At 43.5% G+C, this 247,500-nt stretch overlaps 5 protein-coding genes across 15 annotated transcripts; 2 read left to right on the forward strand and 3 right to left on the reverse strand.

The window, feature by feature from the left end:
- Positions 1-16,645: 16,645 nt before the first annotated feature.
- stat6 (signal transducer and activator of transcription 6, interleukin-4 induced) lies at positions 16,646-132,599 on the forward strand. 3 transcript variants are annotated; one of them, XM_084333164.1, is made up of 21 exons: positions 16,646-16,748; positions 17,460-17,602; positions 20,941-21,086; positions 51,574-51,718; positions 54,587-54,670; positions 54,983-55,163; positions 57,016-57,113; positions 70,899-71,047; positions 101,917-102,033; positions 102,473-102,649; positions 108,169-108,256; positions 114,369-114,491; positions 118,794-118,886; positions 120,051-120,254; positions 127,635-127,729; positions 127,827-127,960; positions 129,215-129,364; positions 129,464-129,524; positions 130,535-130,615; positions 130,861-130,956; positions 131,074-132,599. In XM_084333164.1, the coding sequence occupies exons 3-21, from the start codon at positions 20,953-20,955 to the stop codon at positions 131,141-131,143; spliced, it is 2,280 nt and encodes a 759-aa protein (XP_084189290.1). In that variant the 5' UTR covers positions 16,646-16,748; positions 17,460-17,602; positions 20,941-20,952; the 3' UTR covers positions 131,144-132,599. The 3 variants fall into 3 exon arrangements, with proteins under 3 accessions (XP_084189290.1, XP_084189288.1, XP_084189289.1); XM_084333162.1 differs by lacking the exon at positions 16,646-16,748 and adding an exon at positions 16,785-16,919; XM_084333163.1 differs by lacking the exon at positions 16,646-16,748 and adding an exon at positions 16,926-16,973.
- Positions 132,600-136,100: 3,501 nt separating this feature from the next.
- Positions 136,101-137,679, reverse strand: mipa (major intrinsic protein of lens fiber a; the record flags this gene model as incomplete). Its single annotated transcript, XM_084333176.1, has 4 exons — positions 136,101-136,286; positions 136,447-136,527; positions 136,661-136,825; positions 137,320-137,679. The coding sequence occupies 4 exons, from the start codon at positions 137,677-137,679 to the stop codon at positions 136,101-136,103; spliced, it is 792 nt and encodes a 263-aa protein (XP_084189302.1).
- A 12,021-nt stretch (positions 137,680-149,700) lies between these two features.
- ptges3a (prostaglandin E synthase 3a (cytosolic)) lies at positions 149,701-167,183 on the reverse strand. The gene is made up of 8 exons (XM_084333179.1): positions 166,997-167,183; positions 165,520-165,633; positions 165,205-165,274; positions 164,989-165,087; positions 152,751-152,840; positions 151,664-151,717; positions 150,802-150,829; positions 149,701-150,676 (listed from the first exon to the last, which is right to left on the reverse strand). Coding segments are annotated over exons 1-8 (477 nt in total). The 5' UTR covers positions 166,999-167,183; the 3' UTR covers positions 149,701-150,656.
- Positions 167,184-184,459: 17,276 nt separating this feature from the next.
- Positions 184,460-194,493, reverse strand: LOC311243815 (nascent polypeptide-associated complex subunit alpha-like). The gene is made up of 8 exons (XM_084333178.1): positions 194,446-194,493; positions 192,799-192,867; positions 189,162-189,247; positions 188,267-188,344; positions 188,012-188,158; positions 187,734-187,862; positions 187,479-187,601; positions 184,460-186,758 (listed from the first exon to the last, which is right to left on the reverse strand). Exons 2-8 carry the CDS (start codon positions 192,863-192,865, stop codon positions 186,744-186,746), a joined length of 645 nt encoding a protein of 214 aa, XP_084189304.1. The 5' UTR covers positions 192,866-192,867; positions 194,446-194,493; the 3' UTR covers positions 184,460-186,743.
- On the forward strand, positions 194,054-209,239 carry dtx3 (deltex E3 ubiquitin ligase 3). Of its 9 annotated transcripts, none has more exons than XM_084333169.1 (6): positions 201,660-201,924; positions 201,985-202,098; positions 202,282-202,322; positions 202,957-203,759; positions 206,237-206,454; positions 207,070-209,239. In XM_084333169.1, exons 3-6 carry the CDS (start codon positions 202,310-202,312, stop codon positions 207,143-207,145), a joined length of 1,110 nt encoding a protein of 369 aa, XP_084189295.1. In that variant the 5' UTR covers positions 201,660-201,924; positions 201,985-202,098; positions 202,282-202,309; the 3' UTR covers positions 207,146-209,239. The 9 variants fall into 9 exon arrangements, with proteins under 9 accessions (XP_084189299.1, XP_084189295.1, XP_084189296.1 ...); XM_084333170.1 differs by having other exon boundaries at positions 202,000-202,103; XM_084333166.1 differs by having other exon boundaries at positions 202,000-202,098.
- Positions 209,240-247,500: the final 38,261 nt, after the last annotated feature.

The raw sequence follows: 247,500 nt of genomic DNA on the forward strand, positions 1-247,500 counted from the left end.
TCCGTGGTAAATTATCACTTATCTTCGGTATGAAAAGGGCTTAGGATAAATATAAATATATTTGTCAGCAAACAATATTATTTTTGACCAAATACATGTCTGATCAGCAGTGCTGAGACACAGTCAGGTCTCCATCACAACTGGATGTTGACGTAATATTTTCAGCTTCTCACCAAATCACGACATGACAATTAATGTGTTGCGTGTCATTGTGTTGAAAAAAGCAAAATAAAAAAAACTAAACTAAATCAAAGGCATGCATTTTTCAGCACATCTGGTCTCAAAGTGCAAGTCGTCAAAGCAAAGCGATGCCACCTCTCGTCCCAGGCTTCACAAGTCACATTGTCGTTCCCAGGAAACGCGTCATTCTGGAGAGAACACCTTGCAATGATATTGTACACTTTGAATAATAGAAATACCTTCTGTACCTTCCTCATATTAACCCTTCAGCCTACCGCACACACACACACACACACACACCACACACACCACAACACACACACACACACACCACACACAACACACATGTACAAGTGGTACTATGCACACAGAAGATACAGTATTATCCTTGAGTGATGTCATAACCTATTACATGTATTTGTCATTTAATCTCACATTCCTCATTGAGTGCAGTTTTCCTGAGAACCTTGCTTACAAATCTCCACACATCACTCTGTCACTTACTCCTTTATCCTTTGTAATTTGTAGTCTCATTTGAAATGCTCAGGAAGAATTTCTTTACTCAGAAATAAGAAATAAAGAATGTACGTAATCTTAGGGTCTTAGTTGAGAGGGCGGCTCGGAGGAGGAGAGAGAGAGAGAGATAAAGATAGAGAGAGGGAGGGAACGAGAGTGAGAGAGAGAGAGAGAGAGAGCGGTCACAGTCTTGTAATAGTCACTGCAGCTGTGCTTTTACCTCGGGAGGAAACTTGAAAAAAAAAAAATGCTACAAAGAGTAACATTGAATGTAATTCAGGTATTTCAAAGGATATTTGATGCCATAAATCCATGTTTTTATTATATATGAATATATAATACGTTTTCTTTTTTCCTTTTATCCTTTATTTTTAATTGTAGATTTCTTTTTTTATTTTCTTTTTGTTGGAGTGCGATGGTTGTCTTTATGAAATGTTATGTAGAGTACAGAGGGGAAAAAACTCCTTTTTGTTGGACAAACTGGCTTTTTACGCGTCTCCAAAGTATTGAGTGTTTAACATAATATACAGCATGTCTGTCATTGAATATTATTTCATGGCTGCAAAATTATCATTTGAATATGTAAATAAATACACACAATCAACAATGTGCCCTCGATTACACTGATCACCGGAGCAAAGAGTAGTCATTCAAATGAACACGACGCACACTTGAATATAGCTGAAAAACAAAGGAGCAGAGACCAGCCGGTCATTACCGTGGTCTCCGGCTAACCCTATAGTGAAAAGCTGGATGGCTACTACCACGTTACAATACGGTATTGTGGATAGACCCAACATGCAGACAATCCAGAGAGAACCTTTCCGTACCACCAGATCCTTCGGCCCCCGTTTTAACAAGCTGGAAAGATGTGGTCATTTGACTGCAGTTACTGAGGTCATGCTTATTTGACTGTTGCCATGGTCCTGAGGAGGTATATGGCGTATGATGTAACATTTCCTTCCCCAACCACCCACCCCCCCCCCCCTCTCTCTCTCTCTCTCTCTCTCTCTCTCTCTCTTTCTCTCTCTCTCTCTCTTTCTTTCTCTCTCATTTTCTGTCCCCAGTGCAATCTCATTAGATTGGATTGCCCCCAGCCACTGGCCCCAACAGCCATGTGGCCTGCCCCCCTTCCCCACACCGATCCTTCTGGAGTGTCCGTGGCCTGATTGATGTCCAGCAACCCTATATCAGCGTTCAGCCTCCTCTCCGCAGCTGGTGGCTTCAGTCATGCCACACAGCCATATCAATCAGTGTGACCCCCGCTGTGTGTATTGATCACCGTCTAAGAAACTAAATTCACATCTACAAACTACAGGACGACCACAGCCTCAAGCAGCCACTCAAGATACGGTCAAGATAATGCAAGTGATTATTCACATGTAATTAACGAGATGAAATGGTAAATGATCAATTACAGGCAGATTTGCTGGAGGTGCTGTATATCACAAACCCACACCTTGATTAATCAGTGTTGCCCCTACCCCCTCTCTTATACCAAAACAGTTTGTCCAACAAAACTGCCATTTTGTTAGCTGTTTTGATCTCTTATCACAGTAAACTTTGTTCTTGGTTCTTGTACATTTTCTGTAACCATTTCTACCTCATTTCTTTGCGTCATATTGTACATGAAAGTATTTATTTCATGTCTTTTTTGATGTCTGTTTTAAAAATGATAATAATGTTCTTGAACTGTAATGGTCTACCTCAGAAAAGACTGTATTTTAAGAGAAGAGTATCACACAATATTAAAACAATATGTCAATATTGGACTGTGGCTATTTATTTGTTTTTAATGACATCAGCAGTCAAGGGAGCTGCAATTGGCCAGAGTGCTGAAATGACATGAAGGTTGTGCTTACTTCACATATCCATATCCTGGGCTGACCCCAATGTTAAGGTCAGCAAAGTCACTTAAACTGATTACCAAATCATTGGTAATGTATCAACGCACTAATGAGATTTTGGGTTTGTGGTAACATGGGCTTGGAATGACTTCAGTGGCCTTTAGTGTCGGGGAGGGAGGGGGGGGGGGGTATATCGTATTAGGGCTCAGGTAAAGGTATGTTGCCTATGAATTTATGTAAAGAGGATTTTCATTGTTGCAGTTCTAGTTTGTCTAGGTGTGTGTTGTGAGAGAGAGAGAGAGAGAGAGAGAGAGAGGGGAGTACGAGTGTAGCCGGGGCTCGGAACAACAACAGAAGCGGTGCTGGCGCGCCCCCGTGGCCCCCGGGCCCCAGCGCAAGAGCACAGAGGTCCTTCATCCCTGTCACTGTCTGTAAACAACAGCTCGTCCCATCGGCCTGCCCAACACTATTCCTGGGCTTTCATGACATTTTTCAACAACTGAAAACTAACTGCGAGCGCAAGTAAATCAGACAAACTCCACACAAGTAGTGAAAGTTCAGTGGAGCTCCTGAAATAGGAGCCATTCGTCCCCCTGTTATGGATAGCGGTGTCAAAGCGGAGTTTGAAACATCTGTGACTTTATCCCAGTAGGGTGGCGGTGGCGTTGATGACAGAGTAATTAATTGTCTAATAATGATGCATCGTTCAGTTATGGCCACAACCTTGTGCAGCGGCCGCCCTTCATCCTTTGATGAAGGATAATTGTTCCCGCAGCTGTTTGAAGATTATTTTCTATATTTTACTGTCATAAACACAATACCATGATGTGCAGAACAACTTAACCTTGAGAAGGCAGGGTGGGGCTATGGACAGGGGCAACAACTTAGATACTATGGCTATTTTACACAATAGTAGTTATGATGATGACACACGTTTGATGAATATATGAAACTGAATCTGGACAGGTGCTTAGGAAGGCTTATTTAGTTTTACACTGACGGGGAACTAAAACAAAGACTGTTATATCCTTATAACAGCCACAGACAGAATTAGACTCAGCCCAACATCTGGCTGAGGGCCAGCTCATTTAATTTAGTCAGTGTCAGCCCCAGAGCATTATTGGCTTTGTTACACCATACCTCAACTGAGTGCTACTACCAGTGAGAGGTAGCTACATGCACCTACTGTACGCTGTAAAACAGCATATCTATAATTGCATTTATATTCTATATTTACCGCATATACATATCCATATTTGTCTGAATATACCTGCATATAACCCCTCTATATAACCCATAGCTCTGTATGATAGCATGTACAAATGCTGTATATACCATATATATAAGGGGTGTAAAGGTACACGTATCCGTACCGAACCGAACCGATTCAGTGTGTACCGTACCGAACGGCTGTGTAGTGTACCGAACGAATACAACGGTATGTTAATCACTAACGACCGCCCACCGGGGGATGTTTTTTTCACAATCTAATATAATTATTATTATTATAATTTTTTTTGCAAGTCGATTATTAATTTCAATATAGAATATTCGTTGACAGCCCTACAAGTACAATTAGTTACTGCACACTACATCACCCCTGAGTGGAACATGAAAAGCCAAACTTTCCCCCACTGTACCGAAAACCCGTACCGAACCTTGACTTCAAAACCGAGGTACGTACCGTACCGTGGTTTTTGTGTACCGTTACACCCCTAATAAATATATATTTATTCTCACCGCATATATATCCACACACCTGTCTGTATTTACCTGCACATAGTCCTTTTACATATCTGTACTAAATCTATATCTGTACATATCCTACTCTACTAGTTACACTGCTGAATTGTAATCTAATCTAATTAATCTAATCTAAAAAGATTAAATGCCATAGGTATCAGTAAGCATTGTACACTAATTTCAAACTTTTATTTATACTTGTGAAAGCACAAAGGGTTCCCTCATTTAAAGTGACGATGAGTTACATGTCATAAATAACAGCATTTCAAATGTCAAGAAGGAACGAGGACAAACTAAGAGGTACAAACAGGTACAACTTAACGGTAGTTAGAGACCAAGGTCATTCCGTGAGCAAGGGCATCAAAGGAAAATGAAGATTTACCAAGTTCCAAGCAAACTTGGGGGACCAATCCTCTTCGTACTAATCAGAGGAATGAACACCATTTAAAGGGGCACTTCACAGAAAAACAATTTATTTTGCAAATAATCTCACACATAATAAGGCTCTAAACTGTTTTGCATGCATTCATTTAGTTTGACAGTTATTGTGAGTTAATGGGTTTGAATATCTCCTCCAGTGATCAGAGGACACTGAATCCTTGTGTTGTGTTAATTACAGTTTGATGAAATTATGTTGATGAAAAAATAGCAATACCTATTGCAATCCTTAGGCCTATCTCTATTTTATTCTCTCTATTTTACATCTACATCATTTCATTGAGTTGTAATTAACCCAACACAAGGATTCAGTGTCCTCTGATGACATCATGGGAGGAGATATTCAAACGCATTAACTCTCAATAACTGTCAAACTTAATGATTGTGTCCAAAACCGTTTAAAGCCTTGGGATGTGTGAGATTATGTGCAAAATAAATTGATGTTGTTTTTCGGCGAAGTGCCCCTTTAAGTCCTTTACCTCCATAGTAATTATTTTCAGAGGAATATGGACAATGGGCCTCATGCATGAAGCGATATAAGAACAGATTTGGACTTTAAGAACGGCTTGATGAATGTGGCGGTGGCTTTTCTTATTGTTCTCTTAACACTTTGATTGCCCAACCCGAGTTTTCTCGGGTTTACCCCCCGCGGGTTGAATGCCCCATCACGAGAATTCTCGTATTTTCTCGTTTTTTTTTTGTATTAGCGATCTGAATTCATATTTCATCAACCAAGTCTACCGTTAGAAAATCAGCCACTCCAGGCGCTCAGATGTGAAAAAAGCGCCCCCTATCGTCTCCCAGATGGTAATTCACCCTTTTGGATGGGACTCAATGAAAATGAAAGAGAAAGAAAAACCCGGACTCCACATTTTACTTCTCACTCACGCAGCCGGGGTGGATCAGCTTCACTCTGGACCCTCAGAGCAGCGGGGATTATGTGTTTTTACAGTATACTCGTGAGATCAATAAAAGGATCGATTTTTTCGAATGGCGATCAGGAATTGGAATAATCCATTTGGATACCATCTGATCTCAGGTAAGGAATCTATGTTACCAGTCTTAGGATAATCAGACCCGTTTTCACGGAGATATAAGCTTTTATGTGATTATGTGATATGGCTGTTTGAGAGTGATCAGGAACTGAGAGAATCGATTTTCAGCGCGCACACGTACACATATACTATCGATAATCTAGCGTTTATTCGAAAACGATTCATAAATAGGCCGCAAAATGACAACGTTCTAGAATATTACAGTACAGGGTGATTATCATAGAATGTCTTCTTTTTTCCGTGAAAACGAGTGCTTTTCAAAATGCTATCAAACGGAAATGAACCGATAAAAAAACAATCTGCTTCGACAATGTTGACTGGAAATGGGTCATTGATAATGCGACGGGCAGATTAGACACATAATTTAAAACATAGATTAGGCGATATTAACGTTAACATTGGAGTGGATGTGGGCATTCAAGCACTAAATGTGCGCCCCCTGCTGGGCATTCAAAGTGTTAACAGACAGGTAAGCAAGAATATAAGAAAAATAATAAGAGAGTATTGTTGAATGAGGCCCATTGACGATTCAATATATCTGATCAGATAGTCTAATCATATGACTAAATATGACAGCTACTGTCTTCATATACAATATACAGGTACTTTAAATGCAGACATGCAGTACAGAAGCTGGGCAACGACATGTCCTTGTCCTGAGTCCTGACTGATTCCTGTCCCCCAGGAAGTCAATCATTCTCTCCTCCCTGCTGATTGGAGGTAATTAGGCGGGCAGAGTTTATAATTGGATAATAAAAGATGCTAATGAGCTGCTGTCCTATTTACTCATAATCTGGCGAGGAGGAGACGGGCACAGCTCAGCCACACTGTCCACGTGGCTCTGTGGCTCTAATTACAGATAATGACTCTGCACTTTGCACATAATTAAAACGTGTAGTTATTTCATATCAAAATAATTATCTATACTTGGGTATGTAGTTGTGATTATATAAAAATAAGTGGTTGCCCATTACATCCCACATAATTCTAATGACTTTACAACAAATAAATGCAATGCAATCATTACTTTTCCATGTTATAGAATCGATGTTGTTGCCAATAGAGGCCCTGCAAGGAATGTTTGTGTAGTTCTCCTTCTTCCAACATGGCTGCCTGTAACATAGCATTTGTTGTTTTGTAAATGGTAAATGGCTTAATTTATATATAGTGCTTTTATCCAAAGCTCTTTACAATTTGTTCCTCACATTTGACCCGTTCACTCACACATTCACACACCGACGGCGAAGGCGACCATGCAAGGTGCCAACCTGCTCATCGGGAGCAATTAGGGGTTAAGTGTCTTGCTCAAGGACACTTCGACACGCTGCCCGGGAGGAGCGGAAATCGAACCTGGAACCTCCGGATTACCAGACGACTGCTCTACCTCCTGAGTCACTGTTGCCCCCATGCCCCCATTTGTACATGCCAATGGACAATATATATATATATAAATAAATAAATATAATATTTATATATAAAAACATACTGTAAAACTTTGGTGTCTTATTACTGAATCTTGTAAACAAGTCACAGTAGAACAGTAATATCATGCTTTTCCAGTGTTTTACCTACTCCACCACTGCACCGAAATTAGGCATTTTCTTTTGAAAGTGGTTGCCAATGGTTACAGGCAACCATAGTGGAAGAAAGAAAACTACACAAACATTCCATGCAAGGTCTCTATTGTTAATCACTACATTGTATTTAGTCGGGCTGGGCAAAGGACATGCTTTTCCTCTCTCTTTGTTGTAGTTTATACATTTCGCATCAATTTAACAATCACTTACACTGTACTGAATAGTAATTAAAGTAAGAACTAATTTGTATATTTTGTACCCAGTTTAATCACCTGTACATTGTATATTGCTGTTGCACTTTACTGCTACATTTGCACTCTGGTTGGATGCCAAACTTATTTTCGTTCTACTGCACTTGTGCTGCACGATGACAATCAATTTTAATCTAATCTAATCTAAACTAAAAAAGATGAGAATATATTCATTTTGAAACCTAAACTCCTGCACTAACTAGATCTGGTCACTAGAGCATTTTACATGTGCTAAACAGTTTCTGAGCATCCATTTTTTTGGGCTGTGAATCATGCATACCTTCTGTGTGTGTGTGTGTGTGTGTGTGTGTGTGTGTGTGTGTGTGTGTGTGTGTGTGTGTGCGTGTGTGTGCACGCGCGTGTGCACGTATCTCATTCAGGGGTGACTTGACAAAAACATGCACGTTATTTATGATTCCAATCTCCATGAAAAAAGAGGTCACTCCTCGAATCTCCTCTCACATGGACACAAGGTGTAGGCCTTCCTCCCCTCCTGATCTACACCACTCTCCTCTCACATGGACACAAGGTCTAGGCCTTCCTCCCCTCCTGATCTACACCACTCTCCTCTCACATGGACACAAGGTCTAGGCCTTCCTCCCCTCCTGGTCTACACCACTCTCCTCTCACATGGACACAAAGTCTAGGCCTTCCTCCCCTCCTGATCTACACCACTCTCCTCTCACATGGACACAAGGTGTAGGCCTTCCTCCCCTCCTGATCTACACCACTCTCCTCTCACATGGACACAAGGTGTCGGCCTTCCTCCCCTCCTGATCTACACCACTCTCCTCTCACATGGACACAAGGTGTAGGCCTTCCTCCCCTCCTGATCTACACCACTCTCCTCTCACATGGACACAAGGTGTAGGCCTTCCTCCCCTCCTGGTCTACACCACTCTCCTCTCACATGGACACAAGGTGTAGGCCTTTCTCCCCTCCTGATCTACACCACTCTCCTCTCACATGGACACAAGGTGTCGGCCTTCCTCCCCTCCTGATCTACACCACTCTCCTCTCACATGGACACAAGGTGTAGGCCTTCCTCCCCTCCTGGTCTACACCACTCTCCTCTCACATGGACACAAGGTGTAGGCCTTCCTCCCCTCCTGGTCTACACCACTCTCCTCTCACATGGACACAAGGTGTAGGCCTTCCTCCCCTCCTGATCTACACCACTCTCCTCTCACATGGACACAAGGTGTAGGCCTTCCTCCCCTCCTGGTCTACACCACTCTCCTCTCACATGGACACAAAGTGTAGGCCTTTCTCCCCTCCTGGTCTACACCACTCTCCTCTCACATGGACACAAGGTGTAGGTCTTCCTCCCCTCCTGGTCTACACCACTCTCCTCTCACATGGACACAAGGTGTAGGCCTTCCTCCCCTCCTGGTCTACACCACTCTCCTCTCACATGGACACAAAGTGTAGGCCTTTCTCCCCTCCTGGTCTACACCACTCTCCTCTCACATGGACACAAAGTGTAGGCCTTTCTCCCCTCCTGGTCTACACCACTCTCCTCTCACATGGACACAAGGTGTAGGTCTTCCTCCCCTCCTGGTCTACACCACTCTCCTCTCACATGGACACAAGGTGGGGGGGGGGGGGGGGGCGCGCCTCTCAGCGAGGAGTGCTCAGGAGTCGGACTGTGTAATCGCAGACGTTACTAGTCTGTAGCCTGTAGTAGGTAGAGTAGAGTTAGAGTAGACAACTCACTTACCGTCCGGCCGTCTGGACGGTCTGGGCTGGGCTTCCACAGCACATTCCATGATAAAAAAAAGTATCTATTTAGTTAGATAGAGATGATTATCTCTCAGACTCCTGACTTACTAACAATATGAAATACTCCTGGTCCCAAGCATTATTTTCTCGACTGACATTTTACTGGCTGTCAAAACGATCACTGTCTGTGTCAACAAGTCACAGCCACAGCACAGGTTACATACAAAGTGGGTCAAGTTTGATGTGTGCCGTGCGTGCGTTCAGGCTGCAGCGCCGCCGCGCTCCGAATGGTAATTGCAAGAATAGCATGCATGTTGCCATATTACGTGTGAATTAGTGTGCAAATCATTAATCATACATCCAAAATAGCATACGTTTATTATTATACACGATGATGATACAGAAAATTACAGAAAAATGAGAAATGCATGGCAAAAGTAGCATTTATTTTCAGTAATTTAGAGACCCCCCAAAAAATCGCAAATCAAGTTTGCAGGGGAGCTGATGTCTGATCTAGGGGAGCTATAGCGGACCGAGCTCCCCTCGTGGATCGCACCCTGGGTGTAGGCCTTCCTCCCCTCCTGGTCTACACCACTCTCCTCTCACATGGACACAAAGTGTAGGCCTTTCTCCCCTCCTGGTCTACACCACTCTACCTCTTCAGCACCGCCGCCGCTGCCCTTCTATTGTCCAGGCTGTGATACTGACAAGGTTGACATCAGAGGAGAGCTCTGACACTGGGTGAGTTAGAGCTGCCAGCTGTTAGCAATCAAGTCTATTTTGAAGTCAGGGACACAGGGACCCCCAGGGCCAAAGCAGCAACTAGCCCAGCCCCTCACCACCACCCACCCACCCTCGCCCCCGCCCCGGCCTGCAACCTCCAAGCCCCCTACTCTCTGAGATAGCCTGCACAGCTGTATTGGTTCCAGATGTTGTGCAGCGAAGGCCCTTTTACCTAAGAGGACCCGAACATGACAGAGCAGCAGGAAGCATGGAGAGAGCATGACTACAGCAAACACAACAAGGTAAACACGGACTCAAAATGCCTCAACACCTGAACCATTTACATCAAATGTACGCAGGGAGGAGGCAGAGATTCAACATACATGATGTCACTCAGGTTTTCAATACAAGCGGAAGGGTTGAGAGAGCGTCTGTTGTAAGTCTGGTTCTGGGGATTTCAGATGGGCTTTCATTTGTTGTAGCCCTTGTCCCTGTGAGAAAACACACTTGCTTTAGGATAATCTAGGGAATCAATGTCATTTAACACAAGCTGTTGGCTTTGTTCTGGGAGGTGTACTTGTACAAAAAGACTGGCTTGGTTACCAAAGTTAATCTTATGGTCAACACTTCTTATACTTGTCTCATATTTGTATCTTCAAATCTATATTCCTTTTTATATTATTCTAGATGTGTTGTTTTTGTCCTCTCGAGGACAGCGAGTACCAAGCCAAACTCCCTGTATGTGTGATGTACTCAGTGTATAAACCTTATTCTGATTCAGGACCATTTTTACCAGCTATAGCGATGGCTTGAGGCCGGGAAACACTGAATAAATGACAACACAAGGGTTTGTATGTCTGCTAACTTCAGCTCAGACAAATGACCTACAACCAAGGAGTGTACAGTAATATCAAAGGAGGAAAAATGATCACAGTGGAAATTCTACACATCTATCATGATGTGGAAAGAGCGTGATCAAACTCTTGTAGGCTTGCAGCCATGGCTAGCATTATTTTTTAGAGTATGCTGGACAGGTCAATCAGGGCTTCTAAGGAAATTGGTTTTGACAAGTGGAATGTCTTGGCAAAAAACAAATGGCTTGACCGACCCCCTTCACATAACCAGGTCTAGATCACAAAACTGGTAACAAGCAGCAAACAGATTGATCAACATTGTCAGCTGGATCAATATTAGCATCAGCATACTAGTTTGATGGAAATGGAGAGAATATCCGTGTGTTCAACTGAAACTCTGTCATAAAGTGCATGTTATTATAGGCCTATTCATTAATGTGTGATCTAGCTGTAATAGCTTGTAATTTCAAGCAGAAATGTCTGTATTGCACAAGGACTACAAGGACTGTTGATATTTTATGCATGACAACAGCGCCCTCCTGTGGTAATTTCAATAGACTACACACTATTTATGAACCTATCCAGTCTACTCTATGTGCTATTTATTAGGTTACCTTTGAATACAAATGATAAAGGTTTTCATGAATATCATAAAGGTGTGTCCCCACAATGGCCTGACAGTTATATCACAATTGTTTAAATTCTTTATCCAACCACATTTGGGAATGGCCATGTGGTAAATAGTATAAATATTTAGGCATCTGCATTGATGATGAATTAACTTTTAAATCACACACCTAAAGGTAGAATCTGTAATGCCGCCAAACAGCAACCTCTAGGCGAAAGAGCCCCGCTTGGTATTGCACTTTGTTTACATTATTTGTTTTGGTCTGTGGGTTGGAGTTCAGTAACTTGTGAGTGAGTGGTTGTCTCATAGTGTTGGCCAAGGTGGTGGATGTCTCGGGGTGATGGCCAAGGTTACAGTGACTGTTCTACCCCCACCTTGGTTATGAGCCCCATTAAGGTCATGGATCAGCTTCATACCGTCTTCTGTCCGACCTACAACAATCATGCCTGTTCTAGTTCATTGATGGGTTAAGTACTTCTATTCTATTCACATATATGCTTACTACATGTATCTATTGCTCCTATGTCTGCCCACCACAAACACACAAACTGTCTAATGCCTGTCCCCGTCTTCCTGTCTCTCTGTGAGTAGATGTCTCGTGGTGATGGCCAAGGTGGTGGATGTCTCGTGGTGATGGCCAAGGTGGTGGATGTCTCGTGGTGATGGCCAAGGTGGTGGATGTCTCGTGGTGATGGCCAAGATGGTGCGATCCTCTCTACGTCGCCCTCATACTTCAAATGTATCCGAGCGGAATACATACTTGTGTACAAACGGAATATGACTCTTGATATTTTGAGCTCAGAGCCTTGACATTTAGCCTTTATCCTAATTTCATACTAGCGCTCGTTTCCCTATGCTTTTTCTTCTGTTGTTGTTGTTGTTCTTAGCTCCTCTATTCTATTTAAATCTTTCAAAAATGTTCTTATGTACCCCAGTTGCTATTGCATGTACATATTTGTGTTTTATTACATGTATATGTTCATATATACCAACTATTCGCCTGTTTTATTCTCCACCCATCAATCATCCATAGCAACACTACTATCACCGACATCCAAGAAGGGGGATCCCCCCTTGAACGGCCCTTCTAAGGTTTCTCTCCCTCACATCGCCTGCTTTTTTTTCCTATTGCTATGTTTTTAGTGAGTTTTTCCTTACCTTCGCTGGGGTATGTGTGGGAGTGTTGCATTTATTTATTTTACATTTATCTTGGATTTCATGGTGCGTTTTTTGTTCTTGATTTATTGTGATGTTTCTTCTTGACTTGTTTAAAGAAGACTTGTCTATTATTATCACTATTATTTTATTTATTTTTATTTTATTTATTATTATATATTTCTTTGCTTTCTTTTTGCCTGTTTTCGATTTTGTTTAGTTTTTGTCTTTATTGTTTTTTGTCGTCCCTGTTCAATTTCAGTCCTGTCCGTGTCTCGTCATGTCCCATAAAAGCAAAAAAAGAATCATGGTGATATGTTATATTATTGATAATCAACCTTTGCTTCTCTGTACCACCAATAAAAGATATATATAAAAAAGAAGACTTGTCTGGCCCATGGGGACATTACCTTGTGATTTCGGGCTTTACAAATACATTTTTTGATTTGATATTGAACTTATTATACTGTGAATTTATCCAGACCTCTCTCAGTATTGATTGATTGATTGAAAAGTTTATTAACAGATTGCAGAATGGGTACAGTACAGTACAGCTCAATACATACAATTGTTAAGGGGATGCAGACCAGAGAAAGACTTTCGTCTTGTTTACATCAGGGTCCCCCATTTTCAATTCATCATAACATATATGACATACATGACATACAGATAGACAGTACTGCTACATCTATACATTTATGACATATCAGATTTGCAAATACAGTACTGCTTGTGATACAAAAGTGTCCAGAAAAGGAGTGTATATACATTTGGCATAGAAACTGTACATTGGAGGAGGTTGGTTGGGTGGGGTGGGGTTGGGTGGGTTGGGTGAGGGCTGTACATTGGAGGTGGGGGGGGGTTTGGGAAGGGGACACCCACACATTTTACACTGTACATTGGAATATTGACAAAGCCTTACTTGGTCATTTACTGTACAACTAGGTTAGGACATTTGTAGGGGCCAGTTTCGAATTGCAGTCTCACGTATGTGTTTTTTGAGAGTGTTTTTGAAGGTGGGTAGTGATTCACATTCCTTTACAGCTTTAGGTAGGGCGTTCCACATTGATGTGGCATAATTGCGAAACGTGTTTAGTCCCTTGTTTGAGCCGAATCTGGGTTTTACATGATTTGTGGAGCTCCCTCTGGTGTTGTGATCGTGGTATTCACTGACCTTTGGGAAGTATTTTGACATGTACATGGGTACCTTGGTCGCATAGTGTATCTTGTAGACCAGGCCCATTGCAAGTTGCTGTACTCTGTCGTCTACTCTAAGCCATCCTAGGTTGTCAAAGTGGGCAGGGGTGAGGTGGGTTCTAGGAGTCAGGTCAAGTAGTAGTCTGACTAGCTTGTTTTGAGATGTTTGTAATTTGTTTTTTAGTGCCTTTGAGGTGCTTTGGTACCATGAGGTGCAAGCATAGTCGTAGTACCCTTGAATGAGTGCTCCTGCTAGAGTCTTCAGGGTATTCTTGTTTACCAGAGAGGAGATCCGGTACAAGAATCGCGTTCGTTGGTTGACTTTTTTTTATTACATTGGATGCCATTTTGTCACAGGAAAGATTAGCCTCTAGGATGGAACCCAGGTAGGTAATTTCATCTTTCCTTGTGATAATATTGTCACCCACTGTAACCGAGAAGCCGTCGGTCTTGCTGAGTTTGTTATTTGAACCGAAGAGAATGGACTCTGTTTTGCCCATGTGTAATGATAGTTTGTTGTCGGCGAGCCATATGCAGATTTTGCCTAGTTCCGAGCTGAGGGCTTTTTCAACCTGTAACTTGTTCTTGTCAGAGACCAGCAGGGCTGAGTCATCCGCAAACAGGAACAAGTTGCAGTCACAAGCTGACGACATGTCATTTGCATAAATTAGGAATAGTAGCGGTCCTAGTATGCTTCCTTGTGGAACACCACAGCTCACTGTGAGGGGGGGGGATAGGGTACCGTTTACTTCCACCATCTGTTCCCTCCCCTCCAGGTAGGATTGTATCCAGCTCACTGATAAACTATCAAAACCAATTGCTTTTAGCTTGTCAATCAGAATGGTGTGATTGACAGTGTCGAAGGCCTTTTGTAGGTCCAGCATGACCATGCCGCAGTATTTGCCCGCGTCCACCTCTTGTTTGATGTGGTCGTTCAAGTAGAGAAGGCATGTGTCAGTGGAGTGGGATGTTCTGAAGCCAGATTGGAATTCGTAGATTAGATTTTTTTCCGCGAGGTACTTTTCGATCTGTTCGTATACTATTTTTTCCATGACTTTCGAGATGGATGTAAGGATAGAAACAGGGCGGTAGTTACCCGGGTCTAATTTGCTGCCCTTTTTGTGCAGGGGTGTTACTCTCGCAATTTTGAAGTCCTTGGGGACGTGTCCCTGTTTTATGGAGAGGTTTATTATGTGTGTGATGACTGGGGTGATGGCTGCTGCTGAGTCTCTGAGGAATTTGGAGGGGATGTTGTCATGGCCAGTGGCCTTGTTTGGTTGGAGGGCGCTCAGTTTTTTGAGTACCTCATCTGTAGTTACTATTTCCAGTTTGAAGTCGTCTTTGTGGACGCCTAGGTTCTTGTAGTATGCTACTATGTGTACATGTACATGTCAAAATACTTCCCAAAGGTCAGTGAATACCACAACCACTACACCAGAGGAAGCTCAACAAATCATGTTAAACCCAGATTCGGCTCAAACAAGGGACTAAACACGTTTCGCAATTATGCCACAACAATGTGGAACGCCCTACCCAAAGCTGTAAAGGAATGTGAATCCCTGCCCACATTCAAAACCGCCCTTAAAGAGCACCTACGGGAGGCTGCAATTCGAAACTGGCCACCGTAAATGCCCAAAACCCCCACCACCTCCTAATAGACAGTCTCCTCCCCACCGCATGTATATATTCCCTCCCCGCCGTATGTATATTCCCCTCCCACCCACCCACCCCCTCCTAATGTACAGTCCCCTCCCCATCATATGTATATACTCTGTCAGGATCTAGGGGTAACAGTACTGTATATTTGAATACCGCCTATGTCACAAATGTATCAGTACTAAATACCTATATGTCCCTATGCCATAAATGTCATGTATGTTATGTATGTCATAAATGTCTATATGAATTGAAAATGGGGGACCCTGATGGAAACAAGACAAACGTCTTTCTCAGGTCTGCATCCCCTTAACAATTGTATGTATTGAGCCGTACTGTATTGTACCCATTCTGCAATCTGTTAAATAAAGTTTTCATTCATTCATTCATTCATTCTACCCCATACTGCCCTGAGTGGGAGGGTAGTTTGTTTACCAGTGTTGTAGAGTCTGAGAAGTGGCCAGCAGTAGCAACCCCTCCCCCTATCCCCACTCAACTCAAACCCACAAATCAGACCAAAACAAAACATGTAAACAAAATCTAACCCTAACTTACTAACGGTAAGACAAACATATTATGCTTCTCTGAAACCAAACTAGATGAATCAGTAAAAGACCCAGAGATAGAAATTGAGAACTACTCAATCGTCAGGAATGATAGGAACAGGTATGGAAGCGGTGTCTGCTCGCGGTCCATGGATGTAGCAGTATTACTGTCTATCTGTATGTCATGTTATGATGAATTGAAAATGGGGGACCCTGATGTAAACAAGACGAAAGTCTTTCTCTGGTCTGCATCCCCTTAACAATTGTGTATATTGGGCTGTACTGTATTGTACCCATTCTGCAATCTGTTAATACAATTTTCAATCAATCAATCAACGAGATACAGATAAATAACAGACTGAATCATACCACGTGAATCACTACCCACTTTCAAAAACACTCTCAAAGAATACGGGAGACTGCAATTCGAAACTGGCCCCTACAAATGTCCTAACCCAGTTGTACAGTAAATGACCAAGTATGGCTTTGTCAGTATTCCAATGTACAGTGTAAAGTGTCCCCCACCCACCCCCTACCTATCGGCGGATGTGCGAAGTTATGCCACGCGAGGGCAGTACACGGACCAACATAACATCACAATTTAATAATTGGCTACAGAGTAGACAAAAACAAACTATCAACACGTACACGGATCCTGCTGGTAAGATCCAAGATTGCGCGCGCTTTCTGACCATTTACCGAAGTGCGCCTCACGAAATCATTACTGGAAGTTGCAGCACCACGCAAAGTTCAGTTACATGACTCACATAATGAACTCCGCCTACAGCCCGTTCATCTTTACCCTATGAGTTTACTCACTTTCAGTTTCGAGGTAGGTCACTGTTCATCATATCTATTTTAGGTAAGCCGCGCGTAGCCTACAAGTGTAAGTCTGTAATTATGTTTCCATTTCCTCAATACATAGATATTCAGCATATACCACATCCAGCCTTCTTCAAATGATCTATGGTGTTTGGTGATGTGTGCCTAATCTTTTACCAGGTCCAGGACGATATGACTAGGGAATAGGGATACAACATAAATTAGTAAACAGTACGTCCTATATGTTGTTGAACCTATATATTTACCTAAACATTCAACCCATTACATTAGGCATCATAATATGTCCTGCAACAGCAGCAACAGGCATGTACAATAGCACCCACACGTAAAACAGCACGGCAATACTAAACACACTATCTAAACTGTGGTTTTGAACGTGAGCTCTGGAAAGTGAAACTGGCAGCTCTGCCTCTGTCACTGCGTGGGGGTCCCGCTCTACGTTGTGAAAGTTGTGCTATCGGCTACAGTGGGCCTGTCAACTGTCAAGATAATCGATTTTCGATTTTCAAACCTTTTTTCATTTTCATAGGATTAAACCGACGACTGTACGTTTTTGGAGTTGCTGTAAAACGACTCGCTCTTTTGGATGAGACATGACACACAGGATTAGAGGAAGAGGAAGAGACTTGCGTTGGCAAACAAGCATTTAATCTTCAGCCTACTCTACAGACGGTAAGTCACAAGTGGTAACAGTCATTTGTTATTGTGTTGATTTGGAGGCTAATAGTCAAATAACATTTCTCCCATTCTTAGCAGATATTACTTTGGTCATATGATCTTATTACGTCGACGCCCAGCCTTCGCTTTCCGTATAGTATGTTGGCGTTATACCACTACTTTCACTTAACCGAGGGACTGCCTACAAAATAAATAAAAAAAATAGAAAGTTTTATAGGCACAGAAGCAAGGATATTACTGCAATTAAACGCCAAAGATAAAACATGCTACATGCAAGTGAAGCTTGTGGCTTACAGCATGGAACATAGACTTAGCCAGTCCTAATTTCATGTTTAATGTTGATGATGATGTTATATACCAGTATAACCCAGTTGTACAATAAAGACCAAGCATGGCTTTGTCAGTATTCCAATGTACTGTACAGCCCCACCCAACCCAACCCCACCCCACCTACCCAACCTCCTCCAATGTACAGTTTCTATGTCAAATGTATGTCAGTATTCCAATGTACAGTGTGTTGATTGATTGATTGATTGAAAAGTTTATTAACAGATTGCAGAATGGGTACAGTACAGTACAGCTCAATACATACAATTGTTAAGAGGATGCAGACCTGAGAAAGACTTTCGTCTTGTTTCCATCAGGGTCCCCCATTTTCAATTCATCATATGACACACATGACATACAGATAGACAGTACTGCTACATCTATACATTTATGACATACCAGATTTTCAAATACAGTACTGTTTGTGATACTAAAAAAATCCAGAAGAAGAGTATATACATTTGACATAGAAACTGTGCATTGGGGGAGGTTGGGTAGGTGGGGTGGGGCTGTACATTGGAGGTGGGGGGTGGGGGGTAGGGGACACACACACTGTACATTGGAATACTGACATACATTTGACATGGAAACTGTACATTGGAGGAGGTTGGCTAGGTGGGGTGGGGTTGGGTGGGGCTGTACATTGGAATAGCCATGCTTGGTCTTTATTGTACAACTGGGTTAGGACATTTGTAGGGGCCAGTTTTGAATTGCAGTCTCCCGTAGGTGTTCTTTGAGAGTGTTTTTGAAGGTGGGTAGTGATTTACATTCCTTTACAGCTTTGGGTAGGGCGTTCCACATTGTTGTGGCATAATTGCGAAACGTGTTTAGTCCCTTGTTTGAGCCGAATCTGGGTTTTACATGATTTGTGGAGCTCCCTCTGGTGTTGTGATCGTGGTATTCACTGACCTTTGGGAAGTATTTTGACATGTACATGGGTACCTTGGTCGTGTAGTGTATCTTGTAGACCAGGCCCATTGCAAGTTGCTACAAAAGACGAAAGTCGAAAAAGACGAAAGTCTTTCTCAGGTCTGCATCCTCTTAACAATTGTATGTATTGAGCTGTACTGTACTGTACCCATTCTGCAATCTGTTAATAAACTTTTCAATCAATCAATCAATCATATTTCAACTGGCTACGCTTTCCGCTTCGCCCTATTGGATGTCCTCTGCGCATGCGCGCACCTACTTGAAACTCCTCACGTGTACCTTCTCATCTGTCTGATCACGCCGACCTCCGGCCAGCATATATAGCCCAGGTGTGGTGATCAGCTCCCCCTTCTTCACCCACTTATTGGTTTCCCCACTTGGCTGCTTGCTGCTGTTAGATCAAAGCCTCCCATCTCCAAAAAGTAATTTTGTTTTTTCCAGGAATGAAGAAAAACAACCTTATTTCTTTTTATAAACACTCTGTATGCTGTAGCTCTGTATGATAGCATGCACAATAATACTGTATATACCATATACTATATACCTATCCTCACCTGTTTACCTGCACATAGTCCTTTACTATATCTATATATTATGTACATATCCTACTCTTACTAGTTACACTGCTGGCCAGTATGACTACTACCTTACTGTCCTATACCTGTATCACTGTACAAAAGTGTACATTATACTATAACTCTGGTTAGCACTACGCTACACTCAGTAGTACTACTAATTTGTATATGTTGTACCCAGTTTAATAACCTGTACATTGTATATTGCTGTTGCACTTTACTGCTACATTTGCACTCTGGTTGGATGCCAAACTTATTTTTGTTGTACTTGTGCTGTATAATGACAATGAATTTTAATCTAATCTAATAAAACAATTAATGAAATGCCATAGGTATCAGTAAGCATTGTACAATGATGGCAACACATTTTCATTTCAAACCTTTATTTATACCCATGAAAGCACTAGGGCTGACCTTTTTTTGGAATTCGAAGCTTCGGGGCCGAGATTCGATTTTAATTCGAAGCTTCGAGATAAATATATATATATATTTTATAAATATCATTTTTTTTTAATGTTGTGGGACTTGTACAGCACTTTGTTCAACTTTGTCAGTGCTGTAAAGTTTAAACCTTTTTAAATCTTAGACAAACAAAACACTTTGCTTTCATGAAATATTGTAAGCCGTCATTTGAGGCTTTATAAAATCAGTGCAGAGTCCGACCTCATCTTAAATAACAAACAGCATTGCTTGTTGTAGTTAACAAACAAAGAGAGGCAGAGTTGATGAGTTGATTTTGCTTTTTTTTTTTTAAATAATCAAATTTTATTTTCATATTCGAATCCCATGCCCATCGAACGAAGCTTCGAAGTATTTAAGACAGGCCTAGAAAGCACAGAGCTTTCCCTCATTTACAGTGACGACGAGTTACATACAGAAAAAACAGTCATAAATAACAACGTTTCAAATCACAACAACATGTCAAGAAAGAACAAGGACAAACAGATAAATCAACTAAAACAGGTACAGCTACATTTGCACTCTGGTTGGATGCCAAACTTATTTTCATTGTATTGTACTTGTGCTGCATAATGACAATACATTTTTATCTAATCTAATTCAGTTTTGAAAGCAGGTTCTGAATGGCTTTTATGGGTATTAGAATCATGAAACTTACACGGACCATGGAGACTTTCAATTCAGATATAAACAAATATATTGTTTGCTATGAGCAGCAGTTGAATGAGATTGTGTGTTGCGGATTGTTTATGGCTGATGTTCTGGTGGGAAAGTATTCACAGAGTAATGCCTGACCTTATGGTCTAGAAATACACATAAGTTGTTACCCAAAACTTTATTTCCATGTTGCGTTAGTTTAAAAATGTAAGCTGGGGTTGACCTGTTGGCTCACCACGCTAGATGTAATGTCACGTAGATGTAACATCCCGGGGTCCGACACGGCATTAGGACCTACTGTGTGTTGCATCATGTCCCCTCTCTGTCAGCTGTATGGATGTGGATGGGATTGCAAACCTGTCCTTTTTGCTGTGGCCCTTGCAGCTCTGTTTGACCATGGCCCAGTGGGCACGGATGAACCAGCTGTTTCGATATCTGACCACAGAGACAGTCACCGAACTCTATCCCCCTTCAGCATTCCCCATAGAGGTCAGATTCTACCTGGCCGAATGGATCGAGGAACAGAGATGGTATGGCACACACACACACACACACACACACTACCAAAGGGTTAACCCTTTCACTGCGACAATACAGAAGGTTAACCCTTTCACTGCCACACGACAAAGGGTTAACCCTTTCACAACCACAATACACTGGTAAACAAGAATACCCTGAAGACTCTGGCAGGAGCACTCATTCAAGGGTACTACGACTATGCTTGCACCTCATGGTACCAAAGCACCTCAAAGGCGCTAGGAACAAGATTACAAACATCAAAAACAAACTGGTCAGACTACTACTTGACCTTACCCCCAGAACCCACCTCACCCCTGCCCACTTTGACAACCTAGGATGGCTTAGAGTAGACGACAGAGTACAGCAACTTGCAATGGGCCTGGTCTACAAGATGCACTATACGACTAAGGTACCCATGTACATGTCAAAATACTTCCCAAAGGTCAGTGAATACCACAACCACTACACCAGAGGAAGCTCAACAAATCATGTTAAACCCAGCTTCGGCTCAAACAAGGGACTAAACACGTTTCGCAATTATGCCACATCAATGTGGAACGCCCTACCCAAAGCTGTAAATGAATGTGAATCCCTACCCACATTCAAAACCGCTCTTAAAGAGCACCTACGGGAGGCTGCAATTCGAAACTGGCCACCGTAAATGCCCAAACCCCCCACCACCTCCTAATAGACAGTCTCCTCCCCACCGCATGTATATATTCTCTCCCCGCCGTATGTATAGTTCTCTCCCACCCACCCACCCCCTCCTAATGTACAGTCCCCTCCCCATCATATGTATATACTCTGTCACGATCTATAGGTAACAGTACTGTATACTTTAATACCGTTTATGTCACAAATGTATCAGTACTAAGTACCTGTATGTCCCTATGCCATAAATGTCATGTATGTTGTGTATGTCATAAATGTCGATATGAATTGAAAATGGGGGACCCTGATGTAAACAAGACAAACGTCTTTCTCTGGTCTGCATCCCCTTAACAATTGTGTGTATTGAGCCGTACTGTATTGTACCCATTCTGCAATCTGTTAAATAAAGTTTTCATTCATCATTCATACATAAGGTTAACTCACTGCCACATGACAAACGGTTAACCCTTTCACAACCACACTACAGAAAGTTAACCCTTTCACTGCCACACGACAAACGGTTAACCCTTTCACAACCGTGTGGTAGTGAAAGCGTTAACCTTCTGTAATGTGGTAGTGAAAGGGTTAATATTGTGAAAGCAGGGCACCCAAGTGGCGACCCATGTAACACGCTGCGTCGCGAAGCGGCCGACCCGGGTTTGATTCCCGGACCCGAATGTCTTTGCCGAATGTCTTCCCCCCGCTCTGTCTCCCGTTCTTCCTCTCTCTCTCTCTCTGTACCGGACTGCCCGGTAGTACAAACAAATACAAATCTACCAAAAACATAATAAAAAAAAATATATATATATTGTGAATGCAATAGACCTGTCGCTAAACCACGCCCCAAATATAATTTGTCCATTTGTGTTTCAGTTCTACAGTGTTTCTGTTCTGTTTCTGTTCTACAGTGTTTCTGTTCTACAGTGTTTCTGTTCTACAGTGTTTCAGTTCTAAAGTGTTTCTGTTCTAAAGTGTTTCAGTTCTACAGTGTTTCTGTTCTAAAGTGTTTCATTTCTACAGTGTTTCAGTTATATTATTGTACTTGGCCATCGCGTCCCGCTCTTAAGCCTATCGAGATATCCCTTATCTCATGTACCTACTGTACTCCACTAACGAAAAACAAATACGCCCTCACCTGCCGGGTCCCGCCCCTATGGAGGCGTAGCCTATAAGACACTAGGCATGGTCACCAAACACTCTTCCTCTATTTCGTTTCCATCATAACGGTCGCAGTGCGCCTTATGTAACTAGTGTTATGAAAAGATTAGAGAAATTGCGTAATGTTGAAAGCTTACCAGAGGTTTGTTTACCCATGGAATCTTCGGGGCATGTTTCAGCGACACGTCGGGCCTATGTTGATGTTTCCTCGTCTGACGGCAGCAGACCAAGGGGCAGCGTACAAGGTTTGGCTATCGGGCCAGCTTGTACACAGGTAGGTCCTGTGTCATCAGGCATTGACGTTGGTGTTAGTAATGCTGTGAAGTGTGTTTCGGCGCCAGGGCCGGGGTGGCTTGGTGAACGTTCCACTGCAGTGGACGATTTCCTGGCTATCCTGGAGCATGCTGCTTACACTAATGCTACTGCTAATGCTAATGTTGATGCTGAAATGGGTCGTTGTTCTGATACTCCCCGCCGAGGGACGTTGTCGCTTTCCCTCCTCTTGCCCGGTTCATTGATGAAGGTCAGTCGGTTGCTAATGTGGGGGGTTTCGCTGAGTCTTATTTACCTTTTTTACGGGTAAAAGGGCTAACAACAGGGTGCAGGCCGAGTGTACCGTGGCTGCGTAGCCAGGTAGCTTTGATCCTGTGTCCCGGCGGGGATGAACGATGTCCCACCCGGCCGATGCTTGAGAGCGAATCGGCTCGGAGGGTGGCAGTATGGACGGATGAGTGGTATACTGCTGCAGGATGGTTTGTAGCGGCGGCCAGTGTTATGGCTCAGCTGGCTAGTTTCCTATCCACATTGGCGTCGGGTAGTGGGGCTATGGGTCCAGCCGACATTGTAAACATGTTGCATGTTTGTGGTGTTATAGAGATCTTGACTCAGTCGCAAGCTATAACTGCGGGGAGGATTAGGATGCTATCAACGTTTGTTGTTAGGCATGTTTGGTTGGAGCACTCTCCTCTTGGGGAAGAGGATAGGTTTTCTCTCCTCACGACTCCTTTTTCCACGGAAAGTCTTTTTGGTCATTCTGTGGAGGCGCAGGCGGTTGTTGATCTGGGTCCCACACCGCCTCACGCTGTGCAGCCAGAGGTGGGAGCACGGCCTCGTCAACGACTGTGGCGAGGCCCTCGACAGGCGGCCATGTTTCCCCCGCCAGTGGTGCCCTGGGTGGAGAGTCAACAGGGATCCACAAGGCCGACAGCCTTGGCGGCCGAGGGATCGGCCATTTTGGGTGTATGCGGCTTGGATAAAACAAGCCGTTGTCATTCTGCCGCGAGCAGCCCGCTCCCCGTTCAATCCTCTCTCTGTTACCCACGGAAGCGGGGCTCTGATCGTTTTCCTTTGGCTGCGGGCCGCGAACCTTCTTTGAAGCGCATGCGGCCCCATTCTTCACTTCTCATGGGGACAGGGGCTGACACCCAGTTAATGGCTGAGCCTGGGTCTGTCCGTGAGAATGTTGTACTGTCGCGTGGCTCCTGCACCACACGTGTGTGATGGGGGAGTCTGGTGTTACGGCTGCCACTAGCTACAGTGGTCAGCAGGGGGACTCGAGGCCTCTTCTGTTGAATGCACAGCAAGGGTTACCCCGGCCTCGCCTTCGCCAGACGGGGTATCCAGGGCGCGTGTAGCTTTATGCCAAGCAAGCAGTGCAAAAATTTACCGTAGTGGCGTGCAGTAATGCGCCTTTCATTTTCCGCCGCCCAGCGCCCAGGTCGCGCGGAAATAGGCTGTCTATTGCCATTCTCTTTGACAAACTCTAACCTTAACCAGCTCCTTAACAGCGCCTAAACTTAACCGTTCTAACCTTAACCAACTCCGAAACAATGCCTAACCTTAACCTTAACCTTAACCATGCCTAACCTTAACCATAGAAATTATATTGCCATTCTCTTTGACAAACTCTAACCTTAACCAGCTCCTTAACAGCGCCTAAACTTAACCGTTCTAACCTTAACCAACTCCGAAACAATGCCTAACCTTAACCTTAACCTTAACCATGCCTAACCTTAACCGGCGAAAGAATACACGTTAAAAAAAAATCACGTTAAAAAATATTTTCGATGGGATTCGAACTCGCCAGCAAACGAGCCATAGGATCCACAGCCATGTGGCCTTGCCAATTGAGCTATTTCTAGATACTGAATAAGGGGCGGTGACTTATATATATTGAGCTCCGCTCGTGTCGAACCAAGGCGGGATCTCATGCGCATGCGCGGGCACGCCGGCGCACGCACGCACCTGAGCGAGCACGCCGCCGCCGGTGCACGCACGGTAGCATTTGTCTAAGCGGGGCCTGAAAAGAAGGGCGCTTTACCGCACTGGCGTGCGGTGACGAATGCGGAAGCATTTTTGCACTGCTTGCTTGGCATTAAGGAAAACGCATCCAGGGCTGTACGCTAAGCTTTTTCACTAGGGGCACACTTGCCCCTAAATGAGAAATTTAGGGGCAAAAAATATTTTTTAGGGGCAAATTTTTAAATAACAATTTTACCATTATTTATATCGATTGTTTTTATATAATTTTTTTTTAATAAAATATATATATTATATAATCATACTTGTAGTTGTATTATCTGCGAGACATCGCCACCACGCAACAAGTCTAAATGCTCGCTATATGCAACCAGCTCCACTGTCTGTGTGTACTGAGTAGCCTCCAGCTACGGCCAGGATTCTCCGGAGCTGCAGCTGGGCCCTATACTGTAGCCTCCAGCTACAGCCAGGATTCTCCGGCGCTGCAGCTGCTCCCTATTGACTATATTCAGCGTGCCCTCAGCTCGAATACGCATCGACTCAGTGTTATAAGACATTCATATCAGGACGGAGCTATCTGAACTATTTAGTTTAAAACCTGTTCCACCCCAGGTGAAATCTGCATAAAATGTATACCTATGGTAAATGGAATATTGCTCCACTTCTACAAGGGCTATTTGCATATTCTTGGTATCTAGGAACATCTATGGACCTCAATGAATGTATTCTCAGTGTCAGAAATATTGTGTCTATTACTAGGCTTGCTTAAATTCTGATGAAACAAAGGAAAATATGAATTATGATTTTTCTTTTCATCTTTGACAGTGAATAAAACCATGATAATAATGACCAAACTTAAAAAACTGCCACTGAGCTAATTCAGTACCCTCTTGAGATCATGTGTACAAAAGATCTAAGGAAATTAATAAAGGGAAGATGATAAAATTGAAGGTTTTGTATATACAGTACTGAATTCTCCCATCCGGACCAATGCAATTTGAAATATTATTATAGAATATAGAATATATGCTTATACATTACCTTATTATAGCCAATTCGCACATTTATATATATATACATATAGTATCTTTCAAATGGCCGAGTTCAATTTGGATATAGTATCACCAGGCATGTATAATAACATATACAGATATTTAATGTAATCGACTGTACTTTTTTATTTCTCCCACAGTGTAATCATTTTGTAACTAATTTCAGATCTAATTATTCCTACATGATTACAATAGTGTGGAGAAACTGACTGCGTTTCAATATTTGTCAAAAACGTTACCTTTTGTAGCTTATTATCGCGAATCATAACAATTATTGATATGATTCATTCAGAATGCCGAACTTTGAACGACCATAGCGGACCATGGGAAGTGTAGTTTTGAGAAATTCCGACGCTGGCAGATAGCTGGCGAGGCGCTCTTCAAAATGGCCGCAAAAAAACTACAATTCCCATGGTTCAACATTTCCATTTACGCTTCAGCGTCAAAAACGCGAGTGAAAAATAAAAACTTAAAATGATATAAACTCACTTTTAACCTATTGCTAAACTATTGCCAACCTAACGTTTTACATTCTACATGTATTTGTGACATAGTAGTGATAATAATACTTGAAAACGTTTGATTTTAAAAACGTTAAATTATTGCATCACTCATAAAAATACTAATATATGATAATAATGTCAAAAAGGGGTCGGTACCGTGGCCGTGGGGTGGAACAGGTTAATGGGACGTTTCGTTTTGAACAGTAAGCTAACGCAAGCTATCATGCACAACTAGACTTACTGGAGCATTTGTTGATAGCTATCAGTAGCTAGCCGGCTGGCAGGCTCACCGAGGTCCCAGTGTTTACAACAGCCACGGGTGCGAGAGGGCTGGAGGAGGAGCAGATGCCACATCTCTCTCCGTGTGTCTGAGTTCAGTTCAGTTCGGCTCACTATAGGAGGTCGAACAACGCGTCGAAAATATGAAGCAATACTAACTTTACTTTTCTTCATAGCTAAATCAGACAGTCAGCCAGTCTATCAGAGTGAGTGCTCAGTCGATTGTTCCCGCTGATCATACCTGCTGAGTGCTCACTGCTCAGCTCGCGTGAGTGACGTCATCGCGTCATCACACGCCTTGGATAATTTAGGAGTGAAATGCGAATCCAAGGCTTGAAAGCACTACTCGCAAGCCCGCCCCCAGATAATATTTACCAATCGCAACGGCCAATTAAAGGGGCAATTTGCGACGATATCATCGCAGTGTACAGCCCTGGTATCACGCTGATGCCTCCCACTCCCGTGAGAGCGGCAGTGGTCTGCAAAGAAGAGGCGAGCGTGATTTGGGTGATAGCAATATCACTACAGGGCTTCGGCGTGTAGGAGCCCATGGGGCTCTCATGCCTTGCGTGTCTAGCTGTAGAAAAACTCCTCAGCATGCGCTAGAGGGGTGTTCAGGGGGGGGGGGGTGTGTCAACCAGTTTGATGACAGCTTCTCCCGTATCGAACCGGCCCTTTCTGTCGGGGTCCCCCCTTGGGTGCGTCGCACAGCGGGAGGGACCGGGCCAACTATCTACTGTTCCTTGCGGCCCAGCGTCAGTTGACGGCGGGTGCGCTGTGGGATTATTTTCACATATGGCGACAAGAATGCCGTTTGGGGGTGTGGATAGAGAGAACGTTGAAAGAGGGGCTTGTGTTGCAGTTCGCGCAACCCCAACCTCCGTTTTCAGGTTTGGTGCCGACCCTATTGTCAGGGTCAGAAGCAGTGACAGCCCTGGCCGACGAGATCCGATCTCTGTTGGCGAAGCAGGCCGTAGTCGTGGTCCCGAGAGAGGACGCGATGTCAGGCGTCTACTCCCGTTATTTTCTGGTGCCCAAGAAATATAAGTATACTGGATCTGTCCGCGTTCAATCGGTTGATTGTAGCGAGACCGTTCAGGATGTTGCCCGTCAAACTCCTTCTGCTTGCTGTCAGAAGGGGAGACTGGTTCACCTCCATAGACCTGAAGGATGCGTATTTTCACATCCCGATTTTCCCTCCTCACAGGAAGTTCCTGCGGTTCCTGTTTCAGGGCGTAGCGTACGAGTACCAGAGGTTGCCGTTCGGCTATTCTCTGGCTCCCCGCACATTCACCACATGCATAGCGACTGCGCTGGAGCCTCTACGTCGTCGGGAATACGGGTTCTGTTCTATCTCGACGACATTCTACTCCTCAGTCGTTCGGAGGAGGTTGCCAGGTCTCATACCAGGCTGGTGGTGGAATTCCTCACCAGGCTGGGTTTTGCTGTGAACTGGAAGAAGAGTACGCCTATTCCCAGTCAACAGGTGGAGTACTTGGGCTTGACGTTGAGGTCAAGGCCCATGATTGTAACCCTCTCGGAGCAGCGGCGGGTGTCTATCCTTCGCGCGCTCAGGGGTTTCCGTCTGGGAGGGACGGTCACGGTGCTGCAAGTGATGCGCCTGCTCGGTATGATGGCATCTGCTCACACGGTGGTTCCTCTTGGCCTCCTCTTCATGAGGAGGATACAGAGGTGGTTTTTCTCTATGGGAATAGATCCGGTGAGGGACAAATGGAAACGGTTGACGGTTCCTTTGTCGATATGGGGAGATCTCGCCCATTGGAGGAGGCTGGGTATCCTCACCATTGGGGTCCCCATGGGCAGCAGGCGCTCACACGTCACAGTCTTCACCGACGCCTCTCTCACGGGTTGGGGGGGGACGTGTCGGACCCACGCAGTGGGGGGCAGCTGGACGTGAGGAAAAAAAAATGGGACAACCAATCAGGCCATGTTTCAGGACGCACTAGATGACGCCGACTGGGGACTGTTCAGGAGGAGTAACAGTGACGTCAGCGATTTCACAGACGCTGTGGTGTCATTCATAACAACACTGGCTGATAGTATCGTCCCCACAAAAAAGGCGAGGGTGTTCCCAAACCAGAAACCATGGGTGGACAGTACTATCAGAGCAGCCCTGAACTCTCGCACCACTGCTTATAACCGGGGCAGAGAGTCAGGAAACATGGAAGAGTACAAGACAACAGTCTACACTCTGCGCAAGGCTGTCAAACTTGCTAAGAGGACGTATGCCGACAAGATGGAGGCACAAATGGCACAGAATGACACAGGATTATGGCAAGGACTGAGGGCTATAACTGACTACAAAGTCAGCGCCCCCTCAATGGGGAGCGACGACGCCTCCCTTGCGGACCAGCTCAACATCTTCTACGCGCGGTTTGGTGCAAACAGTGGCACTGCTAGCCCAACGGCTAGCGACGTCACTGGTGCGCCGGCTGCTGTGGAGGGGGGGGGGGGGCATCCGCGGGGGGGCGGGGACGCTCTCTCATTGACGGTACACAGTGTGAGAAGAGCATTTATGCAGGTGAACACCAGGAAGGCTGCTGGCCCAGATGGAATAACAGGACGCATACTTAAGTCCTGTGCCAACCAGCTAGCCCCTGTGTTCACCGCCATATTTAATCAATCCCTGGCGGAGTCGGTGGTCCCTGACTGCTTCAAGATGTCTACCATCATCCCTGTACCGAAGAAACCCTCCCCAACATGTCCAAATGACTACAGACCGGTGGCACTCACCTCTGTGGTCATGAAATGTTTTGAAAGGCTGGTCAAGGACCACATTTGTGCCTCCCTCCCCAGTGATATGGACCCTATGCAATTTGCATACAGGACAAACAGGTCCACTGACGACGCGGTCTCCCAGGTACTGCACAGCACCCTCTCCCACCTTGACCGTCAGAAGGGGGGCTATGTGAGACTGTTGTTCATTGACTACAGCTCAGCGTTCAACACCATAGTCTCCACCAGACTGGTGGACAAGCTGATTGAGCTGGGTCTGAGCTCCGCCCTGAGCGCCTGGGTACTGGGCTTTCTGAGTGAAAGACCCCAGGCGGTCAGGGTGGGGGGTCAGACCTCCAACACCATCACCCTGAGCATCGGGTCCCCCCAGGGCTGTGTTCTAAGCCCCCTGCTGTACTCACTCTACACACACGACTGTGTGGCCAAGTTCAGCTCCAACTCCATAGTGAAGTTCGCAGACGACACGGTGGTGGTGGGGCTGATCTCGGACAACGACGAGAAGGCCTACCGGGAGGAGGTTGAGGTACTGGAACGCTGGTGCCAGGACAACAGCCTGCTCCTGAACATTGGTAAAACCAAGGAGCTGATCGTGGATTATAGGAGAGGACAGCAGGAGACACACACACCACTGATGATTAACGGGGCTACCGTGGACAGGGTGAGCAGCTTTAAGTACCTGGGGGTCCACATCTCAGAGGATCTGACATGGTCAACACACATAGACACAGTAGTAAAGAAGGCGAAACAGCGCCTCTACCACCTGAGACAGTTAAGGAAGTTCAGAGTATCGGGGAAGATACTCCAGTCCTTCTACTCAGGAGCTGTAGAGAGCATCTTGACCGGAAACATCACTGCCTGGTATGGAAACAGCACGGCACAAGACAAGAAGGCCCTACAGAGAGTGGTGCGCTCAGCCGAGCGTACCACGGGTATTGCACTACCTCCCCTGCAGGTTCTATACAACAAGAGGTGCAAATCCAGAGCCTGCAGGATAATGAAAGACCCTCACCACCCCAATAACAGCCTGTTCCAGCTGCTGAGGTCAGGCAGACGCCTGCGAACCCCAGCTACTAGGACAGAGCGGCTTAGGCTCAGCTTCTTCCCCCAGGCCATCAGAGTCCTGAACAATGAACATTGAGTACCACTGTAACACTTTAGCATGAGCGGGCACACACTCAGGCCGCACGCACCCTCACTTATTGCCAAAAGGAAAGGCCACTTTAAATTAGTATTAGCAACAGTAACAGTGTATTGCACTACTATTACTACTACTGTTAACTGTTACCTGCTACCTGTTATTGCACAATTTTATTGCACAAAACTCTTGACTTGACTTGACTTGACTTGACGAAGGTCCGTGCTGGCCCGTCTACCCCGCACATCAATGTGTTGGAATTGAAGGCGGTCCTCCTGGTCCTCAAACGGTTCGACCACCTGGTGGTAGGCAAGCACGTTTTGGTCAGGACAGACAGTATGACGGCAGCGGCGTATATCAACAGGCAGGGTGGGACTCGTTCCATCCGCCTGCACTGGGCGGCGGTCGAACTTTGGCTATGGGCATCTCGCAGGCTGTGCAGTCTGAGGGCGCTCCACATCCCTGGTGCAGAGAATGTGGGCGCGGATATGATGTCTCGGGGCGGTCCTCGTTACGACGAGTGGGAACTCCGCCCCGACATAGTCAGACAGATCTGGGATCGTTTCGGGGAGGCCTCGATAGACGCTCTCACAAGTGCCCCTTGTGGTTCTCAGTCAGTCGAGCAGATCATCCCCCCTTGGGGGTGGATGCCTTCTCGATCTTTCCATGGCCGCCCGGTCTTCTGTACGCCTTTCCTCCTGTACAGCTGTTGGGTCAGCTGTTGGAGCGGATACGGAGGGAGCGCAGGACGGTGATCCTGGTCGCGCCGGACCGGGGCACGGCAGTGTGGTTTCCGGTCTTAATCCAGCTACTCGTCGCTCCGCCTTGGGTTATTCCTTGGTCGGCGACGGCCCTCTCTCAGCAACACGGGTCGCTGTTCCAGTGCCCGGTGTTTGGCCAACGCCTGTTGGTGTGGCTGGTGAGAGGGTAGGTCTGGAGAGGATGGACCCTTCTGTGGTTAATACCATCCGGAATGCGCATGCTCCCTCCACTGTCGCGCTTTATGCGGGCAGATGGCGTATGTTCCAAGAGTGGTGTAAGGCGGGGGGCCAGGACCCAGTCTCCTGCCCCCTGGATGCTGTCCTTAGTTATCTTCAGTCTCTCCTTGGTAGACTGTCGGCTTCGACGGTGAGGGTATATGCAGCAGCTATATCCTCCTATCATGAGGGGTTTGAGGGGGACGCGCTAAGCCGGTGCAACGCTCTTTAGCTCCGAGTTGGGATCTTCAATTGGTCCTTGGTCGGTTGTCCTTGGCCCCGTTTGAGCCGCTTGAGCAAGCGCCGTTGGGACAGTTGTCCTTCAAAACCGCGTTCTTGCTGGCTGTCACCTCCGCTAAACGCGTGGGTGAGCTCTGTGCTCTTTCGGTACGTCCAGAGTGCCTGTCTTTTCGTTCCGATTGCGGTGCCACTCTGCGGCCTAATCCTGCTTTCGTGCCTAAGAATATCCGGAGTTCCTTCCGCTCCAGGGATATTGTGGTTCAGGCGTTTCGTCCGCCTCCTCGCGCTAGTGAGTTAGATGCGGGCCTTCACCTGTCATGTCCGGTCCGTGCAGCCGTACTCAGGACCTCAGGGTTACCGATCAGCTTTTTGTCTGTCACGGTGGTTCTCGTGCCGGTAAGGCACTATCGAAACAGCGCCTGTCCCATTGGTTGTGCGAGGGCATTGCCCTCTGCTACACGTTGGCCGGACTGGATCCCCCTGGGGGCGTCAGGGCGCACTCCACTCGTGGTGTGGCTGCCTCTGCCGCTCTGCTGGGTGGGGCCTCTGTGGAGGACATCTGTGCTGCAGCTTCATGGTCCTCCCCGGGCCCCTTTGTAAGGTTTTACCTCATGGACATGACCGGGGGTTCTGTCTCCCAGGCGGTTCTGGGGTCTGTGGCCTTTCCTGCTTCCCGTCCTTGGTAGGGTAGCAGGAGTGTGTGGGTATGGGCCACAGTGTGTTAGTTCACACGTGGTTCCGCCTGTGCTGTGTGTTCAAGGGGTTCTAGTTCCCTCTTGCTCGCACTCGGGTGGAGTTGACTGCGCCCCCCCTTCATTAGGAAGGATGGGGTGACTGGACTCCCCAACCCCTTGATGTGGGCTTACGGGTCCTCAGGGGGTGCATTTGTCGGGCTTCGCGTCCGCTCTACCCCATATCTCGATAGGCGGGACGCGATGGCCAAGTACGATAATATAACGTAAGGTTATGTATATAACCTAGTTATATGAGTACTGGCTGAGCGTCCCGCTCTTAACGGCCCTGAGTCCCCGTTTTGAGGAATCTTTTCCTGGAAACAGGTTTTTTGGCGAGGAAGAGTGTTTGGTGACCATGCCTAGTGTCTTATAGGCTACGCCTCCATAGGGGCGGGACCCGGCAGGTGAGGGCGTATTTGTTTTTCGTTAGTGGAGTACAGTAGGTACATGAGATAAGGGATATCTCGATAGGCTTAAGAGCGGGACGCTCAGCCAGTACTCATATAACTAGGTTATATACATAACCTTACATTCTAAAGTGTTTCAGTTCTAAAGTGTTTCTGTTCTACAGTGTTTCAGTTCTAAAGTGTTTCAGTTCTAAAGTGTTTCTGTTCTACAGTGTTTCAGTTCTACAGTGTTTCTGTTCTACAGTGTTTCAGTTCTAAAGTGTTTCTGTTCTAAAGTGTTTCAGTTCTAAAGTGTTTCAGTTCTACACAGTGTTTCAGTTCTACAGTGTTTATGTTCTACAGTGTTTCAGTTCTACAGTGTTTCAGTTCTACAGTGTTTCAGTTCTACAGTGTTTATGTTCTACAGTGTTTCAGTTCTACAGTGTCAGTTCTACAGTGTTTCTGTTCTACAGTGTTTCAGTTCTACAGTGTTGAACTTGGCCCCGTTTGAGCCGCTTGAGCAAGCGCCGTTGGGACAGTTGTCCTTCAAAACCGCGTTCTTGCTGGCTGTCACCTCCGCTAAACGCGTGGGTGAGCTCTGTGCTCTTTCGGTACGTCCAGAGTGCCTGTCTTTTCGTTCCGATTGCGGTGCCACTCTGCGGCCTAATCCTGCTTTCGTGCCTAAGAATATCCGGAGTTCCTTCCGCTCCAGGGATATTGTGGTTCAGGCGTTTCGTCCGCCTCCTCACGCTAGTGAGTTAGATGCGGGCCTTCACCTGTCATGTCCGGTCCGTGCAGCCGTACTCAGGACCTCAGGGTTACCGATCAGCTTTTTGTCTGTCACGGTGGTTCTCGTGCCGGTAAGGCACTATCGAAACAGCGCCTGTCCCATTGGTTGTGCGAGGGCATTGCCCTCTGCTACACGTTGGCCGGACTGGATCCCCCTGGGGGCGTCAGGGCGCACTCCACTCGTGGTGTGGCTGCCTCTGCCGCTCTGCTGGGTGGGGCCTCTGTGGAGGACATCTGTGCTGCAGCTTCATGGTCCTCCCCGGGCCCCTTTGTAAGGTTTTACCTCATGGACATGACCGGGGGTTCTGTCTCCCAGGCGGTTCTGGGGTCTGTGGCCTTTCCTGCTTCCCGTCCTTGGTAGGGTAGCAGGAGTGTGTGGGTATGGGCCACAGTGTGTTAGTTCACACGTGGTTCCGCCTGTGCTGTGTGTTCAAGGGGTTCTAGTTCCCTCTTGCTCGCACTCGGGTGGAGTTGACTGCGCCCCCCCTTCATTAGGAAGGATGGGGTGACTGGACTCCCCAACCCCTTGATGTGGGCTTACGGGTCCTCAGGGGGTGCATTTGTCGGGCTTCGCGTCCGCTCTACCCCATATCTCGATAGGCGGGACGCGATGGCCAAGTACGATAATATAACGTAAGGTTATGTATATAACCTAGTTATATGAGTACTGGCTGAGCGTCCCGCTCTTAACGGCCCTGAGTCCCCGTTTTGAGGAATCTTTTCCTGGAAACAGGTTTTTTGGCGAGGAAGAGTGTTTGGTGACCATGCCTAGTGTCTTATAGGCTACGCCTCCATAGGGGCGGGACCCGGCAGGTGAGGGCGTATTTGTTTTTCGTTAGTGGAGTACAGTAGGTACATGAGATAAGGGATATCTCGATAGGCTTAAGAGCGGGACGCTCAGCCAGTACTCATATAACTAGGTTATATACATAACCTTACATTCTAAAGTGTTTCAGTTCTAAAGTGTTTCTGTTCTACAGTGTTTCAGTTCTAAAGTGTTTCAGTTCTAAAGTGTTTCTGTTCTACAGTGTTTCAGTTCTACAGTGTTTCTGTTCTACAGTGTTTCAGTTCTAAAGTGTTTCTGTTCTAAAGTGTTTCAGTTCTAAAGTGTTTCAGTTCTACACAGTGTTTCAGTTCTACAGTGTTTATGTTCTACAGTGTTTCAGTTCTACAGTGTTTCAGTTCTACAGTGTTTCAGTTCTACAGTGTTTATGTTCTACAGTGTTTCAGTTCTACAGTGTCAGTTCTACAGTGTTTCTGTTCTACAGTGTTTCAGTTCTACAGTGTTTATGTTCTACACACAGTGTTTCTGCTGCTTCACCATTTGGCCTATTTATCACCCTATGATCATAGTTAATTAAATCTCATGACACATATCTGCCACAATCTAAAGGTCCATGTTGACAATACAATTGAAGGTCTACAGGCAAACAGAGCAGAGAAGAATGAAATTTCCGTTTTCTAAGCAGATATACTCGGAATCTTTTTTTGCCGAACCACTGCTGTCTGGGCGCAGTGATTTCACGCGACGCAGTGCTATTTTCTAACATCGAGGCCAGTGTTTACATTTTCGTTTCATTATTTTATTTTTTTTTTTATATATTTTTATTTCATTTTTTGGAAGAAAAGGCAGGACATACAATGCACATACAATGCACATAAAACATACATTTAAATTATTTGCCAATTACATGCATTGGCTTGCCCCTTGCCTCATTTAAAATAAAAAACTCCTACCCCCTAACACCTGCACCAACCACCGTTGACAAAAAATAAATAAAATAATAATAATAATAATAATAATAATAATAATAATAATAATAATAATAATAATAATAATAATAATAATAATAATAATAATAATAATAATAATAATAATAATAATAATAATAATAATAATAATAATAATAATAATAATAATAATAAATAATAATAATAATAATAATAGTAACCCCCCCCCCAACCCACCCCGTCATAGGCCTGAGAAGAAAATTAATTGAACAAAAATTTCAACAAAGACCAAGAAAATAAAAACTAAAAGGAATTATACAGATATAATTAGTTATGTCCTGCTAGCTATATATTGAAGGTCCTAACTTGATAGAGAATATGGTTCCAGCTATCTATTGTTTGATATCTTGCCCCATTTAATCTAGCTGTAGAAAGCTCCATTGTTACAACATCAGCTAATAACTGTTTCCAGTGATTAAAGGGCAGAGAGTGTGGAGTGTGGAGCTTGCCATCGCAGCGCCAACATTTTTTTTGCAGCAGTACTTCCTGCCAGCCAAAATCGTCTCTGAACAATACTTAAAGCTAAAGAATCATCATCATTAAGGAGAAGTAATTTGGGACAACAGGGAATATGTTTTTGAAATTGCTCACAGAATGCTGGATTATCCAATAAAGAGCAGTTAAAGCGCCATCTTGTGGCCTTTTTCTTAGCCTGGCTGAATTGAAATTGACAGAAATAGGCATGGTGATCTGATAAACTCATAGGTCGGATTTCAATTTTTTTTACGTCTGAAAATAAGGATGCCGATATTAAAACTAAATCAATACGGGAAGATGATAGATGTCTATTAGAGAAAAAAGTATACTCCCTGTTGCCTGGATTATGAACCCGCCAAATATCAATAAGATTAAAGTCAGATAGCAAGTGCTTTAAAGCGTTTGTCGAGCGAGCATTATGATTAACTGCTTTTGATTTATCCCAGGTATGATCCAAAACAGAATTCATATCTGACCCAATAATCAACTGGAAATCAGCTAGTTCCATTAGGATTTTATTCAATGATTGAAAAAAGTCTGGTTCATAACAGTTGGGTGCATAGACATTAATAAACGCAATTTTTTTACCATTATGAATACATTTTAGAAAAGCTATTCTTCCTTCTTGATCACTGCCTTTGCCTATGATGGTAATTTTGCATTTTTTATCAATGATTATAGCAACCCCGTTTTATTCAAAGCTGAAGCAGAAGAAGCCACTTTATAACGCTGATTTTCTAATTTGTGCATATCTCTTTCAAGCAAGTGCGTTTCTTGAAACATGCATATTCCAACTCGATTTCTTGATATAGTATCAAGACAGCTAGCCCTTTTAATGGAATTGTTAAGACCTTTAACGTTCCATGAAAAAATAGCTGAAGACGACATTTATAATATGAAATAAAATAATTCAAAAGTATATGAATCTGTACTAATAGATAACCCAAATTTGGTCTTTGTTGACGAGATGCCCAAAGTATGCACATAAGGGAAAAAAAGGCCCATATAACCCACCCCATCTTAACAAAAATTAAACAAACAAATAAAAAAAAAACAGTACAAAAACTTTAAAAAAAAAACAAGAAAAAAAAAAAGGTGATTGGTGCCCCTCCCACGTAGATCCTCCCCACCCTGTATATCTAACACAGGGTTGTGACATAGCTGCAAAAGGAAGCTCATCTCCTCATGTCCCAGTGGGTGGCTGTGTGCTGGTCGGCTCTCTGTGCAATTGGAGTAAACAGTATTGATTAACAGGTGTCTAAGCAACTATTCAGTTGGAATATATCTTTATGGCATTTGTCAAATTGATAAAAATAATGTTAAAAAACAAAAAAAAAACTTTGTGTTTATCCAATTAATAAGTATCTTAGATAGCTTAACTATGTCCCTCTGCACAGAGAGGCCCCGCAGAACTACACCACCCAGATTAATCTTATGATGGACTATGCAAATGGATAGGTTAAGATACAATTAAAAAAAGAAACGAATAACTGAATAAAAAAATAAAAAAAAATAAAATAAATAACTATGAAGAGCAGCAGGTAAAAATAAAAGGAGTATTGGCCAAAAGTATGACAATTACTTTTACTTTGTTGGTATCACCATTAAATAATTGGTGTTCTTGAGTGAAAGTAAAAACAAATAAGAAACAGCAATAATAAATAGTACTGATAATATCGCCTAGTAGCATTTTATTTAACCATCAAAATATGGTGACTATGAATGTGTGATATTGTCCAGTGGTTCCCAAAGTCGGGGTCGCGACCCAAAGGTGGGCGGCGAGCAGCCACGGATGGGCCGCGAGATGATTAAAAAAAAAAAAAAAAAAAATTAATTTTAAATTTTTTAATTTTAATTTGTTCTAAAATTATATTCTATTGTATTCTAAAATGTGACTATATGGTTTTATATTAACTTAATAAATAAACAAAAACGAAAAATCTACTTATTTCAACGAACATTTCAAACTAAATAACAGATTATGCACATAAAACGCTGAAAACAACCGAAGCAACAATAGTATTTGAATGAGGCTATTATTATTATTATCATTATTATTTTGCAACAAGTTAGCCCTCTCATAAATAGCACATATAAATGAATAACTAACTTGAACTAACTTAATAGGATTGAAGTGATATTTGGCTTAAAAAATCGGTCGCCTGACAAAAAAAAAAAAAAAAAAAAAGCCAGACGATGTGCATTGGGCCGCGGCTCTCTGACACCTTATTTTCTGGGCCCCGGCCTGAAAAGTTTGGGAACCCCACTCTATATCATCTGTTATTGCAGGTGTTTATATACTAAACTATAGTACATTTAGTTTGAGGAGAATTTTAGTAATGGAAAAACAAATAATGAAACGAAAAAAACAGGAAGAAAACAAGTAATTAATAAAAATAATACTAATAATAATAACAAAGAAGGTAGTTATTTACACGCTAGACTCAATTATTATTTTTTTTTGCTGGAAAACTCAAATGACAAAACGATTAAATGTAAATATATATATACACATATACATACATATATATATATATATATATATATATATATATATATATATATATATATATATATATATATATATATATATATATATATATTAGAGGTGGGCATAGATAATTTTTTTTAATCTAGATTAATCTATCTGCAATCCTGGATTTAATCTAGATTAATCTAGATTAAAATGGCTAAAAAAGAAAAGAAAAAACCTGCCGAAGGCATTCAAAATATGTGTGTTCCTTATGTTTCTCAGGCCAGGTGGCCCATTACACCATGAGCCCATCTCCCGTTTCCAAAATGCATTACAGACTGTTTGAAAAAGCTGTTTTGCTATGATAATTGAAATATCAAAATAATGTTCAATAAGATGTACTTGTGTTTAATAAGTTGTTTTATTCAGAAGTTAACACAAATAAATAATATTACCAGTACAGTACAGTATCTAGCACACTCTCAGGAGCAAAACAGAAAGAATCATTTCAAACTTGAACTATGTGACATGGCTTGAATCAACTGCTCCAGTGGAGTTGCTCAGTGGCCAATGGTGTCAACTGTGGTTGTACTGGGCAGCTCCCAGGTGTGAATGGAACTGTGTGAATGTGAAGCAGGGCGTTCCTGAAAAAGAGCATCTGTGCTCAGCGAACCTACCCTGGGTAAATAAAGGTAAAAAAAAAAAAAAATGTAAAAAAAAAAGATTAATGCGTTAATTATATTATCGCGCGATACTAGTATAGCGTTAACGCAGCACGTTAACGCCGTTAACGTCCCAGCTCTAATATATATATATATATATATATATATATATATATATATATATATATATATATATATATATATATATATATATATATACATACTATGCAAAGGAAGTAAACAAAAGAAAGGGGGAGAAAATAGAACATTATTAAGTAACCAATATTTAACACTAAACGAAATTCATAAATTAATAATCATTCATTTCAAAGGAGTGCTCAAGGGTAGAACTAAGTAATAAATAAAAAAAAAAACACTATAGAAAACATTTATATGGATAAGTGTGTTATAAGTGTGTTACCAACCTAATTATTATAAAAAACATTGAAACAAAAAAACAAAAAAGCCTATTGAATTTCAGATACAAAATTATAAATAGTAAATATACCAAAACCCTCCCCAAAACAAGAAATATTAATGACCTATAGTTATAGCACTAACGAAATTTTTTATGCCTAATAGTAATCAAAAAAAAAAGAAAGGGAAAAAAAAGCTGAATAGCCAATAATAATAATTATGATGGAAATTAAAACCAAAGATGTAGGCTATAAACTGTAGATGCCTAGAAAAGAGAGGGGATTTGCAATAAGGCCTATTAATAGTGAACCATAAAGCACCAATAAGCTACTTACTATAGGCCCTCTTTTTTTTTTTTTTTTTTTTTTTTTTTTTTAACACGACAAAGAAAATTGACAAAAAGCCTGTTTATATGTATATGTATAAACAGGAGAACTGCAACCAATAGCAAGTGGGGGGAAAAAAGAGAAAAAGAAATAAGGAACCCCACCTCATATAAGCAACAGAGAGGCTATTGGACAACATTTGAGAAAAATTAATTAAATAAAGAGTCCATTAGACCATGTCGGGTTTTCTGATATTACTTAATAGCCAATATCAGCGTGAGGTTACTCAGCAGGTTATAATAGACAATAGATCATTTTGATACCTGCTTTCTTGTAATGTCCTTGCGCCGATTAATAGATAATTCACCATTTGCTGCTCTAGACGTCTCCCTCCTGAGACGTCCCCTCTTCTCTCTCCTTGCTCTGAGAAGCATTATCCTCGTTGTCCTCCGCCTCAACATCAGTGGGCTTTATGTAGTTGTCAAAAAAGCCCTGAGCAAGCTCCGCCGTAGGAAACTTGTGTGTCACATCTTGGAAAGTTAGGATGAGTGTTGACGACGATGGGTTGATAAATCCACATCTGATATCAAGCCTTCGCAGCTCAGATCTCACCTCTTTAAATTCAGATCTTTGCTTTAGGATTTCGGGATTAACATCGGGAAAAATGCTGATCTTTGCCCCATTGTAGCTTATGGATTTAGATTCTGCTGCTTGCCGAACAATCTTTCTTTTGACCTCAAGACTGTATAGCCTCGCAATCATCCACGAGGGCCCGTGCGGGGCCCGGGGCCCGTGCGGTGCGCCACACACACGACTGGAGCGGGTCCAATAAAGTCATCTCCAAACATCTCATACAGGAGCTTGGTGGTATAGGCAGTGGGGTTGCCAGCTTCAATACCAGCAGAGAGCCCGAAAATTCGTATATTAAACTTTCGGCTGTGATTCTCGAGCTGTTCTGTCTTCTGTCGCAGACGTTTATTTTCTGAACATAGATTCCAACACACCAATGGAAATAATCAAGAACGCGTGTGTTTGCTCAGAGCATGCAAAATAGTTCCGAGTATATCTGCTTAGAAAACGGAAATGTCAGCCGGGTAGCGCAGCGGACTAAGCGTCTGTCTACCACCACATAGCCAGTGGGATCGAATCCGGCTGTGGTGCCTCCGGCTTGGCCGACCGTCCACACTAACACCTGTCGCTAAACCACGCCCCAAATAGAATTTGTCCAATCATATCACACCGAAAATCCTCGCTGGGAGAAAAGTCGGACAACAACAGAAACGCTGTTTGTAGGGCGCATCTAAACCAAACGTCTGTGATCGAAACCACTGTGAAGAGTTCAGTTTCTATGTTATTATCTGCCTAATATCTGATGGTGAAACGCTGTGCGTGTGGTACCTGTAATTCGGACACCAGGTACCCTGAAAGACTGGATGGAGGAGTATATTTTGTACCTTTTCCGAAGCCCAAAAGAAAACTCGAGAAATGCAAGCGGTGGATTCTGTTGTGTCGTCGACCACATACACAACTGAATGTGAAGACCATTTCCAAGGACACTTATGTTTGCTCAAAGGTAAGGTCAATTCATAAAGACATAATATTTGACGGCATGTATTAGAAACGTAGACCAAACTATTAGTTTGCTAACGTTTGACTTTGACTGCCAACTAGCTAGCGTATATCCAGCCCAGCTAGCTAACGTTAGCTGCCAGTCAGCCAGGTGCATAACAGTGGTAATGATGACCAACAAGGACAGTTATAGTTATAGATTTAATGTAGTGACCACCATTGATAGTATAAAGAACTGGCTAACAGACAACAGGTTGTCACTGCATCTAGGCAACAAGACAGAATCCATATTAATGGGTTCAAAAATAAGGCTAAGGACAAACTTGTTATAACCACCGGAGGAACCTCTGGTGAACCTGGTGAACGATGAGTAATGTCTCTATGCACTTTGTTGATGAAAATAATTGTTTTTAATGCACCAATGAGCATGAATGATGCTTTTTTTTATAATAAAAAAAAACCGAAACATGAATACTACTACATGCACTTTAGATTATGCACTAAGAATGCTCGATGCACTTCAGATGTCATAGTGCCACTTGAAACCAGTAACAACAAGGGACAACGATGTAAATAAGTCCTGGACTTTTCGTTTTATCTCTGACAAGGCAAATACAAATGTTGATCTGTCAAAGTTGTTATGTTTGTTGTCAATAAAATCCACTTTGAGCTGCATTTTATGTATGAAAGATGCTCCATAAATGAACTATTATTATTATCTGTCTATGCTTAGCTAATACTCAGCTTTTTGTGTTTTTTTCACAGAATGAGGTGTGCTGGAGATGTTACTGCCCTCACAGAGACGACACAGGTCAACCCAAGACAGGACATGAGTGACAATGAAAGAGGTCTGATTTATGTTTTTGGACTAAAGTGAGCATCATGGAATGTGTGCAGCTTTACAATCATGTCATTGATGAACTGAATATCTCTGTGAACTCTCTCAATATATATATCTCTTGTAAAAAGTACAAAGTCACAAGTTGAGTCCGCTAAGTAGTAGTTGCCCTTGAATTTGGTAATAACAGTTGTGCCTCTCTGAGATGTGCATGTCTTCTCCGTCTTTACGCACATAGAAATCTTTTATGGCTGTGGCTGCCTCTGCTACCGTCATGTCCCTTGCTGCAAAGGGACATTTCACCTCAAGCAAGCCTGGGTTGGTCTGTGGGAGCTGCAACAGTGGGAGCTGCAGTGAGAGAAAAAATTAGAAACATCAAGGAGTAATTTGTCTCCTTATCCCTCTCTCCTCTCATTTCTTTCTCCCCTCATTCACCTCTCCCCCTCATCCCTCTCTCCTCATTCACCTCTCCCCCTCATCCCTCTCCCCTTATCCATCACCCCTCTCTCCTCCCCTCTTACTCCTCTCTCTTCTCTAAGAAGGTCAGGGTGTAGAGGAGCCTCCAGATGAGGAGCGCCGGCCTGTGGAGCAGGCTCCCCCAATGGAAGGTGGACAAGAGGAGCGAGATGAAAGATTGAGAAATCAACAAGCACAAATCGAATCACTGACGAGTATAAATACTGTTCTGAGACATAATCAAGTACCAAATAGATTAACACCAGAGGTCTTGCAGCCTATTTCAAATATGCCACTGGATTCACTTATGATCAATTCAACAATCTATGTACTGTGTTTAGTATACCTAGCAGTGAAACAGCACAGCAAACTTCAGTCCCATTGACATATAGCAGAAGTGATTGGCAAATTAACACAATGCCCCTGCGTGTGCAGCTCTTGCCTGTTCTTATGAAACTGAGACAAAATCATGATTTAAAAGATTTGGCATTTATGATTGATGAACGTAGTGTTGGTACTTTGTTCAACGCATGGGTGGACTATCTGCAGGAAGGGGATGGGCGTATGGTAGATAAAGAATTTTTAATAAAAAATGACCTACAAGAAATTGGACTTGAAATAAACATCCCACCCTTCGTCAGAGGAAAAAGGCAGATGCCCTCTACAGATGTCTGCCTGACAAAAAAAGTGGCTGCACACAGGATACATGTTGAACGTGCTATATCAAAGATAAAGAAATAAAAAATTGTGTCGGAGTGGATCCCTAACATAACACAACCAATGGGATAGTCCTTTCCACCTACTGCTACCTATAGGGGTCTGGTTCTGTATCATAGTGGATCCGCTCGGCATCACTCATGCACTATCCCCGCATGTGCACGCGCACTGAATAAAATTCCACAATGTACCTTTATCCCAGTATTCGTCTGACCACACCCCTCGTTAGCTTACCTTCATAAGCAGGTGTGTGGTCACCTGCTCTCCTCCTTCTCGCTTTCACCACAAGCCTTCGGAGATCCCCACTTGACGTGTTGCTAGTAGGAGGAAGTTGTAAAACAAGAGATACGTTGACATCATATCTTTATTTTCTCTCACTATTTTCGAGAAAATACGGCGATATTGTCTTCGTACTGGAGTGTCTGGAAGATGATGATCATTCTACACCTCCGTCGGGTTTCGTATTGGGAGCACGCCGCTGCATGCCTCTCAACTGCAGTCCTCCTTGCTGTGGCTGGTTGCGGTAAAACCTTTCAGCGACACAGCTGGACTGTAGGACGCGCCGCTGTTGTGAGAGGCGGTGGGTTCCAGGTTGGTGAGTGATGTTTTGCTTGCGAGCTCCACTTGTCTGTTAGTGCTATGGGGACTAGCTGACAATGTTTACGAACACCGGCCCCAGATTAGGGTCTTTTGTTCAGCCTCTTAGGCAACAGCGGAAGACCTTGGTCTGAAGCCCATTATAGTTAACTAGTGGGCCACGACCAGTAACACTGGTGATCCCTGTGTTTTCTGGACGAGTGGATGTTTCTCTGTCACCGTGAGGCCCCGTCTTTCATATACAAATGAGAGTATTCCCTCATGAGGAAATATGGGCATGGATGTTCATTATCGGAAAATCTGTGTTCAAGTCAGCTACGGCCCAGATGGGACTTGTGCTGGCTCCGTCGGATGTTGGTAAAATCACCGTTGTAAAACTGTGTTAACATTTCGTTTCTCTTCTCTCTTAAACAGTGAGGAGGGTTTCAGAACGGCGGCCTGTCTGAGTGATTGTTATATCATTGTGTACAAGTTCAGGTGATAGCTGCTTAGCTTACGTGCTAGTGGTGGCCTACTGTTAGCCAGTCAGCTGTTAGCTGCGGCGCTAGCCTGTTGTGATCACTAGGCTAGGAAACATTAGCTTGCGTGCTAGTTGTGGCCTACCTAGGCTAGGCTAGGAAACGTTAGCTTGCTGCTATCGGCCGAGGGCGGCTGTTAGCTTAATGCTACACTGTTGAACGTGCTGTGACTATAACATGTTTTAAACACTCTTGACTACGACGTCATCTTTGACAGAGGATGTTCGTCGAACCTGCCCTGAGCCAGGACTGCGTCAACAAGGGGGACCGTAGCGGCGGGATGGAGCGGCGACGCTGCCCAGGTCGACGACACAGGACGGCTGTGTTTACTACGGTGCCTTGTTAGAGACTGCAGTTTCGCTTGATCTGCGCTCAAGGTAGGCAAGGTCCTGACCAGACCTTGTACACTTCTTCTTGCTTTCCCTTCTAAATGTTTTGTAAATAACGATGTTTTCCAAAACAAGTGTTGCTGCACTACATTTAGGATACGACGTGAGTTATGTGTGAATTGTCTTGTCACTGGTATTTAGCTTCTCCATGCAAATCGGGTTGTTTGTTACAGATGTGAAAATGATCTGGTTTGTTGTGTTGAGAAACATCATGTGTGTTTATGTACCGTGTACTCACAACTAAGGGGGTTAAACTAACCTATAAAGCTATGCTTAGTGACATATGAGTAAAGAATGATTCTTTTCTCAGCCTGTAATGACAATGAACAGTGTGTTCACATATTAACAGGTTTTACCTGTTTAACTGGCCGTATTAAGGGTAAAGTAGGAGGGTTGTGTTTCCCCCCGGTTCCCTGGGGACTTCTTCATCCTCCTCTCAGACATGTTGTTACACTATATTGTGTCACTGTGTGGTAGGGATACGATGTAACCCTTAGCTTGATTGCTGAGGTTGTACTAAAACTGCTTGAGGAACTTTATTTTCCTAAAAGAAAAGATTGTTTGGTCGCTTTTCATGTGTGCTTTAATAGCAAGGCCTGTGGCCGATACTAATCGAGAATTATGTATTCTCTCATTATGAAAAACGGCGTTCCTCTGTAGAGTGTTTTTGCCATTTTTTGTAGGTGATGATGGGTTGTGTGTGTCATGTGACCTACAACTGGGTTGGGCTGGCCACAGAAGCACATGTGTAAGTTTGGTACCGGGGCTCTTGGAGAGCCCTCTCTATTCTGTGTTTTTTCCTTAGTAAAAATCAGATAGCAGGTTAGCACATGCGCTGTGTGAAGCTGTTAGACGCTTCATGGAGCTGACTATGACTGCGTCATACTCTTTTTGTCATTACATCGTATCATGGGTGTGGGGTCGTAAAGGGGTGAACTGGTAACCTTTCCTCCCCCTTTTTTCTGTTGGTCAGGGGTAGAGCTGCCGCGATTACCGCATTACCGCGGTATCGCTGTTACATCACGGCCACCGCAGAGTAGGCTGAATACCGCGTCACCGCTGTTTTTTATAATAATAATAATAAATTACCCTCCTCTCGTTGGGCTTGCGGCTCTGCAGATATACCCTACTCCGCTATCGAGGTTCCAAGCGACCCTATTGGGTACCAGAAAAGTCACGTGAAACATTGCAGATCACTGATTGGTCAGAAGAGAGACGCGTCACACGTTGTAGCGTCATGCAGTGTGTTACCACCAATCGGCAACCGCATATTAGGTTTTTACTTCCTGAATGTCAGCTCATCACAACACGGCTAATAACGTTAGCTTTAACTCTCCGCCGGAGTGGACTACCATCGCTCCTCGGGAGTACTAAACGAGACATAATGATTTTACTGTCTGCAACGAATGTTATAATAAAAGCCCTTCGTTCTATACACTTGTCTGATTGAAAACTTTATTAACAGACCGCAGAATGGGACAACTCAGCACGCTCTGAGCAAAGAAAGGAACTGAGATATGAATAGAGTATTGCTTGCTATGGTCCGGTAAATACGCTGATGTTATTGAACGTATAACTATATAATGTTAATGCCACAAAACGAATGCCTTTATTATAAAGTAGTAACTTTATAGTAATAATAATAAGAAAGGGTCGGGGGGGTTAGGGGTAACCACCCCTGCCCGCGACACCGAGTGAACTGCGCACGACCAGAGGGGAAACTTCGAATCCGTGTTTCACTTTCAATAACTAATGCGTGCTTGCCGAATCCCAAACAATATTCATGCTGCAAAGTCATCCTCTAAAGATAGACATTTAGACTAGAGGCAGGCTATATGCTATAAAGAGTAGACTACTACTAAAAAAAAAAATGCATTCAAACTTTTTTTTTTAATTTTTTGTGTGCGTGCGGTAATAACCGCGGCGGTAGGAAATATTTAGCAAATTCGTGCGGTAAGGAAAACATCAATACCGCGGCAGCTCTAGTCAGGGGTAAACCCACCTGTCCTTCAAGGTTCCTGTCACGTTGCGGTTCGGCACGTTACAGGGTGAGGGGGGGGGGGGGGGAGTGAGTTTCCTGGTCCCACGCCCTGGAATATTGGGCGTGTGCACCACAGAAATTCCCCCGCCATAGAGTACGTCACTGTGCGCGTCTCTGTTGGTAGGACTTCGGTGTGCTGTTCAGGTCCATGTGATGGATCTGTTTCGGGGGGTGGTCAGGGCTCCTCCTCACGAAGCTCCTATTCGGGCCTTCTGTGAGTTGGGACTCTCCTTCCATGTGAGGGAGCCTCCTTCAGAGTACAGAGCCTCCTCCTCAGATTGTCAAGGTGAGTGGAACCTCAAGAAGGAGTCCTACTCTATTGTGTGTGTATTCGATTCAATTCGATTATTGAGTGTGTATGGGATCAGTGCCTCCTCCCCGGAGAGCCCTAAAACCAATTTTTTACATGGCTCAAGGTGCAATATATTCTTTTAAATCTGTACAGCTCGCGTGGGAAGTCTCTCTGGGGATTTCCGTCTCCTTCCTATGGGAGGGTGGTGGGATGTAAAAATGTGAAAAAATGTTACCCCCGGCTGTGTAGACTGGGATACATACTGTTGGTGCTTCCTTCTTTTCTATTAAAAAGAGTTGGAGTTAGGAAGTATCACACCCCTCTTGTCGTTCCCCTGGGCGCCTTGGGGATTCAATGACGGGTCTAAATAGCCTGTTCATTGATGTGGTTGTGTCTTGACGCACGCATAGTGCTAGCTCGGGGTGTTCTGTAATCAGGCGACTGACTGGCACGCCTTGGTTGCTTGAGGTTAAAACAGCGTTTTTATAAAGCAACTGGGATGGAGGTTTTTCCTCTTCCGACGACCTGTTTTGGTTATCGACGGATTCTCGTTCATATCTGGGGGATGATGACGGAATGGATCTGAACATATGTAGAGGGGTCTCACGCCCCGGGAGTGGGCCACCGGGGCCGTTTCGCCCCGAACGTCTGGGTGGCGCCTTCTTTTCATGTTTAAGATCAACACGCATATCTGCCCCTTCTCCTGTAGTAGGCATGTCGGCGTGGTTAGGGCACGGGACTGGTTCTGGTCACGCTGGTCCGGATCAGTTAAACCCTGTTGTCCGCCGGGGATGCAGATCTGCTGTTCTGGTACCCTGAGGGACTTGGGCTTTTTTCAGGGGGAAAAATGCCAGGTCGGTCCGGGTGTCACAGGGTTAAGCGCTATGGAGACCCTAGTTGGGTACATTTTGTACTCTGCACTGTCGTAATGGCTTACGGCCATGCCAACCTGTACACGCTCGATCTCGTCGGATCTCGGCCGCTACACAGGTTGGTCCTGGTTAGTACTTGGTTGGGAGACCGCCTGGGAATACCAAGTACGGTGTGCTTGGGGCTGGTTCTCCATTCTTGCGCTCTTCTCTTACGCATGGCGAAGAGGGGCCTGTTGGGGTGGTCTTTGACCTCCTCGGGGGACCCTGTGCTCCCCGTATCACCGGGCCCGGTCCGAAGTAATGTTTTCGTTGACCCGTAGGCCGGGATAACCCTGTTGGAAACTGGAACACGGGTACTGCGGTAGTGCCGCAGGTATGTTTTGGAGTTTTTTCCTGAGGGGTTATGGGACCAACCACCGCATAGGGTAACGACTAGGTGGTTGGTTCTCTGGTGTGTTGGAGCAGTGTCAACTCCCGGGTTAACCGGTTGAGGGTGCCCCTGCACGTTCATGACGTCTGCCAATCGTGTCAGCCTTCTCTGCCTCAACCCCTCTGGGTGGGTTTTTTTTTTTAAATGGAGGCTTGGTCATGCAACAACGCCAGCATGCGCCTCTTCCGCCGGGGCGGCTGTGTTCAGCTGTCCCCTCTGGCGCCTGTCTCGTCCGTAGTCTCCAGGCTCGGGTTAACAGCCTGTTGCCTGGTTTTCCTCGGTGCGCTGCCTGCTTCCATTGGTTAACCTTTTGTGTGCTTACGGCCATGCTGACTGCCTGTTCTGCAGGGTCAGTGTGCCAGGCGGTGTACTATTGGGGGGACAGGGCCCGCTCGGCTGAGGGGCTTTGTCCGAATACGCTGGCGATGTGGGGGGTGGGGTCACTAAGTGCCCACCTGGTGGGGTCTTGATGCTGGCATCATGGACTTCTCCGGGCCCCCGTTCCAGGGGGTCCAGTCCCTTTGGTGGGTCTGGGCCTTCCTTCGCTCTCCGCTGCTACGGCCTTGCCACGGGGTTGGGTTTGCCCTTGACCCCGTGTTTCTGGGGGCAGTAACGAGGTTGTTCCCTCCGTTCGTTCCCGGGTGGCATGCGGGTTGTGCGTGTGTGTAGTCGTGGGGTCAGGCCACGGTCTGCTCACCCTGTGCGTTGAGTTTCTTGAGTGCCTCTTCGCACGGTGGGGTCCGTCGCCCTCCCGGGAAACCTCTAATAGGGGGGGTGCCCTCCATTAGGGGGGGTCGGGGGGGCTCGGCCCTCCCTGTTCTGATGGGTGTGGGGGGCTTTCAGCGGGGTGTATTTGTCGGCCGGTGGCTCCGCTCTGCCTCCCTTTGTGCATGAGTGATGCCGAGCGGATCCACTATGATACAGAACGATAGGTTATGACTATAACCAAGTTCTGTCAATAGTGGTGACGCTCGGCATCCGACGCCGCTGCAGCCCTTGATCTCACCTTGTGGTGAAAGCTTGGGAAGGAGGAGAGCAGGTAACCACACACCTGCTTATGAAGGTAAGCTAACGAGGGGTGTGGTCAGACGAATACTGGGATAAAGGTACATTGTGGAATTTTATTCAGTGCGCGTGCACATGCGGGGATAGTGCATGAGTGATGCCGAGCGTCACCACTATTGACAAAACTTGGTTATAGTCATAACCTATCGTTAACGATGTAGCTTATAGGTGTGCCTCTCATTCCTCTATGTCTTATATATTTCCTCACTGATTCCTGACTCTTTCCTAAAGGCAGAAAGATACATGTTACGGTTAACTGTGTTATGCATAGTACCGTAATTCCTCTAATTGTAACCGGGTCTCAAATACAAGCCGGGTCTCTATTAATGGCCGGGTGCGCTCTTGAGCAAAGCAATTATAAGCCGGCCTCCTAATACAAGCCGGGTTACTAATATACTGAGCTGCATACTGAGCTAGTTACTTGATTTCACTTTGAAAACGTTGAAATGACCAGTGACCACCTGTAATTGCACTGTTTACTATTTCATACAGTACTTGGTTTCAATAAATGAACCCAGTACATTTTACTGGGTTCAAACTGACACAAAATGTTGATTTATTCATTATGATCCGTTTGAAAATTTGAAATATAGGCCTCCCTCTTATACAGGCCTCCTCCTAATACAAGCCTGGTACCCGCTACAGTTGAAACAAATACAAGCCGGGGTTACTATTAGAGGAATTACGGTATTAACTATTCACTGTAGAAATGTATCGGATGTTGTGCCTAGGCTATTATTCTTTCACATCAAACTGCATGACGGTGCAAAATTCTTTTTTTCAATAAACTGAATGAGCACCATTTTGCCTTTATTACCAAATGTATGTGTTTTATTGTGATTTGAAACTACCTGTTAGGAGTGTAGGTGGGGATACATTTTGCCACCACTGCAGAGGTTATAGGCTGGCCTGCTACCTTCTTCCCTCTGCTGTGGCCGACTTGTACAGGAGGCAGTGTCTTCATTGTATGCATGAGAAATGTCTAAACTGTACATGAGCCCAATGATGTGTGCACAGTACCCTGGTGCCCTATGGTTTCAACGGAAATGAGAAGGGGAGAAAAGAAATAGGCTATTGTTTGAGAACACTGCTCGTACTAGCTGCTACTTGAATATAGCTCCCCTCTCCACTAAAATGTATCAGCAATAGTAGTAATCATGGATTATCGTCATAGTTCTTGTAATCTTCAATCAAGTCAACTGTAAGTAATGCTTGAGAGTAGCTAGCTAACGTTATATATAGCTAATGCTTGCATCACCATGGAGGTCTAAGGTAAATGTGTATCTCATGAACGTATTTTTCCACTGCATATTGTAACCCTCTGTCTGCTTCTAGATGAAATATTTGTGTTATCTTTAAAAAACAGGTCTATTACCTGCTGTGGTAAATCTCCCGCGGCCTAGCCCCTTTCGTGACTGTGAAGCAAGGCTTGCATCACAGTCAGGAAAGGGGCTGCCTGCGGCCATCGTCAACAGTCATTCACGGTCGACTTTGTTTGTCCGACTTTTCAAAGGGGGCGTGGCTGAGCGATAGGTCTATTGCAATATCAGTCAAAATAATTGCAATGAGACGCACATACGCGTATGCAAGTTGGTATGTGCTGGTGTGCGTTGGTGTCTGACGGGGGCCTGGTTGTGTTGTGTCTCAGGGAGGACTTCGAGCCGGAGAAGCTGGAGCAGGAGGGCCAGGCCCAGGCTCTGCTGGAGCAGATCATCAGCATGCTGCAGAAACGGTCTCAGCAGGGAACCAACGTGGTGGAGAAGATGAGGCTGAAGCACATCAGCGGCAACATGGTAGAGAGAGATCCTAGCTATTATACAGACAGATACACTAGAGTTCATGTGGGGGACTGTTTGTATTTATGGCCCCAAAGGGTATACTTCAAAAAGACATACTAGTTAATTTATTTTGGGGGGGAAAGTCCACCTCAGTACTGTCGTTTGGTTCCTTTCATTCGTTTTTTTTATATAGTTTTTCTTTTGTAATTGTTTTCTTACTTTAACCTCTTAAGCCCGACAGGGCCGGTACCGGTCCCAAAATGACATCACGTCATAAATCAAGCTCTCCAGACTGTCTGACATAATTATCGTTTTTCTTTTCAAACGTATTCAAGAGTTAACATAATAACCATGTCACAACAGCAGTCATAGTGTATATTTTCAGCAATATGTTTGTTTACCAATAGGTTAAAGTGTTATTAGTGAGATTTTAGTTTTTGAAATGGGAAATGAAAAGTAAGTTTGAGAAGAGGACATCCAGAGCTTTCAATGAGCGTTGCAATTTTTGAAAAACTACACTTCCCAAAGGCTTATAGCTCCCTTCAAACAAATGACTTGCTTATGAATTTATTTTATTCTCTTATTACTCGGGATTATATACCACAAAACTGAACGTTATTGGCATATATTGGAGCACAGTTAGTTTGTCTCCCCTATTTTGAGCATTTAGCAACCATCTGATTTGAAATCAGTTTCAAAATGGCGGAGCTGTTGCACGAATAAAAAACCTACTGTACATACAGTAGATTTCATTCTCTGTTCTTCATGCACGCCTGGTGATACTAAATCCAAATTGAACTCTGCCACTTGAAAGAGGAGATTTGTCCCGATCCATAGTGTGCAAGTTGGCTATAAAAAGGTCATTTATAGGCCTCATATTCTATATTCTATAATAATATTTCATATTGCATGGGTCCGGATGGCAGAATTCAGTACTGTATCTACAAAACCTTCTGTATAATCATCTTCATTTTATTAATTTTCTTAGATTTTTTGTACACGTGATCTCAAGAAGGTACTGAACAAGCTCAGTGGCAGTTTCTTATGTCTGGTCATTTTTAGCATGGTGTGTTCACTGTCACTGTCAAAGATACAAAAAAGAATCATAATTCATATTCTCCTTTGTTTCATCACAATTTAAGCAAGCCTAGTAATAGACACAATAGACACTGGGAGTACATTCACTGATGTCCATAGATACCAAGAACATGCAAATGGACCTTGTAGAAGTGGAGCAATATTCCATTTACCTAGGTGTGTATTTTAGGCGGATTTTCAGAAAATAGGGCTCCGGGCTTAAGAGGTTAAACATTTTCTATACAAAACAGACCAGAAACCACACTCATGAAATGAAAAAAGAAGAAATAAAAAAACGAAATAAATAAAAACAACACAAAACAAAAAGGGGTGGCGTCGTGGGCCAATTCCCACCTTCTCCTCGGAGGGAAGGTGACTTCTCATTTTAATATATTTTTCACCTCACACAGACCTCACAGGTCTAATTCATTTTTGTTTCATAAGGTAAAATGTGGATATTGGAAGAAAAAACAAGTTTCCCCTGCCACAAATGGATGCTGAATGTTACACAATGCAGTTAAAAGGTTGTAACCTTTTTATTTTTGTTGGAAGAAGTCCATATCTACGGAAGCCCTAAGAGGCCGTACATTCATACATTTTATTGACTCCGTTTTCTCGTGATAACGCGATCATTATCTCGTTATCACAAGGAAACAGACTTCGTTTTCCCGTGATAACGAGATAATTATCGCGTTATCACGAGAAAACAAATTAAATCGGATAAATTTATTTCAGGGGGGTACATGACATACAGGTATACACAGTACTGTTATATTTGCGACATACAAGATATGCAAATATACAGTACTGTTAAACAGAGATCCTAACAGAAAAATTGTGAACAACAAGTCGGCAGGAGGGGTACATCTCTGGCAGCTAAGGGTCAGTGGCATTGTTCGTCATTGTTCATATTTTTTCCATGTACTTGTGTACAAGGCTTGCCACGGTAGTCGGTGATACCGCGTTACTCGGTGTTCAGGCATCCACAAGTACATTACTTGCCCACCGCCCCCTCCGGTGTATGCTTTTTTTTATTATAGAAATAAAAGCCATTTCGTAAATCTTCTAAATGTGCCCACATTCAAATGAAGGTTTCTCAACGAGGGGACAGAGCTTGTCGAAGGAGGTTGCGAGGGCTGAGAGGAGGGTGGAGGTTGCCATCTCTGTGGGGAGAGCAGAGAAGGTGTCACTCAAAGGTAGAGCGGATAGTATGTCAGAGGAGAGGGTGGAGGGGGATAGGGAGGGCAGGTTGCGTCTGAGTGAGACGGTTTGAGTTGGGGTGAAGGCCTTTCGGTTAAGCATGAGAGTTAGTGAGAAGGATATGAAGGAATGTTAGATACATGCAGGCGAGTTACCGTGGTGTTAATGATGCTGGAGTTACGGGAAAATATGAGATCCAAGGAGTTGCCTGCTTTGTGGGTGGGAGACATGGCAGTGGGAGTCAGGTCAAAGGATTGTAGGAGGGAGACCACTGTGTCCGACTGAGATGAGTCAGGCAGGTTGAAGTTGCCCAATAGAAGGAGGGGGGTACCATCTTCCAGTAAGGAGCTTAGAAGCATGTCCAGCTCATCTGGGAAGTGATTGAGCAGACCTGGAGGGCGATAACGTACACAGGCCTGTGCTCAATTATCACGTAAACTGCTTGTGAAGTCACCTCGCGGAGGAAAGAAACAGCTGAACTGTGACCACCAATGTCTTTTTGAAGTATATCATTTTCAGCCAAAGACCTAAGTACCATCATGACAGTGCTCTCTGTTATACCCTCTAACTATTCTGATGTGATGTGCCTTCGGTGTTACCTTCCAGAATAGGTTCCGACAGCAGCCTCTCCAGTTTGCGGTGATCGTCAGAGACATCCTGAGGAACGAGAGGGTGCTGCTCAGCCAGGCTGTAAGATCATTTATAATATAGTAAACACTGAGTGTATGCAATGGAGCCTCATAGAGAAACCTCATGAGAGCCCGGTGAGATGCCTAAGCATCATGGTAGGGTATGGTAAAGCTGGTGCCCTTGCTATTTCATTGTGATGACGCATTGGACTTTAAACCAAGTACGTAACTGGATGGATGGATGGATGGATGGATGGATGGATGGATGGATGGATGGATGGATGGACGGACGGACGAACAAGCTGGTGGATAGATAGAGAGATAGAGAAACAGAGATAGTATATTAACTGAAGTCCCATGTCTGTGGTCCCAGAACGACAAACTGCCCCACATTTCCCCACCCCTGCCCACGGAGGCCGTGTCCTCAGCCCCCACAATGCGAGATGTGGACCACCTGGTTTTCAAAGTGCTGGAGGTCCAGGACCACCGCCAGAAGATCCATCAGATGCAGGAGGAGCTCAACTGGGAGAGACAGAACTTTGAGTCTTTACAAGGTAAGAGCTGGATCTGGGAGAGACAGAACTTTGAGTCTTTACATCCGTAGCTAACATTGTATTGTATCGCAGGACCTTAGCAGTTAGCATGCCTTTTACCATGCTCTTTGTAAACTTTATGTACATTATACCTGTTATGTCTTATTCTTATTACTTGTATTATTGCACAATCGCTGCAGGCATGACCACCCGCATTTCACTGTATGCTTGTATGCCGTGACAAATAAAACTCTTGACTTGACTTGGCTTGATGACAGTAAGGTTAAATAAGGTGATTTTTACTAGTGCAGTACCCGTTCTGGGTGTGGCTGTTCGGAGCGTGTGCCCATTCGGAATGGGCCAATTGCTTGGCTCTCGGTATTGCCGCTTGCAGCGCTGTCGGGAGGCATGCCCATTCGAAGGACGCGGCTGTTCAGAACGCATGCCCGTTCAGAGGGGGGCGATTGCTTGGCCCCTGGAAGTGCTGCTTGCAGCGTTCTCGAAAACCGCTCACCCGATCGACTTCACACTCAACACTGCACTCCCTTGGTGCCTCAGCAATACACCCGCCAAACGTAAATGTTTGTTTTTATAGCACCACCATCTGGCCAAATGCCACCACATTCGACACTGCACCCCCCCCCCCCCTGGGTCCTCAGCAATACACCCACTGAGCGTGAAGTCAATTGAGATATGTGAAGGACAGACACGCACTATAGCGACTAGGGGTGTAACGGTACACAAAAACCATGGTACGGTACGTACCTCGGTTTTGAAGTCACGGTTCGGTACAGGTTTTCGGTACAGTGGGGGAAAGTTTGGCTTTCCATGTTCCACTCAGGGGTGATGTAGTGTGCAGTAACTAATTGTACTTGTAGAGCTGTCAACGAATATTCTATATGGAAATTAATAATCGACTTGTAATTATTTTTTTAAATAATAATAATTATATTAGATTGTGAAAAAAACAGCCTCCGGTGGGCGGTCGTTAGTGGTTAACATACCGTTGTATTCGTTCGGTACACTACACAGCCGTTCGTTACGGTACGGTACTAACTGAAACGGTTCGGTACGGATACGTGTACCTTTACACCCCTAATAGCGACCATTATATTCGACGCCACACTCCCATGGGTCCAGCGGTACACTCACGGAATGTGAAGCTGATCGGATGAGCGGTTCTCGACAAATGCGAAGGACAACCAGACAGACAGACAGAGACTAGACAGAGATTCCTCCCTTTATAGTTAGATTTTAACTTGATGGGGACATTAATCCACTGCCAAAAAGTTCTAATGCTTGACAAACTATGTTAAGTAAGAGATTTATGATTTCTTTGAGACGTCTGATTTCCCTTGCAACTACCACAAGCAGAATGTTTAGCATTTTTGGTGGGGCTATGGGCTCCACTCCAGTATATTACACTGTAGTAGTAGCTATTCTGCCAGTTCCTATTGCAGTCACAACAATGTGGGCTGATAGATAGGGTCCTGTACAGTTGTGTCATCTTAAAGCTGCTTTACCGGACCGTGAGGCACATTAGCCAAGTTGCAGTGACTCACTAAAAGATTGTGGCCTCATGTATATGTGGTGTGAGCGATCAGACCTCAATGTGTCCTCAATGCATCTTGGATGCGTTCACACCAGTAGCCACCTGTCCACTTGTGATCGGATCACCCAGGTCTTAATGCTAGGTGTAAACAGGGCCTCTGGGCCTGAGGACGGATCAGCATAACGCTGCTGCTTATGACTTCAGCAGGTCACGGAAAATACACAAGGCTCTAGCAGAACAGAGTTATTTACGGAAGCTTTTGTGTCTCCTTTTCTCATCTTAGAAACTAAAGTTTAGATCACTGTTATACTGTCTTGCCAGGGCCTATCCAACAAAATGGCTTGGACCCACAAAACGAAGTCCAGAAACTCCAGAACAATATCCAACAGCTGGAGTACAAAGTGCAAGTCATGGCCAAGGTAAGCACTCTATACAGTACATATATACAGTATACAGTACAGTGAAAAAATAATGGAACGTTGGAGTGAAACTGTCTACCACTGCCCTACACTGTAATCAAATCATAACAATCTTAACTACCCACCTCATACTATAGTCTACCCATATACGCTGTATGATAGTATGTACAACAGTGCTGTATATACTGCATATTTATATTTGCATTTATATTCTTATATTTACCGCATATATATACATTTTTGTCTGAATATACCTGTATATAAGCCATCTATATACTTACTTATACACCTGCATATAACCCATAGCTCTGTATGATAGCATACACAAATGCTGTATATACCATATATATATATTTATTCTCACCGCATATCCACACCTGTCTGTATTTACCTGCACATAGTCCTTTTACATATCTGTACTAGATAGTGATACTATCTACAGAAAAAGAAAAAAACTGAACTGAATACTATATCTATATCTGTACATATCGTACTCTTGCTAGTTACGCTGCTGGACAGTATGACTATTATCATACTGTCTTTACACCTCTATCACTGTACATATTATACTACAACTCTGTACATACATCTGATTAGCACTACACTCAGTAGTACTAATTTGTATATTTTGTACCCAGTTTAATCACCTGTGCATTGTATATTGCTGTTGTACTTTACTGTTACATTTGCACTCTGGTTGGATGCCAAACTTCTTTTTGTTGTGCTATATAATGGCAATACATTTAAATCTAATTTAAATTGGTTATTTTGCTGCAAAGCTTTATTATTATCAGAGCAGTTATCTGATGCAGGAAGTTAATTGTATTTTTTGTAAGGAAAGAGACAGTCTTTTCTGTACCCATAATATGTCCTTAAAAGCATATAGAATGTTAATATTAGAATATTGGAATCCTATGGATGTGTATATACTGTATAATATATGAAGTTAAGTATTTTATTTGTGTGTTTCTGTTGAGATCAGAGGCTCTGTGTAGGATTGTTAGTAACTGTCTAACTGTACATATGGCTGTTTACACTAGTAACTGTTTACCTGCATATATATATATATATATATACTTTAATCGCCGAAGACGCTGGGCAGCGTCTTTCCCCGCCATGCTTATTCTGCCGAAGACGCTGGGCAGCGTCTTTGATATCAATATTTAAAAAATCTGTGATCGAAATCATATTTCTCCCCCGGAGACATGATATGTACTGTTGAGCCCCTCTCAACTCTCCAACGGTTCAAGAGCGCCATCTGGTGGCCGATCGGCGGATCGCCCAAACAGGAAGTGATGCGGATGAAGTGGTGCTCACCCATATTTCGTCCGGGCACTCGCTATCGTTAGCGGGACTCCATCTTGACACACTGGATATCGATCCATTGCAAATAACTCGATAAACAACATGATTTGGACGTATATACTATTATACAACCTGGAAATGGATCGGATATTTCTACATCCCATAATAGGAATATTTCAGTTCCACGCTCATCGTCCAACGGCGCGAGGAAGATACGGTAAGATTCAGCGTTATTTTTTAACGTGTTCGATATAAACTGCTCTGATGATCATATCACCCACACTAGATGAATGATATAACGTTGGCCACGGAATTATAAACGACCCCCCGCCCATCCGGTCAACATCAGATCATACTTAGTAACTCCTAGAAGCACGTCCAGTTGACATTTTTTATCTCGCACAGATTCCTATCAAACTGTATTTCATCATCAATATAATGCATTTGGGGCTATAAATCAAGTTCTGGAGAAAGCTGCAGAAAACGATAAAAACATACTTATACTTTAGACCGTATTTTAGTATGAATATGTGAATGAAAAAGTATAACGTTGCTACACCCTGAACAATAGATATAGGACGTTGAATGGGCCATATTAATGTCAATTTAGCAATACAATTTAAAAAGTTATAGCCCTGCAAAGAAGGGGAACTTCTCCATGTTAAATAGGGCTGGCGAGGGATGGTAAATTATGAATTTAACCCTGGCGATCAAAGTGTTAAAGGCTAAAGACTGGAAACCATGCCTCTTGACCACATTATTGTCGCCCTATAGCTGAGTTCTGTTAACAGGTTATGGGCCCAGATAACGCCGGGGCGAAATAGTGGAGGTACTGTAGCAAGCTTAGCTGAAGTTATAGGCTAGGATAGCACCGGGAGCACCGCGTGGCTAGTCGCTAGGCCAACAAGAGCAAAAGCTAAGCATACCATTAACGAAGAGGATGAAAGCCAAGAAGACCCACAGGAAAGTCAAGAAGGCAGCAGCCGGGAGTCGTTGGAAGGCAGCGACCAAGAGCCCCGAGGAGGCGGCGCCGGGGAGACGGAGCATGCTGAGCACGGCGGAGGCGAGGGGGAGAACCCCACCTTGGAACGCGTGGCGGCCAGAGGGAGGAACAAAGGGCCACCATTCAATGGAAAAGCAGAGAACTAGGAACTCTGGGAAGAGCGCATGCTATGCTACATGCACGGTACGGGGCTGAAGGAGACGATCCTGGGGGTCCCCACCGGAAAACTGACAGCAGAAGAGCAAGCCCTGGACGACCAGCGGAATACTAGCGCGTACTGTGAGTTAGCGCTGATGCTTGACGACACCAGCCTGGGGCTGATATTCCGCGACACTAAAGACAGAGGCCGAGAAAGCCTGGCGGTACTGAGAGAGCATTTCATCGGGCGAGGAAGACCCCGAGTCATGGCCCTCTACATAGCACTGACGACCCTGAGGAAGGGACCAACCGAGACTGTGACCGAATACGTCAACAGAGCGGAGCTAATCACGACGCCTATTGAAGATATAATGCTTGTTTGCAAAGTTTGCTGGAGCCACTTCATCCAGAAGGGCACACCCCGGTCAGAGAGCGGACGCAGACACAGAGAACAGTCCTTTCGTATTTATTAAGGATTCTGTTGTTGAGCGATATGCTTCCATCCAGGTCGTAGGGCTGGATGGAGCGATCAAAGATTGAGTGAGTGGTGTTCTGCAACAGATAAGCAGAACACACAATAATTAACAGAGGTACATGCTTATTAATCATAACCTGAACACACAGCAAAATATGCTATCTAGCATATTAGCATTGGCTGCATGGACCAAACATAATGCGCACAACTGAAAGGATGCTATCTAGCATGTTAGCATCGGCCGCATGGACCAAACATAATGCACACAACTGAAAGGATGCTATCTAGCATATTAGCATTGGCTGCATGGACCAAACATAATGCACACAACTGAAAGGATGCTATCTAGCATATTAGCATTGGCTGCATGGACCAAACATAATGCACACAACTGAAAAAGATGCTATCTAGCATATTAGCATTGGCCGCATGGACCAAACATAATGCACACAACTGAAAAGATGCTATCTAGCATATTAGCATCGGCCGCATGGACCAACATAACAAGTAAATGGCAGAATGCAATGGCATCCAGAACACACAACTGAAGAGATGCTATAGCATTATTGGCATTAGCATAGCTCAATTAGCAGCATGAATTAACACAACGTAGCAAACCAAATCATAGTCACACATGCATGTCACAGCATCTCAACACATAAGGCAGGCTACATATGACATGTATCTATCATTACCATAGGCACTATATTTGTAGGCTATTGGTGACTTACTTAGTTCATGAACGCACTCTTACTGGGAAAGCAGACAGCAATGGAACACATGGGGGCAAGATGGCCGCTGTATTTAAACCCATTAGGACCCCTGGGCTGTCCAGAGAGATGCCAGACTATAAATAATAGGACCCCTGGGCCATCAAAGAAGTGCCTGACTGGAAATGACAATACACAGCATAACAAATCATGGGGAATTTACAACAGCCGCCCCAAGAATAGCATAGCTATTATGTAAACAGTCAAATTCCCTAAGTGGCTACCGAGGTCTCTGATTGTCGCCATCATTTGCCACAGTCGGGTCGGGAGCGTAGGACACTTGTGGCAGGGAGGCATCCCGCCGCCCCATCAGCAACCTGTTTGGTGTCACATAATGGTGGCTTAAGGGGACGCAACCGGGCAGGAGGTAAGTCTGCCACCATTGGAGCCACCGGCTCCCACCTCCACTTCCTACATCCTGTGCAGGTCCTTTGATGATGCTTGATGGCCCGTCTTCCCCACAGGACCCAGTACTGGTGCCTGATCTCTGCGAAGACCCTATCGGGCCCTGGGTGGAGTAGGCGGGCATCTACATCCTTGATGAGTTTCGTCACTGCATGGCCAGGATCGAGAACTATGGGGTGGATGTCAGTAGAACAGGAGGTGTCCAGGTGACAAGAGCGTCCACCAATTTGGAGAAGACCCATTGTATGATCCATCTCTGGTGAGAGCGTACTGAGCTTACTACTGGGCAGTACTGGGTTTCCAGCTCTGAGACACTTAAATCCCTCTGGGAAGCAGTCCGCCTGGCTGGTCTTCAGCAGGAAGACTTCGGTGTCATGCAGGTTAGGTTGAGGTAAGGAGGAGTCGGCCGCCGCCCCGTGATGGGTGAACCATGACTCGTCAGACTCATTTACCGCTTCTTCACCCAGCTTGGCAACACATCCTCCATCAAGCTTTTTGATCTCTGCTCCAGTGATTTGAGCCTTAGCTGAATCTCCTACCAGTCTTTGCTCTGTGTTACGGGGCATTGGCATGACTGCTTTGGCAGTGGCTTTCAGTGGTGGCGCGTCCTTTGCGCGGAGCAGAGGCGTGGCGTATCGGAGTGTGTCACCAACCTTCACCCTCTCAGTGCGTGCTTCCAGGATGCCCACAGTCTCGTGGTCCAGACGGGCCCTTACTGCTAGCTTTCCACTTCTAAATGGAAGCACATCAAGCTGCCAGAGACGTTCAACGTGTTGATAGAGGTCGTCCGGTGCAGACTTGAGAGAGGTAAAGTAGCATGAAGTAGCCTGTGACGCAAGACCATCTGGGCCTTGGAGTGCCCAGCCGAGCGCTGTGTGGACTGCTGCGGGTCCACCTTTGGGGCCGAATCTGATGGGTTCTTGGGATGTGATCAGATGGGTGCAGTCTGCACCAATTAGCAGTAGTGGATGCACTTGACTGAAGTCCTGCAATGGGAGCCCCCTCAGGTGGCGATAGCGTTCCTGAAGCGCAGTCACAGGGTAAGACTGCTCGGACAGGGCTAATCGACCTGCTGTAAAGGCGCCCTTCACCAGGTGCTGTTCAGAAGGATGAGTCAGGGAGGCCACATGGAAATCTACAGACTTGCCAGTGAGGCGAGCCACGTCCTGGCGAATCGTCCGCAGTGCGAGGGACTCCACTTCGCCTTTAAGGTCCAGGTGTCGAGCTGCAGCAGGCAGTATTATCGTGCGTTCAGCTCCATCGTCTAGGATCGCATAAGTGTGCAGTAACTTGCTCCCGTTAGTAATGACGATTGGTACCACCTTAAGGTACACCTTCCCTCCTTGTTTGGAGTTGGAGAGCGAGGCACCATCCTTTGGTGTGATGAGGTAGGCACGGGGACCCGGCTTGGCGATGGCGTGGAGAACTCTGAGGTGGACCTCCTGGCACTCACTGCATGGTTTCCTCAAGGTGCAGGCATCTTGCTCATGGCTGGTACGACCGCAATTACGACAACGTTTGCCATTTGCTATCCACTTCTCAACCTTTCCCGGCGAGCATTGGACAATGTCTGGACACTGCGATAGGTAGTGCTCGGCACTCCTACAGAAGAGACACATCCTCTTGAACTTCTGCTTCTTGGCTTCTGATTGAGATGTCTCAGCAGGCTGGTGGCTGTCTTGTTTAGGCTTGGCGGAGCCATAATAAACAGAGAAAGGCTGGTTGCAAGGTCTGGGTGGGGGAACTTGCTTGTCTCTGTTAGAGAACTGTGTCCCTTCCATCCGATGGCGCTGTGCCATTCTCTCTGACAGTCTTTGAGCTTCAGCCTTTACCCTGAGCCAGTCGGCGAGGTCTCGAAGGTCGTACGTTTTTAAGGCTGGTCGTGTCGAGGCGACCTCGAGCCTGTAGGTGCTCCACAAAGCCATCTCTCACTTGCGTAGGGAGTTTACACAGGAGCCGGTCCACATGGCCGGTCGACCTGACTTCCATCCCGTTAGGTCCTTCCAGTGATGTGAGCATTCCCACTAGCAAGTCGACGCTAAGGGCGAAGCTCTGGAAGGCTTTGGTATCTCCTGCTTTGAGATCAGGAGCGTTCAGTAGTGCGGCAATCTCGCTTTGTGCAAGCTGATATGGCTGTCCGTATTGCCGCTGCAAGGCCTGCATGGCGGCGGTGTAGGGTTGCGCATAATGCCTGCAGGACTGGGCTATCAGCTTAGCCTCATCTAGAACCAGCTGCTCCATAAGTACACGGTACTTGTAGTGCTCAGAAAGTTCAGTGTGGGCATCGAGTAGGTGGTCCAGCGCCATCTTAAGGTCCGTGAACTCTCTCTCGCTGTCATGGACCAGGTTAGGCAGTTTAGGTACAGGGACTGGCTGCCTGGGAGGCTGGAGAGCGTATGGATCCTGTAGTGCTGTGTACTGGGCCTGACGGACATACTGGACCGGTGGAACTGCTACATGATAATAGGGTGCTGGACCGGGTGTTGGATGCACAAGCTGATAGGCTGGCTGAGTCGATGCAGCAGGCTGAGGCTGATACACTGGTTGTGGATGGTGGCTCAGTTGGTGCAGCAATGGTTGATACATATGCTGAGCAGGGATGGCTTGTGGAGGCTGACATGCTGGTTGTTGATGGCTCTGCTGGTACGGCAGTGCTTGATGCAATTGCTGAGCAGTGTTGATTGGTGGAGGCAGATATGATGATCGTTGATGGTGGCTCAGCTGGTGCGGCAGCGCTTGATACGCTTGCTGAGCAGGGAATACTGGTGGAGGCTGATATGCCCTCGCTGCTGCGACAGCGGTTGTGAATGGTGAAGGCGGCGCTGTCCAGGAGGGTAGTTGATAGGTAGACTGCTGAGGTGCACCTGCTGTATGTTGGCCCACTGGCTGGAGAGCAGCTGCAGTGGGTAACCATCGTGCAGGGTAGAGTGCTGTTGCAGTCTGAGGTTGATAATTAGGCTGTGCAGGCGTAGCTGTAGTATATTGATGCACTTGATATGCAGATCTCATTGGCGTAAGCTCATACCGGGTCTGTGCGGCCGCTGGTGTGCTGCCATGCCTGCTCCTCACCATTGATGACACAGGCTGGTTTGACCGGTAGGTAGGCTGGTAACTTGGTACCGTTGGCATTTGCTGGCCCACGTGACCCACTGCTTGCATCACCTGGAAGTCAGACTGTGGCATGACCAGACTCATCGCGGTGGGGGCTGGGGGCCTCGGAGCAGCCCCGAACAGCGGTGCGGAGGTTACTGTCGGCGGTAGAGACTGAGTCGACATGTAGGCTTGCTGCCTTTGGCCCGGTGTACAGGTTGTGGCTTGAGACTGTAACGTTGCAGTTGTTGGGCACAGCAGCGGTATTAGTGGCAGCGAGCTCGACCATGGTGAGCGGTTGGGTGGGACGCTCAGACTATGATGTGACAATGGTGGTGGAAGGCGTAGGGGCACGGTAGAGCAAGGTCCTCTTGCGTCAGAGGTGCCACCTGTTAGGCTCCGACTGTGGTGGCTCTGCTCTGATGGGGATGGCGATGTGAGCCCCACACACACTTCCCGCTGGTCAGGCCGGGTGTTAGCATACGGTGATAGGTCCCAGTGTCGCGTCTGATCGACTGCTCCCGGCAATGAGAGGCAGGGAGGGGGCCCGAGCGCAGTGTGGAGCTGGTCACCTGTAGCTGCAAACTCGGTCTGCAGGCTGAGTGACCGCAGCTGCTGTGCGGTGGCACCTTCGCTGTCATCTGGTAGAGACGGTGCAGTATTAGGCATGAGGGACTGTGGTAAACTAACCAGATAGCCTTGCAGGTGTGCTGGAAGCTGTCGCAGCCTTCCTCCTTGTCTTCCATTTTCGTCTGCTGCTGTTCTCTGTGTGTCCATGGCGCCGTCGTGGGTGAAGTTCTCCGGCTCGAAGGACCAATATTGAAGATATAATGCTTGTTTGCAAAGTTTGCTGGAGCCACTTCATCCAGAAGGGCACACCCCGGTCAGAGAGCGGACGCAGACACAGAGAACAGTCCTTTCGTATTTATTAAGGATTCTGTTGTTGAGCGATATGCTTCCATCCAGGTCGTAGGGCTGGATGGAGCGATCAAAGATTGAGTGAGTGGTGTTCTGCAACAGATAAGCAGAACACACAATAATTAACAGAGGTACATGCTTATTAATCATAACCTGAACACACAGCAAAATATGCTATCTAGCATATTAGCATTGGCTGCATGGACCAAACATAATGCGCACAACTGAAAAAGATGCTATCTAGCATATTAGCATTGGCCGCATGGACCAAACATAATGCACACAACTGAAAAGATGCTATCTAGCATATTAGCATCGGCCGCATGGACCAACATAACAAGTAAATGGCAGAATGCAATGGCATCCAGAACACACAACTGAAGAGATGCTATAGCATTATTGGCATTAGCATAGCTCAATTAGCAGCATGAATTAACACAACGTAGCAAACCAAATCATAGTCACACATGCATGTCACAGCATCTCAACACATAAGGCAGGCTACATATGACATGTATCTATCATTACCATAGGCACTATATTTGTAGGCTATTGGTGACTTACTTAGTTCATGAACGCACTCTTACTGGGAAAGCAGACAGCAATGGAACACATGGGGGCAAGATGGCCGCTGTATTTAAACCCATTAGGACCCCTGGGCTGTCCAGAGAGATGCCAGACTATAAATAATAGGACCCCTGGGCCATCAAAGAAGTGCCTGACTGGAAATGACAATACACAGCATAACAAATCATGGGGAATTTACAACAACGCCATTAAGGGGTGCCGGAGAAGCACCAAGCGATGGGCTAATGATGGCGATGATAATGAGAGGACTACCGGAGCTGTACAAACCGTTCACACTCCTGGTAACACACGGTTCAACGGACATGACGTTGGGACAGTTCAAGGCTAAGTTAAGGAACTTCGAGGCCTCAGAAGATACCCAACCAGCCGCCGCGGAGGCGAGAGAGAGGGCGCTAAAGGCCCGAACGACGCCAAGGGAGAGGACCAGGATCACGACGGAGCATGCGTGCTGGCGATGTGGAGAGAAAGGTCATCGGAGAAGTAACTGCACGAGGGCTGTCTGGTGTGGCCCCTGCAGATTTCCGCGGCAAGCAAGCAGAGCGTGCATGATGAAACGCGACCAGGGCGCACGACACGCGCATGGACAAGATGGCGGCGATGGTCGGCGTGAGACGGATCGAGGCGACGACTGGAGAGTAGCGAAACAAGAGGACTTCATCCCCAGGGCGCAGACGCCGTACGTCACTAGGCCAACGCAGCTGCAACAAGCCCAAAGGAAGGGACTGATCGTGGACACAGGTGCGTCGTCCCACGTCATCAACGACAGGAGTCTGTTCAAGAACTTTGACAGAACTTTCCGCCCGGAGGGACACAGCATGGAGCTGACAGACGGAAGGCGCATCCACGGGTTGGCGAGAGGAAGAGGGGACGCACAGGTATACCTCACGGACAGCGGGGGGCGTCGGCGTACAGTGACGTTAAGGAACGCTCTCTATGTGCCGTCGTTCCCACAAGGACTATTCTCTGTAATGGCTGCTGCTGCGAACGGGGCCAGAGTGTCCTTCATGGAAGGTAAAAATGTTCTTGTAGAGCCCAACGGTATACAATTTGACATAGACGTGTATCAGAGAATGTATTACCTGAAAACTGAGTGTAATGACAATAATATATGTAAAGTAACCGTCAGCCACGATATTCAGACATGGCATGAGATTATGGGTCATTGTAATTACGAGGATTTACTGAAACTGCAAACGGTGACAGAAGGCATGCACATTGAAGACGAAAAGCGTAGACCTGATAAAGAATGTGTCGTGTGCATAAAGGGGAAGTTTGCTCAATCGAGAAACAGGAATCCCACAGAAAAAGTAAAAGTACCACTTGTGTTGGTTAACACAGACCTTGCCGGTCCAGTAAGGAACAAGTCCATAGGAGGCTTTAGATATGTACAGTCTTTTACAGACGTGTACACAGGGGCAGTGTTTGTTTACTTTCTTAAAGCAAAAAGTGACACACTCCAGGCCACGGAAAAATTCCTGGCGGACATACAGATACAGCACTCAAAACTCAAACCTCTCATGCCTCTCTACCACTCTCTACCACTCCTCTATTGTTCTTGACCGGGCCAGATTTCACACCTCCACTTCCTCCCACAGGCTGGGCAGATTTTCATCTTAAATTTTTATTCGTCCCAAATGTCCCAGCCCCATCAGATTTCTTAGCTTTTTTCACTGTTTACTTATCATGCATTGCAACACTAATATATGGTCAGTACCCCAAGTCAGACTGCCCATATACAAATTATTTTGGGGGTCTGAGGGCAGTAGCCCCCGACCCCCTCCCTGGGGAAGCACTTAAGTTAACTACCCTCCCTTTGTTCCCCCAGCCAACACCCCCGGAAAATTAACACCTGAGTAGACTTAAGTGGCACACAAGCAGCAACAAGCAGCAGACAAGCAGCAGAATTGGTTTGATTTTTGAGCGCTGCGTCTGTAGCCCCTTATGGTACAGTAAGATGTTTGAGGTCCGACAACGGGTCATGTCCATACTCCCCACACCAGAACGGAGTGGCAGAGAGAGAATGGCGCACCCTTTTCGAGATGGCTAGGTGTAAGCTAGTAGGCAGTAACTTACCTAAGAGCCTATGGCACTATGCGGTACAAGAAGCCGCCTACACCAGAAACAGGTGCTTCAATAAGCACACGGGCACCACCCCATATACAGCACTGACAGGAAAGAAGTGTAATCTAGCCAGAATGCACCGTTTTGGATCAGAGTGTTATGCGTACCTGCAGGACAGAGGAAAGCTAGAGTCCAGGTGTGTAAAATGGCTCTTTGTAGGGCACGACAAGGGAAGCCCCGCTTTCCTGGTTTATTATCCCGGTAAAGGGATAGTGCAGAAACACAGTCTAGTCAAGTTTGTCACAAAGACAACATGTGAGGGCGAGACACAGACAGAGGAGCCAGAGCTGGACTCCAGAGTAAGGTGTGTAGAAACCGAGACACATCAGCCCAGACGTGCAGACAGACAGTCAGCAACCCCCAGAGGGCGATGACGAGGAGCACCCGAGGGTGACGTCAAGTGCCCCAAGCAGTGGGAGGTATCCCTCGAGGGAACACAGACCCCCAAAGTATCTGACAGACTATGCTCGGAAAGGGAGTGACGAGGAGGACAGTACACCCATCACCGTTGATTACTGCTACAGGGTAGTCAGTGGGGTCCCGCAGACCTTTAAAGAGGCCATAATGTCCCCGGAAGCAAGTAAATGGGAGAGAGCGATGGACGAGGAGATGAGGTCCCTAGAGGACAACCACACCTTCACTCTCACGAAATTACCGGAGGGCAGACAGACAGTGGGAGGAAAATGGGTGTATTCAATCAAGGAGGGAATTGAAAGCCACGATAAATACAAAGCTAGGTTTGTAGCTAAGGGTTTCAGTCAGAGGGAGGGGATAGACTATGGTGAAACATTCTCCCCCACAGCCAATCTGACCAGTGTAAGGGTAGTGGTTCAGAAAGCAGCTGAGGACAGTTGGATGTGAAGACAGCCTATCTGCACGCACCCATAGATAGGGAGATCTATATGGAACAACCTGAGGGTTACGAAAAAGAAGGAGAGAAGTTAGTGTGTAAGCTGGAGAAATCCATTTACGGCCTAAAACAGTCTGGGCGAAATTGGAACGAGATGCTTCATACCTGCCTTATCAAAGATCACTTCCTACAGAACCCAGTAGACCCCTGTGTTTACTCGAGGGAATAAAAGGAGTCGGGGAAAGTGATCATCGTCATCTGGGTAGACGATTTGATAATAGCAGCGGACAACACCAGGAGCCTAGCTCAGGTGAAAGAGATACTCTCCAATAGATTTAAGATGAAAGACCTTGGGAGGTTAAAACACTTTCTAGGTATGGATTTTGAGCAGTCTGCCAATTGTGTAACAGTATCCCAGAAGAGATATGTGGAAAAGATTCTGAAACGTTTTGACATGCAGGAATGTAGAACAAGGGATACACCATGTGATCAAAAGCTGGACTACCAGGAGGATGCTCAGAAACTGACAGATGTAAGAATGTACAGGGAAGCAGTGGGTAGCCTCATCTATTTGACGACATGTACTCGCCCTGACCTATGTTTTGTAGTGAGTAAGTTGTCACAGCATTTTGCTGATCCCACAGAGGAGCACTGGATTACGGTAAAACATGTTTTTCGTTATCTTAAAGGTACAGCCGACAGACAACTGTGTTTCAGAAAGAGCAGCGAGGGCCTAGGGCTTAAAGCCTACAGTGATGCAGACTGGGCAGCTGACACCACAGATAGGAGTACCACCGGATATTGTGTGGGTTTGAACGCAAACAGCTCATTGGTTTTGTGGAAAACAAAGAAACAGCCCACCGTGGCTTTATCAACTTGTGAAGCCGAATATATGGCTCTAGCTATGACCATACAGGAGTGTATCTACCTGGAACAACTGCTCGAAGGGATGGATACCTATGTATACAAGAAGTTTTGCCTTTGAGAACCAATGGTTCTCCAGCCGTAACGGCACATGGGGCAGGAGCCTATCTCCTGTTTCCGTAGCGTGAGGCAGCTTGATGTACAAGTACACCCCTTGGACATGACGCTAGTATGTTGCAAGGACTTCCCCCCAAACCAACCCTTGATGCGGAGTGTCAAGCAGGGAGGCTATTAGGGCTGTCTTAAATACTTCGAAGCTTCAAAGCTTCGTTCGATGGCACAAGCTTCGAACATAAAAAAAGAATCGAAGTTAGAAAAAAAATAATAATCTAATTTTTTTTTTTTACTTCGATTTGTGTGTGTGTGTGTGTGTGTGTGTGTGTGTGTGTGTGTGTGTGTGTGTGTGTGCATGGGGCCATGCACACACACATATACACCTACATGCCTTGTAGAATTCCACACATAAGAAAGAAAGATACTGGGATGAATAAACAAAATAGGAAATAAAATGTAGAAATGCATGCAATACATAAATAAATATGAATCTCCATATATGAAATAGAACATTTAGATAAGCTGCTACTGAGATGTTTTGGTGAGTTCTTTGTTTTTTTGTGGAAGTAGCCCTTCTTAAAAATGCATGAACATTCACTGATAATTGGTCTGTAGTGGAGTCTACAAGGTCTACATTGCCGGACCATGTAGAATCCGGACCTTGTAGACTGACACAATTCTGTGCATAGTTTAGTCTACACAGGCCATATTTCAAAGAATCAAAATCTTACTTCATTCATCTTAAACATTCTTGATTTGGGGGATTGGTAGTTCCCATGAAATCTGAAGTTGTTCAAACGACAACAGCGATCCACCTTGAATTAAATCACACAGCCGAGTGAAACCTTGTTGGCTGCGTCACAGTCACGAAAGGGGCTACTTAATTAATTAATCCAATCCACTTTATTTATAGAGCACATTTAAAAACAACAACGTTTACCAAAGTGCTGTACAAGTCCCACAAAGATAAAAAAAAAAATCAAATAATAATAATAATAATAATAATAATTATACACCCATTTCGTTCTCTCCCCCTCATTCTCTCAATAAGAGAGGACTCATGTGTTACTGACCATATTATTGTCGCCCTATAGCTGAGTTCTGTTAACAGTTTCCACTTGTGTGTGCACTGTGCTGTGTGTAGAGTCGTTTCCAGCTGCTACACGAGGCTATCGACTGTCTTGACCAGTGCCAATCTCGTCTGGTCAGTCGCCTGAAGGCCTGGAGGTGGGACCAGCACCAGGCCACCATCGGACATCCCTTTGACGACAACCTCAGTCCCCTGCAGACCTGGTGAGGCTCCCCACGCTCACCCAATCTCCCTTGTCTTGTGTGCTGGTTCACGTTCTTATGCTGTTATCAGGTGCTCGCTATGGCAGAGAAGAACCCTGCTCCCTAGCCATCCATGTTTATATCACCTCACTGTTGACAGAGATCACAGCCAAGAAGCCAGGGATGCTCTTTAATATAAGTTATGTTTTGCTTTATTTTTGACTGAATACAAATGTAAAAAGAAAAGATCATGCTGGGGTGAATGGTTTGTTGATGTTATTTATATAATACAAATACAAATAATAATAATAATAATAATAATAATAATAATAATAATAATAATAATAATAATAATAATAACTAATAATTTTGTTATTGACATTTTAGTTGTTGACTTTTCTGTCTTTCAATCTACATATAGCCTATCCTGACTATATATATATCAGCCTTGTACCTAATACTACTGCTAATATTGTAAATGTAATAACAATAATAATACTAATATAAAGATCATGTTTTATATACAGTAGCTATATGAAAGATCATGTTTTATATACAGTAGCTATATGAAAGGGGCCATAATCATGTAAGACTTGTTTCTTACACATTTCATGCAGTGAGGTAGAACTTAACTCATTCAGCGCCAGGGGTCGCTGTTTACCTTCTGGGTAGAACGCCATCGCTGTAAATCAATGGGGAGACTGCGAAACTTGCGAGTGCTTAAAATTAGGGATGCCCCGATCACGTTTTTTGCCACCGATACCAATCACCGATCGTCTGAGTCATATCGGCCGATACACTGCCGATACCGATCGTTTTTGGTTTTCTTATAGCAGCTGGCAGTATTATACTGTAGGTCTAACACAGGCATTCTCAAAATCCTGTCTAAATTATCTAATCTAATCTTAGAAATTAAGTAAAGTGAATAGTACTGGGTGTTGAGCATAACAGTATCTAAGTTAATTTACTTGTGACCATTATAGTCAAAGTATTTTCCTATGAACTGAAACTTATAAGATGTTCTCAGTGGGGGCAGCTAGGTGGTGCAGTGGGCAAGGCGCTCACCACCAATGCAGGAGACGCTGGGTTCGAACCCAGCTCTCCGCATTGCTATCAGCTTGGCTGGTCGTTCATACTAATACAATTGGCAGTATTAGGGGGTGGGAAGCTGATGGGTGGGGATCGGACGTTGTGGACAGCGACTCCTACAGGTCGGTTGGTGCGCCTGCGCAGCAGAATCAGGAAGCGACGGGGGCGGCGTACCCTCCAAACGTAGACCCCCGACGCTGAGAGATCACGCTGTGCAGGTGAAAAGATGCGACTGCTGCTTCCTCGAGTACCGGAGGGGACACGTGATGTAAGGCTTAGTCCACATTGCAGCCGGCTTGTGGGAGGCATGGCCTAACAGCGTTCGAGACAGGGGAGGGTAGAATTGGACGATACGAAATTGGGATGGGAGAAAAATAGAAAATGGAAGAAAAAGTAGATAAAAAAAAATTCTCAGTGTTCATTTACAGCTATGAAGCACGATAGCTAATTAGCCAACAGCTGCAAAAACGAATGATGATATAAGACATTGATATCAGGAGCTATCTGTAGCTACTGCTAGCCAGCTAGATAACGTTAGACAATGTCTCATGTATTAAACTAAAGTGAATAGTTGACTGGGTAATTTTGTTTAAACAGTAACGTTAGCTAGGTAGCTAACGTTAGCTCACGGAACGATAGCTAGTTAGCCAACACTAGCCAACTAGGTTACTGCGAAAACTATTGCCAAAATGATGATATCAGATGTTGATATCAGGAGCTATCAGTAGCTAGCCAGCTAGATAACGTTAGACAATGCCTCATGTATTACCGTAATTTTCGGACTATAAGGCGCACCTGAATATAAGCCGCAGCAGCTAAATTGAATGATGTGTACATATATAAGCCGCACTGGACTATAAGCTGCAGGTGTTTTAATGTTTAATTACCATATGTAAGGGTTCGTGCACAGAGGGGATTGTCGGGAAAGAGATGGCTGGTGATCGTGGATGTTTTGACACTCCTCCACGCTGTCGGGATCCACTCGCAAACTTGAGTGAAAGTTGCTTTTCGCATGCGACTAGTTTTGGTGAATGATTTATCGCCGCTAGTCATCCACGCCTCCCACTGAACGTGTAGTGCCACTTTGAACGCACGATTGACTGGCTGCAGATGCTTCGTCCAGGAATCACAACTGGAATTGAGTTTGTGCTCTTGATGGCTGCTTTCACAGAATCTGTTATATGGGCCCTCATGCTGTCCAAAACGAGCAAAGCTTTTTTTTTGGTGAAAGAATCCTCCAGGGCGCTTGACGTAGCACTCATTCAGCCACTCCTTCATTACGCTGTCTGTCTGACCGGCCATAGAGCCCATAGAGTTAAAGGTGGTGGACTGTAACCTGTAAAATCCATAGATTTAGGAGGTCGCCTAGTGGCCGTTAGCTGTAAAAATCCATAGATTAGCCGCACCGTTATATAAGCCGCAGGGTCGAAAAAATGGGGGGAAAGGCGCGGCTTATAGTCAAAAAATTACGGTAAACTAAAGTGAATAGTTGACTGGGTAATTTTGTTTAACACATTCATGGCCATTTGGATCCGTCTAAAATCACTATAGACGGCCAGCATTTCTAAACAGACTTACATAGTCCGTGGGGCTGTTTGTAGAGCTAAATCTATACTTTATAGTATTGCTATCTGTCCATTCTACAGGGCTAATAGCTACTAACGTTAAATCCAATGTCATTTCAGATATACAGAAGCTACAGTTAAAACTCAAACTGCATATGATCGGTATGATGGTTCACCATGAATGCATGAAAGGGCGGGGGGGGGTCGTTTCTGATTATTGATTACCAATAACCGTGTTAGCCTCATTAGCCTCATTCGCTGATCGGGTGCATGGCTATCATAACAAGCCCTGATCAGCATGTAATTTACGTGAACAAGATCTTACCGTGGGCCGGTTGGATCCCCCAAAGCATTTCCCAGTTATCGATCGCCATCTGGTAGATCCATATGTCCATTGGCTGATGATATATTCCTTTACTGCATAGTGAATTCGGCGTCGCAAAAGGTATTCCAAGCTACTAGTGCACATCCAGAATCCAGCTAACTGGAAACTCCATTGAAAGTAAAAAAAAAGAGTGCACCGTTCTGCCACATGGCACACTGCATTATCGAGACAGCGCCCCTAAGAGGATCTGGCCGGTAATGCACTTTTCAGAATTTGAAGAGGAGGGTAGATCTGCAGTGCAGCTCGGTGACATCGAGTAGGTTATTACAATGGAATAAAAGCCAAAACAACCTTGCCACGGACATGTCCGTGGTTGGTCCTCAACCGTTGGATTCGAAACACGGATTTATCCGTGGTTGGCCCCGAAACGGTTAAACAGTAACGTTAGCTAGGTAGCTAACGTTAGCTCACAGAACAACGATAGCTAGTTAGCCAACACTAGCCAACTACTGCGAAAACTATTGCCAAAATGATGATATCAGACATTGATATTGTAATGGGAAATATTAAAGGACTAAACGATGAGCCGTTTACAAATCATTCTGAGTCATTATTAATAATAATAAGAGTTTATTTCACCGTGGCCACAATGAAAGGACAGTTTACAGTCAGAGACAACATGTTAATACATTAGCGTCTGGCCATAGACTGACCCAGAGCGCTGTTCACACGTATGTTAAATACACAGTTGTCAGACGTAACATAATATCAGATATGATGATGGAAATGGCCCAGTTAGGAGAATCAACCTTGGCTAGGCGGTGATGTTCCCAACTGGAATGTTAAACAGTCTTGCTAACTGAGAATTAGATTTAAAGAGACAGTAGTGTCTGCCATATCTGAGCACATTATATAGCTGGTCAAAAGTGTACCAGTCAAGCTGTCTAATGACATGATAATATATTCCACGACAACACCCCCGTCTGATAATTAATCACAATCATTATCACTTCATAAAGACAACAAAAAATATTATCATCCTTAAACCAAAAATAACACAAATTATAATAACTCAGCAAAAACTATTTTTATTATCTAAAAACAAAAGGTCCTCTGGATTGACCCTGTGTCCCGTGCAGAAGAGAAGTTGCCATAACAGCCAACCATCATTAGTGTCTCTTTGCAAATGTTCAGACGGTGGTCGAAGGACCAAGAGTACAGTGTTCAGTCCGGTTTTGTCAAGGCCGGAGCAGCTGCACCATATCCCTCTAACCACCAAGCTGAAAAATAGAATCACAAAAAAAACAGGAGAGTATCTCGCCAAAAAGAGCATTTCCCCTACAAACTTATTCAAAACAAACAATTCCCATAAAATTCTTTCAGTAGCAAAGAACAGACAACAGCAAGAAACAAAAACAAAATTTGCAGACTCTTCACAAAGAATGAAATATAATCTCAGGGAAGTCACACATAACCCAAGTTTACCATTGCAATGTACAGCACATTCAAAAACATCTTCATTCTGAACCAAGTTCAGTACATTATTACCTAATATCTCTTAGGTGATACCGCAATATCTGTATGTGTTTGGTTCAAACTTGCCTCATTTATCATTTGTGAAGAATCCCAGAGCGGTCTCTCCTCCTTCCCCTGCCCGCAGTCCAAACACCCCCCTCTGCAGTCCATGGCTCTGATGCAAGGAGCGGCCCGGTGAATGGCCTAGACCGGCTGGCTTACATCTTTGTCATCAGCTGATGCTCAATGAGTCTGGTCGAAAGCCTGATGGAAGCTGTCTCTTAGATCTCTATCTCTGGACCAATGATACTATCAGGCTAGGGTCAGCTGTCGGATGATGTTCTTGGCGTCCCATCAGCTGGGTGTATGTGGCGACCAGCTGATAGGCCCTCTGCCTCCTAGTTCTGGAGCAGACTGGGACAGCTTACTTTCTCAGTAATCAGCTGTAGTAGGTTCCCCCACTCAGGTCCTCGGTTGTGCCCCTAATGGAACAGGCCTGCTGGAAACCGTCTCACAGATCTTTGTCCCCGGCTGATGGTCAAGGAGAACTGTCTTATCCGTAGCTGCAGAGCGGAACCCCGGTTCAGTGGAATAGCTGGGCCAGCACTTGTCAGTGGGCCTCTGCGCCCCATAGCTGTGTGTCCTCTTTCCGGGCAGAGACGGGGTACCTGGACCGGCACAGGATACTGAAGAGAGACACGCCCAGCGAGAACTCACAAAAGAAAAAGAGAGAGAGAAAGAAATAAAAATAAAAAGCTGTCCGGTAACATTTTACACACTAAAATAGTAGAAAGGTGTCCACTCAGGTTTGAAGTTAGGACATTCTATACTATACCCTCAACTCAGCTCCAATGAGCAGGGCAGTTTCCTAAGTCATGACAACAAAAACAAATGTCCCTTAGAGTCTCGTTGGCCAAAAACAAACTATATATATATATATATATATATATATAATATTGAAGCCCACACCCCACCCCTCTCATACATCTGGGACATACCAATATTGAGAAAACTACAGAAAAACCACCAAAAACAATATATTAACACTTTCTATGCCACTCACGAGTTTTCTCTGAATTATTAATATCTCGTTGAAAGCCACTCACGAGATTTCTCTGAATTTTTTTTTTATTTCGTTTTTTTTTGCGATCTGAAATCATATTGCATCACGCGAGCCTACCCTAGTCTACCCGAGCGCCGCCGGCGATCAGATGTGGAAAAAAGCGCCCCCTATCGTCTCCCAGATGACATAAGGGATTTTGGAATGGACTCAATGAAAATGGATGGGGGAAAAAATCCTGTACTCCACATTTTCCAGTCCACTGATGCAGCCGGGGTTATTAGAGTTCATTCTGGAGCCTCTGAACCCCGCGGAATCATGTGTTCTACTGTATCACGTTGGATCCATACACTTATCGATTTTTTCGAATGGTGATCAGGAATTGGAATATACCAGTTGGATACCATCTGATGTCAGGTAAGGAATCTATGTTATCAGTGTTAGGATAATCAGACTCATTTTGATGAAGATATAAGCTGTTTTGTGAAATGGGCTCTTTCGGTTTCACTGTAAAACTCCAAGAGGAAATGAACACGGCGATTATCCGTGCGCGGCTCGAATGGGCGTGCGTGTATGTATAATATTGATCATCTAGCGTTTTTTTTAAAACGATTCATAAATAGGCCGACAAATAGCAACGTTCTGGAATATTCCAGTAAAAGACGATTATCATAGAATGCCCCAGAATGGACTGTTTTTTTACCTCAAAACGGGTGCTTTTCAAAATGCTCTCAAACGGAAATGAAGCGATAAAAAAACAATCTGCCTTGACAGCACTGACTGGAAAAGGATTCTTTGATAAACGACGGGCAGATTAGACACATAGCCATAATTTAAAACATAGATTAGGCGATATTAAGCGTAACATTGGCGCCGATGATGGCATTGAAGCGCTAACTCTGGCGCCACCTCGTGGCACTGAAAGTGTTAATATACCCAAAACAAATAGCTCAGCATTTTGTTATGAGAGTTGGTTGTTAGTTGTCACAGACAAAACACGCTCCCTGTAGGCCATGCTAGAGAATTTATGCCAGTAAGCTGGTTTATCACAAAATGGAGTAACGGAATATTACACTAGAAATGTAATGGTAGGCATGTCTAAGAACATATCTTCCCATATTATGTAATATAACTGTTTGATTATGACACATTCTCAGTGACTCGATGTGGGCTGACAGTGGGTAATGTACAAGTTAACATCTTTTGCAGTTAACATCTTCTGCTTTGAAGTCAAATAACAATTTCACAACGCAATGGCTCCTATACAAATATATTTGCTACCAAATAATCCCCTGATTCTTGAAAACATCACCTCTTTTTTTTTTTCCCCTTCTTCCTTCAACCATGCTTTAAAAAATGTTGCTCATTATCACATTTCTTTCATCCAAATCATACAGTGCAGTAACGTTGTTCTGAAATGTTGTTAAACAGTTCAAAAGCCGTCTCGACCAGTTTTGAACCTGTACTAAAACAATAGATTAGAGGACTCTTATTGGGGCCTCATGGACAAAGTTACATGCCTAAATCGTTATCACGGCATGCTTTTATGGTCACCCTCAGAGCCTGTGGACACCTTCTCAACACCCATATCTGTCCTACAGGGCTGTTCCCTGTTTGTTGTCTTCCGGCGTGACACCCGCAGCTAACCGATTCCCACTTCCGTCGCCCTAACTCTTCGTCCCACGAGTGACCCCCAGCGCGCGCCAGTTCTTTCTGGTGACTGTGTCTTCTGAAAACTCTTGACTATTTATTAGGTGTGAGAAGGCCCCACTGGAGATCGAACTCCCTCTTATTTTATAATATGTTCGAGCTTAGACGTCCAATTTGAAATTCAATGCACATTCAACAGGTTTTAAATAGTCAGCCATACTATTGTTGGAATACGCCTAAGGCAAGAAGGCAACTCCTGGTACCTATTCCTTTTTAAATGTGTTCACTTTAACTGTCCTTCTTACTTGAAACAGTCTCTGGAACCATATACATCACCACACCCGCTTAGACATTCACAACATCCCTATTTTATTGTTCCCAGAAGAATATTTTCTGAAGCTGGACGAAGGTCATTCCATTACAAAGCTATATCTGACATTTATTTCTGACTTTGAGATAGGTCATTGTACTGTATACTTGACCTCTTTGTTTAAAATGAGTTGGGGAATGGGGGTGTGGGTGGGAGAGGATGAGCAAGCTACAGTAACTGTATCTGTACATGTGTGTATTGTATTGTACTTGTACTGTATGTAATGTTTTAAGTTTGTGCATAGGACCCCCTCTATAATGAGATGCTGCATCTCAAGGGGCTATCCTTTCAATAAATTCTGACCAAATCATAAGCATCTTTATCAAACCAAAACATCATTTTGAGGCCTCGTACAGCTCTGTTTGTAAGGTTTTTCTGTGTCCATGTGAGGTTTGAGATCGCCAGCCCCTTATTAGATACAGAAACATATGGTCAAGCTTTGCACGTGTTGCACTCCGCTTCCAATTAGTCTCGACCGGGACGGTAAATTGGGAATTTTCTCTGCTGCTCATCTGTAGTAATGTACATTTTCATAATTAAACCTTTTTAATTAACTGCACCTCATCTCTCTGTGCAATTCTTATTTAACCCATTGTATAATTAAACTCTATTTAATTAACCTGTATATCTCCAGTAGATTCAAACTTTTTTTTTTCTTTTTTTTCCCACTGTCCCTTTAATGCCTCAATCACTCTCCTGATTGCCTTACATTCTTACTCTTACTCGATAACCACTGTGCCCCGGTGACCTAGGCCTTCACTACTCTTACATGACAAGTCACTGTCGTCCCTGCAAAAGTCCACAACGAACGCTGGGTTCCTCAGCTCCGTCCTAAATCAACACCTCCCTGCCTTCCCAATCTACGCCACTAGATGGTAGTAGAGCCCTGGAATCACTATTCCCCTATGGGCAATGGAAATTTTCCAGCACTACCCCACTCCCCCCCCCTAGATGGCGGCCAAACTCAGTCTAGAGTACTCTAGCTGACGTGTGACTCCTCGTGGCTCTGGGCGGCCATCTTGTCTCGGTGCAAATTTGTTGACATTTCCTCTCATTGACAGCATGATACCTTTCTTGGAAGGGCGTTGTTATGTCGAACCTCCTCCCGCACTGCTCTCTGTGGCGGTTGCCTATCTTATCAGCTTGTTTATGTTACCACCCTGCCGATGACCTCGGAGCCCTATGGCTCTCTGTGCTGTCGCCTATTTACTGTGTCTCATCTCGCCATAGCAACGACAGGCCCCGCCCCTCTCTCATGCGACGCGCTGTCATCTTTGACCATAGCTATTTGACCCAGATCACTATAGCAATGGGTCACCCTGCGCAGCTGTAGACACTGACCTTGTGATGATGTGGCTGCTATCCGCTGTTGATGTTAACCAGCGCTCCTAAAATTAACCCTCAAAACACTGCCTTTCTTCACCGGCCCGCTCGTTTTCCATTCTCTGTAGTGTAAAACACCACTCCTACACTGACTATTCCCTCTGTGTCTTCAAAACACATTACAGCTGGCTTCCCTGTTAAGTTTAAGTTAGCATTGAAGAATACACAGTGATGGTCAGATATAGGTAATTCGATTACTGATACTTTATCAATGTCCATCATTAAATCTAGGATGTCACCATGTTGGTGAGTGGGTTAATTTACATGTTGTATTAGCTCACCGCTGTCCAGTAGGTTGGTAAGCTCAATAGCCTTGGGGTCCTTCCTATTCAGATCTCCACGTATGGCTAATCTTTTACATCTCTAAGGATACCAACTGAGATTAGCTTCTGAGAACCAGGGGTGCGTTACCATACTTAAGTACTGTTTTGGGAGATTTGTACTTCACTTGAGTATCTGGCTGAACTAACATGCGGCACGGTGGTGTAGTGGTTAACACTGTCGCCTCACAGCAAGAAGGTCCAGGGTTCGAATCCCGCTTGGGGACCAGGTTTCCATGATGCCAGTTACCCAGGTGGGGTATCTCCCAGGCCTTTCTGTGTGGAGTTTGCATGTTCTCCCCGTGCTCGCAAGGGTTTCCCCCCCCGATAAGATAAACCCAATGGAAAAACATGCACAACAACAAGATCGCTAACGCTGTGGCGTCCTTGACGAAGACGGACAGGAGCACTTGGATTGGTCCCCTGGCGCGGCTCACGTGGCGCCTGTCTGCTCCCGGCTGCCCTTGGGGGGGAAGGACGACGGGATGGGTTAATCGCAGATACGCATTGTATGCATGGTTCGCATGTGTGCCAAATGGTGACCTCGGAGCAGGTCCTAAATTAATTAAAAATTAACGTTATTAATCCTGTGACCGCAGGTAAACAGCCAATCAAATCCCCACCAATGGAAAATGAACCCCCCCAAACCCATACCGATTGGTCCTTGTGCAACACTAGAAAGTGGGGATCCTTGATTAAAACCTGCTATCAGAAGAATGGACAGTCAGATCCTCATTATGCTGTGGTTAATATTGTGATATTATTCAGTAGGGGTGGGAATCACCAGTTACATCACGATACGATACGATATTGATTCTTTGGACAACGATATGATATTTGCCGATATCACAAAGTCTGCCACAATACGATTCGATTCAGGTGCCTGCGATCGATATGAGACGATATTATATGCCCATTTAACACAATCAGTAACATTTAGATCAACTCAAAAAAGGCAACGGAAATATCATGAAATTTTAATTTTTGCACTCTTCCAGACATTTAAATGAAAAATAATCTATTGTTTTTAATACAAATAGACCTCCTGTTCACTGTAAAGTGCCACGTTTTGATATATTGAGCTTTAAACATTAAGTAATCTTTTTTGGAACTCACAACACACAACCTAAAACCCCTTCCTCTTCCAAACCATTCCTGCAATTGTTTTATGTTGCATGATGATCATGTATTTTTTATGTTTAAAAATATCAACATCCATCCTCAGTACATTTACTATAAATATACTATACTTCATCTGGTCTTTCCAAACGCACACAGACACACAAACACAGAAAGGGTGAATGCCTGCCCCTCCCCCCCTTTCACAGTCCCCACTTCTCTCTGTCGATGGCTCTGATCAGGGTTAGCTGGTGAGGACTGCAAAGCATGTTAGATGCATTTGACCCGTTGCGGAATAAAACAGCAGGGACTTGTTTTGGGTCGCAGAATAGGCACACTAGCCTTGCTCTGTTGCAATGTCCACGTTTCAGACGCTACTGCATGCTGTGCTGTTGAGCCGAGCGGATAAGACTCTCCACGGGATTTTCAAAATAAGTATTGCAATATGAATCGATCTTTTTACGTTGCATCGATCCTATTGGATCATTGATAATAGATCGATATATCGATCTGGATCGATGTATCGTCCCACCCCTATTATTCAGGGTACTCCAGTATTCTGCCTTTAATATTATGATATTATTCAGGATAATCCAGTATTCTGCTTTTATTGTGATATCACTCAGCCCTGCCCAAACACCAGCTAATGACTTCACTAATTGGCTCACCTCTTCAACTAACACACCTGGTGCAATGTATAGTCAAAATGAACCCCTGGCCCACAATGGAATGAGTTTGAGACCCCTGGGCCCTCATTTATCAATTTTTCTTAGAAAGTATTCTATTTTCATACGTAAGCACAGAATTTAGAATCTGTGCACGCACAAAAAAACGGGATTTATCAACCATGCGTACACGGGTCCTACGCTCCTCCGTGTTGATAAATACCTCTTTGTTCTACCGTCAATGCTCGTGCATGATTATCCATATATGGTCATGAAACACCCCCCATGGGATGTGAAATAATGGACTGACTCTGAGAAACTTCACAGGAGATTGTTCACTGAGGCGCTGTCGAACCAAGAAGACACAACCGGTGTTATGGGATAAATAAAAGGCTGACTTGTACACAGTGATGTCAGATATCAACGGCTCCCTAAGACCATTGCTGCAATTCTGCCTGGACAGCTCAAAATACTAATAAAGACCGTTCGTTGACCACTGTTTGGCATTGATGTGTCATTATAACCGTGCTGTAATATGAATGCCTTTATTAGTTGTGTTCGATTGGCTATAATATGATTTTTAAAGGCATCTATTTTGAATGAATGAATGAATGAAAACTTTATTTAACAGATTGCAGAATGGGTACAACACAGTACGGCTCAATACACACAATTGTTAAGGGGATGCAGACCAGAGAAAGACGTTTGTCTTGTTTACATCAGGGTCCCCCCCTGTTGTTGTCGGTATTAGCCTAATACCGACAACAAAATAGATGCCTCTAAAAATCATATACTATTAGGTAGCCTATATGAATTACATATAATAGTTTACTCTATCAGCATACCAGCATGTAATACGTTCTGAGTGTGTATCTACCTCAACTCCTTATTATTTTGTGCATAGATTGCAGAAATACGGGAACGTTTTGATTTATATTAAAAGGCTTTGACATTGTAAAACTAAATACGTGGAATTCTGTAAGCATAATACAAGTCATATCACCCACACGATATATGCTCTGTGTCCAGAGCATGTATGCTTTTCATTCATTTAAGACACATTATTGCAAGGGTTTTGTAATACACTGTTCTCATTGCAATGCGTTTTTTATTCTTTCTTATACAGTAGGAAGGGGGAAGAACCGAAGAACACTATATCGTGGGTGTTCATATGACTTGTATTCTGCTTACAGCTTCGAAATTCCACTTGTTTCGTTTAACGTAAAGCCTTTTAAATATAATCAAAACGTTTCCGTGTTTCTGCGGTCTGTGCTCAAAATAATAACGAGTTGAGTTACGCGGAGCGCAGTCAGTCAGTACACCCCGTATATTCCGATAACGCTATATAAAACATGCTGCATTCATTCGGAGATAAAGACCTATTATTCCAAATGCTATTTATAGGGTTTTGACCATAATTACACTACTGTTGCTATTTTACAATGAACTATAATGAATTACGGTTCATACAGAACACGCCAGTGTTGAAACTAATGCACAGAAGCTTATTTCCTTGTTGTAATAATATATTCTACCAACGGGCGCCAGCTACGCATGCTCTGGGCTGTGCGTAGACATACGCACAAAGTCAATTTCACGTTCAAATTGATAAATCCCACACTTTGCTTAGAAATGGTCGTACGCACGGGTTAAGCACATATATGTGCGTACGCAATGTTGATGAATGAGGGCCCTTGTCTATCCCTTTAGTTTTCCCTTCTGTCTAGATATTAGAGGGTGCATTACTAATATGTTGAGTACTTGCTGATACAGAGTGTCACTATGAGTTTGAGACCCCTGGTCTATCCCTTTAAAAAAACAATGTACTTTTACTTTTCAGTACTTAAATACACTTAAAAGTAGGACTTTTTTACTTTTACTCACAAGTGTGTTTTTGGCCAGCTACCCCTGTACCCACTTATACACCTGCCTACCACTGTATGATAGCACGCACAATAACGTCTGTACACACCCGCACATAATTCTCCCTTACATATCTGTAGATACTATATTTATACCTGTACATATCCTTTACCTACTCTTACTAGTTATGCTATACTGGCCAGTATGACATACTGCCATAGTGTCTTTATACCTGTATCACTGTACATGTTAATACTATACTCTGTACATACATCTGACCAGCACCATTACTCAGTAGTATCTAATGTATATTTCCTAACCAGTTTAATCACCTGTACATTGTATATTACTATTGCACTTTACTGTTACATCTACACTCTGTTTGCCACATTTATTCCCACTGTACTGTATTTGTGCTGTATAATGACAATACATTTGAATCTAATCTAATATCACCAACCTACACCCAGGCTTTCCCTTCTGTTTGCCTGTCTGTCTAGATATTAGAGGGTGCATGTTTCAGTCGGGTTTTAGACCTCGTCATAGTACTGAGACTGCTCTTTTAAAAAATGTCAATGCCATTATTTTAACTGTGGACTCTGGGTGTGATGCCATTATGGTAACATTGGATTTGACCGCTTTCTCAGATTTTGAGACGGTACCCATACTTTCACTTAAGTATAATTTCTGGGTACTTTTTACACCCCAGGTAGGATAGTTCTATGAATTGATCACAGACACTATAGACCTCTCACTATAGACCTCTCTCTATATACTCACTATAGACTCTCACTATAGACCTCTCTCTATAGACTCACTATAGACTCTCACTATAGACCTCTCTCTATAGACCTCTCACTATAGACTCTCTCACTATAGACCTCTCACTATAGACCTCTCTCTCTATAGACCTCTCACTATAGACCTCTCACTATAGACTCTCTCACTATAGACCTCTCTCTATAGACCTCTCACTATAGACTCTCTCACTATAGACCTCTCACAGAAATATTGATGATATCCAGTCCAGCTCTTTAGTTCAATCCAAGATACTAAAATGATGTAAATTCACCCATGTCAATGTCATCACATACAAACGATGCATATAAAATAGCGGCAACCCTCCCCCTTTTCCGTATTGGGGAGAGGGTGATAGCAAAACCCTGCGCTATAAAAATAATGTCACTTAGCCCGTCTCGACTAGGAACATGCATTGGCTGTCCCCTGCCCTCCCTCAGGTCCCTGCACGACTCCAGGGCGCTGAAGAGGGCGAGAAAGATCATGGCCGACCCATCCCACCCCGGACACAGCCTCTTCACCCTGCTCCCCTCTGGGAGAAGGCTGAGGATCCCAAAGGCTGTGAAAGCTCGACACAGACTGAGCTTCTTCCCCTCAGCCGCCAGGCTGATCAATGCCTCAGGCCCCCCCACCCCCCCCCCCCCCCTCTGCCCCCAAGTGACACTGGCTCAATGACATTGACTGCACTGCACTAGTCCGTACTGGATCTCTGCACACTTCACTTTATATATATATATATATATATATATATATATATATATATATATATATATATATATATATATATATATATATATATATATATATATGTATTTTATTTATTGATTAATCCCCCACTGCACTGTTTTCGTTTCTTGTCTGTGTTGGTGTTTGTTTACTGTGAAAAAAGAAAGAATGCATACACTGTATTGCTGCAACAATTACCAATGTGTTTTACACAAATGGCTCAATAAAGGAATCTGAATCTGAATCTGAAACTACTTTCAGTTATCAGATCATTGATTTAAGAAAGATTTGCTGCTCAATGATCTAACATTCAGAAGGGCCACTGTCAGTGATTTTGTTCGATCAGCACTTTGCTGTGTGCAGACCACAATGTACACTGTGCTCTCATGACCCTACAGGCAGTTACCTGGAAATGGATCAAGCCTGTTCTAAATAAATCTGATATAATTGCATGTGTGTGTCATATACTCTGCCTGCTATCCTCATGTCGATGCCTCCCCGCAGTGCCGTCCAGTCAAATGCGCTGATGGCTCCGTCCCGCCTTGCAAATCTGCCCTCCATTGCGCCTTTTTCCGCATACTAAACAAGCACCAGCGGATGGTGGTGGTGGTGGTATACAAGGCCAACCTCCTCGCTTCGGAGTTGGTGGTCGTCTGCGAGGCAGTTGACGTGGCGGGAGGGCCGGTGACACACACGGGAAAGCATCGAGGCCAGAGTCCACTGCAAGCCCCAAACACACCGCGTGGGGGAAGAGAAAGAGAACAAAGTGTCAGGTTCTTCACAACCTCCATTTTAACACGCTTCTTTTCTCTTCACAGACAAAAACAAAACAAAACCAAATAAAATATAATACGCGGCAAACAAAAATAGTTTCCTCTAAACATTTGGGGAAAAAGCTCTATAGCAGCGTACACGCACAGACGCCCTCATCCTAGTTTCATCTAGAAACAACTGCAGTTTGACCAGATAAGGTGTTTAGAAACTAAGTCACACAAGAAAAACAACTGTCCTCTCTCTATGGTATTTCTCACGCACGGTCATCTTCCCGCCTCTTTGTGAAAAAATCAATAAAAACAGATCAGTGTCTAAACAGATATTAAAACCCTAGCCCACGCCATAATTTCAGGACCCTTGTATGACTCAAGTAATTTCCAACATACTCATAGTACACTTTGCACATGCCTATTATTTCGGATACAAATGTAATTCTCGCCTAATATCGGAACCTACCTTTAAATCCCAAGTGTTCAGAGGAAAACGAGAGGGTAACACACAAAAAGAAAAACAATACCATGTTTTAGTGTTAGTCCCCATCTGGACCCAGAAACTCAACAACTCTAACAATACTATGTTCTAGTGTTAGACACCATCATTCTGGACCCAGAAACTCAACAACTCTCCGCCCAAACCAAACTCCTGCACGCATCCACACGGGAAAATCTGCCAGAGCTGACAAGACAGTCGGTAGACAAGCGTCCTCTCATCTCCTGTACTTTTCACGGAGGATTGAGGCGAGGGAAAATAGTACTCCCCCGGATTGCTTGTCGACAATGCACCACTCTGTCATCCGCTGTCTGGTCAATCTAGACACCCTAATCTAATTGTAACATAACTACTTATAGATTCAAAAAACTAAAACGCTTTAAACAGAATGGCAACAGCTCACCGAATGTTCCCCACGCGTTCCCAAGGTTCAAGCCGGAGGTGACAGCCAAACGGACGGCGCAGACGGTCCTCTCCCCCCCCCCCCAGTGCGCGGAGGAGGTCGAGACAGGGCAGCGCTTCCCTGGAATCCCAAGATTCACCCTGTCTGCAGAGTCCGTCCCGCGGCCACCTCGACATCCATCGGTTTAAAATCTAATAAAACTAGTTTAAAAAATATCCCATAAACATCACTCGTCGCCATCTGTAATGGAAAATATTAAAGGACTAAACGATGAGCCGTTTACAAATCATTCTGAGTCATTATTAATAATAATAAGAAAGTTTATTTCACCGTGGCCACAATGAAAGGACAGTTAACATGTTAACACATTAGCGTCTGGCCATAGACTGACCCAGAGCGCTGTTCACACGTATGTTAAATACACAGTTGTCAGACGTAACATAATATCAGATATGATGATGGAAATGGCCCAGTTAGGAGAATCAACCTTGGCTAGGCGGTGATGTTCCCAACTGGAATGTTAAATAGTCTTGCTAACTGAGAATTAGATTTAAAGAGACAGTAGTGTCTGCCATATCTGAGCACATTATATAGCTGGTCAAAAGTGTACCAGTCAAGCTGTCTAATGACATGATAATATATTCCACGACAATATCATGAGCTATCAGTAGCTAGCCAGCTAGATAACGTTAGACAATGCCTCATGTATTAAACTAAAGTGAATAGTTGACTGGGTAATTTTGTTTAAACAGTAACGTTAGCTAGTATCACTCGAGGTGCACTCGACTCTGCCGGAGCTTTTGTTGACATGGGTCTGGGAGGGGGAGGGGCAAGGCATGCAGCAGCTGTGAGCAAGAGAGACAGAGAGTGAGAACTCCGCTGAGAATTGGATCATGTTTTTCGCGCGTGTCATCGATCGGTTTTCACGATCTGCGAAAATAAAGCATTATCGGAATTCACCGATCTCATATTTATACTGAATATCGGCCGATACCGATCGCTGGCCAATCGATCGGGGCATCCCTACTTAAAATATATGAAATATTATAGCTATGGATCTAATAACACAGTCGATTGTCAGTGAGTTGCTTCTGGTCAACATGCAAAAAACTGATTGTTTTTTCATCAGTACATTTCCATTTTATACCGTTTTGAATATGAGTATAGTTTGGGTGATTCTTAGTAATCACAGGAAAAAAAAGTACAACTGATCCAATCTTCTCACAAACTCACTAAAACCTCACAAACACCAGCAACCGAGCATTCTCAGTGGTGTCAGGGGACTCATCCACAGCTATGGAAATGCGCTGTGCATTTTTTAAATTCTATCACAAAGCTGTTTAATCAAATCATCAGCCAGTATTTCAGTTATTCTGGTTGCTGTGCTATCTGAGGAGGATTTGCTTTTGTTTGCCTTCAAACATGGTCTCCATCACTTCAGTCATACATTATTTTTATGCATCAGAGAATGGCTTCTTGTGTTTAGCCAACACCCATGCCACTGAGTGAGGACTTGGTTGCTTTTTCTCGTTGTGACATAGCTTTAACAATAATTCTGCTTGCAGCTTGATATGATTTCATTCCATTTATTTTTGTGGTTCTTAGCACTGAATTTTGAGGAAAGGTTGCATCAAAATAACTGTTTTGTTTCGTAGTGGCGTTTCAAATTGCCACTCTTCACAAGAGCTACCGTTTCTTGGCATAATTAGGCACATTGGTTTGGTGCTGGGAGGAGGCACTCATATTTTTCAGTCCATTCACCTTTGAATTGCAGTCCACTTTTCTTTTACTGGCCATCGTGGAACATGCCACATTTTTCGACTAACTGCCTGCTGGCGAAACTAGGCTACTAGCTAAATTTTTCTCACGGAGATAAAACTGGGAACGAGGTTACTAGCTACAGTACCTGCAGATTAGACTACCTGTAGATGTGCTGTCAACTCTCGCTCTGACTGGGACCCGTTGAAAGAGACGACACGCATTCCGTGAAGACCCGCCCTACTCTGTCTCTGATTCGCAGACTGTGGGTGGGGGGGGAAACGCTGACGGGACGCTGAATGTGATTGGACCAGAGTAGACACAGACAGTGCAGCCGGATAGGCAGAGCACTGCTTGCAGAAGAGATAGCGGAGAATTTCGAGGATGCCTGCCATACGCACTGGATATATTTTCCTTCCACTTGGTATCACTCCGGAATCACGTTTCAACCAAGACACTAACGTAACGTTGCTGTCATGAGCCTGCGCTATGGTATCCTACAAGTGATAAAATAAATAAAACATCCAACTCGCACAACGACGCGGCAAAAAGTTGCGCGCGGGCCGCACTAACACTAAACTTTGATGTCAAGTAGGGGGCCGCAAAATATCATCTAGCGGGCCGCAAATGGCCCGCGGGCCGCGGGTTTGAGACCCCTGCTCTAGATGGACATTGGGCCTCATTCAACATTACTCTCTTATTATTTTTCGTATATTCTTGCTTACCTGTCTGTTAAGAGAACAATAAGAAAAGCCACCACCACATTCATCAAGCCGTTCTTTTAACGTCCAAATCTGTGCTTACCCAGGTGTCTTGCATGATGAATCCCACTCATTCTTAACCTGTTAAGCTGTAGCCCTATTTTCAGAAATTTCGCCTAAAGGTACATGCCTTCAGTGGCAGTGTATGATTGCAGCCTTATGTCCCAACCGGGACGAAGAGGATAAGTAAGTAAGTAAGTAATTTTAATTATAAATTCATATTTGAACTTGACCTTGACCTTATTATGGTCAAATCATACATCTATGGATAGGGAAAAGGCTCCTCTTTCCAATGGCAGGGTTAAATCTGGATTTAGTCATTTCCTCACGGTCTTACGATAAAAGAGATATAATTAGCATTTTTCCGATAAATTCGGTAAAAATCTAAATATACACTTTGACTGCTGATTTGATAGGGTTATGGTCTTTACTCTTGGCAACAAAAAAAAACATCTACCTCTTAACATCCAAGGGCCCACATGTGGGCCCTCATGAGGACGATTCGCGACGCGCCACTTTGCCGACCTCTAGCGGCTCGGGTGTGCATTTATTTTAATAGAATATAGATCGAATTAAAGCCCTATTTGTTGCCTGTCAATTGCCCTTTCAGGTGACAAAATCCGCTCAGCGGTTCTCGAGTTACATGCCGATATGTGAGGCGTGCGCCAAAGTACACATTACCACCGCCGACCTCCGGGGGCTCTAGCTCCGTCAATCATTTGGCGATCTCGAAGAAATTTGGACAGGGTTGTAGCAAATGAGTGTGGCTTTCCAATGATACCCCATGATAGGATAATTGGGGATCTAATATGGTCTCTATTGATCGATTTATGATAAAGAAAAGCAGGGTCCCCCAATTTGGGGGACCTTACGGCACTGAAATGCGCGTTCGCACTCAATTCATTTGCATACAGACACGCCCGCCATCTCCTTATAAGGCGAATGAGGCGTGTGTAAAACAGCCGTGGTTCGGCATCTGATCCCTTCAACAGGAAGCGATTTGTACTGTATAGTGCAAAATAAATCGTTCCAGCAAAGTAGGCTTTGTCAATACTGAACGACTGCGCGCTTGTCAAGAACCAATTGTGCATTATACTGATATGTATATGCCGCTGATCCTATGCTCTCTCCTTTCAGAGAGAGATGACAGGTGACAGATCCGGTATTTCCGAATTTCCTATAGGTTTGGAAATACCGGATCTGTCACCTGTCAACGATCTCTGAAAGGTCCCTGTGGCTAAAACCCAGAGTGTGCTCAGAACTTGTAGGTGTGGAGCAGAAAAGAGAGGAGAGGAGAGAGGGAAGGAGAGGAGAGGTTGTAAATATGCTTTCTATGCGTACGGCCTGGGCAGCCAGCATCTAACTGTTCTAACAGCAATATATTTATAAAGTCGTATTTGGGGGCAATTGACCAATGGTTTGCTTTCAACCCATGAACTCCTTCCTCTCACCTTTTTATATATATATATATTTTTTTATCTACTAAAACTGTATTGTGTCTTTGAGCATTAGGAAAAGCGCTATATAAATCTGATGTATTGTTATTATTATGAATGGTAGGCTTTTTTAAATGTTTCTCATCTGGGTAAGAGTTTCTTATCTGGGTAAGAGTGCTCTCGACCACTCTTAGAATTTGGTCTTGCCTGAGAGAAAAGCAACAATAAGAAAACATTGCTGAATCCCAGGTAAGAACAAAATAAGAGGAAATGCTAGTTAAGAACAAAATCTGTTCTTATATCACTTCATGAATGAGGCCCAATGTGCTCTTTTAATTGTTCTCACCCCACCATAACTCAAAATACAAGCCTGTTTTGCTTTAACTCATTGACCGCCACACTTAAGTGCACGAGAGGGCGCTAGAGCGCCACCGCTTTAATCAATGGGAGGACTGGGAGATTTGCGAGTGCTTAAAATATATCTTAAATTATGGCTATGGGTCTAATACACTCGTCGATTATCAGTGAGTTGCTTGCAGTCAACATGTACAAAACGGATTGTTTTTTCATTGGTACATTTCCGTTTTATACCGTTTTGAATACGAGTATAGTTTTGGTGATTTCTAGTAATTCCAGAGAAAGACGCGATAATAGCCCTTTAGTGGAATACACAAAACACGTTGTCATTTTTCGGCTGATTATCGAATCTTCCTGAAATCAACGCTAGATCATCATTATTGTCCTTCCTCATGCATACATGAAATGGCCCTCAAGGCCCCCCCCCCCCCCACCTCCTGCACCGGAAACGGAAAACAGCCACACATACACACACAGATACAGCGTTGATCGGGGTAGAAATACATATCAGATCAACGATCAAATTTATATATAATGATCTTACCTTGTATCTGATGTAATGCAAAAGAAAGAATCCAATTATCTGATCGCCATTTGAAGTACTGGGCGCGGAGGTCCGTGCCACGTTCAACAGCATTGCATATGAGGGGGGGGGGGGGGGGTGCAGCCTCGCAGATGTATCGTTGAAATCAGGTTACCTCGTCTGATTATTTAAACCACGCCCGCACGGCTTGGATCGTTCCAGAAAAAAACCTATACCATTCCCAGTGGAGTGCAATACCAGCCGGAAGGCGTAGGGGGCGGTATTTGCCCTTTTGCAAGCTCAGACCCATTCCCAACGATAACATCAGGCTGGATGGATGAAAATGAATGGATAATATATCACTAATAAAAGAAATAACGACTCGTGATTGGCGCTCAAGCGATGGCGAGTTAACCCGACTATACTCGTGATTGGTGCTGAATGAGTTAATGTTTACAAACAATACAAAGGTAAACAAACCTATTATGGCTTTAACTCATTGGACGCCAGACCCGAGATAAGTCGGGTTAACTCACCAACGATTGGGCGCCAAACCCGAGAAAAGTCGGGTTTTCTATCGTTATTTATTTTATTCGATATTCCCATTCATAATCCATCGAGGGAGCCTGTGTTATCATTGGGAATGAGTCTGAGATCGCAAACGTCCAATACCGCCGCCTGCTGCCTTGCGGCCGGTATTGCACATCCTTTGAAACCCTCTGGCTTGGGCTGTGTGTCGATCTAAAAAGTCCGGTCCGGGTTTTCCTTGTCGGGCAGGACAAGCGTTTATAACACATGGATTGAGGAGAATCAAGCACTCCCAGTTCATGTTCTTTGGTGGATTATGTTGGCAACACGATCGACATCAATACGATCAGATAATGGCGATCAGATAATTGGAATATTCTTTTTGGAGTACATCCTAGTCAAGGTAAGGGCTATATGGTATCAATCTTGTGTTGATCGAAGAATCCCTTCCCCGCGATACGAACGATGTGTGTGTAACGTATTCCGTTAGTGACGATCGAAGCATAGAAAAACGACCCCCACCCTTTCATGCATTCATGATGAAACATAATACCGATAATATAGCGTTGATTTCAGATTGATTGTTGATACAGGCGAGAAACACCAAGTTTTTTTGTGAAATGCACTAAACGCTGCATAGCAGCGTTTTCTGGGATTAGACAGGAATACTCTAAAACTATACTCATATTCACCACGGTATAAAACGGGAATGTATGGATGAAAATTATTTCTTTTTCACAAATTGAACGATAGATACTCAATGTCAAATGGGCAATCGTTTTATATCCATAGCTATGATATAAAATATAGTTTGAGTTTCAAGTTTTTTTTTTTTTTTTTTTTTTTTTTTTTTTTATTATTGCAAAACAAAAATTATTAAAAGTCAGTACTCAACACACAATGCATAATGAAACTAACAATCAAGGTGGCTAAAATGACATGCAAGTACAGAAACAGAAAACAAAAAAAAGTCTATAATAATATTTTACCGTATACAGTGTATATCCAACGAAATTACCAATTATACAAATGCCTTATACAGGATATACCCCTAATACCTATTTTCTAAAACCCTACACACATATGCTCCAGCTCGAACCCCCCCCTCCCGGACCCCTCCTTGGATAGTACCTCCATTATCCCTCACTCCTAACCAGACACTACCATTATAAGCTAGCTTTTATTCTCTCCACCACTTCTAACCACATTGACATTTTGGATTCGTTGAGGCCCAGAATTCTTGCTGTAGATATTTCTTGATAAATCACATCGAGATATGTAAGAAACCAAACCTTCCGGCACATTTTTTCCGGTTGAAACCAGCGTGATGCGATCAGTTTTTTAGCTACTGTGATACCCGATAAAACCAATCTCTTTAGCTGTGGATTTACTGCAAACTCAAAAACATCATTCAATAGTAATACAGAGGGGTGTACTGGTATATTCCAAGATACGAGTTTTGATAATTGATGGGTCACATCTTTCCAGAATGCCTTAACTGGTGGGCAGTCCCAATACATGTGCATAAATGTCCCTTCGTCTCCATTTGTACATTGGGAGCATTTTGAGTCTTGTTTAAGGCCCATTCTGTTCAGTGAACCACTGAACTGGCGCTGCTGTGATGGCTGCCTTTCTGATCGCTCCGACGAGACTGTGCTTTATTTTGTTAATTTTTATAGTATTAGGAGTTTTATTTGCACCAACTGTTGGTGCATTATATGTGTATGACCGTCAGTCAATCATTGACATTGGATTAAGAAAAACTTACCGTTTGGATTGCTCTCTGGATCGGATCGCTGAACAGCAGAAATGGCCCGCCGAGATCCTTTGTTATGCCGGCCATGGACAAGACCAAAAGCCGCCGCGAAGACGAGGAAAGAGAGCCGGGGTCCGGAACAGACTGAGGTCCAAACGACACAGAACCACATTGCCCAGCATATTGTTGGCCAATGTGCAATCGATAGGAAACAAATTGGACGACATCAGAGCAAGGATCCAATTCCAGAGGGACATTCGGGATTGTAACGTCCTCTGTTTCACAGAAACTTGGCTGAGTCCAGATGTCCCGAATCATGCAATAGAACCGGCAGACCACTTCTTCGTTCTACGCAAAGACCGGACGGCATTAGAGTCACTAAAGACGAGAGGAGGCGGCATTGCCTTCATGATAAACAAGGAGTGGTGCGATTTAGGCAACACAAAGGAAATGTCTAACCACTGCTCCCCAGACCTGGAGTTTATCACGATAAAATGTCGACCCTTCTTCCTCCCAAGAGAGTTAACGTCCATCATCCTCATCGGAGTGTACATTCCACCACACGCGAACACTGAGGTCGCACTTTCAAAACTTCACGACGAGGTAAACAAACTCCAGGCAGCTAACGTTGACGCGGCCATTTTGGTCTTGGGGGATTTCAACAGCGCGCGTCTTAAAAAGGTGCTGCCGAATTTCTATCAGCATGTGACCTGTCCCACCAGAGGCGAGAACATATTAGACCATGTATACTCGCAATTCAAGAATGGGTACAAGTCACAGGCTCTTAGTCCATTCGGTAAAAGCGATCACGCCGCAATTTTTCTTTTGCCTAAGTACAAACAGAGTCTCAAGCGAACGCCGGTGGTCTCGCGAGAGGTTAAGCGTTGGGCCGTGACGTCAGTGGAGTCACTCCAAGCAGTGCTGGGAAGCACAGAATGGAGTGTATTCCGTGATAACACAGCCAATATTAACGAATACACCGAAACGGTGATTGACTATGTCTGTACTCAGGTAGAAGTAATAATCCCCACCACCAAAATTAATATCTACCCAAATCAAAAGCCCTGGGTAGACAAATCCGTCCGTGAGGCTCTGAAAGTGCGCACATCAGCATACAACACCGGGCTGGTGACAGGCAACATGGAAGAACACAAGATGGCAAGATACAACGTCAGGAGAGCAGTAATAGAGGCAAAACGGCGTTACAGGGATAAAGTTGAACTTCAGTTTGAACAGGCTGACTCTAGAGGCATGTGGCAGGGCCTCAGAACAATGACAGACTACAAAGGAACCCCCCTCAAACTGAACAGTGACATCTCCTTAGCAAATGATCTCAACTCCTTCTATGCGAGGTTTGAGGCTGTGAATAACAACACCAGCCTACAAACCACGGCAATGGGGGGGGGGGGGTCTGCTGATGGAGACTCAGTGTTCAGGGTAACAGAGCATGAGGTGAGACGGATCTTTAAAAAAGTGGATATCAGGAAGGCAGCAGGACCGGACGGCATCCCCGGCCGCGTCCTAAAAGTCTGTGCCGACCAACTGGCCCCGGTATTCACTGACATCTTCAACCTGTCCTTGGAACAGGCCGTCATCCCCACCTGTCTGAAGAAGTCCACCATCATCCCTGTACCCAAAAAATCTACGCCCGCTTGCCTCAACGACTACCGCCCTGTAGCCCTCACCTCCATAGCCATGAAGTGCTTTGAGAAGCTAGTGAAGGGCTACATCTGTTCCTCCCTCCCCATCAACCTGGACCCTCTGCAATTTGCATATCGCCCCAACAGGTCCACGGAGGACGCCATAGCCCATGTGCTGCACACAGCAGCATCACATCTGGACAAGAGGCAGGGGAACTATGTGAGAATGCTGTTCATCGACTACAGCTCAGCATTCAATACCATAGTCCCCTCCAAACTCATAGCCAAGCTCAGGGACCTGGGCTTGAACTATGACCTGTGCCAGTGGGTCCTGGACTTCCTGACGGGCAGACCCCAGGTGGTAAGAGCCGGCAACTGCACCTCCTCATCCATCACGCTCAACATAGGGGCCCCCCAGGGCTGTGTTCTGAGCCCCCTCCTCTACTCCCTGTACACACATGACTGCGTAGCACAGCGGAACAACAACACCATCATCAAATTTGCTGATGACACAGTAGTGGTGGGCCTGATCTCTGCCAACGACGAAAGGGCCTACCTGGAAGAGGTAGAGAACCTGTCACAGTGGTGTCAGGAGAACTGCCTCTCCCTGAACGTCAGCAAAACAAAAGAGATGATTGTGGACTTCAGGAGGTCGGGGGTCAAGGACTACAGCCCCCTCAGCATCGACGGGGCACCAGTTGAGAGAGTGAACAGTTTCAAGTACCTCGGAGCCCACATATCCGAGGACTTGACATGGACCACACACATTGACAGTGTTGTGAAGAAGGCACGACAACGCCTCTACTTCCTCAGGCGCCTAAGGAAGTTCCAAGTCAGTCAGAAGATCCTTAGGAACTTCTACTCATGTACAATAGAGAGCATCCTGACCGGCAACATCACCTCCTGGTTTGGGAATAGCACCGCACAAGACCGTAGCAGACTACAAAGAGTGACACGTTCAGCCGAACGCACAATTAGAGGGGGGCTTCCCACCCTCCAGAACATTTACAACAAGCGGTGCAAGGGGAAGGCTAAGAGAATTATTAAGGACTCGAGCCACCCGAACAACTGCCTCTTTGAACTGCTGCCGTCAGGCAAGCGATACCGGAGTCTTATGGCGAGCACAGAAAGACTCAGAAGGAGCTTCTATCCCCAGGCCATCAGGCTGCTAAACGAACAATAATCGCTAAACGAACAATAATCACTATGCAACAACCATCAAATGCACACAGCACACACACCCACACGCACACACTCACTCAAACAAACAACACACTGCAGCACCCACTCTCCACACTTTAGATCACACAAACACACTCACACTTTATATTTATTGATAAAGGATTTGCACTACAACTCGTACACCTACTGTGAATTGTACCTAAACTGCACCTCGTCCATTTATGCCTTGCACTATATAGTATTGTATATTAGTACACTGCACAGTATTGTATATTGTATGGTAACTACGTCTACGAACATTGTACATATGTCTAAACTGAACACTGTGACCTCTTTTTTTACTTCTAATTTTTACTATGTTTTTATTTCATACTTATCTTGTCATGCACAGTCTCTGGAGCGCAACAGTAAGAAGCATTTTGTACAAAAGTATTCTGTACTTCTGTATGACAACTATTAAAGAAACTTGAAACAGTCTTATAGGAGTCAAGTATGTCCTGTGAATATAGTTAAGATTGATTTGTTGATGGTCCGGGTTCCTTGATGTAAGACGGACATTTGCCCATGCTTCTTGCCAATCAAAGTCACTTTCCAGGTCTGGTATATCCCTCCTCCAGACAGAGTCTAGTTGGAGGGTTTCATACGAGGACGTTAGTAATTGATAATAAAAACCTGATACAAAACCTCTCGATGTTTCTCTTTCATAGAAGAATTTGTGGTATCTGTGGTGTTCAACTGGTATGTCTAATGGAACACCGTGAGACCTCAAACATAGGCGTAACTGTATGTAAAAAAGCCATGTGGACTCGGTGAGGTTAAACTTTGTGCATATTTCTCCATAACTACAAAAACCCTGGTTATTAAAAATATCCCCTAATGAGTGTATGCCTTGCTCTTCCCATATAGGGAATCTTATAGGACGCTTTTCAATTAAGAGTGCATTGTTATTGAATAAGGGAGTGTGATTATGCCATTTTTGTGGGTTAGGATATTTTTTTTGTGTTTCACGCCATATCCGGATTGCATGGGTAATTATGGGGCCAAATTTCCGCTCACAGTGCTTGATTGGTAGTTTAGTGTGTGCTATGTCCTTCAGTCTATGTGGGGCTACTATGTTTTCTTCCAATTTTCTCCAGGATACCAATGCCTGGGGATCAAACCATATTGTCAATGGTCTTAATGTGTATGCCTTAAAATATTGGAAAAAATCTGGAACTGCCATGCCACCGTCTGCTTTATTTCTCTGTGCGGTGGATCTTTTTATGCGAGGTGGTTTGTTATTCCAAATAAATTTGTATGTGGAGGAGTGTAATCTTTTCCAGTAACCCTCTGGAGGGGGTAACGGTAGCATTGAACTGATGAAGTTGATTCTAGGTAGTACATCCATCTTAACTATTGATACCCTTGCCTGTACTGAGTTTTTAAGTTTTGCCCACCTGTCCAGGTCGTCTTTGATTTTGTTCTGTATTTTTGTGTAATTGTGCTTCACCGTTTGTCTTATGGTGGGAAATATTTCCACACCCAAGCATCTAAAATGTTTTACCATGGGTATCTCACCTGGGAGGGTTGTATCTTTTTTTGCATGGGTGTTAAGTGGAAGGAAAGCCGACTTCGGCCAATTTATTTTAAATCCCGTTTCAAGTTTCTTTATTAGTAAAAAAAATACAGAATACTTTTATATGCAATGCTTTTTTCTGTTTTGTATAAGTAAGTATAAAATAGAAAGTCAAAAGTACGTAAACAAAAGTGTTCAATATACATATATACAATATACAATGCAGAGTAGGAAAAAAAAGTAACTGAGTTACAATACAATATACAGTACAATACAGAAATGGGATGAGGTACAACTTAGGGTAAGGTGCAATGGGGTATGAGTTGTAGTGCAAATCTCTTTACCAATAAATATAGTGTGTTAAAGTGTCTAAAGTGGGTAAAGTGGGTGCTACAGTGAGTTATTCTTTTTTTATCCACTTTTTATCCTTATTTTCCCATATCTTGAACGTTGCTAGACTATGCCTCCCACTGGTCGGCTGTAGTGAGGATAGAAGCCTTGCATCACGTGTCCCCTCCGGTACACGAGGAGGCAGCCTGTCGCATCTTTTCACCAGACAGCGCGGTCTCTCAGTGGCGAGGAGTAACGCGTGGGAGGCTCACTCTGCCCCCGATACTTCCTGACTCTGCTGTACAGGCGTCACCCAACCGACCTGTAGGAGTCGCTGTCCACAACGTCCAATCCCCACCCATCGACTTTCCACCCGCTACCTCTGCCAATTGAGATAGTATGACGACTGGCCCAAGCCGCAGGCAATGCTGACTCTGGGAGTCGAGACCGCAGCCTCTTGCATTGGTGACAAGCGTAATCTCCGCTACGCCACCCAGCCGCAGTGAGTTGTTTATTTAAAGTGAGTGTGTACGTGTGGATGTGTTATTGTCGTTGAGCATCCTGATGGCCTGGGGATAGAAGCTCCTTCTGAGTCTCTCTGTGCTTGCCATGACATAATTGAAGCACTAGACAAGAAAAAACACTGTGCAGCATTGTTTGTTGATCTGTCTAAAGCTTTTGATTCTGTGGATCATGCATTGCTACTGCAGAGGCTTGGCTGCATAGGTCTTGGTAAAATGGCTTTGAGCTGGTTTAATAACTATCTATCTGAAATAACTCAGTGTGTTTCAGTAGAAGATTATACCTCAGCTGCTCTTACTGTAAACAAAGGTGTTCCACAAGGTTCTATTTTGGCCCCTGTCTTATTCTCCATCTTTATAAATGAACTAGGAAATGGGATAAACCCAGCACGTTTTCATTTATACGCCGATGATACAGTTGTTTACACAGTAGCTTCCTCTTTAACTCAGGCCATAGAGCTTCTACAGGATGCTTTTAATACACTGCAACACTCCTTGCTAAGGCTAAGACTGGTCCTTAATGCAAAAAAGACCAAGTACAAGTACATGACCTTCTCTCGCTCTCGAGCTAATACAGCTGTCCCTCCGATTCTGACACTGGAAGGGACATGCCAAAGTAACATCCTACAAATATCTGGGCATATGGATTGATGACAAGATGGCCTTTGATGTTCATATTGGGAACCTACTGAGAAAACTTAGACCTAAACTGGGCTTTTTCTTCCGTCTAAAGAAATGTTTCCCGTCTGAAGCCAGGAAGAGAATTGTGCAGAGTTCCTTTCTGTCTGTATTAGACTATGGCGATGTGATCTATATGCATGCTCCTTCCTCCCTGCTTAAAAAGCTGGATTCTGCGTACCATACTGCCATACGTTTTGTAACGGGTGCAGGCTCTCGCACCCACCACTGCACTCTGTATCAGTCCTTAGGATGGTCCTCTCTGTACCAAAGAAGACAATCACACATGTTGATTTTTATCCTTAAGTCATTGCTAGGTAAACTGCCCTTATATATCTCCAGACTTCTGTCCTTTTATACTTGCTTTTTTAATACCAGACGAGCAGCAAATGGGATGCTTTTAAATGTTCCTTTGATGCAGTCAGAGCTTGGTAAAGCTGCATTCTCCCACTATGCTCCCCTTTTATGGAATACGCTGCAAATAAAACTTTGTCTAGAGGCACTTCCTACTGTAAATGCTTTTAAAGGTATGCTACGATTAGCTCTTCACGAAACATGTAACTGTTTTACCTGATGCTATTGTTGATGTGATTATGCTCCTTGCCACTGCACAAATTACCTTCTTTATTTATATTTGAATTATATGTTTTTTGTTTAATGCCCTGTTTTATGTTGAAACTTGTTGTGTGCCGTGTTGGTCAGGACTCCCTGGAAGAAGATATTTTGTATCTCAATGGGACATTCCTGGATAAATAAAGGATAAATAACGCTTGTTGTAAATGTCTTGGAGAGTGGGAAGCCCACCTCCAATTGTGTGTTCGGCTGAACGGGCCACTCTGTTCTTAAGGATCTTCTGACTCACTTTGAACTTCCTTAGGCGCCTAAGGAAGTAGAGGCATTGCCGTGCCTTCTTGACTACACTGTCAATGTGTGTGGTCCATGTCAAGTCCTCGGATATGTGGACTCTTTGAGCCCTGCAAACACCGCCATGTATCCCTATTCTTTAAAGCGGTGGCCTTCTTACCACACGGTAAACAGCGACCTCTGGTGCTGATTGGGGGGGGGGGGGGGGGGTTCACAGTATACCCACCACTTCAATCACCACTACACCACTGTATACACACACACACACACAAACACTCACAATGAGGCATTCACATTTAATTAAAATATGAAGAAAGATTAGTAATAAGAATAATAAAAAATAGTGAAGCATTTAAGAATAATCTAGACATTGAAGCATTCAAACTAGGGATGTCCGATATTATCGGCCTACCGATATTATCGGCCGATATTGGCATTAAAATGTGATATCGGAAATTATCTGTATCTGTTTTCAAAAAATATTTTTTTTTTTATTCTTTTTTTTTTTTACATTTATTTAACCTTTATTTACCCAGGCAAGCAAGTAAGAACAAATTCTGATTTAATTTATTGTCAAAAGTATGCATAATGTTGTGTTAATTCCACGACAAGAGATATGTAATGTTAATTACCTGAAATTATTCAGTTTTTTTGGGGGGGGGGGGGTTTATATATCGGTATCAATGTAGTTCAATCATTGATCATTGCTGATCATCTGGTCAGGCCGCATGGCTAGAAATCATTCAGTTTTCAGTGCGCATGTTTGCAGATATGATTAGAAGTGTGATTTTGCTTTCTGTGATCTTTGTGTTATTCCTCTCCCTCTCCCTCTCCCTCTCTCTCTCTCTCTCTGCCCTCATTGATTTTACTGTCTCTTTCTCTTTGAGGTGTGAGCAACTGCTGGGGGTGAATGGTAAGCTGAGACAGGAAGCGATGCTGCTGGGAGAACCAATACCAGGGCTCCAGGAAAAACTAGAGCTGCTTCTACGGTCTCTGATCCAGAGGTAACAGGGAACGGGACATGTTTTGCCATATATTGTATTTGTTCAATGAATGGGGATTAAATATTAAAGTGTGTTTGAACCCAATAAAATGCATTTGCGTTGCCAATGTCACTGACTCACAAAGACCTACTTAAGTTCCCGGTAGGGCTGCTCCATTATGGCAAAAATCATGATCACGATTATTTTAATATTTTCAATATTGCGATCACAATTATTTAACACGATTACTATATTGACTTTGGAAACATCATGCATTTTTTTTATATTTAACTTTAAAAAGAACAACTTTGACCTGGCTTAAAGTCGATTACCTTGTTTTCATAATCAAAATTTTTTATTTGAATAATTGCCCAGCCAAAGTTCCCAGTTTATGGAAATATTTCCTCCTATAGAGAACCCTCCTTCCTCTTCCATGACTCATGTCTCCATTATGCTCCAGCTCTCTACTGGTGGACAAGCAGCCTCCTCAGGTCATTAAGACGCAGTCCAGGTTCTCCACCACTGTGCGGTACCTACTGGGAGAGAAGGTGGCCCCAGGGAAGCTGGTGATGTTCAAGGCCCAGATCATCACTGAGAACCAGGCCAGGAGCCTGGGACAAATGGCCAGCATGGCTACGTGAGTCATACACACAGAAACACTGCAGTAGATGTGGTGGAGAATCTATCTGCCTGCCTGCCTGCCTGCCTGCCTGCCTGCCTGCCTGCCTGCCTGCCTGCCTGCCTGCCTGCCTGCCTGCCTGCCTGCCTGCCTGCCTGCCTGCCTGCCGTGCCTGCCTGCCTGCCTGCCTGCCTGCCTGCCTGCCTGCCTGCCTGCCTGCCTGCCTGCTTGCCCACAATCTTGCCTGTGCAATCTTTCGTCATCGAAAAAAAATGCACTTCTTCAACCATTATCTGAAATGAAAAAATAAAGACATCTAACCTTGATTGATTGATTGATTGATTGAAAACTTTATTAACAGATTGCAGAATGGGTACAGTACAGTACAGCTCAATACATACAATTGTTAAGGGGATGCAGACCAGAGAAAGACTTTCGTCTTGTTTACATCAGGGTCCCCCATTTTCAATTCATCATAACATACATACAACATACACGACATACAGATAGACAGTACTGCTGCATCTATACATGTATTGTATGACATACCAGATTTGAAAATACAGTACTGTTTGTGATACAAAAAGAGTCCAGAAAAGAGAGTATATACATTTGACGTAGAAACTGTACATTGGAGGAGGTTGGGTAGGTGGGGTGGGGGGGGGGTGGGGACTGTACATTGGGGGGGGGGGGGGGTGTTGGGTAGGAGGGGTGGGTGGGTTACACTGTACAACTGTACAAGCAAAACTGTACATTGGAATATTGACAACCATACCTTGTCATTTACTGTATATTGGAGGGGTTGGGTTAGGACATTTACAGGGGCCAGTTTCGAATTGCAGTCTCCCGTAGGTGTTCTTTGAGAGTTGTTTTGAAAGTGGGTAGTGATTCACATTCCTTTACAGCTTTGGGTAGGGCGTTCCACATTGATGTGGCATAATTGCTAAACGTGTTTAGTCCCTTGTTTGAGAAGAATCTGGGTTTAACATGATTTGTGGAGCTCCCTCAGGTGTGATCGTGGTATTCACTGACCTTTGGGAAGTATTTTGACATGTACATGGGTACCTTGGTCGTGTAGTGTATCTTGTAGACCAGGCCCATTGCAAGTTGCTGTACTCTGTCGTCTACTCTAAGCCATCCTAGGTTGTCAAAGTGGGCAGGGGTGAGGTGGGTTCTAGGAGTAAGGTCAAGCAGTAGTCTGACCAGTTTGTTTTGAGATGTTTGTAATTTTGTTTTTAGCGCCTTTGAGGTGCTTTGGTACCATGAGGTGCAACATAGTCGTAGTACCCTTGAATGAGTGCTCCTGCCAGAGTCTTCAGGGTATTCTTGTTTACCAGAGAGGAGATCCGGTACAAGAATCGAGTTCGTTGGTTGACTTTTTTTATTACATTGGATGCCATTTTGTCACCTTACTGTTGTCATGCACTTGTCCTTATATACGAACCTACACTGTAGCACTCAACACTTTGATGAACATTGTTACTCAGCTGATAGAGTTGTGCCCTTCCTGATGACTTGAGAATACTGCTATATCCTGATGACTTGAGAATAGCAGATGCATACAGCGTTTTTCGGAAGGGTCGAAACATATGCATCTGCTATTTTCTGTCACAATTAAAAACACCTTGGAGCATCAAAAGTGAGTTGCGAGCCCCGCTTTGCCTCTTAACACATAAACATGGGATTCAGATTCAGTTAAATTTTATTGTCACAGCCTTTTTAAACATACATTCAGAAAAACGTGAGATGCTTGTTTTTCCCGGCTCCTCAACCATAGATTTGTTTTTTGTATACAGACAACAATCGGAAATACAAATACGCAGCACAAGACAACAGCAGTAACATGGTTCCAAACCTAGTCACCTATTAGCCATGCGATTAAGAATTAATGCAAAATTTGCAGATATAACTACCATTAGAGCACAACAAGTACTTGTAACAGATCCTGTAAAAATAAACGATACATTCAAAGAATTCTACTCCGACTTATATAAATCAGAAACGACCTTCGATCAAAACAAAATGGACACATATCTTAATCAAATTATTCTCCCTAAACTTTCAGAGGATGACGCTAAACAGTTAGAAACACCGATCACACTAGAGGAACTCAAGAAGGCCATAACTGCAATGCAAAGTGGTAAGGCTCCTGGAAGAGACGGTTTCCCATCAGAAATGTACCTTTCTTGTTGGGACATAATTGGTCCCTTATTACTAAATATGATCTTATACTCAGTCAAGGAGGGGAACTTCCATAAGAATGACAATATTGCACTCATAACAGTCCTCCTTAAAAAAGACAAAGACCCCAACGAGTGCGGTAGTTATCCTTTAAGCCTCCTCGGAACCGATATCAAACTGTACTCTAAGGTATTAGCCATCAGATTACAAAAGCATATGACGTCTTTAGTTCACCCGGACCAAACTGGCTTCATAAGAGGCCGCCTGATCTCTGATAACATAAGACGAATACTGCACGCACTAGATGCCGACAAGGATGACAACATACCTAAGGCGATGCTGTCCCTGGATGCTATGAAAGCCTTTGACAGGCTGGAATGGTCGTATCTATGGGCAGTATTAGAAAGGATGGGGTTAGGAAAAGGATTCATTGATATGATTAAAGTATTATACAAAGACCCATCGGCTATGATTACAACAGGCACAATCATCTCCAAAATCTTTCCGGTATCACGCTCTGCCAGACAGGGTTGTCCTCTTAGTCCCGGACTATTCAATCTATCATTAGAGCCTTTAGCACAATATATAAGACAATCCCAATCCATAGAACCAATCGTAATCAAGGGCACACAACAAAAAATTTGTTTATATGCGGACAACGTAATATTGTTCATGCAAAACCCCAACACCACATTGCCTCATCTGCTCAAGTTGATTGAGGACTTTGGTGATTTATCGGGATTTAAGATAAATTGGCCGAAGTCGGCTTTCCTTCCACTTAACACCCCTGCAAAAAAAGATATAACCCTCCCAGGAGAGATACCGATGGTAAAACATTTCAGATGCTTGGGAGTGGAAATATTCCCCACCATAAGACAAACGGTGAAGCACAATTACACAAAAATCCAAAACAAAATCAAAGACGACCTTGATAGATGGGCAAAACTTAAAAACACAGTACAAGCACGGATATCAATAGTTAAGATGGATGTACTACCTAGAATCAACTTCTTCAGTTCAATGCTACCGTTACCCCCTCCAGAGGGTTACTGGAAAAGATTACACTCCTCCACATACAAATTTATTTGGAATAACAAACCACCACGTATAAAAAGATCCACCGCACAGAGAAATAAAGCAGATGGTGGCATATGGCATTTCCAGATTTTTTCCAATATTTTAAGGCGTACACATTAAGACCATTGACAACATGGTTTGACCCCCAAGCATTAGTATCCTGGAGAAAATTAGAAGAAAACATAGTAGCCCCACATAGACTGAAGGACATAGCATACACTAAACTACCAATCAAGCACTGTGAACGAAAATGTGGCCCCATAATTACTCATGCGATCCGGATATGGCGTGAATCACACAAAAAAAATCCTAACCCACATAAATGGCACAATCATACTCCCTTATTCAATAACAATGCACTCTTAATTGAAAAACGACCTATAAGATTCCCTATATGGGAAGAGCAAGGCATACACTCATTAGGGGATGTTTTTAACAAACAGGGTTTTTGTAGTGATAAAGAAATACGCAAAAAATGTAATCTCAACAAGTCCACATGGCTTTTTTACAAACAGTTACAGCTATGTTTGAAGTCTCACGGTGTTCCATTAGACAGACCAATTGAACACCACAGATACCACAAATTCTTCTACGAAAGAGAGACATCGAGAGGTTTTGTTTCAGAATTTTATCATCAATTACTAACATCCTCGTATGAAACCCTCCAACTAGACTCTGTCTGGAGGAGGGATATACCAGACCTGGAAAATGACTTTGATTGGCAAGGAGCCTGGGCAAATGTCCGACTTACATCAAGGAACCCTGATCATCAACAAATCAATATTTTTTTTTTTTTTTGGTCTTTTTCCCCCTCCATTTTCCTCCGATTTTCTCCCATCCCCAATGTTTTAGTCGTATGCCAATTCCCAGTCCCTTCCTGGTCGCTGCGCACTTACCCCCCACAGTCAGATCATCTGGGAGAGTGGAGGCTACCACGTGCTTCCTCCGACACACGTCCAGCCAATCACAGCTTCTTTTCACCTGGCAGCGCGGATTCTCATTGAGAGGGCGTAGCGTGTGGGAGGACCACACTATCCCCCTCACGTCCAATCCGCGCTTAGCAGGCGCCCCGACCGAACTGTAGGAGTCGCTGTTTACAACGACCCGGACCCACCCCGCCAGCTTCTCCCACCCTCTGATACAGCCAATTGTATCAGTGCAGACGGCCAGCCAAGCTGGTGACAACCCCGGAGCTGTGAGCTGGATTCGAACAGGCAAATCCAGCTCAGCTCCGGGGCTGGTGACGAACGCAATCAATCTTAACTATATTCACAGGACATACTTGACTCCTATAAGACTGTGCCGAATGGGGCTTAAACAAGACTCCAAATGCTCCCAATGTACAAATGGGGATGAAGGGACATTTATGCACATGTATTGGGACTGCACACCAGTTAAGGCATTCTGGAAAGATGTGACCCAACAATTATCAAAACTCGTATCTTGGAATATACCTGTACACCCCTCTGTATTACTATTGAATGATGTTTTTGAGTTTGCAGTGAATCCACAGCTAAAGAGATTGGTTTTATCGGGTATCACAGTAGCTAAAAAGCTGATCGCATCACGCTGGTTTCAACCGGAAAAAATGTGCCGTAAAGTTTGGTTTCTTACATATCTCGATGTGATTTATCAAGAAATATCTACAGCAAGAATTCTGGGTCTCAATGAATCCAAAATGTCAATGTGGTTAGAAGTGGTGGAGAGAATAAAAGCTAGCTTATAATGGTAGTGTCTGGTTAGGTGCGAGGGATAGTGGAGGTACTTCTCAAGGTGGGGTCCGGGAGGGGGGGGTTCGAGCTGGAGCATATGTGTGTAGGTTTTTTAGATAACAGGTATTAGGGGTATATCTTATATAAGACAATTAACTAAAATGTGATCTCATTGGATGTGCTCTGACAATTAATGCTTGTATATCTTATCGTGTGTTGTCATGTTTGTTTATGTGTTTGTTTAAAAAATAATAAAAAAATAAAATACAAAAAAAAAATTGTTTTTTGTGTGTATGCTCATGTGATAATTCAGAGTATCCGTCGGTAGTAGAGGACATTTTTTTACTTAAGTAAACTTGACAGCCAGTGCTTTCATACTTTTCCATCACTACAGAATTGTGAATGGAGGACCTCCACCAGAATAGCGTTCTGTCATTCTATTTGTTGAGTTTCACTGTCACTTCCTCTTCCACCACTCTGAAGTCAAGTTGTAATCAGTATTGACACACACAGCATATACTGTATATATTATACTGTATATATTATACTGTGATTTTCTTCTTGCAGCGAGAATGTTGGCGAACTGATCAACAATTCTGCCATCTTAGAACACAACACGGCCAGTAAGAGCACTTGCGCCACCTTCAAGAATATGGTATGTACAGCATTTCAGTCTTCGCCATAACTTAAGAACATGCAACGTCAGATAATTTTTTGCCCCAAAGAGAAATGTGGCAGCTAGTACACACAGTATACATGATGAGACCAGACAGACGTTATGTGAATTCCTAGAAAAGGTATAGGTAATTGGGGTAGTTATCTCAACACTTTGACCATCTCCTCTTTTCTGTCCCAAACTTTTCTCTGAAATTGGTAAAAGGGTATTTATTTTTACAGCTCCTTCCAATTAGAATAGTTGACCAAATCATTTATATCAAACTCATGGCCCGCGGGCCAAATGTGGCCCGCCACGTCATTTGATGTGGCCCCCCAAGAGCTCTGGTAAATTTTTTTTTTTTTTTTTAACATTAATATTGGGTTAAAAAATAGCGGCGTTAAAATAATTGTGGGTTAATGCATTAATAAAGCTTTAACTTTGACAGCTTTAGTTATTACACATTATTACACATACATGTATGTTGAACATCTGAGGTATTGATGAAGTAACAAAGGAAAAAAGCCAAAAGCACTTACTCCTCAGACATTCTTTGACAATTTTACAGCCCAAAATACAAAAAAGATCCAGGCGGAATATGTAACAAAGGGTTGAAGAAATATTGTCTGAACTGTCAGATGCAAACTGGCTGTGTGACATAACTGAGCATCTCGCTCAATTGAATAAGAAGCTGTAGGGACGCAAACAAGTCCCACCCAAAACTTGACCAATATAGTTGTGAACTGAGACAACCCTTATTTTGTTATTTTTGAGTACAGTTACAGTTGTGTGTTCATGCAGACACATAATAGCAATTTCATTACGAATTGAAAATGGTGGACCCTGATGTAAACAAGTTGAAAGTCTTTCTCTGGTCTGCATCCCCTTAACAATTGTGTGTATTGAGCTGTACTGTACTGTACCCATTCTGCAATCTGTTAATTAAAGTTAATTAAACTATCTTCCATTAGTTGGATGTATGGCCTCTGCAAGGTTGTGTGCAGCCATTTGTTTTTGTAACATCTGCTACATCTGTCCCACGTGTTCTTTGCAGCTCAGTTGTTAGTTCTGCCCCTCTTGACTGTGACAAAAAGGTTTTGAACAAACTTAATGTCATAGCTTGTATTTGATGATCTTCTTCTTTGTAATTTACTTGAATGGTTTGATCATTGATTTTTTGGAGTAATATGGGGTTCTGATAAACTAAAATAATTTGTTAAAATAACATAAGCTAACATATATTTTTACATCTATGCAAATGCATATGCAATATGTTTAACTTGAATAAGTAATAAATACAGAAACAACATGTTTAACAATATGTAAATGAGTAGCTACATTTATTTTACATTACATTAACATTTATACGGTCTTTGGCCCTTTGAGGGCAACCATAATGCTCATGTGGCCCTCTGTGAAAATGAGTTTGACACCCCTGATTTATGATCTCTAACTCCATTTGATATTAAAACTAGCTGTTTTAGCATGCATTAAATTCATCTATTATTATTATTATTATTATTATTATTATTATTATTATTATTATTATTATTATTATTATTATTATTATTATTATTATTATTATTATTATTATTATTATATATCAAATCAAATCAAATGTATTTGTATAGCCCGAGATCACATGGAATAGCCCCCATGGGCTGTACAAGTCAAGAAGAAAGATCACAAAATATCAAAAACAAAAAAGCACCATACAATCCAAATATGCAACACACCCAGACTTTCCCCAATGAAGATAAGGAACAACTCACTAAAAACCTAGCAATAGGGGGGAAAAAGCACCACATGAGAGAAACCTCAGATGGGCTGTTAAAAGGGGATCCCCCAACTTGGATGTCGGTGATAATATAGTGTTGCAATGGATGATAGATGGATGGAGAATAGAACAGGCGAATAATTGGTATGAATGTATATATACATGTAATGAAACACATATATATTGTGACAAGCCTTGTGGGGTTCAGGCTTGACATGGAATAAAACAAACAATTTCAAATGTCCACACAATTTCATTAAACAGATGAGGTTTATTGATTAAAGTGCACATCCGTTAGGCAAAAGAGTAGTCAAATTACAGTCCAAGGTCAAAACACGCTTCAGGCTCTAGTACAAAAAAGGGAATGTTCCAATACTCAGGGTTTGTCCTCCGGTCCGGGGTCAGTTTCACATGGGGTTGCCTCAGCCAGTCCAGGGTCCAGTACCACGAACACCTACTCGCTCTCACCTCTCCTTCAAACTACCTCTCACCTCACAAACACAATATCTCTTATTTTTTATCCACTTTTTCTCCTTATTTTCAATTTTTTTCTCCCATCCCAATTTCGTGTATCCAATTCTCCCCTCCTCTGTCTTGAACGTTGCTCGACTATGCCCCCCACTGGTCGGTTGTAGAGACGATAGAAGCCTTGCATCCATCCAACGAGGAGGCAGCCTGTCACATCTTTTCGCCTGCCAGCGTGGACTCTCATTTGCAAGGTGTAACGCATGGGAGGCTCACACTACCCTCGCCACTTCCTGTCTCTGCTGTGGAGGCGTCTCCCAACCGACCTGTAGGGGTCGCTGTCCACAACGTCCAATCCCCACCCATCGACTTCCACCCGCTGACTCTGCCACATGAGCCAGTACGACGGCCGACCCAAGCCGAAGGCAATGCTGAGACTGGGATTCGATACCGGAGTCTCTTGCATTGGTGACGAGCGCAATCTCCGCTACGCCACCCAGCCGCCACAAACACAATATCTCACACTCTCCACAATCTCTACTCCTTCCTCACCTCCACTCAACTCTTCTCTGTCTCTCCTAGGGCTTTATGCTATGTGTGTCTTGTGTGTGTGGGATGTGGGTGATCACGTGGTGCACAGGTGTATTCCATCAGTCCCAATCAACTCCTCAATTAACTCTCCTCTGCCCGTGGCAATAGTATCTCCTTTCCTCCACGTAACCATGTGATGAGGGATGATATCTGCCACAATATATACAAGGTAACGATAGTATCTAAGGTACATAAGAACAAAAAAAAATATATATATATATATAGAACTAAGGACAAAAGAATTTAAATAAAAAAGCATAGGAAACCTGAGGGAGAGTGAATCCATCGCCATGTGGTAGTCAGAACCGGTTTGAGGAAGAATAGCCGCTGCTGTCGATGCTGTTAGCCACATCAAGGACAGCCACTTCAAGGATGGCGCAGGGAGGATCACACCACCTTGACCATCACACCACCTTGACAGGCCCCACGGGGCGCGACCAGAGAGACCGGGAGACGGGGACAGGGGTGAGAGAGCTCCCGTGTTCACAATGGGCAGACATAGAAGCAATAAATACTTGTAATATATTATATGCATACATAGTAGCTATAGAATCAAGGTATATAAGACAATTATAAAATTAAAGTAATAAATAGAACTAAGAACAAAGAGGCATATGTCAACTCAACTTGAGGGCGACGTAGGGTGGAGTCATCACGCCTGTGGTAGTCAGAACCGGTTTGAGGATGAATAGCCGCTGCAGTCGGCGCTGTTAGCCACATCAAGGACAGCGCAGGGAAGGGGGCAGGGGGGGCAGGAAAACGACTCAAAACAGGTTGAAGTAGAGCGGGCATGGTTATATGTTGTACATCGGACAGAAGATGGCATGAAGCGGATCCATGGCGCCAGTGGTGCTCATATCCAGTATGAGGTAGAACAGTCACTGCAATCTGTATGTCAACACACTAACACTCAGAGAGACAGGGACAGGGGTTAGAAAATCTCCCATAAGCAGACATGGGAGCAAATAAACAGACATCCTAACTGAACTAACCAGATTAGACTAAGGGTCTATCCCCGACCAGGTGAGATCAGGGTAGGCTGAAAGAGAGAGAGAAAAGATGGGTCTCTTGCCTCATTCCCCGTTTATATACGTTATTGGGCGCCATCCTTTGAACGCCAACCACGTATATATACGTTATTTGATAGTTTTTCCTTTTTTTCCATATTTGTATTCATTATTCATCCAGGGACCTTGGTGTTACCATAGGGAATGAGTCTGAGATCGCCAAAGTGCAATACCGGCCGCATCCAGCTAGACGGCGGTATCGAGCACCCTTTGAAACCTTGTCAAACGGTCAAACGGTCAAATGTCACCGGGCGCACTTTTCTTTGTCGGGCGAATGGAGCAGTTATAACGATCGGATTGAGAAGCGTCAAATGCTCCCGATGCATGATGTGTGGTGGATTATGTTGGTGACACGATCGACACCAATACTGGGACTCGCGATCAGATCATTGGAATATTCTTTTTGGAGTACATCCTAGTGAAGGTAAGGGCTATATGATATCAATCCTGCGTTGATCCAACCATGTCTTCACCTCGATTGCAACGTGTGTGTGTGTAACGTTACTCCACAACGTATGCCGTTGGTGACGATCAAAGCATCAGAAAACGACCCCCCCCCCCCCCCCTTTCATGCATTCATGATGAAACATAATACCTATGATATAGATTTGATTTGGGAATATTTATAGTAGAATTGACGTATAAGGCTATCACTCAGCCTTTCGGGAATTACCCCAGACCACGCTATAACTATACTTATATTCACCACGGTATAACACGGGAACGTATGGATGAAAAAATGTATTCTCTTTCACATATTGAACGATAGATAGGTGATGTCAAATGGGCCATAGTATTGTATCCATAGCTATAATATAGAATATAGTTATAACTCTACAAACAAGGTGACGCACTCCTATCTTTTAAAGCGTGGCAGTGCTAGAACGGGACGTGTCTAATGGCTGGCAGCCAATGAGTTAAGCAAAGCTTTAAAAACGTTTACAGAGCAGGCGCCCCTGACAACAGCAGGTAATTTATTCCACAGGTAGGGAGCGCGGTAGGCAAAGGCTCTGTGGCCAGCCATTAACATGTCATGTTATGTTAAGTGTTTTTATTAAGGCTGTCAAATATATCGCGTTAATATCGCGTTAACTCCCGATTCTATTAATGCCACTAATTTTTTTAACTTAAAAAAAAAAAAATTACTAGACTTCACTCAGGTGTATTATTGATGCTCTCATTGATACTATGTTTGTTTCTGAAGTGTGTGTGTGTGTGTGTGTGTGTGTGTGTGTGTGTGTGTGTGTGTGTGTGTGTGTGTGTGTGTGTGTGTGTGTGTGTGTGTGTGTGTGTGTGTGTGTGTGTGTGTGTGTGTGTGTGTGTGTGTGTGTGTGTGTGTGAGATATAGAGAGAGAGGGGGGTGAGAGAGATGAGGAAGGGGCAAAAGAGAAAAAGAGCTGGGAGAGTGTGTGTGTGAGGGAGAGAGGGGGGTGTGTGATTAATCAGCCCTTGTGTGTGTGAATGTAACAAGTTCCTAACGTTTTCTTTACCCTATTATTTCATGCACACTTTATTCATTGTTTTAAATTATTATTTTCTTTTAAGTTATTTTGTGCATCACTCTGTTTTGAATTTGATGCAAATTTGCAATGCATGAGGGTCATCCTTTTGTGTTAAATGGCTGCACAAAGCAAGCATTTGTTGACTCGCATGTTGATAAGAGTATTAAAACTTGGAACTTGAAAAAGATCTGTTTAAGGTATAAAAAAAATTAAAAAAAAATGCGATTAATTTGAGATTAATCGCGAGTTAACTATGGACAATCATGCGATTAATCGAGTTAAATATTTTAATCGTTTGACAGCACTAGTTTTTATATATATATTTTTTTATTGTTGTTTCTTTGTATTGTGTTTCATGTTGCAGGACCCCTTTGAGATGCTACATCTCAAGGGATTTATCCTGCAAATCAAATGAAATAATTTCCACAAATGCTCATGCATTGCTTGGAATAAAAAGTCCCTGAATTGCACTTTCTTTAGCCACACCCACTTTTTACATGAAGTTGTTATTCATGGAGGGAAACGCCATTCAGGTTGGGAATCAGACCCATTACATGCCTACTACTATCAACATTAAAAACAAACAAATTAATCAATCAATCAATAATCCAATGAATGTGTAGAAACATACAGTCAACATACAACAACAACACCCTTCAATGTCCTACCATGAATGTTACGTTTTACTGTGATTATTTTCTTTCCATCAGTCCATCAGGAGGATCAAGAGAGCAGACAGGAAGGGGTCAGAGTCTGTGACGGAGGAGAAGTTTGCCATCCTCTTCTCAGCAGAGATCACCATTACCGGCTGTGACACGTCCTACATGATACAGGTCTTATCAATAGTCCATCTGTCACCATCAATTGCCATCACTGCGTTCTTTCCTGTAGACTGACGGCTTAGAATATCTTTTTGACTGTGTGGTTTTTACTGTATGTATGTTTTTTTTTTTTTTTTTGCTTTTTTAACTCTAAATTTACAGTATTTCTGCCTCTGCTACAGAGACTTTTATTGTTTGTGTTACTGGCAATTAAATGCTTCGCTATGTGCTGGGTTAGGGTCATTTATCTTGTCATATATTACAACAATATATGTATATTAGATTAGATTAGATTCACTTTATTGTCATTACACAGTACAAGACAGTGCAACAAGATTGTGTACGTCTAACCAGGATGTGACAATCAACAGTCAGTTGCAATATAAGACACATATAAATAAAACTGTACAGTAAGGTGCAATGGCACAATGTGCAATGGTGAGAATGCAAAATAATAATTAAAATAATCATTCAAATAAAGTCTACATAAATTATGGCTATATACACAGGTATACAGTGAGGTGCAGTGGGCTAAGTAGAGTTTTGATTCAGAAGTCTGACAGCTGAGGGGAAGAAATTATTCGTGGTCCTGTTGGTTCTGCCTGGGAGGCTGCGGTAGCGGGCCCCAGAGCGAGTACCCCGCAGGCGGGTGAACAGTCCATGGTTGGGGTGAGAAGCGTTTTTGATGATGTTCCGTGCTCTCCGTGAGCACCGCTTCTTATAGATTGATGAGATGGGGGGAGTGGGGTCTTGGTGATGCGTTGGGCTATTTTCACTACCCTCTGCAGTGATTTCCGGTCCTTAACGGTGCAGTTGCCGTACCAGACTGATATGCAGGTGGTGAGGATGCTCTCAATTGTACAGCGATAAAAGTTCGCTAGCACGGGAGGGCATAGGTGGAGTTTGGCCAACTTCCTCAGGAAAAAGAGGCGCTTGTGGGCCTTCTTGACCAGGGTCGAGGTGTTGATGGTCCTCAGAGATATGACATACAGTATACAAGAACGACTTGCTGTGTTGATTTAGAATTTGGTAATGGCTCCTCCATGACAACACGTGATATGGTGTGAATATCTTGATTTACCTCTATAACCAGGAATCTCACTCACTCACTCACTCACTCACTCACTCACTCACTCACTCACTCACTCACTCACTCACTCAATATTAGCTACTCTGCCCCTAGTGGTGGCACACATGCATGGCACTTTGTGTAAGACCAGTTCAATTTATGCAAGACTGCTTCACATCTAACCAACTGGGTGTTGAGGGCACAGCACTTGACTGGTTCTCCTCCTACCTCACAGACAGACACCAATTCATCTCCCTCTCCGGCCACACCTCTTCCCCCTCCCCAGTCACACAGGGTGTCCCCCAAGGCTCAGTCCTTGGCCCCCTGCTCTTCATCTGCTACATTCTCCCCCTTGGTCACATCATCCGTAAATAGTACCACCTCAACTTCCACTGCTACGCTGATGACACCCAAATCTACATCAGTACACAATCCCCCCACAGCCCACCCCTCAGTCACATCGAATCCTGCATTACCGAACTCCAAACCTGGATGACTCACAACTTTCTCAAAGTGACAAAACGAAACTTCTCATCATTGGCACCAAAACCACCCTCACCAGATCCGGACCCATCACACTCACCATCAATGACTCCACCATCACCCCCTCCCCCCTAGTCCGAAACCTTGTGTCCTCCTCGACCCCACCCTCTCATTTGACCCCCACGTCCGCTCCATTGTAAAAACATCATACTTTCACCTCTGCAACATTGCTAAAATCCGTCACTGCCTCTCTCCACCTGTTGCTGAATCCCTCATACATGCCTTAATCTCCTCCCGCCTGGACTATTGCAACTCCCTCCTCACTGGCATCACCCCCCGCTCCCTCCATAAACTGCAAATGGTCCAAAACTCAGCCGCCCGCCTCCTCACTACCACCCGGTCCCGTGAACACATCACTCCTGTCCTCCACTCTCTCCACTGGCTCCCGATCAAACACAGCATAAACTTTAAAACATTACTCCGAATCCGCTTCAAGGCCCTCGACCTAGCATACCGTGCGGCAAAGGGAACCTCTCCCGCCTACCTCCGGTCAATGGTCTCCAACTACACACCCTCAAGACCCCTACGCTCTGCATCTTCTGGCTGCCTCAGACCTACTCCTATCCAAGCTCCGGGAGGGTCATCAAGGAGAAGCCGCCTGTTCTCAGTCCTTGCCCCACAATGGTGGAATGAATTACCCACGCCAGTTGCGTGGATATTAAAGGCAACCAACTTGTGTTCAGCTTTTCTCTGATTGGCCACGACCCCACGCCGCTAGCCCGCCCCTGTTTGCTGCGAGCGCGGCAGGAACCTTCAAGTTCCCTGGTGCAAAATAAATCTGGTAGTTGGTTTATGACGTTAATTAATAATAAACACTGTTAGGACTCTTAATAATAAACACTGTTAGGACTATCTGACTCTTAATAATAAACACTGTTAGGACTATCTGACTCTTACTAATAAACACTGTTAGGACTATAAACACTGTTAGGACTATCTGACTCTTAATAATAAACACTGTTAGGACTATCTCGATTCACGCGTCACTACTGTAACTAGAAACTCTGGGTGTCACTGTACATCAGTGTGGAGGCTGACGCCTGACTGATTAACTAGAAACTGTACCCTGTAACGTTATATGTTATTTCGCGTTTTTAACGTCATAAACCAACTACCAGATTCACTCGTCACTGTACATCAGTGGAGGCTGCTGAAGCGCCAGCGGGGCGATGCGGTGGTTTCTCCCCGGCTTCCCTGCGCCGCCGCCGGCTTGACTCGGTCCAGCTCCAGCAGCAGCGGCCGTGCTCCGTTGTAGAAGCCCTTTCAATGACAGAGCTCTCATATTTTGCGAATGCATAAACTATATCTTAAATTATGGCTATGTGTCTAATATGGCTGTCGCTTATCAATGACTTCGCGACATAGCCATAATTTAAGATATAGTTTATGCATTCGCAAATATGAGAGCTCTGTCATTGAAGTGGGTGGTGGCAGCGTAACAGCGTTCACCCTGATGTAAAGTAGCGATTTTTATTGTTTTGTCATGACAAACCAATTACATAATCCCAACATATGTGTAAAGAAACAACATATTCCAGTTAACGGTATATTTTTTTAATGATTCATTACGGTATAAATTAGGTTAACTGGAGCTGCGTATTGCTGGCTCTCATATTTGCGAATACAACAGCGTTCACCCTGATGTAAACAATTCTACAACGGAAGACGGCCGCTGCCGCGGGCGGCGCAACTCTCTGCCGCGCGGTCACGTGGCCGTGTGGCCAATCAGAGAAACGCTGAACGAAAGGCTGAACACAAGTTGGTTGCCTTTAATATTCACGCACCCCAGTTAGAACAGCCGAAACCCGTCCAATCTTTCGCCGTCGACTAAAGACGCACTTCTTCAACCACTATCTGAAATTAAAAAAAAATTTAAAGATATCTAACCCTAACTAACCTTACTGTCATGCACTTGTCATAATAAACTAACCTACACTGTAGCACTCAACACTTGATGAACATTGTTACTCAGCTGATAGAGTTGTGCCCTTCCTGATGACTTGTCGTACAGAACTTGTAAGTCGCTTTGGATAAAAGCGTTAGCTAAATGACTAAATGTAAATGTGCTCCTCACCTTCAAAGCCCTCCACAGCCTGCCCCCCCCCCCCCCCCCCTACCTGACTGATCTCCTTCTTCCTTACCGCCCCACCCGTTCCCTCCGGTCCTCCTCTACTGCCTCCATCACTGTCCCGACATCCAAACTCAAAAACTTTGGTGATCGGACCTTCTCTCGCACCGCACCCCGACTCTGGAACTCCCTCCCTCAGTCCATCAGAGACTCCCCTACACTCTCCACCTTCAAAGCTCGCCTCAAAACCCACCTGTTCTCCCTTGCCTTCAACCCCCCCCCCCCCCCCCCCATAACCCCCCCCCCCCTCCCCCCCCAACCCGATTGATGTCTGTCTCCTGCCGCTCCGTCTTTTTGTGCTATCTCATGCTGCTTTCCCCTGTTCCCCCCATGGTCTCATGTTCCTTTTGTTTTTGTTTCTTTGTTTTTGTTTCTTTGTTTTTGTTTCTTTGTTTTTTACTTTGTTTTTACTTTGGTCTCATGTTCCGTTTGTTTTTGTTTCTTTGTTTTTGTTTCTTTGTTTTTACTTTGTTCCCAACTACTGTCAGCGACTTCGGGTCATTGAGAAGCGCTATATAAATATAATTAATTATTATTATCTATGACACTCCTTGTTACATGTGTTTACTTGTAGATTATCTCATTGCCGGTGGTCGTCATCGTCCATGGAAGTCAAGACAACAACGCTCTGGCCACCATCATATGGGACTGTGCCTTTTCTGAACCTGTGAGTCGACCTGTGTGCACTCTCTCTAGAGGCGGGCATCCATTGATTGATTGATTGAAAATTGTATTAACAGATTGCAGAATGGGTACAATACAGTACAGCTCAATACACACAATTGTTAAGGGGATGCAGACCAGAGAAAGACTTTCGTCTTGTTTACATCAGGGTCCCCCATTTTCAATTCATGATAACATATATGACATACATGACATACAGATAGACAGTACTGCTACATCTATATATTTATGACATACCAGATTTACAAATACAGTACTGTTTGTGATACAAAAAGAGAGTATATACATTTGACGAAGAAACTGTACATTGGATGAGATGGGGTGGGGGGGGGTTGGGTAGGTGGGGGGGGGGGCGTACATAGGAGGTGGTTGGGTGGGTAGGCGGGGTGGGGGGGGCTAACTGTACATTGGATTATTGACAAAACCTTACTTGGTCCCAAGAAGAGGGTCTTGTGTATTATTGGGTTAGGACTTAGGACATTTACATTGGAGGGGGTTGAGTTAGGACATTTACAGGGGCCAGTTTCGAATTGCAGTCTCCCGTAGGTGCTCCTTGACATCCATCGATGTTAGTTGCATTTTACAGATACAATAACAATATAAAATACAGATACAATAAACAATTTAATTCTAAAGGCCAGACAAATCCCTTGACAATCACAGCAAAGGGCCATATCTAATTACTTTATGAACGTTTAATTACCTAGGGAAGGTTGACTGAGTGCACACTCCTTCTCAGCAATGTCCACTCTTGGGAAATGGCTGCTTTTTTATATAGTGCTTTTATCCAAAGCGCTTTACAATTTGTTACTCACATTTTACCCATTCACTCACACATTCACTCACACCGACGGCGGAGGCAACCATGCAGCTAATTTGTAAAATACTGTAACGAATTGTCATCAATATCCAGTGTCACTGGGGTTGTCAGGAGTTTATTAGTCATGGGGTATTCCACATCACCATGGCAACCCTACCCAGTAACCCCAGTTCTTTATTCTTACTAACCTATCCTCTAACTTCTCATTTCAGTTTCATTATCAATGATCCTTTTCTCACAAAATTGTCTTTTGATGATCTCACCTCAGCAGTTCACCTCAAAAAGGTTTACTTTTCAGACTCGTAACATGCTTCATGATGTCAACAGGACAGGATACCATTCGTGGTGCCAGAGCGTGTGCCCTGGAAGCAGATGTGTGGGACCCTCAACTGTAAGTTCATGTCAGAGGTCGGGACACAGCGTTGCCTAGACAACTACAACCAGCACTTCTTGGCCCAGAAGATCTTTGACAAGCCTGACATCTCTGGAGACTACAGCAACATGATGGTGTCCTGGGCCCATTTCAACAAGGTACATACAAACCAGAGAATGTACTGGGGAATGTACTGCATTACTTAAGGACTAATGGGGGGTTAATAGAGGGGGGAGAAAGGATGGGATAGCCTTAGGAGCCTATGACTCCAGTGGGAGGTGATAAGTATGTGAAGCCAACCCTTATGGTTGGCGGATCAATATGACGTTGGCCTCATACGATAATTGCCTAGGTCTTTTTTTTTGTTAAATTGAACTGCCTAACTGTACTCTCCTCACACTGCTGCATCGCCCTGGCTTAGTGCCTATGTCCTCGGCCAGTCAGAACACTTGTTAAAAAATCCCCATCTGCCTAACTCACTCATATGACTTGTGACTGACTTCTGAGGCTCTTTTCCAACAATCTTGGAGGGTGACTTGGGCGGTTGGCGTATGAGGCTAACGATATGGATTAGAAGGGGGGTGGGGGGGGGGCATGGTTGATAGAGTTAAAGGGGGGGGGTTAGGTGATGGAATAGTTAGGGGGGGTCTGGGTATATTTGTTTTTTTGTCTGGTTTTGGGTCTGTTTTTTTTTTGTTGTCTTGTCATTATTGTTATTATTGTTGTTGTCAATGTTGTGTTTGTTGTGGAAAAAAAGAAATTGAAAATAAGAAATGTATTAAAAAAAAAAAAAGGGTACATACACACATGTTATGGTGCTTTGGAACTGTGGGCAGTTTGATAGATTCAATTCTAGATTTCTATTAGGATATTTCACTTTAGTAGAGCGTGTCAAGTTTCAGCAGTCTTACCTCTATCTAAAGTCATCTACTAGTAAGCTAGTGACCACTGTTGTCCCTGTCGTCCGCTGTCAACACCACCATTCCTCCCACCTGTCAGGCTCCTCATTCACTTCCATTCATTTTGGGGATGTCCTAAAAGCCTGACTGATTAGGGTCTAGGTCTAGGAGGTCATTCTGTAAGAGATAATCAGTAAGTTGGTTGGATACAGCACATTCAAGTGATTTAGAGAGGACGGAGAGAAGAGAGACGATAGTCTATGACGGTGGGGCTCATGGTTGTTTTTTTATGAGCGGTGTGACTGGCTTGCTTTAGTGAGGTGGGAACCACCTCATGTTCCACTTGCATTCCACTGACAAACAACCCAAATATGAAGTCAAATAACTAGTGCTGTCAATCGATTAAAATATTTAACTCGATTAATCGCATGATTGTCCATAGTTAACTCGCGATTAATCACAAATTAATTGCATTTTTTTTTCTACCTTAACACTTTCCCCGCCAATCACGTTGTACGACGTGTTTCAAGTTCATGCGAATTCTGCCAATCCACGGCGTACAACGTTATTGAGATCATATTTCATATTTTCGCCATGGTATTCATATTTCCCTCACGCAGCCTGGTCTGATGCTGTGTGAGCCGGCACAACTCTGCAACGCTTCAATACTACCCCCTGGTGGATGATCGGCGAGTTGCCAAACCGGAAATGGCCGGTTGGATATCGGTGCGTCTCCTAAATCCGTCCGGCCACTCGCATATCGTCGCGGGACTCTAGCCACACACGTGGATATGGATCGCTGCCATAACTCAATAATCGACATGATTTGGGCGTGTATTAGTATTATACAAACCGGAAATGGATCTACTCGATCCCCATCAAATAACTGGGATCTTTTTGCTAAGAGGAGGCTGACGTCATTTTCAGCGTGAGTGTTTATTATTATCCATACAAACTGCTCTGATATCACCCATACTACATAAAGCATTTAACGGCGATCACGGAATTATAAACGACCCCCCCCCCCCGTTCACCCGCGCATTAGCAGTCATAACGTTTAGGACCATGTACAGTTGAAATTTTTAATATAGCGTGGATCGGTAACAAACGGCATTTGATCATCTATATATGCATATCTCACGTTCTAGGAATTACTGCATAAAACGATAAAAACATATTTATATTCTAGACAGTATTTTCGTATGAATGTGTGAATGAAAAAGTAAAACGTTCCTACATCCTGAACGATAGATAATCGATGTTGAATGGGCCATAGTAATGTCAATTTAGCAATACAATTTAAAAAAATTATAGCCCTGCAAAGAAGGTGAACATCTCCATAGACTTACAGTACTGGCAGAGAATGGTATAAGATGCTGAAAGTGCGTGGCAGGGAATGTGTTAAACAGATCTTTTTCAAGTTCCAAGTTTTAATACTCTTATCAACATGCGAGTCAACAAATGCTTGCTTTATGCAGCCATTTAACACAAAAGGATGACCCTCATGCATTGCAAATTTGCATCAAATTCAAAACAGAGTGATGCACAAAATAACTTAAAAGAAAATAATAATTTAAAACAATGAATAAAGTGTGCATGAAATAATAGGGGAAAGAAAACATTAGGAACTTGTTACATTCACCCACACAAGGGCTGATTAATCACACACACCCCCCCTCTCTCTCACACACACTCTCCCAGCTCTCTTTCTCTCTTGCCCCTTCCTCATCTCTCTCACCCCCCTCTCTATATCTCACACACACACACACACACACACACACGCACACACACACACACACACACACACACACATACACACACACACACACACACACTTCAGAAACAATACACCTTAATGCACCTGAGTGAAGTCTAGTAAAAAAAAAAAACAAAAAAAAAAAAGTTAAAAAAAAATCTTAAAAGTTAATCGTGAGTTAAAAAATATAGTGGCGTTAATAGAATCGGGCGATAACGCGTTAATACCGCGTTAACTTTGACAGCCTTAAAAATAACCTCTGCTACCTATACTCGTTTTTTTTTTGATCCACTTTTTCTCCCATTTTCTATATTTTCTCCCATCCCAATTTCGTATCATCCAATTCAACCCTCCCCTGTCACGAACGCTGTTTCTTGCCTCCCACAAGCCGGCTGCAATGTGGACTAAGTCATACATAGCACAAGTCCCCTCCGGTACTTGAGGTAACAGCAGTCGCATCTTTTCACCTGCGCAGCTCGATCTCTCAGTGTCGAGGAGTAACGCGTGGGAGGCTCACGCTGCCCCCGACACTTCCTGATTCTACTGCGCAGGCGCACCAACCGACTTGTAGGAGTCGCTTGTTCACAACGTTCGATCCCCACCCTTCAGTTTTCCCTCCCCGTAATACGGCCAATGTGTATTACTGCGGACGACCAGCTAAACTGAAAACAATGTGGAGAGCTGGATTCGAACACGCGAACCCAGCGTCTCCACATTGGTGGCGAGTGCCTTGCCCACTACACCACCTAGCCGCCCGCTGCTACCTATACTCGTATTATTTTCACTTAACATATTGAATAAATAATAGTCTATCTCACAAATAAGAACCGAACATTTGTTGGCTGTGACGTACATGCGTGGATACAGCTCTGCGTAGAAGTGTGACTGTGTGACCTAAAGACCTAAAGAAGTTTGCTGACGACACGGTGGTGGTGGGGCTGATCTCTAACAACGACGAGAAGGCCTATCGGGAGGAGGTTGATGTACTGGTGCCGGGATAACAGCCTACTCCTGAACATTGGGAAAACCAAGGAGCTGATCGTGGATTTTAGGAGAATACAGCAGGGGACACACACGCCACTGTGGATAAATGGGGCTATCGTGGACAGGGTGAGCAGTTTTAAGTACCTGGGAGTCCACATCACAGAGGATCTGACATGGACAACACACATAGACTCTGTGGTAAAAAAGGCGAAACAGCGCCTCTATCACCTGAGACAATTAAGGAAGTTCAGAATATCGGGGAAGGTACCCCACTCCTTCTATTCTGGGGCTGTAGAGAGCATTCTGACTGGAAACATCACTGCCTGGTTTGTAAACAGCACAGCCCAGGACAGGAAGGCCCTACAGAGAGTGGTGCGCTCAGCAGAGCGTACTACGGGTACTGCACTACCACCCCTGCAGGACTTATAACAGGAGGTGCAAATCCAGAGCCTGCAGAATAATGAAAGACCCCCACCACCCCAACAACAGCCTGTTCAAGCTGCTGCGGTCAGGCAAGCGCACAGACGCAACAAGAACAGAGAGACTAAGGCTCAGCTTCTTCCCCCAGGCCATCAGAACATTGAACACTGAACTCTCCACACACAAGTACACATGAGCACACACACATACACACAAACACAACACAATGCTGCATTTCGCTCACACACAAACGGTCACTTTAAACAAAATGAAAAGGACACTTTAAAGGAACAAGGAAAATAAAGGTCACTTTAAGGAAATAACTGATGTGGTTCTTGTATAGTATAGTTTAGAAATAGCAAGTATAGCATAAGGATATAGAAAAAAAAACTATATTGTATAGTAGTGTACATAGGACCCAGTGCCTTCATCCGTAGCTAACATTGTATTGCACTATCTCAGGACTTTAGCATGTCTATTTTATCATGCCTATTTTATGTCTATTTTATTACCTGTTTATTATGTCTATTTTATTATTTAGTATTATTGCACAATCAAAGCGGGCATGGCAACCCGCATTTCACTGTATGCCCTCGTATGTATGTGACAAATAAACCTCTTGAATCTTGAAAAGTGAGAAATAGCTCCATTACTGATCATTTGAAAATGGCAACATGGAAATGGTTAACACATCAAGTACAAAACAAGTACCTTTGACACAGTTTATTTATACTTTAGAAGTATGATATTTAGATTTGGTCCTCAAAATGATTGGAAGTGAATCCCAGAGCCTGACACCTGGGATGAATGGTGGTGTTGACAGCATTTTTTTTTAATAAAGTTGAAAAATTAAGAGGAGGTCTACAAAGTAATGATGGTTCACTATCTCATTCACTAATAAAGAAATAAATAATGAAAGGCAAAAACTGTCTCTTTAGCTTTCATCAGATTGATAGAGAAACAGTTTTGAAATTAATTATGTCACATACTTAAACGTGTGGTTAACTCTGTAGCTACTCCGTCATATATTCAACCAGTGCTTAATCAGTGGGGTTCATGCTACAGCATGGAAGGAAGCTAAAATCATTCCACTTCTGAAAGACAAAAATAAAACATTTAATGGTCCAAATAGCCGTCCGATCAGTATTTTACCATTGCTAAGCTAAATAATAGAAAATGTTTTATTCAAACAGGGCATGGACTACTTTTTCAATAACAATCTGCTCTCAACCTTTCATCATGCACACAGGGAAGGCCATTCTACGAGCACTACACTCTTGAAAATGAGTGATGACTGGTTATCAAGTATGGATAACAAGAAATTTGTCTGTGTTGTTATGTTGGATTTCAGTGCAGCATTTGATGTAATTGATCATACCTTGCTTGTAGATAAGCTACAGTGTTACGGTTTCACCTCCAATGCACTATCATGGTTTATTTGTTATACCCCATCTTTACTAATGATTTACCATTGGGTGTAAAATGTTTTAAAACAATTATGTATGCTGATGACATTATACAGTGCAGCTACATCTGAGCAAGCTGTAACTGACACTGTCAATTGGCACCACACAAATTGAACAAGTGAACACAATAAAACTTCTGGGAGTTACTATTGATAGCTCTTTATCTTGGTCTAAACATATAAATAATATTGTCATTAAAATGGAATTTTTATGACTAGGAAATGTTCTGCTTCCATCACTCCCTCCATAATGAAATCAGTTATTCATTCTTTGGTTCTGTCTCACTTAGAATACTGCCCTGTTATCTGGTCGTCAGCTACAAAATATGATTTGAAAAATATGATTTGAAAAAGTTGCTCAGAATAAAGAGGCTCGTCTGGCACTACGCTGTTCATACAGGCAGTGATGCAGTGGTCATGGGACGGGGTTGCATGCCATTCCACCAGGTCTTTGAGCAGGAGCACACACACGCACAGATGTGCATGTGCATGCACACAAGAATGCGTTCCACTCGACTCTGCGCCAAGTACCCACCTGGCTACTTTGCATAACAATAGATCAGGTCGTCAGGTGTGTTCAAATACTACAGTTGGACCATTCACACAACCTGTGAATGAAATGTGTTACATTCCATTCCTAGAGGCAATTAGGCATCGTCTTTATTCGCGAGGGAACATTTATGCGCGGGAGCACATGCACGTGACGTCATTAAAACTAAATAAATTATCGGTGTGTCTTCTAATGCTACTGCATTATCAGCACTGGTAAGCCATCTAGCTTGGCTTATCAGTTGCAAATGACTTCTGAACATGGTTACAAGTTACAACACTAGAGAACAAAAACGGCACCAAAATCAAATTTTCTCAAACTCACTGGCATATATAGGTCAATAGTACTCTGGAATGAAAATGGGTGATTTGGGTGATATGTATGATATGTATACCTGTTCATCTTGTGTTCAAATGTATATGTGTTATTCCATTCTAAATCAATAAACTATTCTATCTATCTATCTAATGCTCTGCCGAAAAACATCTTATCTACAATACGTAACAAAATGACTTTAAAAAAATATCTTGTATGTAGTATGTAACTGTTCTGTGTACTTTTTTTTATTTGACTGGAATGTTAGATTTGATTTTATAATGTAAATTTGTATATTTGTATTCATTTTTAATTTGAGTGTTTTGTTTTATTTAAATTTGTATTTTTAGTTGTACATTTCTATTGTATTTGTTTTGTCCAGGACCCCATGAAGACTAGAGGCTCTTTCATGTGTCTCTAGGGCTGTCCCCGACTAAGGATTTGGATAGTCGACTATGATTGGCCGAAATTAGCCGATAGTCGACTACCGGTATATGATTTTTTTTTTCATTCCATTTGGGCTGTGGGGGGTGCTTAATGTCTGAAGGAGTCAACGGAAGGCTTCTTGTCCTCTGCAAAAGCATCTTGATATTTGTCTAGTCTAGTGTGTTCATTAGATGGGTGAAATCCTCTTTCAGTGCCTCTGTGCCTGTTTTCTTAGGCAGTTAGCCTCTGGTATGCGTGCCATTAGCGTTAGCCACGCTTCTAGGCCTCTTTTCTTTTGGAAAGAATGATAATTATTTTTTTAAATAAATTAAAATTTGTATTCGACTAAGAGGTTGGCAGTCGACTACGGCTCCTTTCGATCGATTATTCGACTAATAGGGGTCAGCCCTATGTGTCTCTAATGGGGATCTTAGAGATCTAATCTTACAAGATAAAAATCTTGATTCAAACATTTTTTAACACCTCACCCCTACTTTTAATGAATCCTTCTGAGTTACACATTCTTTTATGTATTTAACCAGAAGGGTCAGACATTTTACTACACTCCGAAAACATGTAGGGGGATCAGTGTCTTGCTCTAGGACACTTCAATCAGGGATGGACACATTGGCTGATTTCTACAAACTCTACTACTGAATCCCACAAACTCTACCAAACTACAGTTGTGTACCAAACAGAAATGTGACATTGCTTGTCCTACAGGAGGTGCTCCCAGGTCGACCTTTCACCTTCTGGCAGTGGTTTGACGGAGTGATTGAGTTGACCAAGAAACACCTAAAGAGTTACTGGAGCGATGGGTATGCTGGCATTACAATATACTGTAAATACTGGCAACATATATTCTAGCTACAGCTGATTGAAAAACACTGATGTATTTGTTGATCCATCTGCCAGGTTGATATTTGGTTTCATTGGAAAGCAGCATCTCCACGTGATCCTGAAGGACCGGCCCAATGGCACCTTCCTACTGCGCTTCAGCGACTCTGAGATTGGAGGCATCACTATCGCTTATGTGGCTCCCACAGAGAGTAAGTGGTCTAAACAAGGCATTGCATGTCAAGGGCTTTACATTTACATTTACATTTAGTCATTTAGCTGACGCTTTTAGCCAAAGCGACTTACAAGTTCTGTACGACAAGTCATCAGGAAGGGTACAACTCTATCAGCTGAGTAACAATGTTCATCAAAGTGTTGCGTGTTACAGTGTAGGTTAGTTTATTAGGACAAGTGCATGACAGTAAGGTTAGTTAGGGTTATATATATATATATATATATATATATATATATATATATATATATATATTTTTTTTTAGTGGTTAACCCTTTCACTGCGACAATACAGAAGGTTAACCCTTTCACTGCAACACGACAAAGGGTTAACCCTTTCACTACCACACTACAAAAGGTTAACCCTTTCAGTACCACACTGCAGACGGTTAACCATGTACATGTGTATACATGGGGCATGTATTAAACACCCATAGAGTGAGTTGTGTCGAACGAAGTTGACTGAACTAGAATGCCTGGCTACTGTCTAACCTTGGTTCCCCATAGGAAACGGAGCGAGACACAACTCGTGTCTCATCATTTACTCAAATCATATAGCGAAGGGAAAGGACGACAGCATACGGTTATATACCTCTGGGTGAGGTGCTGTCCAATCCTTTTAGCCTAAATAAGAGCTTCAAGCCAATAGCATAGATGAAGATGCTATAACCCATAGAGTAGGTTGAGTCGAACAAAGTTGACTGAAAGAACGAAGGCAAATGTTTTTGCCCAAATGTTAAGCAATGCTTTGGTTTTGTTCATAGACTGATAATTATGGTGCCTGTTACTTCCCTTAACAAAAATACAAAGACAGTGAAATATGTTTTGAAATGTTTTTTTTTAATGCATAACTAAATAGATGATTGTCATTATTAAATGCCACATACAGTACTGTATCCCCTTGACACATCCATAGCCAAACGGTAAGCACTTGCCTACCTTATCATGCGTGCCTGGAGTGCAAACATGAACAAGAAGCCGTACATTACGGAGTAATGCTCTCTCCCATCTCTCTCGTCTTTCACATACTCAATCTATCATTTATTCATTCATTCATTCACTCACTCACTCACTCACTCACTCACTCACTCACTCACTCACTCACTCACTCACTCACTCACTCACTCACTCACTCACTCACTCACTCACTCACTCACTCACTCACTCACTCACTCACTCACTCACTCACTCACTCACACACACACACTACAAACACACACACGCTTTGTTTTTAGATGGGGGACAGAAGATACAGAACATTCAGCCCTTCAACAAGAAAGGCCTTGAGATCCTTTGCCTTGGCAACCGCATCCGTGACATCGATAACATCACACTTGTGTATCCCGACTTTCCGAAATATGATGTTTTCAATAAATACTACACAGGTAATGGCCCTCTGTGATCATTCAATATATTATATTTGTTTGGAGGTGAAAACATAGGAGTGTAGATGGAATTCTTACTCTCTGCTTTCTTTGGAACAGATCCGGAGTGCCTGAGTGCCGGATACAACATGATTACAACACTTACGACCAAAGTGGGAGTGTAAGGAACTACCGATTACAAACTAAATGCTAATCGATGCAACTATCTGAGTGAGCAGTGATGGCAGGCGACGAAAGGAGAGGGGAAATGTCGCCACGGAACCCATGACCCTCGTAGATTCTCCCTGTCTGGCTCGAGTGCGGGACAGGAAGGTGGAGTCGTAAAAGAGAGCCAGCAACGGCAACAGACGGCAGAGGGGGAATCCCAGAGAACCCTGTTGGCCTCTGAGCTTGTTTCTCTCTGTGTTCTCAGAGTAACACCTAGTTATGTAATCCCCCATAGTATGTTCTGATCTAATGAGTTCGTGATATATAGAGTATGACCTTCCCAAACCTTGTATTCTAGCAGCCATATTAAATATCACTCAGGGGGCTGTCAAACAAGCAATTAACTGTTTTTAATGTTTTAATGTATTTTTAGTTTTAAACACTTGTTATTTTTAGTGTGTTGGAAGCCGAGGACGTCACATGGGGGGGGGGGGGGGGTCAAAAGTCACACACCTATGGGTTCCACATTGGGGGGGGGGGGGGTCAGAAATGTCTACCTATGGGTTGTCCATTACAGTCTTTCTTGACTTAACTGTCTTTCACTGCTCAGTATAGAAGTGCATGTATTTCTTGACATAATGCATATATCTCTTTCTCTCTCGCTCTCTCTCTCTGTTCCCCTCTGTTCCTTTCCCTGTCTCCCGGATCTCTCTATCTCTATCATATGAAACCATGTGACCTGGAACTCCTGCTTAATATTGGTAACTCTGTGAGTCCAGTTGGATTCAAATAATTGGAAGAGTGGGCAGGATTTCCCGGCCACATGTATGCATCACTGGTCATCAGTCACTCTGACGTGTCATCTATGAAATTGTAACCATTGATTATGATTGATAAATCCTCACTGGTCTACACTATTCTTAAATGCTTCACTAATCTTATATACTCTATGTGCAGTAATTTACTGTTAATTAAAGGTGAACATCTCATTGTGTGTGTGTGTGCGTGTGTGTGTGCACACAGGCCTGATTGTTCCTCACCCTCAACCAGTACAACCCTCCACTATGAGACCCCTCAGGACCATAAACCCCACGTCTTTCCAATGTGAGTCTCATCTCTCTCGCTCTCTACCTCTACCTCTACCTCTACCTCTACCTACACATAAACTGGTGTCCCGGACTGGCCATCTTCAGTCAGGCCAGTGTTTCTAGTTGCAATGGCCGGTGGCCTTGGCCTGCTAAATGGCTTGCAGAAAAAAGAACGTTCTTGAATATATGATCATATATTGTATCTGTGTGTGTGTGTGTGTGTGTGTGTGTGTGTGTGTGTGTGTGTCCTCCTCCTCCCAGGCACCAGTTCACTCAGCCCTTCTCACCAGACTCCATGCTGTCAGTGCCAGCTCTGTCTGGGGACTTCCATGATGCCAACCTCTTCCCTGACGACCCGTACGTTACATTTCCATGCTAACGCCACGCCCAATGCACACTGCAACAGTCAGTTTCACTCCCAAGAAATAACCGTGATGCTACTAAATTGCTGTGTTTGTGTTTGTGTGTATCTAGGAACCAGGGGCAAGACATAACTATGGAGACTATTGCAGGTATTCTGAAGGAATTAGAGGATTCAGAGTAACTCAGGGAGTGGAAAACAGAGACTGCAGGTCTTGGACGACAAGAGGACCCGAGCTGAACTTTTAAAAGAAAACGAAAAGATTCTTTCCTTTGGCAGACTATTTATCTCATCACTCCTGCATCATACATTGCACACCGAAAGAAATCTCCATCTTGTAATTTAGTTTGTATTGCTGCCCTTGGATTAAACGAAAAAGTATCGATGCATCCCTAGTACTGTATACATCAAATCCTATACCAACAAAAAACACACAGTACGACATCATCAATAGCCACATACAGATAAATGGATGATTTTACCTTTTTAAGCCCAAACTATTTGTATATATTAAAATGCTCACACGAGATCATGGGGAAGAGAACCACTTGAATGAATCCTGCCACATCGATGGATGGGAAAGTTATTAATAGGTGTGTATTTGTATGCTGCATTTACATTTAGTCATTTAGCTGACACTTTTATCAAAAGCGACTTACAAGTTTTGTACAAGTCAGCAGGAAGGGTACAACTCTTATCAGCTGAGTAACAATGTTGAGTGCTACAGTGTAGGTTAGTATATTAGGACAAATGCATGACAGTAAGGTTAGATATATTTTATTATTATTTTTTTCAGATATTATTGAAGAAGTGTGTCTTTAGTCGACGGCGAAAGATTGGACGGGTTTCAGCTGTCCTAACTGGTGGGAAGTTCGTTCCACCATTGTAGGGCAAGGACCGAGAATAGGCGGCTTCTCTTTGATGGCGCTCCCGGAGCTCGGATAGGAGTAGGTCTGAGGCGGCCAGAAGATGCAGAGCGTAGGAGTCTTGAGGGTGTGTAGTTAGAGACCATTGACCGGAGGTAGGTGGGAGCCATTCCCTTTGCCGCATGATATGCCAGGTCGAGGGCCTTGAAGCGGATTCGTGCAGCAATGGGGAGCCAGTGCAGGTCCCTGAGAAGTGGGGTGACATGGGTTGACTTCGGTAGGTTTGCGATCAGGCGGGCCGCTGCATTCTGAATGAGTTGAAGAGTAAATGCTAAATAAGCAGTTACTTTTGAATTATCTGTTTTCTATTGGGTGCTGTTATGTTATGGCTGTGAAAGAAATATATACTGTATATATTTATTTTTCTTTGTACTTAATCTCAAGACAAAGCAAATACTTTTAGGGATATTTTCTTGGTCCATCCATGTTCTAATAAAAATGTGTTTTGTAGTTACTATACGGAATTTCTGTCTTAGATCAAGTGAGAAATGTATTATGTTTTATCCAAGTATAAGGAACCTTGTCTTAGTTTTTAAGTGTTTTCATATTCCTGTCGACATGTTGAAAAGTGTATTTGTCTGCACTCCGAACTGTGAACTAATAAAACACCAAAATGACCAAAGGGGCATTTCCAGTGCCTTCCTCCTCTCCTTGGATGTTACATCTTAAATCACATGCAGTTATTTCTGTCTGTAAACCCTAATAAATAAAACTCTTGCAAAACACACATCATAATTTCTGTGTTTAATAATTAAGCTTTTGGAGCTTTTAATTTTTTAAGATTAAAATGGATATTGGGGCCAAATTACAATGTAGATGATAACAGAGGAAATAGCTAATTTATATGAAAGAGTTATTAGTTCAGGTTAGGCTATAGTATTATGATGACATGGCTGTAGTGGCTTCATGGTTTTCTAATGATTGTCTTGGGAACATATCAAATATCTGTCAGATATCTGGATATCAAAGTTCAAATAAGTGTTTTGGTCAATATGTGTCATTTGTCTGTAGTTCATCTGAATGTAAATCTGTATTTAAAAAAACGAATTCATGTTCTGTTCGTGCCATGCACCCTGATGATGTCATGTATGTTCTTCTGGGTACACTAACACCCCATATGTCAATGTATGACTAATGATCTCAAACAAGTTAGTACCTTCCATATCTATCATCATTTTGCATTTAATAGAAACCAATAGCCTACTGCATTGAGTAGTATTTAGTGTGTTTGCTGAACAATATAACTTTGTACCGTGTGACCTTTGGATAAATAATTCCTGGACTGCTACTACATGCTATGAAGCCTTTCTATCATTCCTCTGGTGAGAAATTAAACAATCTATATTTTCTCTAAATATCAAAGATCCTTTTTTTCCCCTCTGTGAATTTATTTACAATAAATTATGTTACTTCCTGACCAACAGCAACACGGACATCAAGTTCAAAGCTCTCAGGGATGTGGCCCTTTGGAAGCTGATCTTAATGTGAAGGAACTTTGCCTTGGAATTTGGACATTGAATTAGGAAAATAATTAATGTATCCTAGTGTAATTGTATAAAACCCAGGAGGAATGCTCTTGTTTGATAATGACACTTGTGTCTGTGAAATTCTGTCATGTCATCTCGTACGAAAAGGAACATTTCAAACCTTGTGTTTTCTAGTCGAGTTTGAGAGAAAACAGACAATGACAGAAACATCAGAATTTAAGAATTTTTTTAACATATAAAAATAATAAATCCAGTGTAATCTGATTAGGAAGGTACGCCCTGTATAACGGGTCTTGATAGAACCAAGGCATATTGGTGTATCACATCGTTTGCATACCTTCCATAATCCATTGGCCAAAGAGGAGACATTGTATAACTTGAATATTATATTTTCTATCCATCCAGTTTCAACAATCATGGTAAATAATAAAAATAAAGAAGAAAACTTTACACTGTACATCACAAAGCTTTTTCCCATTAGAATACAAATTCTAATTTCAACATAAGTCACTAAATTGGAAATTCTATTTAACTACTGCCAGGGAAATCAAACTGTAAAAGCTTATGTAGAGGAAGGAGAGAATCAGCTTACATGTCTGGTTTTAGTAACTGCTCTACCAACTGGTGAAATGTTAGCAGTTTGTCTCAGTGGCCCCCGGTTCCCTCTCCCTCCATCCCATAATTAAGAGTCCCAGGCGCCTTTTTTTTTAATTTTTTTTAAGATCTTTTTAAACTGTCCCATCTTAAGAGCAGAACAAGGTGGCTGCCATGTAAACAGAAGGAGGAGGTAGGGTGAATGGAGGAGGAAGAGGGGATGAGAGGAGCCAGCATGAAGCCTCACCTTCAAGTTTCATTCCCTCTCATTCAGATCCTATGAAAAATAAAATGACAGCTGCACGTGTTACAACCCTGTACCAACAAGCTCAAGATCTCAGTCGCCTCGAGGTGACCGCTCTTCTCCTACGAGTTCAGAGAGGGGAGATGTACCATGAAAAGCTCTCACTCCCAAGCCGCCCCCCGCTCCCCCATAGAAAGGAGAAAGCCCCCGGTGTTTGCCGACACCAGCAAGAAGCCACCGCATCATCATGCACTCATTGGTTTTGTATAACCACATTTTGAGTTGAATTAACAAAGAATCTTTCTTCTTTTTTCAAAGTTATGTCAAAAAGAACACAATCAAGTAGAACATGCTTGTTCCACATGACAGACCCAGTCAGGGTCGCTGTCTTTTGTTGTTGTTGTTGTTGTTGTTGTTGTTGTATGGCAGACGCACACAAAAAAATAAGTAAAGGCAAACCAGCGATCACACACCTGTACATGAAGCTAGAGGAACCGCTGCTCTAAAAGCAAAAGCTTGAAAGAATTTTTTTTAAATTAAATTAAAAAAAGGAAAAAAATAAAAGCATTCCAGAAATGGACCATAACCATAGCCATAATCTAGCACAAATACTGCATAAACCATTCTCTCATTTTGGCACCAACTTGTGGACACCCCCACTGGAAAAAACAACAACAGGGAAAGTTTTATTTCTTTTCTTTCTTATTTATTTTTTTCGGGTGTGGCAGTAATACAATTTCAACGGTCAATCTATTGAAATTGCATTGGAGATATGAGTTCAGTAAAGACCAGATGGCTTTAGTGTTTTTTTTGTGTGTTTATTTTCATATAAATGTGATAAATGTGCGTGTGCTCCCCCGGATGAGACACAGACTCTAAATGAAAGAGGATTGTTTCCAAAGACTTGACTTAAAAGGCATGGATCATGGGGGAGGGGATCTGATATAAGAAAGGGGAGCACTCTAAATATGGAATCTGTTGAAATTTGTCAAACTTAAGCTGTTGCAAAAACCAATGAGGGATGGGGAAGGCTGTGTAAGTTTGCATGATAAGTAAAAACAATGAAGCATGATACAAAGGATTGTGGCAATGAAAGGCCACAAATTAAAACACACACACAAGCATACACATGCACACACTGACATGCACACATGTGTGCACATGCACACAGACACACGCACACACACACACACACACACGCACACACACGCGCACACACACACACAGGTATGACTGAAAATAGAATCTGAGTCAAAATAAATCCTGGTAAATTCTAAAGGTATAATACATACATGTTCGGGCCCAAAGTTCGTCAAACAAAACAAAAACAAAAGGGAGAGAGAGATCACACTGGATCAAAATGGAAAGCATGCAGAAGTCCACTGCCCTACTGTAGCTTCACTCCTAGCAGACTACAAGAGAAAATAAAGAGAGAGAGAGAGATAGAGAAAGAGAGAGAGAGAGATGCCCCTGTCCTGAGCAGTTACACAGCCACCTGGTCAGCTAGGAGTGACCCACTCCCTACACCACAGGGCGCGGGGTGATTTCTTCAGTGGCAAGTCTTCCTCTGGCCCTCCATCTTTGTCCTGCAGTCCAAGGGGGAGGTGTGGGGGAGGAGGAGGGGATGGGGGGGGGGGGGGGGGGGGGGGTTGTAGAGATGGTCGGGAGCTTTGGACGCCCCTTCAATTCAGCAATGTCCGGTCCAGGATGCAGAATGAGGATAAGAAAGCTACTGTGAGGGTTGGGGGACGAGGGGGGGCGGGGGTCTACTCTATATGTAGTGGAGCGAAGGCAGGGGAGAGGTATGTGTGCAGAGATAAGTAGGGTTGAGGATGGATTTGGGTAAGGAGCTGAGAGGGGTGGAGGTGGGGGGTGGGTTGGCGGGGGGCTTATAGGGCCTGTGTCTTGAGCTCGATGGGCTCTCCCCTGGCGTCCTGCTGGCTCTCCGCCTCTGGGGGCCTGTTGCCCTTCAGTGTGGCCAGCCTCTCGGAAAGGCCGCGCATGCGGGGGAAGAGCATGAAGTCGTACAGCAGAGCGCCCAGGGCACCGCCGATCATGGGTCCCACCCAGTACACCTAACGGAAGCGGGAGAGAGGAAGAGGAGCAGGTCAGGACAGGGGAGAGAGAGAGGAGGATGTGTTCAGAGTTCAGGTACTGTGGAGGGTGTATCTGCCTGGATGCTAAAACCTCCTGTGACACATTCTGGAGAGGGTTATATAAATATGATCTTCTTACCCAGTGGTTGACGAAATTCTTGACCAAGACAGCGGGGGCAAAGGACCTGGCGGGGTTCATCCCTGCTCCGGTGTAGTACATCTAAGACAGAGAGAAGGAAGACGGCCAAGGGTTTATAACATCCAAAACATCATAAACCAGACATGGTGTTGCTTTTTAAAACGAATTGCCTTTTATGGTACTACAAAATGCATCCATTTCCCCAACGTCTTACCCCCAGAAGATGTCCCATGAGCACAGAGAAGCCAATGGCCAGAGCAGCAGAGCCCAGGCGGCCGTTGCGCCTCTCATCGGTCACGGCGAAGATGCAGACGACGAGCTGCAGGGTGAGGAAGACCTCCATAGTGGTGGCCATGCCCAGGCTGATACCGGGCTGCAGCTGCAGGGGACAGGAGCAGAGGGTGTGATGAGTGCATGTTCCATATGCTTCTGTATTTTATATTATATCCTACCTATATACAGTATGAATTGCTACTTGCGTTACTTGTAGATGCACAGGCCTGTTTATAAATAAGCCATGTCATATCGTGATTTTTGACTTAATGTGCTCCCCCCCCCCCCCATTTTTACAACTATATTGGCGTTTTTCCTTATGGACATTTTCTAAGATCAGATGTCTAGTCATATTTTCTCTTAAAGAATCTGTAATTTAAATCTTTTAACTCATTGTTATCACTGATCAGGCACAATTGTATACTTGTATGCCGTGACAAATAAAACTCTTGACTTGACTTGACTTGATTACTATGATGCCTATAGACTTGGAATTCACTTGTTTTTGTACTATAAAATCCAAAGCCAGCTGGTGTATTGCAGTGGTAACGCAGAGGGAAGGTGTGTAGAGTATATTACAGTGACCGCCAGGTGTCTTACCGTGTTGAGGGCCAGGTTGCCTCTCATGTTGGTCGGTGTGACTCCGTAGAGCACAGCAGCACCAGCCAGCGCTCCGAGGCACTGGGCGATGATGTAGAAGAAGGCACGGAACAGAGACATCTGGGAGCCAATCAGGTAGGCAAAGGTGACGGCCGGGTTGATGTGGCCTCCACTGATATGGCCGATGGACTGGATGAGGGTGGCAGCCGCCAGCCCAAAGCAGAAGGCTACGTGGAGAACGTTATGGGGCCCAGTGGTCCAGCGCAGGGCCGCCCCCAGGCCAAAGAACACAAAGAACATGGTGCCGTAGAACTCGGCAAACACCGCCCGCCAGAAAGACATGGACCGGAACTCCCACATGGTGGCAAAAGGTCAAGAGGCCCCAAAGCAATGGAGGGATGAAAGATGAGCAATTAGAGTCAGCTATCACTGCCTGCCTGCTCAATAATGTTCTGAGTCCCTACGGTGTGGCAGACAAAGAAAAACAGAGCAACCAATACAAAAAATCTATCGAAAAACAGAAAGTGCTAAAAAGGTGTGACAGCACGTAAAGTGTTCAACATGTAACTCTCTAGGAGTCCACTTCACTAAAGCTGGATAACCTGCCGTGAGGTGTGGTGTCAGTCATAAGGACCTCCTGTATGGAGCAGTGTGTCGGTCTCTGTGCATCTATGTGCCAACCCTGCTGGTGGTTAGTAGAGGAACATGGATAGACAAAGGATGAGCATGTCCTGCAGACATTCAGCCTCTATGCCAGAGCAGGGGGAGCCCACGGGCCTTTTTATAACGCCCTAGGGCCACGGCCGCCCCACCGAGCCTAAGGGGGAGGGGCCAGCACACAATGCCACAAATCAAAACAAAATCACTTAACCCTTCTCTCACCCTGACCTGATCACCCCTGAACCTGAACTATCCCACAATCCTTCAGATGAAGGCCGACTGAGAAATGGTTACAGCCTGCAATAGTCTGGGAAACACAAACCCTGTTTTTGGGGCTTGAGGATTCCTTTAGCTTATTTATACAAGAAATCTCTCAAATTGATAGTTTAATTTGATGCAATATGAGGCTAAACTAGATCAAATCAAATCAAATCAAATTAATTATAAAGCCTGCAAACACACGCCCATGGGCTGGACAAGAAACATCACAATAAATAAATAAATAAAAAAAAAAAAAAAACCATCATGAAATCCACAACGACACTCACAGACATACCCCAGCGAAGGTAAGGAAGAACTCACTAAAAACCTAGCAATAGGAAAAAAGCACCACAAGCAATGTGGAGGAGAGAAACCTTAGAAGGGCCGTTCAAGGGGGGATTCCTCTTCTTGGATGTCGGTGATAGTAGTGTTGCTATGGATAATCGATGGGTGGAGAATAAAACTGGCAAAATAGTTTGTATGTATGAACATATACGTGCAATAAAACACAAATATGTACATGCAATTGCAACTGGGGTACATAAGAACATTTTAGAAAGATTTAAATAGAATAGAGCTAAGAACAACAACAACAACAACAACAACAACAACAACAACAACAACAACAACAACAACAACAACAACAACAACAACAACCACAAAAGAGAAAGCATAGGGAAACGAGCGCTAGTGGAAAATAGGATAAAGGCTAAATGTCAAGGCTCGGAGCTCAAAATTGCAGTGGTAACAGATACAGTAACCTAGATACCAAGGAAGGGGAACCATAATGGGTGGTGTAACACTCAAGTTATAACCAGAGGTTGAGATGCTATGTAGAGAGCTTTGAGGTGTTAATGGCGCTCCAAGACCTCAAATGTGGGTCTCTCAGCGTTTCAGGGGTTCAGCTGGAGCCTCTCATATCAGGGGATAGAAAGGGTCTGGTCCCTCTAACAACCTGCTTTAAGTTGCTGACACAAAGAAAACAGTAGACAATCCCATTCATAACACCAATGACTGTGAGAGGCCCCCAACGGAAACCGCACTGAACTCACAACCTGTAAATAGAAAAAACAAGAGAGCATGTGTGTTGGGGCAGACCCCTCAAACTGGACGAGGCAATTTGTCAAACGGAACTGTCACTAAATCTGAGATGTACTTTTATTAAATCCTTCAGCATCACAGCACAAGGGCCACAGTTTGATGGCGTTACTCTCATCAATGACACAGTACTGGCCACACATCAGTCTTTCTCCACAATCTTCCAATTGTTTTATTTTGTCCCACTTAAATCAACAATCACATCTATCCTCATCATAAAACCCAAAACGCAGATCAACCGGCTGTTCACGCAATTTCTCCACTTCTCCAATCATATTCTCCGCTGGGTACCCCTGTCGGTTGGTGGCAGCAGAATTGATTAGGCAGAGTTTTACATTGTATGTGCTGGGTCTGGGAGGCTCAGGGCAGATAAAGCGAGAGGGAGAGAGGGAGAGGCTGAGGGGGAGAGGGGGGACGGCAGGCCTGGCATTGAGCTTCTGCACTGGAGCATCTCGCTGACCGCACAGGGGAACGGCTGCGGTGCCCTGAAAAGATTGTGCTGCGCTCACCGCTTTTCCCTGCTTTTCATGCATGGGAACAAAACGCTGGCAGCAACAGTTTCTGCCGCTTTCCATGATCTGTTTGTCTTGCCGCCTGCCGTCAAATCTATAAGAGTTCCCCATATCCACGGGCCACATGCTTCTTCGCACCCCATGCCCAGCGGCCACTGCAATGCCAACCGCTGTTGCACTGGGATCATATCGATAGAATAGAATAGGACCTAAAAGGTACTGCATATTAAAGTTGAACATTATATGATATCTTCCTTATAACGTGGTGTATTTGAAAGATTCAATGCTAATATTGTTCTCAGTCTGACCTGAACATTTGAATGTTGCTCATTTCAACTTCACAGGTAGATAATTCAGGTTGGGGATTTTATCACTGAACTATCAAATAGCCCCTACTTTTAAAAACAGAAGTCATATCTAAATGGTCTAACGGCGCTGCCTGTAGCCAGAGCTACTTGGAGGTATAGCAGCAGAGCAGAACCAGAGAGTTTACTAGCGGGCCAGTTGGTGGACCTCTATTGTGATGTGCGTTATGTCCCTCTCACGGCTGCCCCCCCATCGCTGGTAAGCCGCCCTTTGTGGGTGTAAGCCTGTTTTACAGGGGAGGATGTTTAAAAGCTGCTTGCATGTGGATTTTGCTATCACTCTCTTGGTCCAGAGTCAGACTGCTGACACACACACAACCTGCTGATGGTCTCTTAACAACCGACTCCCATGGCGGTAGCAGCACTGGCCTGCAAACTCCACTCCGCGTACAGTGGTTGAACCTGGAAGGAAACGTTAAACACAGTCCACAGAACACAGGGGGTGGTGTCCAGAGACGTTAGAGAATACATATAGCATTACATGGTGGAGTTCAGAGACGATAATGAATACATACTGTATATATAGCATTACATGGTGGAGTTCAGAGACGTTAGAGAATACATATAGCATTACATGGTGGAGTTCAGAGACGATAGTGAATACATACTGTATATAGCATTACATGGTGGAGTTCAGAGACGTTAGAGAATACATATAGCATTACATGGTGGAGTTCAGAGACGTTAGTGAATACATACTGTATATAGCATTACATGGTGGAGTTCAGAGACGTTAGTGAATACATTGTATATAGCATTACATGGTGTAGTTCAGAGACGTTAGTGAATACATTGTGGAGTTCTACATATGACTTACTTGATTTAAGCCTTTGCACTCCCTGCGGAGCATAGGCCACTGATGATTTCTTTCCATGTTGTGCGGTTTTTGGCCTCCCGAACGATGTTGTGCCATCCCAGTCCAGCCTCTTTCATTTCCCCTTCCCAAGAACGGTGCCAGGTGTTTCGAGGCCTGCCGTGTTTCCTCTTTCCGGGTGGGTTCCATCGTAGGGCTTGCCGGGTGATGTTTTTGTCTTCCTTTCTCAGGGTATGGCCTATCCACATCCACTTTCTCTTCTTTATTTCTTCTGGCGGGAGTAGTTGTTTTGTGCGCTCCCACAGGTCCAGATTTGTAATGACATTTGGCCATTTCACTCATGGTACCCATTCTGTAATCTGTTAATAAGCAGGTGATTGATTGATTGATTGAAAATTGTATTAACAGATTGCAGAATGGGTACAATACAGTACGGCTCAATACACACAATTGTTAAGGGGATGCAGACCAGAGAAAGACGTTCGTCTTGTTTACATCAGGGTCCCCCATTTTCAATTAGCACCGTGCAATCCATTCTTTGTGGATCCCGCCCTATGTCTCCCCCCCCCCCCCCCCCACACACACACACACACAATCGCATACACATAGCCTTCACTCTATCTACACACACTACCCCTCTCTCGCTCTTTCTCTCTACACATCAACTTGTACACACACACACAGCTGTCCAGATATCTCTGTACATCATATCTATAATTCATATTATGTATGCCAATGATCCACTTGTTTTGTCTACTCTCCTGTATAAATACTTTGTTAGCTCACCATTCTTTAGAGATCTAGCCTATAGGGTCATTGCTGTAACCTGGGTCTCTCCATGTTGCAACATGTCATTCTGTCAGTAAACTCTATCCTTAGAGATCCTTGTCCGCCTATCTGGTCAATATCAGAATATGTGCCTGTGCAAGCATGATTCTAACTGAAAGGAGCCACAGCATACTGTTTAAAGTATAGGTGCCCCAATTTAGTCAGATTTCCTTAATCTGGGGGGAGCAATGCACCCCACTGGTTATGTCCTCTGAGGGATAGGGGGAACCATAGATATATATAAAGACTAGATGGTGCAAGGCGGAGTCTCTCGCGTAGTTCACCGGCAGCCATCTTGCTACAGTTAACTACTGCTTTAAGGTGAGTGATCTGCGCAAAGAAAAATACTCTTAACCTCTTAAGCCCGGAGCCTATTTTCTGAAAATCCGCCTAAAATACATACCTAAGTAAATGGAATATTGCTCCACTTCTACAAGGTCGATTTGCATGCTCTTGATATCTAGGGACATCTATGGACCACAGTGAATGTATTCCCAGTGTCCGAAATATTGTGTCTATTACTAGGCTTGCTTAAATTGTGATGAAACAAAGGAGAATATGAATTATGATTTTTCTTTGCATCTTTGACAGTGAATAACACCATGCTAATAATGACCAGATATGAAGAACTGCCACTGATCTCGTTCAGTACCTTCTTGAGATCATGTGTACAAAAAATCTAAGGAAATGAATAAAGGGAAGATGATTAAACAGAAGGTTCTGTAGATACAGTACTGAATTCTCCCATCCGGACCAATGCAATTTGAAATATTATTATAGAATATAGAATAGCAGGTTTATAAATTACCTTATTATAGCCAATTCACACATTTATATATATACATACGGTATATTATCTTTCAAATGGCCAAGTTCAATTTGGATTTAGTATCACCAGGCGTGCATAAGAACAGATAATGAAATCTACTGTACTTTTTTATTTTGATCAGGGTTCAACCGTTTTCAAACTAATTTCAAATCTAATTGTTGCTGCATGCTAACAATAGAGAAGAGAAACTAACTGCGTTTCAATATTTGTCAATAACGTTATGTTTTATGGTATATTATCCAGAATAATAAGTTATTAAAAAAATGCATATAGAACTATGAACCTTGAAACCCATAGATCCCTTCAAGTGTAGTTTTGAAAAATTCCAACGCAGATCCAGAGCTAGCGATGTCCTTCACAAAATGGCCGCCAAAAACTACAATTCCCATGATTCAAGGTTTTCCAAAATGGTCGCCTCTTGCGAAATAGACAGACATTTCAAAAAGGAAAATCTATCTAATAACACTTTAACCTATTCCTAAACTAACGTATTGATGATAATATACATTATACATGCTGTTGTGACATGGTTATGATGTTTATACTTGAATACGTTTGAAAATAAAAACGATACTTTTATAGAACATTCTGGGGATATTGATTTATGACACAATGTCATTTCGGGACCGGGACCGGTACCGGTCCCAGTCAAGTGGAAGAGGTTCGCTGAAATCTTGACGGATTTACAAACGGTTTGGTTTATTACAAACGTTATTAACGTGGCTATGATTCTAGTTTGGACGAATTTTTATTAAAAAATAATCATTTTCATATGAAAGTCCATTATAAGTATGCAGTATGATAACTACATCTCTGACGTTTTTAACAAACCAAACGGTTGAAAATGTAGCATGCTATGGTAATTTCAATAGTACATGCACTATAGACATTCATGTTATGAGTGGGCGTGCTACTCTGTAGCAAGATGGCCGGCCATGTGGCAACGTCGGTCTCCGTTGGCCAGCAGCGCGGGTGTGTCATCTAGTCTTTATATATATCTATGGGGGGAACCATACAATTCCCCCAAGGGCCCCCCTAGTGGAATAATCTGGCCATGGGAGTCATAGATATATATAGAACACTAGATAGCTTACCCGCGCTGCCGGCCAATGGAGAGCGACGTCGTCGTAGGGCGGCCATCTTGCCCCAGGCAGCTCAGCTACTGATAACATTAATGTCTATGGTGCATGTACTATTTAAATAACTATAGATTGCTCAATTCTTTACCGATTTTCAAACGGGTTGGTTTGCTATAAACATCAAAGATGTAGTTATGATACTGCATACTTATAAAAATGTTTTTTTTTAAAGATGTTTTTTTACAAACCGTTTGAATCATAGCCACGTTAATAATGCTTGTAATAAACCAAACCATTTGTAAATCCGTCAATATTTCAGCGAGTTATGAGTATTTTTGTCTGTGCAGATCACTCACCCTCACTCAAGGCTGACTGGGGCAAGATGGCGGCGGTTCAGCGACGCTGGTGACTCCGCCTTAAGCTATCTAGTGTTCTATATATATCTATGATGGGAGTTCACCATTATGACTAAATTCTAAGAGTTTCAATGTGCAAAATGTTTAGCAGAGACTAGCCAGCCAGACTTACAAGATATTTACCCTAAAGACAAAATGCTTAAATACAAAATGCTCATTCTCAGAATATAGTAGTGTTAAAAAATACTTATTTCTAGACGGCCGGGTAGCGCAGCGGACTAAGCGTCTGTCTATATACCACCGCAGAGACACTGGTATCAAATCCGGCTGTCAGCGGTGCCTCCGGCTTGGCCGGTCGTCATACTGACACAATTGGCAGTGTCAGCGGGTGGGAAGCCGGTGGGTGGTATTCTGGTCGTTGTAAACCGCGACTCCTACAGGTCGGTCAGGGCGCCTGCACAGCGAGGGAAGGAACTGGGTAAGGACCGGTAGTGTGATCCAGGATCATTGATCCTCCCACGCGTTACACTTCCCCAGTGAGAGTCCTCGCTGTCAGGTGAAAAGAGGCTGCTGGCTGTCTCCTATGTATCGGAGGATGCATCTGATACACTTCAGGGCTCCCTAGACCGACCAGTGGGGGGCACATGCGCGCAACGACCAGGAAGGGGAGGGGGGAATTGGCATAACGACTAAATTGGGATGGGAGAAAAATACAGAAAAATAGGAGGAGAAAAAGTGGATACAAAAAAAATACTTATTTCTAGATAGATGCAGGTCAGTAAATAATTTCAGCACGTTTGCAATCATGTGAATTCCAGCAGCATTGCCCAAGTAAGTAGCACTTCTCCACTACTAGTGGGGCAGATTAAGTCAATATTCCATAAGAATCTTTCACTTGGTGGTACAAGCACCAAATTTGGCACAAATGATGTCCAGGATGTACTTTCTAAGAAAAGTACGTTATCTAGCTGAAAATCCAAGACGGCCACCAGTTTTGAAGATGGCCGCCTCATAAAATGCAAAAAAGTTGTAGAACTTGAATGAAAATAAATGGGTTAATGATCCAAACATCAAAATTAATGTATTTTGATTGGAAGAACTCAATGGTGTCAATTGAATTCCAATATGGCCGCCAGTTTTCAAGATGGCGGCTATTACGTTACTCAAAATTTGCGTTTTCGGAAGCTGTCTGATCACAGATATTGCATTAAGTTGAAGGGCACAGGCCCGGACTGGCCATCGGGAGCACCGGGAGTTTTCCTGGTTGCCTGGCCTGCACAGATAAAGGCAACCTCTCTGTTAGACACTGTCAGTCAGGCCACTGAACTTAGAAGCAGGCCAGGCCAGTGTTTCTAGTTGCGGTGGTGCAATAGTTAGATAACCTAAGTGGGGATAAACCAGGAGATCACTGCGACAGATGGTAACGCAGTCTAAACTCACACAAGTTGGAGAACTGTCTCCTCCCCACCGTATGTATATTTCTCTCCCACCGACCCACCCCCTCCTAATGTACAGTCCCCTCCCCATCATATGTATATACTCTGTCAGGATCTATGGGTAACAGTGCTGTATATTTGAATACCGTTTATGTCACAAATGTATCAGTACTAAATACCTGTATGTCCCTATGCCATAAATGTCATGTATGTTGTGTATGTCATAAATGTCTATATGAATTGAAAATGGGGGACCCTGATGTAAACAAGACAAACGTCTTTCTCTGGTCTGCATCCCCTTAAAAATTGTGTGTATTGAGCCGTACTGTACTGTACCCATTCTGCAATCTGTTAAATAAAGTTTTCATTCATTCATTCATTCACTCTCTCTCTCTTGCTCACACACACATGTGATGTGATTAGTGGAGGCGGGACCATTACAAAAAAAACTAAAGATCCATCAAAATCAGGCGGCTACGTGGCGTTGGGGGCAAGGCCCTCGCCACGAATGACGGAGACGCTGGGCTTGCCTGTTCGAGCCCAGCGCTCCACATTGCTTTCAGTTTAGCTGGTCGTTCATACTAATACACATTGGCCGTATTAGGGGGTGGGAAACTGATGGGTGGGGATCGGGCGTTGTGGACAGCGACTCCTACAGGTCGGTTGGTGCGCCTGCGCAGTAGAATCAGGAAGTGTCGGGGGCAGCATGAGCCTCCCACGCGTTACTCCTCGCCACTGAGAGATCGAGCTGCGCAGGTGAAAAGATGCGACTGCTGTTACCTCAAGTACCGGAGGGGACTTGTGCTATGTATGACTTAGTCCACATTGCAGCCGGCTTGTGGGAGGCAAGAAACAGCGTTCGTGACAGGGGAGGGTTGAATTGGATGATACGAAATTGGGATGGGAGAAAATATAGAAAATGGGAGAAAAAGTGGATTAAAAAAAAGATCCATCAAAATCAGTGTTGTTGCTCATCATTGACACATGCTAGCCTGTAATAATAATAATAATAATTTATATTAAATTATAAATAATAATAATAATAATAATAATAATAATAATAATAATAATAATAATAATAATAATAATAATTAAGTGATAATAATCACTTAAAGGCAACCGCATTTCACTGTATGCCCTGGTATGTATGTATGTGATAAATAAACACTTGAATCTTGAATAATCCCACCCAGAAAAATGTACTTTGCATTTGATATATTGAAAATATTTTACAATAATTTGTGATGCCATCACACACACCGGCATTTAAAGGGTTCAAATTCTAAAATGAATTGAATATGTGGTGGTTATGATCAGGGCTGAAGTTGAATACAAGATTTATGAAAGAAAAAGGACAATTTTTTCAATCTGACATTACAAAAAACTAAAAATCCATCGAAATCACTATTGTTGCTAATCATTGCATGCTAGCCTGTAATAATCCCCCCAAGAATAATCCACTTTGCATTTGATATATTTAAAATATAAAAAGATATATATATATATATATTTTTTTTAACAATAATTTGTGATGCCATCACAAACACTGGCATTTAAATCGTACAAATTCAAAAATCCCTGCACCAGAATGCAGGAAATTAAGTCTTTGTAACAAAAAAAATCCTGGTGGGGGACCCCCAGCCCCCCGCTTAAAAAGTGGCCTGACTGGGGCTATATTTCCTGGCCTGAATGATTTCCCCAGTCCGGCCCTGAAGGGCAACATCCATGATCATTCATTGAAATGCTGTGGTCAAGCTCTATTGGTTTGTAATTTTTTTCCAAGAATTATGTCAAAGCACAACCAGGGCACACTGGTGACATCACTGCTGAGATGCATGGGGTTCAGTGTCGCATTGTAGTGTATTAGTTGTAGTTTACTTTAGTGTCCCAAATGCTATATAATAAGCCCCTGTATATATCTCAACTAGAAGTTTAGTTAGTTGTAGTATTGTAGTTAGATAAATGTAGTTCCAAAGATCTAGACATACTCATCAAAGTATGAGCGAACAGTCATAATTCTTTATGTCTACTGGACTTCAAGCCTGAAACAAGGTCAAATAGAGGTAAGGGAGGTCGACGTAGAGTGACAGACAAAACCAAACTACCAACCAACTGGAAAAGCTTCCTGCTTGACAGCGACAACAAAACTGAGCTCTTTGGGTTCCTAGCTGACAAGATAGTGACCCTGTGTCCCAACAATGTTGTAGTTGTGACCAAAGGAGAGCAGGCTCTTTCAAACAAACCCATCAGCCTTGAAGGCTTAAGTCCTTGCAACCACGAAGAAGCTGACTCCAGAATCTTCACACATGCTCTTCATGCAGCCAAGCAACAGATGACATCCGTGTTGATTAATAAGGCATGCAACACAGATATTGTTGCTGTTGCAGTCAATGTTTTTGCGACTCTTCAGGATGCAGGCTTAGAAACCCTAACGCTATTTAGCTTATTATCACATGTGATTTTAAGTCCAACATTAGGAGTATAGGATTTTGCCCATTGAGTCATTATTGTGAAATGAGTCCAAGTTATTATAAAGACCCAGCTGTGGAGCTCTAGCACAACATAGTGGTCACAAAGTAGTATTTCACATGATGTGAATTCAGACCAGGCTGCAGAAACAAATTAGTGGGGGGGCATAAAATGTTCTGGGGGGGGGGGGGGGGGGGCACAATGGTTTTTCAACACAGGTTCCCTTTTATACGTTTCAGCTGGGACAGCGGCGCTGTGGCTTGCTTGGCGCTGCCCACGGTGCTGAACTAAACAGCAGAGAGGCAATTGAAAAATCTAATTTCTCTCTATCTTAAGAACTTTCACTTAAACAAAAACAGACTGAACGGATATATATAACAGACCTGCTGGGGCAGCGGACTGAGAGCAGGGGACACAAACAGGCTGGATAAGATGGTCAAGAAGGCCAGTAGCGTGGTTGGGGTGGAGCTGGACTCTAGCGAGGGTGGCGGAGAGGAGGAACCTTGCTAAGCTCCAGGCCATCAGGGAAAACCCCTCCCACCCACTATACAGACTTGGCTGACAGGAGGAGCATGTTATAGGCTCACACTACCTAAATGCAGCACTGAACGGCACAGGAAGTCCTTCATTCCGACAGCCATCAGACTATACAATGCATCACTGTGCCTCACTGCATCACTGAGCACAGAGTGACAATTACCATCTTCCTGGACTCTTACTTTTTAAACAGAACTGTGCATTATTACACCTACTGTAGACTTCAGTATATTTTTACTGTATCTTTTATTCTATTTAATTTTATTCTATTCTTAGGCCATTTGTTTTGTTATTCTTATTTGTGACTTGTTCTGTCTAAATGTTTAATGTTGAGTGATTTGCAGTGTCAAATTTCCCTCAGGATAATACATTTCTATTCTATTCTATATCTTTGAAAAGTCTCCATTTATTCAACACTTCTGAATTCACTGACAAACAACTGAACTGACAAAAATAAGGTGCATAAAAAAAGCAAACAAAATTCCTCCACAGGCTACTCACCATCATTAGTAGAGCGGCAAGCGGCGTTTGGGGACAGAGTGAAATCTTCTTAAAACACTGCCCCTCCACTCATTCCTGAACTTTTTTGTTAAGTCCTTCTCAAATGCCAACTGAATTAAATTGGCCTTAGTTGGGTCGATGAAGCATACTAAGGCGATGTTCTGTAAAGACGTTCTTGAGGGTAGAAAACGAATTCTCACAGAGTGCCGTGCTAGCTTCAGTAGTGTTGTTGTTGACATCAGTGCCCACTAGGGCTGTCCCCGACTAAGGATTTGGATAGTTGACTTTGATTGACAAAATAAAATAAAAAATGTTTACCAGGGTGGGCACAGCTGACTCAGTGGGCGGGCCCGGCCCCCTAATGCCCGCCCATGGCGCCGGGACTGTGTGAATTGGCCAAATAATTGTGGAGACACTAAATGTAACAATCTCCTACACACTCAAGTCGCTCTAGGTCAGCCTAACAGTATCAATATTATACAGTATACTGTTGCCCAAATTACTTCATGTCTGAATCATCATCGGCAAGTTATTTTCTTTATCTGGAAATTGACAACTCAATGTCAGATCATTCTACCAACCCATTATTTTGCTCATCAGTGAGTAATGCTTGAAAACTCAAATCATAGGCTTCCATTAAGTTGGTCTGAAACAGTTTATTAGAAATATGTAGTCAAAAATGTTGCACAGCATTTAACAAACTCATAGTATTCAACCCGTGTAACAGGTTGGCAAAACATAGTCAAAGTGTATCTGCTTAACAAACACATGTATGACTTAAACTGTCAGTAGAAACAAACTGGGAATTCATTGGTAGATTATTTGGGATGTATGTACTCAACTCAGTATACATATGGAAGAAAATTATTTTTGTATCTGCTAGAATGTGCAATAACCATGAAACTATTCAGTTAAGACAACTGTATTTTCCTGTATTCTATATACTTGCAAAAGGTGTGTGAAAAGACTGTACCGTAATCAGAGCAAAAGCCGTAAGTTGCACAGGCATATTCATTAATTTTAAATGCTGATATATTTAAAATCAATGAATTGTTGGAAATATTTGCACAAACATTGGAAAATTCCTCCTTCAAGACAAACCCCATGTTTTATAAATTAACAAACAAAATACAAGTGCAATTTACTATACAAACATTGAAGGGGAAATCTCTCGTTAAAAACAAACTACTTCTTTTGAAAATAGGCGTCTTGGATCTAGTTGTTTTCTCCATAGAAATCACAATGTTCAATACGTAACCTAACCTGAAAACAAAGAGAGGGTGTTAAGACATTAGCACATCCCATTACAGTCATTTTGAAGTCAATGCACAATGAACAAACAAACAGAAATGTCCATGCAGAATAGAACAGCAAAGCACAGCACTGTAAACGGCTGAGGATCGCTCTGCATGTCCGTGTCCAACAGTCGCTCCCTGCCTCCGAGGGGGGAGGGGGGGGGTTTGCTTTTGGAAACTGCGCGTGCAGAGAGGAGGTCTTCTCTCCCCAGCATGGTTATCAGCTCAAATCTCTTGTCTCTACAACCAACTTGTGACTCGCTCTGTTTAACAGTCAGGTGGGCCTCCTACGTTCTACTACTCGAGATCTGGCATTTCTGAAGGGGAAAGAAATATAAAAGAATGAACCCAAACAACAAATCAAAAGTAAGTTCCAGGTAATAGCTATAATGGGGAAACATTAGAAAGTGTCACGGTACGACATGTTTGAAACAGTACTTACTTTCATCATCGCTGTCTCCAGACTCGTGCTGTAAATTAAAACCAAACACAAATGGTAAAAAGGGTCAGAAATCACACATACAGTATTTTAACCAGTGAAAAGCCCTTTCCCTTTAGGTACTAAATGATAAAGCAAAGAACAAAGCACCTATCCATATAATGAAGAATATGGCATATGTACTATTGCCTTTTTCACTTCACCGAAAGAGTCAAAGCAACAAGGCAGAATAATACACTACTGGAATTACAAACTCTCGCGATTTCCCGACTCAAGGAGTGAATTAAGTCATCCACTCATTGAAATGTGTTCATACTAGGCGGTTAGGTGGTCGAGCGGAGATTGCGTTCGTCACCAGCCCCGGAGCTGTGAGCTTGGTTCGCCTGTTCGAATCCAGCTCACAGCTCCGGGGTTGTCACCAGCTTGGCTGGCCGTCTGCACTGATACAATTGGCTGTATCAGAGGGTGGGAGAAGCTGGCGGGGTGGGTCCGGGTCGTTGTAAACAGCGACTCCTACAGTTCGGTCGGGGCGCCTGCTAAGCGCGGATTGGACGTGAGGGGGATAGTGTGGTCCTCCCACACGCTATGCCCTCTCAATGAGAATCCGCGCTGCCAGGTGAAAAGAAGCGGTGATTGGCTGGACGTGTGTCGGAGGAAGCACGTGGTAGCCTCCACTCTCCCAAAATGATCTGACTGTGGGGGGTAAAGCGCAGCGACCAGGAAGGGACTGGGAATTGGCATACGACTAACATTGGGATGGGAGAAAACCGGAGGAAAATGGAGGGGGAAAAAGAGCAATAAAAAATAAAAATAAAAAATGTGTTCATACTGATCTAAGGAAGTGGATAATGTTTCTTCATCGTACCTCATCTGCACCCCCCAAGTCTGGAAGGTCCTCCCCACCCATGGTATTCATCATCTAGAGGAAACAGTAAATATAAGACTTTAGTTTTACAGGGACTAAGCACAATAAAGTTCATATTTACAACACACTTATAAACATTTATGCAAATATACCAGTGGTATCCGGTTGGCAAATTTGTCTTAACACTAGTCCATGGGGAAGCATTTTTAAAACCATTAACCCGTTCACTACCACACTACAAAGGGTTAACACCTTCACTACCACACTACACAGGGTTAACACTTTCACTACCACACTATAAAGGGTTAACCCTTCCACTACCACACTACAGAAGGTTAACCCTTTCACTATCACGCTACAGATGGTCTGTAGTGTGGTAGTGAAAGGGTTAACCTTCTATAGTATGTTAGTGAGAGGGTTAAAAGACTTAAGAGGGTTCGTCACCAACGCCGGAGACGCTGGATTTGCCTGTTCGAATCCAGCTCCCGGCGTTGTCACCAGCTTGGCTGGCCATTCACACTAATACAATTGGCAGTATTAGAGGGTGGGAAAGCTGGAGGGGGGGGTCCGGGTCGTTGTAAACAGCGACTCCTACAGTTCGGTCGGGGCGCCTGCTCAGCGCGGATAGGATCTAAGGGGGGTAGTGTGATCCTTCCACACGTTACACCCTCTCAGTGAGAGTCCGCTCTGCCAGGTGAAAACAAGCGGTTGATTGGCTAGACGTGTCGGAGGAAGCACGTGATACGGCGTGATACCCCCCACAGTCGGTCTGGGAGAGTGGAGGCTAAGTGCGCAGCGACCAGGAAGTGGATTGGAAATTGGCATAACGACTAACATTGGGATGGGAGAAAAACGGAGGAAAAAGGAGGGGGAAAAAGATATAAAAAAAATAAAAATAAAAAATACTTAAGAGGACTGCACCATACAAAGTCAAATGGAACACATAATTGACAGCATACAAAGCAGGCGAGACGGAACGATAGGGTGTGCGAGATAAACGGACAGAGCAAGTCCAGGACAGAAAAGCAAACAAACAAAACGGCATGTCGGCTGTGCTTGGATAGGTCCGTGCTGCCCTGTTGCTCACCTCGGAGAATTTGTCAAAGCCTGACAGGTCCTCGTCGGAATCGTCTTCCCAGTCCTTCCAGTTGTTGAAGTCTGTGGACAGCCAGTTGAACTGGAAGGAAATACAATGCAGAATAGTGGTCGACCCATATAGACTAGGCAGAATTTCAGAAAATGTGCTTGTATAAAGTGCTGAAGGCATTTCGTGTTTATTTTTGGTACACAACATTTCTAGGGGTATTAAGGGGTGCTGAATCCAAATCTGCTGTATACCAAGCTCAAAAATGTCAAATAAGGCCTCAAAATTGAGAAATCCAACATGGCCACCAGCACCAGGCCCTCTCTCCACAAAAACAGGTGCTAAACCCACAGTTTTTATTCTACTGACATGAAAGTTTGCACAGAACATCTGCACCTATGGAGGAAGAAAGTAGGAATATAGCTGGGGTGCAACCATGAGTAACAGGGTGTTTTTGACTGTCTAACTGTAATCTTTGTATAGGTGAGGATACAAAAAATGACATTTCTTCAGTGTTTGCAGGAATACTACAGCAATTTGGTAATAACTGTACAGTGTTGGACCAGCGTTTCCGTTAGCCGGTATTTTACCGGCAAAATCTGTTTAAGTCCGACATATTTTATCTCTCCGGTCTTAATGTCCGGTGAAAATAATTCCCTGAGTCTAAGCACAATTTGATTATTTGAATTGTATTAAAATAGGCTAAAATTAAATAGCCTATGCGATGAACGAAACGATCATTACATTTGTTTCCTCGTTGCTTCTAATAATGACAACGACGTTGTCGGCGAGAGCTTAGTGCTGGCTGTGCGGACTTTTCTGAAGCTGTAGAGCCGCAGTACCAGCAGTACAATGCAATATTCCAGCAGTACTCCAATTCAGCCATTTTCAGCCAATGTTGGGTGGGGGGCGCTGTTGTGCGGTTCCCAGAAAAGAGCCAATAACAGCTGAACAGCTTCTCTGCAGCGCCATACTCTTTGCAAATAAGTCGTTGCGAGGTGGAGAGAGTCGTCACGCAAACCCACGATAATGTTGCCGTCTCTCTGCTTTCTCAGTTCTTCGCTTGATATAATTAATACAAATGTCCAATATAACGGAATTCGTTAGCTCATAAAAATGTGATTATAACAGACTGCTGTTTAGTGTCGGACCGACTGCGTATCGGTCTATTTTATTTCAAGTCAGCAGCAGCACGGAGTATCGAGGGACTTATTTTATTTGGAATATATTAATGACTGTATACGTGAAGTTGAACATTATGATATGTGTGACGTGTCTGATACAACGAGGTGAAGCGATGTCGACTCGAGATTCATTTGGGGGTGCGTGTGACAGAGCTGCTGCAGCGGGAGCTTGATGCTGGTAGCGTATCGCACTAACTTGAGAGGCGAGAGATAGTAATTTGATTCTGCAAATCAATTTCTCATTCTTCGCTTGATGTAATTAATACACATGTCCAATTATAACGGAATTCGTTAGCTCATAAAAATGTGATTATAATAGACTGCTGTTTAAAACTCTGACCGGAATATCTCGAATATGTCCGGTGATAGAAATCTTGCAGGACACTCAGACCGGCACGAATATGTTCTAACGGAAACGCTGTGTTGGACACCAACATTAGAATCCCCCAAGTCTTAGCTTTCTTCAGGTACCAAGTTTATGCAAGTAGCTCTTATAAATCTGGATATATAAGCATTTTAATGTAAGCATGCTGTTTTAGGCGAATTTAAAAAAAAATAAATGGTGGGGCTTAATGAGTTAAGTGCGACTACACAAGGTACAGACCTGAATTAAATGTGCTTTTGTAAGTTTTCTTACATACATCAACAAGGACGTAGTCACACCGGAGATTCAAGAATCCATACTTGGCGCAGAACACCTTGGACAGGCACAACTGAACATGTTTGTGGACAAACGTTTGTGTGAACCTCCAGATAGTGACCAGCACCTGAACCTGAAATCACCCATTCGAAAGAACAAAGCCAAAGACATTTGCCTCTTTGTATGAAGTTGTGCAACTTTCCAAGAACAAGCAAAACACCATCAAAGTGGACAGGCAGATTCTACAAATGCTCATCACAGCTTACAGAGCAGGTCGTAAGGTAGACCTTGACAATATCCTCCAGCATGAGCTCATGCCCATCCCGCCATCTCTGGCCACAACTAACGGGAGTCTACATTCCACCAACAAGTCTGTGTTCGCAAATATACTGACGAAACAAGTTAAAACCCCTGCAGATCTCACCCTTCAGGGACCCAGCTGCCTGGTCATCGATGGCCAAGCTCTGGTAATGGCACTCGGAAAGCCACCTGACACTACAACATTTGGTGACTATGCCAACAAGTTCACCGACACCGTGTTGAAGATGGGAGCAAAATACCAGAGAGTAGATGTCGTCTTTGACAGATACCATGACCAATCCATCAAAACAGGCACAAGGGTGAAACGCAAACAGCGCCACAGGCCAGTACGTCGTGAAATCAAAAACAAGTCTGTTCCACTTCCTGCCGATTGGTCGAGCTTCATGGCCCTTGAAGACAACAAATCAGATATCGCTCAACTACTCTCAAACCACCTGATAGAGCACAGCCCGGATGATGAACCTGTAGTTGTAGTATCAGAGAGGTTTGCTGAAGGGACAACTGTCAAGTCAACAGATCCAGATCTTGAAGTCTCCTCTCCGAGTGCTGACCATGAGGAAGCTGATACACGTCTGATTTTCTCATCCAGGCTCCAGTGGAAACAATCGTTGTGTCAGCGCGTGACACAGATGTGCTGCTTCTACTCTTGGCTCACTATGACAGAATCTGATGTACGCATCTCTACATGAAAGCTGGGACATCGAAGGATCCAAAATATTTTCCAGTACATGACATTAGAAAGCTACTATCTGATGATCAACTGGACACAATCCTTGCCTTCCATGCCCTCACCGGATGTGACAGTGTGTCCCAGTTCAGTGGTCACGGAAAGAAAACAGCCTGGCAGGTGTTCAAGCACCATCACACTGATCTTGCTGGCCTTGGGAAGGGCCCTTTCACAGAAGATCTTGTGACATCAACAGAGAGATTCATCTGCAAGATCTATGGTGTGCCTTGAGTTATTCTGCAAAGGCTGTCCACAAGAGACTCTGCCACCAACCTCGGATGCTACATCTGTTCCTCCCTCCCCATCAACCTGGACCCGCTGCAATTTGCATACCGCCCCAACAGGTCCACGGAGGACGCCATAGCCCATGTGCTGCACACAGCAGCATCACACCTGGACAAGAGGCAGGGGAACTATGTGAGAATGCTATTCATCGACTACAACTCAGCATTCAATACCATAGTCCCCTCCAAACTCATAGCCAAGCTCAGGGACCCGGGCTTGAACTATGACCTCTGCCAGTGGGTCTTGGGCTTCCTGACGGGCAGACCCCAGGTGGTGAGAGCAGGCAACTGCACCTCCTCATCCATCACTCTCAACATAGGGGCCCCCCAGGGCTGTGTCCTGACTGAGTCCACTCCTCCACTCCCTGTACACACATGACTGTGTGGCACAGCGGAACAACAACACAATCATAAAATTAGCTGACGACACAGTAGTGGTGGGCCTGATCTCTGCAAACGACGAGAGGGCCTACCTGGAAGAGGTTAAGGTTCTAGCGGGATGGTGTCAAGAGAACAGCCTCTCCCTGAACGTCAGCTAAACAAAGGAGATGATTGTGGACTTTAGGAGGTCGGGGCAGGGTTTCCGTTAGAATTTTTTTTTGCAGGTCTGAGTGTCCGGTAGATTTCAATCTACCGGACAAATGGGATAAATTCCGGTCAGAGTTTATTGAGCTTAAAAACAATTGATAGGCCTATATAAAGAATGACATCATCAAGGCATTTATAATATTTTAACTTAAAACTAGACTACTTTTGCGTATATACAGTCATTAATATATTCCAAATAAAATAAGTCCCTCGAGACTGCGTGCTGCTGCCGACTTGAGGTGTCGGTGGGCAGTCTGCCCGACCTTAATAAACAGCAGTCTGTTATAATCACATTTTTATGAGCTAACAAATTCCGTTATATTGGACATTTATATTAATTATATCAAGCGAAGAACTGAGAAATTTGGCAGAGAGACGGCAACATTATCGTGGGTTTGCGCCGTGATGTATATCTCCACCTCCCAACGACTTGGTGCTGCTGCTCATAATGTCCGGTGAAAATAATTCCCTCTAAGCACAATTTGATTATTTGAATTGTATTAAAATAGGCTAAAATTAAATAGCCTATGCGATGAACGAAACAATCATTACATTTGTCGTTGCTTCACCAAGCAGCCGGTCAATGACATCCTGTGTCAGCGAGCTGGCAGCTGATATATTTACGTGAAGCATGGAGCAGGAGCAGACAGAGCAGAGCAGCGGTGTCAGCAGCGCCCCCACCCAACAGCTGAATTGCCAATGGCTGAATTGGAGTACTGCACCCTGCCAAGCCATGCTTCACGTAAATATATCAGCTGCCAGCTCGCTGACACAGGATGTCATTGACCGGCTGCTTGGTGAAGCAACGACAAATGTAATGATTGTTTCGTTCATCGCATAGGCTATTTAATTTTAGCCTATTTTAATACAATTCAAATAATCTAATTGTGTTTAGAGGGAATTATTTTCACCGGACATTATGACCGGAGAGATTAGATATGTCGGACTTCACCAGATTTTGCCGGTCAAATACCGGTAATTACCGGCTAACGGAAACGCTGGGTCGGGGTCAGGGACTACAGCCCCCTCAGCATCGACGGGGCACCGGTTGAGAGAGTGAACAGTTTTAAGTACCTCGGAGTCCACGTATCCAAGGACTTGACATGGACCACACACATTGACAGTGTTATCAAGAAGGCACGACAACGCCTCTACTTCCTTAGGTGCTTAAGGAAGTTCAACGTGAGTCAGAAGATCCTCAAGAACTTCCACTCATGCACAATAGAAAGCATCCTGACTGGCAATATCACCTCCTGGTTTGGGAACTTGGGCACTGCACAAGACCGCAGCAGACTACAGAGAGTGGCCCGTTCAGCCGAACGCACAATTGAAGGTGGGCTTCCCACTCTCCAAGACATTTACAACAAGCGGTGCATGGGCAAGGCTAAGAGAATAATCAAAGACTCCAGCCACTCAAACAACTGCCTCTTTGAACTGCTGCGGTCAGGCAAGTGATACCGGAGTCTCATAGCAAGCACAGAGAGACTCAGAAGGAGCTTCTATCCCCAGACCATCAGGATGCTCAATGAATGAACAATGAACAATAAGCAAACCATCAACACACCCACAGCGCACATACACTCACTTAAATAAACAACACACTGTAGCACCCACTTTACCACTTTAGACACACTTTACACTTTATATTTATATTATTGGTAAGGAAATTGCACATCATTCTCATTCCTTATTGCACCTCACCACTACAAGGTGGCACCACAAGCTAAGCTATACTTCACCATTCTTGTACCAGCTGTACTGTATATATAGATACACTGAACAAGCTGTACTGTATATATAGATACACTGAACAATTTTGTTGTGTACACTTGTTTATGTACTTGACTTTCTATTTTATACTTATTATACTTATTTTATACTATCTTGTTATTATCTAGCACACTCTCAGGCGCAACACAGAAAGAAACATTTTATGCAAAGTATTCTGTATGACAACTAATAAAGAAACTTGAACATTCACTTATATTGATATGGTAAAATAATATTTTTATTTTATTATATTATATTATAATCTATTCTATTCAGGAAAAGTGGCATTGGATGAATCATGCAACTGCAAGACACCTGCGACACCTGCCTGAATACGATTGATGACTGACAATAAATTACTGTACCTAAGCTACTGTATGCATATTAAGGACTATCTAATTTGCATAAATGGCATGTTGATTAAAGAAATTCAAGAGAAAAGAGTTTGATGAATAAATCCATGGCCTGGGATCATCCTGCTTTTCTTTCTTATTTGGTTGATGAGTTATGCATCAATAACAACCACAGTTTCTGCTATAAATATGAGTTTCAAGCAACATTTTCACAACTGATCTAAAATCAGGATATGATTTTAAATTCCTCATGTATGCAAACATAAAAAAACACATTTCATTCATGTTTCTACCTTGTTTAGTCAAAAAGATATGCACTTAAATAGATTTCAGCCTGGCGTTGGCGGCCATGTTGTATTTCTCAATTTCGAGGCCTTATTTGACATTTTTGAGCTTGGTATACAGCAGATTTGGATTCAGCACCCCTTAATACCCCTAGAAATGTTGTGTACCAAAAATAAACACGAAATGCCTTCAGGGTTATGATTTTCTGAAAATTGACCCTGTCTAATACTGGTTTTTCAGCGGCTGGCGCCAATATTTAGGGCAGCATTTTACCATTTAGAGAGTAGTGCGGCTGATTTAATGCCAATATTTTTTTTGCATCTGATGAAATACAATCATTTAATAATAACAATGCACTTATATATTATAATATTCACTACAAACAAGAAATATACAGTAAATGCTCATCCAACATGTAAAAAACATGCATTGCATGCATTTTCTTTTGTAGATCTGCACTCTACTTATTATGGATGTATCAAACAGTGAATATATAGTTCACTTATATATAAATAGTTTTACACAACGGAGCGCTGATGATTAAAAAAATAGGCCTATTTGACTCCTTTACCTTAAGAGTGCAACGTGGCAACACCTGCCCTCACACATCTAGTAATCATTAACCACAGCTCATGCACCTCCCACTTTGTTTTTAATGGCTAATATCAGTGCTTTATTTTTGCCAGTTTGCACTCTGTTGTCACTTCTTCTGTTGGATTCCCAATCGTGAAGGTGATCATATTTATCCTGCTCGTCTCCAAGTTTCCTCACTTTCTACAAATAATTAAGAGAAACTGACACCCTCCCTCCTCCTGCTATCCAGACAGAGACCCCTACATCCAGGAGCATCCTCCTGCTATCCAGACAGTCCTCTATTCCAGAAGCCTCCTCCTGCTATCCAGACTGAGACCCCTACATCCAGAAGCCTCCTCCTGCTATCCAGACAGAGACCCCTACATCCAGGAGCCTCCTCCTGCTATCCAGACTGAGACGCCTAGATCCAGGAGCCTCCTCCTGCTATCCAGACTGAGACCCCTACATCCAGAAGCCTCCTCCTGCTATCCAGACTGAGACCCCTACATCCAGAAGCCTCCTCCTGCTATCCAGACAGAGACCCCTACATCCAGAAGCCTCCTCCTGCTATCCAGACAGAGACCCATACATCCAGGAGCCTCCTCCTGCTATCCAGACTGAGACCCATACATCCAGGAGCCTCCTCCTGCTATCCAGACAGAGACCCCTAGATACAGGAGCCTCCTCCTGCTATCCAGACAGAGACCCCTACATCCAGAAGCCTCCTCCTGCTATCCAGACAGAGACCCATACATCCAGGAGCCTCCTCCTGCTATCCAGACAGAGACCCATACATCCAGGAGCCTCCTCCTGCTATCCAGACAGAGACCTACATCCAGGAGCCTCCTCCTGCTATCCAGACAGAGACCTACATCCAGAAGCCTCCTGCTGCTATGCAGACAGATCCAGGAGCTTGCTCAATGGTCTGTTAAGGAGGCCAAAGAATAATTTGATCCAGCATATCCCAAATTGGCTCTGGGATACCCGGTTGTTGCTTCCCTCTGAGGGAGGGGGTCTGCTCCTGTCCAGTGCTCGGCTGGATGGAGCCCTATTGTCATGCCCGCTTGTCACTTCAACACAACAAGAGGTATGGACCGAGTGACTCTGTGATGCTCCCTTTCCTCCCCCGTTCACATCCACTGGTCACTCTGATTTCATTGGGAGACACTGACTGAGTGGCCATGTGGCATGTGGTGTCTGTCCCCATACCGTGTGTCACACCAAAGGGTCCCTTCAACAACATAAGAGGCACGGACCAAGTTAGCACTGTATTGTGCTTTGCTCCTCTTTCTCGCTCCATACATGCAGGCCACTCTGATGCAACATGGAGGGCTGACCTAAGTGGCTAAGTGTTTCGTGACCCCTCAGAGTTCTTCCACACCAAATACTATAGACATGTTCTTATCCATGCCTAAATTGCTTAATAAACTTTCTAAACTAACGTTGTGCCCATCCGTCGTTGTGAGCCTTAACTAGTGAAACCACGTATACACCTTATATTGACTACACTTCACAATCCGAGTTGTCAAGACAGTTGCCAACAGTGTTTACATCCAGTCTTGGCTAATAGCTAGCGAATTACTGTAGCTTTGCCAGTTTTGGACTTTTGCACAACTTGCAACAAAATATGGTTTCAATAAAAAGGAGTGTTTTTATCATGTTTTACTCATTCAGCACCATACCCGAGTAAAGTCGGGTTTTGGACGCTTTTTCTTTTATTCGATTTTTCGTATTCATTACAGGCTCACGGACCTCTGTGTTACCATTGGAACTCATTCTGAGACCCCGAGAGTGCAATACCGGCCGAATTCTGCTAGGTGGCAGTATTGCCCACTCTTTGAAACCTTATTTCACACTGTGTGTCACATCTAATGTCATCCGGGCAGAGAATTTAGACCAAGCCAAGTAAATCGCTTCATCCGAGAACTTTGAAACGCGTTCAGCACACTTGAGGCATATCTTGTGCAACTTCATGTCAGGGACCCGATGGACATCAATACTGGAAATCGCGATCAGACAATTGGAATATTCTTTTTGGAATAACCCCTATCAAAGGTAAGGACTATCGGACGTCAATTCCACCTTGATCCTACAATGATTTCATATCGATCCAGCCGATCAACGTATGTAGTATTCAAAACGAATGCCGCTGCTGGCGATCAGAGCATCAAACCATGTCATTTTCGGAACAAGGGGTATAACAAGAACATTGTGTGCTGTGTTTGTATTGGACAGCAGTGTTTGTAGTGGACAGTAGTGTTTGTATTTGGCAGAAAGTGTTTAATAAATTAACACGCACATAATTTGTGATAATCTGCAACCCTCATTGTGCAGGCGCTCTCAAAGTAGCATTGCGCTTAAGACTTATTAACTCATTCAGAGCCACGCCCCTTTGACCATATTAGGGCTAGCATGCCAGTAAGGAAGTCAATGGGAGGTCGGGGAAATTTGCGAACGCCTAAACTATATCTTAAATTATGGCTATGGGTAGGGATGCCCCGATCGATCGGCCACCGATCGTTATCGGCCGATAATCAGTATAAATATGCGATCGGGGAATTCCGATGAGTCATATTCGCCGATCGCGGAAACTGATCAAGTGGATATCTCACTCGCTTGTCTCAGACGCACAGGACCTGCAAACTGCTCCTCCTCCCTAGCCCCGCCCGCCCCCGTGTAGAGTTTGTAAACAAAGAGGTGCGGCTCCTCTGCTCGAGTCTGTAGTGCATTCGACCTGCGCTAACGTTAGCTACCTAGCTATCGTTACTGTTTAAATAAAATTACCCAGTCAACTATTCACGTTTAGTAGGCATTGTCTAACGGTATTTAGCCGGCTAGCTACCGATAGCTCCTGATATCAACAAATGATCCAGAAAATCTAGTAGTCCATGTTCATACCTCCGGTAGCTTGCGTTAGCTGACGTTAGTTTACTGTTCAAAACGAAATGTCCCATTGAACTAAAGTTCTGTCTTAACGTCATCTAGCCGGCTAGCAGTAGCTACAGATAGCTCTTGATATCAATGTCTTATAACATTGATTTAATGCGTATTCGAGCTGAGGGATTGCTGAATGTGAAATGACCAAAGCATAACGTTACCAATAGGGTCCCGCTGCAGCGCCGGAGAATCCTTTTTGGAGCTGGAGGCTACTAGAGTACACACAGACAGTGGAGCTGTTTGCAGATAGCGAGCATTTTGACTTGTTGCGTGGTGGCGATGTCTCGCAGATAATACAAGTACAAATCTAATTATATAATATATATATTTTATTAAAAAAAAAAAAAAAAAAACTATATAAAAAAAATTTTAATTTCTTTTTAATCAAAAACGATCGGTATCGGATCGGTATCGGCCGATATGGCTCATGACGATCGGTGGCAAAAAATGTGATCGGGGCATCCCTAGCTATGGGTCTAAAACACCCCTAGCTTATCAATGACTTTCTTGCAGTCGACATGTACGAAACGGATTGTTTTTTCATTGGTACATTTCCGTTTTATACCGTTTTGAATACGAGTAAAAGACTGGTAAAATAGAGTCCTTACCTCACATCAGATGTTCTGCAAAAAGATTAATCCCATTCCTGATCGCCATTCCAAATATTGATCGCGTTTATTGATCGAACATTATAGCACCAAAACACATAATCGACGCTGCTCCCAGTGGGGGGAATCAATGCAATAGTATCCAGCTGCATGGCCGAGAAGTAAAACCTGGACCGGACTTATTTTTTTGATTCACAGTCCCACCCAATCCAATCCAATGATGTGCAATACCATCCGGGAGACAATCGGCGGCAGTCTTTGCCCTTTTCGAGCTCAGACTCATTCCCAATGATAACGTCAGGCTGGATGGATGAAAAATGAATGGATATTGCTAATAAAAGAAATAACGATTAAAACCCGAGTTTTCTCGGGTTTTGGCACTCAACGCATGGCGAGTTAACCCGACTAATCTCGTGGTTGGCACTGAATGGGTTAGAGTGCCAACGACGCTATATGTCGTTAGTTCATGCCGACCGTTGAATGCCAGCGACGACATATAGCGTTTTTTTGTCGTTTTATTTTTTTATTAGCGATTTGAATTCATATTTCATCAATCTAGTCTCACGTTAGTGCTCCAAACTCTCTCTGAGCTCCATTGGGAAAACACCGCCCCCTATCGTCTCTCCCTGTTGTACTGCACCCCATTGGATTAGACTGATGGGGGGGGGGAATCCAGTTTCCTCATTTTACTTTTCCGGCAAGCCATCCGAAGAGATCCAAGTCTTCGCCGACCCTCAGAACAGCGTGGAATCGGTATTTCCAGTACCCAGCGCTGAATCAATAAACGCGATCGATATTTGGAATGGCGATCAGGAATTGGAATAATCTTTTTGGAGAACATCTGATCCGAGGTAAGGAATCTATTTTACCAGTCTTAGGATAATCAGAGCTGTTTTCACAGAGATATCAGCGTGTGCCATATGTGTGTGTGTGCGCTGATCAGGAAATGAGAATAGATTAGTCAGCTCGCTTCTCTAGCGTGCATAAATACACATACTATCGATAATGTAGTGTTTATTTGAAAACGATTCATAAATAGGCAGATTTTTTTTGTGTATTCCAGAATATTCCAGTAAAGACCGTTTATCACAGCATCTTTATATTTTCCTGAAACTTTCAAGAAAACGATGGTTTTTCAAAATGGTATCAAACGGAAATGAACCGATTAAAAAACAATCAGTTTTGCGACAATGTTGACTGCAAACAAGTCATTGATAAGCGACCATGTTTTGAGACGGGGACCCGTGGCATCCAAAGTGTTAAGAGCATCTTTGCAGCGGAACTGTCTGAGTACAATGATGCCTTCCACAAGTGTCTACAACAAACGGTTAACGAGTTATATAAGGAGGAGTGACTAAATATAGGGGGAGTGGTTAACCTAAGGCAATGAAAAACTACTCTTTACTGGGTCCAATGACACCTCCCGCAAGAGTGTATGACAAATGGTTCACGAGTTATGAAAGAGGGCGTGGCAAAATTGTGTGCGTCTGTGTGTATGTCTATCTGTGTGTGCCCTTACTCCATAATCAAGTTTTCCACAATGTTTTGCCATGTTACGTGAATACATTTAGAAATTATGCTCATTTTTGTAAATGATTTCCCAGTCTCTGCTTTCAGTAAATAACACAAGACGGATCTAGATGTCTGTTGTACATCTGTGTTTTTGTTCTAGGCCACTCCCACTACCACACCCACTTTTTGCCAATTGGCATGAAAATGTAATCAGCTGTCCTTTGGCTCATGACTAACCGTTCCACAAAATCTTGTGTAAGTCTGTGAATCCATTTGAAAGTTATGCGCTTTTTTGTGATGAGTCACTCCCATTGCCACACCCCTTTTAGCCATTTGGCATGAACACACACATTTGCCCTCCATGCCAAATTTCTGTGGCTGCTAGAGGGTGGAGAAACTTTTGTGGACCGACCGACAGAGCGAGATATAGAGCCACTGGTCGCAGCAAAATATTCAAACCTTTGCCTTGTCTTTGGTTAGCCGTGGCCATGGTTTCCCTGTCTCTGCCTTCCGTAAATAACACAAGACGGACCTGTCTGTACGTCTGCGTTTGGATTCCTGGGAAGAGGGAAGAGACAAGTGAATTGAAATTGAAAATAGCCTCAACTTAAGTAAATGTGTTTAAAACGGTGGTGGGGGGGGGGGGGGTCACTTGGTTACAGTGAGACAACTTACTTTGGGGTCAATGTCCTGGAAAAGATCCAGGTTGTTTTGGTGTTTGATCTTTTCTATGCCTCCGACACAACTGTAAGACAAAGCAAAAAAGTCAAAGAGTTGTCCTCAAACCCAAACCGCTTTTTAAAAGAGAGAACCTTGGTCTCAACTACTGCATGAATAAAGGTTAAATTCATATACAATTATATATTTAAATAATATTTTTGGACTGACAAGGTTCATCTGTTCTGTATGAGAGGCTAGGTGCTCTTTTAATAAATATCATATGGCGTCATGAAACAGAACTGAGATTAGGCAAACTTCACAGACTCTTACCTGAATTCAATTTTAGACTTGTCGAATTTTACATTCAGATCTTTGCTGTCCTCCACACAGAACTCAATGAAAACACAGTCCCGTCGGTCATACCACTTAGCAGTTGCTGGCTGCCTAAAAAAGGAAGAAAAGAAAAGTGTCATAAATTAAGAGTTCTAACATCCATTCTTAATTCATTCTAACCGTACATATTGCCAAATTCCTTTACAGTAATATATTATAACATATCACTGTCTCCCTTATATATGTTTTGCTTGTGGTTCCAGGACACAAGACTCGACCTACTCTTCGATAACCATATTATGACAGAAGCACTAACTCTAAATACTAGGATTATATTTGTTAGTGGTTTGGGTTCCTGCTGAGTACCATAAGGTACATGAATAGCACAGTTGACATAGTTAGGTAAGTGAATAGTACTGTTGAATTAGTTAGGTATGTGAATAGTACAGTTGAATTAGTTAGGTAGATGCACAGTACTGTTGAATAAGTTAGGTACGTGAATAGTACTGTTGAATTAGTTAGGTATGTGAATAGTACTGTTGAATTAGTTAGGTACGTGAATAGTACTGTTGAATTAGTTAGGTATGTGAATAGTACTGTTGAATTAGTTATAGTACTGTTGAATTAGTTAGGTACGTGAAAAGTACTGTTGAATTAGTTAGGTACATGAATAGTATTGTTGAAGTAGTTAGTGAGTGATGCTGATGGATCAGACTACCCTACAACCTCTCATTCAAGGTCATTTTGGCAAGTGCGTGTTCACGGTATAATCTATCCGTCTTGATACTGTTGCCAGCAGTAACAACGGGTTTCTTCTGAACAGGTTGGGATATTGTGTGCTTGCTCTGTTGCCAACAGTACACACAGTTCACAGCAGCATCTCACCTATGTGAAAGAATCAGACAGGTGCATGCATTCACACATGTATAGCACGTTGGATAAGATCTGTTGAAACTGAAAATTTGCTAAAAGAACGTTCGTTTCTGGGGTGAAAAAATTTGTCCGATCAGTGAAATCATGACAATGCCGTAGTGTCCTCGGTAATAATATCATTAATCTCAAGCAGTTACAGCTAGCAAGACACCGACCCTCCATTCATAATACCTCATCATGACATGACACCACTACGCCATGCTAACCTTAGCTAGCTGCTAGCTAACGCAAGGCCCCTCGTGTATAAAAGCAGTAGTTACATGATTATCATTTGACAAGATGCTAGTTTGCTACATGGTTGAAGCTTCTAAAAAAAGTTTCATTTGAATGGACATTATTACGGCATGCATTGTTGGCTAGTCTTGCGCGGTGTGCAAGGCAAGCGTGCATGCTATGAAGCTAACTGTGCTCGTCCAACTAATGCGTTAGCTAGCGTGGGCTAGCCAGTTACCGGTTGTCGGCATGTACTGCTCCCAACGACACTACGAACGGCAGCACTTCTAATAAGTCAGCTACAAGAAAGTAGACCCCCCAGACTTACATCTTTACTGTTTAATCACGTGTCTTCCCTTTCTGAAACACGTCGTCGCAAGTTATTCGGTTAACCTAATGTATTTGATCTGGAAACAACAATTACAATTGAGGAAACTATTCAGATGGCTAAATCTGAAGCTGCAAGGAACCGAACGGCGTCATTCAACACATCGCGTGCTTTCCTTGCTCTCGTGTGTGACGTATCCAACAGCACCGGCCACGCGCTTGGGCACGAGCGTTTGAGAGGAACCTGAGTCTAGAATGAATGAATGAATGAAAACTTTATTTAACATGTTGCAGAATGGGTACAATACAGTACGGCTCAATACACACAATTGTTAATGGGATGCAGACCAGAGAAAGACGTTTGTCTTGTTTACATCAGGGTCCTGCATTTTCATTTCATATTGACATTTATGACATACTCAACACATACATGACATTTATGGCATAGGGACATATAGGTATTTAGTACTGATACATTTGTGACATATACGCAGGGGTGTAAAAAGTACCCAGAAATTATACTTAAGTGAAAGTATGGGTACCGTCTCAAAATCTGACTCAAGTCAAAGTCAAAGTATCTGGATAAAAACACACTTGAGTGCTTAAAATAGAGATCAATGCCATATACAGACAACAATCGGAAATACAAATACGCAGCACAAGACAACAGCAGTACTCCCAAGGTTCTAAACCTAGTCACCTATTAGCCATGCGATTAAGAATTAATGCAAAATTTGCAGATATAACTACCATTAGAGCACAACAAGTACTTGAAACAGACCCTGAAAAAATAAACGATACATTCAAAGAATTCTACTCCGACTTATATAAATCAGAAACGACCTTTGATCAAAACAAAATGGACACATATCTTAATCAAATTATTCTCCCTAAACTTTCAGAGGATGACGCTAAACAGTTAGAAACACCGATCACACTAGAAGAACTCAAGAAGGCCATATCCGAAATGCAAAGTGGTAAGGCTCCTGGAAGAGACGGTATCCCACCAGAAATGTACCTTTCTTGTTGGGACATAATTGGACCCTTATTACTAAATATGATCTTATACTCAGTCAAGGAGGGGAACTTCCATAAAAACGACAATATTGCACTCATAACAGTCCTTCTCAAAAAAGACAAAGACCCCACCGAGTGCGGTAGTTACAGACCCTTAAGCCTCCTCGGAACCGATATTAAACTGTACTCTAAGGTATTAGCCATCAGATTAAAAAAGCATATGACGTCTTTAGTTCACCCGGACCAAACTGGCTTCATAAGAGGCCGCCTGATCACTGATAACATAAGACAAATACTGCACGTACTAGATGCCGACAAGGACGACACCATACCTAAGGCAATGCTGTCCCTGGATGCTATGAAAGCCTTTGACAGGCTGGAATGGTCGTATCTATGGGCAGTATTAGAAAGGATGGGGTTAGGAAAAGGATTCATTGATATGATTAAAGTACTATACAAAGACCCATCGGCCATGATTACAACAGGTATAATCATCTCCAAAATCTTTCCGGTATCACGCTCAGCCAGACAGGGTTGCCCTCTTAGTCCCGGACTATTCGATCTATCATTAGAGCCTTTAGCACAATATATAAGACAATCCCAATCCATAGAACCAATCGTAATCAAGGGCACACAACATAAAATTTGTTTATATGCGGACGACGTAATATTGTTCATGCAAAACCCCAACACCACATTGCCTCATCTGCTCAAGTTGATTGAGAACTTTGGTGATTTATCGGGATTTAAGATAAATTGGCCGAAGTCGGCTTTCCTTCCACTTAACACCCCTGCAAAAAAAAGATATAACCCTCCCAGGAGAGATACCTATGGTAAAACATTTTAGATGCTTGGAAGTGGAAATATTCCCCACCATAAGACAAACGGTGAAGCACAATTACACTAAAATCCAAAACAAAATCAAAGACGACCTTGATAGGTGGGCAAAACTTAAAAACTCAGTACAGGCACGGATATCAATAGTTAAGATGGATGTACTACCTAGAATCAACTTCTTCAGTTCAATGCTACCGTTACCCCCTCCAGAGGGTTACTGGAAAAGATTACACTCCTCCACATACAAATTTATTTGGAATAACAAACCACCACGTATAAAAAGATCCACCGCACAGAGAAATAAAGCAGACGGTGGCATGGCATTTCCAGATTTTTTCCACTATTTTAAGGCCTACACATTAAGACCATTGACAACATGGTTTGACCCCCAAGCATTAGTATCCTGGAGAAAATTAGAAGAAAACATAGTAGCCCCACATAGACTGAAGGACATAGCATACACTAAACTACCAATTAAGCACTGTGAACGGAAATTTGGCCCCATAATTACCCATGCGATCCGGATATGGCGTGAAACACAAAAAAAATATCCTAACCCACAAAAATGGCACAATCATACTCCCTTATACAATAACAATGCACTCTTAATTGAAAAACGACCTATAAGATTCCCTATATGGGAAGAGCAAGGCATACACTCATTAGTAGGGGTGGGACAATACATCGATCCAGATCGATATATCGATCTATTATCAATAATCAAATAGGATCGATGCAACGTAAAAAGATCGATTTATATTGCGATACTCTTATTTTGAAAATCCCCGCGAGTCATATCCGCCGGCGCCCAGTATTGTGAAACTCCGTGTAGACATTACAGCAGTGTTTGCGTCTGCTGTAAAGCACTACAGAGCGTCTATTTTGCGAGCCGATATAAGTCTGTGCAGTTTTTTCCCCGCAACGGGTCAAATGCATATAACAGGCGTTGCATTGTCGCCATTCCTTTATTTACATTTACATTTACATTTAGTCATTTAGCTGACGCTTTTATCCAAAGCGACTTACAAGTTCTGTGCGACAAGACAGCAAGAAGGGTATAACTCTATCAGCTGAGTAACAATGTTCATCAAAGTGTTGCGTGTTACAGTGTAGGTTAGTTTATTAGGACAAGTGCATGACATTAAGGTTAGTCGGGGTTAGATTTTTTATTTTTTTTTTATCATTTCAGATAATGGTTGAAGAAGTGAGTCTTTAGTCGACGGCGAAAGATTGGACGGGATTCGGCTGTCCTAACTTTATGCCAGGGGTGGCCAACCAGTCAGAGACTAAGAGCCACAAAAATTACTGTGGTACCACAAAGAGCCACACCATATACCAGCGTTTCTCAACCTTTTTTCACGGCACCCTTCATGTGTTTATAGGTCTCACCCTCTGGCCTCTGAAGTTGCTAATGTCTTTTTTATTTGGGCCTCACAGGGTTAAAAGTACCCTGTGAGACCCACGGTTGCAAAATTACAAAATCACTTTTAGCCATTTAAAAAAATAATGTTTATTTAAAAAATGTTAAAGGGGAACTATTTTACTATTTCTTTCACTATTTGGGCACTTTTACACAATTCCTGTGAGTCTATGGAACACCTAGGTTTTTTTCAAAAAAAAATGCATTGTTTTGTATTTCTAATCAAGTACTAAAAACCGCATTTTTCTACCTCAAGATCTTAAGCCGTTTTGAGGCTGGGCTCCAACCACTGTGTGGCCTGGTGCCAACTGCCACATCAACTGCCACATTATTATGCAGCTGAGAAATCTCTGACATCACAGATATGCACATTTTCAGATGACTCAGTTCAGTGAGGGTGAATATTGTGAGAGGAGAATTGGAAGAATTCGCCAATATGATAATTAGAGACATATATCCTATTAATATAAGTCCACATAGCTAAGAAACAATGGTAAACACTGAAAAAAGCCATTTATAAGATAGTTCCCCTTTAAGCACATGTATAGTCAATTGGTCCTGTTGTTCAGCCTCACAATGCTATTTGATAGTAAATGTGTTTATATGTCCCACCCTCTGGCCTCTGAAGTTGCTAATTTCTTTTTAATTTGGGCCTCACAGGGTTAACCTCTTAAGCCCGAGATATACAGTAAAAGTGTATATTTTCAGCATTACGTTTCTTTACCAATTATTTTAACTGTTATTAGTGAAATATAAGATTATAGAAATCTCAGGGCATTGAGTCGGAAACCGGCGCATATTGACAGGAGGAAGTGGCACAGCCAAAAGTGAGTGTAGTCTTTTGAAGGAAGAGACTCAGGGCTTTCAAATTTAGAAAAACTACCCTACCCAGCTCACACCAGCCCCTGTCAATCATCTGACTTCCGGATTTACTTTTTAATTTCTCTTATTCTTTGGGATTATCTCCCACAAACCTGAACGTTATTGCCATAAAACAGAACGCAGTTAGTTTCTCTACCTTTCTGTGAACGTCTTGCAAAAAACGGTGCTGCAATATGATGAAAAATGGTGGAGAAATTTACATTATAAAAAAGATGGCAGAATTCAGTACTGTATCTACAAAACCTTCTGTTTAATCATCTTCCCTTTATTCATTTGCTTAGATTTTTCAGGTCTGGTCAATTTTAGCATGGTGTTATTTACAGTCAAAGATAATTTTTTTTTTTAAATAGAATTGATATTCTCCTTTGGTTCATTACAATTTACTCAAGCCTAGTAACAGACACACTATTTCTGACACTGATCCATATATGTCCCTAGATTCAGATACCAAGAACATGCAAATGGACCATTTAAAAAAAAATTGTAAATGTTTATTCTACGTCCTTATGGAATGAGTGACATAAAAAAAAAAAAAACGTAATTTGATTTTTTTTTTTTTTTTTTTTTTTTTTTATTTTTTTTTATGGGTGGAAGAGCCGCACATTGACGGGCAAAGAGCCGCATGCGGCTCGCGAACCGCGGGTTGGCCACCCTTATGCCAACGTTGCGTTAAATATCTAAATGAACGTCGCATTGGCTGCTTAAAAGCTAAGCAGCTAACCGTGAGAGAGAACAGGAGAGTGGAGAGGGGACTTGGAAGGAGGAGGGGTGGGGGCTGTGGGGGACTGTGTGTGTGTGTGTGTGCGTGTCTGTGTGTGTCTGTGTGTGTGTTAAAGCTCAATATATAAAAACAAAAGTGAACAGGAGGTCTATTTGTATTAAAAACAATAGATTGTTTTTCATTTAAATGTCTGGAAGAGCTCAAAAATAAATACATCAATTGATATTTCCGTAGCCCTTTTTTAGTTGATCTAAATGTGACTGATTGTGTTAAATGGGCACATAATATCGCCTCATATCGATCGCAGGCACCTGAATTGAATCGTATCGTATCGTATCGTGGCAGACTTTGTGATATCGGCAAATATCGTATCGTTGTCCAAAGAATCGATATCGTATCGTATCGTGATGAAACTGGTGATTCCCACCCCTACTCATTAGGGGATGTTTTTAACAAACAGGGTTTTTGTAGTTATGGAGAAATATGCAAAAAATTTAATCTCACCATGTCCACATGGCTTTTTTACTTACAGTTACGGCTATGTTTGAAGTCTCACGGTGTTCCATTAGACATACCAATTGAACACCACAGATACTGTACCACAAATTCTTATATGAAAGAGAGACATCGAGAGGTTTTGTTTCAGATTTTTATCATCAATTACTAACGTCCTCGTATGAAACCCTCCAACTAGACTCTGTCTGGAGGAGGGATATACCAGACCTGGAAAGTGACTTTGATTGGCAAGGAGCCTGGGCAAATGTCCGACTTACATCAAGGAACCCGGACCATCAACAAATCAATCTTAACTATATTCACAGGACATACTTGACTCCTATAAGACTGAACAGAATGGGTCTTAAACAAGACTCCAAATGCTCCCAATGTACAAACAGGGACGAAGGGACATTTATGCACATGTATTGGGACTGCCCACCAGTTAAGACATTCTGGAAAGATGTGACCCAACAAATATCAAAACTCGTATCTTGGAATATACCTGTACACCCCTCTGTATTACTATTGAATGATGTTTTTGAGTTTGCAGTAAATCCACAGCTAAAGAGATTGGTTTTATCGGGTATCACAGTAGCTAAAAAGCTGATCGCATCACGCTGGTTTCAACCGGAAAAAATTTGCCGGAAAGTTTGGTTTCTTACATATCTCGATGTGATTTATCAAGAAATATCTACAGTAAGAATTCTGGGTCTCAATGAATCCAAAATGTCAATGTGGTTAGAAGTGGTGGAGAGAATAAAAGCTAGCTTATAATGGTAGTGTCTGGTTAGGAGCGAGGGATAATGGAGGTACTATCCAAAGAGGGGTCCGGGAGGGGGGGGTTCGAGCTGGAGCATAATGTGTAGGTTTTTAGATAACAGGTATTAGGGGTATATCCTGTATAAGACATTGGTATAAATGGTAATTTCGTTGGATATACACTGTATATTAATGCTTGTGTATCTTATCGTGTGTTGTCATGTTTGTTTATATGTGTGTAAAAAAAAAAAAAAAAAAACACACTTGAGTAAAAGTAAAAAAAGTCCTACTTTTAAATGTTCTTAAGTACTAAAAAGTTAACGTTTTTTTTTTTTAAGGGGTAGTCCAGGGGTCTAACTCATTCCATCGTGGGCCAAGTTTACATTTTAACTATACATTGCACCAGGTGAGTTAGTTGAAGAGGTGAGCCAATTAGTGAAATCATCAGCTGGTGTTTAGGCAAGGCTGGAATGAAACCAAGCATACACTCTGCCCACAATGGAATGTGTTCTGCGATAGACAATGCTTAAATGAAAGAACAGAGGACACTTTTTTTTTGCATACACTTTTTTATTTTTTTTTATCCACTTTTTCTCCCATTTTCTATATTTTCTCCCATCCCAATTTCGTATCATCCAATTCAACCCTCCCCTGTCACGGACGCTGTTTCTTGCCTCCCACAAGCCGGCTGCAATGTGGACTAAGTCATACATAGCACAAGTCCCCTCCGGTACTTGAGGTAACAGCAGTCGCATCTTTTCACCTGCGCAGCTCGATCTCTCAGTGGCGAGGAGTAACGCGTGGGAGGCTCACGCTGCCCCCGACACTTCCTGATTCTACTGTGCAGGCGCACCAACCGACCTGTAGGAGTCGCTGTCCACAACGCCCGATCCCCACCCATCAGTTTCCCACCCCCTAATACGGCCAATGTGTATTAGTACGGACGACCAGCTAAACTGAAAGCAAATGTGGAGCGCTGGGCTCGAACTGACGAGCCCAGCGTCTCCAGCATTTCGTGGCGAGTGCCTTGCTTCTCTGAAATGTAATGGAGTAAAAGTACAAAGTATACAAACCTACTTGAGTAAAGTACAAATCCCCCAAAACAGTACTTAAGTATTGTAACGAAGTACAATTACTCAAGTACTTTACACCCCTGCATATACGGTATTCAAATATACAGTACTGTTACTCATAGATCCTGACAGAGTATATACATATGATGGGGAGGGGACTGTACATTAGGAGGGGGTGGGTGGGTGGGAGAGAAATATACATATACGGCGGGGAGAGAATATATACATGCAGTGGGGAGGAGACTGTCTATTAAGAGGGGGTGGGGGGGTTTGGACATTTATGGTGGCCAGTTTCAAATTGCAGCCTCCCGTAGGTGCTCTTTAAGAGCGGTTTTGAATGTGGGTAGGGATTCACATTCCTTTACAGCTTTGTAGTGCGTTCCACATTGATGTGGCATAATTGCGAAACGTGTTTAGTCCCTTGTTTGAGCCGAATCTGGGTTTAACATGATTTGTTGAGCTTCCTCTGGTATTGTGGTCGTGGTATTCACTGACCTTTGGGAAGTATTTTGACATCTACATGGGTACCTTAGTCGTATAGTGTATCTCGTAGACCAGGCCCATTGCAAGTTGCTGTACTCTGTCGTCTACTCTAAGCCATCCTAGGTTGTCAAAGTGTGCAGGGGTGAGGTGGGTTCTAGGGGTAAGGTCAAGTAGTAGTCTGACTAGTTTGTTTTGTGATGTTTGTAATCTTGTTTTTAGCGCCTTTGAGGTGCTTTGGTACCATGAGGTGCAAGCATAGTCGTAGTACCCTTGAATGAGTGCTCCTGCCAGAGTCTTCAGGGTATTCTTGTTTACCAGAGAGGAGATCCGGTACAAGAATCTAGTTCGTTGGTTGACTTTTTTTATTACATTGGATGCCATTTTGTCACAGGAAAGATTTGCCTCTAGGATGGAACCCAGGTAGGTAATTTCATCTTTCCTTGTGACAATATTGTCACCCACTGTAACTGAGAAGCCGTCGGTCTTGCTGAGTTTGTTATTTGAACCGAAGAGAATGGACTCTGTTTTACCCAGGTGTAATGATAGTTTGTTATCAGCGAGCCAGGTGCAGATTCTGCGGAGTTCGGAGCTGAGGGTTTTTTCAACCTGTAACTTGTTCTTGTCAGAGACCAGCAGGGCTGAGTCGTCCGCGAACAAGAACAAGTTGCAGTCACAAGCTGACGACATGCCATTTGCATCAATTATGAACAGTAGCGGTCCTAGTATGCTTCCTTGTGGAACACCGCAGCTCACTGTGAGGGGGGGGGGGGGGATAGAGTACCATTTACATCCACCATCTATTCTCTCCCCTCAAGGTAGGATTGCATCCAGCTCACTGATAAACTATCAAAACCAATAGCTTTTAGCTTGTCAATCAGAATGGAGTGATTGACAGTTTCGAAGGCCTTTTGTAGGTCCAGCATGACCATGCCGCACAGAACACAGTTGCACGAGGGTCTTGGACAGAGAAACGCAATGGTTTGAAAGCTCGGCGTTGCATTTAAACATTATTTAAAATGTTTATTAGCAACGCCGAGCTTTCAAACCATTGAAACCAGTTCTTCAGAGTTAATTATGGGATTTTCCTATGGAGGAGCAAGGGACTGTGGATTCACTCGTCCAAACAAACCCTGTTGGCGTGCATCACAGTCACGAAAGGGGCTAGTAGTAGTTCAGTGGTTTTGAACATGGGTCCGGACAGGGTTCCAGGGAGTCCCCAGGGGGAAAAAAGTGTAGTCAATATAAGGTTATAATTTCACTATTATTTAATTGACTAGAAGCTAGCCCAATGAGAGAATATACTATTCTGTTCATAGGTTTTACTCTCCACTGTTATCTTCCTACCTACAGTATAGACAATTGTGGAATAGACTATTCCGAATAGTTGTCTAAATGTTGTCAGATGGGGGTCCCTGAGAGTGTCGGTCCGCAGCTTGGTGTCAATTTGGGGGTCATTGACACCAAAAAGGTTGAGAACTAATGCGCAGCACCGATTTAGATAGAGTGCCACTCGGTGTGTATAGGCTATGTGTCCATTATTGGAAAACTGCAGCGCGATGTCCAACTGCCCGTGTCACCGGCACCGGAATGCCAGCACCAAAGGGTCAGAACAGGGCAACACAGAGGCCCTCTGCAGGAAGGGTCAGAACAGGGAAACACAGAGGCTCTAAGAGTCAGAACAGGGCAACACAGAGGCTCTCTACAGGAAGGGTCAGAACAGGGCAACACAGAGGCTTTACAGGAAGGGTCAGAACAGGGCAACACAGAGGCTCTCCAGGAAGGGTCAGAACAGGGCAACACAGAGGCTCTTGTGGTAATATTGACTTTGAATTTCATAATTAATATGTGTGAATAAATTAGAGAACCATAATGTAAAGCCAGGTGTACCTTTCAATAGCAGAGTGGACTCAGTGGCTAAATAAGGAACCATACTTGAGACAGTTGCATCAGATAACAGCAGGAACAGTTATTTCAACCCCCACTCAAGCAATGACTAATTTAGAGAACAAACAACACCTTCTCGAATTGACTGTATGTAAATGTAGAAGCAGAGACAGCTGGGTTGAACACAGGGCAGACCAGTTTAGACTTGTTGAAGAGATGATTAGTCATGGACACTAATTCACAAACAAAGTTATCTATTAATCAACTGTTTAGTATCAAAAGGTAAGCCAAGAGTAAACCATAATATTAGAAATGTGTAAATTCATATACACGGGAGATACAGTTGGTAAAAGGTTTATTGGAACATGCCTCTGTACTCATCAAGCGGCCACACCAAGGAGGGGGGCCACCAAGACCCCCCTTCTGTTCACTGAAGGAAGACAACGAAGGGGGCCATTGACACCAACCCCCACCCGAGGACAAGAACCTGTTGGGGCCAGCCCCAACAGGAAGACAATGACGGGGGCCACCAGCGGCCCCCTCTGTTTATTGAGTCAAGACCCACACAGGAGATCGAGGAGGTGGGGGCAGCCGGCCCCCACAGAGAAACCCAGGAGATCGATTGGGGACAGCCCCCACAGAAGACCACCTGATTGGACCAAAATGTACTACTAGAATGTTATGATTGGTGGGAAGTTATAGTATATAAGAGCGAACATAGTGTTAGTTCAGGAGCCCAGACCCCCTCCCCAGGTCTGCGGCTCCACCGCTACCCACCCAGAGAATGCTGTTGGCTGATGTTCATGTAAGTAGGCTGGATGGACCCATTATGTTGGTTAGAATAGAATATAAAGATACTTATCTTAGAAACCAGGCTTACTTATATGAAAAGCGGCTTACAGTAAATTCTCTAATTACATTTATGTTAAAAATGACTGTTGTGTGTACCTACATGTTGGGGTTTTGAGATGCAAACCTTGTTGATCCTGTGTACAAAACAGACATGATTAATGTATTCTGATAATCCTTGTATGTGAAAAGCAACCTTTTTATTCACTCCTGGCCGCCGAGACAAATAAATCCATGAGTTGAATTCGAACTCTGTTGTCTGGACTGCACATTTATTCCTTGCTGGCTATATTGGGAGTCAGATGAGGAGACCAAAAATTCTATCACTTATGATCCTTTCTCCTCCTTCCAGTTAAGCAACCTCCTTGTACTGTACAATAACCTTAGATTATTGTTAGGATTCTACGACACTCTGACTACAGGAAGGGTCAGAACAGGCTGTTCTTCCTGAGGAAAACTCAGGTCCTTTTTAGTGTTAGTTTATTTATTTAGCACATTATTTAAAAACAGTGCTATAGGAGGGAACGAAGCCCAAAGTTTGTACAAAGTTCCACTCCCGTCCCATCAATGTCCATAATCAAGAAAAGAAAGTAAGAAACACAAAACAAGATCAGAGACATAAGGCAAACACTATAACGAACAATGGAAGATAGACACGGATAGATATCATGTTCAAAACACAGCAACAAGAGCCAATAACAAGAAAAGGAAAAAAAAGAAAAAGAAAGTACAAGCAGGCAAAGGAGAGGAGAATAACATATGAAAAATATACATATAATGAAGAAAATAACAAAAGAACCAGCCATATTGGTAACACTGTTACACAGGACTAACCTAATAAGTTGATGATTCATGATGAAATTAAATGGCCTTTTAGTTTTACATTTAGTCATTTAGCTGACGCTTTTATCCAAAGCGACTTACAAGTTCTGTACGACAAGTCATCAGGAAGGGCACAACTCTATCAGCTGAGTAACAATGTTCTTCAAAGTGTTGAGTGCTACAGTGTATGTTGTGAAGGGCCAGATTAAACCGAATATATATATTGATTTATATATATATATTTAATTGTATTTGTATATTCTCTAATATTCCCTGATATCCCTTGTATATTCCTTGTACAATATGCATTGAATATCCATTCTAGCCTACTGAACATCCCATAATAGTCTCCATTCTACTATTGGTCGAGACCTTGGTGCCAGGCTGCCATACCCCTCAGACCCAGTTCAAACGTACCGCTCAACATGTACGAACAAGTCCTAGTTCCGCGTAGGAATCTGGCTACCGCACCACTAATGGGACTATTTGTTCATAGTGCGTATATATACTGCGCTACTAAAGTAGGACTTCTTTTTCAGTCCAGTTTCTTACCCTCCAATAGAGTCACAGACGTAAAGCCTCCCCGCGACGCCACGTGTGGGAGTAAGGCCAAGTTCGCCTACCATCGGTATTGAGACATCGTGTATATTAATATTTGAATAGTCATATTTGGCACTATATCGTCGAGTTGGACGTAGTCTATTAAGCTAATAATAGTCTGTTAATATATAGTGCTTCGTGCGGTGAGAATACTACCGTAGTCAGCACCCCATTGTTTCGGGCAGAGAACTGGCTGCTTATCCAGGGTGGTTGACCCCACGTGAAGCTGCACCCGAGGAGCCCCAGAGCCGACGAGCGAGTGGACCTGTATACCGGATTATTCTACCGACGACAGCCCGCCTTCCCAGGCACGGATTATGCTTTGTATACGTTGATTATTCCATGGATAAAGACCCCCGACACTGCCGTGTGTTGGAACCCCCCCCCCTGGAGAGGACGCAAGGTGAGGAGACGCTCTGCAAGACGAGGTCGCTTCACGTCTCTCCTCCGTGGACCGGAGGACGCCGGCCCACAAAGAGTCCATCTGCTTTCATCTGCGGTCCAAGGATCGCCGGCGCATTGAACGGCACTACAGTGGGTTCACCTGGGATACCCTTGGCCGGATGAGGCGGCCGGACTCTACCCCCCCCCCCCCCTTCCTACTCCTGTCGGCTTACAAGCGACCGGATTAACCCCCCCTACTGTATCCAGCCTATAATCATTAAAGTATCATTGCTGTTATTCCTTAAACTATTCCAGGTCGTATATGTACCACCTGCGCCTTCAGAGATTGGACATTCTCTATTGATATACCGACGAATACTCTTGCCATAAAAGTGCATACTAATTCCCATTCATAAATGTGATTGATTTGATTAAGTGCTTGCTCTACACACCATCGCTGTGTAGAAATAAAGACCTATTTCTAATTCGTACATTTGTGTTGGATCCGTTTCATCTACGTGACAGTGTTCATCATAATATATTTATGCCGAGTACTGGGTGGCCGAATATTAAGTACAAAGGTAGTGGTAGTAAGTATCATATCTAGTAATACAGTCAGGGAATTGTACCCCTCAGTTACAGTGTAGGTTAGTTTATTAGGACAAGTGCATGTTTGATTGATTGATTAAAAATTGTATTAACAGATTGCAGAATGGGTACAATACAGTACAGCTCAATACACACAATTGTTAAGGGGATGCAGACCAGAGAAAGACTTTCATCTTGTTTACATCAGGGTCCCCCATTTTCAATTCATCATAACATATATGACATACATGACATACAGATAGACAGTACTGCTACATCTATACATTTATGACATACCAGATTTACAAATACAGTACTGTTTGTGATACAAAAATTGTCTAAAAAAGAGAGTATATATACATTTGATGAAGAAACTGTACATTGGAGGAGGTTGGGGGGTGGGGTGGGGGGGAAACTGTACATTGGAGGTGGTTGGGTAGGCGGGGTGGTAACTGTACATTGGATTATCGACGAAACCCTACTTGGTCTCGTGTATTATTGGGTTAGGACATTTACTGTACATTGGAGGGGGTTGGGTTAGGACATTTACAGGGGCCAGTTTCGAATTGCAGTCTCCCGTAGGTGCTCTTTGAGAGTGGTTTTGAAAGTGGGTAGTGATTCACATTCCTTTACAGCTGTGCCTGTGGGTAGAGTTTCAAGTTTCTTTAATAGTTGTCATACAGAAGTACAGAATACTTTTATACAAAATGCTTCTTACTGTTACGCTCCAGAGACTGTGCTAGACAAGATAAGTATGAAATAAAATAGTATAGCATGTAAAATAGAAGTAAAAATAGAGGTCACAGTGTTCAGTATAGACATATGTACAATGTTCGATGCAGAATAGAAGTAACTGAGTTACCATACAATATACAATATACTATGCAATGTACTAATATACAATACTATATAGTGCAAAGCAGAAATGGGATGAGGTACAATTTAGGTACAATTTACAGTAAGGTGTACGAGTTGTAGTGCAAATCCTTTACCAATAAATATAAAGTGTGTTTAGGTGATCTAAAGTGTGGAGAGTGGGTGCTGCAGTGTGTTGTTTGTTTAAAGTGAGTGTGTGCGTGTGGGTGTGTGTGCTGTGCATTTGATGGTTGTTGCATAGTGTTTATTGTTCGTTGAGCAGCCTGATGGCCTGGGGATAGAAGCTTCTTCTGAGTCTTTCTGTGCTCGCCTTAAGACTCCGGTATTGCTTGCCTGACCGCAGCGTTCCACATTGATGTGGCATAATTGCGAAACGTGTTTAGTCCCTTGTTTGAGCGGAATCTGGGTTTAACATGATTTGTGGAGTTCCCTCTGGTGTTGTGGTTGTGGTATTCACTGACCTTTGGGAAGTATTTTGACATGTACATGGGTACCTTAGTCGTGTAGTGTATCTTGTAGACCAGGCCCATTGCAAGTTGCTGTACTCTTTCGTCTAGTCTAAGCTATCCTAGGTTGTCAAAGTGGGCAGGGGTGAGGTGGGTTCTAGGAGTAAGGTCAAGCAGTAGTCTGACCAGTTTGTTTTGTGATGTGTGCATGACAGTAAGGTTAGTTAGGGTTAGATATTTTTATTTATTATTATTATTTTTTTCAGATAATGGTTGAAGATGTGCGTCTTTAGTCGACGGCGAAAGATTGGATGGTTTTCGGCTGTCCTAACTGGGGTGGGTAGTTCATTCCACCATTGTTGGGCAAGGACTGAGAATAGGCGACTTCTCTTTGATGACCCTCCCGGAGCTCGGATAGGAGTAGGTCTGAGGCAGTCAGAAGATGCAGAGCGTAGGGGTCTTGAGGGTGTGTAGTTAGAGACCATTGACCAGAGGTATGGGAGCGGTTCCATTTGCCACACGGTATGCCAGGTCGAGGGCCTTGAAGCGGATTCGTGCAGCAATGGGGAGCCAGTTGCTTTCTAAAGACAGATACGGAGGTTGTTGACCTCAATGATAAACTTAGAGTGTTCCAGAGTTTAGGACCTCTAAAACTAACGTTGAGTTGATGGCCAGATGTCCGACAGAAAGGTAAGTGGAGTTGATTACTATGCTTTGTTGGATATGAGTGAATTTCTGATGAAAAAATAAAGAAACTATATGGAAAGTATCAGGAAGATCTTGCCTATTGTTTATGAACTTATAATAAACGTATTGCACTTCAATGTGTGCAATAGACTGCTGCAGTTGTTTTACCAGACTGTAGCCAGCGTCCTCTTTTTTGCCATGGTATGATGGGAAGGGGGGGTAACATCACGTCAAGACACACTAACAAACTGAACAAGCTGGTGAGGAAGGCACCCCCCCCCCCCCCCCCCCCCCCCCCAATACACACACACCACAAATTGCCTTAGTTAGTTTTTTGTGCCAGTAGCCATCAGGCTCTACAACCGCGGGGGCAAGGACTGTCTTGGTCAATGGCTGGGGAACTGTTTGACTCTTAAAGGATGACACGCCAACATTTTGGGAAATTAGCTTATCGTCGTCTCCAGAGAGAGACAAGTAGATAGAGACCAGTTTCCTCTCTGTGTGTTCAGTAGAAAGCTATCTGGCTGCACGTTAGCCTAGCTTAGCACAATGAATGGAAGCGGACATGACCGGGTAGCCTTCGGGAGAGGTGTTAGTTGGACAATGCCTAGGCTACCCGGTCATGTCCGCTTCCATTAATTGTGCTAAGCTAGGCTAACATGCAGCCAGATAGCTTTCTACTGAACGCACAGAGAGGAAACTGGTATCCATCTTCTTGTCTCTCTCTGGAGAAGACGGCAAGCTAATTTCCCCAAATGTTGGCGTGTTCAAGTTTCTTTAATAGTTGTCATACAGAAGTACAGAATACTTTTATACAAAATGCTTCTTACTGTTACGCTCCAGAGACTGTGCTAGACAAGATAAGTATCAAATAACATAGTATAGCATGTAAATTAGAAGTAGTTCCTTTAACAACTGACTCTGGCGCACCTTGCACAGAGTAGACTTATTTAGCTATATATATTTGTATTTAGTAAATAAACTGTATATGATACCAGAGGGGGGGGGGGGCTGTACATACACAAATTTCGTTGTTATTATTATCGCTATATATAGTATGCCTGTGTCTGACCCTCCGCTTTATTTGTTATTCATATCTTGCAATATAATATTTGTATTATCTTGTGATAAATAAAAATCTAATGTTGTTATTCTCATATATTTGGGGGAATTTCAATTACCCTATCTCTACCTCCCCCATGCTGTGTGTGACCCCTGTATTTCCCCAAGGGGATTAATAAAGGAACATCTTATCTTACCTCGATAGATGCCTTCAAATCTAGGCTCAAAACCCACATTTACCAATTAGCTTTTCCCGATGTTCACTGACTCATGCCCTATTTTCCTGTGTGCCCTCCCATAAAACGGAGTTGTGATTGTTGTCTATTATGTATCCATGTATCTATCCTCTGTACAGCACTTTGGTTGACATGTGTCATGTTAAATGTGCTATATAAATAAATCTGATTGATTGATTATCTCAACGAACAGCTGGAGAAAGACCTTCAGGAGGGTAAGAAAGAGGGTCAGGAAAGCTCCCACTGCCCAGTAGAACAGCTTGAATCCCATCTTAGTGTGTATGGCATTGATGCACAGAGCAGGAAGAACCTTGCAGTAATAATAATAAATTGTATTTGTATTGCACTTTTCTTTCTCTAGGATCCCAAAGTGCTACAGAGTTAAAACAGTTAAAAAATGTAATAATTATTAATAAAAAAATACAGAATAAAAATTAAATAAAAATAGAACCTAGTTAAAAACATAGTATAAACAGAAAATTAAAGACAACAGCACAAGAAAAAAAGGAAACGCTAGCACTCAAAGGCCTTTTGAAACAGATAGGTTTTCAGGCCTGCTTTAAAAGAGGTCAGGCTCTGTCACTGTGGTGCCCTCAGCTGGATGGGGAGGCTGTTCCACAGGTGTGGTGCAGCCGAGCAGAAGGCCTGGGCCCTCATTTATCAATGGTGCGTACGCACAGATATGTGCGTAAACCATGCGTACGATCATTTCTAAGCAAAGTGTGGGACTTAACATACAAACGGCAAATAACATTACGTGTCGATGTAGCCTAGGTGGATATTATAATTAGCCTTGTGTGCCATAAGAACCTGCATACAAATGTCACACAAAGGCGGCTACGTGGCGTAGTGGGCAAGGCGCTCGTCACGAAATCTGGAGACGCTGGGCTTGCCTGTTCGAGCCCAGCGCTCCACATTTGCTTTCAGTTTAGCTGGTCGTCCGTACTAATACACATTGGCCGTATTAGGGGGTGGGAAACTGATGGGTGGGGATCGGGCGTTGTGGACAGCGACTCCTACAGGTCGGTTGGTGCGCCTGCGCAGTAGAATCAGGAAGTGTCTGGGGCAGCGTGAGCCTCCCACGCGTTACTCCTCGCCACTGAGAGATCGAGCTGCGCAGGTGAAAAGATGAGACTGCTGTTACCTCAAGTACCGGAGGGGACTTGTGCTATGTATGACTTAGTCCACATTGCAGCCGGCTTGTGGGAGGCAAGAAACAGCGTTCGTGACAGGGGAGGGTTGAATTGGATGATACGAAATTGGGATGGGAGAAAATATAGAAAATGGGAGAAAAAGTGGATAAAAAAAAACAAATGATGTCACACAAAAAACTAAAACAATTTGCAAGGAAAATATTTTTTTATTATCAACCAAGGGATAAATATACAGTTTATAGTAAAACAAAAAGTAATTAAATTAATCCACAACTTTATTTCCCACCCCTGCAACATTAAGGGGCATTTCACTGAAAAACAAAAAGGTATATTATGCCCATAATCTCACATGTATTCCAGAACTGTAACAATCTTGGACAAATTATTTTGGTTTGAGAATTGCAAATTGCCCTCGTATCATCAATGTCGTGTTAAATACAGGTCAGTAAACGATGAAAATAAAATAAAGGGGTTTGGCCCAAACCCTCACTGAGAAAATATAGCTTTCAAGTTCATAAGATAGGGCTTTTTCAAATCAAATTAACAAAGCATTACAACCAAATACCTAATGAGCTAAAGACTATTTCGCAAATCATTCTTGGGGAATCAATTATACTGGAAGCTGAGTTCTGGGACCACATTACAGAATAAAATCATAACTGCCCACCCAAATTTAGGAAATTTTTTTGCCATTACATACTAGTCTAATCTTAAATCCACCTTGGTTTACCATCTTAACTTCATCATCATAGCTTATTTTCATTCTAGGACATCCTGCTCAAATTCATTGCTCGACTTGTTCAGACGTAGCCAAGAATAGAACTAGTTTCTGACAAATAACTGGGCAAAGCTATTTCATTCTTTTTGACCACCAGAGATGGTGCTTTAGTACTGGATATCTCCATCTCATGCACAAGTTAAGTGTTTAAATTATACCAAAAAAGTTGGATGTGACCTAGAATTAAAAGGGGCACTTCACCAAAACACTTCCCAAAACTCTAAACCGTTTTGCACATATTAATTTAGTTTGACAGTTATTCATTCTCAATTTACTCATTTACTCTGTCAAAACGTTCAAACTAAAATAATGAATCTTTGGACGTGTGAGAGTATGTGCAAAATCAGCATTGTTTTTTGGTGAAGTATTCCTTTAAGCAGGTCAAAACAAGGGGCAATTGGGGCTGTTCGCATTTTTTGCCTCATACTCGGTTGGAGACATGGCATGACATGAGACATGCCAACTCAAGTTTGTCAATTAAAATTCCCCCACTGGTGGTTTATGTGGAAGACTGCAGAGAAGTTGTCATGGACAAATACATGTTTGCCCTTCAGGAATAGAAAGTGACTCACTGCCAACTGCACACGGTGCAAAGTTGCAGCACATTTATGTGCTCCAACCTCTGTTGTGCAATTGTCACCTGACCATAGGCCCCCCCTCCCCCATCTGGAGAGCGAAGCATCTATACTGTTACAATTTCCAGACGCATGGCATTGTGCCTAAAGGGACACCAGTGGTCAGGAAGGCCCTGCCTCGCCACAGATGCAGACCAAGGACGCACGTCGAGAGCAGTGCGTAGAGATTAAAGCTGGAGTGTGCACTCCTTATCTACATGGTACAATCAAAGCAATCCCACTGCTACTGCACAATTAGAGACAAATTCAGAAAACTCCACCTGTTTTCTATCCAGAAGACAACATTTCTTCTTCCTCATTTGTGATCGGAACACTGAATTTTCTACATTAATGAATAGAAAAAGAATGTTCCAATGGATTGTGGGATGTAACTTCCTATGCTTACAAGGTGGCTGCCAATGCCCCTCGACATGAAATGTCACTCAGTTTTAGGAGTGACGCAATATCATGGGCTGCTTTGAAGGGGCCGGGTCCCTCCCAGTGACAGCGCTGCGGCTATCTTCAACCATGCACATTTGCCCATTTCTACACGGCCAATGTAGCCACCCCTCATGCCGTTGCAGCAGCCACACTACAGACTCCTTCATCCTCTTGAGATATTAGGCGTTGGTTCCTGATGGCCTTGCCAGGATGAGTCATCCTCTAGCGGTCAGGAAGAATGTAATAGAACAAGAGCTACAGATGTAACTGCAGTTTTATTCATTCTGGACGACCGCCAGACTTCGCTTACTCTGGAGGAACAGATTTCTGAATGACGGCTGCTTATATATATATATATATACACACACACACACACATACATACAGTATACATATATATATATATATATACAGTATACACGCACGCATCATTGATTCGAGTCATTCCACGTCACATGTGACTGGTAAAAACATTTGACCTGCACAAGATGAAGATATCCAGTGCAAAGAGATTGAAGCTAGAGGGGACTTTGCACTTTGGATGTTTCATTACCACCCCAGACCCCCCTCCCCAATATGTATTTTGGGTGAAATTCCCCTTAATCTTCTCCAGCGTTGGAAAGAGAGTCATCTGATGTCTACATGGTCAACTCCTGCAAAAATAAAATATAAAAATGCTATTAGTTATTTGAATCACCTCATCTAGGGCCACATTTATAACATTTCCTTACAATCACATTGTATCTGACCTGGTGGCGTATGTAGAAAATCACATCAAAGTACAGTAGCTATTTATAATATTAAATAGACTTAGAAGGAAACTGATAGGGTTGAATTTTAAGTTTTCATCACTTAAATGAGCTTTTTACAAATTAGAGTTATTATATGGAATAGAGGTATGTAAGATAGGCAAATGCTACTTTCCTTTGAGAACAGCCCAATTTATAAATAATGTACGTGCCAAGTTGAAGATGAAGTTTGAGAACATTTTAGAGTATCAGATTTGACATAGCAAAACAACGTGACACAACATTCTAGGGTATCAAATTTGACATAGCAAGACAACCTGACGTGACAACTCTCTCAGTACTGCTCTCTTGCTTTCACAAACGCCTCTGCTGTGCACCATGCCTGTACATTTACTTTTAGCTGACGCTTTTATCCAAAGCAACCTAGAATTGACCTATATCAAGCCCACCCTCTTTTCTTGATCCTCCAATCACAACTGTCACTGAAGCGACAGCGACAGTTGTGATTGGAGGACCAAGAAAAGAGGAGGTGGGGCTTGAGAAAGGTCAATTGTGTACAACAACGCCAGCAAAGGGATACACTCCTGGCAGCCTACCGGTATGTCCATTATGTGTATTTCTTACCATGATGGCATTGACAATGTCATTATTGTTGTTCTTGAGGGCTCGAATGGCCTTCGCCCTGGATACGTTCGCTTGGGACATCACCAGTTCAATATCCTTGACCTCCACACCAGTGTCATCAACCTGTTAAGTGAAGGACAGTCACTTTGTGCTTTTTTTCTCCCTTTTCTTCTTCTCATAACCAGTAGGAATTTGAAGTGTGGAAATATTAGTGTTTCTGTAGCGAGACAAGAGATTTTTTCATTTTTCACTCACTTCCTCCTCTTCGCTCTCCTCTTGTACCGTGGGTGTGTTTGTGTTCTCCTGGATATTTGAGACAGCTTCTCCTTGAACCTTGAACTTTTCCGCCGCAGCCAACTGGGCTTGTTGCGAGAGGTCCTCAATCTGGGACATATTGAAGATCATTATCAAACCAGATCCCATCACTTTTTCTGCAGCGACGTGTCAGTGCCATACGTCTTCGCTGCTATGATTCACGGCACATTAGTGAAATAACTTTTCAATGCTAAACAAACAAAAAAAATCTGTCTCACCTTCGCTTCACCGAAGACGATGTAGGTGTCCGATGCCGGGCTCTTGTAGACGTCTGGCTTGGGAATGACGAAGAGAATGTTCTTGGATTTCCGAATGGTGACCCTCGTCACTCCTGTCACTTGGCGGAGGCCCAGCTTGGACATAGCCTGAGGTTTTACAACACAAATTAAACGCCTGCAGCCATCGAAGACATAAAGCCCACGATTAAAGGACATAAAGGGGAATGACCTTGAGTTTAAATTAAAGTCGCGGACCTTTCTGGCTTTCTTCTCACTTCTGCTTTGCTTTGCTTTGCTGACCGGCTCCTCGTCGATCTCTGCAGCCGCAGCAAGCTGAGGGGAAACAACAAGGATTTTATCATTTCTTTTTTCCAATTTGGAGAAACAATGCCAATTTCCTTTATTTAATTTGTTTACATCTATATACCGTCTCATCGGAATTGCGTTTCTATGGTAGGTTTGGTAACAGCTTGGACCCAAGTGTATTTCATGTTGCAGTGCAAGGGAACTATAAAAGAAAGAAGGGTCATCACATCAGAATACCAGCGTTCTATGCTCTGCTTGGTGTCAGACTTTGCTGCCAGTTCTATTGACGCCTATTTTATAATGTATAACATACACGTTATCTGAGGAGATATACATCCACTAATATATCAAATGTTAACAATGCAACAAATTGCTGATGATTCTGACATCAGAGGTAATAACCTATATAAATGACGAGGAGATGGCCGATACCATTCCACTCAATGTCAGCCGAACTGAAAGTTTCTACACTTTGCACCAATGTGCGTTCACGCGCTACAGTGATGTGATGGCCCTTCCTTCTTTTATAGTTTCCTTGTTGCAGTGCAGGGTTCTTAGAAAAGGGGGGGGGGGTTGGTCACTGATGTGGAAGTAAACAACCACTGGAATGCTGAGTGGGACCACCGTTCAAAACGCTTTATTAATTTAAATGGTCCCAGCGCTGCCCTGTGGCTGCTGAATCTCCACATTGTCGTCAAGTAAACATTGTCAACATCTAGACCTTTTTGTTTCCCTCTCTAAAGACCTTGTTGCAGTGTTTGCTGATGAGGAATCAAATGAAGTCCATTTAGAATGTTTATGTTGTCAAGTTGAAACCATCAGTTGAGGGCTGCCATGGTCATACCTGTGCCTGCTGCGTCTGTGCCAGGGCTGAGTCCTGCTCCTCCAAGTCGGGGACAGACTCATCACTGTCTGATTCCGTACCAGACCCTACAAACCGGCCAACGAGAAAGCCAATTAGATTAACAATACAGTACTCCTTTTCGACAGGCAGTTGGTTTTACTGAACAAATGTAGTGTGGAGAGAATGTAATGTATCACAAAAGGACACATCTATTAAGTTCCAACAGCTCCCTGGAATGGTTACAGTACTGGATTAATGACCAAACAGAGAACACATATCACAGAGACAAAGAAAACATCAGAATAAAACAGTTATCTAGTTCAGCACCTGGTTATTAGACATTTTATCTTCTATGAATACACTTCCATCACCCAAATATTCAAGGCAAGGTGTTATGTGATTAATGGTAAATCCTGCATTAACATGTAAAGGACAGACGAGGAAACACACAATGGATTGCACACAAAAAGTCCACAAAGCTTTCAAATCGCATGCTCCAAGACAGTACATTCTAGTGGATTTTGAGTTTGATTTAACCATTCAACAAGAAAACAGACTGCAAAGAACAGTGGCAGAACCTTTTACACGATAGCAGTTGTACGGTAATAACGTGGAACAGGTCGAGGCAAAGGGTAAGGACACTTAGGGCCTTGAATGATGCTTAGTGCTTAGTGGTACTGGTCAGCCTCTCTTATGGAAAGACCATTGTGTGCATGTGGCCCTAGCAATTACATTCAACTGTCTCTTCGAGAAAACTAACTAACTAAACTAAACTAACTAAATGAAATGTATTTTCCCCTTAGTGTCACTATTTATTCATTCAATATGAATGACTATGGAAATACATTATTTCTGTGTCTACCATGTAAAAAAAAATTAAAACAGACTCAAGTCTGCCTCTCTTCTTAATAAGCTTCATACATATGTGGTTACTGGTTAGTGCCACATAAAATGCCATGCAAAAGGGCACACCACTGACAGAAATACCCTTCTTGTTCTTGACCCCCGGTTCCACTGTGGGATCTTGGTCTGAAGGGGGTTCAGTAAGGAAGAAGGAAGCTACGGAGGGAGCAGGGGTGGGTGACGACGAGACCTTTGGGGGTTCTTCAAAGGTCTCGTCCTCCGAGCCAACAGGCTCCTCTGGTGCAATCAGCGGAGGGACGTCGTGGATCTCTTCGAGGGGTGAAACGGGTACAGACACCGGAGCCGACTCACAGGACGTAACCTCCACACTAGCCGAGGCAGAAGAGGGGGCCGAGGGCTTGGCTGAATCGGACGGAGATGGAGAAGACTCCTGAGACCAGGCTGTGGACATTTTCTCAACAGCGACGAGCACAGATGTAGCAGCAGAAGCTAGCGAGGGGGGAGTGGTAGTGGAAGCCAAAACATCTTCGATCTCGGCTTGCTTTTCGGCTACCTCTTTAGCGCTGCCGCCGCCCACGGTGCCAGAGTGCAGGTCGGGAGCATCAGCCAGGGGCCTCGAAGGGACGGAGGCTGCCACATGCACCTGCTGCTCTGGGGTTTGACTTGGAGTGGCTCTCTTAGGGGGGCGAGGGGCTAAAGCAGCAGAAAATGACATGGGTGCTGGAGCTGCAGGCTGACAGGTGACTTTAAAGGCAAAAGGGGAGGCTCTAACAGATGTAGCTTTGGGAGCAACTTCAGCAGGTGGGATTTCGACCACAGAATCTTCAGTGTGAACAGCCCCAGAGACTGAGGACAGAGCAGGTGGAAGTACGGCTGAGGCTGAGGAAAAGAAAGTACCTTCTTCAAAAGGGTGGACAGTAGTAGTAGTAGTAGTAGTAGTAGTGTCCACTCTGGGGTGGACAGCATATGAAACAGAGGACAGTGAGGACAGAATAGGAATGGCAGGAGGTTTGTGTATGTGTGTGGAAGCACTGGTGGTATCAGACAGGAAAGGATGAATAGGGTTGGCAAGAACTGGCAGAATGGTGTTAGGTTCAGCGGAGAGTGGCAGATCGGCCATGCCTGGAGCAGAGGAGGGTTTAGTAGGTTGTAGTAAGTTAGTGGCAACTTGTGATCCGTCGATTTCTCTGGCTTTGATTACCTTGGGTTGGAGGTTGGCTGGGTCTCCATGGCCAGGAGGAGAGCCGGAGGAGGAGGCCAGGGGTGTGTAGGAAGGAGTGGAACGGAGGAGGGACTTGGGAGACCGGGGATAGGAGGTGGATGACAGAGTGGGGTGCTTGGGGGCCACCTTTACAGCTTTAAGTAAGGAGGATATAGGTATATACAACGGCTCTGTCCACATTTTAGTGTCGTTAGTTCTGGTATGGATAAGGAGGCTAGTAGTAGGGGGGCCAGGGGGAGTGGAGGAGAGCACCTCGGGGCTAGAGACTGAGGGAAAGACAGGGTTTCAGTTGGAATGCCAAACATCAGACCAATCATGCCAAGATGTCATCAGTATCAGCTATAGTCTAACAAAAACGTCAGCCTAGTCTAGGGGATTATGTATATTGTACAGTTAATTGTGCAGATTTGAAAGACGGTGGCTGGTATTTATAGCAGGAAAGAAAAAATACCTAGATCTCATAAATAAAAGATAATTCAGCATCCAGGCTCTGAAAAGTTGATGAATGGCATTATCATTCAGTAACCTTAAAACAAATATATAGTAGAATCTACATTACCTTTAGCCAAATGTACAGTATGTTAGTAACTTTGTTAAAAGGTGTCCTGAAACTTACAAGTCTCAATTATTAATTAAAACCAATAAGGTTGTAAATATAGTTGACTGGTTTATAAGAACAAATCATTATCAAGTTTAGATGTCTTATAACTAAGATCACCAATGTATGATACAGGACAAGTCCAATCACAAATCATAAATATATAAATAATTAAATATATATATCAATGAAAAGATAATGAATAAACATTAATGAGGCACTTCATCCACAATTAGGCTACTTTAAAGGGGCAGTTCAAAGAAATGTTTCCCCTTACCCAGAGTGACATCTATCCTTTTTATATGATTTGTTTAGTTTTGGATATCTCTCCCGTTACTCAATACAATGGAGGTGAATGGCACTCAAAGCGCCAAAAATATATTTGAAAAACAGAAAAAAGCAACATCTCTTTCCAGATATCATGACACAGTTACTCAAGACAATCTACAGACCTTGTTGTGAATAGTTTCATTTAGGAACTATTTTCTACCGAACAACTGGGTGTACTTCGGTAGAAAATAGTTCCTACGTGAAACTCCTGAATTTTGGGTGAACTGCCCATTTAACTCAGTTTTGTCCCAATGTAATTTTTTACTGAGAAATATTTTTGCTGCATTCTTTAGTTTATATTTGGTTCTAAAATGTGTTTTAATTAAAATTCTTAAAAAGACCTCTTCACTGGAAATAGGAAGTTGATTTCTTCCCTACAGCTACAGTATCACTCCACAGGGATTTAGGCCATACTTCTCTTTTTTCCATTTCAATGAACTGTATCCAACACATCATGAAATACCGGTAAGCTAAATGTCCTTTGAGTGACATCCAAATTAATTTAAAAAAAGCTAGTGTTGTTTTAACATTACATGTAACGCCTACATAACTAGAAGATGCCCCAGGGCGAGAAGACTGGACAGTGACAATGTGAGCCTGACAGATAAGACAAGTTTACAAACCAGAGTCTGCCTGTGGCTGTTGAAGCTCCAGCTCCATGGGCACCGTCTCTGTGGCTTCACCTGGCATGACTAGGAATAAAACAGTAGATCAGGTTGAACCAAAGGATTATATGAGTTTGTGGAATCACGGTTTGCAGAAATACACAACTAATGGCACGTTAAGGGGCCAGCAAAACCCTCTGAATCATTATCTAGTTCAAACTGAATTCTGGTCCTAGTGCAGGGCCCTCTGCATTGTCTAGACCTGAATAATTGAAATACCTTGTTTTGATCCTAGGGGCCTGTAGTCAGTCTTAAACTTGCAAATAGAACTTGTTTATTGAAAAACGTTTCCCAAAAGATCTTCTTCGCATCCCTATTTGATTTCCAGCACCTGCTCTCCAAGACTTGTATTCTAGTGTGCAGAAGTATAGGCCCTACTTGTGTATTATTGTCACAAAAAGTATGATTTTCTGACATGTCACTCTTCTCACGTGCGAGATGACTGGACCACCAGTGAGGGGGTCAAATACACCACAGCAATAGTGAAATTCTGGTTTCAGCTCATTCCTGGCAATTAAATAAATACATATATATAAAGTCATTTTTGTTTCCTCATAGTTACTTCTTGGTTGGAGGAAAAGGAGATGTATTGAACATACATAGCGTTGATGAATGAATGAATGAAAACTTTATTTAACAGATTGCAGAATGGGTACAATACAGTACAATACAGTACTGTACGGCTTAAGGGGATGCAGACCAGAGAAAGACGTTTGTCTTGTTTACATCAGGGTCCCCCATTTTCAATTCATAGTGATCTGATACATCCATTGCCTGGCTGCGGTCTGGCAAAGCTTCACTATTTATAATGCTAGTTAATCGTTTATGGAACTAAAGGCTTATGTGATAAGTCCGCTATGTGTGTCAGTTGCAGTGTGGGACATGAGGTGAGCTGGCCCCGGCTGTTCGTGAAACCGGAGTGATACAGCGAGGGCACCGCACAGACCACCGCAACACTTCCGGTATTTTGAGCTCAGCTCATGGGAGAGCGGGGGCGGATGGAAGAGGGGGGGTAAAATGAATAAATGTTGATTAGAGCCTTGACGCAAGTGGTTGTAGCCATAGATATATATATAGATATCTATGGTTGTAGCGCTACGGCTACTTACGTCAAGGATCTAATCAACATTCATTCACGCGCTCTCTTCCCCCACTTCCCCCCTCACGAGCTCCATGTAACGCGGAAGTGCAGTGGTTATGGAAAAGCTACAGTGACATTGCTATCCACAACCCTGCGCACTCAAGACTTCGTACGAGGTTCTTGGTTGTTTGGAGAAAAGTGAGGTAAAACCTAATCGTCCCTTTTCTATTCATAAACATATAGCCACAAGGCTCGTTGAGATGCTGGCTAGAATACCGGGGTAACGTTACTGCCTGGCTACGTTAGCGAACACGTTACCTACAGAGGGCAAGTCACAACAACAAGATCCATCTGTCAGACACATTCACTAGATAAAGGTATTGGTTTACTGTTTAAGGAGTGGATAATACAAAAATGGATTTAATTCAATACAATCCTCAAACTAAAGATTACATTCCAAAGACAACTGACACAAATAGAAACCTAAACTGTTCGATGGCAATAGATTATCTCGAATAACTTACTGGGGCTGAGGTTTATCGTATTCGTAGGTCCAAGCTTCTAGCTTTCTGTGAGATGACTACAATTACCAGCATGCTTCGCGTGTCCGGATCCGTTTAAAGGGGAATCTCACCATTTTTATATGAATGGCACATTTTCGTACCCACTGTCTTGGCAGTAGACTATAGGTTAGACTTTAGTTGAAAGATGACCCCCCCCCCAGGACTGTGCATCTAGAAGGGGTGGGGAAATGACATGTTGAAAAATAATACAATGATAATTAAAAACAGTAGTCAATGAAAAACATCTTAATAATAAAAATGTAAAGTCTTATAACAACATCAAGGAAGGGTTGGCTCTTATGTGATGTGCAAATGGATATTGGCTGTTGTGCACATGATGTACAGGTATCAATCAGAGACAATCGATCAGACGGAGAATCAATCACAGGTAGTATGCTGGTGTCAGAGAAAATGGAGGACCCTGATGGAAACAAGACGAAAGTCTTTCTCAGGTCTGCATCCTCTTAACAATTGTATGTATTGAGCTGTACTGTACTGTACCCATTCTGCAATCTGTTAATAAACTTTTCAATCAATCAATCAACCTCATTTAGTATCCGGATGGCTTGGTGATGGTAGCTTCTTGTGAGCCTTTCTGTGTTGGCCCCAAGGCTGTGGTAGTGTTTGCCCCGACTGCAGAAGAGAGAAGAGACTGTTGCTTGGGTGTATGGAGTCCTTCATGAGTCTTTTGGCTGCTTGATATGTTCTGAAGATCGGGGTGTTCACAGATGAGCTGACCGTACCACTCTCTGCAGAGCATTTTCGGTCCTAAGAGATGCTGTTCCAGCACCAGGCGATGATATCCCCTGCCAGGATGGTGCATGTGTAAAAAGTATCTTGGGGGCCATCCTGAACACTAAACCCAGGCCTCTGATGGAAGTAGAGGCGCTGCTGTCACAAAGCTGTCATTGTGTGTGTGAGGATGTGGCCAAGCGGTGGAAAAATTTAGTCAGAGACAGGTTGTCATCACCCAGTGGTTGCTTTTTATTTTCTCTGTTGTTTTGCTCCCCAGTGGAAGAAACAGATTGGACAAGTAATGTTATGCTGCACCTGCTGAGAGAGAGAGTTTTTTCACGGACTCACTTTGACTCTTGCCGTACTTGTTGACGTGTTGTTCTGTTTTTCCTTTGTCTATCCGTTGATTTTATTTTATTTTTCCGTTTATTTTATACTTTTCTTTGCACTTAGCTTAGCTATGTGAAGCACTTTGGTTGACAAGCGTCATGTTTAAACGACGCAAACTGTTCTGTTCTCAACCATCATTTTCTTTGGACAATAAACCTTAAATCAGTTGCAGCCTGGACATTCAACTCTTGAGTTGCCAGCAAGATGTTATACATAGAAGAGTAGAGTGGTGTGTATATGGCCAATGTGCATCCCTACTTATAGGGCATGGGATAGCCCCATGAGTCCATGACAGTGTGTAAACCATGTCAAGTCCTTTGAGATGTGTACACCAAGGTACAAATCAAATCAATTGTATTTGTATAGCCCGAGGTTACATGGAATTGCCCCCATGGGCTGTACAAGTCAAGATGAAACATCACAATAGATCAAGAACAAAAACCACCATAAAATCCAAATATGCGACACTCCCAGACCCAGACTTTCCCCAATGAAGATAAGGAACAACTCACTAAAAAAACTAGCAATAGGGGGGAAAAAGCACCACAGGCGACATGGAGGAGAGAAACCTCAGATGGGCTGTTCAAAGGGGATCCCCCAACTGGATGTAGATGATAATATAGTGTTGCTATGGATGATAGATGGATAGAGAATAGAACAGGTGAATAATAGGTATATTATACATGTAATGAAACACATATATACATGGTAGCAATAGTATCTAAGTGGACACAGTGGTGGTGGGGCTGATCTCGGACAACGACGAGAAGGCTTACCGGGAGGAGGTTGAGGTACTGGAACGCTGGTGCCAGGACAACAGCCTGCTCCTGAACATTGGTAAAACCAAGGAGCTGATCGTGGATTATAGGAGAGGACAGCAGGAGACACACACCACTGAGGATAAACGGGGATACCGTGGACAGGGTGAGCAGCTTTAAGTACCTGGGGGTCCACATCTCAGAGGATCTGACATGGACAACACACATAGACTCAGTCGTAAAAAAGGCGAAGCAGCGCCTCTACCACCTGAGACAGTTAAGGAAGTTCAGAGTATCTGGGAAGATACTCCGGAGCTGGAGAGAGCATCTTGACTGGAAACATCACTGCCTGGTATGGAAACAGCACGGCACAGGACAAGAAGGCCCTACAGAGAGTGGTCCGCTCAGCCGAGCGTACCACGGGTATTGCATTACCACCCCTGCAGGTTCTATACAACAAGAGTTGCAAATCCTGCAGAATAATGAAAGACCCTCACCACCCCAACAACAGCCTGTTCATGCTGCTGAGGTCAGGCAGAAGCCTGCGAACACCAGCTACTAGGACAGAGAGACTTCGGCTCAGCTTCTTCCCCCAGGCCATCAGAGCCTTGAACCCTGAACTCTCCACACACAAGCACACATGAGCACACACACGATACACACACTGTACACGCTCACACACTAGCAGCCACTTTAACATGAGCAAGCACACACTCATGCTGATGCTGCACACGCTCACACTTATGGCCACTTTACAAAAGGAAAGGTCACTTTAAGAATAGTATAGTATAACTTGAGATTGTATAATATAGCATGTACATAAAGACCCAGTGCCTCATCCGTAGCTAACAGTGTATTGCACTACCACAGGACCTAGCATGTCCTACCATGCTCTGTAAATAACTCATGTACATATACCGATATGCCCTACTCTGTTTACTTGTTTTATTGCACAATGTCGTTCTATTGGATTCTATTATATATTTTTATTACTATTGTATTTGCACATCGTTGCGGGCAAGACCACCCGCATTTCATTGTATACTCGTATGCTGTGACAAATAAAACTCTTGACTTGACTTGACTTAAGGTACATAAGAACATAAGAAAATAGAACTAAGAACAACAACAACAAAGCATAGGAAAACGAGCGCTGGTATGAAAATAAGATAAAGGCTAAAAGTCACTGCTCGGAGCTCAAAGTATCAGTCATATTCATGCAACACTGGACAAGCCAGACAAAAACACTGGACAAAAAAATACAGCAGCTATGAGCCTTTATATTTTTATATATTGAACAGAACAGGGAGACCATTCCAGGCAAGAATGCTATTCTCATTCAAATGGGACGTTATATCAATCTATATATTCACATCTGTCTCACTCGTTCTTGTTCTGCGTTTATGGGACCCGTGACTCTATGACATGTATACAGTTAAGTAACCATTAAAGTAACTACGAAAATGGATGGTTACTCTTGTTTTCCAATATCTTTAGAAACTTTACTACTTCAGAAAAGCAACGGCACCAACATAGCATTTGCGTGAGTAAACACCTAAACACTCCAACACTCCCCTGCACAAAAAGGGCAGTAAATTAGACCCAGGCAACTACCGCCCTGTTTCTATCCTCACCTCCATCTCGAAAGTCATGGAAAAAATTGTATACGAACAGGTCGAAAAGTACCTCGCGGAAAAAAATCGAATCTACGAATTCCAATCTGGCTTCAGAACATCCCACTCCACTGACGCATGCCTTCTCTATTTAAACGACCACATCAAACAAGAGGTGGACGCGGGCAAATACTGCGGCATGGTCATGCTGGACCTACAAAAGGCCTTCGACACTGTCAATCACACCATTCTGATTGACAAGCTAAAAGCAATTGGTTTTGATAGTCTTATCAGTGAGCTGGATGCAATCCTACCTGGAGGGGAGAGAACAGATGGTGGAGGTAAACGGTACCCTATCCCCCCCCCTCACAGTGAGCTGTGGTGTTCCACAAGGAAGCATACTAGGACCACTACTGTTCCTAATTTATGCAAATGACATGTCGTCAGCTTGTGACTGCAACTTGTTCCTGTTTGCGGACGACTCAGCCCTGCTGGTCTCTGACAAGAACAAGTTACAGGTTGAAAAAACCCTCAGCTCGGTACTAGGCAAAATCTGCTGATAACAAACTATCATTACACATGGGCAAAACAGAGTCCATTCTCTTCGGTTCAAATAACAAACTCAGCAAGACCGACGGCTTCTCAGTTACAGTGGGTGACAATATTGTCACAAGGAAAGAAGATATTACCTACCTGGGTTCCATCCTAGAGGAAATCTTTCCTGTGACAAAATGGCATCCAATGTAATAAAAAAAAGTCAACCAACGAACTCGATTCTTGTACCGGATCTCCTCACTGGTAAACAAGAATACCCTGAAGACTCTGGCAGGAGCACTCATTCAAGGGTACTACGACTATGCTTGCACCTCATGGTACCAAAGCACCTCAAAGGCGCTAAAAACTAAATTACAAACATCTCAAAACAAACTGGTCAGACTACTGCTTGACCTTACTCCTAGAACCCACCTCACCCCTGCCCACTTTGACAACCTAGGATGGCTTAGAGTAGACGACAGAGTACAGCAACTTGCAATGGGCCTGGTCTACAAGATACACTACACGACCAAGGTACCCATGTACATGTCAAAATACTTCCCAAAGGTCAGTGAATACCACGATCACAACACCAGAGGGAGCTCCACAAATCATGTTAAACCCAGATTCGGCTCAAACAAGGGACTAAACACGTTTCGCAATTATGCCACATCAATGTGGAACGCCTTACCCAAAGCTGTAAAGGAATGTGAATCACTACCCACTTTCAAAAACACTCTCAAAAAACACCTACGGGAGACTGCAATTCGAAACTGGCCCCTGTAAATGTCCTAACACAACCCCCTCCAATGTATAGTAAATTACCAAGTATGGTCTTGTCAATATTCCAATGTACAGTTTTGCTTGTACAGTTGTCAGTTCGAGCCCAGCGCTCCACATTTGCTTTCAGTTTAGCTGGTCGTCCGTACTAATACACATTGGCCGTATTAGGGGGTTGGAAATTGATGGGTGGGGATCGGGCGTTGTGGACAGCGACTCCTACAGGTCGGTTGGTGCGCCTGCGCAGTAGAATCAGGAAGTGTCGGGGGCAGCGTGAGCCTCCCACGCGTTACTCCTCGCCACTGAGAGATCGAGCTGCGCAGGTGAAAAGATGCGACTGCTGTTACCTCAAGTACCGGAGGGGACTTGTGCTATGTATGACTTAGTCCACATTGCAGCCGGCTTGTGGGAGGCAAGAAACAGCGTCTGTGACAGGGGAGGGTTGAATTGGATGATACGAAATTGGGATGGGAGAAAATATAGAAAATGGGAGAAAAAGTGGATAAAAAAAAAAATATGTAGCAGTACTGTCTATCTGTATGTCATATATGTTATGATGAATTGAAAATGGGGGACCCTGATGTAAACAAGACGAAAGTCTTTCTCTGGTCTGCATCCCCTTAACAATTGTATGTATTGAGCTGTACTGTACTGTACCCATTCTGCAATCTGTTAATAAAGTTTTCAATCAATCAATCAAACCAGACCAGCCTGTTGTAACCTCATGATCAATTACCTTCAGCATCTGATTAGATTACATTATATTAGATTAAAATGTATTGTCATTATAAAGCACAAGTACAGTACAATGAAAAGAAGTACGGCATCTAACCAGAGTGCAAATGTAAAGCAGTAAAGTGCTACAGCAATATACAATGTACAGGTGGTTAAACTGGGTACAAAATATACAAATGAGTACTACTGAGTGTAGTGCTAATCAGATGTATATACAGAGTTGTATTATATAAATAGCTCTAGTATGACTACTACTGGCCAGCAGCCTAACTAGTAAGAGTAGGGTACAGATATAGATATAGTAAAGGACTATGTGCAGGTAAGTACAGACAGGTGAGGATATGTGGTAAAAAAAAAATATATATATATATATATATATGGTAGATACAGCATTATAGTACATGCTATCTGTTGTACTTACATACACTAATGTGGTAGGACAAGTAGGTCTCCTTCACATTAAGAAACCCTGCTATAAGCAGTATCAATAAGAGTAGTATCGATAAAGTCCTAACGATACCCATCCCTATATGAACACTGTTAATTACACTGTTATCAATGAAAGAAGAAATGTTTGCAGCTGTGGTTCATTATAAATTATAATTATATTGGTTCATTATAAAAGATAAACCTGAAAACAAAAGCACTTAATGTTAAATAAAAGGACCACAGTAATGAGGCAGGAGGAACATATTTTGTTGCACTATAATGGTAAAATTATTTAAAAAATAAAAATAAAAGGGTGACTAAAGATGCCTCCCCAGCTTTTAGCTGTTTGATGTGAGATGTTTGAACCATGTTGGTGAGGATGAGGTGAGGGTGGGATCAGGCCGTCCCTGTTGTCTTTCAGTTGTTTTACATAATATAACGAAGACTTTTCAGTTTGTCACCAGCGAGATCCACAGAGTTCTATTGTACAACGTGTGCAGTCTTGCAGTGACGGAACTCTAGTAGAGAACACTCCTGTTCCAAGTTCCCCACATTGGCTTTCACCAGTGAAATTATACATCAAAAGGTGCATCACCCCAGTATTTTTGCATATAGTACTAGATGTGTTTTTGCATATAGTATCAAAAAGCTTTTTTTTTCTTTTACATCTCAGGTAGTGAACTCGAATACGGCCCATTACTACATCTGGGGGGAAAGCAGGCTCCTACATCTGGGGGAAAGGCTCCGACCAGTCTTCTAAGAAGAAAGGTTAGAATTAGCCAAGGAATAATAACCAAGGAAATTAAATAAAACACATTAATACTCAAACGCTTTAAATACAACATAGGATGAAGGCTGGCTAACATTTTCCCATTAGCCTAGATAATAGCCCAAATGAAAGGTGGTGTAGTATTGTTTGATATTTAAATCGTAATGCACATCTCAGTACTGTATGTATATTTATATTATTAGAGCAGTAGTTCTCAGGTCGTAGCCTACTGTTACTAACATATCTTGGTATAACTGGCACAAGTGAGATATTCCCAGGTAGCCCAATTATGCGTTTCTTTTATTATGACATAAGGATTAGTCAACCCCAGTGATTCACAGCCAAATAATACCACATTAACCAATCAAGTTAGTTCCTGGTGACGATACTTCCTGGTCACTGTCGTAGGTTCTCGTAGTCCCGTAACGGGACTCCCGTTAATAGTTATTTTGTTGGTAAGAATTTGCTGGGACATGGGTCGAACGCGAAAACAGTGACATGAAAAGATGCGAAAGGCCAAATGATCGGTCTCTAGTCTAACAATACGCTGTCTAGTAATAGCTTCTGCGGTGGTCCGTGTCAGATACGAGCTGGCGTGTAAACTAAAGGTTTCCGAAGTCCAAGGACATACGAGGAACGCACATTCTGGCGAGAACGAGATGCTGGAAGGATCCGATGGAGGCTTGTTTGCCACAGGGTAGGGATGCAAAAAAAATCGAGATGAGTGTGACTGGATATCATGCCTTGACTACAAAAGACTTCTCATTCGCAGATAAAACTGCAGCACGCGAATAAGGCCTCATCCCATGGTGTTGATCTCTAATCCATCCGATAAAACCCATTGACAGGCATCGACGAGCAACGACAAAGGGTGAGGTATCGAAATATTAGAAGAAAGGCTTATTTTGTTGCTAAATTATTAAAGCATGCGCAGACCAAATTGGTCATTTCGCTCGCGGAAACGGCTCAAGTCAAATGTCTTCGACCTGCCGTGATAACGTTTATTCTCCACAACACAGTCCTTCAGTTTTTCCTCTCTTTTCTTGTTCAACAGGAAGCTTTATTCAAGATTAAGGGAATATATGGGATCACAAGGTAATACAGTTTATCCAATAGGTATTTCTCTTTGTGTCATGTTACTGTTACTGTGAAACAAATAATATGTACAGCAGCCCGGGGTGCAGTTTCCTTTGTTTACACAGTCTGCATATCAGAACAGCTGATCCGTCCCCAGCAATGCCGCGCGATACCGCCTGCCTGTTGTGTACTGTGTGGGTCTTGACGTGCTGCGGCCACTGCGACTAGCTCAATGGGGGTTGTCCTAAAAAAAAAGATAATACACTAGTAGTTTAAGAGAATATTTCAACTACGACTAGAGATAAACTGAAACAGGTCTGTAATCCTCCTTGCCTCGCTCGTTATTTTGCTTGTGCAGAACAGGCATAGCTTCTCGAGCACATGATGATATAGGCCGAGTTGCAAAGGAATAAAGCCACCTAGCTACAAAAAAAAATAATACTTTTCCTGCTATGTTTTTCGTGATATAAAATGGATAAACGTACATGTATGATCGCATAGAATATAGTGAGACGTTTGTGAAAAATGGGGAAATACTGCAACTTCTATAACTGAATTTGTATTCCGGTACCTATAAGGCTTGCAAGAATGCAAACGCTCCAGCGGGACTAAAAGTGTTTTGTTGATGTGTCTTGTGTGCATCTCTTTGCAGTTTCTTCTGATGAGATGAGTGTGCGTGCCGGCCAGGGTAGTGATGAGGTGCTGGTGTCCCAGGCGGTGTGGGATTACCTGGCTGCAGCTGGGCGGCCCTGGCTCATCGACTTCCAGAACAAGCAGGGGATGAGTGCTGGTATCATTAGGCGTGGAGAGAGGGGGGGTTGCTGTGCTGTGCGGCTGCAGCCGGTGGACGGCTCCAGGAGGGCTGGGGCTGGCTTGATGGAGGGACCCATCTCCAACGAGACCCGCAAAGCCTTCATTGACTTGTGCCGCTGTGCCCGCAAAGAGATGAGCAAACAGGAGGGCGGTCCCAAGAGGAAGCGGACTCTGCTGCCCTGCGTTGGGGTCCTGGAGCCAAACGGAGAGGGGAGCCTGCTTCCACCCCCCCCTCCCCATCCCCGACGCTCCCAGAGGCAGCAGCAGCGGTTCAGGAAGCCCGCTGACGAGGAGGCGTGTGTGCTGCTCCACGAGGCGGCCCACAGGAAGGACATGGACCCCGGCATGGCCTCACACAGCGAGGCAGAGGAGAACAACGCCTGCTCCATCTGCATGGGGGACATCGTGGAGAAGACCACCCTGGAGAGGTGTGGACACTCTTTCTGTCGCTCTTGCTTGGATCAGGCCTTCAAGGTGAAGAGAGCGTGTCCTGTGTGTCGGCTGGTGTACGGTCAGTTGATCGGGAACCAGCCTGCCAATGGCAGCATGATGGTGGAGAGGGACCCGGACTTGGAGCTGCCTGGTCACGAAGGCTTCGGTTGTGTCTGCATCATCTACAGCTTCCACCCTGGCCTGCAGGCGGTGCGTAATAACCCATGTAGCATGTGACGCTAAGAGCTGGAGTTACCGTCTGCATTACTGGCACCATGTCATCTTGTGGATAATTCTTTATGGGTGAAATAATGCTTTCAGTTTTATACTGTGCAAGGATCACTCACTACACAATGTTGTCACAATATTAAGAATCAAATAACCTACATTTAAACAAAAATGGAACAGGTTTTGGGTACTTGTTTATTTGTTATGAGGCGTGAGATTAATTTGTGAATTTATACCCAATTACAGTTAGACACATCAGACACGTATGATACATTTTCAGCCCCTCCTTGCATTTTGTGGCTTCTTTTGTGTCACAATATGCGGTGTAACCATAGTGCAATTAAGAACAGAAGGAGGTCCACACCGTAGCTCCCCTTATATTTGCGGTTTATTCAAGTACAAGTGACATTTCGAGCAAATGCTCTTATTAACATGTACAACGTTGCCATCTTTATAGACCACATGATTCAGGCGCATGCCATTAGTGTCATACAAAATGTACCCAAAATACATCATGGGGACTAGGGTTAGGTTAACAATATTGTTACATGTCTAATGTCTATTACTAGCTTATGTCTAACAATATTTATCTTCAACACATTCATTCTATATTCTTCACGTAGAAAAATGTGATATCCACAGCTTCATTACTATTTGGAGCATAAAGAACAAAGTACATATTATTGAAATATCCTCCTGTGGAGGATTCTCTTATTAATATAGGCCTAATGCGTTGACCTTTGTTGTAAATGGCAGTCTAATGCCATCAGGAAAACATCTGTTAAACACAGCAGTCCCAGGAAAACTCCCCTCGAGACTCTTGACTGACCAGTAAGTGACACATCAAAAGCAGCAGGGACATCATAGATGACATCATCACAATTGATTTGACAATGATACACATGAAATCTGTAAGAAATGGCCAACAGCATGTGCAGATATCACAAGGGGCCCACGTCTGTTTTAGATTTGGGGATGGGTACACAGTGTGGTGAGACCAAACCCAAGTACAGTTAGGTAGTTAAGCCGATGGTTTGTGCTCTTTGCAGTAAAGACTAGAGGTAGCTTTCCATGATAGCAGCCAGGGCTTTGAAAACAGAAAGCAGAATCTTAAAATCAAATCAATTCTAAAGCGGGGTGGAAGCCAGTGAAGAGAGGCCAGAATATGGCTAATATGGTCCCTCTTCGTGGAACCCGTCAAGGTTGGCCACAGCATTCTGGACCAGTTGCAAGCAAGATGTCTGATGTATCACCGGTAATAGTCGGTTAACTTGAATTCTAATTACTTAAATCCTTTCATACATTTAAACATCACATATCTTCTAGGCTACATCTCAACTGAGTGTTAAACACAGAAGCCGTTTTGTTTTCCTTCAGTGAATAGCTGCCATTAGACCTTACTTTAAATATGTAAATTCATATTGTAATTACAGATAATTCTAATAGCAAGCAATGGCGATGACACATCATGGGTGTGGTCACAGCAATATTGGTATCTAAAATATAGGAGAATATTAATCTTTGTGACCTGAAACAACCAAATAGTGGCAAGCCAATGGGTCTTCTATAGCTGAGCATGTGCTACCTAGAGGATATTTGGCTTTTAGAAAATCTTGACACAGGACACAATTTCAGTGGTCAGAACTTGAAATTAAAATTCACTTTCTTTGTTCAATATATTGGATAGGAGCGCTGCGTGGGACCTCAATTATTCCAACCGGTATCAGGTGCTGTTTGGGATGGGTTAGATCAATAGCAATTAAGAGTTTTTAAGTTTGTCTCCTTTAGTAGAATAGTTCAAAATCTTTGGTTGTTTTTGGAAAACTTAAAATTTTTTCCAATGCACACTGTTCCGTGGCAAAAATAAAATTCCTTTATTGTGACATGGCTAAGTACAACAATAAAAGAAAATGCAAAAAAAATAATGCATACCACCAACGCATTTCAGCTCCAGAGAGCATTCCTCAGAGTGCCACTTTGTTTGGTCTGTCAAACAATCGCCCTCTTGGTTAGACTATACAACAATGTCAAGGATTTATTTCACCCTTTTTATGGACATTTTGAAACGGCTCACTTGTCTCAGGACAACTGGTTTTACAGACCATACAAAGTGTCCCCAGTTAATGTTGCCAATCACCAAATGTTCAACAAAAGAATGACTTCTCTCTGTGGAACATGTTTTGTCCCAGTTCTGAAGAATCAGTGACCACTTATATTTGAGCTAATGACAGACCTGAGACAGCCACAGTAATTATCTTTTAAAAGCTGTACAACAGTTCACATTAAATGGCTTATATAAAAGTGTTGCAGTAAGGTTAACCTGCATAACTGGCTTAATCGGCAGTGATAACTTACATCAGGCATCGCTGTCTTTCCAAGGCTGTGGTTTCACTATATAGCAGCTAAACCACCCCACTGGCCTAAATGTGGCCTTGCTTTCTGCCTCTTGTCCTTAACAGCCGGAACACCCAAACCCAGGTGTGCGGTACCCGGGGACGGACCGCGTGGCCTACCTCCCGGACAGCCCTGAGGGGAACCGCGTGCTGGGCCTCTTGCGCAGAGCCTTCGAACAGCGCCTTATCTTCACCATCGGTACCTCCATGACCACTGGCATGCATAACGTCATCACCTGGAATGACATCCACCACAAGACCTCGATATGGGGGGGACCACGCTGGTATGTGTAGCCTTTTAGTTGTATGCTAATAGCAGTTAATGGAATGTTCCAAAAGAGTTGTACCAGAGATGGGTTTTCTTTTTATCCGAGAAAAGGCCATTCGTGTTCCAGGTATTACTTACTGACAGATTTAATTTAAGCTCCTGTCAAACAAAAGCTACCGACTGCTGTCTTCAAATAGATAACGGCACCGTTGCTGTTCAGCGCTGACATACTGTGAGGGAATGAACCTGATCAATGATTGTAGGTAGTCAAAGATAGACTTGGTTAACACAGGTTTATTAGTATATAGCTGAATGACCCAACGGGGACACGGCTGGTGTGTCCCCGGGTGAGCTCCCAGATTCTAATGAGGCCCAGGTTCAGGATTGGAGGAGGGGGCGGAGAATTAGGAGAAGGGGGGCGACGTAAGGAAGGGGGGGGTTCGGGGGAGACACTAGACATAGGGTGGTTGGTGAGGGTAAGACGAAAAGGTGGGTGAATGGGGGAGGGTAGACAAAACTTGCGTATTGGAGGACAGTAGGCTGTCTGTGGGGAGTGGGATCACAAGTGGGATGGAGGGGGAGATACAATTATTCTACAATACTCATTATGGCATTTAATTTTCTCTGACAGTTTTGGCTACCCAGACCCCACGTACCTGGTGCGAGTGACGGAGGAGCTCAGAGAGAAAGGCATCACAGCGGACTGACGGTGTGAAAGGGCCGGACCGTTCCGGAACTTTCTAGAACATCCGACCGCCCCTCATGCTGGACATGACTAGGCTGCGGGTCCTGTTCTGAGACTGTCGGGCCCTGGGGGGACAGCCGAAGACAAGGCTGCGTGACGTGAGCACCAGAGCCCAAACTCATCACACCCTGTTCATTCGGTTTTTCTTCGGCTTAAACCCAGTGCTTTGTGTGGAACAAATACTTTTGAGTGCAGTGCATTCTTGAGACACAATCCTCTCTACCTGTCACCATTCGCAATAGGACTGATATCTGATACACTCATTGAAGTGTGTCATAGCGTGTTGAAGTTTGAGGTACTTATATATTTACTCAGAAATCAAAGTTTGAAATGTTAAAAAAAAGAAAAGACAATTTATTATGTTGGATTAATGTTTATTTCCTGGCCGGGGAACCCTTTCTTTATTTGTTACAAGCACACATTTCCTTTTCTTTCTTTTGTCTCCCCGTCTGTTTAATAAGTCTCTTATTTGATTGTTACTAATTTCCTGTTCTAAGGATAGTACTTGGACGACTTGGCAGAGTAGCACTGCTTCAATAGGAAGGAATCATTGCAATCTAAAGCACTCACAGGCACTTTGGAAGGGTATTTGTTTTTCAGCAAAGTAGGAGTAAATGCTTTTGTTTCCTCTTCATGGATGAGTCGCCCCGAGCAAACTCCAGTGTGTGTGCGGTCATGAGCTATTAGCTCCATGGCTACTAGCTGATGTCAGTTGCTTTGGCACTCTTCATCTCCCTCCATTCTTCCTGTGTCACTTAAATTGGAAGAACGTGTTACTCGATGTCTCTTATTTACGACCGCTTATGTCGTATGTCTTACGACTTCCCCCGAGGTTCCTTGTCATCCTCTGAGCCCGTTTATTTTGAAGACGTCTCCAGGGTTTCTCTGTTGAAACCTCACAATGGTGTCCCCTCTGTGTAAAACTCACTCTTAAGTTAAATAACCTCCACTTCGCCGCCCGAACCTGATCCTTTTCAGGTGGGCTGAAGGATGGATAAGACCCGTGGTGTTTAACATACCTGGTCACGTGGTGCTGGTGAGTGGAGGGTTCGCGGTTCGAGGCCGTCAGAGGACAGGTGTCTGAGCGCTAAGTGCCTGCTAGCGCCTAGTGACCGCCGTTACATCGGTTCAGTTGTAGTAGTACAGTTGTGCTCGTTCCTACTGACCAGATTTATATGACGATGTCAAGTGCAAAGGGCATGTAGATCACTTTTAAACCAAATCAAAGGCACAACAGCTCTTTAATTACCTATGCCTCTGTCCCTGTCAAACTGGGGAGACTTACCTGAGAACTTGCTCATTTAAAATGAGGTACCTGCTGTAAATTTGTTTGTCTAAGTAGATTACAGAGTTAAAAAGCCTGAAAAAAACATTATTTGGTTTGAATTTTGGAAAAACGTACCCCTTTTTGTCGTGCCTTTCTTATATTACATTTTGATAAAGATCAAGCATGCTGTTACTAATGAATGACAAACCGTTCAGGCGTGTTTAGTTGTTTTAGTTCATAGGTTAACAGAATTATGTTTGTAGCTATATCTGGCTTTCTGTAGAAATATTCTACAGTTCACGAGAATAATGTATATGGTGTGTATTTTAATTAACTTCTCATTTATAAACATTCTGGTTGTCCAAAAGCTAAAAAGCCTGAAGAAGAGGCTATATCTGTTCAATTGCTTTTGCGTCCAGTAACATGCTTGAATAGTGGTGAACCCTATCATTCATTTGATTAGAATATATTTGACCCATACAATACATTGGATACTCTTTCTCCCTCATGTTTCATCACCTTTGTATTTTTGTTAAGGGACCAACTCAAATCTCCTTGGGACACAGGACTGTAGTTTACTAAAGCTACCGTGCAAACATTTCTATGCAGTACATGATTGAGAAGGGGCCAGAAGACAATATTTAGAGGGATTGCACATTGCAAATTGATTGTTAACGAAAGGTTGGAGTTTTGCTTTTCTAATTGCGTTGATTCGTATTTTATGAGTCTGTTGATATTCAAAATAACTGCTTTACATTTTAATACTTGAATAAAAAGTTATGTTCTGTTTTCCGTTTCTGTGCTTGATATCAAAATGCAGGCATTCGCTGTGGCTATGGTGTACACTATGCGCCATCTAGTGGACACAATTATTGATGCAGGTAGAACGAACAAGGTATGATGCTTATGAGAAGGGTACGAACCGGCTTCCGTTTCATGCCCACAATGCATAATGTCCCAACAAATATAGTATACGTTTATCAAAACTCCCTTGTTTTGTAAACCGAACAAATTAAAGATGGACGACGTATATACATCTCTGCGTAGGAGATGCGTTTTCCCACCCCACCTACCCAACCCACCCCACATACCCAACCTCCTCCAATGCACAGTTTATTCCCCCTCAAATGTATACTCTCTTTTTAGACTCTTTTTGTACTCATAAACTACTGTATATTGGTTGATCTGGTATGTCATAAATGTCTAGATTACAGTACTGTCTACAAGGAAGCATACTAGGACTGCTACTGTTCCTAATTTATGCAAATGACATGTCGTCAGCCTGTGACTGCAACTTGTTCCTGTTTGCGGATGACTCAGCCCTGCTGGTCTCTGACAAGAACAAGTTGCAGGTTGAAAAAACCCTCAGCTCGGAACTAGGCAAAATCTGCATATGGCTTGCTGATAACAAACTATCATTACACATGGGCAAAACAGAGTCCATTCTCTTCGGTTCAAATAACAAACTCAGCAAGACCGACGGCTTCTCAGTTACAGTGGGTGACAATATTGTCACAAGGAAAGACGAAATTACCTACCTGGGTTCCATCCTAGAGGCAAATCTTTCCTGTGACAAAATGGCATCCAATGTAATAAAAAAAAGTCAACCAACGAACTAGATTCTTGTACCGGATCTCCTCTCTGGTAAACAAGAATACCCTGAAGACTGGCAGGAGCACTCATTCAAGGGTACTACGACTACTATGCGTGCACCTCATGGTACCAAAGCACCTCAAAGATTACAAACATCACAAAACAAACTGGTCAGACTACTACTTGACCTTACCCCCAGAACCCACCTCACCCCTGCCCACTTTGACAACCTAGGATGGCTTAGAGTAGACGACAGAGTACAGCAACTTGCAATGGGCCTGGTCTACAAGATACACTATACGACTAAGGTACCCATGTACATGTCAAAATACTTCCCAAAGGTCAGTGAATACCACAACCACTACACCAGAGGAAGCTCAACAAATCATGTTAAACCCAGATTCGGCTCAAACAAGCGACTAAACACGTTTCGCAATTATGCCACATCAATGTGGAACGCCCTACCCAAAGCTGTAAAGGAATGTGAATCCCTATACCCACATTCAAAAGCGCTCTTTTAAAGAGCACCTACGGGAGGCTGCAATTCAAAACTGGCCACCGTAAATGCCCAAACCCCCCACCACCTCCTAATAGACAGTCTCCTCCCCACCGCATGTATATATTCCCTCCCCGCCGTATGTATATTTCTCTCCCACCCACCCACCCCCTCCAAATGTACAGTCTCCACCCCACCGTATGTATATTTCTCTCCCACCCACCCACCCCCTCCTAATGTACAGTCCCCTCCCCATCATATGTATATACTCTGTCAGGATCTAGGGCTAACAGTACTGTATATTTGAATACCGTTTATGTCACAAATGTATCAGTACTAAATACCTATATGTCCCTATGCCATAAATGTCATGTATGTTGTGTATGTCATAAATGTCTATATGAATTGAAAATGGGGGACCCTGATGTAATCAAGACAAACGTCTTTCTCAGGTCTGCATCCCCTTAACAATTGTGTGTATTGAGCCGTACTGTACTGCCTTGTACCCATTCTGCAATCTGTTAAATAAAGTTTTCATTCATTCATTCATTCATTCATTCATTATGATGAATTGAAAATGGGGGACCCTGATGTAAACGAGACGAAAGTCTCTGGTTTGCATCCCCTTACACATTCGGGGCCAACCACGTATATATACGTGTTTCGGCTCCAACGCTTGATGGCAAGGTTATTTTGGCTTTTATTCCATTGTAATATCCTGCACTGCAGATTTACCCTACTCTTGGAATTTGGAAAAGTGCATTACCGGCCAGATCCTCGTAGGGGCGCTGTCTCGATAATGCAGTGTTCCCTGTTATAGACTGGTGTTTTTTTTCTTTTTTTGTATGAATGGACTTTTCTGTTAGCCTAAAGCTATGCGTGTAGCCGATGGCCTGGAATAGTTTTTGGGACGCTGAATTCAGTATACAGTAAAGCAGGGGTCGGCAATAGGCGGCCCGCGGGCCCACATTGGCCCGCCAGCAATCATTTCTGGCCCGTCAGTTTATTTTGAGAATATGATATTTATTTTACTTGTGGGAAATATTCACTCGTGACGCCAGAGTGTCTTTGTGAAGCTGTGTCTATCTACCGGTATTCATATATGTCTGTCACTATAGCCAATTGAAATGCTAGAAATGGTCACGTGGACTGGGAGAACCAATGGAATAGTCCCACCAGGCCGTGTGTATATTTCCCTAACGCACTTTCACTTCCGCGTTCGAGATGCGAGCCATTATCAAAATGTGTAAAAAAAAAAGAAAAAAAAATTCTTTGATTCTTGCATTCTGACCTGCTGTTCATCACCCGCCGCGGTGATCTGCAACAGCTGATCTGCTGTTCATGAATGAATGAAAACTTTATTTAACAGATTGCAGAATGGGTACAATACAGTACGGCTCAATACACACAATTGTTAAGGGGATGCAGACCAGAGAAAAACGTTTGTCTTGTTTACATCAGGGTCCCCCATTTGCGAGTGATTCATGCTCGCTTATGCCTGTATTTTTTACTGTTGTGAAGCACTTTGAACTGCAACCTCTGTATGAAAAGTGCTATACAAATAAAGTTATTATTATTATTATTATTACGTGTATGCACCCGCTGCGGTGCTGCATTTTTCACTATCATTATATTAAATTAGCCATTGTTTTTCGTCCTGGCCCGCCATCCAATGGCTTGGGAAAACTTTGGCCCGTGGCCAGACCTAATTGCCGACCTCTAAAGGAATATATCATCAGCCAATGGACATATGGATCTACCAGATGGCGATCGATAACTGGGAAATCCTTTTGGCAGTCCAACCGGCCACAGGTAAGAGCGATTTGACGTCAATTACAGCCCGATCGGGCCTTGCTCTCATAGCCATCCACCCGGTCAGCGAATAAGGCTACTGAGGCTAATGCCTTTATTGGTAATCAATAATCAGAAACGACGTCCCCCGCCCCCCCCGCTTTCATGCATTCATGGTGGACCATGATACCGACAATATGCATTTTGAGTTTTAGCTCTAGCTTGTCTATGGCCGAAACGCCATTTGATTTAACGTTATTAGCTTAGCACCCTATATCTCGCGTTCCAGGAAATACCCCAGAACATTCTGCTATAACGTTCATATTCACAACGCTATAAAATGGGAACGTATTGATGAAAAAATTATTTATTTAAGGCATATTGAAGCAGTGGTGGCTGCTGACCAATTTTTTTGGTGAAGCACAAATTATTATATTATATTATATTTATAAAACATCCCCCAATGTGTGTGTCAGTAGTGGCTGGTGAGTTCAAAAATTGGGGAGGACGGGAGAGATAAAAAAAAATTTAATAAAGAAGTACAGACAGTGTGGTTATCAAGACAGCAGACAGACACTACTACTTTTTGCAGTGAGTGATTGACAGCTGGCCATTATGTGTTATGGGATCAGGCCAGGTCAGAGAGCTCAGAGCTGTCACTTGGACATTTGTGAAGAAAAAGAAAATTCACTATCATTGTTTTTATCACAGAGGAAAACATTTCTAATAAAAGAAAAAAAAACTAATAATAATAAAAAAAAGAAAAAAAATATATATGCATATTAATAATAATATATATTTTTTCTTTTTGTCTGTATATTACTAGTGAAGCACTGCCTCACTAGTTGTCATGCAATAACCTCCACTGTATTGAAGGGACGGTTTATAGTGTCAATTGACAATGAGAATGGACAGATAGCAATAATATAAAGTATAGATTTAGCTCTACAAACAGCCTCACGCACAATGAAAGTTTGTTTTGATATGCTGGCCGTATAGAGTGGGCCCAGTCTAATCCCAATGGCCCCGAATGTGTTAACAATTGATAGTATCAAAAACTGAGTTCTTTGGATTGATATGTATGAGCCAGCTGGACAGAGATTCAAGAGACAAAGGTGAATTCAATCGATGGTTTATTGACTGGAACACACAGAGAACGAGAAACAGTCCTGGAGACGACCAGCCCTCCACGGGTCTGAGAGCCTCTAGAACAGGGGTCAGCAACCTTTTTGACATGGAGTGCCTGTTTGAAATATAGTTGTAACTAGTGTGCATCAACAATATTCCATGCATCGTAATTTTTTTTCTCATAATCAGGTCTTTTTAATGATAATTTTTAGATTATTACATCATTATTGTTTTTTTTTTATCCACTTTTTCTCCCATTTTCTATATTTTCTCCCATCCCAATTTCGTATCATCCAATTCAACCCTCCCCTGTCACGGACGCTGTTTCTTGCCTCCCACAAGCCGGCTGCAATGTGGACTAAGTCATACATAGCACAAGTCCCCTCCGGTACTTGAGGTAACAGCAGTCGCATCTTTTCACCTGCGCAGCTCGATCTCTCAGTGGCGAGGAGTAACGCGTGGGAGGCTCACGCTGCCCCCGACACTTCCTGATTCTACTGCGCAGGCGCACCAACCGACCTGTAGGAGTCGCTGCCCACAACGCCCGATCCCCACCCATCAGTTTCCCACCCCCTAATACGGCCAATGTGTATTAGTACGGACGACCAGCTAAACTGAAAGCAAATGTGGAGCACTGGGCTCGAACTGACGAGCCCAGCGTCTCCAGCATTTCGTGGCGAGCGCCTTGCCCACTATGCCACGTAGCCGCCCTATTACATCATTATTGTTATTGTTATTATTAACAATATTATTATGATGGTTGTATCAACCCTAAATCTGAGTTGGGGGGGGGGGGGGGTGCAATGCAGACAAACAGCTGCATACAGTGCGACCATTTCACTCACATTTGCCCATTCATTTTTGGACACATCACACACAGTGTGTGTACTGTACGTGTGCTGTCATAGCTCCACCTACAGGCCTAATAGAGAACACCAGGAGAACACCAGGATGTGAATGGAGGGTGAATGTGAGGTATATCGTGTAAATAAGTTTTGATTGATCGCAAGACTACACTGTAAAAAAATAAATAATAATAAGTTACCAGAACTTAAAAATATTGAGTTCAGTTACTGTGCATTAAGGTTTTCAGTTTTCAATCCATAATAAGTTAACAGAAAAATAAGTACACAACCACATTATTTCAACATAATAAAACTATGTTTATTGTCATTGTTTTAAGAACACAAGTTGAGTTGGTAATACTCACATTTTGAGTAAAAAAATTGCTTTTAACATGTGCAATGTTCAATGAAATAGAAAAATAAATAATACAATTTGTTGATTAATCCCACTGGTCACAATGGTGACTGTAATAATGTTTTTGTTATAAGGCTCTGCAAATGTTACTGAATGATGTAGCAATGTATTTCCAGCTAAATTGAAATAATAAACAAATAAAGGGTCTCAATTAAATATGTGGTAGTAAAAAGAACCTGTGGGAGGATTTCAACAAGATAAATGCGACAACAGTGCAAAATATTTCACTATAATATTTAAAAAAAATATATATATATATATAATTTTTTTTTTTAATTTATGCTGCCCCCTGTGCCTATGAAAATGCCCCCGCGTGCCTATGCAGGCACGCGTGCCTAGGGTTGCCTACCCCTGTCTTAGAGAATGGCAATATTCTTTCGTAGTTGGTTATGGTTAAGGTTAAGCATTGTTTCGGAGTTGGTTAAGGTTAATGTAGGAAAGCCCTGCTAATAAGACTACTTTGTTCTGTACTGTCCCTTTAAGAGTTCCTCCCTTTAACGTGAGCAAGCCGGTCTCAGTGTTACTGTCTGACGACTACTTTGTTCTGTACCGGCCCTTTAAGAGTTCCTCCCCTTTAACGTGAGCAAGCTGGTCTCAGTGTTATTGTCTGACGACTACTTTGTTCTGTACCGGCCCTTTAAGAGTTCCCCCCCTTTAACGTAAGCAAGCTGGTCTCCGTGTTACCGTCTAACGACCTGCTGTAGTAGTTTATACCTGTCCCCTTGGGATAACGTGTGCGTCAATGAACGTGAGTACTGTACCTGCGTTTAGTTCGTTCATTCAGTTTACTCTGTACTTAGTGCGTCTCCGCTGATCCATTCCTGTTGACGTCATTCCCTCTGTTATTGAAACACCGCGCCGTTAGCTTAGCTACACGTTAGCCAACCTACGTTGCCCCTGCTATGATATGCTGCTGCGCTGCGTGGCTAGCTTAGACGCACGTTAGCTAGCCTAAGCTATAACCCACTCATTACCCCTAGTGAATTGAATGTATCTTACACCTGGTTTACAGTCCACCTACCTATACTGTTTACATGCACTGAAGGAGTAATTCCCTGCATAGGTTATGTAGGTTATATATATTAACTCTGGTTAAGTGAATGCCCTAGTTACTAGTTGCACTATACTACTAATGGATATTCTTGTTTATGTACATCACTACTGTGTTATTAATGTATACTGTATTGTATTCCTCTGTAGACAACCACACATGGAAATCTCCCAAATACAACCAGTAACTGCAGCACGCCTCTGTGTAATTCTTTAATGGGAGTTACAATCCCATAGTGTCCGCCAGTTCCATCAAACGCACCCTGTGGAGGCCCTAGCCCTCCGTTTCAGTTAAGGTTAGGCATTGTTTCGGAGTTGGTTAAGGTTAGAAGGGTTAAGTTTAGGCGCTGTTAAGGAGCTGGTTAAGGTTAGAGTTTGTCTTAGAGAATGGCAATAGACAGCTATTTGCCATTTTCCTGGTCAGCCTGCAAGAGGAAACGTTCGCTTCTGACTTATCAGTCCCAACAGGAAGGTTTACCATCATGTTCAAACAGTCTCTTTTTATCCAATCCATAGCCTACGCATTAATTGAACTAATTGTAGAATATAGTATAGGAGCAAACCCAACAGTAGTCCGCACGCAGACCAATAAGTCTAAATACTACAAAACAATACTTCTTCATGTTTATTATTATAAATCGGAACAGAAGGAGGAAAAAGCACAAAAGTTTTTGCTCTAGGCCTTCGTCAAGTGTGCAGTCATTGCTGTCCATTTCCTATACGATCCACAAGAGGGCGACGCTCCTCCTGAAGAAAGCCAGCGATGGCGTCTGCATCACAAGGCCTGCACCTCCAAAGCCTCGTCGCCCCAAAGTTAGTGAGAGGAGCAGAGCATCTGCTGTAGAGGATGAGTCATGTGTTTCTATGGGGCTCAGCTCAGGGCAGCTTTGACTGTGGCAGCTGCCTAGTAAGACACACAGACACCTTTTACGTTGAGCCGACACCTCTCGACTTCGGGTGGAATAGCGCAACACTAAAATCCATGGCAAGTGTATTCGTTTGCCTTGAAAGAGGCGATTAAAATGTCACAGGATGGAATGACTGGCAAGATACATCTTTTATTTCTTGTTTCCACAAAGTCAGTTGTACACTGTAGGTGACCACACACTGCTTATGTTATATACATGTAAAGGTAAATTATTTAAAATTATTTATCCAAAGCGCTTTACAAATTGTGCCTCACATTCACCATTTCACTCACACATTCACACACCGATGGTGGAGGCAACCATGCAAGGTGCCAACCTGCTCATCTGGAGCAGTTAGGGGTTAAATGTCTTGCTCAAGGACACTTTGACACTCCTCCCGGGCGGAATCAAACCGGGAACCTTTTGATTACCAGATGACCGCTCTACCCCCTGAGCCACTGTTGCCCCCAACATGTTATATATCCTGTTGAGTGACCCAGGATAAGCGTTAAGCAAATCCTGTAACCCAAGAGATATGCGCCTCTGCTATACTAGACATCAGCACCTGTATGATCCACTCTGATCTCTTCCTATTTAACCCAGAGAGGCTGCCATATGTTCATGTTCAAGTTGTCCACTGAGGTCACTGACCCTGACCGGTGCACTGCCCACAGTCACTGAGTTACAACGGAACATAACCCGACAGATCTACAGCTCAGCCTGACTGACAGTAGGGAGTTAGAGAAGTGAGAAGTGCCTTTTAACCTATATCTCTCAGTCCAGTGAGATGCTTAGTACCAGAGGGAGGTGTGTGTGTGTGTGTGTGTGTGTGTGTGTGTGTGTGTGTGTGTGTGTGTGTGTGTGTGTGTGTGTGTGTGTGTGTGTGTGTGTGTGTGTGTGTGTGTGTGTGTGTGTGTGTGTGTGTGTGTGTGTGTGTGTGTGTGTGTGTGTGTGTGTGTGTGTGTGTGTGTGTGTGTGTGTGTGTGTGTGTGTGTGTGTGTGTGTGTGTGTGTGTGATGGGGGAAGAGTTACGAGGCTTGGCCTCTTTAGCGTTCTGGCACTGAGAAGCTGGGGGCATTTTCTATGGCACAGGATCTCGGGGCATCTGCTGTTCTCACAGAGCTGGGCATGAAGGCCCATCTGGTCAGCCCCCCCCCCCCTCCACCATGCCTTCCTCTCTTAATTCATCAATCCATCCATCCCTCCATTCTTCCATCCCTCCATCCTGCCATCCATCCTTCCATCCATCCATCCATCCATCCATCCATCCATCCATCCATCCATCCATCCATCCATCCATCCATCCATCTCGTCCTCCTCAACCAACCCTATCTATACTTCTTTGTATTCTTCTGTTCATCCTGTTGTGTTTCACAGTTTACCCCCCCCCCCCATCTGTGGTGTCTGTACGTAGAGAAAATATATGTGGATCACATCCAGGCTGACTGACATTGTATTTCAGAGTGCCATGTATTTGTTCTATTTTATTTATGTTATTTAACCTTCATTTGTCCAGCCAGATAAACGAGGAACTAATTCTTCTTTATAGTGACAGACTGGACCTCTTGATGGGCAGCGGTTTGAGGATTAAAACAAAGACCAAATACAACGGGGCAAACAGAACCCCCAGAACCAGGAAGCAGAAACGTACAACATACGGTCCATAATACCAGAGTACTACCGCGGAAACACGGCAAACACAGATTGGCTACTTCGAATCCATTTTCACGTCAGTGGCCCTAACCTACATTGGAATGTAAATGATTACATTTGAAAGGCTGAGATGTATTTCCATAACCCAGCCTTCCATCCGACTCCCTTTATTTATGCGGTATTGTGTCACTTCCTCCCAAATCCCCTCTTTCTAATAAATCAAATGAAATGGCTTAACCCGGCACTTTGAAAATCTAATTATGCTCCGAGTACATAGATATATATATTGTTTATGTTTTGCACCCCCCCCCCCCCCACTCTCTCTCTCTCTCTCTCTCTCAAAGTGTGAAGGCCTTTGCCAGGCAGGGATTTGAGGATCCTCATCCTCGTCCTTCTGTCCCACTAGAGGCACTTTCTTCCCCTGTCATTATCCACCTGGAAGGCTGGGGACAGGGGGGCAAGGAGATACTGAAATGTAGCCAAAGATATAAATATGTATTAATGATTATGCACAGCAATATTCGGGGGTGGGTGGATTAAACATGCATCCATGTAATTGGCCCAGAGATGGACTACTGTACTGAATGGATTGACGGCCATGTTGTTGAGGATTCAAGCCTTCAAGCAATGGACTTGCAGCTCAGCGACCGACTGATCACTCTTTTTTTATACAAGAGTGTCTTACACAGCATTAGTAGATACATAGATTGGCAGGCAGGCAGGCAGGCAGACAGACAGACAGACAGACAGACAGACAGACAGACAGACAGACAGACAGACAGACAGACAGACAGACAGACAGACAGACAGACAGACAGACAGACAGACAGACAGACAGACAGACAGACAGACAGACAGACAGACAGACAGACAGACAGACAGACAGACAGACAGACAGACAGATAGATAGATAGATAGATAGATAGATAGATAGATAGATAGATAGTACCCATCAGACAGACAGACAGACAGATAGACAGATAGATAGATAGATAGATAGATAGATAGATAGATAGTACCCATCAGACAGACAGACAGACAGACAGACAGACAGACAGACAGATAGATATGTAGCAGCCTGAATATTCTACCAAGTATTCAGTAGTGCTAACTAACTGTTACTTTCCCTGTGTGTGTGTAACGTGTGATTAACAGTGTTCCTTTGGATAGCTCACCCAGTCTAACGACGAGGTGAGGTGCTACTCTTCTCCGGCTTCAGTATGGATTACTAACGATAACATTGCAGCCCTTTTTCCCTTTCTGGAGCGGTCCTTGAGTGGGACCAGTGGAGGTTGCCAGCAGGGGGCGGAGTGGCAGTGGTGGCAGGTGGAGCGGTGGAGAAAGGAGAAGCAACGAGGAAGAGGGAGTTACCTGGGAGCGAGAGTACCAGGAAGCTCTCTTTGGCGTTGGACTTGACCGTGATCAGTCGCAGTCACAGCGGGTGTGTGCTTTGGAATAGCCCTGTTGAAGAAGTTATGAAGGAGAGCCCCGTTGGAACGAGCAGCGGGTGATGAGAAGTACTTGCTAGTAGACGGGTTATCCTAGAAGTACGGGCGGGTACTCAAACGAGCCCGTGGAAGAAGAGCGGTTGAAAAGCCCCGTTGGAACGAGCAACTGGTGACAACAAGTACTTGCTAGTGACAGGTTATCCTAGAAGTATCAGCGATAGTGTGTGAGTAAGAGATACAGAACCGAAGGACTAACGTCTAGAGTTAACGAGACTAACGTCTAACGTTAGCGGGTTATAGTAGTTACTGTGTGCGGTGTATTAGTATGCTGCTAGCGGCTCCGTCTGACTTGAGTAGACTACCGGGCGCGCAGCGCTGAAGAGACCGGTGGTATAGCCAGCCACGTTGCGTTAGCAGTACCACCGATATAGCAGGAGGGTGCATTCGGACCCAAAGCTTAGCTGTGTTTAGGGTAGCAACAGTATTAGCTCGCGCGACAGCAGCAAGCCAGCAACAGCCAGCGGTGGACGTCTCCCAGACGGTACAGAGGACGCCTCTTCCCACCAGCAGAGGACGCCATCCAGCACGCTCCTCCAGCTAACCACTGCCTATGCTGTTCGCCCAGCCTGCTGGCTGTGCTCGTGGGATCGCCGACGCCATCTTGTCACCTGGACGAGTGGTGACAAGGGTGGGTCCGCCATCTTGGCTAAGTACTAACGATACCACGTGTATCAACAGCAACGTCCATTCAAGTGAACGCTAACAACTAGTGTCTAAGGGGTACCCCGAACAATTTAAGCCGGCTTAGGTTAGGTTTTCTTTTGGTAACGTGGGCCCACATTTACTTGGTTTTATTTTGTTATTTGACTATTTGATTATTTGGTTATTTGAATTCCCAATGTTTCTCTACTTTATGCCTGGGTTCCCCTAGTACAAGCGGGGTGTTTTAATGTATTGAGCACGCGGTGCCTATGGTGGGAAGAGCTTCCCCTACATTATAACAGTGAGAGCACCCGGTGCCATGTATGAGTAAATGACAGTGTTAATTGTAATGGATAACATGCCCAGGCTTCAGTAAAAGTAGACTTCATTGGGATCATTGTCTGTGTGTCTGTTTCTTCCATTTTCTATTTGCTATTATAACCCCTGGGTAAATATTGTGACTGCATAATTATTTAACCCTTACACCCCATTCACAGAATAGCATTTGAAGGGTCTATACAGGTGGTCAAGGAAGGGTACTGCTTAAAGGGAAGCCCAATAATACTATTGAACTGACAGTCACTGGGTGTGGGAGGGCTGTCGGAGGTACTGGGGGAAGTGAGGGTGTGTGGGGAGCTTTGGAAGGCGAGGGAGACCAGAGTACCAGTCCCCAGGTTAGTAAATCCTGGGCCCCATCCACTCCAGCTGCAAGCCCTCCAGAACGACGTTCCGGGCCAAAGACGGGGGTACATATAGGTCCAATACTATAGTATCCTACTACCCAGTGTCTGTGTACTACTACTCCCACAAGCAGGGATAATCCACTCTTCTACAGATAGATAGATAGATAGATAGATAGATAGATAGATAGATAGATAGATAGATAGATAGATAGATAGATAGATAGATAGATCTACACCTGAGATGGCAAATCACAAAGAGTGACAATCTAGAGCCTTTGCTCCCCAATGCAAACTCTGTTGTCATATTAGCCAGGGAACACACAGGCCTTTTGTAATTTTCCTGTTTTTTTAGCATGGTGTTTATTTATGATACAATGACAGTGAAACCTTGTGTGTGTGTGTGTGTGTGTGTGTGTGTGTGTGTGTGTGTGTGTGTGTGTGTGTGTGTGTGTGTGTGTGTGGTACAGTGGTTTTCACCCCACTGTGCTCCTTAATTAGAGTGTCTCAGGCTGTGGGGAGAGCCCTGGCGCACCGCCTGCTTGCCTGCCTGTTTCTGTCTCCTCGTCCTCTGAAGCTGGAGCAGCCAAATCCTGGATCACCGTCTCTCCGGGTGTGGGCCATCTTTGTTCCATTCTTGTCCCTTCTCTTATCTTCTCTTCACTAATAATGAGGCTCCACTTCTCAGTCATACTTTGGAATACTATATATTCTTCACCCAGTCCCCCCCCTTTTTAAATCAAGTGGAGGAAAAGAATCTCTGAATTATTAATCTCTGCATCAATTATGAAGGTAAAGAAAACGTGTAGGTTCTACGTACGTTTAGTATAAGTGGATGGGAGGGGGCTGTTAGGAGGCATCTTTGTGTGACAGAATGTCAGCCCACAGCCCTGGCAAACCCATTGACTGAGCCCAGGGCTGTTTGCTTAAGAACTGTAAAGAGAAGGTGGGTGTTTGGGCGCCCATGTTTGTGTGTGTATCTGTTCCTTTTGTCTGCATGCCCTTGACTGCATCTGTGCGCATATAAAAGGATATGTACAAGTGAATGCATGATGAGTGCGCGTGTGTGTGCGTGCACGTGTGAGGATATGTTGATGTGTGTCTGTGTGTGCATTCAAACTGGGCTGTTTCTCACATTCTGCTCTCTGATTCATGGTCGGAGCACCATGGCTTTTTGTCTGCTTGATTTAGCAGAACAGACCCTCTGCTTTTCTTAGTAATACTGACAGATTTACCGAATTACATCACCAACGGGGCACAAGAGCGGACCTGGCAACTATTGGGGCTTTGGCTGCAGCTATCAGCAAGACAGATTGGAGGCTCTGCTCAAGCTGTTCTTCATAACAGCCAGCGTCTCCACTATATGAGAATAGCAGCACTATCATCCCTCCTCCTCCTGTGTATGTGAGAGAGAGATTAAAATGGTGTCCAATAATTACCTCTCTATACTACTGTTACATCACGCACATCATTACATCATGAACAGGTTTTTTCCTCCTGCTCCAAAATCCTAGGGAGCAGAAGAATGTAATGTAATAAGTGTAAACAGTAAACACATTTTGTAATTGTGACAGAGCCAACAGGAAAGGTGCAGTAACAAGTAAGTGTATTGCTATAAAACTGGATGGGTGAATGTATTCTTGTATTTTCGATCATACACACAGACTCTTCTGCCGTTATTTGCGCAGCAGACAAATGGACGAGACGCTGTTAAAGTTAGAGGTTATATATGATTGCTAGTAACTGAGTAACTGTCTAACTATGCATAACTGTTTCCACTGGAGGGCGCTATAGGCGGAGCTGTTAATGTTACCGCCAGGTAGAGGGTATACAAGCTGATGCCGACTCCCCCTCTGTCTCTTCCCACCTACCTCTCACGGAGAGGAGATCTCATGTGCTGCTGTTGTGAAATGTAAATAATAAACCACACTGATTAAAGGCTAAAGGTAGAAACCATGCCTCATGAACATATTATTGTCGCCCCATAGCCAGTTCTGTCAACAGGTTATGGGCCCAGATCACGCAGGGGCGAAATAATAAGGGTAGCAAGTTTAGCTGAAGTATAGGCTAGTTTAGCGCCGGGAGCACCGCGTGGCTAAAGGCTATACCAACAGAGCTAAAGCTACGCCTACCATCAAAAAGGAGGATGGCGACCACGGGAAGGAGCAAATGGCCCTCATTCAATGGAAAGGCAGAGGACTATGAGCTCTGGGAAGAGCGCATGTTATGCTGCATGCACGGTGTGGGACTGAAGACGACGATCTTGACGGCCCCCACGGGAGACCTGACGGCGGAAGCACAAGCCCTGGACGACAAGCATAATGCAGACGCATACTGTGAGTTAGCACCACTGCTCGACGACACAAGCTTGGGGCTGATATTCCGCGACACTAAGGACAAAGGCAGAGAAAGCCTGGAAGTGTTGAGAGAACATTATATCGGGCAAGGAAGACCCTGAGTCGTGTTCCTCTACATAACACTAACAGCACTGAAGAAGGGGCACAGCGAGACTGTGACCGAATACGTTATCAGAGCTAAGCAGATCATTACGGCGTTGAAGAGTGCAGGAGAAGCACCAAGCGATGGGCTAATGATGGCGATGGTGATGAGGGGACTACCGGAGCTGTACAAACCGTTCACACTCCTGGTAACACACGGTTCAGCGGACATGACGCTGGGAAAGTTCAAGGCCAATTTACGAAATTTCGAGGCCTCAGAAGATATCCACCCAGCCGCCGCGGAGGCGGGAGAGAGGGTGCTGATGGCGAGCGACGCCGAGGGAGAAGACCAGGCCCACGACGGAGCTGGCGTGTTGGCGATGCGGAGAAAAAGGCCATTGGAAAAGTAACTGCACAAAGACTGTTTGGTGTAGCTTCTGCAAATCCACGGGGCACACAGACAGAGTGTGCATGAAGAAACGCGACCAGAGCGCACGGTATGCGCATGGACAAGATGGCGGCAGTGGACAAGATGGCGGCGACGGTGGACGTGAGACGAATCGAGACGACGCCCGGAGAGTAGCGGGACAAGAAGACTTCATCTTCAGGGCGCAGACAGCGTATGTCACCAGGCCAACGCAGCTGCAGCAGGCCCAAAGGAAGGGACTGATCATGGACACAGGTGCGTCGTCCCACGTCATCAACGACATGAGTCGGTTCAAGAACTTTGACAACACTTTCGACCCGGAGAGACACAGCATGGAGCTGGCAGATGGGAAGCGCACCTACGGGTTGGCGCAAGAGAGAGGAGACGCACAGGTATGCCTCATAGACAGTGAGGGGCGCCGGTGTACAGTGACGTTAAAGAACGCTCTCTATGTACCCTCGTTCCCACAAGAACTATTCTCTGTAATAGCTGCTACTGCGAACGGTGCCAAAGTATTCTTCAATGAAGGTAAACATTTTCTTGTAGAGGCTGACGGTACGCGATTTAACATAAAGGTGTACAAGAGAATGTATTATCTACAAACAGAGTGTAATGACAACGACAAGTGTAATAATAATGATATGTGTAACGTGACTGTCAGTCACGATATTCAGACATGGCATGAGATTATGGGTCATGGTAATTACGAGGATTTACTGAAACTGCAAGCAGTGACAGAAGGCATGCACATTGAAGGTGAAAAGCGTAGACCTGACAGAATGTGTAGTGTGCATAAAGGGGAAGTTTACTCAATCGAGAAACAGAAATCCCACAGAAAAAGTAAAGGTACCACTTGCGCTAGTTAACACAGATCTAGCCGGTCCAGTAAGCAACGAGTCCATAGGAGGCTTTATATATGTACAGATGTGTCTTTTACAGATGTGTGTACAGGGGCAGTGTTTGTTTACTTTCTCAAAGCAAAGAGTGACACACTCCAGGCCACGGAGAAATTCCTTGCAGATGTAGCCCCTTATGGTAACATAAGATGCTTGAGGTCCGACAACGGAACCGAGTTCACAAATAGAGAGTTCCAATCACTGTTGAGAAGGAACAAGATAAGACACGAGACGTCATGTCCATACTCCCCACACCAGAACGGAGTGGCAGAGAGGGAATGGCGCACTCTTTTCGAAATGGCTAGGTGTAAGCTAGTAGACAGTAACTTACCTAAGAGTCTATGGCATTATGCGGTGCAAGAAGCTGCTTACACCAGAAACAGATGCTTTAATAAGCACACAGTTACCACCCCGTATACAGCACTGACAGGAAAGAAGTGTAATCTAGCTAGGATGCACCAATTTGGATCAGTGTGTTATGCTTACCTGCAGGACAGAGGAAAGCTCGAGTCCAGATGTGAAAAAGGACTCTTTGTAGGGCATGACAAAGGAAGCCCCGCTTTCCTAGTCTATTATCCCGGTAAAGGGAGAGTGCAGGAACACAGGCTAGTCAAATTTGTCACAAAGACAACATGTGAGAACGAGACACAGACAGAGGAGCCAGAGCTGGACTCCAGAGCAAGGTGTGAAGAAACAGAGACACCTCAGCCTAGTGTACTTAGCACAGTCGTGCAGACAGACAGTCAGCAACCCCCAGAGGACGATGACGAGGAGCACCCGAGGGTGACGTCACATGCCCCAAGCAGTTGGAGGTATCCCTCAAGGGAACACAAACCCCCAAAGTATCTGACAGACTATGCCCGGAGAGAAAGTGACGAGGATGACAGTACACTTACCAGCATTGATTACTGCTACAGAGTAGTCAGTGGAGTACCTCAGACCTTTAAAGAGGCCATAGTGTCCCCGGAATCAAGTAAATGGGAGAGAGCAATGGATGAGGAGATGAGGTCCCTAGAGGACAACCACACTTTTACTCTAACCAAGTTACCAGAGGGCAGACAGACAGTGGGAGGGAAATGGGTGTATTCAATCAAGGAGGGTATTGAAGGCCACGACAAGTACAAAGCGAGATTTGTAGCTAAAGGTTACAGTCAGAGGGAGGGGATAGACTACGGTGAAACATTAGGGTAGTTGTTCTGAAGGTCCAGATTAAAACATAGTCTGCGTTTATTATTTTGTATAACTTATATGTTGTTTATATATATAAGATATATATCTTCACGTCATCTGGTTTACGTGCCAGTATTTATCATTCGCCTTTTGTATATGTTCCATTCTTAACGCCGTAGGCACCAGCGCGCGCCCCTCTAGACATGTTCAGAACATGCCCAGGCAAGACCAGAGAGAGCGTATTGAACTGTGTGGGTGAACAGACTCAGTCCACGGAAAACTAACATAAAGTGTGTTGTGGAGAGGTGACGTTTGGCGCAGTTGTAAACGGACAGAAAGGCAACGTATCGTTATAGAGAGCCGAACGGCTAATTAGATACAGCTATAAGATTGTCGAGCCACTATTGGCACAGTATAGTGACTTGTGTGAGCGAAGTAGCGTTGAGAGACCTTTGAAGACTTTCTGCGGGTTAGCCTTAAGTACAAACGGGGCTAACTAGCTATCACCCTTGCCAACGGGCTTTTGGACTAATAGCTATTAATCCTGCCATCGGGCGCTAGGAATACAAGGACCGGTCCGTACGAGACCCTTTCCTCCCCAGCGACGACCGGATTATCCTAAGTGTGTCTGCAGCCCTCTGGAGTAGGAACTCCAGAGGACCACCGTCTCCATCCACCATCTTGCTTTTCCCTGTGCTGCGTGATTCTCCTCCATTCACTCCACGCTTCAATGGTCGAGTACTAGTAGTTAAAGACTATCGTTACCTCTGACGTTGTTGCACTGACATTCTATTATGAAAGGAGAGCTGTGTTGTATAATATGTATGTTCACTATTACTATTAAAATGCTTGTTCAACTTGTATCCCTGTCCCCGCGCCGTTAATAGAGTGTCCGCCATTTTGTGTACCTGTAATGTCTGGCTAATTTAATATTCTGCATTAGTGGTTTAATCTAACATATCAATACAGTCCGGGTTGTGTAGCCCCTTAGCTACAGTAGTGATGCAGAAAGCAGCTGAGGACAATTAGATTTTACATCAGATGGATGTGAAGACAGCCTATCTGCACGCACCCATAGATAGGGAGATATATATGGAACAACCTGGTTACAAGGTTACGAAAAGAAAGGAGAGAAGCTAGTGTGTAAGCTAGAAAAATCCATTTACGGCCTGAAACAGTCTGGGCGAAATTGGAAGGAGATGCTTCATACATGTCTCATTGAAGATCACTTCCTACAGAACCCAGTAGACCCCTGTGTTTACTCAAGGGAGTCAAAAGAGTCAGGAAAAGTGATAATCGTCATTTGGGTGGATGATTTGATCATCGCAGCAGACAACACTAGAAACCTAGAACAGGTGAAAGGTATGCTCTCCACCAGATTCAAAATGAAAGACCTTGGAAGGTTAAAGCATTTTCTAGGCATGGACTTTGAACAGTCTGCCAGTTGTGTAAAAATATCCCAGAAGAGATATGTGGAAAAGATCCTGAAACGTTTTGACATGCAAGAATGTAGAACAAGGGACTAAAAAACTAGACTACCAAGAGGATGCTCAGAAACTGACAGATGTAAAAATGTACAGAGAAGCTGTGGGTAGCCTCATTTATTTGACAACATGTACTCGCCCTGACCTATGTTTTGTAGTGAGTAAATTGTCACAGCATTTTGCTGACCCCACAGAGGAGCACTGGATTACAGCAAAACATGTTTTTCGTTATCTCAAAGGTACAGCAGATAAACAGCTGTGTTTCAGAAAGAGCAGCGAGGGCTTAGGGCTTAAAGCCTACAGTGATGCAGATTGGGCGGCAGACACCACAGACAGAAGAAGTACCACAGGGTATTGTGTGAGTTTGAACACAAACAGCTCACTGGTTTCGTGGAAAACAAAGAAGCAGCCCACAGTGGCACTATCAACTTGTGAAGCCGAATACATGGCTCTAGCTATGACAATACAGGAATGTATTTATAGAACAACTGCTCGAAGGAATGGATACCTATGTATATAAGAAAACTGTTGTTTATGAAGACAACCAGGGAACCATTGCAATCGCAAGAAACCCTGTGTGCCGACAGAGGTGTAAACACATGTGGATATAAAATACCATTTCATCAGATCTATCATGAATGAATGAATGAATGAAAACTTTATTTAACAGATTGCAGAATGGGTACAATACAGTACGGCTCAATACATACAATTGTTAAGGGGATGCAGACCTGAGAAAGACGTTTGTCTTGTTTCCATCAGGGTCCCCCATTTTCAATTCATATAGACATTTATGACATACACAACATACATGACATTTATGGCATAGGGACATATAGGTATTTAGTACTGATACATTTGTGACATAAACGGTATTCCAATATACAGTACTGTTACCCCTAGATCCTGACAGAGTATATACATATGATGGGGAGGGGACTGTACATTAGGGGGGGGTGGGTGGGTGTGAGAGAAATATACATACGGCGGGAAGGGAATATATACATGCGGTGGGGAGGAGACTGTCTATTAGGAGGTGGTGGGGGTTTTGGGCATTTACGGTGGCCAGTTTCGAATTGCAGCCTCCCGTAGGTGCTCTTTAAGAGCGGTTTTGAATGTGGGCAGGGATTCACATTCCTTTACAGCTTTGGGTAGGGCGTTCCACATTGTTGTGGCATAATTGCAAAACGTGTTTAGTCCCTTGTTTGAGCCGAATATGGGTTTAACATGATTTGTTGAGCTTCCTCTGGTGTAGTGGTTGTGGTATTCACTGACCTTTGGGAAGTATTTTGACATGTACATGGGCACCCCGGTCGTATAGTGTATCTTGTAGACCAGGCCCATTGCAAGTTGCTGTACTCTGTCGTCTACTCTAAGCCATCCTAGGTTGTCAAAGTGGGCAGGGGTGAGGTGGGTTCTGGGGTTCAGGTCAAGTAGTAGTCTGACCAGTTTGTTTTGTGATGTTTGTAATTTTGTTTTAAGCGCCTTTGAGGTGCTTTGGTACCATGAGGTGCACGCATAGTCATAGTACCCTTGAATGAGTGCTCCTGCCAGAGTCTTCAGGGTATTCTTGTTTACCAGAGAGGAGATCCGGTACAGGAATCTAGTTCGTTGGTTGACTTTTTTTATTACATTGGATGCCATTTTGTCACAGGAAAGATTTGCCTCTAGGATGGAACCCAGGTAGGTAATTTCGTCTTTCCTTGTGACAATATTGTCACCCACTGTAACTGAGAAGCCGTCGGTCTTGTTGAGTTTGTTATTTGAACCGAAGAGAATGGACTCTGTTTTGCCCATGTGTAATGATAGTTTGTTATCAGCGAGCCATATGCAGATTTTGCCTAGTTCCGAGCTGAGGGTTTTTTCAACCTGCAACTTGTTCTTGTCAGAGACCAGCAGGGCTGAGTTGTCCGCAAACAGGAACAAGTTGCAGTCACAGGCTGACGACATGTCATTTGCATAAATTAGGAAGAGTAGCGGTCCTAGTATGCTTCCTTGTGGAACACCACAGCTCACTGTGAGGGGGGGGGATAGAGTACCGTTTACCTCTACCATCTGTTCTCTCCCCTCCAGGTAGGATTGCATCCAGCTCAGAGAAGAAAAGATGACACTTGTCTATTGTCCTACAGACGACATGGTTGCAGATGCTATGATGAAGCCTGCTTCCAAACTGAAATTGAAAAGATTTGCAGAGGTCATGTTTGGTGTGTAAATATTGCCTGTTATGTAGTATTGACTGCCATATTCTTTTTGATGTTCTGAACTGTATTATTTTCTTTGTAAATTGTTTTTGAAGAAGTTGTACAGTGTACTAGACAACCCTAAGTGGGAGTGTTAAAGTTAGAGGTTATATATGATTGCTAGTAACTGAGTAACTGTCTAACTATGTGTAGCCACCTGAATATGTCTGGCTATTATTCAGGGTGGCTAACGTTAATCTTTTGCATTCCCTGTGTTCACAAGGCCGTTGTAACCAGTTGGCCGCTCTTGATCATCCCTCCTGGACAGGGACACTTAACGTGCGGTTCTCTTTGATTCTCCTTCTTCAAAACATTGACGTTTCATAGAGACACAGGATATAGGTGCCGCCGGGGGGCGGTGGTGGTCGCTGAGCAGGAAGGACATCAGGCGAAGAAGAAGGAGTTCAACGGCAAGTGCAGCGGAGAGGGACTTCCTCTTTGGCGTTCTACACAGAGGAGAGAGGACGTCTACAACGAGAGCACCAGCGAGCGAGCGAGCGAGGAACAGACTCAGCTACAAAACGGGTTATTCCAGAAATACATGCGGTAGTTGAGCGTTTGATTAATGCACCGGATAAGCTCAGTTACACAATGGGTTATCCTAGAAATACCTGCGGTAGCTTAGCATTTGGTTCATGTGCCAGAGACACTGTGAAGGAATCAACAGGCGAGCATCGTCGAAGAGCAGGTGGTAGACATTGGCCACCTTGCGTTAGCTGTTTATAGGCGTCATAGCAGGAGGGTTCAACACGACCCACAGTTTAGCTGTGTTTAGGCGAGTACCACAGTTTAGCACGCGCACCGGCCCACCTCTCCAGCCCAGCAGAGGACGCCACTACACTGCACGCTTCTCCAGCCTCTCCAAGCCGTTGCCTAGCATCACCTGCCCCAGCGTCTACTCCGCTCCGCTGGCTGTTATCGCGGGATCTCCGTCTGCCATCTTAGCATCCGGACTAGTGGTGCTAAGATTGGGCCCGTCATCTTGGATAAGTATCCGCGGTGTTCTGAGTGTTGAAACGTGTTCGGTAGACAGTCCACTGTGGGGCGCAGGCTCTGTAAGAGTGAAGATAAACGGTGCTTTGAACAAATGCTGGAGGGCAGTGTATAGGGGCGCCCCAACTATTTCAAGCTGGCTTTAGATAGGACTTTATTTGCTAAATGTGGGCCCACTGTTAATTTCTTTTGAGTGTAATAATATGTGTGTTCCTTTATAAAATTCCCATTCAGTAACCCCTTTATCCCTTCCCTCTTCCTCCCCTCTCTCCCCACCTATGGAGTAGCGGAACAGTATATATAACCCTTAACCCTTGTGGCTTCCTAAGGATTTTGACGGATTTTGACAAAAATGGGCCTTGGATCAAAGCCATATAATTTTAACTGTTTACTATATTTTTTTTTTATTCCCCCATGATTAACATTAATAGCCTAATCTCAAGATATCTGTAACAAATTACATATATTTCAGAATTTTAACCACTTAAATTCGTGTTCGTTTGATACCACGTCCGTTTTTATTGAAAAAAAAGGATAAATAGTCATATTTATCATATTTCTATACATTTCTGATACCACATTACAGCGTATGTAAACTCGACGAAATACCTCTGAATAAGAATCTGCCATTCAAAAAAAGAAAGGTTGACTAATTCGGTCAGAAATAGCGGAGACGCTAAACGTTAGTAAGCGCTTATTATTAGTAGTATATTCTGCGGGCGAGCATTATTCAATCTCCCGGTAGAATTCTGAACACAGGTCGCTGGTCAGCCGAGTTCCAGAGCTCCTCCGCCAGTGACACTTCCTCATTGAAGCGATGCGGGCCCGGGGGGCTCGTATTTCAGCGTGTGACACGCGATAGGGCAGAGGGAGCGGAGGAGAGGTGGATCTTATGGTGCTTTTGTGTTGAAAGCTCGCTCGCACCCCCCCCCCCACCCACCAAGGCAGAATGGTGCCTTTTGAGCCACTTTCCCCGGCATGATCAACGCCCCCTGGCTGCTTAGTTGCTGGCAAAGTAAGCTGTAGAGTAATTGCGCCACCGTGTGTTCGACATCGTGAACAGCACCTTTCAAAATTTGTCCTAGGATTGCATTAGACATTAGACATTGCATTTGGTAATTCTATCTAGAATTTAATGAATGAGAGCAGATTAAAAATGCCTTTTAACATGGGAGCGGTGCAGATGAAAACTGACGCCAGGTACACGGTGGGTACCCTATGCTAATAACTTTTGTTTTAGAGCGTTTCAAATCATAAGCTTTTGACATAATGAAAATATATGTAAAATGAAGATATTTTCCCAATTTCATGAAATAATAATAAACACAGATACCGCTGTGCTCACACACACACAAAACATTTCAAGAAAGTAGAAATCATGACCAGGAAGCCACAAGGGAAGGTGTTGTTACTGTGTCTAGCCCAGTGTGGGAGGCACTTTAGTCTGTGTTACAGAGCGAGAGCACTTAGTGCCCAGGGTGTGGATAACTTGAATCAGACTGTAATTAATTAATTGTAATTGGAATCAGACTTCACTAAACAAACACTGAATGGGAGCACTGTGTGTGTGTCTGTTACTGAGTCTGTTGTCTTAACCCTTTTCTGCCCGGGTAATGCTCATTATTATTTAACCCTTTCCCCACCCCTGCCTATAGTTCATTGTTAAAGGTCTCTACAGGTCATTAAGGAAGGGTACTGCTTTGGGGAGTGAAAACATTATCCATCTTACTGCCATCAGGTGTGGGAGGGCTAAGGAAGTATTGGGGGAAGTGGGGGTGTGTGGGGAGCTACTGCTGATCGCCCTGGAGGGCAAGAAGGACCAGAGTACCATCCCTAGGTCAGTGAATCCTAGGCCCCATCCGCTCCTGCTGCTCGACCTCCACTTCGACATTCCTGGCCTACAGTCGGGGATCCAGCTAGACTCAGCTCTGCTGCGTCCCGCTACCAGGTGGCCGTGTACAACCACTCCCATAAAGCAGGGATAATCCACCCTGCTACATATGCATAACTGTTTCCACTGGAGGGCGCTATAGGCGGAGCTGTTAATGTTACCGCCAGGTAGAGGGTATATAACCTGATGCCGACTCCCCCTCTGTCTCTTCCCACCTACCTCTCACGGAGAGGAGATCTCATGTGCTGCTGTTGTGAAATGTAAATAATAAACCACGCCGATTAAAGGCTAAAGGTAGAAACCATGCCTCATGAACATATTATTGTCGCCCCATAGCCAGTTCTGTCAACAGACGCCTTGGAAAGAAGTCCTAATCAAGCGGGAGTCCAGCATTGATTGATTGAACTTTATTAACAGATTGCAGAATGGGTACAATACAGTACAGCTCAATACACACAATTGTTAAGGGGATGCAGACCAGAGAAAGACCTTCGTCTTGTTTACATCAGGGTCCCCCATTTTCAATTCATAATGACAATGACATACAGATATACAGATATATATCATGTAATTTATGACATACGCGACATACACATATACAGTACTGTTTAACAGAGATCCTAAAAGAAAATATATACATTAGAGGGGGAAGAAACTGTACATTAGGAGGGGGTTGGGTGTGTGTGTGTGGGGGGGTTGGACATTTACGGGGGCCAATTTCGAATTGCAGCCTCCCGTAGGTGCTCTTTGAGGGCGGTTTTGAATGTGGGTAGGGATTCACATTCCTTTACAGCTTTGGGTAGTGCGTTCCACATTGATGTGGCATAATTGCGAAACGTGTTTAGTCCCTTGTTTGAGCCGAATCTGGGTTGAACATGATTTGTGGAACTCCCTCTGGTGTTGTGGTCGTGGAATTCACTGACCTTTGGGAAGTATTTCGACATGTACATGGGTATCTTAGTGGTGTAGTGTATCTTTATATAGTGAATGAGGTTCAAAAACACAAGGGAATTTAGCCGTGTCTGGCCTGATGGGAATTAAGGCTGTGTCATCATTAAGTATAAACATCCCACGCTTTATCCTATACATTTTTGTCCTAGTCTGGGTATATGGATGAAGGCTACAATCCTCAAGTGTCCTTCCCATCTGTCCACAGCGCTGGCCATCCTCAGGCCTCAGACTGCCTTGCGTCGCAGCATATCACCATGTGGCTATCATGGCAACTAATATGAGTTTTTCTCATTTCACTACTGTGTATCAATCCAGGCCTCTTTGTCTTTATTGCAACGGCAAACAACTGTCCTCATGGCTTTGCGTATTAATGCACTCTAAAATATTTATTTTGGTTCTGAAATCTGATTTCAGGTCATTTGATGTTATTCACCCCGGCCTACTTAAATGCATCCATTGCTGCATTCATGCTAGATAGGTGAGCCTTTCAGCTCTAATTCCTCTCTGCCTCTCTGAGAAATGTATTGGGTTCATTTAGAAGCAGGTGTATTTTGTGCTGGAGAGCTGTAAATCCAAAGGGACCTCCACTGTATGTGAGCCACATATACAGACCCTATTTTGGGGACAACATATTTTGGGGACTTGTGCCCCTGAAGGTCTGTTTGTTCCATTTCTCTCTCCATCCTCTCAGGTTGAATCTCAGTTTTAAAGTAGCACTGAGCCGCCTACCACATTTACAAACAAGTGTATGGAAGTCCTGCTTGCATTCACACACACACGCACGCACGCACGCACGCACGCACGCACGCACGCACGCACGCACGCACGCACGCACGCACGCACGCACACACACACACACACACACACACACACACACACACACACACACACACACACACACACACACACACACACACACACACACACACACACACACACACACACACACACACACACACACACACACACACACACACACACACACACACACACACACATATATGATTCAGACTAGTTTATTACACCTGTATTAATAACTCCTAAACCATAAATACTAAAGAAAAAACCCATAAACTTACTTCCAGATAAAAGGATTCAGAAAGAATGTTGGTGTTTTTAGAGCCCTCAGCTTTACTCATCAATTCAAGTATGGAAATACATATTACACTGGGTGCCAATGGGAAACACTTGTTCAGCTATGTATTTTGTTAAACTACACTAGGGAACATAGTCCCTTGATTTCACACCTCAATAAACCCATAAAATAACTTATTATTAGATAAGAATTAAGTACAATTGTGCATGGACTAAGTAAAAATAAGGGGCAAAAATCCTGAATTATACCCTTAAAAACCAATTGATCTATCTCAAGCCCTGCCCTCTTGTCTTGATCCTCCAATCACAACTGTCTTGTGATAGGTCCATTACAACACCTTAATTTAGATTAAACTCCTTAATTGACTTGACATTACTGATCAAGATGTTTAACCAGGCGGCACGGTGTGGTAGTGGTTAACACTGTTAACTCACAGCTAGAAGGTCCAGGGTTCGTGTATTAAACTGCATGACAAATAAAGACTTCTTCTTCTTTTTCTAACCCCTGACTGAAATTAAGGCATGTTTAAGGGGTGTGCAATGTTTTAAGTACCCCTTGGTTTTTATCAAGGGATGAGTGCATATACCCTTAGGGGTCACACTGGAGCTTTGAACCCGTCGGCGGACAACAAAAGAATTAGAATCTCTCTTAAATGCTCAAAAAGGACATCTTTTCAGAAATCGATAAAAATAGAAAAATGGCCATTTCTAGTGCTTTGACATGTAAGGTATACGTCCCCCAACTTGCTAAACCTAATACGACTTGTAAATACGTTTAATTCTTGCTAGATGGTATGATTGTAATAATCTCCATTTGCGATAAGAACTACATCGCGTCACGAAACGCACATACATGGACGCGCGCACACACAAACAGAGCATAGGTGTTAATCACTGAGTGGTCTAATATGCATATTCTTCACCGCGAGAGGGGGGGGGGGTTGTGTTTCTCACTGTCTGTCGTTGATAATATAATCTGAAGAGGTCCTGCATTATTATTATTATCATTCTCGAGAATACACGGGACCCGACGGAACGTTAATTTATGTATTAAAAGTAGTCTAACATAGTCTTCATCCTCACCCGTGTATATACCCACGTCGCGCTAAAACAACATAACTACTGTATGGCAGAGACAGAGTGCGTGTGTGTACGAGTTATGAGTTATCTCGCAGTTCATTCAAGCGCGCATCACGGTGATGACAGCTCTCTAGAGTAGAAAGGTGCGCTCACAGGGGCGTAGCTGGAGATTCTGGGCCCCATGAAAGAATCAATTTGTGGGCCCCCAATCTATTAAAAAATGTGGGGCCCCCAATCTATAAAAAAATTTGGGGCATTTGCTGGGCCCTTGGAATCATCCTAACCCCCCCCCCCCCCCCCCAGCTACTCCCCTGCACACACACACACACACTCTCTCTCTCTCTCAAACAGAGAAATCAAAAGAAATCAGTACATTACAGAAGGAATTTCTTGTACAGTCTTGTACAGTGGGTGACAATATTGTCACAAGGAAAGATGAAATTACATACCTAGGTTTCATGTCTATCTATATCTCCCTCTCTCTCCCTCCATCTCTCCTCTGTATCTCCCTCTTTCTTTCTCTTCCTCTATATCCCTCTCTCTCCCCCTCTCTCCCTCGATCTCTTCTTTCTTTCTTTCTTTCTTTCTTTCTTTCTTTCTTTCTTTCTTTCTTTCTTTCTTTCTTTCTTTCTTTCTTTCTTTCTTTCTTTCTTTCTTTCTTTCTTTCTTTCTTTCTTTCTTTCTTTCTTTCTTTCTTTCTTTCTTTCTTTCTTTCTCTCTCTTTCTATTATATTACTATTATATATCTATCTAGATATCTAAACCTCTGTCTATCTATGTGTGTATGCATGGCATCAAATCAAAGTGTGTGTTGCTGTAGGCCTGCCTGTATTGATCAGTCACACTATACCCCCATTCAGCCGTAATTGTTCCCTGCTGGGCCTTTGTTTCATGGTGTGAATTAGTCATTGACATTGACATTGACATCACATTGCATTCTGGGAAGGAGTGTAGTTCCCTTATCATTAGCTGAATTCACTGAATTATATTCAGAGGCTCCTGCTGCAAATTGGTAATGACTGTACCAGAATGTTTGATAGGACATTGATTGAAAACTATCGTCTCAAATTTGACAATTGATGGCTTATTTTGAAGGTATGAATCTGTAATTTTACATTATGTAACAAAAAAAAGAGAATATTCTGAGAAGGTGGAGCTAGAAACTCTAGACCTCAGGGGGGGATCTTTTAACCATTTTAAGGGATGATTGTTTCCCATTGCTAAAACAGCATAGGTAAATCATATCCTAGATGTAAGACCCACTTAGGCCTATACTGTTATACTGTTCAGATTGCAGACATAAACAACACCGTTTCCGAATCTGTAGATTTGTTATGGTGCAATTCCTCTGAAGGAATGTGTTTGAATGAACATTAGTTCATGTGCAAAGTTTGAATAACACACTGACACTTTGTCTCCACTTTTCAAAGCTCTTGTGAACATCAAAGCCCATCTCAGTCATTAGAGAGCGAGAGGAAATATTTCAATGTTGTCAGTCTGGTTTAATGGTTCCGGTCACGAAGCCTCTCCCATACCCACTACAGTCAAAAGCACGGTGAAAGGCACAGCAGCTATGAGGTATATTTACTTACCAAAGCCTTCCTCCAAGCTTTAGTAAATCAAAGGACTAAAAGAGAGGGGTGAGAAAAAGAGCCCTGGGTGGGAGGACGTGGGGAGAGAGAATGAAAATCATTCTTGGTCTTTGGCAGTCATGTTGCATTGTAGTAACAGAGGCTGCATCCCAGTATCTGGCCCAGGCGTAAAAAAAAAAAAACATCTCTTTTTATATCTCAGCTCTGTTCCTTTTGTCAGGGTGGTGAAACACGTCCAAACATGGAGACCGACTTTACTTCTGATGACTGTTACTGCTCAGATGACTACTAGAAGGTTGACATAAACAAATTGGCATTACATGTACGTCAAAGTGTTCTTCGGTTGATCAGCCAGTTTTACTATTTTAATACAAACGTGTTGGAGACAAATTCATTGACACATTTATCATGTAAGCTTTAAAAGGTAGTCAACATTTTCACCTGGGGGGATATGGAGCAGGCCAGGGTATGAGGAAATGGAGGGGCACACGTCATTACCAGACGACTGCTCTACCCCAGAGCCAACAGATTATTTGCAATCGGCAGATGAAGAATATAAAAAAAGAAAATGCATGCTTAAAGGAACAGGCCAACTTTTTGGGAAATTAGCTTATTTGCCATCTACCCTGGAGTTAGACAAGAAGATAACCTATATCTTTCTAGTCTCATTTGCTTTGCCTCTATGAGCTACCATACCAGGTCCACAATATGGCTACTTTTAAAAACTCCCAGAATACTCACTAAACTAGGAAGGACAGCTTTTTCTCGCTTTGCACCTTGGGCATGGAATGGGCTACAGGACCATATCCACTTAAATACCCTGGTCTCTATGCTAATTTAAATCTCTGTTACATAACTTCTTACAAGAAGAATGTAGCTGCTTTCTGTAGTCGGGTCCCCACTGCAAAATTACTGTATTACATTTACATTTACATTTACATTTAGTCATTTAGCTGACGCTTTTATCCAAAGCGACTTACAAGTTCTGTACGACAAGCCATCAGGAAGAGCACAACTCTATCAGCTGAGTAACAATGTTCATCAAAGTGTTGAGTGCTACAGTGTAGGTTAGTTTATTAGGACAAGTGCATGACAGTATGGTTAGTTAGGGTTAGATTTTTTTTTTTTTTTTTTTATTCAGATAATGGTTGAAGAAGTGAGTCTTTAGTCGACGGCGAAAGATTGGACGTGTTTCGGCTGTCCTAACTGGGGTGGGTAGTTCATTCCACCATTGTGGGGCAAGGACTGAGAATAGGCGACTTCTCTTTGATGACCCTCCCGGAGCTTGGATAGGAGTAGGTCTGAGGCGGCCAGAAGATGCAGAGCGTAGGGGTCTTGAGGGTGTGTAGTTAGAGACCATTGACCGGAGGTAGGCGGGAGCAGTTCCCTTTGCCGCACGGTATGCTAGGTCAAGGGCCTTGAAGCGGATTCGTGCAGCAATGGGGAGCCAGTGCAGGTCCCTAAGAAGTGGGGTGACATGGGCCGACTTCGGTAGGTTTGAGATCAGGCGGGCCGCTGCGTTCTGAATGAGTTGAAGAGGCTTAGTGGCAGTGGCCGGGAGGCCAGCGAGCAGTGCGTTGCAGTAGTCGAGGCGGGAGATGACTGTTGATTGGACGAGGAGTTGGGTGGCTTCTTTTGTCAGGAAGGGGCGTATCCTTCTGACGTTGCTCAGGAGGAATCGGCAGGTTCTGGTTGTCGCTGCGATGTGAGCAGAGAAGTTCAACTGGTCGTCGAGGACAACACCAAGGTTCTTGGCGGTCGGGGACGCGGTCACAGCTGCATTCTCGACTGTGATGGAAAGGTCGGTCAGGGGGGAGGATTTGGCCGGCAGGTGGAGCAATTCTGTTTTGCTTAGGTTCAGTTTGAGGTGGTTGGTGGTCGCCTGGAAGGTCGAGGTGTGTGAGTGAAGTTATAGTTTGTAGATAATGCTGCAGGTGTTGATGAGTTATTGGGGGTTATCCAGGTCTCAGTTAGAGCCAGGAGCTGCAGATTTTGACTATGGGCGTAGGCAGTAATGAAGTCAGCTTCCTTGACTGCTGATTGACAATTCCATAGGCCTCCCTGTACTGTGACAGGTGTATTAGTGGCTGTAGGAGGGTAGGATAGATTAGCCGGGTTGCTAGCAAACTGCCGTGGGTGGGTTGAGTCTGTTCTGGGGGAGCAGATTGTGGATATGAGACACATTGTGGTGTCAAGAGTGGCAGGGAGGAAGTAGAGAAATAGCAGAGTGGGAGGGAAAGGGAGATTTTTCAGAGTGGAGTGTAAGATAGGATTATGATGTACTTAGCACTGGGTGGATCCCTGGATCCCTCTGCAGAAAACTCCAGGAAAACTCCTCTTTGTCCCTCTTCGTTTCTCGACGCTTCGCTGACGCTAAGCCAGCAGGCCTTTAAATCCCCATCACTAATTAGTGCTTTCTAACACCTGGCCCTTAATGGGTCACTTAAGGAAACAAAATGGCCACTTTAAACACGCCCCTTAATCAAGTCAGCTGGTCAAGTCAGCAATCAAGTCTCAGTTTAAAGATATTACTAAATTACTTAAAATGTCTTAATCAAGTCAGCTGGTCAAGTCAGCAATCAAGTCTCAGTTTAAAGATATTACTAAATTACTTAAAATGTCTTACCCTGATGCAGTGTAAGTCTCTCAGTGAATGAGCTGTCCTTCCACAACAGAATGTAGTACAGAGTGATTCCAGGAGAGGCTGAGGTTCTGCTTTTAAGCAGTGACAGGGCTCTGAGATCACACTCAGTACACACGTGCTGTCTTTAAGCAGGAAGCAGCTTTTAATGGGGCACTTAAGGAAACAAAATGGCCGCTTTAAACACGCCCCTTAATCAAGTCAGCTGGTCAAGTCAGCAATCAAGTCTCAGTTTAAAGATATTACTAAATTACTTAAAATGTCTTAATCAAGTCAGCTGGTCAAGTCAGCAATCAAGTCTCAGTTTAAAGATATTACTAAATTACTTAAAATGTCTTACCCTGATGCAGTGTAAGTCTCTCAGTGAATGAGCTGTCCTTCCACAACAGAATGTAGTACAGAGTGATTCCAGGAGAGGCTGAGGTTCTGCTTTTAAGCAGTGACAGGGCTCTGAGATCACACTCAGTACACAAGTGCTGTCTTTAAGCAGGAAGCAGCTTTTAATGGGTCACTTAAGGAAACAAAATGGCCGCTTTAAACACGCCCCTTAATCAAGTCAGCTGGTCAAGTCAGCAATCAAGTCTCAGTTTAAAGATATTACTAAATGACTTAAATTGTCTTACCCTGATGCAGTGTAAGTCTCTCAGTGAATGAGCTGTCCTTCCACAACAGAATGTAGTACAGAGTGATTCCAGGAGAGGCTGAGGTTCTGCTTTTAAGCAGTGACAGGGCTCTGAGATCACACTCAGTACACAAGTGCTGTCTTTAAGCAGGAAGCAGCTTTTAATGGGGCACTTAAGGAAACCAAATGGCCGCTTTAAACACGCCCCTTAATCAAGTCAGCTGGTCAAGTCAGCAATCAAGTCTCAGTTTAAAGATATTACTAAATTACTTAAAATGTCTTAATCAAGTCAGCTGGTCAAGTCAGCAATCAAGTCTCAGTTTAAAGATATTACTAAATTACTTAAAATGTCTTACCCTGATGCAGTGTAAGTCTCTCAGTGAATGAGCTGTCCTTCCACAACAGAATGTAGTACAGAGTATTACAGTATTACCCTCAGTCATTCACTTTTACTATCATGTAGGCTATTCTGTTTTTGTGTTTTCTGTTTTTGTGTTTTATGTGATGTATTGTATATTGTATGCACTTTTATTGTGTTCTTGTGTGATGTATCGCACATTTTATTGCTGTGTGATGTACTGTATCACACATTTTATTGCTGTTATCTTGGCCAAGTCTCCCAAAATAGATCTCGTATCCCAATGGGACTTCCTGGTTAAATAAAGGTTAAATAAAAAAATAAAAAAATAGATTGAAGTTCCCTGGCCATGGAATTAACATTAGAATTCTTAATTTGGATGGTGTTCCCCTTTAAGCACAACACAAGTCTTCTTTGCTCCTTTTCTTTGTTGATTAGTCACAAGACTTTGTTGACTAATTAATTACTTTGGAGATTTAATCAACAAATCTGTGAAATTGTGTTTTACACATACAGTGTAGAAGGACCTCTTAAGTTTCAACAAATTGGACCATTGGACCACCAATGCAGATTTTAAGTTGAGCTATTACAGAAAGCTTCAGAATCAAATTACATGGCACACCGTCACCCGGGGGATTTCACTCTATATGTTCATCTCCTCAGCTGTGATGTAGCTAGGATAGCATAGCGTTACACACAGCCTCAAGGGACCAGCAAGCTAAATGCAATTTGTTTGTAGCTCTGAAGGAGGCACATGAAAGCATCCAAATGTAGAAGTGAAATAGAAGAGAAGTAAGTGGATCCACACTTTCAAGGAGATGGAGAAAGGTTTAAAGGAACACGTCAACATTATGGGAAACGTGCTTAGCGTCTTATCCAGAGTCACTCAAGAAGATAGATACCACTTCCTCTCTGTGCGTTCAGTAGAAAAGCTATCCCGGCTGCAAGCTATCTATAGCTTAGCACAAATTAATGGAAGTGGATACGGACCAGCTAGCCTAGCTGTTGACCAAAAATACAGATGTTTTAAGCTAAGCTAGTGGTATCCGATTCCATGCATTTGTGCTAGGATTCAAGATTCAAGAGGTTTATTCATCACATACATACACAGAAATGATTTTCTGTTTTTGTGTTTTATGTGATGTATTGTATATTGTATACGAGTTATTCCACCAATCCAGTCCGATTTTTTTTACCAAGAGGTATTACTTTTCTGAACACCCCTCAAGATGAATGACATATTTAACTTCCAGAAAAATATATTTTCCCATCTCAGGCATGAAATCTCTATTATTTTTGGTCATTATTGTATGATATGGACACCATTATTCTTCAACCCCGTTACGGACACTCTGGAAGCTCTCTGAATAAGATTAAAACATGTATTTGTGCTAAAGTCAACATTTCTATAATAATCAGATGTCCTTCACACCATTTCTATAATTGCTCGTCTAAAGATTACGTAAAATCCTACACTTTTGCTATTCTGAACCCTGAAATTAGCCTTTTTTTGACAGCGGCCGCAAGCTTTTTCATCAGAAATGTGATTTGACCTCAGATTTTGATATTCTTATGTTTGCTCTAAACGTTTCAGACAAAATTATTCAAAAGTTGAATTTGTTTTTCATAAACTTAAAGAAATAATTAATAAACATGTAGCTGTAACAGGGTTGAGTCTAGGGTAACATGTGAGCACACACACACAGCAACATGCACATTACAATTAATATGTATGTGGCATAAGAATGTTGAAAAAGCTCAATAATTAATTTAACTATTATTGTATAACTTCAAAATCTGTGTTAAAATCACAACCCTGTTACAATCTCACAACCCCGTTACATTCAAACATTACATTCAAACGTAACAGGGTTGAGTGTAACGGGTTGTGATTTTTTGCACAAAATGGTTGCTACTCCACATGTGGTGAATACCAGGAGAGCACATGGCATGCATGATATTAAGAAAGCATCTAAAAATGTTTTTTTTTTTTTTAAACTTTGGCCATTCCCCTGGCTCTTTTATGTGTTTATCACATTTATTCTGGTCAAGGATGACCGACAGAAACAGGCTGAAAGGGTTCAGATGGGGGGGAGGACACTCTGGGAAAGGCACGGCTGCAGTCCGGGATTCGAACTCGCTAAACCCCAGATCCGTGACGAGCACGGTTGTCCACGGCGCCGAAATAGCGCTTGCGGTACGTGGTGAGCTACTGGAGCTCCCCTTCTAAAAATTTTTTATAACAAAGATCATATTCACAAGTAATAGTTTGCTATATTTTTTTCAAGTAACGGTGTTGAGTAATTATGCTTGACTACCATAATATTACATGATAAATGACTGAAAACATAGTACAATGAGGTAGCTACTTGCCTGTTTCTGGTGTTGTGTTCTCCAAAAGACTTCAAAGTTGTCACTTCCTGTTTCACATGCTTCTATGGATTGAACCATTATTTTTGTGGGGGGGAGAATGCTCAGTGTAACGGGGTTGAGGGTTACTGAGGGACAGACTGAATAATGTTATTTTAATGAATAATTATTCATTTATTTTGAAATAAATCATTACCAGCATTAACAGCACAGATGGATGTGTATGTTCATGGAAAAAAGTATGGACTTTTTACAAATTTTCTTGGTCATATCCCAAATACATTTTCATGAAATGCCACAAGGGACATGTCAAAATACATGGTGTCAACTGAAATAACAACATAATGCATAATAAAAAAAATTACATTCATGCAATGTTTTTACACTTTATTAAAGAGGACATCTCAACTGAAATAAATAGCATTTCAAAGCACATTTTGGTAACTGATTAGATAAAAGACACTTAAAAACATCAGAGGGACTCAAATCGGACCGGATTGGTGGAATGACTCATACATGCACTTTTATTGTGTTCTTGTGTGATGTATCGCAGTTGCAGCTGGATAAGCTAGGTTAGCTTGCAGCCGGATAGCTTTCTACTGAACGCACAGAGAGGAAATTGGTGTTTATCTGACTCTGGAGAAGATGGTAAGCATTTCCCATAATGTTGGCATGTTCCTGTAATGTATTTATATCTAATAATGAGGAAAAATATAAGAAATCGTCCTTCAAGTGTAGCCTCTACTTTTCTGGTCTATGGTACAATTCAATACCATAGCGAAGTAGCCTCAGAGCGGATGCTTCTTGAGTGAAGGTATTTCTCTGTCAGGTAGACATCAAATGTGTTTACTGATCTTCTCAACCCTTCATCTCTGAAATCAATTCAGCCTCCCTTTCCCCAAGCCACACACATCCTCTGCATTTCAATCTACTGTGTTTTCACCACTGAGTAGAATAACACCAGAGATCCAGAGCTGGGTTGAGTGAGTTGAAGGATTTCACAAAGAAAGACGGGGATAGTTCAACATCGCCGTAGAAATGTCATGAACCTTTCAACTCCGACCACAGGAAGAGGGCAGGTAAACCTGTGGCAGTGTTCCCCTGCTGGTGTCAACAGAGCCCATTGACGCCCCCCTAACCCCCCCCCCCCCCACCCTGGACTACACTTGAGAATCACTGTTGCTGCCGATTATGGAAGCAAATGAGTGCCAGAAGTATTTGAATTTAATCAGACACCGCATTTATAGCATTGAAAATAATAACTTTGAAAACATGTATCTGAATTTGAAAACATGTATCTGAATTTTTTCAGACACCGCATTTTTGTATCTGAATTATTTCAGACACCGCATTTATAGTTTCAGACACCGAATTTATAGCATTGCAAATAAATACTTTGAAAATCATGTATCTGAATTTCTTTGCTCCGAATTTACCTATGCGAAATAAAAATGCAGTGTTAATAAAACAATTCGAATGCATAATAAAATTCAATTCAACGCCAATTTTTTTTTCGATGCATAATTGCGGTGTATATAATTCGATGTCAAAAATTCGATGCATAATTGCGGTGTATGGAATTCGATGTAAAAAACCAACATCCGGGTATCCAGCTGCAGAACCACAGAACCACCACAGCAGCAGCAGGCTGAGGCCCCTCGCTTCCATTGGCTGATTTGGGTCACGTGATTTGGGTCACGTGACCGTCCCACCCAATGGCTGAATTGGAGTATTGCACTGCGGGCATTGGCTGATGCACTGCGGGATTGATTGATTGATTGATTGATTGATTGATTGAAAACTTTATTAACAGATTGCAGAATGGGTACACGTGACCGCCACAGGCCCTGATTGATTGATTGAAAACTTTATTAACAGATTGTAGAATGGGTACAGTGACCGATTGATTGATTGATTGATTGATTGAAAACTTTATTAACAGATTGCAGAATGGGTACAGTGACGTCACAGGCCCGGATTGATTGATTGATTGATTGAAAACTTTATTAACAGATTGCAGAATGGGTACAGTGACGTCACAGGCCCGGATTGATTGATTGATTGATTGAAAACTTTATTAACAGATTGCAGAATGGGTATAGAGGTGTGATAGGTGTGATAGGTGTGATAGGTGTGATAGGTGTGAGAGGTGGGATAGGTGTGATAGGTGTGATAGGTGTGATAGGTGTGATAGGTGGGATCGGTGTGATAGGTGTGAGAGGTGTGATAGGTGTGATAGGTGGGATCAGTGTGATAGGTGTGATAGGTGTGATAGGTGTGATCGGTGTGATAGGTGTGAGAGGTGTCCGATCACACCTATCACACCTCTCACACCTATCACACCGATCCCACATAGCACACCAATCCCACCTCTCACACCTATCACACCACTCACACCTATCACACCTATCATACCGATCCCACCTATCACACCTATCACACCGATCCCACCTATCACACCTCTCACACCTATCACACCTCTCACACCTATCACACCTCTCACACCGATCCCACCTCTCACACCTATCCCACCTATCCCACCTATCACACCTATCACACCTCTCACACCTATCACACCTATCACACCTCTCACACCTATCACACCTATCACACCTCTATACCCATTCTGCAATCTGTTAATAAAGTTTTCAATCAATCAATCAATCAATCAATCCGGGCCTGTGACGTCACTGTACCCATTCTGCAATCTGTTAATAAAGTTTTCAATCAATCAATCAATCAATCAATCCGGGCCTGTGACGTCACTGTACCCATTCTGCAATCTGTTAATAAAGTTTTCAATCAATCAATCAATCAATCAATCAATCAATCAATCAATCGGTCACTGTACCCATTCTACAATCTGTTAATAATGTTTTCAATCAATCAATCAGGGCCTGTGGCGGTCACGTGTACCCATTCTGCAATCTGTTAATAAAGTTTTCAATCAATCAATCAATCAATCCCGCAGTGCATCAGCCAATGCCCGCAGTGCAATACTCCAATTCAGCCATTGGGTGGGACGGTCACGTGACCCAAATCACGTGACCCAAATCAGCCAATGGAAGCGAGGGGCCTCAGCCTGCTGCTGCTGTGGTGGTTCTGTGGTTCTGCAGCTGGTTACCCGGATGTTGGTTTTTTACATCGAATTCCATACACCGCAATTATGCATCGAATTTTTGACATCGAATTATATACACCGCAATTATGCATCGAATTTTTTTTTGGCATCGAATTGAATTTTATTATGCATTCGAATTGTTTTATTAACACTGCATTTTTATTTCGCATAGGTAAATTCGGAGCAAGGAAATTCAGATACATGATTTTCAAAGTATTTATTTGCAATGCTATAAATTTGGTGTCTGAAACTATAAATGCGGTGTCTGAAATAATTCAGATACAAAAATGCGGTGTCTGAAAAAATTCAGATACATGTTTTCAAAGTTATTATTTTCAATGCTATAAATGCGGTGTCTGATTAAATTCAAATACTTCTGGCACTCATTTGCTTCCATAGCCGATGAAACTGCATTGCACATTGCATTTTACACACTGCTCAAATTTGCACATTGCTCATTGCACATCACACAGCATACTTTTTTTGGAACTGTACATAGCCATTTTGTTATTTACATTTTATATAGTATAATATCTACATCCTGTTATTTGCACTGCACACCTTTTAGAATTGTATATAGTCATCTTTATTTTAGTCATATTTTATCTTATTCTATTCTTATTCTATTTTATTCTTATTCTATGCTAATTTTATTGTATTTATATTATTGGAAGCTGCTATGGTCGAGGAACCACAACAAATAGAATTTCACACAAGGTGTGATAGGTGTGATCGGTGTGATAGGTGTGAGAGGTGTCCGATCACACCTATCACACCTCTCACACCTATCACACCGATCCCACATAGCACACCGATCCCACCTCTCACACCTATCACACCACTCACACCTATCACACCTATCATACCGATCCCACCTATCACACCTATCACACCGATCCCACCTATCACACCTCTCACACCTATCACACCTCTCACACCTATCACACCTCTCACACCGATCCCACCTCTCAC

Source organism: Notolepis coatsorum, assembly GCF_963971535.1.
Source record: "Notolepis coatsorum genome assembly, chromosome: 17".
NCBI classification, from domain to species: domain Eukaryota; kingdom Metazoa; phylum Chordata; class Actinopteri; order Aulopiformes; family Paralepididae; genus Notolepis; species Notolepis coatsorum.

Excerpts from the sequence above, each read along its gene's own strand:
- stat6 (XM_084333164.1), top strand. The coding sequence starts at position 20,953 with ATGGCCCAGTGGGCACGGATGAACCAGCTGTTTCGATATCTGACCACA. Across the intron at positions 55,164-57,015 it reads GAACTTTGAGTCTTTACAAG|GGCCTATCCAACAAAATGGC; the intron begins GTAAGAGCTGGA and ends CTGTCTTGCCAG. Across the intron at positions 129,525-130,534 it reads CTTACGACCAAAGTGGGAGT|GCCTGATTGTTCCTCACCCT; the intron begins GTAAGGAACTAC and ends GTGTGCACACAG.
- ptges3a (XM_084333179.1), bottom strand. Across the intron at positions 165,275-165,519 it reads AAGTCTAAAATTGAATTCAG|TTGTGTCGGAGGCATAGAAA; the intron begins GTAAGAGTCTGT and ends TTTGTCTTACAG. Across the intron at positions 165,088-165,204 it reads TCCAGGACATTGACCCCAAA|GAATCCAAACGCAGACGTAC; the intron begins GTAAGTTGTCTC and ends CCCTCTTCCCAG.
- LOC311243815 (XM_084333178.1), bottom strand. The coding sequence starts at position 192,865 with ATGCCAGGTGAAGCCACAGAGACGGTGCCCATGGAGCTGGAGCTTCAA. Across the intron at positions 189,248-192,798 it reads ACAGCCACAGGCAGACTCTG|GGTCTGGTACGGAATCAGAC; the intron begins GTTTGTAAACTT and ends GCCGGTTTGTAG. Across the intron at positions 187,863-188,011 it reads TCGTCTTCGGTGAAGCGAAG|ATTGAGGACCTCTCGCAACA; the intron begins GTGAGACAGATT and ends AATATGTCCCAG.
- dtx3 (XM_084333168.1), top strand. Across the intron at positions 203,760-206,236 it reads TCCACCCTGGCCTGCAGGCG|CCGGAACACCCAAACCCAGG; the intron begins GTGCGTAATAAC and ends TGTCCTTAACAG. Across the intron at positions 206,455-207,069 it reads ATATGGGGGGGACCACGCTG|TTTTGGCTACCCAGACCCCA; the intron begins GTATGTGTAGCC and ends TTTCTCTGACAG.